We start from the raw sequence: 286,489 nt of genomic DNA on the forward strand, positions 1-286,489 counted from the left end.
CGTGGGAATTCCACCACCTGCCGTCTGGCAAACGCCCTTACCTGTAAGTACCTGAAGGTGTTCCCCGGGGGGAGCCCGTACTTCTCCTCCAGCTCACCCAAGCTCGCGAACTTCCCGTCCACAAACAGGTCCCCCAACTTTCGTATGCCTCCCCTGTGCCATCCCGAAAACCCTCCACCTGTTCTTCCTGGGGCGAACCGGTGGTTCCCCCGTAATGGGGTCCACGCCGAGGCCCTAACTTCCCCCCTATGCCACCTCCACTGCCCCCAAATTTTGAGGGCCGCCACCACCACCGGGCTCGTGGTATACCTCCTTGGAGGGAGTGGCAGCGGCGCCGTTGCCAGTGCCCCCAGACTCGTACCCACACAGGACGCCGTCTCCAGCCTCATCCATGCAGCCCCCTCCCCCTCCATCACCCACTTGCGCACCATTGTCGCATTGGCGGCCCAGTAGTACCCACAGAGGTTGGGCAGCGCCAGCCCCCCCCCCCCTACCTCTACTCCGCTCCAGGAACACCCTTCTCACCCTCTGAGTCCCTCGCGCCCACACAAACCCCATTATACTCCTGTTAACCCGCCTGAAAAAAGCCTTTGGGATAAACACGGGGAGGCACTGGAACAGGAACAAAAACCTTGGGAGCACCGTCATTTTGATTGACTGCACCCTACCCGCCAGGGACAGCGGCAACACGTCCCACCTCTTGAACTCCTCCTCCATTTGCTCCACCAGCCTTGTAAAGTTAAGCCTATGCAGGGCCCCCCAGCTCCTGGCCACCTGGACCCCCAAATATCTGAAACTCCTCTCCGCCCTTTTTAGTGGGAGCTCGCCAATCCCCCTCTCCTGGTCCCCTAGCTGAACTACGAACAGCTCGCTCTTCCCCATATTGAGCTTGTACCCCGAAAAGTCCCCGAATTCCCTAAGCATCCTCGTTACCTCTGGCATTCCTCCCACCGGGTCCGCCACATACAGCAGCAGGTCGTCCGCATAAAGCGACACCCTGTGCTCCTCCCCACCCCGCACCAACCCCCTCCAGTTCCTCGACTCTCTCAGTGCCATAGCCAGGGGTTCATTCGCCAGTGCAAAGAGCAGGGGGGACAGGGGACACCCCTGTCTCGTCCCTCGGTGCAACCGAAAGTACTCGGACCTCCTCCTATTTGTGGCCACACTCGCCATCGGGACCTCATACAACAGCCTAACCCACCTGACAAACCCCTCCCCAAACCCGAACCTCAGCACCTCCCACAAGTACCCCCACTCTATCCTATCGAAGGCTTTCTCAGCGTCCATCGCCACGTCTGGTCTTAATGGATGATCTGCGGCACACAATCCTCAACCCTCGTGGCTAAGACCTTCGCCAGCACCTTGGCATCTACATTTAGCAAGGAAATCGGTCTGTAAGACCCACATTGCAGGGGATCCTTGTCCCGCTTCAGGATCAAGGAGATCAGTGCCCGGGACATCGTCGGGGGTAAAGCCCCCCCCCTCCCTTGCCTCATTGAAGGTCCGAACTAACAGCGGGTCCAACAGGTCCATATATTTTTTATAGAACTCGACCGGGAAACCGTCCGGCCCCGGTGCCTTCCCCGCCTGCATGCTTCCTATCCCTTTGATCAGCTCCTCCAGCCCAATCGGGGCCCCCAGTCCCGCCACCAGTCCCTCTTCCACCTTTGGAAACCTCAATTGGTCCAGGAAACGGCCCATCCCTCCCTCCCTTGGGGGCTCGGATCGGTACAATTCCTCGTAAAAGTCCCTGAAGACCCCATTGATGCCAACCCCACTCCGCACCACGCTCCCTCCCCTGTCCTTAACTCCCCCGATCTCCATAGCTGCGTCCCGCTTCCGAAGCTGATGCGGCAGCATCCGGCTTGCCTTTTCCCCATACTCGTAGACTGCCCCCTGGGCCTTCCTCCACTGCACCTCCGCCTTCCTGGTGGTCACCAGGTCGAATTCGGTCTGGAGGCTGCGCCTCTTCCTCAACAATCCTTCCTCAGGTTCTTCCGCATACCTCCTGTCTACCCTCACCATCTCCCCCACCAGCCTCTCCCTCTCCCCCCGCTCCTTGTGAGCCCTGATGGAGATCAGCTCTCCCCTCACCACCGCCTTCAGTGCCTCCCATACCATCCCCACTCGGACCTCCCCGTTGTCGCTGGTCTCCAAGTACCTCTCTATACTTCCTCGGACCCTCTCGCTCACCTCCTCGTCCGCCAACAGCCCCACCTCCAAGCGCCACAGCGGGCGCTGGTCCTTCTCCTCCCCCATCTCCAAGTCCACCCAATACGGGGCGTGGTCCGAAATGGCTATTGCTGAATACTCGGTATCCTCTACTCTCGCTATTAGCGCCCTACTCAAAATGAAAAAGTCGATTTGAGAATAAGCCTTATGGACATGTGAGAAGAATGAAAATTCCCTAGCCCCCGGCCTTGCAAATCTCCAAGGGTCCACCCCTCCCATTTGGTCCATAAATCCCCTCAACACTCTAGCCGCCGCCGGCTTCCTACCCGTCCTAGACCTGGAGCAATCCAGTGCAGGATCCAACACCGTTTTAAAGTCTCCCCCCATTATCAGGCCCCCCACTTCCAAGTCTGGGATCCGACCCAACATACGCCGCATAAAACCCGCATCGTCCCAGTTCGGAGCATACACATTGACCAGTACCACCCTCTCTCCCTGCAACTTACTACTTACCATTATGTACCTACCGCCATTAGCTGCCACAATGCTCGACGCCTCGAATAACACCACCTTTCCCACCAAGATCGCCACCCCTCGATTTTTGGCATCTAGCCCCGAGTGAAGCACCTGACCTACCCTCAGTCTTACCTGGTCTGCCACCTTCAGGTGTGTCTCCTGGAGCATAACCACATCCGCCTTGAACCCCTTCAGGTGCGCGAACACGCGGGCCCACTTAACCGGCCCATTCAGTCCCCTTACATTCCAGGTTATCAGCCGGATCATGGGGCTACCCGCCCCCCCTCCCCCGCCGACTACCATGACCCCTCCTCGGCCAGCCACGCGCCCGCACCCCACACCCGGCCCGTTCCCCACAGCGGCATACCCCCGTCTTGGCCCACCCCACTCGCTCCAGCTCCTCCTTGATCTTAGCAGCAGCAGCTCGACCCCCCCCCCCACCCCTGGCTAGGACCCATCCTAGCTGGTTTACTCCCCCCATTGCACTTCCGCAAGTCAGCTGACCCCGGCCACTCCTGAGAGTAAACTCGCTGATGGGAGCGGGGTCCTTCCAGGGGCCCCTGGAGCTGGAAGGGGCCCATAGAGTGTTGGCGAGGAGGCCCAAGGCTAACGAGCCTCCGTGGGCGGTGCTGGTGCGGTTCCATCGGTTCGTCGATCGGGAGTGTGTGCTCTGGTGGGCCAAGAAGGAGAGGAACAGCAGGTGGGAGAACGCGGAGGTTCGGATATATCAGGACTGGAGTGCGGAGATGGCAAAGAGGCGGGCCGGGTACAATCGATCGAAGGCGGTGCTGCACAGGAGGGGGTGAAGTTTGGCATGTTGCAGCCGGCGCGACTGTGGGTTACCTACAAGGACCGGCACCATTATTTTGAGTCTCCGGAGGAGGCGTGGGCCTTTGTTCAGGCCGAGAAGCTGGACACAGACTGAGGGTCGGGATGGGCAATTGGGGACTGCGGTGGATATGTTATGCCTTTGCATTGTTTTGGGTTTCTTTCTCTGTGTTTTTCTCTTTCGGGTTGGGGAGGGTGGATGGGGCGGGTTGGGCACTGTTTTGGTTGGTGGGGGGGCCTGGTAGGTGGAGAGCGTGGGATATTTCTCCCGCGCCGAAGACTGGGGGGGGCAGGACCGGGGCGGGGAAGCGAGGATTGTTTCCCGCACTGAGAACGGAGGGGGAGAGCCTGTGAATGGGGAGCGGGAGAGGAGGGTGTGCCACACAATGGGAGGAGTCGAAGGGGAGGCGGCAGTGGCCGGGGTCAGCAGGAGTCAGCTGACTTGCGGAAGTGCAATGGGGGGAGTAAACCAGCTAGGATAGGTCATAGCCGGGGGTGGGGGTGGGGAAGAGAATCGAGTTGCTGCTGCTAAGATCAAGGAGGAGCTGGAGCGAGTGGGGTGGGTCGAGACGGGGGTATGCCGCTGTGGGGAACGGGCCGGGTGTGGGGTGCGGGCGCGTGGCTGGCCGAGGAGGGGTCATGGCTAGTCGGCGGGGGAGGGGGGGCAGGTAGCCCCCTGATCCGGCTGATAACCTGAAATGTAAGGGGACTGAATGGGCCGGTTAAGCGGGCCCGCGTGTTCGCGCACCTGAAGGGGCTCCATTCGGATGTGGTTATGCTCCAGGAGACACACCTGAAGGTGGCAGACCAGGTAAGACTGAGGAAAGGGTGGGTAGGTCAGGTGTTTCACTCGGGGCTAGATGCCAAAAATCGAGGGGTGGTGATCTTGGTGGGAAAGAAGGTGTTATTCGAGGCGTCGAGCATTGTGGCAGATAATGGCGGTAGGTACATAATGGTAAGTGGTAAGTTGCAGGGAGAGAGGGTGGTACTGGTCAATGTGTATGCTCCAAACTGGGACGATGCGGGTTTTATGCGGCATATGTTGGGTCGGATCCCAGACTTGGAAGTGGGGGGCCTGATAATGGGGGGAGACTTTAACACGGTGTTGGATCCTGCACTGGATCGCTCCAGGTCTAGGACGGGTAGGAAGCCGGCGGCGGCTAGAGTGCTGAGGGGATTTATGGACCAAATGGGAGGGGTGGACCCTTGGAGATTTGCAAGGCCGGGGGCTAGGGAATTTTCATTCTTCTCACATGTCCATAAGGCTTATTCTCAAATCGACTTTTTCATTTTGAGTAGGGCGCTGATAACGAGAGTAGAGGATACCGAGTATTCAGCAATAGCCATTTCGGTCCACGCCCCGCATTGGGTGGACTTGGAGATGGGGGAGGAGAGGGACCAGCGTCCGCTGTGGCGCTTGGAGGGCTGTTGGCAGACGAGGAGGTGAGTGAGCGGGTCCGAGGAAGTATAGAGAGGTACTTGGAGGACAACGGGGAGGTCCGAGTGGGGATGGTATGGGAGGCACTGAAGGCGGTGGTGAGGGGAGAGCTGATCTCCATCAGGGCCCACAAGGAGCGGGGGGAGAGGAAGAGGCTGGTTGGGGAGATGGTGAGGTTAGACAGGAGGTATGCGGAAGAACCTGAGGAAGGATTGTTGAGGAAGAGGCGCAGCCTCCAGGCCGAATTCAACCTGGTGACCACCAGGAAGGCGGAGGTGCAGTGGAGGAAGGCCCAGGGGGCGGTCTACGAGTATGGGGGAAAGGCAAGCCGGATGCTGGCGCATCAGCTTCGGAAGTGGGACGCAGCTAGGGAGATCGAGGGAGTTAAGGACAGGGGAGGGCGCGTCGTGCGGAGTGGGGTTGGCATCAATGGGGTCTTCAGGGACTTCTACGAGGAATTGTACCGATCCGAGCCCCCACGGGAGGAGGGAGGAATGGGCCGTTTCCTGGACCAATTGAGGTTTCCAAAGGTGGAAGAGGGGCTGGTGGTGGGACTGGGGGCCCCGATTGGGCTGGAGGAGCAGATCAAAGGGATAGGAAGCATGCAGGCAGGGAAGGCACCGGGGCGGGACGTTTACCGGTCGAATTCTATAAAAAATATATGGACCTGTTGGGCCCGCTGTTAGTTAGGACCTTCAATGAGGCAAGAGAGGGGGGGGGGGGGCTTTGTCCCCGACGATGTCCCGGGCACTGATCTCCTTGATCCTGAAGCGGGACAAGGATCCCCTGCAGTGTGGGTCTTACAGACTGATTTCCTTGCTAAATGTAGATGCCAAGGTGATGGCGAAGGTCTTAGCCACGAGGATTGAGGATTGTGTGCCGCAGATCATCCATGAAGACCAGACGGGGTTTGTGAAGGGGAGACAGTTGAATGCGAATGTGCGGAGGCTTTTGAACGTTATCATGATGCCGGCGGGGGAGGGGGAGATAGTGGTGGCGATGGACGCTGAGAAAGCCTTCGATAGGGTAGAGTGGGAGGTGCTGAAGAGGTTCGGGTTTGGGGAGGGGTTTATCAGGTGGGTTAGTCTGTTGTATGAGGTCCCGATGGCGAGTGTGGCCACAAATAGGAGGAGGTCCGAGTACTTTCGGTTGCACCGAGGGACGAGTCAGGGGTGTCCCCTGTCCCCCCTGCTCTTCGCACTGGCGATTGAACCCCTGGCTATGGCACTGAGAGAGTCGAGGAACTGGAGGGGGTTGGTGCGGGGTGGGGAGGATCACAGGGTGTCGCTTTATGCGGACGACCTGCTGCTGTATGTGGCGGACCCGGTGGGAGGAATGCCAGAGGGAACGAGGATGCTTAGGGAATTCGGGGACTTTTCGGAATACAAGCTCAATATGGGGAAGAGCGAGCTGTTCGTAGTTCAGCTAGGGGACCAGGAGAGGGGGATTGATGAGCTCCCACTAAAAAGGGCGGAGAGGAGTTTCAGATATTTGGGGGGCCAGGTGGCCAGGAGCTGGGGGGCCCTGCATAGGCTTAACTTTACAAGGCTGGTGGAGCAAATGGAGGAGGAGTTCAAGAGGTGGGACGCGTTGCCGCTGTCCCTGGCGGGTAGGGTGCAGTCAATCAAAATGACGGTGCTCCCAAGGTTTTTGTTCCTGTTCCAGTGCCTCCCCGTGTTTATCCCAAAGGCTTTTTTCAGGCGGGTTAACAGGAGTATAATGGGGTTTGTGTCGGCGCGAGGGACTCCGAGGGTGAGAAGGGTGTTCCTGGAGCGGAGTAGAGATAGGGGGGGGCTGGCGCTGCCCAACCTCTGTGGGTACTACTGGGCCGCCAATGCGACAATGGTGCACAAGTGGGTGATGGAGGGGGAGGGGTCTGCATGGAAGAGGCTGGACACGGCGTCCTGTCTGGGTACGAGTCTGGGGGCGCTGGCAACGGCGCCGCTGCTGCTCCCTCCAAAGAGGTATACCACGAGCCCGGTGGTGGTGGCGGCCCTCAAAATCTGGGGGCAGTGGAGGCGGCATAGGGGGGAAGTTAGGGCCTTGGCGTGGACCCCATTACGGGGGAACCACCGGTTCGCCCCAGGAAGAACAGGTGGAGGGTTTTCGGGGTGGCACAGGGCAGGCATACGAAAGTTGGGGGACCTGTTTGTGGACGGGAAGTTCGCGAGCTTGGGTGAGCTGGAGGAGAAGTACGGGCTCCCCCCGGGGAACACCTTCAGGTACTTACAGGTAAGGGCGTTTGCCAGACGGCTGGTGGTGGAATTCCCACGGCTACTGCCACACACAGTACAGGACAGGGTGCTCTCGGGGGGTGGGTGGGGGGGGAGATCTGGGAAACTCACCAGGTGATGCAGGAGGAGGAGGAGGCCTCGGTGGTGGAGTTGAAAGTTAAGTGGGAGGAGGAGTTGGGAGAGGAGATCGAAGAGGGGACGTGGGCAGATGCCCTAGGGAGGGTGAACTCTTCCTCTTCATGCGCGAGGCTCAGCCTCATACAGTTTAAGGTGCTGCACAGGGCACACATGACCGGGACAAGGATGAGCAGGTTCTTTGGGGGTGAGGACAGGTGTGTTAGGTGCTCAGGGAGCCCAGCAAATCACACCCATATGTTCTGGGCATGCCCAGCGCTGGAGGAATTTTGGAAGGGCGTAGCGAGGACGGTGTCGAGGGTGGTAGGATCCAGGGTCAAACCGGGCTGGGGGCTCGCAATATTTGGGGTGGCAGAGGAGCCGGGAGTGCAGGAGGCGAAAGAGGCCGGAATTCTGGCCTTTGCGTCCCTGGGAGCCTGGCGAAGGATTCTCGTTCAGTGGAAAGATGTGAGGCCCCCAAGTGTGAAATCCTGGATCAGCGATATGGCAGGGTTCATTAAATTGGAGAGGGTGAAATTCGCCTTGAGAGGGTCGGTACAAGGGTTCTTTAGGCAGTGGCAACCGTTCTTAGACTTCCTGGCAGAACGATAGACATTGGTCAATGGCAGCAGCAACTCGGGGGGGGGGGGGGGGGGGGGGGAGGCGGTTTACTTTATTTTTGTTTATGTTATTTACACTGGGAGGGTCTGAGGGGGTGTATACACCTGTTGTGTTAAGTCGGGGTGTTAATGTTAATTTATTATTTAGGTACGGGGGGGGGAGGGGTTTGGGGGGGTTGCTTTTTTAGATTGTTTTGGAGTTAACCCTGTTGGGTTCTTTTTTCTTTCTCATTTTGTTATTGATATTTTATGAAAACCTTTAATAAAAATTATTTTTTAAAAATTTTAAAAAATCTTTGGGTTGTGGGGGTGAAATCCACGCAGACATGGGGAGAATGTGCAAACTCCACACGGACAGTGACCCAGGGCCGGGATTCGAACCCGGGTTCGCGGCGCTGTGAGGCAGTGGTGCTAACCACAGCGCCACCGTGTTGCCCCTTGTAGTAACCTTTTATTTATTTATTTTTAATTATTTTTTTTATTTTAGAGTACCCAATTAAGGTGCAATTTAGTGTGGCCAATCCACCTATCCTGCACATCTTTTGGGTTATGGGGCGAAACCCACGCAGACACGGGGAGAATGTGCGAACTCCACACGGACAGTGACCCAGGGCCAAGATTCGAACCCGGGTCCTCAGCGCCGTAGGCAACAATACTAATCACTGTGCCACCGTGCTGCCCTTGGTAACCTTTTATGTGGGACCTTGTCGAATGCTTTCTGGGAGACCAGATATATGATATCTACAGGATCCCCATTATCTACATGTTACATCTTTGAAGAACTTTAACAAATTAGTCAAACACAATTTATCCTTCATAAGACCATGCTGACTCTGATGAATTGCGTTTTGACTTTCTAAATGTCCTGTTATTACTTCCTTAATAATGGATTCCAGCAACTTCCCAATGACAGATGTTAAACTAACTGGTCTATAGTTTCCTACTTTCTGCCTCTCCCTTTTTTTTTTAAATTTAGAGTACCCAATTAATTTTTCAAATTAAGGGGCAATTTAGCGTAGCCAATCCACCTGTCCTGCACATCTTTGGGTTGTGGGGGTGAAACCCACGCAAACACGGGGAGGATGTGAAAACTCCACACGGACAGTGAGCCAGAGCCGGGATCGAACCTGGGACCTCGGCGCCATGAGGCAGCAGTGCTAACCACTGCGCCACCGTGCTGCCCCACCTCTCCCTTTTTAAATATAGATGTTGCATTCACATTTTCCAATCCACTGGACCCTTTCCCGCATCCAGGGAATTTTGGAATGTTTTTTTTTTAAACATAATTTATTCAAGGCATTTTCATTTATCTTTTCCAAATGGAAATCATTCACCCATCTCACCGCCTTCGGCATCGCTAGGGCTCACCATCCTAACAAGATCCTCCTCTAGGCCATCAGGGAGGCAAGGGTAGCACATCAGCCTCTCTCCCCGTCTACTCTTCCCATCCTCTGGAGACTCCGAATGTCGCCACCCAAGGGCTTAGTGAGTGTCACTTTCAGCCCTCCTGTCACTAGAAACAGTTTCCCCTAATGAAATGAAATGAAAATCGCTTATTGTCACAAGTAGGCTTCAAATTAAGTTACTGTGAAAAGCCCCTAGTCGCCACATTCCGGCGCCTGTTCGGGGAGGCTGAGACGGGAATTGAACCGTGCTGCTGGCCTACCTGGGTCTGCTTTAAAAGCCAGCTCTTTAGCCCTGTTTATTTACTCTTACCAAAATCCCTTATGATTTTGAACACCTCGATCAAATCGCCCCTTAACCTTCTCTGCTCGTGAGGAGTTTCTCGCACACACTCTGAAGTGTTCATCCCTGATACAATTTTAGCACATCCTCTCTCCGAGCATCCTATTACAGATTGTACCGTTTAGTTTGCATTGCCTTCCCCTCATTCCTCCCACTAATTGCAATGCTTCACTTTTAATTTTATTTGCCATATTTCTGCCAATCTCTCTGTCCTCCTCAAACCAAGTTACAACCCTCTATGCTGTGGACAACTTCGCTGAAACCCATGTCAGCTGCCAACTTTGAAACGTTGCTGTGTTAACGCAAGTCCAGGTCATTAAGATATATATTTGTGGGCAGCGCGGTGGCACAGTGGTTAGCATTGCTGCCTCATGGCGCCGAGATCCCAGGTTCGATTCTGGCACTGGGTCACTGTCCGTGTGGAGTTTGCATATTCTCCCCGTGTTTGCGTGAGTTTTGCCCCCACAACCCAATGATGTGCAGGGTAGGTGAATTGGCAACGCTAAATTGCCCCTTAATTGGAAAAAACGAATTGGGCGCTCTAAATTTAAAAAATATATATACATATTTGTCTGGGAGTTATTACCTCGTTAACCCTGGGTACAGTGGTTTAGTGGTTATTTGAACCAGCCAGTCCAGTGGCCTGCCTAATAATCCAGAGAAATGTAAATTGAAATCTCGTGAGCAGTTTGCAGATAAAAATTCAGGTTTTAAAAAAACTCTGGTCTCTGAAAGTAATCTCGAAGCAATTGGATTGTTACCAGAGCCCAACAGGCTCACTCATGTCCATTAGGGAAGGAAATCTGCCTTCCTTACCCAGACCCACACCAATCTGTCAGGCTGAGGACGCTACCCTGTGAAACTCCAATTTAGCCTTGCTAGATTTGTTCTCACCCCATCCAGGAGATACGCAGCACAATGGTTAACACTGTTACTTCACAGCGCCAGGGTCCCAGGTTCGATTCCCGGCTTGGGCCACTGTCTGTGCGGAGTCTGCACGTTCTCCCCGTGTCTGCCTGGGTTTCCTCCGGGTGCTCCGGTTTCGTCCCGCAAATCCCGAAAGACATGCTGTTAGGTAATTTGGACATTCTGAATTCTTCCTCCATGTACCCGAACAAGTGCCAGAGTGTGGCGACTAGGGGCTTTTCACGGTAACTTCATTGCAGTATTAATGTAAGCCTACTTGTGACAATAAAGATTATTATTATTGAAATTGGCCCTCTCCAAATTCACTGGTTCAAAATCCTGGAACGCCCTCCCCACTCAAGGGACAATCGGGGATTGGCACTAAAAGCGAGTCGAGCCAGCGACGCCCACATCTTGTGCATGAAAATAAAAACATTATTTACTCTGGATTGTCCTTTGTCCTTTTCCATAACCAACCTAAATGTTATGTGAATAAATTCAGAGTACCCAATTCTTTTTTTCCAATTAAAGGGCAATTTAGCCAGTCCACCTACCCTGCATGTCTTTGGGTTGTGGGGCTGAGGTCCACGCAGACACGGGCACGGGGAGAATGTGCACACTCCACACTGACAGTGACCCGGGGCCGGGATCGAACCCGGGGCCTTGGTGCTGTGAAACAACAGTACCAACCATTGTGCCACCGTGCCTCCGCAATGTTAGGTTACAGTTATCACGGTTTCCTAAATGTTTTCCGACTGACATTTAATCCACCCGATGCTCCTCATTCCCAAAAACCAGGTGTGGCAGTGCCGCCTTCCAAGTTGGAAACATATGCTGCTGTAGAAAAGTTTCCTAAAATCCCTTGAACTCTTTCTGCCATCTTCTCTTTGAACAAATGCTTAGCAAAAGGTGCTCAAAGTTCCCCATCATAATTACTCCATCGTATTTCTGACTCCATGAAATTTATTTGCAAATACAGATTCCTTCAAAAGGGAATATGAATTATGTTTGACTTTTCCAGAGATGCTCTGTTACAGGCTGTCCTTGTTGCTATGATGGGCCTTGTTCTGTTGGCATTGAAAGTGCTGCACTGTAACCTCCTCCAGCCCCGACAGCCCTCCCTATCTCTGTACCCTCCGACAGCCCTCCCTATCTCTGTAACCTCCGACAGCCCTCTCTATCTTTGTAACTTCCGACAGCCCTGACAGCCCTCTCTATCTCTGTAACCTCCGACAGCCCTCTCTATCGTTGTGACCTCTGACAGCCCTCCCTATCTCTGTAACCTCCGACAACCCTCTCTATCGTTGTGACCTCTGACAGCCCTGACAGCCCTCTCTATCTCTGTAACCTCCAACAGCCCTCTCTATCGTTGTGACCTCTGACAGCCCTCCCTATCTCTGTAACCTCCGACAGCCCTCTCTGTCGTTGTAACCTCCTCCAACCCTGACGACCCTATCTCTGTAACCTCCTCCAGCCCTGACAACCCTCCCTATTACTGTAACCTCCTCCAACTCTACAATCCAACCCTATGTCTATAATCTGCTCAAGCCCCTACAGCCCTTCTGATCGTTGTAAACTCCTCCAGCCCTACAACCGTATCTCTGTAACCTCCGACAGCCCCCTTTATCGTTGTAACCTCCTCCAGCCCTGACAACCCTCCCTATCACTGTAACCTCCTCCAACTCTACAATCCAATCCTATATCTATAATCTGCTCAAGCCCCTACAACCCTATCTCTGTAACCTCCTACAACCCTACAAATCTCCTTATCTCTGTAACCTCCTCCCGTCCTAACAACCTTCCTTTATTCTGTAACCTCCTCGTGGCAGCACGGTGTGGCAGTGGTTAGCACTGCTGTCTCGCGGCGCCGAGGATCCGGGTTCGATCCTGGCCCTGGATCACTGTCCGTGTGGAGTTTGCACATTCTCCCCGTGTCTGTGTGGATCTCACCACCACAACCCGTTCTCCCCGTGTGTGCGTGGGTTACCTCCAGGTGCTCCGGTTTCCTCCCACAGTCCAAAGATGTGCAGGTTAGGTGGATTGGCCATGCTAAATTGCCCTTAGTGTTGGGTGGAGTCACTGGGTTATAGGGATAGGGTGGAGGTGTGGGCTTGGGTAGGGTGCAGACTCGATGGGCCGAATGGCCTCCTTGTGCACTGCAAATTCTATGATCTATGATAACCCAAAAAGATGTTCAGGGTAGGTGGATTGGCCACGCTAAATTGCCCTTTAATTGGAAAAAAATATTGGATGCTCTAAATGTATTTTTAAATGTCTCCGTAACCTCCTCTGGCCCGTCCTGACAATCCTCCCTTATCTCTGTAACCTCCTCTAGCCCTCTCTATCACTGTAACCTCCTCCAGCCTACAATCCTCCCTTATATTTATTTGCAGCTTCAGACCCTACAACCCTCCTTATTTCTGTAACCTCCAGCCTCTACAAGCCTCCTCATCACTGTAACCTCCTCCAGCCCCTCTCCCTATGTCTGTTTCTCTCTCTGTCTGCCAGTCTCTGTCCTACTTTCTCTCTCTGTCTGGCTCACTCAATTTTTCTCTCCTCCTTGAAGATGTTCCCTAAAACTGCCTCTGACCAGGATTTTGACACTTTTACCTCCTGTGGCTCAATAGTTAGACAGTGTTTGACAATCACTCAGTGAAGGGCATCAGGATGTTTTGCTACATTAGGTGATACATCAATACAGGCTGTTGTTGTTGAACTTCAAACTATTGTGAACCAGAGAAGTAGTGATTGAAATTAGAGAAGCCAAGCAGTCAGTCCAAAGTCACCTTTATTGAAACTACAGGAACAATGTCCAGTGTTTGAGCATTTACAATAACGATTCAGCATAAACAGTTAGCACAGCACACATTCAGTACAAGATTGGCCCCTTCATCCTACTCGTCACAACTTGCCCTGGTTCTTCAGGAGCTCCACAAAGAACTCGTTGCAGGCAATGGTAAGTGCTGTCACCAAATGAATAAACTCCTGGAAATCCACCTGCCCATCTTGGTTTGTGTCCAAATCCTTCATGATTGCTTCGACAGAATTGGGGTCTTTCTGATACTGCAGAAAGAGAAAAGATTAAAACTGAGTTTGGACGTTCTCTACTTCGCACCATTAAATAACAGTTCCTGAGTGGGAAATCGTTCCAGGTAATATCTCCACTTTCAGAAGGACCATGAGTTCTCTAACCATTACGATCCAACAGCTGTCTTCAGAAAATAGATGTTGGATTTTGTGGAATTATAAATTTGAATGTTTTCTGCGTTAGGGACAAATATTGGCTTCAAGCCACCAAGAAAAACATTTCCACCTGGCAGGATTCTGCAGGATTTAATTAAAGACACTCCCTCAGCACTAACCCTTTGACGGTGCAGAACTGACCCTGACAATGCAGCACTCCCTCTGTACTGACCCTGACAATGCAGCATTCCCTCAGCACTAACCCTTTGACAGTGCAGGACTGACCCTGACAGTGCAGCATTCCCTCAGTACTGACCCTCTGACAGTGCAGCACTCCCTCAGTACTGACCCTCTGACAGTGCAGCACTCCCTCAGCGCTGACCCTCTGACAGTGCAGCACTCCCTCAGCACTCCCTCAGTACTGACCCTCCGACAGTGCAGCACTCCCTCAGTACAGACCCTCTGACAGTGCAGCGCTCCCTCAGTACTGACCCTCCGGTAGTGCAGCACTCCCTCAGCGCTGACCCTCTGACAGTGCAGCACTCCCTCAGTACTGACCCTCTGACAGTGCAGCACTCCCTCCGTACTGACCCTCTGACTGTGCGGCACTCCCTCAGTACTGTCCCTCTGACAGTACAGCACTCCCTCAGTACTGATCCTCTGACAGTGCAGCACTCCCTCAGTACTGACCCTCTGACAGTGCAGCACTCCCTCAGTACTGACCCTCTGACCGTGCAGCGCCCCCTCAGTACTGACCCTCTGACAGTGCAAAACTCCCTCAGCACTGACCCTCTGACAGTGCATCACTCCCTCAGCACTGGCCCTCTGACAGAGCAGAACTCCCTCAGCACTGACCCTCTGACAGTGCAGAACTCCCTCAGCATTGAGCCTCTGACAGTGCAGCACACCCTCAGCACTGACCCTCTGACAGTGCATCACTCCCTCAGCACTGACCCTCTGACAGTGCAGCATTCCCTCAGTACTGACCTTCTGACCGTGCAGCGCTCCCTCAGTTCTGACCCTCTGACAGTGCAGCACTCCCTCAGTACTGACCCTCTGACAGTGCATCACTCCCTCAGCATTGACCCTCTGACAGTGCATCACTCCCTCAGTACTGACCCTCTGACAGTGCATCACTCCCTCAGTACTGACCCTCTGACTGTGCAACACTCCCTCAGTTCTGACCCTCTGACAGTGCAGCATTCCCTCAGTACTGACCCTCTGACCGTGCAGCGCTCCCTCAGTTCTGACCCTCTGACAGTGCAGCACTCCCTCAGTACTGACCCTCTGACAGTGCATCACTCCCTCAGCATTGACCCTCTGACAGTGCATCACTCCCTCAGTACTGACCCTCTGACAGTGCATCACTCCCTCAGTACTGACCCTCTGACAGTGCATCACTCCCTCAGCACTGGCCCTCTGACAGTGCAGAACTCCCTCAGCACTGACCCTCTGACAGTGCAGAACTCCCTCAGCATTGACCCTCTGACAGTGCATCACTCCCTCAGCACTGACCCCCTGACAGTGCAGAACTCCCTCAGCATTGACCCTCTGACAGTGCATCACTCCCTCAGTACTGACCCTCCGGTAGTGCAGCACTCCCTCAGTGCTGACCCTCTGACAGTGCAGCACTCCCTCAGTACTGACCCTCCGGTAGTGCAGCACTCCCTCAGTGCTGACCCTCTGACAGTGCAGCACTCCCTCAGTACTGACCCTCTGACAGTGCAGCACTCCCTCAGTACTGACCCTCTGACAGTGCAGCACTCCCTCAGTACTGACCCTCTGACCGTGCAGCGCTCCCTCAGTTCTGACCCTCTGACCGTGCAGCACACCCTCAGTACTGACCCTCTGACCGTGCATCACTCCCTCAGCATTGACCCTCTGACAGTGCAGCTCTCCCTCAGCACTGACCCTCTGACCGTGCAGCACACCCTCAGTACTGACTCTCTGACAGTGCAGCACTCCCTCAGTACTGACCCTCTGACAGTGCAGCACTCACTCAGCACTGACCCTCTGACAGTGCATCACTCCCTCAGCATTGACCCTCTGACAGTGCATCACTCCCTCAGTACTGACCCTCTGACAGTGCATCACTCCCTCAGTACTGACCCTCTGACAGTGCATCACTCCCTCAGTACTGACCCTCTGACAGTGCATCACTCCCTCAGCACTGACCCTCTGACAGTGCATCACTCCCTCAGCACTGACCCTCTGACAGTGCAGCACACCCTCAGTACTGACCCTCTGACAGTGCAGCACACCCTCAGTACTGACCCTCTGACAGTGCATCACTCCCTCAGCATTGATCCTCTGACAGTGCAGCGCTCCCTCAGTACTGACCCTCGGGTAGTGCAGCACTCCCTCAGCGCTGACCCTCTGACAGTGCAGCACTCCCTCAGTACTGACCCTCTAACCGTGCATCACTCCCTCAGCAGTGACCCTCTGACAGTGCAGCACTCACCCAGTACTGACCCTCTGACAGTGCAGCACTCCCTCAGTACTGACCCTCTGACCGTGCAGCACTCCCTCAGCAGTGACCCTCTGACAGTGCAGCACTCCCTCAGTACTGACCCTCTGACCGTGCAGCACTCCCTCTGTATACACTGCGAGTGTCGATCTGGATTTTGTCCTCCATTTGGTGGAGCTGGACCTGAACGCTGACTGAGGTGTGTGTGTTCATTCAGACACAGCTGGAAACGCTGCAGACAGGTAGAGACACTGCTTGTGATAATTGGAAGATTATTACTGCAACGAGACTGCTGATTACAGGAGAATACCTTAAGATTGTACAATAAATATACAGCAGGGTATATAAATTATGGGTTGTGCGGGAATCTAAGGTGCGTTGTGTGTAACCGGGTTGATATTTTCGCCTCCAGACCCTGTGCATGTGATTCGCCTCCAGACCCTGTGCATGTGATTCTAATATGCAAGGACTTCCTCGTTTAGTCACATTAGCGCTGCAGGCTGGCCTGGGGCTTGCTCTGGTAGCATCTCGCTCTTAGACCATCTTGTGTCGCTTTGGTTCGGGGCTCGGTTGCAGCGAGTATTGGGAGTTTAGCAGCGGGGAATTTCTAAACAGGAGGACGATAATAAATCATTGGGTTGTGTAGCTCGCACAGTTAAACATCACCTCAGCGCCCAATTAATGAGTGGGCTTCCCTGTGCAAATGCCCCTCCACCGCCCCTGCCCCCTAATTCTTTCCCCTGCGCCACTCCTCCTTCCTGACAAAACAGCATTTGGCAAGCTTTTGACCGAGGCTTCCTTCCTGCAAGAACTACCTTCATCTCAGACAGTCTGTCACCTCAAACCTTCAGTATAAACGCAGCCAGTAATTATCTCCCATTTTTGTGGCTGGAAATCCCGCCCAGGACTGAGTAATGAGTGTTCATGCTGAGCCCCTCCCTAGATGATCGTAAATTCCTGGGTCCCACCCTGAGCAAAACTATTCCGAGCAGTACTGGATTTCATTTACTGCAGGGCATTAGTGATGAGTGTTTATCTTACACGCATCAGGCAAATAGCCCCCTCTGGGAGGCCAGGGTGCAGAGATGCTGCCGGTAACACGGGAGTTGGGCTGGAGCCGCCTATTTCCAGAGTAACCAATCCTGTGTTATTTATCAACTCCTGATCAATTAGGCTATTCCCTGCTCCTCTAAATTGAGAGTGTTTTCTGTGGGGACAATGTGGAAACACAATTAAGACAATTTGAACAATGCGATTGCAAATTGTTTCCACGTCAACACAATGAGTCAGATTTTTTGGCACAACATTAGTCTGTGATCTCATCCCTCACCTTTCCCATCCTGGCCTCTCCCTGTCTCTCTCTCTTTCCCGCTCCCCTCCCCCCTAATAGACCACCCCTATCTCCCCTCTCCTCTCCACTATTGCCCTTCATCACTCTCCCAGGCCCCACCGCCTATCCCTTTCCCATTCTCTGGGCGGGGTCTGGCCTATTTCTGACCCCCCAACAATCCAGTGTTGACTCCCAGGCCTAATCCCACTGAGAACAAGTAGGAAGAGATGGGGTTCGGGAGCAGCATTCCGGGCAGGAAGACCGTGGAACTGTTCTTGTGCACTCGCTGGTTGATGTAGGTAATTGGGATCTGGGAAAAGTGAAGGACTTGTGGACACAGGATTCATCACAGAGGGAACATGGGATACTTGCCTTTATTAACTGAGGCATAGAATATAGGAGCAGGGAGGTTATGTTGAAGCTGTATAAAACACCCATTAGGCTACAGCTGAAGTATGTGCGCAGTTCTGGGGTGCACACTATAGGAAGCAAGTGTTTGCACTGGAGAGGGTGCAGAGGAAATTCACCAGGATGTTGCCTGGGTTGGAGAGTTTCAGCTATCAGGAGAGACTGGGTAGGCAGGGGTTGTTTTCCCTGGAGCAGAGAAGGCGGATGGGTATAAGGTTATGAGGGGCATAGATAGGGTGGACAGGAAGGAACTTTTCCCTTAACAGAGGGCTCAATAATAGGGGGCATAGATTTCAGGTAAGGGGCATTAGGTTTAGGGGGGGATTTGAGGAAAGACTTTTTCATCCAGAGAGTGGTGGGAATCTGGAACTCACTCTGCCGTAAAAGGTGGTAGAGGCGGGAAGCTTCACAATATTTAAGAAGTATTTAGATGAGCACTTGAAATGCCGTAGCATACAAGGCTACGGACCATAGACACATACATATAGATACATAGAACATACAGTGCAGAAGGGGGCCATTCGGCCCATCGAGCCTGCACTGGCCCACTTAAGCCCTCACTTCCACCCTATCCCCGGAACCCAATAACCCCTTCTAACCTTTTATGACACTAAGGGCAATTTAGCATTGCCAATCCACCTAACCCTAGCCCTAACCCTGACGAAGTGCTGTAAAATGGGAAGAGTGTAAATAGATGCTTGATGGCGGCTTGGACATGATGGGCGAAGGGTCTCTCTCCGTGCTGTAAAACTCTATGACTCAATGAAACAGTCCAGATCGGGACGGTACCACAGTGGTTAGCATTTTTGCTTCACAGCGCCAGGGTCCCGGGTTCGATTCCCGGCTTGGGTCACTGTCTGGACGGAGTTTGCCCATTCTCCCCGTGTCTGTGTGGGTTTCCTCCGGGAGCTCCGAAAGAAGTGCTTGTTAGGTGAATTGGACATTCTGAATTCTCCCACAGTGGACCGAGAAAAGGTAGGAGCAGGAGTGGGCCATTCAGCCCATCAAACCCGTTCCTCCATTCAATGTGATCATGGCTGATCCTCTATCTCAACACCATACTCTTGCATTCTCCCCATACCCTTGGCACCTTCGATGTGTAGAAATCTTATCTATTTCCATCTTAAATATATTCAGTGACTTGACCTTCTCTGCTTTCTGTGATCGGGAATTCCTCAGGTTCACCACCCTCTGAGTGAAGAAGTTGAGAGAATCACGGAAAATATAGTGAAGACAAGGCCCTTTGCAAAGACAAATGAAGAATACCCGACCTGCCTACCTAACCCCGTTACCAGCACTTGGCCTTGAATGCTATGATGTGCCAAGTGCTCATCCAGGTATTTTTTAAAGGGTGTGAGGCCGCCCGCCTCTACCACCCTCCCAGGCAGTGCGTTCCAGACTGTACCTACCCACTGGATTTTTAAAAAATTCTCCCCCCCACCCCCCCAAACCTCCTGCCCCTCACCTTGAGCTTGTGTCCCCTTGTGACTGACCCTTCAACTAAGGAGAACAGCTGCTCCCTATCCATGCCCCTCATAATTTTGTACACCTCTATCAAGTCGCCCCTCAGTCTTCTCTGCGCCAACAAAAAAACCCAAGCCTTTCTTTCCAACCTCCCCAAATGCTCCAACTTGGGCAGCATCCTGGTGAATCACCTCTACACCCCCTCCAGCGCAATCACATTCTTCCGATAATGTGGCAACCAGAATTGCACACAGTGCTCCAGCTGCGGCCTCACCCAAAGTTTTACACAACTCCAACACAACCTCCCTGCTTTTGTAATCTATGCCTCGATTGATAAAGTCCCATATGCCTTTTTCACCACCCTATTATCCTGCCTTCAGAGATCTATGGATAAGTTTCTCCTCATCTCAGTCCAAAATTACCTACCCTGTATCCTGAAACTGTGAACGCTTGATAAAATCTACACGTTCAATGTGTGAGGCTTATTTTATTGAGACACAGTCATTTAAAGATTACTTTCTCCAGAGAGATTTTTCTTTCAACAGACAACAGTGTCTATTGTACATCAAAATTACAGCACAGTAATAGGTAATTCATCCCATCCACTCCATGCGAGTGTTTAAATTCCACACAGGCCTCCTCCATCCCCCTCTTCACCTTCTATTCCTTTGTCCCTTGTATTTATCCACCTTCCCACTTAAATGTTTCAATACGATTCATCTCCGCCACTCCCCATCAGGTCGGAGGGAATCCCACATTCTCACTGTTACATCCGAGTTTCTCCTGAGTTCCTCAATGGATAAATTAATGTTATAGTTATGGCCCTCTGCTCTACATCTATCCTGTCAACCCCCTTTATAATATTAAAGAATATTAAAGATAATAATATCCTCAGCTCTGTGAAAGTCACCATAGTCCCAGGTGAACACCGGCTGCTTTCCCCTTTGAGTGCAGAGAGCTGACTGGTGTTAATTTAACCTGGGGATCACCATGCCTCAGGTGAGGAGGTTGAGATGCCAGGGAATTGAACCCACGCTGCTGGCCTCGCTCTGCATCACGAGCCAGCCAACCTCCCCCTTTCTGCTCAGCATCTGTACGACAGCCTTTTCCACGTTCCTGACAATCTCACTTCTGCGATTGTTTTTGTAAATGTTCATCTCGCTTTCTCCAGTGCCTCTGCACCTTTTCCTTTTTATAAAAGGGAGTCCGGAGCTGTTCACAACCCTCCGAAGCTTCAATGCAAGTTTCACTCTTCATTAATATTCCACCCAGTTTAATCCCATTCTTCCCCCTGCATCTGCCCTTTGAGAAAGATCCAGAGACATCTGTTATGTTGCAATGAATAGCTGGTGCAAACCCTTCCAGCTGCTGTATGGAAATATGTCAGAAACTGAATTGTTTCTGACATGAGGGTCTCACAGCTTGTCACGTATCGTAGGGCAGCTGGTGGGCTAAGGCTAAGGCTGGCTGCGGCTCATTGCCTGAGGGATGGCTGGTGCAGCTCTGTGAAGTTCCCTGACGGGACAGAGAGTTGGCACTGGGCAGAGATGCAGATATGAGTCTGTCCTCCAGTTGGTTGGTGCCTCTTTGCTACAACTCTCTGGTACCTTGTGTCAGTTTGGGTCGGTTGGTACGCGCAGTGCTGAGAGAGTGCCACACTCTCGGAGATGCCACTTTTCAGATGAGACATTGAAACCGAGATCCCTCCTGTCCTTTTGGATGGATGTAGAGTCCCCACAGTCACTATTTTGAGGAGGGGTAGGTGTATTCTCCCAGATGCTGTGGGCTCAATATTTATCCACTAAAAACAGATGATCTGGTCCTGATCATCGCTGCAGTTTGTGGGATCCTGCTGTGTGCAAATCGGCTGCTGAATTTCCCACATTAAAACAGTAACCACACTTCAAAAAAAGTGCCTCATTGGCTGTGAAGCTATTGGGGCAGTCGGAGGTCAGAAAATGTGTTACAGAAATGAGAGTTTGTCTTTCAAATAACCTAATTGCTACTTTCCTCCCAAAAGTAGCAATTTAGATCTAATTGGTGGTTTCCTGGACTGATCTGCACCAATCAAGGCTCGCCCAACAGAAGCTAACGGCCACAAAAAAGGGAAGGTTATCACTTATCATCTCTCAATCTTTCAGTCCATTACAGGAAGAAACAATGTGATTCCAGCTCTGTTATCTGACTAACTCTTGGGGGGTTATTGGTGTCCTAACACTACCAGTGAGAAGAGAGCCACTCAGTCACTGAGCCAGTTTCTAACTGTTTAGCTTCTGAAATCAAAGCTGAACTTTTATCACTTACCTTCAGGAAAGCACCAAGTTCCCCTTTTAACAGGTTCTTAAGCTCAGCTTTGGTCAGAGTATATTTGTTGCCCTCTTTCCCCGAGTATTTGTAGAAAACCTTGATGATCGCATCCATGGCACCTTCTAGTTGGGAGAGCATGCTGGTGTTGGTGTGGCTGGCAGTGATTGAGAGGGGGCTGCGACAGAGGAAAATGAGGGTGAAAGGAAAACGTTAGTCTGCAGAAGAGTAAATAATTCTCACTCAGCCAAAAGGTTAAAAGAGGCAGAACAATTCATCATTGTCAGGTAACAGCTTCAAATCCAAATATCATTTATCAGCTCCTGTCCACTAATAGAATCAGGAATAGAATCTGATCAATTTACCACTGAAACATTTTCCATTTAGTTTCTTTCTTCAAGGTTTCTTAAATAAAAGGTGAATCAGTTTAACAAATTAAAAGGCTGGAACCGTGCGCCCCAAACTCTCCTTCACTTACCAATTTGAAGATTCCAAAGTACCAGGCGAGGACCAGTGCCCACATTTTATACAGAGCCCCTGTCAATCACAGTCCTCAGTCCCACCCCGCACAACCCATTGGTTTAGGAAGCAGGCATTCTTGTAAATTATGGCAGTCAAGTGGAGTCCGATTGGCGGAGTAATGGGTCCTGCCACCTTATCCTAATGGAAATCATTCACAAACAAACAAGCCAAGTGATCCCCATGGGCATTCCGCACCCAACCTACCGAGCCCAGCGGGCATACACAGCAGTAGCATTACTGGATTAGTAATCCAGACAGCTGGTTAAATGATCTGGAGAGATGAGTTCAAGTCCCACAGGTGGAAATTGTAGAGTTTAAGTTCCATGAGATAAATAAATCTGGAATAAAAAGCTCGTATCAATAATGGTAATTGATTGTTTAAAAAAACCACCTGGCTCACTAATGTCTTTTAAGGAGGGAAACCTGTCATCCTTTTTATTCGTTCGTGGGATGTGGGATTCGCTGCCTGGACCACCATTTATTGCCCATCCCCCTAATTGCCCCTGAGAAGGTGGTGGTGGAGCTGCCTTCTTGAACCGGCGCAGTCCTGGTGTAGGTGCACCCACAGTGCTGTTAGGGAGGGATTTCCAAGATTTTGGCCCAGCGACAGTGAAGGAATGTCCAATATATTTCCAAGTCAGTATAGTGAGTGGCTTGGAGGGGACCCTCCCGCTTCTTCTGCTCCCATTCCGTTGCATCAAATGAAAGTGTAAAAATAAAATCAGTCAGACCGCTTGGCATTGACCAAGGCATCAGAAATGACAATGTTACACCCTGACCTGTTGACCCTGCAAAGCCCTTCTCACTAACACCTGGGAGCTTGTGCGACGGTTAGAAGAGCTGTCTTGCAGACTAGTCAGCAGCAGCCTGATACAAACACACAGAACCATACTGTAATGATGCAGCCACCCCCTAGTCCCCTACCCTCTCTCTGTCCAACAGATACCCCCTAGTCTCCTACAAGTCTCTCTGTCCAACAGTCACACAGATACCCGCTAGTCCCTACACTTCACTCTGATTGTCCAACAGTCACACAGATACCCCCCAGTCCCCTACACCTCTCTCTGATTGTCCAACAGTCACACAGATATCCCCCAGTCCCCTACACCTCTCTCTGATTGTCCAACAGTCACACAGATACCCCCTAGTCCCCTACACCTCTCTCTGATTGTCCAACAGTCACACAGATATCCCCCAGTCCCCTACACCTCTCTCTGATTGTCCAACAGTCACACAGATATCCCCCAGTCCCCTACACCTCTCTCTGATTGTCCAACAGTCACACAGATACCCCCTAGTCCCTACACCTCTCTCTGATTGTCCAACAGTCACACAGATATCCCCTAGTCCCTACACCTCTCTCTGATTGTCCAACAGTCACACAGATACCCCCTAGTCCCTACACCTCTCTCTGATTGTCCAACAGTCACACAGCTACCCTCTAGTCCTTACACCTCTCTCTGATTATCCAACAGTCACACAACTATCCCCTAGTCCCCTACACCTCACTCTGATTGTCCAACAGTCACACAGATATCCCCTAGTCCCTACACCTCTCTCTGATTGTCCAACAGTCACACAACTATCCCCTAGTCCCTACAGTTCTCTCTGATTGTCCAACAGTCACACAGCTACCCTCTAGTCCCTACACCTCTCTCTGATTGTCCAACAGTCCCACAGATACCCCATAGTCCCCTACACCTCACTCTGATTGTCCAACAGTCACACAGCTACCCTCTAGTCCCCCACACCTCTCTCTGATTGTCCAATAGTCACACAGATACCGCCTAGTCCCTACACCTCTCTCTGATTGTCCAACAGTTACACAGATATCCCCGAGTCCCTACACCTCTCTCTGATTGTCCAACAGTCACACAGATACCCCCTAGTCCCTACACCTCTCTCTGATTGTCCAACAGTCACACAGCTACCCCCTAGTCCCTACACCTCTCTCTGATTGTCCAACAGTCACACAGATATCCCCTAGTCCCTACACCTCTCTCTGATTGTCCAACAGTTACACAGATATCCCCGAGTCCCTACACCTCTCTCTGATTGTCCAATAGTCACACAGATACCCCCTAGTCCCTACACCTCTCTCGGATTGTCCAACAGTCACACAGATACCGCCCAGTCCCCTACACCTCTCTCTCATTGTCCAACAGTCACACAGCCACCCCCTAGTCCCTACACCTCTCTCTGATTGTCCAACAGTCACACAGCTACCCCATAGTCCTTACACCTCTCTCTGATTGTCCAACAGTCACACAGATACCCCCTAGTCCCCTACACCTCTCTCTGATTGTCCACCAGTCACACAGATACCCCCTAGTCCCCTACACCTCTCTCTGATTGTCCAACAGTCACACAGATACCCCCTAGTCCCTACACCTCTCTCTGATTGTCCAACAGTCCCACAGATACCCCATAGTCCCCTATACGTCTCTCTCTGATTGTCCAACAGTCACACAGATACCCCATAGTCCCTACACCTCTCTCTGATTGTCCACCAGTCACACAGATACCCCCTAGTCCCCTACACCTCTCTCTGATTGTCCAACAGTCACACAGATACCCCATAGTCCCTACACCTCTCTCTGATTGTCCAACAGTCATTCAGATACCCCATAGTCCCTACACCTCTCTCTGATTGTCCAACAGTCACACAGCCACCCCCTAGTCCCCTACACCTCTCTCTGATTGTCCAAAGTTACACAGATACCCACGACCATCACCCTCTGCTTCCTGCCACTCAGCTGATTCTGGATCTAATTTGCCAAATTTCCTTGAATCCCATGACCTCTTACTTTTCAATCGGTCTCCCATGTGAGACCTTATCAAAAGCCTTGCTGAAGTCCAAGTAGACTACGTCAAATGCATTGCCCTCATCGACACACCTGGTCACCTCTTCGAAAAATTCAATTTGGTTAGACATGGCCTTCCCTTAGCAAAACCATGCTGTCTGTCTTGATTGATGCTGCCTCTCCAAATGCAGATTAACTCTGTCTTTCAGAGTTGCTTCCAATAGTTTTTCCACCACAGAGGTTAGACTGACTGACCTGCAGGTTCCTGGTTCATCCCTTCCTCCCTTCTTGAATAATGGTCCCACATTGGCGATCCTCCAGACCTCTGGCACCTCTCCTGTGGCCAGAGAGGAATTGAAAATTATTGCCAGCGGCCCTGCTATTTCCTCCCTTGCCTCACTCACCAGCCTGGGATACATTTCAGCTGGCTCTGGATATTTATCTACTTTTAAGCCTGCAAGATCGCTCAGAACCTCCTCTCTGTCTTTTTAAAAATAGATTTAGAGTGCCCAATTATTCCAATTAAGGGCAATGTAGTGCCACCAATTTACTTAACCTGCACATCTTTAGGTTGTGAGGGTGAAACCCACGCAGACACGGGGAGAATGTGCAAACTCCACACAGGCAGTGACCCAGGGCCGGAATCGAACCCGGGACTTCAGCGTCTCTGGCAGCAGTGCTAACCACTGTGCCATACCTCCCCCCCCCCTTCTCTGTCTATGCTAATATCTTTAATTTTATCACAGTCCTTCTCCCTGATTTCTATACCCACATTGCCCCACTCACTAGTGAACATCAACACCAAGTATTAATTTCAAACCCTTTCTATGTCCTCTGGCTCTACACACAAATTAACACTGGTCCATAATGAGCTCCACTCTTTTCCTAGTTATCCTTTTATCCTAACGTATTTGTAAAACGACTTAGGATTTTCCTTTATTTTACCTCCAATATCCTTTCATGTCTCCTTTTTGCTCCCCTAATTTTTGGTTCCCTCTTGCACATTCTATACTCCTCTCGGGCTTCTGCTGTTTTAAGCCCTCGATATCTGCCATAAGCCTCCCTTTTTCTCCTGTATCTAATGCTGTATACCGTCGTTATCCAGCATTCAATGGATTTGTTGGTCCCAGCCTTTTTTTAAAATTGGAACATGTTGGGGTTGGAGTTCAAAGGGACACTGCCTGAAACAGAAAGGAATTTGCCAATGAAGCTTAAAAGGGATGAAGAGTTACCAAGGCAGGTGGGTGGCGTTACTGATCAATCACCAGCTAATTGAATGGTTCAAAGGATTCAAGGGTGTTACGATCCCCGGTGATGTTATAATTGGACGGGAAGATTCCAGAATGGAACACGGGCTCAAAATTACATGAATTTATTTTTAAAAAATAAAACGTGGGTCACAGGACTGCTAATTAGTTTTAGCAGCAATAATCTTTATTTTATTAAACTTGCAAAAATTGGATTATGATGCAATTCTCTTTTACTCCCCCGCTTTAGTTTAACAATTACACATAGATTTTAAGATTAACACCGGTTACAAAGTACATCTTATGATATAATGGCCGCATTAACAGGCAAAGTCCCTTTTAAGCACACAGTTGACTCCTCTCTAAATCTGTGTTAATATCTTTAATTTTATCACAGTCCTTCTCCCTGATTTCTATACCCACATTGCCCCACTCACTAGTGAACATCAACACCAAGTATTAATTTCAAACCCTTTCTATGTCCTCTGGCTCTACACACAAATTAACACTGGTCCATAATGAGCTCCACTCTTTCCCTAGTTATCCTTTTATCCTAACGTATTTGTAAAACGACTTAGGATTTCCCTTTATTTTACCTCCAATATCCTTTCATATCTCCTTTTTGCTCTCCTAATTTTTGGTTCCCTCTTGCACATTCTATACTCCTCTCGGGCTTCTGCTGTTTTAAGCCCTCGATATCTGCCAGAAGCCTCCCTTTGTCTCCTGTATCTAATGCTGTATACCGTCGTTATCCAGCATTCAATGGATTTGTTGGTCCCAGCCTTTTTTAAAAATTGGAACATGTTGGGGTTGGAGTTCAAGCATTTTGACCCGGCGACAGTGAAGGAACGGTGATATATTTCCAAGGTAGGATGGTTAGTGACTTGGAGGGGAGCCTCCAGGTGGTGGTGGTGTCTGCTGCCCTTGTCCTTCGGCCTACTTGCGACTTGGCAGCCCAAGCCTGAATGTTGTCCCGATCTTGCCGCATTTGGACACGGACTGCTTCGGTACCTGAGGAGTGGTGAATGGTGCTGAACATTGTGCAGTCGTCAGCGAACATCCCCACTTCAGACCTTAACAGCACTCTGGGTGTTCCTGCACCACATGGGCGGCAGCGGTTCAGGAAGGCAGCTGACCCACCACCTTCTCAAGGGCAATTAGGGATGGTCAATAAATGCGGGCCTACAGCCAGTGGCAGCCACAGCTCCTGAAAGAATTTTTAAAAGCCTCTGCTCAAAGTGTTTCTCTCCCGAGGAGAGAAGCTTTACTCAGGCAAGTGCCTGGGGAATTGTCACTCAGGCACTCTTTCCCCAAAGGGCCAAGGGGATTTCTTCCATACTGTTTCCCCATGGAGCAGGGGGGGGGAAATCCTCTGACACTGTTTCCCAGGTGAGGGTGGGGTGGGGGCTGGCTCTACTCTCAGAGTCACGGATTTCCACCTGCGCTGGTCACCTGGGGATTCGGCAGAGCAAATACAATGTTCTTAAAGCCTGGAGTTGTCCCAAAAGCAAACATTTCATCTGCATTGTTCAACCATTAGCGGTGTTCACACCCTGAGCACCACACTGACTAACACGGGATGAGTTTGAGTTGATTTTCGTAAGGGTGAGGGGGATTACGAAATACCCTATTTTGTGGCAAATCATTTAGCCAATTAAAATAAATCAAATAAACTGAGGGACAAATTAAAGGGGCGGCCCCTTAAAGGGACACTGCCTGAAACAGAAAGGAATTTGCCAATGAAGCTTAAAAGGGATGAAGAGTTACCAAGGCAGGTGGGTGGCGTTACTGATCAATCACCAGCTAATTGAATGGTTCAAAGGATTCAAGGGTGTTACGATCCCCGGTGATGTTATAATTGGACGGGAAGATTCCAGAATGGAACACGGGCTCAAAATTACATGAATTTATTTTTTTTAAAATAAAACGTGAGTCACAGGACTGCTAATTAGTTTTAGCAGCAAGAATCTTTATTTTATTAAACTTGAAAAAATTGGATTATGATGCAATTCTCTTTTACTCCCACGCTTTCGTTTAACAATTACACATAGATTTTAAGATTAACACAGGTTACAAAGTACATCTTATGCTATAATGGCCGCATTAACAGGCAAAGTCCCTTTTAAGCATACAGTTGACTCCTCTCTGAATCTATGTGCGTGTCTGGATTTGTCCTCAAAATTCCTTCAGATGATTCTTATACTCTGAGCCACCTTGTCTCACTGAATACTGCCTTCCACAGAAGTGAGTTCAAATTCCACTTTCAAAAGTCACACTTCAGATCTTCTTTAAAAATGATACGTTCCCTCCGCTACTTCCATCAAGGTTTCGCTATCAGGTTTTACCACTGTCCCTTCAGGTTTCCTTTGCCTTAAAAGCTTTTACAAAAACTCCGAGGTCCAGCGACTGATTTCCACAATTATTTCAAATAATGTCTCCCAAATTGAGTAATTTCTCTCAAACCTTAGCACTAATGTGTCTGCGTGGGTTTCCTCCGGGTGCCCTGGTTTCCTCCCACAGTCCAAAGATGTGCAGGTTAGGTGGATTGGGGTGCTAAATTGCCCTTCGTGTCCAAATAGGTTAAGTGGGGTTACGGGGGATAGGGTGGGGGTGCGGGCTTGAGTAGGGTGCTCTTTCCAAGGGCCGGTGCAGACTCGATGGGCCAAATGGCCTCCTTCGCCACTGTAAATTCTATGATACTGCAGATATATTTCTGTCCTCTCACGATCCAATGCCAGTTCAACTCTCTTTGACTTTACAGTAATCTAATCTGGTTCCCAATTGCTCCTGTTTCGTTAACTCCAGACTTCTTGGAAACTTCTCTTCATTTCTCTAGTTTCCTTAACTAGCTGAACCTTAGGTTTCCGGCATCTGTTTTCTTAACCATTACTCCATAGTATGGGTTTTCTTCCAGCAAGGCTGAGAAAGACGTTCCCTCCTTAGCCTTCTACAACCAACTGCTCCTAGCAGAGCTGTGGGTGCTGCCTTCTCTCTTTTTAAAAAAATATATATTTTATTGAAATTTTTCAAACAGAAATTTTCCGTTTTTACAACTTAATAAAGGAATATACATTAAACGTTATTTAAATAATATATTAAACTAACAACAAATGAAAAAAGAGATAAACCAAAAAGCAAATATCAACAACTGGCAAAAAACAAAAACACGGGATAATTCTTCCACCCCCCCCCCCCCTGGGTTGCTGCTGCTGTCTTTTCTGTTTTTCCATTATCGTTCCGCGAGATAGTCAAGGAACGGTTGCCACCGCCTGGTGAACCCCTGAGCCGATCCTCTTAACGCATATTTTATTCGTTCCAGTCTTATGAACCCTGCCATGTCGTTTATCCAGGCCTCCACACCCGGGGGCTTCACTTCCTTCCACATAAGTAGATTCCTTCGCCGGGCTACTAGGGACGCAAAGGCCAAGACGTCGGCCTCTTTCGCCTCCCGCACTCCCAGTTCTTCTGCAACCCCAAATATAGCCAACCCCCAGCCTGGTTTGACCCAGACCCCCACCACCTTTGAAATCACTCTTGCCACACCCTCCCAGAACTCATGCAGTGTCGGACACGACCAGAACATGTGAGTGTGGTTCGCCGGGCTTCCTGAGCACCTTCCACATCTATCCTCCACCCCAAAAAACCTGCTCAGTCTTGCTCCCGTCATATGCGCTCTGTGTAGAACCTTAAATTGAATCAGGCTAAGCCTGGCACACGAGGATGAAGAATTTACCCTACTTAGGGCATCTGCCCACAGCCCCTCCTCGATCTCTTCCCTCAGCTCCTCTTCCCATTTTCCCTTCAGCTCCTCTACCATCGCCTCCCCCTCGTCTCTCATTTCCCTGTATATTTCGGACACTTTACCTTCTCCAACCCATGCCCCCGAAATCACTATCCTGGATCCCTTGCGTCGGGAGCTGCGGAAATTCCCTCACCTGTTGCCTCGTAAATGCCCTCACTTGCATGTATCGGAAAGCATTCCCTGGTGGCAACTTATATTTTTCTTCCAATGCTCCCAGACTCGCAAACGTCCCGTCTACAAACGGGTCCTTCAGCTTCCTAATTCCTGCTCGCTGCCAACATTGAAATCCCCCATCTATCCTCCCCGGGACAAACCTGTGGTTATTCCTTATCGGGGACCACACCGAAGCACCCATCACTCCCCTGCATCGTCTCCACTGCCCCCAGATCTTCAAGGTCACCACCACCACTGGGTTTGTGGTGTACCTTTTCGGGGAGAACGGCAGCGGCGACATCACCAGCGCTTTTAGACTTGTTCCCTTACAGGATGCCATCTCCAACTTTTTCCACGCCGCACCTTCTTCTTCCCTCATCCACTTACAGACCATCGACACATTAGCGGCCCAATAGTAGTCACTCAGACTCGGAAGTGCCAATCCCCCTCTGTTCCTACTGCGCTGCAGGAACCCCCTCTTTACCCTCGGGGTCTTTCCCGCCCACACAAAGCTCATAATGCTCCTGTCTATTTTTTTGAAAAAGGCCTTTGTAATCAGGATGGGGAGGCACTGAAACACGAAAAGAAACCTCGGGAGGACCACCATTTTAACCGCCTGTACTCTGCCCGCCAATGACAGGGACACCATATCCCACCTCTTAAAGTCCTCCTCCATCTGCTCTACCAGTCGCGTCAGGTTAAGTTTATGTAGGGTTCCCCAGTTCCTGGCCACCTGAATCCCCAGGTATCGAAAGTTCCTTGCCACTCTCCTCAGCGGCAGAGCATCTATCCCCCTGCCCTGTTCCCCGGGGTGCATCACAAAAAGCTCACTCTTTCCCATATTTAATTTGTATCCCGAGAACTCTCCAAACTCCCTGAGTATCTGCATTACCTCTGGCGTCCCCTCTACCGGGTCCGCCACATATAGCAGTAAGTCATCTGCACATAGTGACACTCGATGTTCCTCTCCCCCTCTAAGCACCCCCCTCCACCTCTTAGAGTCCCTCAGCGCTATGGCCAATGGTTCAATTGCCAACGCGAACAGTAACGGGGACAGGGGGCACCCTTGTCTTGTACCCCTATGTAATCGAAAGTATTCCGATCTTTGCCTGTTTGTAACGACGCTTGCCACCGGGGCCACGTACAAGAGTCTAACCCATCTGATGAATCCCTCCCCGAACCCAAATCTCTTCAGCACCTCCCACAAATAGTCCCACTCCACCCTATCGAATGCCTTCTCTGTATCCATCGCCACCACTATCTCTGCCTCCCCCTCCGGTGGGGGCATCATCATCACCCCCAGCAACCTTCGTACATTGGCATTCAATTGTCTCCCCTTAACAAACCCTGTCTGGTCGTCATGTACCACCCCTGGGACACAATCCTCTATCCTTGTCGCCATCACTTTGGCCAGCAGTTTGGCGTCTACGTTTAGGAGGGAGATGGGCCTGTATGACCCGCACTGCAGCGGGTCTTTGTCTCGTTTCAGGATTAGCGATATCGTCGCCTCCGACATTGTCGGGGGTAATGTCCCCCTTTCCTTAGCCTCATTAAAGGTTCTCGCCAAGAGCGGGGCCAGCAGGTCCATATACTTCCTATAAAATTCCACCGGGAACCCGTCTGGTCCCGGGGCCTTCCCTGCTTGCATGTTCCCTATTCCTTTGATCACCTCATCCCCCTCAATCTGCGCCCCCAGACCTGCCACCTCCTGCCCCTCCACCCTCGGGAACTCTAGCTGGTCCAAAAAGTGTATCATTCCTTCTTTCCCCTCCGGGGGTTGGGACTTGTACAACCTCTCATAAAATGTCTTGAACACCTCGTTCACTTTCCCTACTCTCTGCTCCATCTTTCCCGTTTCGTCCCTAACTCATCCGATCTCTCTCACCGCCCCCCTCTTCCGAGGTTGTTGGGCCAGCAGCCGGCTCGCCTTTTCCCCATATTCATACTGTATCCCCTGTGCCTTCCTCCACTGTGTCTCTGCCTCTCCCGTGGTCAGCAGGTCAAACTCCGTCTGTAATCTTCGTCTCTCCCTGTATAGCCCTTCGTCTGGGGCCTCCGCATACTTCTTAACCACCCTCAAAATTTCCCCCACTAATCTCTCTCTTTCTTTACCCTCTTGTTTCCCCTTGTGGGCTCTGTTGGAAATCAGCTCTCCTCTAACCACCGCCTTCAGCGCTTCCCATACTACCCCCACCTGGACCTCCCCATCGTCATTGACCTCCAGGTATCTTTCGATACATCCCCTCACCCTTCCGCATACCTCCTCGTCCGCAAGTAGTCCAATGTCCAATCGCCAGAGTGGGCGCTGCTCCCTTTCCTCTCCCAGTTCCAGATCCACCCAATGCGGGGCGTGGTCTGAAACGGCTATGGCCGAGTACTCCGTTCCTGCCACCTTCGGGATCAGTGCCCGTCCCAAAACAAAAAAGTCTATCCGGGAATATACCTTATGGACGTGGGAGAAAAAGGAAAACTCTTTACCCATCGGTCTGGCAAATCTCCACGGATCTACTCCCCCCATTTGTTCCATAAATCCCTTAAGCACCTTAGCCGCTGCCGGCCTTCTCCCGGTCCTGGATCTGGACCGGTCCAGCCCTGGGTCCAGCACTGTGTTGAAGTCCCCCCCCCCATTAACAAGTTTCCCACTTCCAGGTCCGGGATACGTCCCAGCATTCGCTTCATGAATCCCGCATCATCCCAGTTCGGGGCATATACGTTCACCAGCACAACCGCCTCGCCCTGCAATCTGCCACTCGCCATCACATATCTGCCCCCACTATCCACCACTATGGTCTTAGCTTCGAACGATACACATTTCCCCACCAGTATTGCCACCCCTCTGTTTTCGCGTCCAACCCTGAGTGGAATACCTGTCCCACCCATCCTTTCCTTAGTCTAACCTGATCCGCCAACTTCAGGTGCGTCTCCTGGAGCATAACTACGTTCGCCTTCAGTCTCTTTAAGTGCGCAAACACCCTTGCCCTCTTAATCGGCCCATTTAAACCTCTCACATTCCACGTGATCAGCCGAATTGGGGGGCCGTTTACCCCCCCCCCCTCGTCGACTAGCCATCCCCTTTTTTAAGCCATCTCCTCACCCGGGTCTCACGCACCCGTCTGTCCCCCAGACGGCGCCCTCCCGTCCCGACCACCTCGTCTCGTATCAGCTCCCCCTTACCCTCAGCAGCAGCAACCCAGTTAACCCCCCCCCCCCCCGCTAGATCCCCCTCTAGCTTGATTACTCCCCCCATATTGCTTCCGGAAGTCAGCTAACTCTGGCTGACCTCGGCTTCCCCCGTTCATTCTTTGGCCTCCCTGCGTGTGAGGCTCCCTTCCTTCCTGCGCCCCTTTTCCCGCTATAATTTCCATAGCACGGGAAAATACCCGCGCTTTCCTCTCGGCCTTGCCCCTAATGGCGCAGTTCCCTCCTTCCCCTTCCCTGTCCCCTTTTCCACCGGCGCCCACATTTCTTCGTGTCCCCCCCATCGGGGGGAGAAATATTCCCCGTCCAACATTCGTATACAGTAGCCCTCCCCTCTCCCCACTTTACATTTCTGTGCCACCACCTCGCTACTTCCCTCCGGACATCAATTTCGCAAGTCTAGTCCAATTTCTCATCCTGAATAAATGTCCATGCCTCCTCCGCCGTCTCGAAGTAGTGGTGTTTGCCCTGATGCGCGACCCACAGTCTCGCCGGCTGCAGCATCCCAAATTTGACTTTCTTCCTATGGAGCACCGCCTTGGCGGTTGAAACTCGCCCTCCTTCTCGCCACCTCCGCACTCCAGTCTTGATACACGCGTATCACCGCGTTCTCCCATTTGCTACTCCGTGTCTTCTTAGCCCAGCTCAGGACCATCTCCCTGTCCCTGTAGCGATGGAACTTCACCACCATTGCTCTTGGTGTTTCCCCTGCCTTTGGTCTTCTCACGAGGACCCGGTACGCTCCCTCCACTTCCAGGGTGCCCGTTGGGGCCTCAGCTCCCATTAGAGTATGGAGCATTGTACTCACATACGCCCCAGCATCAGCTCCCTCTGTTCCTTCGGGGAGACCTAAAATCCGTAAGTTCTTCTTCCTCGAGCTGTTCTCCAGGGCTTCCAGCCTTTCTATGCACCTCTTGTGTAGTGCCTCGTGCATCTCCGTTTTTACCACCAGGCCCTGTATCTCATCTTCGTTCTCGGCTGCCTTTGCCTTCACTCCACGGAGCTCCATCGCCTGGACCTTTTATGTTTCCTTTAGTCCCTCGATTGCCAGTAACATCGGCGCCAGCACCTCTTTCTTGAGCTCCTCCACACATTGTCGGAGGAACTCCTGCTGTTCTGGGCCCCATACCATCTGGGCTCCCTCGGCCGCCATCTTGCTTCTTCTCCCTTCTCTTCTCTGCCGCTGCTCCAAAGGATCCTCCGTAATCTGGCCGCTACTGCCACTCCTTTCCATCCACCCCCGGGGGGACTGCTTCCTTTGTCACCTCACAGTGGATTTGGCCAAAAAAAGTTCCCGTTGGGGCTCCCGATAAGAGCCCAAAAGTCCGTTGAAACGGGAGGTGCCGAAACGTGCGGCTTAGCGATGCATCGCCGCAACCAGAAGTCCCTTCTCTCTTACTACCTATCTCCAACTCCCAATAAATTCAGCTAAAACTAAAACTGAAAAGCTTTTTTTATCCTCACAAGGGTTTCCAGTTGCTAAGAAATCCTTGCAAGTTCTATTTATTCTTCACGCCATAACCCTCTCTGAGCACAATAGAATCACAGCTGGAATTGAACTCAACTCTCACACCGAAAAACACCTTTGTCTAGCATGAATCTAACTAGGTTTTACCCTGTCAGGCACAGAAACCTTAAATTAAACCCACTTAAAACTATACCTTACTTCCAACGTTTACCAGTAAAAATATAAATCCCTTAAAACTACCTTTATTTTCCTAACAAGGGGCTGAATGGCCCCTTCAAATCCTGAGGTTGTGAAAAACGGTATAGTTTCCTATGTTTGAAGACGTGTTTATCACCGGATTTTCCAGCCTTTATCGATAACATGTTGAGAATTTGAAACCCAAACTGCACGGCCGATGTAATCTCGTTTTAACAAATACTTTTGCATCAGGCAAATGAAGCAACTGTTTGCCCTGAATGAATTCTCTGTGTCGCTGCCGTTATCGATATTGTTCTGGGTGGGTCCAGTCACAGCTCGTTATCAATCCAGTACAGGCTTGGAGGGCCTGTATCGTTCTTTGTTCTTTATTCTTTGTTCCTAACCCCGCCAATATACCTAACTGGCACTTCTTTGGACTGTGGGAGGAAACGAGAGCACCTGGAAGGAACCCACGCAGCCACGGGGAGAATGTGCAAACTTCACGCAGGCATTTACCTAAGGCCAGAATCGAACAAGGGGTCCTGGCTCTAAGGCAGCAGTGCTAACAAATATGCCACTGTGCTGCCCTCAAAGTGACTGTTTAATAAAGACAAAGAGGGCAGCACAGTGATGCAGTGGTTAGCACGGCTGCCTAACGGCGCCGAGGTCCCAAATTCGATCCCGGCTCTGGGTCACGGTCCGTGTGGAGTTTGCACATTCTCCCCGTGTTTGCGTGGGTTTCGCCCCCACAGCCCAAAGATGTGCAGGGTAGGTGGACTGGTCACGCTGAATAGGAAAAAATAAATTGGGTACTCTAAATTTATTAAAAAACAGACTAAGGGCTGGATTCTCCGATTTTGAGGCCATGGCCAGAGCATGTGTCTAGTCCTATGACCAAAAAGTCGACAGTGCCCTCGCACAATGTTCAGCCCGCGCGCGGCTTTACCTGCAGATATCGGGAAGTCGGCCCAATGGGGCTGGAGCATCCGGCGGGGGGCGCCTCGAGTTATGCCCTCGGGTTACGCCCTGAGGCCGTTCCAAGGGCGTGCGGCGTATTCAGCGATTATGCTGTTTTTGAGGGGACAGAGCGTCCGCAAAACGGCACCGACCCCGATTTTGGCGTAAAAATGGATTCTCCAGCCAATCGCGATTTCGGTGTCGGCAATCAGAGAATCCAGCCCTCAGTGCTGTCACCAGGACTGAATCGCAGGTGTCCTACGCCACCGAAAGTGGCGCCGGTCCCAGAGAAATTCAGGACATGCTAATGGGGCCAGCACAGCGCCACGTGGAACTAGTGCAATTCCAACACATGTCGGCGTGTGACTTGCCGGGGTTGGGATTGGCCCTCGAGAATCTGACAAACTGCAGCCTCACTCCACTCCCCACGCACTCTCATTCCAGCCAAGAAGATGGCACCCGGAAGAGCGGCCCCGGGATTCACACATGCAGTGCTGGGGGCACTGCTGGATGCCGTGGAGGAGAGGCAAGACACCCTGTTCCCCAGGGTGGGAAGGAGACTGCAACCCGCTGACGTCAACTGGGCCTAGGCGCAGGTGGCAGAGGCCTTGAGCACCATGGGCCCCACAACCAGGACCAGGCCGCAGTGCAGGAAGATGTTGCACGACCTCCTCTAGGCAGCCAGGATGAATCATCCCCACTACCGTTCCCCTGGCAGCACCCCCGTCCCCACACCCATCAGAAGTCACCCCCGAATGCATTGCGATGTCCCTATGGCATGTGAGTCATTCCCCCCCCCCGCCCCCCAGCATCGCCACCCGCAATCTAACCATGTGTCTTGTCTTTAGTCTCGCAGGATCACCTGCCAATGAGGTGGGTCCATCTGGGGTCCTCCGCCCCTGGCTGCAACCCAATGTCTCACCTGGTGATGAGGCGGGACCTACTGGGGACCTGCACCCCCTGCTGCAACACCGTGACACCCCAGAGCACATGTCCAGGAATGACGCCGACCTTTCATCACTGCTACCACCAACACCATCCCAGAGACATGCACCTTGGCTGGGCACGTGCTGCGTTGATCAGATGGAGGTAGGGACCATCGTGGGTGCGGACAGTCGGAGGGCAACCCAACCTCAGGGACCAGCTGCCGTCCAGATGGGTCTCGAGCTTCTGCAAAAAGCGGAACCATCCATGTTGGAGATGCAGAGACAGGGACTACATGAGGGGGTGTCAGCAACCATCCAGCGCCTGCAGATAGAGTTGGAGGAGCCCGACCATCTGCAGGAGCAGGAGGTGTTGCCGACAATGCGTGCCACCCAGGCCAATACCTCACAGATGGTGTCCGCGGTGGAGGACTTGGGTACGAAGGATCAAGCATGGTAGCACAGTGGTTAGCATTGTTGCGTAACATATCCTGGGTCCCAGGTTCGATTCCCGGCTTGGGTCACTGTCCGTGCGGAGTCTGCGCGTTTTCCCCATATCTGCGTGGGTTTCCTCCGGGTGCTCCGGTTTCCTCCCACAAGTCCCGAAAGACGTGCTGTTAGGTAATTTGGACATTCTGAATTCTCCCTCTGTGTACCCGAACAAGCGCTGGAATATGGTGACGAGAGGCCTTTCACAGTAACTTCATTGCAGTGTTAATGTAAGCCGACTTGTGACACCAATAAAGATTATTATTATTAAGATGTCCCAGGTCGGGGACAATCTGCGTGGGCGGTGGCAGAGGCACAGGACAAGGCATCCATGTCACAGGCTGTCATGTATCAGGGCAGCATGGACTTTGCAGCAGTGCTCCAGAGCTTGGCCCAGTCACACCAGGTCATGGCTGCGGGCATTGACCTGGCGTTGGCTGGCCTGAGCCAGTCACTGGGTGACCATGACAGACTCCCAGAGGGAGGTGGGAAAGTCCCTGCGCTCCATGGCCGTAGGACCCTTGCCGAGATGAGAGCAAGCCTCCAGGACTGCAGTGCCAGGTGGCGGGGGAGCAGCTGGAGCTCTCTCCGGCCATTCCCCCCCCCCCAAGGAGTAGCCAGGGGGGCCATCAGGCACCCCAAGGGAGGAAGGGCTGGTGGGCCTGTGCCAATGACTCCCACAGGGGAGGTGCCGGAACGCCGCAGCACCTCTGAACTCCCCCCCCCCCCCCCCCCCCCCCCACCTGTCCCTGCTGCATCCAATGGGCAAAGAGCAGATCAGGGTGGTACCCACGACACCTGGTTGCTCAAGACGACGGCCACCAACGGGGACCCAGGTCGCAGGATGAGATTCGCAGCAAGCTCCTCCACTTCTGAGGCACCGCCTGGGGCACCCACTGGATGGATCATTAGGGCAGGTAAGATTAGAAAGTTAAATACCAGTCACGTTGGCGCAGATGAAGCACATAGGACAGCGATAGGGACTAGGGCACAATACTTGTCTGCACCACAATAATCGCCTGAGCATTGATGTTCTGAACTGCCTCGGTCCTCTGAAAGGTGGGAGGGCTGGACTGGGAGCAGAGGGTGTGTTGGGAGGGGGTTAGGGGTGGAGGGGAGCTGCATGTGGGAGGCCGGCGATGTGGGTATTGGAGATGGACATGGGTCAGGGCAGTTGGAAGCCATCCCCGGGGTCACCCACGGAGGCGGCAGGAGACGGGAGCAGTTATGTGGGGGCGCCATGTGATAGGTCCTACCCAGAGGGTGACCTATCACCACACACGATCCTGATGCCCCCCTCCCACTGCCCCGTCCCCACCCCCGCCACCCCAGGGATTCGATGGGAAGCACGGAGGGGGTACAGGTGCGGGTGATGTGTGGGGGTGGGACAGGATGTTCGAGCTGCCAATGGCCAGACCCCCTAGTTGGTGATCCTGGAGGCGATCACGTTGTCCCATGGGCGGAGGCTCTGGTGCACACGTTGTGCGGCCTCCTGTGACCGCCCAGATCCCTTATCCTGCCCATCCTGGCCCTCCTCCTCTTCATCGAACTTTCAACCTGGAGTTCATCCTCCTTCTCCAGCATGTTGCCCCTCTGCTGTGCGTTGTTGTGGAGCAGGCCACCACAATGTGGGAGAACCTCCTGGGGCTATATTGGAGGCCCCTCCAGAGCGGTCCTGGCACCTATACCGTACCTTCAGCATACTGATGCACCGCTCAATGGCGCCCTGGTCGCTGCATGGGCCTTGTCATAGTGGTTCTCTGCGTTGGCCTCCGGATAAGCATCATCAGACATGACTGCAGCGGATAACCCCTGTCGCCCAGGAGCCAACCACTCATCCGGGGGAGCGCCTTGAACGCATCGGGCACGGTCGAGTGTGTAGGATGAAGGCGCCGTGCATTATGTCCGGGTATCGGGCATATGCCAGCTACATGTTCAGCGAGTGGAATCCTGCTCAAAGAATTTGCATTTAGAGAGAGCCATTCACACACTCTCAGCACATCCCAATCTGCTTTACAACCAATGAAATACTTTCAATCCGTTGTCACCGCTGTAGGGTAGGAAACCTGGCAACCAATTTGTACACAGCAAGATCCCAAAAGATCCCACAAACAGAAATGTGATAATTAATATGGGTGGACCTGGGAGCTACAGGGTTAACATGAAACTGGGTAGACTACCTGCCACACAATGATGGAGGAAGGCACATGGCCGAGACTCCAGGCCCAGTCCAGAGACAGGTAGCAATATTAAAGAGCCGTGTAGGGAGTCATGTCCGTAGCTACTGTAAATATGCACACAGGTAAGTATTGTTAATAAAGACTTCCAAGTGTGTTTTTTAAAGAATGGAAAATGTCCGCACTCCGGCAGGAGAAGGTTTGCTTGCTCCAGTAGCCCACACCTCGGACCACCTGAGGGCAGAGGAGGCTCATACCCCAGCTCGATAAATGCCCGAACCTTCCTCATGCCTCTGGGTGTGGACAGGGAGCACGCCAGCGTCTACACGCCTGGCACAGGTTAACAGACCTAGCGGTCATGCCTGACCTGCACTGTTTAACATCGTAGTGCATCCTCCTACGAGACCACGTGACAAACAGACAAATGGAAAACCATGAGAGCTCCAGTCAGCTTTAGCTGTTTAAGGAATAACAAATCTGAACCCGGGCAATGGAAACGAAGGAATTCAGCAGGGGTTCAGAACCAAAATATTGTTGGATTGGCTGTTGTTGCAAAGTCCTGTGCGAGGGGAGCATTTTATTTTTACATTTTCCTTAATTAGACAGCAGGCTTGAGGCTTGGAATAATTTCTGTTAATTGTCCCAGTGGGGGGGGGTGTGGGCGGGGTGGGGGGGGTGTAGTTTAATTGCTGACCTTGTGTTTAAATGGAACACAAAGGAAAGCTTACCTTTTGATCGTTGTTTTCTTCAGGAAAATGTCTGGAATTTTGCAGGTGGTACTGGTCTACAACTACTTTTATCACTTGTTCTGACATCAGGAGCTCCTTAGGAATCGTTGTGAGCAGTTCCGCTGGGGAAATGTCCTGTGCTGGTTTTATTACCCCTGCTCCTTCTTCCCCTCCCTCAAAACCTTTGCAGTATTTCCCCGGAGCCCCCACAGCAGGAAACCTTTGTTGATCCAGGCTGCATCCCTTCTATTTATTGAATGCTAGATCGTGGAGCTTTACTATTGGGCAGCACGGTGGCGCAGTGGGTTAGCACTGCAGCCTCACGGCGCCGAGGTCCCAGGTTCGATCCCGGCTCTGGGTCACTGTCCGTGTGGAGTTTGCGCATTCTCCCCGTGTCTGCGTGCGTTTCGCCCCCACAACCCAAAGATGTGCAGGCTAGGTGGATTGGACACGTTAAATTGCCCCTTAATTGGAAAAAAAATGAATTGGGTACTCTAAATTTATTTATTTTAAAAAAAAAATTATGCACCCAAGTCCACGGTAATCAGAGAGAAGCTGATTCGCTGAAATCCAGCCAAGAACCAAATAGAACAAGTTGGGGCTGATTGCCAAAGAGCCAGGGGCAAAAAAACAGACTTGCAAATGTAAAGCGCCTTTTATGACCACTGGAATTAATGCTTTACAGTTTTCGAAGTGTAGTCACTGTTGTCATGTTTGTAAAATGGCAGCCAATTTGACACCGCAAGATCCCAGTCAGAAAGTGAGGCTGTTATCGGTTAATCTGGCAAATGGCGGCCACATTCTCCCGACAAGACATTGGTTTAGCTGGACTTCACCCAAAAGGCAGCGCCTCCTACAGTCCAACACTCTTGAGTGCTGGCACTGAATGTAGCAGATCCGATTTCCGTGCTTAAATGGGAGTGAGACTTGAAAACCTAACGTTTAGCAGAGAGAGAGAGAATCACAGAATGTACAGTGCAGAAGGAGGCCATTCGGCCCATCGAGTCTGCACCGGCCCTTTGAAAGAGAGAGAAAGAAAGGAAGAGAGAGCAAGCTACTTCCTGAGATGTAACAAAACGTTTTTTGCTCAGTGAATGGTTGGAATGTCCTGCTGGATAGGGTAGTGAAATTTAAAAGACAATTGGATAAATGCTTGAAGGAGAAAATGTTACAGGGATTTGAGGAAGGAGTAGGAGAGTGGAACTAACTGGATTGCTCTTTGAAAGGGCCAGTGCATTCTTGATGGGTTGAATGGCCTCCTTACGCGCGGTGTGATTCCGTGGCCGGGATTTTTCGCGGCTGATTGGCACGGTGCATTCGGTGGCGAGATTGGAAAATCTGTTGAGAGGGCCCTAGGTGCTTTTCCTGGGATGTAAATGCAGGACACCATTGTCTCCTCCGCCCTATTAATGGCGTGCTGCTCTTCAGTCTGTTGGGAATATACTTTGAGTAAATTTGCATCTTATTATTGTGGCCACGCACTAGAATGATTCCCCCATGTCAAATTTAAATCCCACATTGGCCTGATTTCAGAATGGTGAGATTTACAGCTGGCTCTAAAACACCTCTACCCGGCGGCCTGAAGTTCGATGGGAACTGGGAGGTGAGCCACACAACTTAGCACAGCGCTGGCGAGGATCCCAATGTAAGGAAACGGATTCGGCGGGGGGGTGGGGGCGGGAGCGGGGGGAATCTCAGGCAGGTCTTCACAGCAGCTTATATGTATGGCTGCCTTGTGACAGGGACAGTGCAGGGGATGGACCAGCTGGGCCAAAGGGCCTGTTTCCATGCTGTCAAATTTTATGGCTCTACGACTCTAAGGGGGGCAAGGGAACCCTGGGGCAGGGACAACAGTGCAGGGGTGGTGGAGCGGGGTCAGTGCACATACTGAAGGTAGGATGCAAACACGTGGTGAGAGGGTGGTGGCGGGAACTGGGGGGAGGTGAAGACGACGGCCAGGCAAATGGAAAAGCTTGAGCTCAGTTGACATGCTCAAAGTCAGACTCGTCAAGTGGCAGTGCCCACTCAAGCATCACTAATGTGTGCGAGTACCAATGATTGCTGCTCAATATTTGAACCCTTGTGCTCAGACTTCCAAATCGAATGAATGCGATGGTTCTCAGAACAACTGGGCAAGCTTGAGTATCTCCTTCGAACAGTGGCCATGGAACCCTGAGTGAGGGATGCGCTCCTAATCCTCTGCTTTATGTTGAACGTCACATTGACGAGTGCCCTTATGGTCCAAGCAAAATGAAAGGCCGTGGATGCAGGTACAGACAATGCCTGAGCCTGAGTTGAGAGTTCAGGATCCAATTGAGTGTCCGAAGTTGTTGCTACTCAGCCATGTGATGTGGGCCGGTGGCGGTCGGGGCTTTGACCAACGGTTAGATGCACTAAACACTTCCGTCAGAAGGCTGGTGGTCTCTCTGTCTGCCTCATTGCTTACGGGCCGGAGGGAAGAATGGGATGAAGGCAGCTGGCTCAACAAAGGCCGGAGCAGAACTTTCAGGAGCAAAGGGTGCCAGCGCCTCCTCCACCCACCGAGGATGAACCTCAGAGAGCTGCCACCCGTAGGCGCATCAATAAACCCAGAGTCTACAGAGAGCACCTGTAATTTCCGCCTCGCCAAGACTGCGCTCGTCCAAAGAACTGGCTGGTCACATCTGTCACCTGCTGGGGCATTTGGTGCCACCGGGGTCTCGGAGTGTTCCCACTGAAGTGTTGCTGAAAGTGACCCAGTTGCTCAATCTTTATGCCAGTGGTTCCTTCCAGGGATCCACAGGTGACCTCTGCGGGATCTCACAAACCTCCACGCACAAGTACATCCAGGAGGTCGTGGATGCAATCTTTGCGAGGGCACACAGCCTGTCCTTTTCGACCACAAATCCAATGATGACCATGAAACCATTTTTGATTGATGTAAAAACCCATCTGGTTCACTAACGCCCTTTAGGGAAGGAAATCTGCCGCCCTTATCAGGTCTGGCCTACATGTGACGCCTGACCAACAACAATGGTTGACTCTTAACAAGGGCAAATAGGATAGGCAATAAATGCTGAGCTAGCCAGCAATGCCCACATCCCATGAACAAATATTTTTAAAATTCAAGTTTTTCCGGGACAGGTATTGATTCTTTGGAGAGTCTTTCAGGCAGCGATTTCTTACCGTACCCTTGCTACCTGCTCTTGTTCCTGGCTGCACTTCTAGTTGAGTTCTTCAAACTCAGCTTTGATATGATAATTTTCCTGTGGAATAGCTTCATTTTCTTTTTGCAGATTTTGTTTCTTCTTGGGGGGGGGGGGGGGGGATTACGTCGGATAGCGTTCCTTCACTCACAACCACCTGCACGATCCACACTGCTGCTTGCTGATGCAGTTTGGGTAATGTGTTGGCATTTTCAAAAAGCTCTCTATTGCTAAGCCTTTCATCCATTTGCCAGCCCTGTCTTCCCTCTGCGCTAAACACTTTGGTTCCTGCGCTACATTGCACTGAAAAAGGAGAGCATGAACTGATGAAGCCGGCTTTAAACAGCAGAATGGGGGGGGGGGGGGGGGGGGGGGGGACAGCAGAACAAAGTCGAGGAGACTTTGTGCAATTAGAAGAAAATTCAGAAAAAGCAATTTGAGCCTCACAAAAAAAAAAAGGAAAACCCAGGGTGGCGCAGTGGTTAGCGCAGTGGTTAGCACTGCAGCCTCACGGCGCTGAGGTCCCAGGTTCGATCCCGGCTCTGGGTCACTGTCCGTGTGGAGTTTGCACGTTCTCCCCGTGTTTACGTGGGTTTCAACCCCACAACCCAAAGATGTGCAGGGTAGGTGGATTGGACACGTTAAATTGCCCCTTAATTGGAAAATAATAATTGGGTATTCTAAATTTTTTTTAAAAAATGATAGAGGGAAGGCCCTTGATGAGCAGCTGAATTGGTTGGGCCTGGGACCCGTAGGAACCCCGACAGTGATGACTTGGAATTGAGATGATTGATCTCCAACCACCACAACCATCTTCCTTTGTGTCAGCAGAAGGTTTTCCCTCTGATTCCCGTTGACTTCTGATTTGCGAGGGCCCCTTGATGCCACACTCGGTCAAATGCTTCCTTGATGTCGAGGGCAGTCACTCTCTCCTCACCTCTGGAGTTCAGCACCTTTGTCCATGTTTGAACCAAGGCTGCAATGAGGTCAGGAGCTGAGCGTCCGTGAGCAGATTTTTGCTCAGCAAGTACCAGCCTCCCCGAACAGGCGCCGGAATGTGGCGACTAGGGGCTTTTCACAGTAACTTCATTTGAAGCCTGCTTGTGACAATAAGCGATTTTCATTTCATTTCATTTGGTACCACTGTTGATGACTTCTTCCATCACTTTGTTGATGATCGAGAACAGACTGATACGGTGGTAATTGGCTGGGTTGGATTAGTCCTGTTTTTTGTATACAGGGCATACCCGGACAATCTTCCACATTACGGATATTTGCCAGTGTTGTAGATGTACTGAAACAGCTTAGATAGGGGTACGGTAAGTTCAGGAGCACAGTCTTCAGAACTATTTCTGGGACATTGTCAGGGCCCATAGCCTTTGCAGTATCCTGTGCCTTCAGCTGATTCTTGATAGCACATGGAGTGAACCAAATTAGTTGAAGACTGGCATCTGTAATGCTGGGGCCTTTGGAGAAGGCCAAGATGGATCATCCACCCGGCACTTCTGGCTGAAGATTGTTGCGAATGCTTCAGCCTTGTCTTTTGCACAGATGTGCTGGGCTCCTCCATCATTGAGGAAGGGGATATTTGTGGAGCCTCCTCCTCCAGTGAGATGTTTAATTGTCCACCACCACTTACGGCTGGATGTGGATGGACTGCAGAGCTTAGATTTGATTGGTTGGTTGTGGGATCGCTTAGCTCTGTCTGTTGTTTGCTGATTATGTTATTTGGCACGCACAGTTACCCTGTGTTGTAGCTTCGCCAGGTCGACACCTCGTTTTTAGTTAGAAAAGCAAAATACTATGGATGCTGGAAATCTGAAATAAAACCGAAAATGCTTGATAAACTCAGCAAGTTTGGCAGCATCTTTGTGTAGTGCCATCAATGAACACAAGACGAGCAGTGAACGTAACCGAGGCTTTAATAAACTAAACAGAAAGCCTCCTGGCCTCTGATCCCGAACTGGGTCAGAGGCGGAGACCAGCCACCTTTATACTGAGCCCAAGGGGAGGCGGAGCCATCAGGCAGTGGTTTACCACATTACAAATAATACAGTGGCAGTTTGAAATGAAATGAAATGAAAATCGCTTATTGTCACTAGTAGGCTTCAAATGAAGTTACTGTGAAAAGCCCCTAGTCGCCACATTCCGGCGCCTGTTCGGGGAGGCTGATACGGGAATTGAACCGTGCTGCTGACCTGCCTTGGTCTGCTTTCAAAGCCAGCAATTTAGCACAATACACATATTATATACTACAGTGGTTTACCACATTCACCCCCTGTTAAAAAAAAAGAGTCCAGCGGGGGTGAAGTGGGCTTAAAGATCAAGTCTGTCGGGGGCCTTGACCTTCCACCCTGATCGCCTCAGTCCCGGCTGTGGTGTGGGCACCGGTGTCGAGACCTGCGCGCCCGGGACCGTGTTGTCCTCTTCTTCACCCAGTAGTTGAGTCGGTGGGGGGGGGGGAGGCGGTGTATGGGCGGGGGTGGTGGTGATGGTGGCTGGGGAACCTGCAGGTGCCAAATCCGGGAGGGAGACTATGTCCTGCCGCCCGTCATGATGTGCCACGTAGGCATATTGTGGGTTGGCATGGAGGAGCAGGACCTTCTCAACGAGGGGATCTGATTTATGACTCCTCGCATGCTTCCGGAGGAGGACGCGCCCTGGGACTGTCAGCCAGGACGGGAGCGAGACCCCGGAAGAGGACTTCCTGGGGAAGGCAAACATACGTTCGTGAGGGGTCTCATTGGTGGCAGTGCATAGGAGCGACCGGATGGAGTGGAGCGCATCGGGGAGGACCTCCTGCCAGCGGGAGACTGGGAGGCTCCTAGACCGTAGGGCCAGAGGACGGCCTTCCAGACCGTCGCGTTCTCCTTCTCCACCTGTCCGTTGCCCCGGGGGTTATAGCTGGTCGTCCTGCTTGAGGCAATGCCCTTGCTGAGCAGGAACTGACGCAACTCGTCGCTCATGAAGGAGGAACCCCGATCGCTATGGATGTAGGTGGGGAAACCGAACAAGGTGAAGAGACTGTGCAGGGCCTTGATGACGGTGGCAGAGGTCATGTCAGGGCACAGGATGGCAAAGGGGAATCTTGAATATTCGTCAACAATGTTGAGGAAGTACACGTTACAGTCGGTGGAGGGGAGGGGCCCTTTGAAGTCGATGCTGAGGCGCTGAAAGGGGCGGGAGGCCTTTACCAGGCGCGCTCTGTCTGGCCGATAGAAGTGTGGTTTGCACTCCGCACAGACCTGGCAGTTCCTGGTCACGGTCCTGACCTCCTCGATAGAGTAAGGCAGGTTGCGAGCCTTGACAAAATGAAAAAAACGGGTGACCCCCGGGTGACAGAGGTCATTGTGGAGGGCCTGGAGTCGGTCTACTTGTGCGCTGGCATATGTACCGCGGGATAGGGCATCTGGGGGCTCATTGAGCTTCCCCGGCCGGTACAAAATATAGTTGTTGTCGGTGGAGAGCTCGATCCTCCTCCTCAGAATCTTGTCATTCTTGATCTTGCCCCGCTGTGTATTGTTAAACATGAAGGCAACCGACCATTGGTCAGTGAGGAGAGTGAATCGCCTGCCGGCCAGGCAATGCCTCCCAATGTCGCACAGCTTCTACAATGGCTTGGGCTTCCTTTTCGATGGAGGAGTGTCGAATTTCGGAGGTATGGAGGGTACGGGAGAAGAAAGCCAGGGGCCTGCCCACCTGGTTGAGGGCAGCGGCCAGAGCAAAGTCCGACGCATCGCTCTCCACTTGGAATGGGATGGACTCGTCCACAGCGTGCATCGCGGCTTTGGCAATATCTGCCTTGATGCGGTTGAAGGCCAGTCGGGCCTCGGCCGTCAGGGGAAAAGTGGTGGATTTGATAAGTGGACGGGCCTTGTCCGCATAATTGGGGACCCACTGGGCATAGTACTAGAAGAACCCCAGGCATCTCTTCAGGGCCTTGGGGCATGTGGTCGGGGTCGGGCCCTAGACTCCGTTTTCCACAACGTAGCCAAGGATGGCTAGACGGGTTGTGTGGAAAACGCATTTTTCCTTATTGTAGGTGAGGTTCAGGAGTTTAGTGGTGTGGAGGCAGTGCCGGAGGTTTTCGTCATGGTCCTGCTGGTCATGGCCGCAGATGGTGACATTGTCTAAGTACGGGATCGTGGCCCGCAGCCCGTACTGGTCAACCATTCGGTCCATTTCTCGTTGGAAGACCGAGACCCCATTGGTGACACCAAAGGGAACCCTGAGGAAGTGGTAGAGGCGGCCATCTGCCTCGAAGGCAGTGTATTGGCGGTCCTCCGGGCGGATAGGGAGATGGTGGTACGCGGACTTCAAGTAAACTGTGGAGAAGACTCGATACTGCGCAATCTGATTGACCATGTCAGATATGCGGGGGAGGGGGTACGCATCGAGCTGCATGTACCGGTTGATGATCTGACTGTAGTCGATGACCATCCGGTGCTTCTCCCCAGTCTTGACGACCACCACTTGGGCTCTCCAGGGGCTGTTACTAGCCTCAATGATCCCCTCTCATAGGAGTCGCTGGACCCCGACCTGATAAAGACCCTGTCCTGGGCACTGTATCGTCTGCTCCTAGTAGCGATGGGCTTACAGTCCGGGGTGAGGTTAGCGAAAAGCGAGGGTGGGGCGACCTTAAGGGTTGCGAGGCTACAGACGGTGAGGGGGGGCAGGGGCCACCAAACTTTAAGGTAAGGCTTTGGAGGTGGCACTGAAAGTTGAGCCCCAGTAATAGCGCAGCGCAGAGATGGGGGAGGACGTAGAGTTTAAAGTTAGTGTATCTATGCCTTGTACAATAAGGGTCGCGACACAGTACCCCGGATTTCTACTGATTGTGATCCGGAAGCCAGGACGATTTTCTGGGTCGCGGGTAAGATTGGGAGGGCGCTGCGCCTTACCGTATCTGGGTGTATGAAGCTGTCTGTGCTTCCGGAGTCGAAAAGGCAGGCCGTCTCGTGCCCGTTGATCCGGACGGTCATCGTCGATTTTGCGAGGTGATGAGGCCGGGACTGGTCGAGCGTGATGGAGGCGAGCTTCGGAAGGTGATGGGTAGACCGGTCGGAGGTAGCGGCGGCCAGTGGACGACTGGGTGAGCAGGCTCCCGGGAGGCTGCGGAGTAGTCCCAAGATGGCGGCTCCTATGGGTCGCGCGTGGCGGCTGGCATCGGAGATCGTGTCAAAGATGGCGGCCCCCGTGGGTCGCGCCTGGCGGGCGAAATCGAAGATGGCGGCGCCCACGGCGGGTGGTGCGGCAGCTGGAGGCGGTCCCGACAGGCAGCAGGCAGCGCTGCTGGGCCTGGGAGTTTTAGGGAGAGATCGGGCCTGGCAGCTTTTCGCAAAGTGGCCCTTCCTCCCACACCCGTTGCAAATTGCGTTCCGTGCAGGGCAGCGTTGTCTGGGGTGCTTACCTGGCTGCGAAAGTAGCATTTCAGGCTTCCGGCGTTGGCGGGCTGCTGCGCGGCACAGGCTTGCGCCGCACTCGAGTCGGATGATGGCGGCGTCCACGAGGGTGGTCGGAGGTGTAGGCCTCCATGTTCTGGAAGGCCACCTCCAGCGAGTTTGAGAGCTGCACTGTCTCTGGGAGGCTGAGTGTACCCCCTTCTAGCAATCGCTGGCGGATGTAGTTCGATTTAATGCCTGTGACATAGGCGTCCCTGATCAACAGCTTCGTGTGTTGGACAGCCGATACCGCCTGGAAAGCACAGTTCCGGCCGAGTACCCGCAAGGCACGCAGGAATTCGGCTAGTGATTCCCCAAGGCGTGTTGCCTCGTGGCAAGAAGGTGCCTAGCATACACCTCATTTACAGACTTTACATATTGTCCCTTCAGCAGCATTATCGCCTCCGTAAATGAGAGGGCGTCCCTGATGAGAAGGAAAACTTGCGGGCTCACCCGTGCATTGAGGATCTGCTGCTTCTGGAGGTCGGTGAAGTCTTCGGTGGAGGATCTGAGGTACGCTTCGCAGCAGCTTAGCCAGTGCTAGAATGTTGCAGTGGCGTCGGCTGCCTGTGGTCCAACTCCAGGCGATCAGGCTTGAGCGATCAATTCATCTTAGAGGTTTAGTTTATTAAATTGATGTGCCATCACTGAACACAAGACGAGCAGTGAACGTAACTGAGGCTTTAATAAACTAAACAGAAAGCCTCCTGGCCTCTGATCCCGAACTGGGGCAGAGGCAGGGACAGAGACCAGCCACCTTTATACTGAGCCCGAGGGGACACGGAGCCATCGGTCAGTGGTTTACCACATTACATATAATACAGTGGCAGTTTACCACAATACACATATTATATATTCCCCGACCCCCTGCCGGGTGGGAGAATCGCCGGGGGTTGGCGTGAATCCTCCCCCCCCACCCCCCCCCCCCCCCCCCCCCCGTCCTCCCAATTCACCCGACCCCCAAAACCCGGCCCGGCGTGAGTCGCGCCGCCTGCCTCGGAGAATGGCCGGGGCCACCCGAATTCTCCGGCCCGCGATGGGCCGAAGTCCCACCCGCCTGTAGCCGGTCCCGCCGGCGTAAATCAGAGTAGGTCCCTTACCGGCGGGACCTGGCGGCGCGGGCCGGCTCCGGGGTTCCTGGAGGGTCGTGGGGGGACCTGGCCCCGGGAGGTGCCCCCACGGTGGCCTGGCCCGTGGTCGGGGCCCACCGATCCGCAGGGCGGGCCTGTGCCGTGGGGGCACTCTATTGTTCCGCATCGGCCGCTGTGGTCCTCCGCCATGGCCGATGCGGAGACGAATCCTCCCGCGCATGCGCGGGGATGGCGCCAGCACTCGCTGGCACTCCCGCGCATGTGCCGACTTGCGCCGGCCGGCAGAGGCCCTTCGGCGCCGGTTGGCATGGCGCCAGGCCCCTATCATGCCGTCTGGCGGGGCGCCAGCCACTCCGGTGCGGGCCTAGCCCCTCCTCCGCACCTTTGGGGCGGCCTGATGCCGGAGTGGTTCACGCCACTCCGTCCCGCCGGGACCCCCCTCCCCACCGGGTACGGGAGAATCCCGCCCCATACATCCCCACACTGAACTCCATCTGCCACCATTGTTACCCCCTCAGCCTCTCTCTGTACCTCTGTAACTTCCTGTTCCCAGCTGCACAACTTCCTGTGTCTCCCAACCTAGTGTCACCTGCAAACGTGGTTGTGAATCTCTCCCTATTCCTTCACCAAACCACTGATAAAATGGTGGAAAGCTGAGTGCAAATCTCTGGCAAACTCCATTTGTCACATTCAAATAGGCTGAGAATATTACCCTTATCCCCTCACTCAGATGTGTATTGTTTGTAAATTCAATTCAGGGAAATGTTGGGTGGGGGGGCCGGGGTCAGTGAAAGTGGGGGTTGTGGAGTGGGGGAAATGGGGGCAGTGGAAGTGGAGGTTGTGGAGTGGGGGAAATGGGGGCAGTGAAAGTGGGGGTTGTGGAGTGGGGGAAATGGGGGCAGTGGAAGTGGGGGTTGTGGAGTGGGGAAATGGGGGCAGTGAAAGTGGGGGTTGTGGAGTGGGGAAATGGGGGCAGTGAAAGTGGAGGTTGTGGAGTGGGGGAAATGGGGGCAGTGAAAGTGGGGGTTGTGGAGTGGGGGAAATGGGGGCAGTGGAAGTGGAGGTTGTGGAGTGGGGAAATGGGGGCAGTGAAAGTGGAGGTTGTGGAGTGGGGGAAATGGGGCAGTGAAAGTGGGGGTTGTGGAGTGGGGGAAATGGGGGCAGTGAAAGTGGGGGTTGTGGAGTGGGGGAAATGGGGGCAGTGGAGGTTGTGGAGTGGGGGAAATGGGGGCAGTGGAAGTGGGGGTTGTGGAGTGGGGAAATGGGGGCAGTGAAAGTGGAGGTTGTGGAGTGGGGAAATGGGGGCAGTGGAAGTGGGGGTTGTGGAGTGGGGGAAATGGGGGCAGTGGAAGTTGTGGAGTGGGGGAAATGGGGGCAGTGGAAGTGGGGGTTGTGGAGTGGGGGAAATGGGGGCAGTGGAGGTTGTGGAGTGGGGGAAATGGGGGCAGTGGAAGTGGGGGAAATGGGGGCAGTGGAAGTGGGGGTTGTGGAGTGGGGGAAATGGGGGCAGTGGAATGGGGGTTGTGGAGTGGGGGAAATGGGGGCAGTGGAAGTGGGGGTTGTGGAGTGGGGGAAATGGGGGCAGTGAAAGTGGGGGTTGTGGAGTGGGGGAAATGGGGGCAGTGGAGGTTGTGGAGTGGGGGAAATGGGGGCAGTGGAAGTGGGGGTTGTGGAGTGGGGGAAATGGGGGCAGTGGAGGTTGTGGAGTGGGGGAAATGGGGGCAGTGGAAGTGGGGGTTGTGGAGTGGGGGAAATGGGGGCAGTGGAAGTGGGGGTTGTGGAGTGGGGGAAATGGGGGCAGTGGAGGTTGTGGAGTGGGGGAAATGGGGGCAGTGGAAGTGGGGGTTGTGGAGTGGGGGAAATGGGGGCAGTGGAGGTTGTGGAGTGGGGGAAATGGGGGCAGTGGAAGTGGGGGTTGTGGAGTGGGGGAAATGGGGGCAGTGGAAGTGGGGGTTGTGGAGTGGGGGAAATGGGGGCAGTGGAGTGTGGGGGGGGGATGGGAGGGTAATGGAAGTGGGGGGAAATACCTGGTAAACCTGTTTACTCACTGCCTGAGTCTTGTGGATTGGTGTGAGGCAGTCATTGTTTTCCAATGTGGGCTGACTTTCTACATGCCAAACGTTCCATGATTTCAACCACAGGTCTAATGGAGGACAGTGTGGGTTTGTGAGTGGGTGTGAGCTGGTGTATTTGACTCTCTGCAGTGCAAACACCAAGCCCAGGTTCAGCTCATTAAACAAACTGGAACAAAAGGCACACCTGTCAGGCCTACAAGCAGTAAGAGCCCCACACGCACGCACTGGATACAGAAAATCCCAACGGGAATTGTTTTGAGGGAATCTGTACAGAGAAAACACCAACTGGAAACATAATCTTCCCCTCCCACACACCTCGACTATGTCACTGTCCCCGGGGAACACATACAGAAACCACCGCCCACTGTTTACAGACGGTGATCCACTTGTGCACATGCCGGTTGTCACATTGTCCTCCTTACACATCACATTTAACACCTTCCGTTCCTGCTCTTCGGCTTGTCGCATTGACCTCTGCAGGATTGGGAAAGACAGCTTTGCAAGTGAAATGGTGCATTGCCCTGGGGGTTGCATTGGTGGATGTGAAGCCATTTCGAGACAGTAGGGAGAGGCGATGGCCAGGTAGAGCCGGCTGGTGTCAGCAACGTGTGAAAGCCACCGCTGTGCTTGTGGATGCTGACCCGAGCAGCGGTGGGGGATGTCACTGAGGGGGTTAAAGAGTCACTGAGGGGGTTACAGAGTCACTGAGGGGGTTAAAGAGTCACTGAGGGGGTTACAGAATCACTGAGGGGGTTACAGAGTCACTGAGGGGGTTACGGAATCACTGAGGGGTTACAGAGTCACTGAGGGGGCTACAGAGTAGCTGAGGGGGTGACAGCGGAGGTGAAGATGTTACAGGGGAGGTGAGGGGATTACAGAGGAGGCAAAGGGGTTACACAGGAGGTTACAGTGGAGACAAGGGGATACAGAGGTGGTGAGGGGGTTACAGAGGAGGTGAGGGAGTTACAGAGGAGGTGAAGGGATTACAGAGGAGATGAGGGGGTTACATAGGGGGTGAGGGGGTTACAGAGGTGGGGAGGGGGTTACAGAGGAGGTGAGGGGGTTACAGAGGGCGTGAGGGGGTTACAGAGGTGGTGAGGGAGCTTCAGAGCAGGTTACGGGATTACAGAGGGGGTGAAGGGGTTACAGAGGAGGTGAGGGGATTACAGAGGGAGTGAGGGGGTTACAGAGGGGGTGAGGGGTTACAGAGGAGGTGAGGGAGTTACAGAGGAGGTGAGGGGGTTACAGAGGAGGTGAGGGAGTTACAGAGGAGGTGGGGGGATTGCAGAGGGGGTTACAGAGGAGGTGAGGGAGTTACAGAGGAGGTGAGGGGGTTACAGAGGAGGTCAGGGGGTTACAGAGGAGGTGAGGGGTTATAGAGGAGGTGAGGGGGTTACAGAGGATGTTACAGAGGAGGCGAGGGAGTTGCAGAGGTGGTGAGGGGGTTAGATAGGTGGGTGTGGGGATTACAGAGGAGGCGAGGGTGTTACAGAGGAGGTGTGGGGGTTACAGGGGAGGTGAGGGGGTTACAGGGGAGGGGTGGGGGTTACAGAGGAGGTGAGGGGGTTACAGGGGAGGTAAGGCGTTACAGGGGAGGGGTGGGGGTTACAGAGGAGGTGAGGGGGTTACAGAGGAGGTGAGGGGGTTACAGAGGAGGTGAGGGGTTTACAGAGGAGGCGAGGGAGTTACAGAGGAGGTGAGGGATTTACGGAGGAGGTGCGGGAGTTACAGAGGAGGTCGGTTACAGAGGGGGTGAGGGAGTTACAGAGGAGGTGAGGGAGTTACGGAGGAGGTGAGGGGGTTACAGAGGAGGTGAGGGGGTTACAGAGGAGGTGACGGAGTTACAGAGGAGGTGAGGGAGTTACAGAGGAGGTGAGGGGGTTACAGAGGAGGTGAGGGAGTTACGGAGGTGGTGAGGGGCTACAGAGGAGGTGCGGGAGTTACAGAGGAGGTGAGGGAGTTACAGAGGAGGTGAGGGGGTTACAGAGGAGGTGAGGGAGATACAGAGGAGGTGAGGGGGCTACAGAGGAGGTGAGGGAGTTACAGAGGAGGTGAGGGAGTTACAGAGGAGGTTACAGAGGAGGTGAGGGAGTTACAGAGGAGGTGAGGGAGTTACAGAGGAGGTGAGGGAGTTACAGAGGAGGTGAGGGAGCTACGGAGGAGGTGAGGGGGTTACAGAGGAGGTGACGGAGTTACAGAGGAGGTGAGGGGGTTACAGAGGAGGTGAGGGAGTTACAGAGGAGGTGAGGGTGTTACAGAGGAGGTGAGGGGGTTACAGAGGAGGTGAGGGAGTTATGGAGGAGGTGAGGGAGTTACAGAGGAGGTGAGGGGGTTACAGAGGAGGTGAGGGGGCTAGAGACTTGGGGCGCGATTCTCCACTCTCACGCCGGTTGGGAGAATCGCCTGGGCCGCCGAAATTCCGGGGACGCTGGTCCGACGCCCTCCTGCGGTTCTCCCAAGCGGCGGGAACGGGCCGGTCGCGTTTCGCAGGCCGGAGAATCGCCGGAGACACCCAAAATGGCGATTCTCCGGCACCCCCGCTATTCTGAGGCCTGGATGGGCCGAGCGGCCAGGCCAAAAAGGCGGGTTCCCCCCGGCGCCGTCCACACCTGGTCGCTACAGTCGTGGGCGGTGCGTGAACGCTGGGGGGCGGCCTGTGGGGGCGAGGGGGGATCCTGCACCGGGCTTCACCTTAAATGTGGCATGGCCCGCGATCGGTGCCCACCGATCGTTGGGCCGTCCTCTCTGAAGGAGGACCTCCTTCCTTCCGCGGTCCCGCAAGATCCGTCCCCCATCTTCTTGCGGGGCGGATTTGGACAGGACGGCAACCGCGCATGCGCGGATGACGTCCGTTATGCGGCGCCGGCCGCGTCATCTATTCGGCGCCGCATTTACGCGGGCGACAAGGCCTGGCGCGGGTAGATGACGCGGCCCCGATACTGGCCCATTGTCAGGGCCTGAATCGGTCGGGACCGAGGCCGTTCCGCGCCGTCGTGAACCTCGACGGCGTTCATGACGGCGCGGACACTTCGGCGCGGGAGTGGAGAATCCCGCCCATGGTGAGTGTTACGTTCTTGCGCTTGGCCGTAGGAATCATGCACAAGATAACGTCTGGTTCTTGACTAGTGAAAAAGTTTATTATTAAGCAAATGCATGGGTCAGATAGCAAAGAGAAATATTTTTTGAAAAAAAAATTTAGAGTACCCAATTCATTTTTTCCAACTAAGGGGCAATTTAGCCTGGCCAATCCACCTATGCTGCACGTCTTTGGGTTGTGGGGGTGAAGCACATCTTTGTGTTGTGGGGGCGAAACCCACGCAAACACGGGGAGAATGTGCAAACTCCACACGGACAGTGACCCGGAGCCGGGATCGAACCTGGGACCTCGGAGCCGTGAGGCTGCAGGGCTAACCACTGCGCCACCGTGCTAACTATGAGAAATATATTACAAAACTACTAACTATACTAAATTATCCTAAAGCTAATGGAAATATGACTATCCACTAACACGACTAACTCCCAACCCCTCGAGGTATAGAGTTACACGGTAGATATACACTGCCACCTACTGGTCAGAGGTCATTTACATGATTATGTACATGATAGCTTATGCATATCATCACATAATAATTAATCCGTGATCTGTATAATAATCTTTATTGTCACAAGTAGCCTTAGAAGACATGCTGTCAGGTGATTTGGACATTCTGAATTCGCCCTCAGTGCACCCGAACAGACGCTGGAGTGTGGTGACTAGGGGCTTTTTACAATAGCCTCGTTGCAGTGTTAATGTAAGCCTACTTGTAACACTAATAAAGATTATTATTATTATTGACTAGTAAAAATGTTTATTATCAAATAAATGCGTGGGTCAGATAACTATGAAAAATATATTACAAAACTACCAACCAAACTAAATTATCCTAGAGCTAATGCAAGTATGACTATCTACTAACACGACTAACCCCCAACCCCTCAAGGTGCAGAGTCACATGGTAGATTTACACTGCCATCTACTGGTCTGATGTCGTTTCCATCATTGTACACATGATAGCCGATGTGTATCATCGCAGTGAGGGGGTCACAGAGGAGGCCAGGGGTTTATAGAGAAGCTGAGGGGCTTACAGAAAAGGCAAAGGGGTTACAGATGAGGGGAGAGGTAATAGAGGAGGCGAAGGGGTTACAGAGGAGGTGAGGGGATTACAGAGGAGGCGAGCGGATTACAGAGGGGGTGAGGGGGTTACAGAGGGGGTGAGGGGATTACAGAGAGGGTGAGGGGGTTACAGAGGAGGTGAGGGGACTACAGAGGAGGTGAGATTACAGAGGAGGTGAGGGGGTTACAGAGGAGGTGAGGGGGTTACAGAGGGGGTGAGGGGGTTACAGAGGGGGTGAGGGGGTTACAGAGGGGGTGAGGGGGTTACAGAGGAGGTGAGGGAGTTACAGAGGAGGTGAGGGGGTTACAACGGAGGTGAAGATGTTCCAGAGGAGGTGAGGGGGTTACAGAGGAGGTGAGGGGATTACAGAGGAGGCGAGCGGATTACAGAGGGGGTGAGGGGGTTACAGAGGGGGTGAGGGGATTACAGAGAGGGTGAGGGGGTTACAGAGGAGGTGAGGGGACTACAGAGGAGGTGAGATTACAGAGGAGGTGAGGGGGTTACAGAGGAGGTGAGGGGGTTACAGAGGGGGTGAGGGGGTTACAGAGGGGGTGAGGGGGTTACAGAGGGGGTGAGGGGGTTACAGAGGAGGTGAGGGAGTTACAGAGGAGGTGAGGGGGTTACAACGGAGGTGAAGATGTTCCAGAGGAGGTGAGGGGGTTACAGAGGAGGTGACGGAATTACGGAGGAGGTGAGGGGGTTACAGAGGAGGTGAGGGTGTTACAGAGGAGGTGACGGAATTACAGAGGAGGTGAGGGGGTTACAGAGGGGGTGAGGGAGTTACAGAGGAGGTGAGGGAATTACAGAGGAGGTGTAGTTACAGAGGAGGTGAGGGGGTTACAGAGGAGGTGAGGGGGTTACAGAGGAGGTGAGGGAGTTACAGAGGAGGTGAGGGGGATACAGAAGAGGTGAGGGGGTTACAGAAGAGGTGAGGGGGTTACAGAGGAGGTGTTGGAGTTACAGAGGTGAGGGGGTTAGAGACATGGTGAGTGTTACGTTCTTGAGCTTGGCCGTAGGAATCATGCACAAGTGAACGTCTGGTTCTTGACTTGTGAAAAAGTTTATTATTAAACAAATGCATGGGTCAGATAGCAAAGAGAAATATTTTTTTAAATATAAATTTAGAGTACCCAATTCATTTTTTCCAATTAAGGGGCAATTTACCGTTGCCAATCCACCTACCCTGCACATCTTTGGGTTGTGGGGGTGAAACCCACGCAAACACGGGGAGAATGTGCAAACTCCACACGGACAGTGACCCGGAGCCGGGGTCGAACCTGGGACCTCGGCGCCGTGAGGCAGCAGTGCTAACCACTGCGCCACCGTGCTAACTATGAGAAATATATATATATAGATTTTTTAAAAATTTGTTTTTATTCAAAATGTTTCAATAATTTTTACAAACCACGAACAAAAAGAAAACAACAAAAAGCCTAGTAATAATTAAGAAAACAACTTAAATTAGCAAAACAAGATGGGGTATCTGCCCTTTACAAATAGAATCTATCCACCATCCCCCCCCCCGCCCCCTCTGGTTTACTGCTGCTGCTGACCTCCACCTAACGTTCCGCGAGAAAGTCAAGGAACGGTTGCCATTGCCTGGACAACCCCTGCACAGACCCTCGCAAGGCAAACTTTATCCTCTCCAACCTAAGAAACCCCGCCATGTCATTGACCCAAGCCTCTACGCTTGGGGGATTCACATCCCTCCACATTAACAAGAGCCTTCTCCGGGCTACCAAGGAGGCAAAGGCCAGAACTCCGGCCTCTTTCGACTCCTGCACTCACATATTGCTATCCCCCAGCTCGGTTTTGCCCGAGTGTCCAAGACCTTGGACATAGCCTTTGCAAAGCCTTTCCAAAATGTTGTAAGTGCCGGGCATGTCCAAAACATATGGACATGGTTTGCTGGGGCCCTGAACACCTCACACACCTTTCCTCCACCCCAAAGATCTTAGTCATTCTCGCTACTGTTATATGCTCAACTATGAGAAATATATTACAAAACTACTAACTATATTAAATTATCCTAGAGCTAATGGAAATATGACCATCCACTAACACGACTAACTCCCAACCCCTTGAGGCAGAGTTACACGGTAGATATACACTGCCACCTACTGTCAGAGGTCATTTACATGATTATGTACATGATAGCTTATGCATATCATCACATAATAATTAATCCGTGATCTGTATAATAATCTTTATTGTCACAAGTAGCCTTAGAAAGACATGCTGTTAGGCGATTTGGACATTCTGAATTCGCCCTCAGTGTACCCGAACAGACGCCAGTGTGTGGTGACTAGGGGATTTTCACAGTAACCTCGTTGCAGTGTTAATGTAAGCCTACTTGTAACACTAATAAAGATTATTATTATTGACTAGTAAAAATGTTTATTATCAAATAAATGCGTGGGTCAGATAACTATGAGAAATATATTACAAAACTACTAACCAAACTAAATTATCCGAGAGTTAATGCAAGTATGACTATCCACTACCACAACTAACTCCCAACCCCTCAATGTGCAGAGTCACATGGTAGATTTACACTGCCATCTACTGGTCTGATGTCATTTACATCATTGTACACATGATAGCCCATGTATATCATCGCAGTGAGGGGGTCACAGAGGAGGCGGGGTTTACAGAGGAGGTGAGGGGGTTACAGAGGAGGTGAGGGGGTTACAGAGGAGGTGAAGGGGTTACAGAGGAGGTGAAGGGGTTACAGAGGAGGTGAGGGGGTTACAGAGGACAAATTCAACTCTGCCGTTGGGGACCCATCTCTGCCTTCGCTGCCAGACTCCGCCAAATGGTCGAGCATTGTGAGTTCGGTACAGCACTTCGCAGAATGCTGCGCGGCTGTTTCGTGTGTGGAATTAGCAAGCTGAGCATGCAACAAAAACTCCTGCCTGAAATGGGCGATTCTGTTAGACAAGGCGATCGTGATAGCTCAGGCCACTGAACACGGCGAGATGGGCTCCAAAGTGTGCCAGAAGAAGAAATAGACCAGCTGCGGGGCGTTGTTGCCCTGGGGCATGCGGCCAAGTCGACAGGCACAGACAGAAATCCAGCCACTGGGGCAGCACGGTGGCGCAGTGGTTAGCACTGTGGCCTCATGGCGCCGAGGTCCCAGGTTCGATCCCGGCTCTGGGTCACTGTCCGTGTGGAGTTTGCACATTCTAATACTAATAATCGCTTATTGCCACAAGTAGGCTTCAATGAAGTTACTGTGAAAAGCCCCTAGTTGCCACATTCTGGCGCCTGTTCGGGGCGGCTGGTACGGGAACCCGCGCTGCTGCCTTGTTCTTCATCACAAGCCAGCTATTTAGCCCAGTGTGCTAAACCAGCCATCCCCAAGTTTGCGTGGGTCTCAGCCCCACAACCCCAAAAAAAAGATGTGCAGGGTAGGTGGATTGGCCACACTAAATTGCCCCTCAATTGGAAAAAACGAATTGGCTACCCTAAATTTATATTACAAAAAAGAAATCCAGCCACTGTGTTCAGGGCTGGATCTTAGTCAGCAGTCGGGGAAGAATACGGGTCATCAACCCAAGAGAAATGAGGATTACTACCGATGTGGAGGGGGGGGCACCCCCTGGAAGCATGCCAATGTCATGAGTTTGCCTATTTTGGCTGCAATCAATAGAGGCACAGACCAAGCTTAATAGGATGGGTCTGGCTGCTGTGAAATTGGTTGGAGATCTTCCAAATTTCAAGTAATGGTTTCCAGGACATCTCATATAGATTCAAGGCTGTGTTCCAGAATGAGTTGGGCCAAATAAAGGGAGTGAAGGCCAAGATTTATGTTGAACCGGATTCAATGCCGAAATTCTTTACGGCGAAACCAGTCCCTTAAGCCCTACATCAAAAAGTGGAGGCTGGACCTGAGTTCTACCCTGGCACCGGGTCACTGTCTGTGTGTAGGTTAGATGGATTGGCCGCACTAAATTGCCCTTTAATTGGAAAAAAATATTTGGATACTCTAAATTAAAAATAAATAAATAATAAGTGGAGACTGAACTCAAATGCCTGGAGGAACTGGGAATGACCAAACCCATACAATATTCCCAGTGGGCAGCCGCTATCGTCCCTGTACTGAAACCAGACTATTCAGTTGGAATATGCGGGGGCAACAAAGTAACAAATCAATCAGATGGCCCAAGTGGACAAGTGGCGAATTTCCAGAATTGAGGACCTCTGCGCGAAGTTGGCGTGGGTCTCACATACTCCAAACTGGATCAGCCACATGTACCTGCGGCTAGAATTGGATGAAAAGTTCCAAATTTTTGCCACAATCAACACAAATAAGGGCTTATTCCAAAACACCCGGCTGCCTTTTGGCATTTCCTCAGCCTGCGCGATATTCCATCGCACCATGCAGACCTACTTCAGGGTATCCCAAATGTGATGGTTCATCTCGATGATGTCCTCGTAACAGGAACAACGCATGGGGAACACATGTAAAGCCTGGTAGAGGTGCTAAAGTGATTCAAACACACAGGAGTCCGGTAAATGTACCTTCAGATCACAGCAGTCACTTACTTGAAGTTCAGAGTGGACGCCACAGGCCTGCGCCCATTAGAACAAATGTTAGAGCCATACGAGAGGTTTGGCACTCAGGAATGTAGCTGAGTTAAAATCTTTCCAGGCGATGGCGAACTATTATGTTGGTGCCACTACATTTGCTCTTGAGAAAACACCAGCTTTGGCACTGGAAGGAGCAATAAGAGCAAGCCTGCCATCTTGTCAAGTAAACCTTACAATCTTCAAGTCTTTTGGTTCAATTGTTCTAACGTGATGCTTCACCATCTGAGATAGGAGCTCTTCTATCCTATAAAATGGAAGTTGGGCAGGGAGACTAATTGCCTTAGTCTTCAGGACCCTCTCAGAAGCCGAGTGCAAGTACACTCAGATAGAAAGGAAGGTCTTGTTGTGATCTATGGTGTTAAACGGTGCCACCAATACATCTACGGGCAATATTTTACAATAATAACCCTCCACAAACCATTGTTTGGAACTCTTTGAGAAGATAAGCCGACACCCCAATCACTTCTGCCAGGGTTCAAAGTTGGGCCTTGTCGTTCCCAGCCTGTAGTTACGCCTTTCAACACAGGCCAGGCACCCAAATCTCGAATGCGTTTGCACTGTGTTGATTCCCCTTGCCAAAAGCCTCTGTGCCTGAAAAAATCACCTTGGCGCTAAACTTCCTAGACACCTTGTCACCCAGTACCAGGCCGACCTTGATGAGGTTCTGCGGGACATGTCCCGCTCTCAGGTGGGCATGGCCGAGGCGCTGCGGAGCGTGGCCCAATCTCAGGTGGGCATTGCCGAGGCGTTGCGGAGCGTGGCCCAATCTCAGGTGGGCGTGGCCGAGGCGCTGCGGAGCTTGTCCCAATCTCAGGTGGGCGTGGCCGAGGCGTTGCAGAGCTTGTCCCAATCTCAGGTGGGCATGGCCGAGGCGTTGCAGAGCGTGGCCCAATCTCAGGTGGGCATGGCCGAGGCGCTGCGGAGCTTGTCCCAATCTCAGGTGGGCATTGCCGAGGCGTTGCAGAGCTGTGGCCCAATCTCAGGTGGGCATTGCCGAGGTGCTGCAGAGCTTGTCCCAATCTCAGGTGGGCATGGCCGAGGTGCTGCAGAGCGTGGCCCAATCTCAGGTGGGCATTGCCGAGGTGCTGCAGAGCGTGGCCCAATCTCAGGTGGGCATTGCCGAGGTGCTGCATAGCTTGTCCCAATCTCAGGTGGGCATGGCCGAGGCGTTGCAGAGCTTGTCCCAATCTCAGGTGGGCGTGGCCGAGGCGTTGCAGAGCTTGTCCCAATCTCAGGTGGGCATTGCCGAGGTGCTGCAGAGCGTGGCCCAATCTCAGGTGGGCATTGCCGAGGCGTTGCAGAGCGTGGCCCAATCTCAGGTGGGCATTGCCGAGGCGTTGCGGAGCGTGGCCCAATCTCAGGGGGGCATTGCCGAGGCGTTGCGGAGCGTGGCCCAATCTCAGGTGGGCATTGCCGAGGCGTTGCGGAGCGTGGCCCAATCTCAGGTGGGCGTGGCCGAGGCGTTGCAGAGCGTGGCCCAATCTCAGGTGGGCATGGCCGAGGCGCTGCGGAGCTTGTCCCAATCTCAGGTGGGCATTGCCGAGGCGTTGCAGAGCTGTGGCCCAATCTCAGGTGGGCATTGCCGAGGTGCTGCAGAGCTTGTCCCAATCTCAGGTGGGCATGGCCGAGGTGCTGCAGAGCGTGGCCCAATCTCAGGTGGGCATTGCCGAGGTGCTGCAGAGCGTGGCCCAATCTCAGGTGGGCATTGCCGAGGTGCTGCATAGCTTGTCCCAATCTCAGGTGGGCATGGCCGAGGCGTTGCAGAGCTTGTCCCAATCTCAGGTGGGCGTGGCCGAGGCGTTGCAGAGCTTGTCCCAATCTCAGGTGGGCATTGCCGAGGTGCTGCAGAGCGTGGCCCAATCTCAGGTGGGCATTGCCGAGGCGTTGCAGAGCGTGGCCCAATCTCAGGTGGGCATTGCCGAGGCGTTGCGGAGCGTGGCCCAATCTCAGGGGGGCATTGCCGAGGCGTTGCGGAGCGTGGCCCAATCTCAGGTGGGCATTGCCGAGGCGTTGCGGAGCGTGGCCCAATCTCAGGTGGGCGTGGCCGAGGCGTTGCAGAGCGTGGCCCAATCTCAGGTGGGCATTGCCGAGGCGTTGCGGAGCGTGGCCCAATCTCAGGTGGGCATTGCCGAGGCGTTGCGGAGCGTGGCCCAATCTCAGGTGGGCATTGCCGAGGCGTTGCGGAGCGTGGCCCAATCTCAGGTGGGCATTGCCGAGGTGCTGCAGAGCGTGGCCCAATCTCAGGTGGGCATTGCCGAGGCGTTGCGGAGCGTGGCCCAATCTCAGGGGGGCATTGCCGAGGCGTTGCGGAGCGTGGCCCAATCTCAGGTGGGCATGGCCGAGGCGTTGCGGAGCGTGGCCCAATCTCAGGTGGGCATGGCCGAGGCGTTGCGGAGCGTGGCCCAATCTCAGGTGGGCATTGCCGAGGCGTTGCGGAGCGTGGCCCAATCTCAGGTGGGCGTGGCCGAGGCGTTGCAGAGCGTGGCCCAATCTCAGGTGGGCATTGCCGAGGCGTTGCAGAGCGTGGCCCAATCTCAGGTGGGCATTGCCGAGGCGTTGCGGAGCGTGGCCCAATCTCAGGTGGGCATGGCCGAGGCGTTGCGGAGCGCGGCCCAATCTCAGGTGGGCATGTCCGAGGCGTTGCGGAGCGTGGCCCAATCTCAGGTGGGCATTGCCGAGGCGTTGCGGAGCGTGGCCCAATCTCAGGGGGGCATTGCCGAGGCGTTGCGGAGCGTGGCCCAATCTCAGGTGGGCATGGCCGAGGCGTTGCGGAGCGTGGCCCAATCTCAGGTGGGCATGTCCGAGGCGTTGCGGAGCGTGGCCCAATCTCAGGTGGGCATTGCCGAGGTGCTGCAGAGCGTGGCCCAATCTCAGGTGGGCATTGCCGAGGTGCTGCAGAGCGTGGCCCAATCTCAGGTGGGCATTGCCGAGGCGTTGCGGAGCGTGGCCCAATCTCAGGTGGGCATTGCCGAGGCGCTGCGGAGCGTGGCCCAATCTCAGGTGGGCATTGCCGAGGCGTTGCGGAGCGTGGCCCAATCTCAGGTGGGCATTGCCGAGGCGTTGCGGAGCGTGGCCCAATCTCAGGTGGGCATTGCCGAGGCGCTGCGGAGCTTGTCCCAATCTCAGGTGGGCATTGCCGAGGCGTTGCAGAGCGTGGCCCAATCTCAGGTGGGCGTGGCCGAGGCGCTGCGGAGCGTGGCCCAATCTCAGGTGGGCATTGCCGAGGCGTTGCAGAGCGTGGCCCAATCTCAGGTGGGCATTGCCGAGGCATTGCGGAGCGTGGCCCAATCTCAGGTGGGCATTGCCGAGGCGTTGCGGAGCGTGGCCCAATCTCAGGTGGGCATGGCCGAGGCGTTGCAGAGCGTGGCCCAATCTCAGGTGGGCATGGCCGAGGTGCATCGGAGCGTGGCCCAATCTCAGGTGGGCATTGCCGAGGCGTTGCGGAGCGTGGCCCAATCTCAGGTGGGCATTGCCGAGGCGTTGCAGAGCGTGGCCCAATCTCAGGTGGGCATGGCCGAGGTGCATCGGAGCGTGGCCCAATCTCAGGTGGGCATGGCCGAGGTGCATCGGAGCGTGGCCCAATCTCAGGTGGGCATGGCCGGGGCGTTGCAGAGCGTGGCCCAATCTCAGGTGGGCATTGCCGAGGCGTTGCGGAGCGTGGCCCAATCGCAGGTGGGCATTGCCGAGGCGTTGCGGAGCGTGGCCCAATCTCAGGTGGGCATTGCCGAGGCATTGCGGAGCGTGGCCCAATCTCAGGTGGGCATTGCCGAGGCGCTGCGGAGCGTGGCCCAATCTCAGGTGGGCATGGCCGAGGCGTTGCGGAGCGTGGCCCAATCTCAGGTGGGCATGGCCGAGGCGTTGCGGAGCGTGGCCCAATCTCAGGTGGGCATGGCCGAGGCGTTGCGGAGCGTGGCCCAATCTCAGGTGGGCATTGCCGAGGCGCTGCGGAGCGTGGCCCAATCTCAGGTGGGCATGGCCGAGGCGTTGCGGAGCGTGGCCCAATCTCGGGTGGGCATTGCCGAGGCGTTGCGGAGCGTGGCCCAATCTCAGGTGGGCATTGCCGAGGCGTTGCAGAGCGTGGCCCAATCTCAGGTGGGCATGGCCGAGGCGTTGCGGAGCGTGGCCCAATCTCAGGTGGGCATTGCCGAGGCGTTGCGGAGCGTGGCCCAATCTCAGGTGGGCATTGCCGAGGCGTTGCAGAGCGTGGCCCAATCTCAGGTGGGCATGGCCGAGGCGTTGCGGAGCGTGGCCCAATCTCGGGTGGGCATTGCCGAGGCGTTGCGGAGCGTGGCCCAATCTCAGGTGGGCATTGCCGAGGCGTTGCAGAGCGTGGCCCAATCTCAGGTGGGCATTGCCGAGGCGTTGCGGAGCGTGGCCCAATCTCAGGTGGACATTGCCGAGGCGTTGCGGAGCGTGGCCCAATCTCAGGTGGGCATTGCCGAGGCGTTGCAGAGCGTGGCCCAATCGCAGGTGGGCATGGCCGAGGCGCTGCGGAGCGTGGCCCAATCGCAGGTGGGCATTGCCGAGGCGTTGCGGAGCGCGGCCCAATCTCAGGTGGGCATGTCCGAGGCGTTGCGGAGCGTGGCCCAATCTCAGGTGGGCATTGCCGAGGCGTTGCGGAGCGTGGCCCAATCTCAGGGGGGCATTGCCGAGGCGTTGCGGAGCGTGGCCCAATCTCAGGTGGGCATGGCCGAGGCGTTGCGGAGCGTGGCCCAATCTCAGGTGGGCATGTCCGAGGCGTTGCGGAGCGTGGCCCAATCTCAGGTGGGCATTGCCGAGGTGCTGCAGAGCGTGGCCCAATCTCAGGTGGGCATTGCCGAGGTGCTGCAGAGCGTGGCCCAATCTCAGGTGGGCATTGCCGAGGCGTTGCGGAGCGTGGCCCAATCTCAGGTGGGCATTGCCGAGGCGCTGCGGAGCGTGGCCCAATCTCAGGTGGGCATTGCCGAGGCGTTGCGGAGCGTGGCCCAATCTCAGGTGGGCATTGCCGAGGCGTTGCGGAGCGTGGCCCAATCTCAGGTGGGCATTGCCGAGGCGCTGCGGAGCTTGTCCCAATCTCAGGTGGGCATTGCCGAGGCGTTGCAGAGCGTGGCCCAATCTCAGGTGGGCGTGGCCGAGGCGCTGCGGAGCGTGGCCCAATCTCAGGTGGGCATTGCCGAGGCGTTGCAGAGCGTGGCCCAATCTCAGGTGGGCATTGCCGAGGCATTGCGGAGCGTGGCCCAATCTCAGGTGGGCATTGCCGAGGCGTTGCGGAGCGTGGCCCAATCTCAGGTGGGCATGGCCGAGGCGTTGCAGAGCGTGGCCCAATCTCAGGTGGGCATGGCCGAGGTGCATCGGAGCGTGGCCCAATCTCAGGTGGGCATTGCCGAGGCGTTGCGGAGCGTGGCCCAATCTCAGGTGGGCATTGCCGAGGCGTTGCAGAGCGTGGCCCAATCTCAGGTGGGCATGGCCGAGGTGCATCGGAGCGTGGCCCAATCTCAGGTGGGCATGGCCGAGGTGCATCGGAGCGTGGCCCAATCTCAGGTGGGCATGGCCGGGGCGTTGCAGAGCGTGGCCCAATCTCAGGTGGGCATTGCCGAGGCGTTGCGGAGCGTGGCCCAATCGCAGGTGGGCATTGCCGAGGCGTTGCGGAGCGTGGCCCAATCTCAGGTGGGCATTGCCGAGGCATTGCGGAGCGTGGCCCAATCTCAGGTGGGCATTGCCGAGGCGCTGCGGAGCGTGGCCCAATCTCAGGTGGGCATGGCCGAGGCGTTGCGGAGCGTGGCCCAATCTCAGGTGGGCATGGCCGAGGCGTTGCGGAGCGTGGCCCAATCTCAGGTGGGCATGGCCGAGGCGTTGCGGAGCGTGGCCCAATCTCAGGTGGGCATTGCCGAGGCGCTGCGGAGCGTGGCCCAATCTCAGGTGGGCATGGCCGAGGCGTTGCGGAGCGTGGCCCAATCTCGGGTGGGCATTGCCGAGGCGTTGCGGAGCGTGGCCCAATCTCAGGTGGGCATTGCCGAGGCGTTGCAGAGCGTGGCCCAATCTCAGGTGGGCATGGCCGAGGCGTTGCGGAGCGTGGCCCAATCTCAGGTGGGCATTGCCGAGGCGTTGCGGAGCGTGGCCCAATCTCAGGTGGGCATTGCCGAGGCGTTGCAGAGCGTGGCCCAATCTCAGGTGGGCATGGCCGAGGCGTTGCGGAGCGTGGCCCAATCTCGGGTGGGCATTGCCGAGGCGTTGCGGAGCGTGGCCCAATCTCAGGTGGGCATTGCCGAGGCGTTGCAGAGCGTGGCCCAATCTCAGGTGGGCATTGCCGAGGCGTTGCGGAGCGTGGCCCAATCTCAGGTGGACATTGCCGAGGCGTTGCGGAGCGTGGCCCAATCTCAGGTGGGCATTGCCGAGGCGTTGCAGAGCGTGGCCCAATCGCAGGTGGGCATGGCCGAGGCGCTGCGGAGCGTGGCCCAATCGCAGGTGGGCATTGCCGAGGCGTTGCGGAGCGTGGCCCAATCTCAGGTGGGCATTGCCGAGGCGTTGCGGAGCGTGGCCCAATCTCAGGTGGGCATTGCCGAGGCGTTGCGGAGCGTGGCCCAATCTCAGGTGGGCATTGCCGAGGCGTTGCGGAGCGTGGCCCAATCTCAGGTGGGCATTGCCGAGGCGTTGCGGAGCGTGGCCCAATCTCAGGTGGGCATGGCCGAGGCGCTGCAGAGCGTGGCCCAATCTCAGGTGGGCATTGCCGAGGCGTTGCGGAGCGTGGCCCAATCTCAGGTGGGCATTGCCGAGGCGTTGCAGAGCGTGGCCCAATCTCAGGTGGGCATTGCCGAGGCGTTGCAGAGCGTGGCCCAATCTCAGGTGGGCATGGCCGAGGCGCTGCGGAGCGTGGCCCAATCTCGGGTGGGCATTGCCGAGGTGCTGCAGAGCGTGGCCCAATCTCGGGTGGGCATTGCCGAGGTGCTGCAGAGCTTGTCCCAATCTCAGGTGGGCATTGCCGAGGCGTTGCAGAGCGTGGCCCAATCTCGGGTGGGCATTGCCGAGGTGCTGCAGAGCGTGGCCCAATCTCAGGTGGGCATTGCCGAGGCGTTGCGGAGCGTGGCCCAATCTCAGGTGGGCATTGCCGAGGCGTTGCGGAGCGTGGCCCAATCTCAGGTGGGCATTGCCGAGGCGTTGCGGAGCGTGGCCCAATCTCAGGTGGGCATGGCCGAGGCGTTGCAGAGCATGGCCCAATCTCAGGTGGACATGGCCGAGGCGTTGCAGAGCGTGGCCCAATCTCAGGTGGGCATGGCCGAGGCGTTGCAGAGCATGGCCCAATCTCAGGTGGGCATGGCCGAGGCGTTGCGGAGCGTGGCCCAATCTCAGGTGGGCATGGCCGAGGCGTTGCGGAGCTTGTCCCAATCTCAGGTGGGCATTGCCGAGGCGTTGCAGAGCGTGGCCCAATCTCAGGTGGGCATGGCCGAGGCGTTGCGGAGCGTGGCCCAATCTCAGGTGGGCATGGCCGAGGCGTTGCGGAGCGTGGCCCAATCTCAGGTGGGCATTGCCGAGGCGTTGCGGAGCGTGGCCCAATCTCAGGTGGGCATTGCCGAGGCGTTGCGGAGCGTGGCCCAATCTCGGGTGGGCATTGCCGAGGCGTTGCAGAGCGTGGCCCAATCTCAGGTGGGCATTGCCGAGGCGTTGCGGAGCGTGGCCCAATCTCGGGTGGGCATTGCCGAGGCGTTGCGGAGCGTGGCCCAATCTCGGGTGGGCATGGCCGAGGTGCATCGGAGCGTGGCCCAATCTCAGGTGGGCATTGCCGAGGCGTTGCGGAGCGTGGCCCAATCTCAGGTGGGCATTGCCGAGGCATTGCGGAGCGTGGCCCAATCTCGGGTGGGCATTGCCGAGGCATTGCGGAGCGTGGCCCAATCTCAGGTGGGCATTGCCGAGGCGTTGCGGAGCGTGGCCCAATCTCGGGTGGGCATTGCCGAGGCGTTGCGGAGCGTGGCCCAATCTCAGGTGGGCATTGCCGAGGCGTTGCGGAGCGTGGCCCAATCTCAGGTGGGCATGGCCGAGGTGCTGCAGAGCGTGGCCCAATCTCGGGTGGGCATTGCCGAGGCGTTGCGGAGCGTGGCCCAATCTCAGGTGGGCATTGCCGAGGCGTTGCGGAGCGTGGCCCAATCTCAGGTGGGCATGGCCGAGGCGTTGCAGAGCGTGGCCCAATCTCAGGTGGGCATGGCCGAGGCGTTGCAGAGCGTGGCCCAATCTCAGGTGGGCATTGCCGAGGCGTTGCGGAGCGTGGCCCAATCTCAGGTGGGCATGGCCGAGGCGCTGCGGAGCGTGGCCCAATCTCGGGTGGGCATTGCCGAGGCGTTGCGGAGCGTGGCCCAATCTCAGGTGGGCGTTGCCGAGGCGTTGCAGAACGTGGCCCAATCTCAGGTGGGCATGGCCGAGGCGTTGCAGAGCGTGGCCCAATCTCAGGTGGGCATTGCCGAGGCGTTGCGGAGCGTGGCCCAATCTCAGGTGGGCATTGCCGAGGCGTTGCGGAGCGTGGCCCAATCTCAGGTGGGCATGGCCGAGGCGTTGCAGAGCGTGGCCCAATCTCGGGGGCATTGCCGAGGCGTTGCGGAGCGTGGCCCAATCTCAGGTGGGCATTGCCGAGGCGTTGCGGAGCGTGGCCCAATCTCAGGTGGGCATTGCCGAGGCGTTGCGGAGCGTGGCCCAATCTCGGGTGGGCATGGCCGAGGCGTTGCGGAGCGTGGCCCAATCTCAGGTGGGCATTGCCGAGGCGTTGCAGAGCGTGGCCCAATCTCAGGTGGGCATGGCCGAGGTGCATCGGAGCGTGGCCCAATCTCAGGTGGGCATTGCCGAGGCGTTGCATAGCGTGGCCCAATCTCAGGTGGGCATGGCCGAGGCGTTGCAGAGCGTGGCCCAATCTCGGGTGGGCATTGCCGAGGCGTTGCGGAGCGTGGCCCAATCTCAGGTGGGCATTGCCGAGGCGTTGCGGAGCGTGGCCCAATCTCAGGTGGGCATGGCCGAGGCGTTGCAGAGCGTGGCCCAATCTCGGGTGGGCATTGCCGAGGCGTTGCAGAGCGTGGCCCAATCTCAGGTGGGCATTGCCGAGGCGTTGCATAGCGTGGCCCAATCTCAGGTGGGCATGGCCGAGGCGTTGCAGAGCGTGGCCCAATCTCGGGTGGGCATTGCCGAGGCGTTGCGGAGCGTGGCCCAATCTCAGGTGGGCATTGCCGAGGCGTTGCGGAGCGTGGCCCAATCTCAGGTGGGCATGGCCGAGGCGTTGCAGAGCGTGGCCCAATCTCGGGTGGGCATTGCCGAGGCGTTGCAGAGCGTGGCCCAATCTCGGGTGGGCATTGCCGAGGCGTTGCGGAGCGTGGCCCAATCTCAGGTGGGCATTGACGAGGCGTTGCGGAGCGTGGCCCAATCTCAGGTGGGCATTGCCGAGGCGTTGCGGAGCGTGGCCCAATCTCAGGTGGGCATTGCCGAGGCGTTGCGGAGCGTGGCCCAATCTCAGGTGGGCATTGCCGAGGCGTTGCGGAGCGTGGCCCAATCTCAGGTGGGCATGGCCGAGGCGTTGCGGAGCGTGGCCCAATCTCAGGTGGGCATTGCCGAGGCGCTGCGGAGCGTGGCCCAATCTCAGGTGGGCATTGCCGAGGCGTTGCGGAGCGTGGCCCAATCTCAGGTGGGCATTGCCGAGGCGTTGCGGAGCGTGGCTCAATCTCAGGTGGGCATTGCCGAGGCGTTGCGGAGCGTGGCCCAATCGCAGGTGGGCATGGCCGAGGCGCTGCGGAGCGTGGCCCAATCTCAGGTGGGCATTGCCGAGGCGTTGCGGAGCTTGTCCCAATCTCAGGTGGGCATGGCCGAGGCGCTGCAGAGCTTGTCCCAATCTCAGGTGGGCATTGCCGAGGCGTTGCGGAGCGTGGCCCAATCTCAGGTGGGCATGGCCGAGGTGCATCGGAGCGTGGCCCAATCTCAGGTGGGCATTGCCGAGGCGTTGCGGAGCGTGGCCCAATCTCGGGTGGGCATGGCCGAGGTGCTGCAGAGCATGGCCCAATCTCAGGTGGGCATTGCCGAGGCGTTGCAGAGCGTGGCCCAATCTCAGGTGGGCATTGCCGAGGCATTGCGGAGCGTGGCCCAATCTCAGGTGGGCATTGCCGAGGCGTTGCGGAGCGTGGCCCAATCTCAGGTGGGCATTGCCGAGGCGTTGCAGAGCGTGGCCCAATCTCAGGTGGGCATGGCCGAGGTGCATCGGAGCGTGGCCCAATCTCAGGTGGGCATGGCCGAGGTGCATCGGAGCGTGGCCCAATCTCAGGTGGGCATGGCCGGGGCGTTGCAGAGCGTGGCCCAATCTCAGGTGGGCATTGCCGAGGCGTTGCGGAGCGTGGCCCAATCGCAGGTGGGCATTGCCGAGGCGTTGCGGAGCGTGGCCCAATCTCAGGTGGGCATTGCCGAGGCATTGCGGAGCGTGGCCCAATCTCAGGTGGGCATTGCCGAGGCGCTGCGGAGCGTGGCCCAATCTCAGGTGGGCATGGCCGAGGCGTTGCGGAGCGTGGCCCAATCTCAGGTGGGCATGGCCGAGGCGTTGCGGAGCGTGGCCCAATCTCAGGTGGGCATGGCCGAGGCGTTGCGGAGCGTGGCCCAATCTCAGGTGGGCATTGCCGAGGCGCTGCGGAGCGTGGCCCAATCTCAGGTGGGCATGGCCGAGGCGTTGCGGAGCGTGGCCCAATCTCGGGTGGGCATTGCCGAGGCGTTGCGGAGCGTGGCCCAATCTCAGGTGGGCATTGCCGAGGCGTTGCAGAGCGTGGCCCAATCTCAGGTGGGCATTGCCGAGGCGTTGCGGAGCGTGGCCCAATCTCAGGTGGGCATGGCCGAGGCGTTGCGGAGCGTGGCCCAATCTCGGGTGGGCATTGCCGAGGCGTTGCGGAGCGTGGCCCAATCTCAGGTGGGCATTGCCGAGGCGTTGCAGAGCGTGGCCCAATCTCAGGTGGGCATTGCCGAGGCGTTGCGGAGCGTGGCCCAATCTCAGGTGGACATTGCCGAGGCGTTGCGGAGCGTGGCCCAATCTCAGGTGGGCATTGCCGAGGCGTTGCAGAGCGTGGCCCAATCGCAGGTGGGCATGGCCGAGGCGCTGCGGAGCGTGGCCCAATCGCAGGTGGGCATTGCCGAGGCGTTGCGGAGCGTGGCCCAATCTCAGGTGGGCATTGCCGAGGCGTTGCGGAGCGTGGCCCAATCTCAGGTGGGCATTGCCGAGGCGTTGCGGAGCGTGGCCCAATCTCAGGTGGGCATTGCCGAGGCGTTGCGGAGCGTGGCCCAATCTCAGGTGGGCATTGCCGAGGCGTTGCGGAGCGTGGCCCAATCTCAGGTGGGCATGGCCGAGGCGCTGCAGAGCGTGGCCCAATCTCAGGTGGGCATTGCCGAGGCGTTGCGGAGCGTGGCCCAATCTCAGGTGGGCATTGCCGAGGCGTTGCAGAGCGTGGCCCAATCTCAGGTGGGCATTGCCGAGGCGTTGCAGAGCGTGGCCCAATCTCAGGTGGGCATGGCCGAGGCGCTGCGGAGCGTGGCCCAATCTCGGGTGGGCATTGCCGAGGTGCTGCAGAGCGTGGCCCAATCTCGGGTGGGCATTGCCGAGGTGCTGCAGAGCTTGTCCCAATCTCAGGTGGGCATTGCCGAGGCGTTGCAGAGCGTGGCCCAATCTCGGGTGGGCATTGCCGAGGTGCTGCAGAGCGTGGCCCAATCTCAGGTGGGCATTGCCGAGGCGTTGCGGAGCGTGGCCCAATCTCAGGTGGGCATTGCCGAGGCGTTGCGGAGCGTGGCCCAATCTCAGGTGGGCATTGCCGAGGCGTTGCGGAGCGTGGCCCAATCTCAGGTGGGCATGGCCGAGGCGTTGCAGAGCATGGCCCAATCTCAGGTGGACATGGCCGAGGCGTTGCAGAGCGTGGCCCAATCTCAGGTGGGCATGGCCGAGGCGTTGCAGAGCATGGCCCAATCTCAGGTGGGCATGGCCGAGGCGTTGCGGAGCGTGGCCCAATCTCAGGTGGGCATGGCCGAGGCGTTGCGGAGCTTGTCCCAATCTCAGGTGGGCATTGCCGAGGCGTTGCAGAGCGTGGCCCAATCTCAGGTGGGCATGGCCGAGGCGTTGCGGAGCGTGGCCCAATCTCAGGTGGGCATGGCCGAGGCGTTGCGGAGCGTGGCCCAATCTCAGGTGGGCATTGCCGAGGCGTTGCGGAGCGTGGCCCAATCTCAGGTGGGCATTGCCGAGGCGTTGCGGAGCGTGGCCCAATCTCGGGTGGGCATTGCCGAGGCGTTGCAGAGCGTGGCCCAATCTCAGGTGGGCATTGCCGAGGCGTTGCGGAGCGTGGCCCAATCTCGGGTGGGCATTGCCGAGGCGTTGCGGAGCGTGGCCCAATCTCGGGTGGGCATGGCCGAGGTGCATCGGAGCGTGGCCCAATCTCAGGTGGGCATTGCCGAGGCGTTGCGGAGCGTGGCCCAATCTCAGGTGGGCATTGCCGAGGCATTGCGGAGCGTGGCCCAATCTCGGGTGGGCATTGCCGAGGCATTACGGAGCGTGGCCCAATCTCAGGTGGGCATTGCCGAGGCGTTGCGGAGCGTGGCCCAATCTCGGGTGGGCATTGCCGAGGCGTTGCGGAGCGTGGCCCAATCTCAGGTGGGCATTGCCGAGGCGTTGCGGAGCGTGGCCCAATCTCAGGTGGGCATGGCCGAGGTGCTGCAGAGCGTGGCCCAATCTCGGGTGGGCATTGCCGAGGCGTTGCGGAGCGTGGCCCAATCTCAGGTGGGCATTGCCGAGGCGTTGCGGAGCGTGGCCCAATCTCAGGTGGGCATGGCCGAGGCGTTGCAGAGCGTGGCCCAATCTCAGGTGGGCATTGCCGAGGCGTTGCGGAGCGTGGCCCAATCTCAGGTGGGCATTGCCGAGGCGTTGCGGAGCGTGGCCCAATCTCAGGTGGGCATGGCCGAGGCGTTGCAGAGCGTGGCCCAATCTCAGGGGGGCATTGCCGAGGCGTTGCGGAGCGTGGCCCAATCTCAGGTGGGCATTGCCGAGGCGTTGCGGAGCGTGGCCCAATCTCAGGTGGGCATTGCCGAGGCGTTGCGGAGCGTGGCCCAATCTCGGGTGGGCATGGCCGAGGCGTTGCGGAGCGTGGCCCAATCTCAGGTGGGCATTGCCGAGGCGTTGCAGAGCGTGGCCCAATCTCAGGTGGGCATGGCCGAGGTGCATCGGAGCGTGGCCCAATCTCAGGTGGGCATTGCCGAGGCGTTGCATAGCGTGGCCCAATCTCAGGTGGGCATGGCCGAGGCGTTGCAGAGCGTGGCCCAATCTCGGGTGGGCATTGCCGAGGCGTTGCGGAGCGTGGCCCAATCTCAGGTGGGCATTGCCGAGGCGTTGCGGAGCGTGGCCCAATCTCAGGTGGGCATGGCCGAGGCGTTGCAGAGCGTGGCCCAATCTCGGGTGGGCATTGCCGAGGCGTTGCAGAGCGTGGCCCAATCTCAGGTGGGCATTGCCGAGGCGTTGCATAGCGTGGCCCAATCTCAGGTGGGCATGGCCGAGGCGTTGCAGAGCGTGGCCCAATCTCGGGTGGGCATTGCCGAGGCGTTGCGGAGCGTGGCCCAATCTCAGGTGGGCATTGCCGAGGCGTTGCGGAGCGTGGCCCAATCTCAGGTGGGCATGGCCGAGGCGTTGCAGAGCGTGGCCCAATCTCGGGTGGGCATTGCCGAGGCGTTGCAGAGCGTGGCCCAATCTCGGGTGGGCATTGCCGAGGCGTTGCGGAGCGTGGCCCAATCTCAGGTGGGCATTGACGAGGCGTTGCGGAGCGTGGCCCAATCTCAGGTGGGCATTGCCGAGGCGTTGCGGAGCGTGGCCCAATCTCAGGTGGGCATTGCCGAGGCGTTGCGGAGCGTGGCCCAATCTCAGGTGGGCATTGCCGAGGCGTTGCGGAGCGTGGCCCAATCTCAGGTGGGCATGGCCGAGGCGTTGCGGAGCGTGGCCCAATCTCAGGTGGGCATTGCCGAGGCGCTGCGGAGCGTGGCCCAATCTCAGGTGGGCATTGCCGAGGCGTTGCGGAGCGTGGCCCAATCTCAGGTGGGCATTGCCGAGGCGTTGCGGAGCGTGGCTCAATCTCAGGTGGGCATTGCCGAGGCGTTGCGGAGCGTGGCCCAATCGCAGGTGGGCATGGCCGAGGCGCTGCGGAGCGTGGCCCAATCTCAGGTGGGCATTGCCGAGGCGTTGCGGAGCTTGTCCCAATCTCAGGTGGGCATGGCCGAGGCGCTGCAGAGCTTGTCCCAATCTCAGGTGGGCATTGCCGAGGCGTTGCGGAGCGTGGCCCAATCTCAGGTGGGCATGGCCGAGGTGCATCGGAGCGTGGCCCAATCTCAGGTGGGCATTGCCGAGGCGTTGCGGAGCGTGGCCCAATCTCGGGTGGGCATGGCCGAGGTGCTGCAGAGCGTGGCCCAATCTCAGGTGGGCATTGCCGAGGCGTTGCAGAGCGTGGCCCAATCTCAGGTGGGCATTGCCGAGGCATTGCGGAGCGTGGCCCAATCTCAGGTGGGCATTGCCGAGGCGTTGCGGAGCGTGGCCCAATCTCAGGTGGGCATGGCCGAGGCGTTGCAGAGCGTGGCCCAATCTCAGGTGGGCATGGCCGAGGTGCATCGGAGCGTGGCCCAATCTCAGGTGGGCATTGCCGAGGCGTTGCGGAGCGTGGCCCAATCTCAGGTGGGCATTGCCGAGGCGTTGCAGAGCGTGGCCCAATCTCAGGTGGGCATGGCCGAGGTGCATCGGAGCGTGGCCCAATCTCAGGTGGGCATGGCCGAGGTGCATCGGAGCGTGGCCCAATCTCAGGTGGGCATGGCCGGGGCGTTGCAGAGCGTGGCCCAATCTCAGGTGGGCATTGCCGAGGCGTTGCGGAGCGTGGCCCAATCGCAGGTGGGCATTGCCGAGGCGTTGCGGAGCGTTGCCCAATCTCAGGTGGGCATTGCCGAGGCATTGCGGAGCGTGGCCCAATCTCAGGTGGGCATTGCCGAGGCGCTGCGGAGCGTGGCCCAATCTCAGGTGGGCATGGCCGAGGCGTTGCGGAGCGTGGCCCAATCTCAGGTGGGCATGGCCGAGGCGTTGCGGAGCGTGGCCCAATCTCAGGTGGGCATGGCCGAGGCGTTGCGGAGCGTGGCCCAATCTCAGGTGGGCATTGCCGAGGCGCTGCGGAGCGTGGCCCAATCTCAGGTGGGCATGGCCGAGGCGTTGCGGAGCGTGGCCCAATCTCGGGTGGGCATTGCCGAGGCGTTGCGGAGCGTGGCCCAATCTCAGGTGGGCATTGCCGAGGCGTTGCAGAGCGTGGCCCAATCTCAGGTGGGCATTGCCGAGGCGTTGCGGAGCGTGGCCCAATCTCAGGTGGGCATGGCCGAGGCGTTGCGGAGCGTGGCCCAATCTCGGGTGGGCATTGCCGAGGCGTTGCGGAGCGTGGCCCAATCTCAGGTGGGCATTGCCGAGGCGTTGCAGAGCGTGGCCCAATCTCAGGTGGGCATTGCCGAGGCGTTGCGGAGCGTGGCCCAATCTCAGGTGGACATTGCCGAGGCGTTGCGGAGCGTGGCCCAATCTCAGGTGGGCATTGCCGAGGCGTTGCAGAGCGTGGCCCAATCGCAGGTGGGCATGGCCGAGGCGCTGCGGAGCGTGGCCCAATCGCAGGTGGGCATTGCCGAGGCGTTGCGGAGCGTGGCCCAATCTCAGGTGGGCATTGCCGAGGCGTTGCGGAGCGTGGCCCAATCTCAGGTGGGCATTGCCGAGGCGTTGCGGAGCGTGGCCCAATCTCAGGTCGGCATTGCCGAGGCGTTGCGGAGCGTGGCCCAATCTCAGGTGGGCATTGCCGAGGCGTTGCGGAGCGTGGCCCAATCTCAGGTGGGCATGGCCGAGGCGCTGCAGAGCGTGGCCCAATCTCAGGTGGGCATTGCCGAGGCGTTGCGGAGCGTGGCCCAATCTCAGGTGGGCATTGCCGAGGCGTTGCAGAGCGTGGCCCAATCTCAGGTGGGCATTGCCGAGGCGTTGCAGAGCGTGGCCCAATCTCAGGTGGGCATGGCCGAGGCGCTGCGGAGCGTGGCCCAATCTCGGGTGGGCATTGCCGAGGTGCTGCAGAGCGTGGCCCAATCTCGGGTGGGCATTGCCGAGGTGCTGCAGAGCTTGTCCCAATCTCAGGTGGGCATTGCCGAGGCGTTGCAGAGCGTGGCCCAATCTCGGGTGGGCATTGCCGAGGTGCTGCAGAGCGTGGCCCAATCTCAGGTGGGCATTGCCGAGGCGTTGCGGAGCGTGGCCCAATCTCAGGTGGGCATTGCCGAGGCGTTGCGGAGCGTGGCCCAATCTCAGGTGGGCATTGCCGAGGCGTTGCGGAGCGTGGCCCAATCTCAGGTGGGCATGGCCGAGGCGTTGCAGAGCATGGCCCAATCTCAGGTGGACATGGCCGAGGCGTTGCAGAGCGTGGCCCAATCTCAGGTGGGCATGGCCGAGGCGTTGCAGAGCATGGCCCAATCTCAGGTGGGCATGGCCGAGGCGTTGCGGAGCGTGGCCCAATCTCAGGTGGGCATGGCCGAGGCGTTGCGGAGCTTGTCCCAATCACAGGTGGGCATTGCCGAGGCGTTGCAGAGCGTGGCCCAATCTCAGGTGGGCATGGCCGAGGCGTTGCGGAGCGTGGCCCAATCTCAGGTGGGCATGGCCGAGGCGTTGCGGAGCGTGGCCCAATCTCAGGTGGGCATTGCCGAGGCGTTGCGGAGCGTGGCCCAATCTCAGGTGGGCATTGCCGAGGCGTTGCGGAGCGTGGCCCAATCTCGGGTGGGCATTGCCGAGGCGTTGCGGAGCGTGGCCCAATCTCGGGTGGGCATGGCCGAGGTGCATCGGAGCGTGGCCCAATCTCAGGTGGGCATTGCCGAGGCGTTGCGGAGCGTGGCCCAATCTCAGGTGGGCATTGCCGAGGCATTGCGGAGCGTGGCCCAATCTCGGGTGGGCATTGCCGAGGCATTACGGAGCGTGGCCCAATCTCAGGTGGGCATTGCCGAGGCGTTGCGGAGCGTGGCCCAATCTCGGGTGGGCATTCCCGAGGCGTTGCGGAGCGTGGCCCAATCTCAGGTGGGCATTGCCGAGGCGTTGCGGAGCGTGGCCCAATCTCAGGTGGGCATGGCCGAGGTGCTGCAGAGCGTGGCCCAATCTCGGGTGGGCATTGCCGAGGCGTTGCGGAGCGTGGCCCAATCTCAGGTGGGCATTGCCGAGGCGTTGCGGAGCGTGGCCCAATCTCAGGTGGGCATGGCCGAGGCGTTGCAGAGCGTGGCCCAATCTCAGGTGGGCATGGCCGAGGCGTTGCAGAGCGTGGCCCAATCTCAGGTGGGCATTGCCGAGGCGTTGCGGAGCGTGGCCCAATCTCAGGTGGGCATGGCCGAGGCGCTGCGGAGCGTGGCCCAATCTCGGGTGGGCATTGCCGAGGCGTTGCGGAGCGTGGCCCAATCTCAGGTGGGCGTTGCCGAGGCGTTGCAGAGCGTGGCCCAATCTCAGGTGGGCATGGCCGAGGCGTTGCAGAGCGTGGCCCAATCTCAGGTGGGCATTGCCGAGGCGTTGCGGAGCGTGGCCCAATCTCAGGTGGGCATTGCCGAGGCGTTGCGGAGCGTGGCCCAATCTCAGGTGGGCATGGCCGAGGCGTTGCAGAGCGTGGCCCAATCTCAGGGGGGCATTGCCGAGGCGTTGCGGAGCGTGGCCCAATCTCAGGTGGGCATTGCCGAGGCGTTGCGGAGCGTGGCCCAATCTCAGGTGGGCATTGCCGAGGCGTTGCGGAGCGTGGCCCAATCTCGGGTGGGCATGGCCGAGGCGTTGCGGAGCGTGGCCCAATCTCAGGTGGGCATTGCCGAGGCGTTGCAGAGCGTGGCCCAATCTCAGGTGGGCATGGCCGAGGTGCATCGGAGCGTGGCCCAATCTCAGGTGGGCATTGCCGAGGCGTTGCATAGCGTGGCCCAATCTCAGGTGGGCATGGCCGAGGCGTTGCAGAGCGTGGCCCAATCTCGGGTGGGCATTGCCGAGGCGTTGCGGAGCGTGGCCCAATCTCAGGTGGGCATTGCCGAGGCGTTGCGGAGCGTGGCCCAATCTCAGGTGGGCATGGCCGAGGCGTTGCAGAGCGTGGCCCAATCTCGGGTGGGCATTGCCGAGGCGTTGCAGAGCGTGGCCCAATCTCAGGTGGGCATTGCCGAGGCGTTGCATAGCGTGGCCCAATCTCAGGTGGGCATGGCCGAGGCGTTGCAGAGCGTGGCCCAATCTCGGGTGGGCATTGCCGAGGCGTTGCGGAGCGTGGCCCAATCTCAGGTGGGCATTGCCGAGGCGTTGCGGAGCGTGGCCCAATCTCAGGTGGGCATGGCCGAGGCGTTGCAGAGCGTGGCCCAATCTCGGGTGGGCATTGCCGAGGCGTTGCAGAGCGTGGCCCAATCTCGGGTGGGCATTGCCGAGGCGTTGCGGAGCGTGGCCCAATCTCAGGTGGGCATTGACGAGGCGTTGCGGAGCGTGGCCCAATCTCAGGTGGGCATTGCCGAGGCGTTGCGGAGCGTGGCCCAATCTCAGGTGGGCATTGCCGAGGCGTTGCGGAGCGTGGCCCAATCTCAGGTGGGCATTGCCGAGGCGTTGCGGAGCGTGGCCCAATCTCAGGTGGGCATGGCCGAGGCGTTGCGGAGCGTGGCCCAATCTCAGGTGGGCATTGCCGAGGCGCTGCGGAGCGTGGCCCAATCTCAGGTGGGCATTGCCGAGGCGTTGCGGAGCGTGGCCCAATCTCAGGTGGGCATTGCCGAGGCGTTGCGGAGCGTGGCTCAATCTCAGGTGGGCATTGCCGAGGCGTTGCGGAGCGTGGCCCAATCGCAGGTGGGCATGGCCGAGGCGCTGCGGAGCGTGGCCCAATCTCAGGTGGGCATTGCCGAGGCGTTGCGGAGCTTGTCCCAATCTCAGGTGGGCATGGCCGAGGCGCTGCAGAGCTTGTCCCAATCTCAGGTGGGCATTGCCGAGGCGTTGCGGAGCGTGGCCCAATCTCAGGTGGGCATGGCCGAGGTGCATCGGAGCGTGGCCCAATCTCAGGTGGGCATTGCCGAGGCGTTGCGGAGCGTGGCCCAATCTCGGGTGGGCATGGCCGAGGTGCTGCAGAGCGTGGCCCAATCTCAGGTGGGCATTGCCGAGGCGCTGCGGAGCGTGGCCCAATCTCAGGTGGGCATTGCCGAGGCGTTGCGGAGCGTGGCCCAATCTCAGGTGGGCATTGCCGAGGCGCTGCGGAGCGTGGCCCAATCTCAGGTGGGCATTGCCGAGGCGTTGCGGAGCGTGGCCCAATCTGAGGTGGGCGTTGCCGAGGCGTTGCGGAGCGTGGCCCAATCTCAGGTGGGCATGGCCGAGGCGCTGCGGAGCGTGGCCCAATCTCAGGTGGGCATTGCCGAGGCATTGCGGAGCGTGGCCCAATCTCAGGTGGGCATTGCCGAGGCGTTGCGGAGCGTGGCCCAATCTCGGGTGGGCATTGCCGAGGCGTTGCAGAGCGTGGCCCAATCTCAGGTGGGCATGGCCGAGGTGCATCGGAGCGTGGCCCAATCTCAGGTGGGCATTGCCGAGGCGTTGCGGAGCGTGGCCCAATCTCAGGTGGGCATTGCCGAGGCGCTGCGGAGCGTGGCCCAATCTCAGGTGGGCATTGCCGAGGCGTTGCGGAGCGTGGCCCAATCTCAGGTGGGCATTGCCGAGGCGATGCGGAGCGTGGCCCAATCTCAGGTGGGCATTGCCGAGGCGCTGCAGAGCGTGGCCCAATCTCAGGTGGGCATTGCCGAGGCGTTGCAGAGCGTGGCCCAATCTCAGGTGGGCATGGCCGAGGCGTTGCAGAGCGTGGCCCAATCTCAGGTGGGCATGGCCGAGGCGCTGCGGAGCGTGGCCCAATCTCGGGTGGGCATTGCCGAGGTGCTGCAGAGCGTGGCCCAATCTCGGGTGGGCATTGCCGAGGTGCTGCAGAGCTTGTCCCAATCTCAGGTGGGCATTGCCGAGGCGTTGCAGAGCGTGGCCCAATCTCGGGTGGGCATTGCCGAGGTGCTGCAGAGCGTGGCCCAATCTCAGGTGGGCATTGCCGAGGCGTTGCGGAGCGTGGCCCAATCTCAGGTGGGCATTGCCGAGGCGTTGCGGAGCGTGGCCCAATCTCAGGTGGGCATTGCCGAGGCGTTGCGGAGCGTGGCCCAATCTCAGGTGGGCATGGCCGAGGCGTTGCAGAGCATGGCCCAATCTCAGGTGGACATGGCCGAGGCGTTGCAGAGCGTGGCCCAATCTCAGGTGGGCATGGCCGAGGCGTTGCAGAGCATGGCCCAATCTCAGGTGGGCATGGCCGAGGCGTTGCGGAGCGTGGCCCAATCTCAGGTGGGCATGGCCGAGGCGTTGCGGAGCTTGTCCCAATCTCAGGTGGGCATTGCCGAGGCGTTGCAGAGCGTGGCCCAATCTCAGGTGGGCATGGCCGAGGCGTTGCGGAGCGTGGCCCAATCTCAGGTGGGCATGGCCGAGGCGTTGCGGAGCGTGGCCCAATCTCAGGTGGGCATTGCCGAGGCGTTGCGGAGCGTGGCCCAATCTCAGGTGGGCATTGCCGAGGCGTTGCGGAGCGTGGCCCAATCTCGGGTGGGCATTGCCGAGGCGTTGCAGAGCGTGGCCCAATCTCAGGTGGGCATTGCCGAGGCGTTGCGGAGCGTGGCCCAATCTCGGGTGGGCATTGCCGAGGCGTTGCGGAGCGTGGCCCAATCTCGGGTGGGCATGGCCGAGGTGCATCGGAGCGTGGCCCAATCTCAGGTGGGCATTGCCGAGGCGTTGCGGAGCGTGGCCCAATCTCAGGTGGGCATTGCCGAGGCATTGCGGAGCGTGGCCCAATCTCGGGTGGGCATTGCCGAGGCATTGCGGAGCGTGGCCCAATCTCAGGTGGGCATTGCCGAGGCGTTGCGGAGCGTGGCCCAATCTCGGGTGGGCATTGCCGAGGCGTTGCGGAGCGTGGCCCAATCTCAGGTGGGCATTGCCGAGGCGTTGCGGAGCGTGGCCCAATCTCAGGTGGGCATGGCCGAGGTGCTGCAGAGCGTGGCCCAATCTCGGGTGGGCATTGCCGAGGCGTTGCGGAGCGTGGCCCAATCTCAGGTGGGCATTGCCGAGGCGTTGCGGAGCGTGGCCCAATCTCAGGTGGGCATGGCCGAGGCGTTGCAGAGCGTGGCCCAATCTCAGGTGGGCATGGCCGAGGCGTTGCAGAGCGTGGCCCAATCTCAGGTGGGCATTGCCGAGGCGTTGCGGAGCGTGGCCCAATCTCAGGTGGGCATGGCCGAGGCGCTGCGGAGCGTGGCCCAATCTCGGGTGGGCATTGCCGAGGCGTTGCGGAGCGTGGCCCAATCTCAGGTGGGCGTTGCCGAGGCGTTGCAGAGCGTGGCCCAATCTCAGGTGGGCATGGCCGAGGCGTTGCAGAGCGTGGCCCAATCTCAGGTGGGCATTGCCGAGGCGTTGCGGAGCGTGGCCCAATCTCAGGTGGGCATTGCCGAGGCGTTGCGGAGCGTGGCCCAATCTCAGGTGGGCATGGCCGAGGCGTTGCAGAGCGTGGCCCAATCTCAGGGGGGCATTGCCGAGGCGTTGCGGAGCGTGGCCCAATCTCAGGTGGGCATTGCCGAGGCGTTGCGGAGCGTGGCCCAATCTCAGGTGGGCATTGCCGAGGCGTTGCGGAGCGTGGCCTAATCTCGGGTGGGCATGGCCGAGGCGTTGCGGAGCGTGGCCCAATCTCAGGTGGGCATTGCCGAGGCGTTGCAGAGCGTGGCCCAATCTCAGGTGGGCATGGCCGAGGTGCATCGGAGCGTGGCCCAATCTCAGGTGGGCATTGCCGAGGCGTTGCATAGCGTGGCCCAATCTCAGGTGGGCATGGCCGAGGCGTTGCAGAGCGTGGCCCAATCTCGGGTGGGCATTGCCGAGGCGTTGCGGAGCGTGGCCCAATCTCAGGTGGGCATTGCCGAGGCGTTGCGGAGCGTGGCCCAATCTCAGGTGGGCATGGCCGAGGCGTTGCAGAGCGTGGCCCAATCTCGGGTGGGCATTGCCGAGGCGTTGCAGAGCGTGGCCCAATCTCAGGTGGGCATTGCCGAGGCGTTGCATAGCGTGGCCCAATCTCAGGTGGGCATGGCCGAGGCGTTGCAGAGCGTGGCCCAATCTCGGGTGGGCATTGCCGAGGCGTTGCGGAGCGTGGCCCAATCTCAGGTGGGCATTGCCGAGGCGTTGCGGAGCGTGGCCCAATCTCAGGTGGGCATGGCCGAGGCGTTGCAGAGCGTGGCCCAATCTCGGGTGGGCATTGCCGAGGCGTTGCAGAGCGTGGCCCAATCTCGGGTGGGCATTGCCGAGGCGTTGCGGAGCGTGGCCCAATCTCAGGTGGGCATTGACGAGGCGTTGCGGAGCGTGGCCCAATCTCAGGTGGGCATTGCCGAGGCGTTGCGGAGCGTGGCCCAATCTCAGGTGGGCATTGCCGAGGCGTTGCGGAGCGTGGCCCAATCTCAGGTGGGCATTGCCGAGGCGTTGCGGAGCGTGGCCCAATCTCAGGTGGGCATGGCCGAGGCGTTGCGGAGCTTGTCCCAATCTCAGGTGGGCATGGCCGAGGCGCTGCAGAGCTTGTCCCAATCTCAGGTGGGCATTGCCGAGGCGTTGCGGAGCGTGGCCCAATCTCAGGTGGGCATGGCCGAGGTGCATCGGAGCGTGGCCCAATCTCAGGTGGGCATTGCCGAGGCGTTGCGGAGCGTGGCCCAATCTCGGGTGGGCATGGCCGAGGTGCTGCAGAGCGTGGCCCAATCTCAGGTGGGCATTGCCGAGGCGTTGCAGAGCGTGGCCCAATCTCAGGTGGGCATTGCCGAGGCATTGCGGAGCGTGGCCCAATCTCAGGTGGGCATTGCCGAGGCGTTGCGGAGCGTGGCCCAATCTCAGGTGGGCATGGCCGAGGCGTTGCAGAGCGTGGCCCAATCTCAGGTGGGCATGGCCGAGGTGCATCGGAGCGTGGCCCAATCTCAGGTGGGCATTGCCGAGGCGTTGCGGAGCGTGGCCCAATCTCAGGTGGGCATTGCCGAGGCGTTGCAGAGCGTGGCCCAATCTCAGGTGGGCATGGCCGAGGTGCATCGGAGCGTGGCCCAATCTCAGGTGGGCATGGCCGAGGTGCATCGGAGCGTGGCCCAATCTCAGGTGGGCATGGCCGGGGCGTTGCAGAGCGTGGCCCAATCTCAGGTGGGCATTGCCGAGGCGTTGCGGAGCGTGGCCCAATCGCAGGTGGGCATTGCCGAGGCGTTGCGGAGCGTGGCCCAATCTCAGGTGGGCATTGCCGAGGCATTGCGGAGCGTGGCCCAATCTCAGGTGGGCATTGCCGAGGCGCTGCGGAGCGTGGCCCAATCTCAGGTGGGCATGGCCGAGGCGTTGCGGAGCGTGGCCCAATCTCAGGTGGGCATGGCCGAGGCGTTGCGGAGCGTGGCCCAATCTCAGGTGGGCATGGCCGAGGCGTTGCGGAGCGTGGCCCAATCTCAGGTGGGCATTGCCGAGGCGCTGCGGAGCGTGGCCCAATCTCAGGTGGGCATGGCCGAGGCGTTGCGGAGCGTGGCCCAATCTCGGGTGGGCATTGCCGAGGCGTTGCGGAGCGTGGCCCAATCTCAGGTGGGCATTGCCGAGGCGTTGCAGAGCGTGGCCCAATCTCAGGTGGGCATTGCCGAGGCGTTGCGGAGCGTGGCCCAATCTCAGGTGGGCATGGCCGAGGCGTTGCGGAGCGTGGCCCAATCTCGGGTGGGCATTGCCGAGGCGTTGCGGAGCGTGGCCCAATCTCAGGTGGGCATTGCCGAGGCGTTGCAGAGCGTGGCCCAATCTCAGGTGGGCATTGCCGAGGCGTTGCGGAGCGTGGCCCAATCTCAGGTGGACATTGCCGAGGCGTTGCGGAGCGTGGCCCAATCTCAGGTGGGCATTGCCGAGGCGTTGCAGAGCGTGGCCCAATCGCAGGTGGGCATGGCCGAGGCGCTGCGGAGCGTGGCCCAATCGCAGGTGGGCATTGCCGAGGCGTTGCGGAGCGTGGCCCAATCTCAGGTGGGCATTGCCGAGGCGTTGCGGAGCGTGGCCCAATCTCAGGTGGGCATTGCCGAGGCGTTGCGGAGCGTGGCCCAATCTCAGGTGGGCATTGCCGAGGCGTTGCGGAGCGTGGCCCAATCTCAGGTGGGCATTGCCGAGGCGTTGCGGAGCGTGGCCCAATCTCAGGTGGGCATGGCCGAGGCGCTGCAGAGCGTGGCCCAATCTCAGGTGGGCATTGCCGAGGCGTTGCGGAGCGTGGCCCAATCTCAGGTGGGCATTGCCGAGGCGTTGCAGAGCGTGGCCCAATCTCAGGTGGGCATTGCCGAGGCGTTGCAGAGCGTGGCCCAATCTCAGGTGGGCATGGCCGAGGCGCTGCGGAGCGTGGCCCAATCTCGGGTGGGCATTGCCGAGGTGCTGCAGAGCGTGGCCCAATCTCGGGTGGGCATTGCCGAGGTGCTGCAGAGCTTGTCCCAATCTCAGGTGGGCATTGCCGAGGCGTTGCAGAGCGTGGCCCAATCTCGGGTGGGCATTGCCGAGGTGCTGCAGAGCGTGGCCCAATCTCAGGTGGGCATTGCCGAGGCGTTGCGGAGCGTGGCCCAATCTCAGGTGGGCATTGCCGAGGCGTTGCGGAGCGTGGCCCAATCTCAGGTGGGCATTGCCGAGGCGTTGCGGAGCGTGGCCCAATCTCAGGTGGGCATGGCCGAGGCGTTGCAGAGCATGGCCCAATCTCAGGTGGACATGGCCGAGGCGTTGCAGAGCGTGGCCCAATCTCAGGTGGGCATGGCCGAGGCGTTGCAGAGCATGGCCCAATCTCAGGTGGGCATGGCCGAGGCGTTGCGGAGCGTGGCCCAATCTCAGGTGGGCATTGCCGAGGCGTTGCGGAGCGTGGCCCAATCTCAGGTGGGCATTGCCGAGGCGTTGCGGAGCGTGGCCCAATCTCGGGTGGGCATTGCCGAGGCGTTGCAGAGCGTGGCCCAATCTCAGGTGGGCATTGCCGAGGCGTTGCGGAGCGTGGCCCAATCTCGGGTGGGCATTGCCGAGGCGTTGCGGAGCGTGGCCCAATCTCGGGTGGGCATGGCCGAGGTGCATCGGAGCGTGGCCCAATCTCAGGTGGGCATTGCCGAGGCGTTGCGGAGCGTGGCCCAATCTCAGGTGGGCATTGCCGAGGCATTGCGGAGCGTGGCCCAATCTCGGGTGGGCATTGCCGAGGCATTACGGAGCGTGGCCCAATCTCAGGTGGGCATTGCCGAGGCGTTGCGGAGCGTGGCCCAATCTCGGGTGGGCATTGCCGAGGCGTTGCGGAGCGTGGCCCAATCTCAGGTGGGCATTGCCGAGGCGTTGCGGAGCGTGGCCCAATCTCAGGTGGGCATGGCCGAGGTGCTGCAGAGCGTGGCCCAATCTCGGGTGGGCATTGCCGAGGCGTTGCGGAGCGTGGCCCAATCTCAGGTGGGCATTGCCGAGGCGTTGCGGAGCGTGGCCCAATCTCAGGTGGGCATGGCCGAGGCGTTGCAGAGCGTGGCCCAATCTCAGGTGGGCATTGCCGAGGCGTTGCGGAGCGTGGCCCAATCTCAGGTGGGCATTGCCGAGGCGTTGCGGAGCGTGGCCCAATCTCAGGTGGGCATGGCCTAAGCGTTGCAGAGCGTGGCCCAATCTCAGGGGGGCATTGCCGAGGCGTTGCGGAGCGTGGCCCAATCTCAGGTGGGCATTGCCGAGGCGTTGCGGAGCGTGGCCCAATCTCAGGTGGGCATTGCCGAGGCGTTGCGGAGCGTGGCCCAATCTCGGGTGGGCATGGCCGAGGCGTTGCGGAGCGTGGCCCAATCTCAGGTGGGCATTGCCGAGGCGTTGCAGAGCGTGGCCCAATCTCAGGTGGGCATGGCCGAGGTGCATCGGAGCGTGGCCCAATCTCAGGTGGGCATTGCCGAGGCGTTGCATAGCGTGGCCCAATCTCAGGTGGGCATGGCCGAGGCGTTGCAGAGCGTGGCCCAATCTCGGGTGGGCATTGCCGAGGCGTTGCGGAGCGTGGCCCAATCTCAGGTGGGCATTGCCGAGGCGTTGCGGAGCGTGGCCCAATCTCAGGTGGGCATGGCCGAGGCGTTGCAGAGCGTGGCCCAATCTCGGGTGGGCATTGCCGAGGCGTTGCAGAGCGTGGCCCAATCTCAGGTGGGCATTGCCGAGGCGTTGCATAGCGTGGCCCAATCTCAGGTGGGCATGGCCGAGGCGTTGCAGAGCGTGGCCCAATCTCGGGTGGGCATTGCCGAGGCGTTGCGGAGCGTGGCCCAATCTCAGGTGGGCATTGCCGAGGCGTTGCGGAGCGTGGCCCAATCTCAGGTGGGCATGGCCGAGGCGTTGCAGAGCGTGGCCCAATCTCGGGTGGGCATTGCCGAGGCGTTGCAGAGCGTGGCCCAATCTCGGGTGGGCATTGCCGAGGCGTTGCGGAGCGTGGCCCAATCTCAGGTGGGCATTGACGAGGCGTTGCGGAGCGTGGCCCAATCTCAGGTGGGCATTGCCGAGGCGTTGCGGAGCGTGGCCCAATCTCAGGTGGGCATTGCCGAGGCGTTGCGGAGCGTGGCCCAATCTCAGGTGGGCATTGCCGAGGCGTTGCGGAGCGTGGCCCAATCTCAGGTGGGCATGGCCGAGGCGTTGCGGAGCGTGGCCCAATCTCAGGTGGGCATTGCCGAGGCGCTGCGGAGCGTGGCCCAATCTCAGGTGGGCATTGCCGAGGCGTTGCGGAGCGTGGCCCAATCTCAGGTGGGCATTGCCGAGGCGTTGCGGAGCGTGGCTCAATCTCAGGTGGGCATTGCCGAGGCGTTGCGGAGCGTGGCCCAATCGCAGGTGGGCATGGCCGAGGCGCTGCGGAGCGTGGCCCAATCTCAGGTGGGCATTGCCGAGGCGTTGCGGAGCTTGTCCCAATCTCAGGTGGGCATGGCCGAGGCGCTGCAGAGCTTGTCCCAATCTCAGGTGGGCATTGCCGAGGCGTTGCGGAGCGTGGCCCAATCTCAGGTGGGCATGGCCGAGGTGCATCGGAGCGTGGCCCAATCTCAGGTGGGCATTGCCGAGGCGTTGCGGAGCGTGGCCCAATCTCGGGTGGGCATGGCCGAGGTGCTGCAGAGCGTGGCCCAATCTCAGGTGGGCATTGCCGAGGCGTTGCAGAGCGTGGCCCAATCTCAGGTGGGCATTGCCGAGGCATTGCGGAGCGTGGCCCAATCTCAGGTGGGCATTGCCGAGGCGTTGCGGAGCGTGGCCCAATCTCAGGTGGGCATGGCCGAGGCGTTGCAGAGCGTGGCCCAATCTCAGGTGGGCATGGCCGAGGTGCATCGGAGCGTGGCCCAATCTCAGGTGGGCATTGCCGAGGCGTTGCGGAGCGTGGCCCAATCTCAGGTGGGCATTGCCGAGGCGTTGCAGAGCGTGGCCCAATCTCAGGTGGGCATGGCCGAGGTGCATCGGAGCGTGGCCCAATCTCAGGTGGGCATGGCCGAGGTGCATCGGAGCGTGGCCCAATCTCAGGTGGGCATGGCCGGGGCGTTGCAGAGCGTGGCCCAATCTCAGGTGGGCATTGCCGAGGCGTTGCGGAGCGTGGCCCAATCGCAGGTGGGCATTGCCGAGGCGTTGCGGAGCGTGGCCCAATCTCAGGTGGGCATTGCCGAGGCATTGCGGAGCGTGGCCCAATCTCAGGTGGGCATTGCCGAGGCGCTGCGGAGCGTGGCCCAATCTCAGGTGGGCATGGCCGAGGCGTTGCGGAGCGTGGCCCAATCTCAGGTGGGCATGGCCGAGGCGTTGCGGAGCGTGGCCCAATCTCAGGTGGGCATGGCCGAGGCGTTGCGGAGCGTGGCCCAATCTCAGGTGGGCATTGCCGAGGCGCTGCGGAGCGTGGCCCAATCTCAGGTGGGCATGGCCGAGGCGTTGCGGAGCGTGGCCCAATCTCGGGTGGGCATTGCCGAGGCGTTGCGGAGCGTGGCCCAATCTCAGGTGGGCATTGCCGAGGCGTTGCAGAGCGTGGCCCAATCTCAGGTGGGCATTGCCGAGGCGTTGCGGAGCGTGGCCCAATCTCAGGTGGGCATGGCCGAGGCGTTGCGGAGCGTGGCCCAATCTCGGGTGGGCATTGCCGAGGCGTTGCGGAGCGTGGCCCAATCTCAGGTGGGCATTGCCGAGGCGTTGCAGAGCGTGGCCCAATCTCAGGTGGGCATTGCCGAGGCGTTGCGGAGCGTGGCCCAATCTCAGGTGGACATTGCCGAGGCGTTGCGGAGCGTGGCCCAATCTCAGGTGGGCATTGCCGAGGCGTTGCAGAGCGTGGCCCAATCGCAGGTGGGCATGGCCGAGGCGCTGCGGAGCGTGGCCCAATCGCAGGTGGGCATTGCCGAGGCGTTGCGGAGCGTGGCCCAATCTCAGGTGGGCATTGCCGAGGCGTTGCGGAGCGTGGCCCAATCTCAGGTGGGCATTGCCGAGGCGTTGCGGAGCGTGGCCCAATCTCAGGTGGGCATTGCCGAGGCGTTGCGGAGCGTGGCCCAATCTCAGGTGGGCATTGCCGAGGCGTTGCGGAGCGTGGCCCAATCTCAGGTGGGCATGGCCGAGGCGCTGCAGAGCGTGGCCCAATCTCAGGTGGGCATTGCCGAGGCGTTGCGGAGCGTGGCCCAATCTCAGGTGGGCATTGCCGAGGCGTTGCAGAGCGTGGCCCAATCTCAGGTGGGCATTGCCGAGGCGTTGCAGAGCGTGGCCCAATCTCAGGTGGGCATGGCCGAGGCGCTGCGGAGCGTGGCCCAATCTGGGGTGGGCATTGCCGAGGTGCTGCAGAGCGTGGCCCAATCTCGGGTGGGCATTGCCGAGGTGCTGCAGAGCTTGTCCCAATCTCAGGTGGGCATTGCCGAGGCGTTGCAGAGCGTGGCCCAATCTCGGGTGGGCATTGCCGAGGTGCTGCAGAGCGTGGCCCAATCTCAGGTGGGCATTGCCGAGGCGTTGCAGAGCGTGGCCCAATCTCAGGTGGGCATTGCCGAGGCGTTGCGGAGCGTGGCCCAATCTCAGGTGGGCATTGCCGAGGCGTTGCGGAGCGTGGCCCAATCTCAGGTGGGCATGGCCGAGGCGTTGCAGAGCATGGCCCAATCTCAGGTGGACATGGCCGAGGCGTTGCAGAGCGTGGCCCAATCTCAGGTGGGCATGGCCGAGGCGTTGCAGAGCATGGCCCAATCTCAGGTGGGCATGGCCGAGGCGTTGCGGAGCGTGGCCCAATCTCAGGTGGGCATGGCCGAGGCGTTGCGGAGCTTGTCCCAATCTCAGGTGGGCATTGCCGAGGCGTTGCAGAGCGTGGCCCAATCTCAGGTGGGCATGGCCGAGGCGTTGCGGAGCGTGGCCCAATCTCAGGTGGGCATGGCCGAGGCGTTGCGGAGCGTGGCCCAATCTCAGGTGGGCATTGCCGAGGCGTTGCGGAGCGTGGCCCAATCTCAGGTGGGCATTGCCGAGGCGTTGCGGAGCGTGGCCCAATCTCGGGTGGGCATTGCCGAGGCGTTGCAGAGCGTGGCCCAATCTCAGGTGGGCATTGCCGAGGCGTTGCGGAGCGTGGCCCAATCTCGGGTGGGCATTGCCGAGGCGTTGCGGAGCGTGGCCCAATCTCGGGTGGGCATGGCCGAGGTGCATCGGAGCGTGGCCCAATCTCAGGAGGGCATTGCCGAGGCGTTGCGGAGCGTGGCCCAATCTCAGGTGGGCATTGCCGAGGCGTTGCGGAGCGTGGCCCAATCTCGGGTGGGCATTGCCGAGGCATTACGGAGCGTGGCCCAATCTCAGGTGGGCATTGCCGAGGCGTTGCGGAGCGTGGCCCAATCTCGGGTGGGCATTGCCGAGGCGTTGCGGAGCGTGGCCCAATCTCAGGTGGGCATTGCCGAGGCGTTGCGGAGCGTGGCCCAATCTCAGGTGGGCATGGCCGAGGTGCTGCAGAGCGTGGCCCAATCTCGGGTGGGCATTGCCGAGGCGTTGCGGAGCGTGGCCCAATCTCAGGTGGGCATTGCCGAGGCGTTGCGGAGCGTGGCCCAATCTCAGGTGGGCATGGCCGAGGCGTTGCAGAGCGTGGCCCAATCTCAGGTGGGCATGGCCGAGGCGTTGCAGAGCGTGGCCCAATCTCAGGTGGGCATTGCCGAGGCGTTGCGGAGCGTGGCCCAATCTCAGGTGGGCATGGCCGAGGCGCTGCGGAGCGTGGCCCAATCTCGGGTGGGCATTGCCGAGGCGTTGCGGAGCGTGGCCCAATCTCAGGTGGGCGTTGCCGAGGCGTTGCAGAGCGTGGCCCAATCTCAGGTGGGCATGGCCGAGGCGTTGCAGAGCGTGGCCCAATCTCAGGTGGGCATTGCCGAGGCGTTGCGGAGCGTGGCCCAATCTCAGGTGGGCATTGCCGAGGCGTTGCGGAGCGTGGCCCAATCTCAGGTGGGCATGGCCGAGGCGTTGCAGAGCGTGGCCCAATCTCAGGGGGGCATTGCCGAGGCGTTGCGGAGCGTGGCCCAATCTCAGGTGGGCATTGCCGAGGCGTTGCGGAGCGTGGCCCAATCTCAGGTGGGCATTGCCGAGGCGTTGCGGAGCGTGGCCCAATCTCGGGTGGGCATGGCCGAGGCGTTGCGGAGCGTGGCCCAATCTCAGGTGGGCATTGCCGAGGCGTTGCAGAGCGTGGCCCAATCTCAGGTGGGCATGGCCGAGGTGCATCGGAGCGTGGCCCAATCTCAGGTGGGCATTGCCGAGGCGTTGCATAGCGTGGCCCAATCTCAGGTGGGCATGGCCGAGGCGTTGCAGAGCGTGGCCCAATCTCGGGTGGGCATTGCCGAGGCGTTGCGGAGCGTGGCCCAATCTCAGGTGGGCATTGCCGAGGCGTTGCGGAGCGTGGCCCAATCTCAGGTGGGCATGGCCGAGGCGTTGCAGAGCGTGGCCCAATCTCGGGTGGGCATTGCCGAGGCGTTGCAGAGCGTGGCCCAATCTCAGGTGGGCATTGCCGAGGCGTTGCATAGCGTGGCCCAATCTCAGGTGGGCATGGCCGAGGCGTTGCAGAGCGTGGCCCAATCTCGGGTGGGCATTGCCGAGGCGTTGCGGAGCGTGGCCCAATCTCAGGTGGGCATTGCCGAGGCGTTGCGGAGCGTGGCCCAATCTCAGGTGGGCATGGCCGAGGCGTTGCAGAGCGTGGCCCAATCTCGGGTGGGCATTGCCGAGGCGTTGCAGAGCGTGGCCCAATCTCGGGTGGGCATTGCCGAGGCGTTGCGGAGCGTGGCCCAATCTCAGGTGGGCATTGACGAGGCGTTGCGGAGCGTGGCCCAATCTCAGGTGGGCATTGCCGAGGCGTTGCGGAGCGTGGCCCAATCTCAGGTGGGCATTGCCGAGGCGTTGCGGAGCGTGGCCCAATCTCAGGTGGGCATTGCCGAGGCGTTGCGGAGCGTGGCCCAATCTCAGGTGGGCATGGCCGAGGCGTTGCGGAGCGTGGCCCAATCTCAGGTGGGCATTGCCGAGGCGCTGCGGAGCGTGGCCCAATCTCAGGTGGGCATTGCCGAGGCGTTGCGGAGCGTGGCCCAATCTCAGGTGGGCATTGCCGAGGCGTTGCGGAGCGTGGCTCAATCTCAGGTGGGCATTGCCGAGGCGTTGCGGAGCGTGGCCCAATCGCAGGTGGGCATGGCCGAGGCGCTGCGGAGCGTGGCCCAATCTCAGGTGGGCATTGCCGAGGCGTTGCGGAGCTTGTCCCAATCTCAGGTGGGCATGGCCGAGGCGCTGCAGAGCTTGTCCCAATCTCAGGTGGGCATTGCCGAGGCGTTGCGGAGCGTGGCCCAATCTCAGGTGGGCATGGCCGAGGTGCATCGGAGCGTGGCCCAATCTCAGGTGGGCATTGCCGAGGCGTTGCGGAGCGTGGCCCAATCTCGGGTGGGCATGGCCGAGGTGCTGCAGAGCGTGGCCCAATCTCAGGTGGGCATTGCCGAGGCGCTGCGGAGCGTGGCCCAATCTCAGGTGGGCATTGCCGAGGCGTTGCGGAGCGTGGCCCAATCTCAGGTGGGCATTGCCGAGGCGCTGCGGAGCGTGGCCCAATCTCAGGTGGGCATTGCCGAGGCGTTGCGGAGCGTGGCCCAATCTGAGGTGGGCGTTGCCGAGGCGTTGCGGAGCGTGGCCCAATCTCAGGTGGGCATGGCCGAGGCGCTGCGGAGCGTGGCCCAATCTCAGGTGGGCATTGCCGAGGCATTGCGGAGCGTGGCCCAATCTCAGGTGGGCATTGCCGAGGCGTTGCGGAGCGTGGCCCAATCTCGGGTGGGCATTGCCGAGGCGTTGCAGAGCGTGGCCCAATCTCAGGTGGGCATGGCCGAGGTGCATCGGAGCGTGGCCCAATCTCAGGTGGGCATTGCCGAGGCGTTGCGGAGCGTGGCCCAATCTCAGGTGGGCATTGCCGAGGCGCTGCGGAGCGTGGCCCAATCTCAGGTGGGCATTGCCGAGGCGTTGCGGAGCGTGGCCCAATCTCAGGTGGGCATTGCCGAGGCGCTGCGGAGCGTGGCCCAATCTCAGGTGGGCATTGCCGAGGCGTTGCGGAGCGTGGCCCAATCTCAGGTGGGCATGGCCGAGGCGCTGCGGAGCGTGGCCCAATCTCAGGTGGGCATTGCCGAGGCATTGCGGAGCGTGGCCCAATCTCAGGTGGGCATGGCCGAGGCGTTGCAGAGCGTGGCCCAATCTCAGGTGGGCATGGCCGAGGCGTTGCGGAGCGTGGCCCAATCTCAGGTGGGCATGGCCGAGGCGCTGCGGAGCGTGGCCCAATCTCAGGTGGGCATGGCCGAGGCGCTGCGGAGCGTGGCCCAATCTCGGGTGGGCATTGCCGAGGCGTTGCGGAGCTTGTCCCGCTCTCAGGTGGGCATTGCCGAGGCGTTGCGGAGCGTGGCCCAATCTCAGGTGGGCATGGCCGAGGCGTTGCGGAGCTTGTCCCAATCTCAGGTGGGCATTGCCGAGGCGTTGCGGAGCTTGTCCCAATCTCAGGTGGGCATTGCCGAGGCGTTGCGGAGCTTGTCCCAATCTCAGGTGGGCATTGCCGAGGCGTTGCGGAGCGTGGCCCAATCTCGGGTGGGCATTGCCGAGGCGTTGCGGAGCGTGGCCCAATCTCAGGTGGGCATGGCCGAGGCGTTGCGGAGCGTGGCCCAATCTCAGGTGGGCATGGCCGAGGCGCTGCGGAGCGTGGCCCAATCTCGGGTGGGCGTGGCCGAGGCGCTGCGGAGCGTGGCCCAATCTCAGGTGGGCATTGCCGAGGCGTTGCGGAGCGTGGCCCAATCTCAGGTGGGCGTGGCCGAGGCGTTGCGGAGCGTGGCCCAATCTCGGGTGGGCATGGCCGAGGCGCTGCGGAGCGTGGCCCAATCTCAGGTGGGCATTGCCGAGGCGTTGCAGAGCGTGGCCCAATCTCAGGTGGGCATGGCCGAGGTGCATCGGAGCGTGGCCCAATCTCAGGTGGGCATTGCCGAGGCGTTGCAGAGCGTGGCCCAATCTCAGGTGGGCATTGCCGAGGCGTTGCGGAGCGTGGCCCAATCTCGGGTGGGCATTGCCGAGGCGTTGCAGAGCGTGGCCCAATCTCAGGTGGGCATGGCCGAGGTGCATCGGAGCGTGGCCCAATCTCAGGTGGGCATTGCCGAGGCGTTGCAGAGCGTGGCCCAATCTCAGGTGAGCATTGCCGAGGCGCTGCGGAGCGTGGCCCAATCTCAGGTGGGCATTGCCGAGGCGTTGCGGAGCGTGGCCCAATCGCAGGTGGGCATTGCCGAGGCGCTGCGGAGCGTGGCCCAATCTCAGGTGAGCATTGCCGAGGCGCTGCGGAGCGTGGCCCAATCTCAGGTGGGCATTGCCGAGGCGTTGCGGAGCGTGGCCCAATCGCAGGTGGGCATGGCCGAGGCGTTGCAGAGCGTGGCCCAATCTCAGGTGGGCATTGCCGAGGCGTTGCGGAGCGTGGCCCAATCTCAGGTGGGCATGGCCGAGGCGTTGCAGAGCGTGGCCCAATCTCAGGTGGGCATTGCCGAGGCGCTGCGGAGCGTGGCCCAATCTCAGGTGGGCATTGCCGAGGCATTGCGGAGCGTGGCCCAATCTCAGGTGGGCATTGCCGAGGCATTGCGGAGCGTGGCCCAATCTCAGGTGGGCATTGCCGAGGCGTTGCGGAGCGTGGCCCAATCTCAGGTGGGCATGGCCGAGGCGTTGCGGAGCGTGGCCCAATCTCAGGTGGGCATTGCCGAGGCGTTGCAGAGCGTGGCCCAATCTCAGGTGGGCATTGCCGAGGCGTTGCGGAGCGTGGCCCAATCTCAGGTGGGCATGGCCGAGGCGTTGCGGAGCGTGGCCCAATCTCAGGTGGGCATTGCCGAGGCGTTGCAGAGCGTGGCTCAATCTCAGGTGGGCATTGCCGAGGCGTTGCGGAGCGTGGCCCAATCTCAGGTGGGCATTGCCGAGGCGCTGCAGAGCGTGGCCCAATCTCAGGTGGGCATGGCCGAGGCGCTGCGGAGCATGGCCCAATCTCAGGTGGGCATTGCCGAGGCGTTGCATAGCGTGGCCCAATCTCAGGTGGGCATTGCCGAGGCGTTGCAGAGCGTGGCCCAATCTCAGGTGGGCATTGCCGAGGCGTTGCGGAGCGTGGCCCAATCTCGGGTGGGCATGGCCGAGGCGCTGCAGAGCGTGGCCCAATCTCAGGTGGGCATTGCCGAGGCGTTGCGGAGCGTGGCCCAATCTCAGGTGGGCATTGCCGAGGCGCTGCGGAGCGTGGCCCAATCTCAGGTGGGCATTGCCGAGGCGCTGCGGAGCGTGGCCCAATCTCAGGTGGGCGTTGCCGAGGCGTTGCAGAGCGTGGCCCAATCTCAGGTGGGCATTGCCGAGGCGCTGCAGAGCGTGGCCCAATCGCAGGTGGGCATTGCCGAGGCGTTGCAGAGCGTGGCCCAATCTCGGATGGGCATTGCCGAGGCGTTGCGGAGCGTGGCCCAATCTCAGGTGGGCATTGCCGAGGCGTTGCAGAGCGTGGCCCAATCTCAGGTGGGCGTTGCCGAGGCGTTGCAGAGCGTGGCCCAATCTCAGGTGGGCATGGCCGAGGCGTTGCGGAGCGTGGCCCAATCTCAGGTGGGCATGGCCGAGGCGTTGCAGAGCGTGGCCCAATCTCAGGTGGGCATTGCCGAGGCGTTGCGGAGCGTGGCCCAATCTCAGGTGGGCATGGCCGAGGCGTTGCGGAGCGTGGCCCAATCTCAGGTGGGCATTGCCGAGGCGTTGCAGAGCGTGGCCCAATCTCAGGTGGGCATTGCCGAGGCGTTGCGGAGCGTGGCCCAATCTCAGGTGGGCATGGCCGAGGCGTTGCGGAGCGTGGCCCAATCTCAGGTGGGCATGGCCGAGGTGCTGCAGAGCGTGGCCCAATCTCAGGGGGGCATTGCCGAGGCGTTGCAGAGCGTGGCCCAATCTCAGGTGGGCATTGCCGAGGCGTTGCGGAGCGTGGCCCAATCTCAGGTGGGCGTGGCCGAGGCGTTGCGGAGCGTGGCCCAATCTCAGGTGGGCATTGCCGAGGCGTTGCGGAGCGTGGCCCAATCTCAGGTGGGCATGGCCGAGGCGTTGCGGAGCGTGGCCCAATCTCAGGTGGGCGTGGCCGAGGCGTTGCAGAGCGTGGCCCAATCTCAGGTGGGCATGGCCGAGGCGTTGCAGAGCGTGGCCCAATCTCAGGGGGGCATTGCCGAGGCGTTGCGGAGCGTGGCCCAATCTCAGGTGGGCATTGCCGAGGCGTTGCGGAGCGTGGTCCAATCTCGGGTGGGCATTGCCGAGGCGTTGCGGAGCGTGGCCCAATCTCAGGTGGGCATTGCCGAGGCGTTGCGGAGCGTGGCCCAATCTCGGGTGGGCATGGCCGAGGCGCTGCAGAGCGTGGCCCAATCTCAGGTGGGCATTGCCGAGGCGTTGCGGAGCGTGGCCCAATCTCAGGTGGGCATTGCCGAGGCGCTGCGGAGCGTGGCCCAATCTCAGGTGGGCATTGCCGAGGCGCTGCGGAGCGTGGCCCAATCTCAGGTGGGCGTTGCCGAGGCGTTGCAGAGCGTGGCCCAATCTCAGGTGGGCATTGCCGAGGCGCTGCAGAGCGTGGCCCAATCGCAGGTGGGCATTGCCGAGGCGTTGCAGAGCGTGGCCCAATCTCGGATGGGCATTGCCGAGGCGTTGCGGAGCGTGGCCCAATCTCAGGTGGGCATTGCCGAGGCGTTGCAGAGCGTGGCCCAATCTCAGGTGGGCGTTGCCGAGGCGTTGCAGAGCGTGGCCCAATCTCAGGTGGGCATGGCCGAGGCGTTGCGGAGCGTGGCCCAATCTCAGGTGGGCATGGCCGAGGCGTTGCAGAGCGTGGCCCAATCTCAGGTGGGCATTGCCGAGGCGTTGCGGAGCGTGGCCCAATCTCAGGTGGGCATGGCCGAGGCGTTGCGGAGCGTGGCCCAATCTCAGGTGGGCATTGCCGAGGCGTTGCAGAGCGTGGCCCAATCTCAGGTGGGCATTGCCGAGGCGTTGCGGAGCGTGGCCCAATCTCAGGTGGGCATGGCCGAGGCGTTGCGGAGCGTGGCCCAATCTCAGGTGGGCATGGCCGAGGTGCTGCAGAGCGTGGCCCAATCTCAGGGGGGCATTGCCGAGGCGTTGCAGAGCGTGGCCCAATCTCAGGTGGGCATTGCCGAGGCGTTGCGGAGCGTGGCCCAATCTCAGGTGGGCGTGGCCGAGGCGTTGCGGAGCGTGGCCCAATCTCAGGTGGGCATTGCCGAGGCGTTGCGGAGCGTGGCCCAATCTCAGGTGGGCATGGCCGAGGCGTTGCGGAGCGTGGCCCAATCTCAGGTGGGCGTGGCCGAGGCGTTGCAGAGCGTGGCCCAATCTCAGGTGGGCATGGCCGAGGCGTTGCAGAGCGTGGCCCAATCTCAGGGGGGCATTGCCGAGGCGTTGCGGAGCGTGGCCCAATCTCAGGTGGGCATTGCCGAGGCGTTGCGGAGCGTGGTCCAATCTCGGGTGGGCATTGCCGAGGCGTTGCGGAGCGTGGCCCAATCTCAGGTGGGCATTGCCGAGGCGTTGCGGAGCGTGGCCCAATCTCAGGTGGGCATTGCCGAGGCGTTGCAGAGCGTGGCCCAATCTCAGGTGGGCATGGCCGAGGTGCATCGGAGCGTGGCCCAATCTCAGGTGGGCATTGCCGAGGCGTTGCATAGCGTGGCCCAATCTCAGGTGGGCATGGCCGAGGCGTTGCAGAGCGTGGCCCAATCTCGGGTGGGCATTGCCGAGGCGTTGCGGAGCGTGGCCCAATCTCAGGTGGGCATGGCCGAGGCGTTGCGGAGCGTGGCCCAATCTCAGGTGGGCATTGCCGAGGCGCTGCGGAGCGTGGCCCAATCTCAGGTGGGCATGGCCGAGGCGTTGCGGAGCGTGGCCCAATCTCAGGTGGGCATTGCCGAGGCGTTGCGGAGCGTGGCCCAATCTCAGGTGGGCATTGCCGAGGCGTTGCGGAGCGTGGCCCAATCTCAGGTGGGCATTGCCGAGGCGCTGCGGAGCGTGGCCCAATCTCAGGTGGGCATTGCCGAGGCGTTGCGGAGCGTGGCCCAATCGCAGGTGGGCATTGCCGAGGCGTTGCGGAGCGTGGCCCAATCTCGGGTGGGCATTGCCGAGGCGTTGCAGAGCGTGGCCCAATCTCAGGTGGGCATGGCCGAGGTGCATCGGAGCGTGGCCCAATCTCAGGTGGGCATTGCCGAGGCGTTGCAGAGCGTGGCCCAATCTCAGGTGGGCATTGCCGAGGCGTTGCGGAGCGTGGCCCAATCTCAGGTGGGCATGGCCGAGGTGCATCGGAGCGTGGCCCAATCTCAGGTGGGCATTGCCGAGGCGTTGCAGAGCGTGGCCCAATCTCAGGTGGGCATGGCCGAGGTGCATCGGAGCGTGGCCCAATCTCAGGTGGGCATTGCCGAGGCATTGCGGAGCGTGGCCCAATCTCAGGTGGGCATTGCCGAGGCGTTGCGGAGCGTGGCCCAATCTCAGGTGGGCATGGCCGAGGCGTTGTAGAGCGTGGCCCAATCTCAGGTGGGCATGGCCGAGGCGTTGCAGAGCGTGGCCCAATCTCAGGTGGGCATTGCCGAGGCGTTGCAGAGCGTGGCCCAATCTCAGGTGGGCATTGCCGAGGCGCTGCGGAGCTTGTCCCAATCTCAGGTGGGCATTGCCGAGGCGTTGCGGAGCGTGGCCCAATCTCAGGTGGGCATTGCCGAGGCGTTGCGGAGCGTGGCCCAATCTCAGGTGGGCATTGCCGAGGCGTTGCGGAGCGTGGCCCAATCTCAGGTGGGCATTGCCGAGGCGTTGCAGAGCGTGGCCCAATCTCAGGTGGGCATTGCCGAGGCGTTGCGGAGCGTGGCCCAATCTCAGGTGGGCATTGCCGAGGCGTTGCGGAGCGTGGCCCAATCTCAGGTGGGCATTGCCGAGGCGTTGCGGAGCGTGGCCCAATCTCAGGTGGGCATTGCCGAGGCGTTGCGGAGCGTGGCCCAATCTCAGGTGGGCATTGCCGAGGCGTTGCGGAGCGTGGCCCAATCTCAGGTGGGCATTGCCGAGGCGTTGCGGAGCGTGGCCCAATCTCAGGTGGGCATTGCCGAGGCGTTGCGGAGCGTGGCCCAATCTCAGGTGGGCATTGCCGAGGCGTTGCGGAGCGTGGCCCAATCTCAGGTGGGCATTGCCGAGGCGTTGCGGAGCGTGGCCCAATCTCAGGTGGGCATTGCCGAGGCGTTGCAGAGCGTGGCCCAATCTCAGGTGGGCATGGCCGAGGCGTTGCGGAGCGTGGCCCAATCTCAGGTGGGCATTGCCGAGGCGTTGCGGAGCGTGGCCCAATCTCGGGTGGGCGTGGCCGAGGCGTTGCGGAGCGTGGCCCAATCTCGGGTGGGCATGGCCGAGGCGCTGCGGAGCGTGGCCCAATCTCAGGTGGGCATGGCCGAGGTGCATCGGAGCGTGGCCCAATCTCAGGTGGGCATTGCCGAGGCGTTGCGGAGCGTGGCCCAATCTCAGGTGGGCATGGCCGAGGCGTTGCAGAGCGTGGCCCAATCTCAGGTGGGCATTGCCGAGGCGTTGCGGAGCGTGGCCCAATCTCGGGTGGGCATTGCCGAGGCATTGCAGAGCGTGGCCCAATCTCAGGTGGGCATGGCCGAGGCGTTGCGGAGCGTGGCCCAATCTCAGGTGGGCATTGCCGAGGCATTGCAGAGCATGGCCCAATCTCAGGTGGGCATGGCCGAGGTGCATCGGAGCGTGGCCCAATCTCAGGTGGGCATGGCCGAGGTGCATCGGAGCGTGGCCCAATCTCAGGTGGGCATTGCCGAGGCGTTGCATAGCGTGGCCCAATCTCAGGTGGGCATGGCCGAGGCGTTGCAGAGCGTGGCCCAATCTCGGGTGGGCATTGCCGAGGCGTTGCAGAGCGTGGCCCAATCTCGGGTGGGCATTGCCGAGGCGTTGCGGAGCGTGGCCCAATCTCGGGTGGGCATGGCCGAGGCGTTGCAGAGCGTGGCCCAATCTCAGGTGGGCATTGCCGAGGCGTTGCGGAGCGTGGCCCAATCCAGGTGGGCATGGCCGAGGCGTTGCGGAGCGTGGCCCAATCTCAGGTGGGCATTGCCGAGGCGTTGCGGAGCGTGGCCCAATCTCGGGTGGGCATTGCCGAGGCGTTGCGGAGCGTGGCCCAATCTCAGGTGGGCATTGCCGAGGCGTTGCGGAGCGTGGCCCAATCTCAGGTGGGCATTGCCGAGGTGCTGCAGAGCGTGGCCCAATCTCAGGTGGGCATGGCCGAGGCGTTGCGGAGCGTGGCCCAATCTCAGGTGGGCATTGCCGAGGCGTTGCGGAGCGTGGCCCAATCTCAGGTTGGCATTGCCGAGGCGCTGCGGAGCGTGGCCCAATCTCAGGTTGGCATTGCCGAGGCGCTGCGGAGCGTGGCCCAATCTCAGGTGGGCATGGCCGAGGCGTTGCGGAGCGTGGCCCAATCTCAGGTGGGCATTGCCGAGGCGTTGCGGAGCGTGGCCCAATCTCAGGTGGGCATTGCCGAGGCGTTGCAGAGCGTGGCCCAATCTCAGGTGGGCATTGCCGAGGCGTTGCGGAGCGTGGCCCAATCTCAGGTGGGCATTGCCGAGGCGTTGCGGAGCGTGGCCCAATCTCAGGTGGGCATTGCCGAGGCGTTGCAGAGCGTGGCCCAATCTCAGGTGGGCATTGCCGAGGCGTTGCGGAGCGTGGCCCAATCTCGGGTGGGCATGGCCGAGGCGCTGCAGAGCGTGGCCCAATCTCAGGTGGGCATTGCCGAGGCGCTGCGGAGCGTGGCCCAATCTCAGGTGGGCATTGCCGAGGCGCTGCGGAGCGTGGCCCAATCTCGGGTGGGCATTGGCGAGGCGTTGCGGAGCGTGGCCCAATCTCAGGTGGGCATGGCCGAGGCGTTGCAGAGCGTGGCCCAATCTCGGGTGGGCATTGCCGAGGTGCATCGGAGCGTGGCCCAATCTCAGGTGGGCATGGCCGAGGCATTGCGGAGCGTGGCCCAATCTCAGGTGGGCATGGCCGAGGCGTTGCAGAGCGTGGCCCAATCTCAGGTGGGCATTGCCGAGGCGTTGCAGAGCGTGGCCCAATCTCAGGTGGGCATTGCCGAGGCGTTGCAGAGCGTGGCCCAATCGCAGGTGGGCATGGCCGAGGTGCTGCGGAGCGTGGCCCAATCTCAGGTGGGCATTGCCGAGGCGTTGCGGAGCGTGGCCCAATCTCAGGTGGGCATGGCCGAGGCGTTGCGGAGCGTGGCCCAATCTCAGGTGGGCATGGCCGAGGCGTTGCAGAGCGTGGCCCAATCTCAGGTGGGCATTGCCGAGGCGTTGCGGAGCGTGGCCCAATCTCAGGTGGGCATGGCCGAGGCGCTGCGGAGCGTGGCCCAATCTCGGGTGGGCATTGCCGAGGCGTTGCGGAGCGTGGCCCAATCTCAGGTGGGCATGGCCGAGGCGCTGCGGAGCGTGGCCCAATCTCAGGTGGGCATGGCCGAGGCGTTGCGGAGCGTGGCCCAATCTCAGGTGGGCATTGCCGAGGCGCTGCGGAGCGTGGCCCAATCTCAGGTGGGCATTGCCGAGGCGTTGCAGAGCGTGGCCCAATCTCAGGTGGGCATGGCCGAGGCGCTGCAGAGCGTGGCCCAATCTCAGGTGGGCATGGCCGAGACGCTGCAGAGCGTGGCCCAATCTCAGGTGGGCATGGCCGAGGCGTTGCAGAGCGTGGCCCAATCTCAGGTGGGCATGGCCGAGGCGTTGCAGAGCGTGGCCCAATCTCAGGTGGGCATGGCCGAGGCGTTGCAGAGCGTGGCCCAATCTCAGGTGGGCATGGCCGAGGCGGTGCAGAGCGTGGCCCAATCGCAGGTGGGCATGGCCGAGGCGCTGCGGAGCGTGGCCCAATCTCAGGTGGGCATTGCCGAGGCGTTGCAGAGCGTGGCCCAATCTCAGGTGGGCATGGCCGAGGCGCTGCAGAGCGTGGCCCAATCTCAGGTGGGCATGGCCGAGGCGCTGCAGAGCGTGGCCCAATCTCAGGTGGGCATGGCCGAGGCGTTGCAGAGCGTGGCCCAATCTCAGGTGGGCATGGCCGAGGCGTTGCAGAGCGTGGCCCAATCTCAGGTGGGCATGGCCGAGGCGTTGCAGAGCGTGGCCCAATCTCAGGTGGGCATGGCCGAGGCGGTGCAGAGCGTGGCCCAATCTCAGGTGGGCATGGCCGAGGCGTTGCAGAGCGTGGCCCAATCTCAGGTGGGCATGGCCGAGGCGGTGCAGAGCGTGGCCCAATCTCAGGTGGGCATTGCCGAGGCGTTGCGGAGCGTGGCCCAATCTCAGGTGGGCATTGCCGAGGCGTTGCAGAGCGTGGCCCAATCTCAGGTGGGCATGGCCGAGGCGTTGTGGAGCTTGTCCCAATCTCAGGTGGACATGGCCGAGGCGCTGCAGAGGGTGGCCCGGTCACTGAGGAGCATCGCCGTGGGCATCGACACCATGGTACAGACATTGGGGATCCTCCAGGACTGGCAGAGCCAGATGACGCAGTGGCAACCGGGGCTCGAACCAGCTGCCCCTCTGCCCCAAGGCGGACTCCACGGCTGTAAGGGCACTGAGCAGGAGGAGGGGCGCTGAGTGCCAACCCGGACCCGTCCCATGGAGTGGGCACCAGCTCCCCCGAGTTCCACCCCTCTGATGAAGCCATGATTCACAGTCAGCACATGGGACAGGGCGGCATGGCTGTGCACATGCCGCCGAGAAGTGAACTGGGGTGTTCCAGCCCCAAAGCCCCCCGAGGACGCCCGCCAGGAGCATCGAAGGCCATGGGATGAGGTAGGCGGCTAGCTGCCTCCACCTCAGATGTGCATCCTGGAGAAACACCAAGGCGTAGTCGTCAGTTAGGAGGGCCAGGCACATTGAGGATCCATGGGGGGTGGGTGTTGAGGGGAATGGGTAGGAGGTGGGGAGGGGGGGGTTTGGGGTGTCGGGGTGGGAGGGCGTCACCACCGGGTGTGGCGTATTGTACAGAACATTAAACTCCATTTTGCACAACCATTATGATGCCTCTGTCACTTTCTTCCGCAATGTGGTCTGACTTCTGGACCCGTTGCCCATCTGTCCAGCCATCACCCCTCCCCCCCCCCCATGGCAGTCACCCACCCTCCGGCCGTGGTCATGTGTCCCACCCGCTGGGTGTTTGGATGTTGGCTGCTGCGTGTGTGGTGTTGCCTCCAGCAGGGTTCGGGCACAGTGTCCAGGCATCAGCGTGCGTTGGGATGTTAGGCAATGAGCTCCACCAGCTACATGGCCCACCCACCCACGGGAATCCACTTGGCATCTGTGAAGTGCTCACTTAACCACGATTGCCAATTCCCTACCAGCAATAGCCTTCAGCCATGCAGCCAGAGGCGTCAGTAGTCGGTGGGGGATCTGGGTGACTGGTGGGGCAGGCGGGCAGGGACGAGGGTGGCCCCGGAACGTATACACATTGGCATAGTGGTGCCATGAGCGGTTGCCCCCCCCAGCTCCTTCCCCCACCCCACCCATGGTGGACCACCCCCGCAGAGTGTCCCCCAGCCCCAGCCGAGGGTCCTCCACCCCCAGCTGAGGGCCCCCCGACCCCTGCTGAGCAATGGGGTGTCATGCCCAGCACCCCCTGGGCTCTTTGCCTGTGAGCAAAGATGGCTACTCACCTCGGCGCCCCACAGGAGACCTTCCACCAGGCTCACGTTTGGCGCCAGCGCAAGCACTTTCCAGGGATGCCGCTGAATGACGGGAGGCCATTGGATATGGGGCTCGCTCTCTTTAATTGTATTGAAAGTGTTGATAATTAGTTTCTCTTCACGCTACGGGGAGATCCTGATTTCGCCTTCGGGAGCGGGCTGGTTGCATCGCAAACTGTTTGGCGCCCGGTGCGGAATTCATTTTTGGCTTCTCCCACTATTCACCGGCCTCGTTACGCTTGAGCGAGAGCGCAACAATGAAATGAAATGAAAATCGCTTATTGTCGCAAGTAGGCTTCAAATCAAGTTACTGTGAAAAGCCCCTAGTCGCCAGAATCCGGCACCTGTTCGGTGAGGCTGGTACGGGAATTGAACCCGCGCTGCTGGCCTGCTTTAAAAGCCAGCGATTTAGCCCAGTGTGCTAAACCAGCCCCTAGACCAACAAGGCCGGAGAATCGCGCTCGTTGACTATCTACCTCATCTATGCCGCTGGGCACAGGTAAGGTAGATAGTCAACATCTTTTCCCAAAGGTAGGGGAGTCTAAAACTAGAGGGCATAGGTTTACGATGAAAGGGGAGAGATACAAAAGGGTCCAGAGGGGCAATTTTTTCACACAGAGGCTGGTGAGTGTCTGGAACGAGCTGCCAGAGGCAGTAGTAGAGGCGGGTACAATTTTGTCTTATAAAAAGCATTTAGACAGTTATATGGGTAAGATGGGTATAGAGGGATATGGGTCAAATGTGGGCAATTGGACTAGCTTAGTCGTAAAACCTGGGGGGCATGGACATGTTGGGCCGAAGGGCCTATATTCATGCTGTAAACCTCTATGACTCTATAGTGCCATGATGAAGCAATCAGACCTCCCATTAGGCCTTAGGCGACCTAGTTCTTGTCAGGAATTTCACCTCAGGCCCACTCTCGTTACCAGGCCAGATTGTGTCCAAGTCTGGGCCTGTCTCTTATGTGGTAGATAGTTTTTAAATAAATTTAGAGTACCCAATTCATTTTTTCCCAATTCAGGGGCAATTTAGCGTGTTCAATCCACCTGCCCTGCACACCTTTGGGTTGTGGGGGCAAAACCCACGCAAACATGGGGAGAATGGGCAAACTCCACACGGACAGTGACCCAGAGCCGGGATCGAACCTGGGACCTCGGCGCCGTGAGGCAGCGGTGCTAACCCGCTGTGCTGCCAGAGAGACAGTGCAGAAGCATGTCAGCCACATGAGAAGCTGAGGGACGACAACCCCTGTCCGGGAGCAGTTGGGGCCAACAGGTGCCACTTGTGACCCTGTGACTGCACCAGAGCAGAGGGAACCTCCGAGTTCGGAGATGACTCAACCGACGGCCCAGGTGGGAGTTGGAGCAGGGAACAGAAGCGATGGAGTCTCAGAGACGGAGGAGCCGATTGGGGGACTAAGGCGATCTACAAGGACCCTAAGATCCCCGGACAGTTTGACTTTGTGATGAAATCTCTCCCCTTGTGTCTCTTAACCTTTTCCTCCTTTAAGGGGCAACGCCTGCGGTCCACATGACCAGCTTGGGACTTATCGCACAGCACTGTGCGAAGCCCGACAAATGGGGAAAAAAAGAGCAGGACCCTGGGAGCAGGGGACCGAGCAGTGTGGATTCCGGAGCCAGTGAGTTAAGACCTAAGTATTGTTGCTCTGTGCCTGGACATAGTTACTGTTGCCTGTTGTTAATAAACACCCTTGTTCATTACTGGAAGTCTCCGGTGTACTGTCTCGAATCACCACAAGGGTGTTGGGGACGGTAAGGGTTAATGTGCGCTGGGGCAACATCACCGCCCACATTATGATGTAGAAAGTCACATGAGAAAAGTAGAGTTTAGGAGAGAATCTGGTAGAAGTTGGCAATAAGGGAACTTAGTCAGGACTATATCCTGTACATATGTACATAGTTATGCGTTGTTGTTAAACATTATTTTCCAACCATACAATTCCCTCAGCCTCTTCACGACACAGCACACAACCTTACAACACATATCTCTGCCAGAAACAGGGCAGAAATCAGTCCCTAATACAGCCCTGCTGCATGGCTCCACATGTAGTGTAATAGTTTAATATGCTAAGCAGATTCTGTGCAACATCACAGGGTTTGATCTCTTGTGGAGGGCGTAACCATCAGTAAGATGTGCTCAGATTCAATACTGCTGCCTCACGGCGCCGAGGACCCGGGTTTGATCCCGGCTCCGTGTCACTGTCCGCGTGGAGTTTGCACATTCTCCCCGTGTCTGCGTGGGTCTCACCCCTACAACCCAAAGCTGTGCAGGGTAGGTGGATTAGCCACACTAATTTTTTTTTTTTAAATTTAGAGTACCCAATTCATTTTTTCCAATTCAGGGGCAATTTAGCATGTTCAATCCACCTAAACCTCACATCTTTTGGGTTGTGGGGGCGAAACCCACGCAAACACGGGGAGAATATGCAAACTCCACACGGACAGTGACCCAGAGCCGGGATCGAACCTGGGACCACGGCGCCGTGAGGCAGCAGGGCTAACCCACTGCGACACCGTGCTGGCTTGGCCATACTAAATTGCCCCTTAATTGGAAAAAAAAAATGAATTGGGTACGTTACATTTTGAAAAAGGTATCCAGAAAAGATGTGTGCAAATGAAAGTTCTTGGGCAGGATTCTCCGTCCGGCCTCACCCGATTTTTGGTGCGGCGTGCCCTCGCCGGCAGTGGGATCCTCCGTCCTGGCAGCTGGCCAATGGGGCTTCCCATTGTGGGCACCCCCACGCCGTTGGGAAATCCGTGGGCGTCATTGTGCTGCCGGCGAAGCGGAAGATCCCGGCGACGGAGAATCCAGCCCCCTGTTTTACAAACCTCTGCAGATTCATTATATATCCTGCAATTGCCACAAAAAATATTATCTGGTGGTAGCACATAAAATAATATGGAAATTGACGATGCACAAGTTTTTTGCCATTGCCTAAAAGCTTTCGAGAAGGTCGCAGGCCTCAACTAAGCTTAAGTGTGGCTGAATTGTAGGGCAGCAGGGTGGCGCAGTGGTTAGCATTGCTGCCTCACGGCGCCGAGGTCCCAGGTTCGATCCCGGCTCTGGGTCACTGTCCTTGTGGAGTTTGCACATTCTCCCCGTGTCTGTGTGGGTTTCACCCCCACAATCCAAAGGGTAGGTGGATTGGTCATGCTAAATTGTCCCTTAATTGGAAAGAAAAAATGAATTGGGTACTCTAAATTTAAAAAAAAAATGTGTGGCTGAATTGGCATTGGAGATTTGCCAGATACCACATTGCATTGGGCTCCAGTGCGAAAGCAAGCAATGAGTGGGTCAGTATGCTGTTATATGTAGTGGGTGATTGTGCAGATGATATCCTCGTCATGGAGGGTATTGATGAGAAAAAAACCACGTACAATGAAGTAATCAAAGCGCTTGATACGTCAGTCTGAGGAAGAATACCTGTATTGAAAGGGCTAAATTTAACAAATGTACCCAACATCAGGGGGAAAGTGTTGATGCATTCATAAATGAGCCATATCGGCTTGCGGGGAAATGTCAGTATGGCAGCCTGGAAGATGAAGTGATCAGAGGCAGAATCATTGTGGGGAGTGTTGAATGATGACCTGTCCGACACTTGCAGCTAAGAGACGATTTAACCTCAGCAAACAATTCAAACTGAGATCAGGAAACAGAATTGATCTGCCGTCCGAGCTGCCATCCCTCAATCTCAAAATCAGCTGGCTCTGTTGACTATGTTAGACATAGACATAGAACATACAGTGCAGCAGGAGGCCATTCGGCCCATCGAGTCTGCACCGACCCACTTAAGCCCTCACTTCCACCCTATCCCCGTAACCCAATAACCCCTCCTAACCTTTTTGGACACTAAGGGCAATTTAGCACGGCCAATCCACCTAACCTGCACGTTGTTGGGCTGTGGGAGGAAACCGGAGCACCCGGAGGAAACCCGCGCACACACGGGGAGGACGTGCAGACTCCGCACAGACAGTGACCCAGCAGGGAATCGAACCTGGGACCCTGGCGCTGTGAATCCACAGTGCTAGTCACTTGTGATATGTTAAATATCAAGAAGGAAAAGCTCTTGTAAAAAAGCAAGGGGGACAGGAAAATGCCTATCAGAAACCCCAACCAGCTGTAATCGGTGTGGCAGGAAAAACACGGGGTGTGAAACTGCCCTGTCAAAGAAGCTGAATATATTTATGTGGAATGATGGCCACTGGGTGTGTGTTTTAGCCAGAAATCTGTACAGGATATACACAAAGGGAAGCCTTTGAAAGGTGGCAAGATGCATGGAATAGATGATATCGAAGGTGTAGCTGCCTAAAATGGCTGATTCCCGATTAGAATGGTCAAACCCCGATCTAAAATGGCGAACGAAAGAGGCTGATGGGAAAATCAGCCAACAGGACTCAAACGGTCAGCTGCAGGCAAAATAGCGTATTCGACTCTGGGGAAGTCGGCCCAGACCGATTCCTGCAGCCATCAACATCACAACAGCTCAGCCATCTGCATAGTAAGCAGCCATCCCCGGGAACAATTGCTACACATTAGTAACACAAAGCCGATCCAGACCTTTTGGCGCCAGCAGGGGCTGACACAAAGAAAGGTGGACGACCACCCCCCCCGATCAAGGAATCGCCCCATTATTGGAGCATATCGAACCAAGTGATTGGGACCAAGTCCAATCACTTGGAACCAGGTATGAGGTCCGCCCCGAGAGGCGGGAAGCCCCCAGGGACTATTAAAATAGAGGCCAAGTTCAGATCGACCCTTCTTCTCCTGCTCGCAACCTTCGAGACCCTTCGACAAAAGAAACAAGTAAGTCTTACTCCAGCGATCGCTACCAGATAGGCGCTCCTGACTATCGACTCGACCCAGCCTTTTTGAATCCCGCAGGCCAGAACCAATTCGAAAGACCATTCGTTTCCCTGACCTGGTGGGCCATTTCCAAAGTTAAGTATTGGCCTTTAGTGGTAGGTAGTAGTCTAGAAGTAGGATTATTGTATAAGTATTTATTGCTGTATATAATAAATGATCGTTGATTTAACTTTTACTAAGCGGTGTGCTGCGTTATTAAGCTTGAACCACGTGGCGGTATCAGAAAGATACCTGGTGACTCGTGAGCAAAGGTGACAGAATTAGAGCTAATAAAACTAAGGCTAATAAGAGCAACAAAGGTATCTTTCCCTGGAGAGACTTGGGAAGCAATGGGAAGATACTGGAGTGCCTGCTATCCTAGCGGAGAGAAAGAAGATCAACTTTCAACACATGCAACAGTTTTGTTTTTTTCTGATGCTGAACCATTGGTTGGAGAAATATTCTCTTCAGCCCTCATGTAAAAAAATAAATGAACCAGGGTGGGGGTGGGGGCAGGGGGGGGGGGGGGGGGGGCGGGGGCGGGGAATAGAGCTGGTCACATCAGAATTGAAATCAATCTTCCGAAAGCAAGAAAATAAATTACAGAAATATTACATATGAATCAGAACCTGACTTTAAAAAAAAAAAATTTAGAGTACTGTAGCACAATCAATCACTCACGAGACGAGATGAGAAGGAGTCGAACGATGGCTTTATTACGCAGACTTGTTCCCCAGCAGCACAGTTACAGAATGCGGCTGCTGGGAGAACCCCGGCTCTTATACTCCGCCTTACTGGGTGGAGCCAGCAGGCGGCTGATCCAATCGGGACCCACTGTCTATCCACCAATAGCCTCTCGGCATTACAGGGTACCTTAATACCCCTAATACATACCACTACAAGTACCCAATTCATTTTTTTAAAATTAAGGGGCAATTTAGCATGGCCAATCCACCTAACCTGCACATCTTTGGATTGTGGGGGCGAAACCCACGCAAGCACGGGGAGAATGTGCAAACTCCACACGGACAGTGTCCCAGAGCCAGGATCGAACCTGGGACCTCGGTGCCATGAGACAGCAGTGCTAGCCACTGCGCCACCATGCCAGAACCTGACTTTTAACTCTTGAACAGTTTACCGAAAGTCCTCTACTAAAATGCCAGAAAGGCGTGTACCAAAAGGCCAGAAAGGCGTGTACCAAAAGGCTTGTACATGTACAGAAAGGCCTGTACTGAAAGGCCTGAAAGATCTGTACCGAAAGGCTTGTACAGAAAGATCTGTACCAATAGGCCAGAAAGGTCTGTACCGAAAGGCGGAAAAGGCCTGCCTGTACCAAAAGGCCAGAAAGGCCTTACTAAAAGGCCAAAAAAGCCTGTACCAAAAGGCCAGAAAGGGCTGTACCAAAAGGCCAGAAAGGGCTGTACCAAAAGGCCTGTACCAACTTGCATCTGATTAGCAGAGTAGAGGAAATGGCAAGCCAAGAAGATGAGCCTAAAAAGTCAGACCTGTATTTCCACAGGTGTTCACAGGTCAAGGAAAGCTGCCGACAGTACCACATCACTCTGCATCCTGAAATATGTACACCCAGAAATGTTGCTCATGCATTCTTGCCAAAAGTAAAGAAGGAAATTGATCCACGTTGCAATAGAATTATTTCACCTGTGACAGGACCAACAAGCGGCTGCTCGGGGATGTTTCCTAAACCCAACAGATGGATCAAAATTTGGATAACTCTTACCCAGCTGAGCAGAGTAGTTGAGCACAAAGTTTATCCTATGTCGGGCGGCATGGTAACACAGTGGTTAGCACTGTTGCTTCACAGCACCCAATTTGTGCATCTGAGCTATCGTCCAACTCCAATCCAAAATTGTTTAGCAACAGGTGAACGTCTTATGGGAAGAGGACTAAAAGCTCCATTTCCTGCTCTCTCTCACACACACACTTATGCCACGGGTAAAACTGATGACTTGGACAACGCAAGAGACAGGGGTCAAATATTGTTCCAGCCAAGTGTTGGACACATGCATCCTGCTGGATCCCCAACCTGGAGAGCCAATTTGGATCCGAGATCAAGTTCACTATGGACAAATGGTTGAACAGACACCATATCCACAGTCTTACCTCATTCAAACAGAGCACGGCGCAGTGAGACAGAACAGACATGCCCTGTTTGCCACACAGAAGCAGCCTCCTACCCCACTGAAACAGTTCCCTACCCAATTTAACCAGCCAGAGATGCTGCATTCATCCACCAACCCAGGCTTCAACCCGACTGCCGAAGCTGAGTCACCTACCAATTCCCCTCCAATGCCCCGCAGAGTCTGAGAGAGCACCCACAGGACCCAGACCCCCTCCCAGAGTCTCCCCGAAGGAAAGACGACCCATTTCTGCTGGCTTTTTGAAATCGTCAAAGTAGTTATTTGATAAGAACAAGGGAAGAAAGAAAAGGACCTGAGAGAAGTAACCATGTGATGCACAATTAGTTACTCTCGAGACAAGGTGAGTCATAACTAATCGGCTTTAATCAGCTAGAACTGTACCCAGCAGCTTCGATACAGAAAGTGAAGGCTGCTGGGACGGCATTGGTTCTTATACCCCACCTCTCAGGGCGGAGCTATGTACATTAGCCAATGGTAGACTCCTAGGTCTAGCCAATGGGCATCCACCTCTCAGGTACTGCAATACCTGGTATTACCACACCAAGATTACTGACTGAAACACACCAGAGTAGCAAAGACAGGAAGGCAGATAATTATCCGAATGGTCATAAATTAGGCGAGGGGAATGTGCAAGGAGACCCGAGTGTGCTCTCGTACACCAGTCACTGAAGGTAAGCATACAGATACAGGAGGTGGTAAAGAAGGAAAATGGTACGTTGGCCTTCGCAGCGAGAGGAATCGAGTACAGGAGCAGGGATGTCTTGCGGTATTATACAGGGCCTTAGTGAGGCCACACCTGGAATAGTGTGTGCAGTTTTGGCGTCCTTGCCTGAGGAAGGATGTTTCTGCTGTGTCGGGAGTACAGCCAAGGTTTACCAGACTGATTCCTGTGACGTATGAGGAGAGATTGAATCGGTTAGGATGGTATTCGCTGGAGTTCAGAAGAATGTGGGGATCTCAGAGAAATCTATAAAGTTCTAACAGGACTAGACAGGGTTGATGCAAGAAAGATGTTCCCGATGGTGTGGGTGTGTCCAGAACCAGGAGTCACATTCTGAGGATATGGGGTAGACCATTTAGGACTGAGATGAGGAGAAATTGCTTCACCCAGAGAGTGGTCGGCCTGTGGGATTTGCTACCACAGAAAGCAGTTGCGGCCAAAACGCTGGTATGTTTTCAAGAAGCAGTTAGATACAGCACTTGGGTGAGAATGACGCCATCCGGGGAGAGAACACGAGAGGTGATCAGCACCCTGGACACAGAAGACGCCCTTCGACAGAGTGCAACTGCCTCATTGAGGTACTCGAGCGGTTTGGCCTGGGAACAGGGTTCAACTCCTGGGTGAGACTCCTGTACAGCGGACCCACGGCGAGCACCCGGACCAACACCGCCAACTCTAAATACTTCCAGCTGCACAGGGGCACAATGCACGGATGCCCGCTGTGCCTGCTTCTATTCGCCCTGGCAATTATATGCCCCAAGATGGAGATGCCTCAAGATGGCGCCGGAGAGTGGCGGCTCTGTGCAAGCTCTCGCGCACTGATACTCTTCTTAGATCTCCGATAACTATACAAATCTCTAAAAACTTTTTCAAATATAAATTTAGAGTATCCAAGTACATTTTTCCAATTAAGGGGCAATTTAGCGTAATTCAGGCAGTGTCCTATTGGGCCCCCCCCCCCTCCACCATCAGCTGACTCCCTCCCACCCCACCACCCTCCTTCCCCCCCCCCTTCCTTTCCCTTCTGTTGGTACAGAGGCAAGGGTATCTGGTCTCTCCAGCGCAAAGTTTAGTGTGTGTACCGTTTGTTTTTTAGTACAACGGTTGTGAACTGTTTTAATAATCAGAGTATCCTACCCCCCCTCCCTGTACGTTAGTACTGAGGGGAGGGTACCCTCTATCTCCAACACAAAATTAGTGTTTGTACCGTTTGCCTTGTATATATTTTTTACTGTTTTAATAAAAAGATATGGCAATCCACCTAGCCTGCACATCTTTGGGTTGTGGGGGCGAGATCCACGCAAACACAGGGAGAATGTTAATCTCTTAAAACTTAATTCTAACACTATCCTCTCTCTTTTATGTTTTCTTGCAGGTTTGAAGGTCCTCAAAGGCCCATGGAATGGACCTGATGACCCGACCCGACCCGGTAGGACTTCCTGACCCGGAAGTTAAATAGACCCAAACCGAAGGTCGACCCCGACCTTGATTTGGAGTCGACCCAGACCTTGAAGCGCCTGACCCAGCCTTGGAATCGACGCCAGCCCCTAGACCGCCCAATCCAGCCGCCGGAGCACCTGACCCAGCCCCTGACCACGAGACCCGGCCTAACCCGACCCGGAGAGGCCCGCCCAGCCACCCCACTTACCAGAGGAAGGAAGGAAGAATCCACGTGGAGGCCGGACCAGCCCTAGTCCAAGGCCCGATTCCAGGAGCGCCCGACCAGACCACCAAAGCTGGAACAGAACAGTGGATCCGGCCTAACCTGACCCAGGAAGCTCCTGCCTGACATCCAGATGCAGCCGCCGACCGAGCCAGAGAATTGCTGCAGTCTGCAGGTACTACTAAAACAACATGGTTTCATGACTTCTCTCTCCAGCATACTCCTGGCAAACGTCCAAGCAATCAAAAACAAGCTGGACGAACTTAATGCTAGACTTACCTCTCAGAGGGAAGTGAGAGACTGCTGTGTGCTCTGTTTCACAGAGACATGGCTCACTCCCGCCTCACCAGACTGTGCCATACAATCTGAAGGCTTCTCATACACCGGACGGACTGCACCGCGTCATCAGGCAAAGCGACGGGTGGAGGGGCTTGCCTCCTCATCAACTCTTCTTGGTGCTTGGATATGGCGATCCTGGTGACCTACTACTCCCCAGACCTGGAATATCTGACCGTGAAGTGCCACCCGTACTACCTTCCACGTGAGTTCACTTCAGCCATTATCAGAACGGTCTACATCCCACCCCAGGCAGAAGTGAAGAAGGCGCTGGACGAACTGTACAGTTATAAATAACAATGCAACAGATCACCCAGAGGTCTTGTTCATCGTGGCCGGGGACTTCAACAAGACCAACCTCAAGAGTGTACTACCAAAATTCCAGCAACACATCTCCTGTCCCACCAGGGGCGACAACACTCTCGACCACTGCTACTCAAAAATCGAGGGCACCTACCGTTCCATCCCCCGACCGCACTTGGGGAATCAGACCAGAAGACGGTGCTCCTTCTCCCGGCATAAAAGCAGAAACTTAAGCGGGAGAATCCGGTTAAGAAGGTCCTGCAGTGTTGGTCCGAGGCAACAGAAGAGCTCCTATGTGACTGTTTGAAGACAGTGGACTGGTCCATATTTAAGAACTCAGCGACCAACCTAAACGAGTATGCCACCACCATCACAGACTTTATCAGACTGCATGCCAAAGAAAGTAGAACGTACATTCCCCAACCGAAAACCATGGCTTAATTGGGAGATTGAGTCCCTATTGAAGGCCAGGCCTGAGGTGTTGGGCAGCACGGTAGCACAGTGGTTAGCACAATTGCTTCACAGCTCCAGGGTCCCAGGTTCGATTCCCGGCTTGGGTCACTGTCTGTGAGAAGTCTGCACGTTCTCCCCGTGTGTGCGTGGGTTTCCTCCGGGTGCTCCGGTTTCCTCCCACAGCCCAAAGATGTGCAGGTTAGGTGGATTGGCCATGATAAATTGCCCTTAGTGTCCAAAAAGGTTAGGTGGGGTTACTGGGTTACGGGGGTGGGGTGGAAGTGGGGTGCTCTTTCCAAGGGTCTGTGCAGACTTGACGGGCCGAATGGCCTCCTTCTGCACTGTAAATTCTATGATTTAAGTCATTTGACCCTGACCTATAAAGAAATTCAGGTCCGACGCCTGCAGCAAAGTCATCAGGTATGCCAAGAGACAATACCTGACCAAGCTAGAGTCACAGACTAGCGTTACAGACTCTTGTCGGTTTTGGCAAGGCTTAAACAACATAACGGGCTACAAATCAAAGCCGAGCAGAATCTCCGGCAGCAGCGCACCCCTCCCCGATGAGCTCAATGCATTCTATGCTCGGTTCGAGCAGGAAACCATCAAACCGCTGTTGACTACCCCAGCAGCCCCGGACAGACCCATACCCACCCTCTCAGCTTCCGAAGTCAGATTGGCCTTCTTGAAAATGAACCCTCAGAAGGTGACAGGTCCGGACGGGTTCCATGGTCGTGCACTCAGATCCTGCGCGGACCAGCTGGCAAATGTGTTCCCGACCTTCCCAATAGTGCTGGCCTCCTGATCGCTGGAGGCGGCGCTGTCAGCGGGGGGACTGGAGAGGGGGGGGGTTGTTCCGGCGACCTACAGGAGGGTGCTGCAGGAGGATAGGGTGTCCAAGGAGGGGATTAAGGCAAAGAGGGAGGAGGAGCTGGGGAAGGGGCATTGGAAGAGGGACTGTGGTGTGAGGTGCTGCGGAGAGTGAATGCCTCGACCCCGAGTGTGAGGTTGGGGCTGATACAGCTGAAGGTGGTGTATAGGGCGCAGCTGACAAAGTCTAGGATGAGCCGGCTGTTCGAGGGGGTGACGGATGATCTGTGAGCGATGTGGAAGGGGCCCCGGGAACCATGTTCATATGATTTGGTCCTGCCTGAAGCTGGAAAGGCTTTCAGTACAATCTCGGGGGTCTTGCATATGAATCCGTAGCCCAGTCCCCGAGACGCTATATTCGGGGTGTCGGAGCGGCCGGAGCTGCAGGTGGGTGCGAGGGGTGGGGGGGTGGGGCGGGTACAGATGCTTTAGCCTTCGCCTCACTGATTGCTCGTAGGTGGGTCTTGTTGGGGTGGAGGTCAGTTTCTCTACCCTGTGCCTCGGTGTGCCCGGGGGGGACCTGCTGGAGCTTTTGACCCTGGAGAAGGTGACGTTCAAGCTGAGGGGGCGAAGGAAGGGTTCTACAATTGTGAGGCCTTGTTGATCACACACGTTCGGCAGTTGGTTACCGTTGACCGCTGAGGGGGGTGGGATTGGGAGGAAGGGTTGGGGGGGGGGGGGTAGGTTCGTGGGTTTGGATGGGATTGTTTTTTATATTGTTGGGTTGCTCTTGTTTTTCTTTTGCATGGTGGAAATAGTCAAAATTTGCTGAATAACAATTTTTAATAAAAAGAAATAGGGTGGGGACTCTGGAGCGAAGCACTGAGCAGGGCCAACTCCACCTCCACATGCGCAGGGCTAAGCCTAATGCAACTGAAAGTGGTGCACAGAGCGCACCTAACCAGAGTCCTCATGAGCAGGTTCTTCTTGGAGGTAGGGGGGCAAACGTCAACGGTGCCAGGGAGGCCCGACCAACCACACCCACAAGTTCTGGGCCTGCCGGGTTCTGGAAAGCCTTGGTCCGAGCGATGTCCAAGGGTGTGGGGGTGAGGGTGGAGCCAAGCCCGAGAGTGGCAGTCTTTAGGGCATCAGATAAGCCAGAACTCTTCATGGGGAGGTGGGCTGACGCCCTTGCCTTTGCCTCCCTGATTGCCCGCCTGCTCACCTGGCGATCAGCTGCGCCGCCCAAAGCTGCAGACTGGCTGGAAGACCTGTCGGAATTTCTCCACCTGGAGAAAATCAAATTCGCCACCCGGGGGTTGGAAGACGGCATCAATAAGAAGTGGAGGCCATTCACCAACCTGTTCCAGGACCTGTTTGACGCCAACAGCCAATAGGGAGAGGGGAGGAGGGGGGGGGGGGGGTGGAGGGCCCCCCGCAGAAGGACCACGAAAGCACCAAGGAATAAGGAGAGGGAAGAAAGAAGGGAGGGGGGGTGAGGGAAGGGAGGGGGGGGGGACGGAAATAGCCGGGGCAGTCAATGGGGGGGCCGAGAACAAGGCTGCAGAGGCTGGACCTGACGGCAGGGTCGAAAGATCCGAGGTCAGAACAGGAGCAAGCACAGGCCAAATTAATCCATTAGCAAAATTAATCAAACGGTTAGGATTTGAGACAGCCTGGACCTGTCAATCAGGAGGCTTGTAAAAGGTAATGGACTGTGAAATTGAATATGAATAATTCAGTTCAAAGTTTTTAGGCTTCTCAGCAAGCCCAGAGGCTTGAAAAAGTTAAAGGGGAATTAAATTGAATGTGAAAGAAGCAGTTCAAAGGTTTCCAACACATCTAAGAGAAAGCTTTTACATTAATCTGACAGATCATTGATATTGACATGCTGAAAGAGAATTTTAAGGTTTTCAAGGCTACAGAAGGAAGACTTGTCACATGACCCCCAACCCAGGAAAGACCCCCAACCTGAGCACTTCCAGCACAGCACAAGCACCCATCCGACCCCACCTCCCCTGAAGGACTCCCGTCGGCACCCTGGAGGTAAGTGTAGAGAGAGTACTGACCTCTTTGCCCCCCTTGGTGTCCCTAGTCCCCACTTTTAGAGACCAGAAGTGATTTGGTCTCCGGGTAGTGGGTGGCGGGTGAATACTGGGAGGCTGCTGCATTCAACTTTAATCTCGCGAATGAGATTAAAATGAATGCAAATAAATTGTGATCAGCTTCTTGCCCTTTCTGCGTGTGATCCTGATCACGCGAGCTGGGGCGGGCCGGGAGAATGGGAAACTCACTTGTGCCTGGTGCAAATCCCATTTCGGGGCTCTCCCACAATTCTCCCGACATAGCGGGATATGTGCCAGGTGCAACGCGGCTGGGGAATCGCCCCCTATGTTTCTATACAATATCAAGAATATATACCCCTGCCCCAATCTGCTGAGGCTCAAACACAGCCCTGATTCAGGGCTCCACTCGCCCTCAGGTCAGTTCCTCTTCCTGTATTGATGCAGGCACTTACAGTGAGGAGTTAACAGCTTGAGATGATTGGTCCCTATTTTCTGTTTGCTGTTCTGATTTTCTGCTCTCAATTATAATTGGATCTTGGCAAGTGCGGTGAATACTTTGGAAAGTTTTTCACCATCTGGCAGTCACTTTAATGCACTGTTTAAATAAACTGCAGCTGAACAAAACCAGTTAGAGGCCCCGGACTAAACGAGGACAACAGGGAGACTGTTCGGGAGTGGGGGATCGCAGAGTGGGCTCCACACGTACTGAAAGATAGGATGGAGGGAAGATATACCTTGGGTAGGGGTTAGTTTAGAAAGGGTGCCCGAGAGAACTAACCGCACTGTCCTAAAGGAGGGAACTGCATGAATCCATGATGCAGGAAATGATTGAAGACTGGAGGAGTTCAGAAATATTGTGGAATTTGCTGGAACAGGAGGGAGTTCATTCAGCTCCTGAAGCCTGTTGTGCATTTCACTGAGCTTGCGGCTGTTCTACATCTGAACTCCAGCGTCTACCGTGGCTTCATATCTCTTCATTCCCCGAATAAACATCTATCAATCTCAGATTTTAGGTTATTAATTGGGCTAGCGTGTACTATTTTTGATGGGGGTGAGTTTACAGGGGGAGGGCATTGGGAATAACAGCTTTTGAGTCAACTACAGGCAGTGGGTAAGCTACAGGCAGTGGATGAGCCACAGGCAGTTGTTAAGCTACAGGCAGTGGGTAAGCTGCAGGCAGAGTGATAGATGTAGTCAGTGAGAGAGCTACAAGAAGTGGGTGAGTGACAGGCAATGAGTGAGTTACCATTAGGGGATGAATTACATGCAGTAAGTGTGCTCCAGGCAGTGAGAGAGCTACAGGTGGTGGGTGAGTTACATATAAAAGGTGACCTATAGGGAAGAGGTGCGCTACAGGTGGTGACAGAAGTACAGGCAATGGTTGAGCTACAGGCAGTGTGAGAGTCACAGGCGGCGAAAGGGCTACAGGCAATGTGAGAGTTGCAGGCAGTGTGAGAGATACAGGCAGTGTGAGAGGACAGCCAATGGGTGAGCTACAAGCAGTAGATGATCTACAGCCAGTGGGGGAGCTACAGGCGGTGTTAGAATTTCAGACAGTGTGAGAGTTACAGGCAGTGAATGAGGTACAGGCTATGTGAGAGTTACAGGCAGTGAATGAGGTACAGGCTATGTGAGAGTTACAGGCAGTGAATGAGGTACAGGCTATGTGAGAGTTACAGGCAGTGAATGAGGTACAGGCTATGTGAGAGTTACAGGCAGTGAATGAGGTACAGGCTATGTGAGAGTTACAGGCAGTGAATGAGGTACAGGCAATGTGAGAGTTACAGGCAGTGAATGAGGTACAGGCAATGTGAGAGTTACAGGCAGCGAGTGAGCTACATCCAGGGGGTGAGGTACAGGTAGTGGGGGAAGTACAGGCAGTAGGTGAATTTTGAGATGTGTTCACCGGGGAATCTAAGAGAAGGTGTATTCTCTCCATTGTGTCCATTCTGTTCTGTTAGAATGGTACAACGAGCGGAAAGCTTGGCTGTTATCTCAGTATTTCTGGAATATCCTCATGTCACTCACAGGTGGAGATCTCCCATTGTGCAATTCATGACGATAATACGGAATTGTTATTTTTCTGTTAACTGCGAGAGAATACATTCTGGCAGAATTACAGCAGTGATTACATGGAATGATGGATTTAACTCCCCCTCCCCGTCACCCACCTTCCCATCACCCCCTAGGTGCACAGCATCTGGGTGAAGATGCTGAACCGAAAAGTCTTTTACCCTATCGCCTCGTACCACTATGAAGAATCATGCAGTGAACGAGCTGAGTTGCGCTTGCAGACAGTACACAATGGGGAAGCACGGTAGCACAGTGGTTAGCACTGTGGCTTCACAGCTCCAGGGTCCCAGGTTCGATTCCCGGCTTGGGTCACTGTCTGTGTGGAGTCTGCACGTTCTCCCCGTGTGTGCGTGGGTTTCCTCCGGGTGCTCCGGTTTCCCCCCACAGTCCAAAGATGTGCAGGTTAGGTGGATTGGCCATGCTAAATTGCCCCTTAGTGTACAAAAAGATTAGTAAGGGTTGTTGGGTTACGGGGATAGGGTGGAAGTGAGGGCTTAAGTGGGTCGGTGCAGACTCGATGTGCCAAATGGCCTCCTTCTGCGCTGTATGTTTTATGTTCGAATGGGCTGAATGGCCAGCTCCTCTGTTAAAACCATTCTAGGATTCTCGGATAAAGAGGAATTTTCACCACCACCTTCTCAAAATGGCTATAAAACCTGTCCTTGCCAAAGCTGCCCACATCCTGTGAGTGGGTGAATGCTGCCATTGTCCATTCATTGAGCCTGACACTGGACAGCACTGTCTGTTCCCCACACCGACAACCGATTGACAAGCTGAGGCCATGTTGGAGCCACTGTGTTCTGTGACAGTGTAACTGTACTTGTGAAATTCGGAACAGCAACTTTCTACTGGGATTGAGGGGCGTGTGAGGGTCCCAGGGCAATGAGTGAAGGCCCAATTGCTACCTTCCTGCCTGGAGATGGGGCCAGGAGGCGGGACCAGGAGTTGGGGCCAGGAGGGGCGGGGCCAGGTGGTGGGCTGACCAGTTAGAGATAATAAGCGCCTCAGATTAACCTTTTTTTCACAGGTTCAACCAGATTCCAGACCGTGGAAAAGATCCCTGAAGGCAGCCGATCCGGTAAATAAGGAGGTTAAGAAGGCATATGGCGAGGGCAGCACGGGGTTGGCCCTGTTGTCTCACGGCGCCGAGGTCCCAGGTTCGATCCCGGCTCTGGGTCACTGTCCGTGTGGAGTTTGCACATTCTCCCCGTGTTTGCGTGGGTTTCGCCCCCACGACCCAGAGATGTGCAGGGTAGGTGGATTGGCCACGCTAAATTGCCCCTTAATTGGAAAAAACAAATTGGGTACACTAAATTTATTTATTTTTTAAATATGGGACCCTTGCCTTTATTAGCCAAGGCAGAGCATGTAATAAGTATTTAGATGAGTACTTGAAACATTATAGCATACTAGGTGATGGACTAAGTGCTGGAAAATGGGATTCGAACAGATAGGAGCGTAAACACGATGGGCTGAAGGGCCCTCTTTCTGAGCTGTAAAATTCTATGGGAGGGATTCTCCGTCTGCCGACGCTGGAATTGGGAAAGGTGATTGGGTGGAGAATTGGCTTTGATGCCGAAATCGCGCCAAATCACAATTCTCCGGTGCCTTGACAGCAGCGTCAATGCGTTCTACTGCGCACATGAAGTAAAACCATTTGCATATCATTAGTCGGCATGATCCGGTATTCTCCGGGATTTCCGCGATTCTGCCCCCAATGGGGGAATTCCCGATGGCAAGGTTCACTTGTGCTTTTAAACATCGGGAAATGGGCGCCTTGGCTGATGAGGGAGAGAGAGGAGGGAGGACATGGAGAGGCGCGACCGTGGACTGCCGGTCCTGACACTGGTCGGGTTGGCTTGGAGGGGGGGGCCATGTCAGGGCACGGGGTGGGTGGGTGTGATGGGGGGACGGGCTGTGGGGCTGGGGTGACCCCCCCACAGGACTGGGGCATTGTCCAGGCATGGACTGCCATTGCCATGGCCTGCAAGTCAGCCAACCTGCTGCGCACCCCACTGACCACCCAGCTTGGCCCCTGGTTCTGCAGAGTGACACTGGCTGTATGGGTGCCCCCATCTGATCACCCCCGCACCTCAGTCCCCACCCTTCATCCCGCCTCCCCTTCACCCCAGCCCCACACCCTCCACCCCACCAGCCCCGCACTCCAGCTCCCACCCTTCATCCTCCACCATAATTCCCCTGGTGACAGGGCATCACGCGGCCCACCCGAGGGCAACGCCCACAGTAGCCCCTCCAGTGGGGCAGCAGACGGGGGCCATGGAGCATACCACTGCTAAGGACAGTGCCAGCCAGCGGTACCCATGGCAGCAGGGCGCGAGGGACAAAGGCCCCCAGGAGGCCGGGCACCGATCGAGCCAGGGGTGCAGGGATGGGGGGGGGACATGCGGGGGCAGGGTCCACTGTGCCATACGGGGCCTCCATGTAGCCCAATGGACCTGGTTGGGCACGGGGGGTACGCCCCATGCTAACAGGTCAGCCTTTCACCCCCTGCAGACAATAGATATTGGAATTCAACCAGCAATGGTGGCCTTGCTCCTAGTCGCCACAGCCCTGGGGGATGCCCTGCGGCTGTAGGAGTTGGAGCTGCTCGTGGAGGAGGAAACTCTGTAGCAGCAGAACGGGCCCCAGAGGAACAGGAGGCAGCCACTGGGGATGGGGAGCCGGCCGCCCAACGGGCTGAGGAGGTGCAGAGGAGGCGTCGCATGAGACCTCGCATTGTTGAATCTATAAAATCTCTGATATGTTCGACCAGTTTACTTACTCAAAACTTTTACCCAGGTGCCCTTATTTGCGAGATGAACAAAGGCAAAACAAGTTCACGGTTTAACGCAATTTTATTAACAATTCTCTTACTCTTTTTTTAATATAAATTTAGTGTACCCAATTCATTTTTTCCAATTAAGGGGCAATTTAGCGTGGGCAATCCACCTAGCCTGCACATCTTTGGGTTGTGGGGGCGAAACCCACGCAGACACGGGGAGAATGCGCAAACTCCACACGGACAGTGACCCAGAGCCGGGATCGAACCTGGGACCTCGGCGCCGTGGGGCAACAAAGCTACTGTGCAGGTCCCCCCGCCACGCCAGGGCACAGGGTGGAGAGGTTGATCTCCATCGCAACTGTGCCACCGTGCTGCCTGGACAATCCTCTTACTCAACAAACTATGACTCCGACTCACAGCTGAACTTTGGGTTTTACCCGCACTTTGTAAAGGAGGCTGGCAGGCTACGATCACTCTGGGTTTGAACGCCAGGGCCCTTTCTTCTTGTGAAGGTTGTACCTGGGCATCTCCCAGGCTATCGCTGAAGATCTGTTCGATGTTCCTTTCTCGGTGAACTAGGATTGAGTCATAGATATACGTCCACTATATGCCCACCACAGGCCATTGTCCTAGTCAGACCTCAACTTGTTTTGTTTCTTAAAAAATATTTTTATTCTCCTTTTTCACATTTTCTCCCAAATTTACACCGACCAACAATGATCAGCGCCGAATGCAATGTCAATCCCCATATCAATAACAACAATCCCATTCACCCACCAAACAGCAACCAATAACAAGAAGGAATCAGGACTCACCCATAGTCAACATTAACACATACAGTCAGTGCCCCTCCCTCCCAACCCCCAACCCCCCCCCCACCGCGAATGTTCGATGTATTCCAGTTCTCGAAAGTGCATAATGAATAACGCCCATGAATTGTAGAACTCCTCCATCCTTCCCCTCAGTTCAAATTTGACCTTCTCAAGAGTCAAGAATTCCAGCAGGTCCCCCCGCCAGAGCACAGGGGGGAGAGGTTGATCTCCATCCCAACAGGATCCGCCTTCGGGCGATCAACGAGGCGAAGGCTACAACATCCGCCTCCCCACCCGTTTCTAACCCCGGCTGATCTGACACCCCGAATATGGCCACCCGGGGGCCCGGGTCCAATTTCACGTGCACCACTTTAGAGATGACCTTAAAAACCTCCTTCCAGTAATCCTCTAGCTTTGGACAGGACCAAAACATATAAACGTGGTTTGCGCCCCCCCCCCCCCACCCCCGGCAACGTTCTCACACATCTTCTACCCCTCAAAGAGCCGGCTCATCCACGCCGTTGTAAGGTGTGCTCTGTATACCACCTTCAGCTGTATCAGCCCCAACCTCACACACGAGGTGGAGGCGTTCACCCTCTGGAGCACCTCACACGCTCCGTACCCGCTCCCAACTCTTCTTCCCACTTTGCCTTGATCCCAGCCAGCGGTGTCTTCTCCTCTTCCAAAATAGCTCCGTAAACCGCCGACACTACCCCCTTCTCCAGTCCCCCTGTCGTCAGCACCTCCTCCAGCAATGTGGAGGCCGGCTCTACCGGGAAGCTCTGTATCTCCTTTCTGGCAAAATCTTGAACCTGCATGTATCTAAACATTTCCCCCTGCTCCAGCCCATACTTCGCTCCCAGCTCCTTCAATCCTGCAAACTGACCCCCAAGAAATAAATCTTTTAGTGTTCTAATTCCTTTCTCCTCTGAAAATTTCCATCCCACTGCCAGGGCTCAAATTTATGGTTCCCCCGAATCGGCATTTCCCTTGACCCTGCCCCCAACCCGATGTGCTGGCGAAACTGCCTCCAAATTTTCAATAAAGCTATTACTACCGGATTCCCTGAGTATTTCCCCGGGAGCGGCGCTGTTGCTAGCACCTTCAATCCTGACCCCCTACACAAACTCTCCTCCATTCTGACCCATTGGGAGTCAACCCCTCTGACCCAGCTCCGCACCTTCTCCACATTCGCCGCCCAGTAGTAATACATCAGGTTCAGAAGACCCAAACCTCCTGCTTGCCTTCCCCTCTGTAGCAGCACCTTTCTAACTCTGGCCACCTTCCCGCCCCGTACGAACGAGGTAATAACCCCTTCAATCTCTCTAAAAAATGCCTTTGGCAGGAAAATCGGCGGGCATTGGAAATTAAACAGAAATTGCGGCAACACGTTAGACCTCAACTTGTTAATGGGAAAGACAGGATAGTCCTATTTATCCCGGGTGATTCAATCAAGCCCCATTGTCCTCTGAAAGTCCCTCGTCTGACTAGCCATCAGCTGTGCCTGGAAGTTTGTTACATATGGGGGCTTCACGTGCCACGGCTTAGCCCCCCACTGGGCGGAGCATCGATTGGCGTGGAGGCGGTGCCGACTTTTCGGCCGTAAGACCAGACACTTCCTCTGGACATAGCCACAAAATCGGAGAATCCAGCCCTTAGTCTCAGGAATGGAGAATCCAGCCGTATGACTCGAAAAGTCAACAGCTTCAGGGAAAGAGTCAGAGCCCTTAATGCACTGCTCGTGGGCCAGGAGGACGAGGATTGATCCCCATCCCTCACTCCCATCACAGCCACCCCCACACATTGATCCCCCTCCCTCGGACAGGGCTTGTAACTCTCCATTCACCACAAGGTTAAGGTTCAGAATCCCCCTCACCTCATGAACGACTCCTATTACTAGCTCTGAATGACTTGAGATAGATGGGAAACAGGGTCTGATATTTTGATTAAGTAACTTATTCATTCCCCCCCCCTTGATTTGTCAGCCTTGGACTTTAACTGGAGCCAGATGTTTGAGAGAAATCCCACAAGCGTTGCCCAGCGGGTCAAAGGTCACTTAGAAACGTAGCAACATAGAAAATAGTGGCAGGAAGAGGCCCTTCGGCCCTCAAGCCTGCTGGGCCATTCATTATGATCATGGCTGATCATCCAACTCAATAGCCTAATCCCGCTTTCCCCTCACATCCTTTGATCCCCTGCACCCTATATGCTATATCCACCTGCTTCTTGATGAGCGGCATGGAAGCACAGTGGTTAGCACTGTTGTTTCACAGCGCCAGGGACCCGGGTTCGATTCCCCGGCTTGGGTCACTGTCTGTGCAGAGTCTGCACGTTCTCCCTGTGTCTACGTGGGTTTCCTCCGGGTGTTCCGCTTTCCCCCCACAAGTCCCGAAAGACATGCTTGTTAGGTGAATTGGACATTCTGAATTCTCCCTCTGTGTACCCGAACAGGCGCTGGAATGTAGCGGCCAGGGGCTTTTCATAGTAACTTCATTGCGGTGTTAATGTAAGCCTCCTTGTGACACTAATAAATGATTATTAGATTATTAAAACATGTTTTGGCCTCAACTACTTCCGGTGGTAACGGATTCCACAAGCTCACCACTCTCTGTGTGAAGAAATTCCTCCTCACCTCTGACCAAAATGGCCCAACCAATATCTTCAAACTGAGACCCTGGATCTGGACACACCCACCATCAGGAACATCCTTCCTGCATCTACCATGTCGAGTCCGATTAGAATTTTATAGGTTTCAATGTGATTTCCCCCCCCCCCCCCCATTCTTCTGAACTCCTGTGAATACAATCTTAACCAATTCAATCTCTCCTCATACGTCGGTCCCGCCATCCCAGGAATCAATCTGGTAAACCTTCGCTGCACTCCCTCTAGAGCAGGAATATCCTTCCTCAGAGCAGGAGACCAAAACTGCACACAATAGGCGTGGCCTCACCGAGGCCCTGTTTATTTGCAGCAAGACATCCCTGCTCCTGTACTCAAATCCTCTCGCAATGAAGGCCAGCATACCATTTACCTTCTATACCGCCTGCTGCACCCTGCGTGCTTCCCTTCAGTGACTGGTGTACGAGGATACACAGGTCTTGTTGCACGTTTCCCCTCTCCTAATTTATGTTTATTCAGATAATAGTCTGCTGTCTCATTTTTGCTACCAAAGTGGATAACCTCACATTTATCCAAATTACACTGCATCTGCCATTCATTTGTCACTCAACTTGTCCAAATCACACTGAAGGATCTCCGCATCCTCCCCACAGCTCACCCTCCCACCCAACTTGGTGTCATCTGCAGATGTGGAGATATTACATTTTGTTCCCTCATCAATATCTATTGTGAATATTTGGGGTTCTAGCACCGATCCCTGCGGTCCCCCACTCGTTACTGCATGCCAATTTGAAAATGACACGTTAATTCCTATTCTTTGTTTCCAGTCTGCCGTCCAGTTTTCTCTTCATCTGAATACATTCCCCCAATCCCATGCGCTTTAAGTTTACACGCTAATTTCATATGCAGGACTTTGTCAAAAGCCTTCCGACAGTCCAAATATACCACATCCACTGGCTCCCCTTTATCTTTTTTTTAAAAAAAATATTTTATTCAAAATTTTTGGCCAACCATGACAGTACATTGTGTATCCTTTACACAGTAATATAACAATATAAATAACAATGGCCAGTTTTAAGCAAGAAATAAATAATATATATAAACAACATCAAAATTAAAAAACAAAACAAAAAACAAGACAAAACTAAATGGCAACTGCCTTGTCCCAAATAAATACTCTCAAAAAATACAATTCAGCAGTCCAATATACAATTACCTATAACAACAACCTATACATATTATACATATACACTAACATCCCTGAGAGTCCTTCTGGTTCCTCCCCCCCCTCCCCCTGGGCTGCTGCTGCTGTCTTCTTCTTTTCCATTCCCTCTATCTTTCTGTGAGGTATTCGACGAACGGTTGCCACCGCCTGGTGAACCCTTGAGCCGACCCCCTTAGGACGAACTTAATCCGTTCCAGCTTTATAAACCCTACCATGTCATTTATCCAGGTCTCCACACCCGGGGGCTTGGCTTCTTTCCACATCAACAGTATCCTGCGCCGGGCTACTAGGGACGCAAAGGCCAAAACATCAGCCTCTTTCGCCTCCTGCACTCCCGGCTCCTCTGCAATCCCGAATATAGCCAACCCCCAGCTTGGTTCAACCTGGACCCCCACCACCTTCGAAAGCACCTTTGTCACCCCCACCCAAAACCCCTGTAGTGCCGGACATGACCAGAACATGTGGGTGTGATTCGCTGGGCTTCTCGAGCATCTCGCACACCTATCCTCTACTCCAAAAAATTTACTGAGCCGTGCTCCAGTCATATGCGCCCTGTGTAACACCTTAAATTGTATCAGGCTTAGCCTGGCACACAAGGACGATGAGTTTACCCTACTTAGGGCATCAGCCCACAGCCCCTCCTCAATCTCCTCCCCCAGCTCCTCTTCCCATTTCCCTTTCAGCTCGTCTACCATAATCTCCCCCTCGTCCCTCATTTCCCTATATATGTCTGATACCTTACCGTCCCCCACCCATGTCTTTGAGATCACTCTGTCCTGCACCTCCTGCGTCGGGCTCCCCTTTATCAACACTGTTACATCCTCGAAGACTTCCAGTAGATTTGTCAAGCATGTTTTCCCCATCATAAATCCATGCTGACTCTGTCTGATCCTGTCACTGTTTTCTGAGTGCTCAGCTATAAAATCTTTGATAATGGATTCTAGATTTTCCCCACTACTGACGTCAGTCTTACTGGTGTATGCTACCCAGCTTTCTCTCAACCTACCTTTTTAAATAACAGAGTTACATTAGCTACCCTCCAATCTTCAGGAACTATTCCAGAGTCTATAGAACCCTGGAAGATGACCACCAATACAGTCACTATTTCTAGAGCAACTTCCTTAAGTACTTTGAGATGTAGATTATCAGGTCCTGGGGATTTATCAGCCTTCAATCCCTTCAATTTCCCCAATACCATTTCTCTATCAATATTGATCTCCTTCAGTCTCTGCCTGGCATTCCCCAACATTTCTGGTATTCGATTTGTATCCTCATTTGTAAAGACAGAACCAAAGTAGAGAACATACAGTGCAAAAAGAGGCTATTTGGCCCATCGAATCGAACCTGGGACCCTGGCACTGTGAAGCCACAATGCTATCCACTGTGCTACGTGCTGCCTATGTATTTAGTTGCTCAGCCATTTCTTTGTCCCCCATTATAAATTCCCCTGTTTTTGACTGTAAGGGCCTACATTTGTCTTCACCAATCTTTTTCTCTTCACGTACCTATAGAAACTTTTACAATCAGTTTTTATGGTCCTTGCAAGCTGAGTACTCTTGTACTCTATTTTCCCCTTCTTAATCAATCCCTTGGTCGTTCTTTGCTGAATTCTAAACTGCTCCCTTGACCACCTTTGGTCACCATGACCAAAGAGTGAGTAGTGGTACAGGGTATCAGTTGAACTGTGATAAAAGGGATGAAGGAGAGAGGAGGTAAGACACAGAGAGGAGCAACTGCGGGCTGCCGGGTCGGACACTGGCCGGGCTGCCTAGGGTGGGGGGGGAGCCCTGCCAGGACCGGGAGAGAGGGAGGTGTTGGGGGGAACAGGCTGAGTGGCAGGGGTGACCCCTCTCACGGGACCGGGGCAGTGCCTAGGCACGGCCCGCCATTACCGCGGCCATCTTGCTGTGCACCCCACTGACCGCCCACCTTGGCATCTGCTTTGTAGAGTGACACCAACAGTGTGGGTACTCCCACACCCCCATCCTCAGTGCATCCGCACCGTCATGGAGGCCCTATATGCTCAGATGACTCAAAACATTTACTTCAATGTGGACCAAGCCCACTAGGCTGCCCGGGCGGCAGTGTTCGTTGCCATCGCTGGGATGACACGGGTCCAGGGGGTGATTGACGGGATGCATGTTCCCCTATGAGCATCTGCAGATGACAGGCCGCGCCGCACAAACTGAAAGGGGTTCCACTTGATGAACGTGCAGCTGATATGAAACCATCAGCTGAGCATCATACACGACTGCGGCCGTGGCTGATGGCGCCTAACCAAAGCAGGGGGGGAGGGGGAAGCTGGTGGTGGAGGAGGTGGATGGACCAAGGGACATGGACACCACATTCCACACACCCTCACTTCCCCCCCCCTCCCCCACCCCACCCCATGGCCACCCCTGCCTGCAACCCTCTCCGTGATACACAACTGATGCACCATGGGGGTGTGGGCCCTGGGTTAGCAGTAACAGCGGGCCTGGTCCATGGGATGGAGGATGATGACAACCCGCTCTGCGATGAGCTCTGATGCTCCGCATCGTATGCCAACGTCTGACTCCTGCTCACGGTCGCACTTTCCACCGTCCACCTGGGTGATCCCTGCATGCGAGCTGGCCATTCCATCACACGGTGCCATCGAACCCCTGGGGTGAGTGGTGGTGGGGGACGGTGGTGGTGGTGGGGGGTGGAGGGGGGGGGGGGGGGGGGAGCTGCTTGTGGAGGCCAGGCCACCCACAACCTCTGACCATTCCCTCCGCAATGCCCACCCATTATCCACCCCCCGCCTCTCTGGCCAGCCCAGTCCAGCCCACCCTTCACACTCATCTGACAGACCACTGAGACAGGCTGTAACAGTGTGAACAGATGTTTAATGTGAACAAATATTTACAGATTTGTGCCCTCGCTCCTAAAATAAACTGTGCCCCGCAGCTGTGCCAACTTAACTGGTGGCTCACTTCCTGATCTTACCGGCCCTAATGCTACATCTAGGTAGGAGTGGAGGCGGCCTGCTGTGATCCCCGCCCTATGACCTGAGTCCCTGTTGGCAGGTGTCTTCTGGGACGACCAGGTCTGGATGGGCCCAGCTGTTGCTCGGATGTCCCGGGTAGCATGGTGCCGCCCCGTTCTGCCGCTGCCCACCAGATGTATCAGGGACAGCCGGTAGCATTGTGGATAGCACAATTGTTTCACAGCTCCAGGGTCCCAGGTCGATTCCGGCTTGGGTCACTGTCTGTGCGGAGTCTGCACATCCTCCCCGTGTGTGCGTGGGTTTCCTCCGGGTGCTCTGGTTTCCTCCCACAGTCCAAAGATGTGCAGGTTAGGTGGATTGGCCATGATAAATTGCCCTTAATGTCCAAAATTGCCCTTAGTGTTGGGTGGGGTTACTGGGTTATGGGGATAGGGGGGAGGTGTGGACCTTGGGTAGGGTGCTCTTTCTGGGCCTCTGCCAGCGCCTGCACAGAACGCCCCAGGCCTTGGACATGCTGATCCACAGCCAAATCCGTCGCTTCCAATGCATCCAACGCGGATGCCACCTGTGCGGTGTTGGCCTGGAGGTTGCATCCTCCAACCGCACCTACAGCTGCTGGATGCTCGTCAACAACCCCTCATGTGGTCCCTGGCTCTGTGCCTGCATCTCCCCTATAGATGGGATTGTCTGTTCCAGAAGCCTGAAACCAGTCTGGAAGGCAGATAGCCCCTGGGGTCGGCCCGCCCTCCGAACGTCCGGCCTCTTGGGTGTTCCTACCTCCACCTGCTGGACTGTGCGCACCAGAGGGTGTCCCAGGAGCCTCTTCACTAAAGCATCGAACCGAGGTGAGTGTCTCTGGGAAGCTGGAGGGTTTTGGAGACAGCTGTGATGGGAAATCTGTGTCAACATTGGAATCAAGCTCCGGGGTGTCCTGAGTCTCGGGCGGAGGGCTTGTATCTGAGCTCATGGGGGGTGGGCGGGGCTCCAGCTGTCGCTCTGGCTGGGGGCAGGGACACCAGATGGACCCGCCCATCACCAGCACATCCTAGAAGACACAAGACACGACTCATGATTAGACCGCAGGCCAGGGGAGGGCATGAGAGTGGGGGCTGGTGGTTTGGAGGTGGTATAGGGTGAGGGCGGTGTGGGTGGTGTAGGGTGTGGGATGTGGGTGGTGTAGGGTGTGGGGTGTGGGTGGTGTAGGGTGTGGGGTGTGGGTGGTGTAGTGTGAGGGCGGTGTGGGGTGTGGGTGGTGTAGGGTGTGGGTGGTGTAGGGTGTGGGGTGTGGGTGGTGTAGGGTGAGGGCAGTGTGGGGTGTGGGTGGTGTAGGGTGTGGGGTGTGGGTGGTGTAGGGTGAGGGCGGTGTGGGGTGTGGGTGGTGTAGGGTGTGGGGTGTGGGTGGTGTAGTGTGAGGGCGGTGTGGGGTGTGGGTGGTGTAGGGTGTGGGATGTGGGTGGTGTAGGGTGTGGGTGGTGTAGGGTGTGGGGTGTGGGTGGTGTAGGGTGAGGGCAGTGTGGGGTGTGGGTGGTGTAGGGTGAGGGCGGTGTGGGGTGTGGGTGGTGTAGGGTGTGGGGTGTGGGTGGTGTAGTGTGAGGGCGGTGTGGGGTGTGGGTGGTGTAGGGTGTGGGATGTGGGTGGTGTAGGGTGTGGGTGGTGTAGGGTGTGGGGTGTGGGTGGTGTAGGGTGAGGGCAGTGTGGGGTGTGGGTGGTGTAGGGTGTGGGGTGTGGGCGGTGTGGGGTGTGGGTGGTGTGGGGTGTGGGTGGTGTAAGGTGTGGGATGTGGGTGGTGTAGGGTGTGGGGTGTGGGTGGTGTAGAGTGTGTGGTGTGGGTGGTGTAGGGTGGGGGTGGTGTGGGTGGTGTAGGGTGTGGGGTGCGGGTGGTGTAGGATGTGGGTGGTGTAGGGTGTGGGGTGTAGGGTGTGGGGTGTGGTCGCAGCCGTTACGCGAGGTCTCTGAAAACTGTGAGCCCCCGAGCTCCCGCACCCCCCAGCCCCCGCACCCCCCAGCCCCCGCACCCCCCAGCCCCCCAGCCTCCGCACCCCCCAACCCCCGAGCCCCCCAGCCCCGAGCCCCAGCACCCCCCAGCCCCCGCACCCCCCAGCCCCCCAGCCCCGAGCCCCAGCACCCCCCAGCCCCCGCACCCCCCAGGCCCCGAGCCCCCCAGCCCCGAGCCCCAGCACCCCCCCAGCCCCCGCACCCCCCAGCCCCCGAGCCCCCGAGCCCCACGCCGTTGGGAATTCGGCCCATCGGGGGTGGTCCTGAGACCGTCACAATGGCGTGCGGCGCACTCAGCGATGATGCTGTTTCTGAGGGGGCGGAGCATCCAAAACACTGCGTCGCCCCAGATTTCACGTCAAAACGGATTCTCCGGCCAATCGCCGAACACAGTTTCAGCGTTGGCAGTCGGAGAATCCCGCCCTTTGTCTCAGAATGGGAGAATCCCGTCGACTGTCCCCACCACAAACTACATCCCCTGGTTACTGACACCATTCTCCTCCGAGGTAACTACATGAGGCAGAACCAATCTCTGAATAATCTTGGCATTCTATTTGACCCTGAGCATAGATTCAAACCTCATGTCCTCTCCTTCACAAAGATTTGATTTTGATTAGCTTCCAGTCCAGCAATACTCAGTTTAAAAGACTGATCCTTGTTTTCGAATCTCTCTGAGGCTTCATCCTGCTGTCTGTAATCTCCTCCAGCCCTGACAACCCTCTGCAATCTCGGCATTCCTGTCATTCTGACCATGGACCATCCATGATTTTAATCTCTTCATCTTTGCCTGCCTGGGCCCGAAACTCCCCTCTCCCCTTCATAGTTGCTCCGCCTCTCTATCTTACTATTAGTCACCCATCCGGCCTCTCCCTTTGGCTTTGTGTCAATATCTGTCTGACAACAGCTCATTTCAAGTGCCCTACATGCTTTTCAATGTTAAAGCTGCTGCACCTAACCCCGTGTTGTACAAGACCTGGGAGTGTTTGATGGGGACAGTGTAGAGGGAGCTTTACTCTGTATCTAACCCCGTGTTGTACCTGTCCTGGGAGTGTTTGATGGGGACAGTGTAGAGGGAGCTTTACTCTAAATCTAATCCTGTGCTGTACCTGTCCTGGGAGTGTTTGATGGGGATAGTGTAGAGGGAGCTTTACTGTGTATCTAACCCCGTGCTGTACCTGTCCTGGGAGTGTTTGATGGGGACAGTGTAGAGGGAGTTTTACTCTGTATCTAACCCCGTGCTGTACCTGTCCTGGGAGTGTTTGATGGGGACAGTGTAGAGGGAGCTTTACTCTCTATCTAACCCCGTGCTGTACCTGTCCTGGGAGAGTTTGATGGGGACAGTGTGGAGGGAGCTTTACTCTGTATCTAACCCCGTGCTGTACCTGTCCTGGGAGTGTTTGATGGGGACAGTGTAGAGGGAGCTTTACTCTCTATCTAACCCCGTGCTGTACCTGTCCTGGGAGAGTTTGATGGGGACAGTGTAGAGGGAGCTTTACTCTGTATCTAACCCCGTGCTGTACCTGTCCTGGGAGAGTTTGATGGGGACAGTGTAGAGGGAGCTTTACTCTGTATCTAACCCCGTGCTGTACCTGTCCTGGGAGTGTTTGATGGGGACAGCGTAGAGGGAGCTTTACTCTGTATCTAACCCCGTGCTGTACCTGTCCTGGGAGAGTTTGATGGGGACAGTGTAGAGGGAGCTTTACTGTGTATCTAACCCTGTGCTGTACCTGTTCTGGGAGCATTTGATGGGGACAGTGTAGAGGGAGCTTTACTCTGTATCTAACCCCGTGCTGTACCTGTCCTGGGAGCGTTTGATGGAGACAGTGTAGAGCGAGCTTTACTCTGTATCTAACCCCGTGCTGTACCTGTCCTGGGAGTGTTTGATGGGGACAGTATAGAGGGAGCTTTACTCTGTATCTAACCCTGTGCTGTACCTGTCCAGGTACTGTTTGATGGGAAAAGTGTAGAGGGAGCTTTACTCTGTATCTAACCCCGCGCTGTACCTGTCCTGGGAGTGTTTGATGGAGACAGTGTAGAGCGAGCTTCACTCTGTATCTAACCCCGTGCTGTACCTGTCCTGGGAGTGTTTGATGGGGACAGTATAGAGGGAGCTTCACTCTGTATGTAACCCCATGCTGTACCTGTCCTGGGAGTGTTTGATGGGGACAGTGTAGAGGGAGCTTCACTCTGTATCTAACCCCGTGCTGTACCTGTCCTAGGAGTGTTTGATGGGGACAGTATAGAGCGAGCTTCACTCTGTATCTAACCCCGTGCTGTACCTGTCCTGGGAGTGTTTGATGGGGACAGTATAGAGGGAGTTTCACTCTGTATCTAACCCCGTGCTGTACCTGTCCTGGGAGTGTTTGATGGGGACATTATAGAGGGAGCTTCACTCTGTATCTAACCCCATGCTGTACCTGTCCTGGGAGTGTTTGATGGGGACAGTATAGAGGGAGCTTCACTCTGTATCTAACCCCGTGCTGTACCTGTCCTGGGAGTGTTTGATGGGAACAGTATAGAGGGAGCTTCACTCTGTATCTAACCCTGTGCTGTACCTGACCTGGGAGTGTTTGATGGGGACAGTGTAGAGGGAGCTTCACTCTGTATCTAACCCTGTGCTGTACCTGACCTGGGAGTGTTTGATGGGGACAGTATAGAGGGAGCTTCACTCTGTATCTAACCCCGTGCTATGCCTGTCCTGTGAGTGTTTGATGGGGACAGTGTAGAGGGAGCTTTACTCTGTATCTAACCCCGTGCTATGCGTGTCCTGGGAATGTTTGATGGGGACAGTATAGAGGGAGCTTCACTCTGTATCTAACCCCGTGCTATGCCTGTCCTGGGAGTGTTTGATGGGGACAGTATAGAGGGAGCTTCACTCTGTATCTAACCCCGTGCTATGCCTGTCCTGGGAGTGTTTGCTGGGGACAGTATAGAGGGAGCTTCACTCTGTATCTAACCCCGTGCTGTACCTATCCTGGGAGTGTTTGATGGGGACAGTATAGAGGGAGCTTCACTCTGTATCTAACCCCGTGCTGTACCTGTCCTGGGAGTGTTTGATGGGGACAGTGTAGAGGGAGCTTTACTCTGTATCTAACCCCGTGCTATGCCTGTCCTGGGAGTGTTTGATGGGGACAGTATAGAGGGAGCTTTTCTCTGTATCCAACCCTGTGCTATGCCTGTCCTGGGAGTGTTTGATGGGGACAGTATAGAGGGAGCTTTACTCTGTATCTAACCATGTGCTATGCCTGTCCTGGGAGTGTTTGATGGGGACAGTGTAGAGGGAGCTTTACTCTGTATCTAACCCCGTGCTGTACCTGTCCTGGGAGTGTTTGATGGCGACAGTGTAGAGGGAGCTTTACTCTGTATTTAACCCTGTGCTATGCCTGTCCTGGGAGTGTTTGATGGGGACAGTGTAGAGGGAGTTTTACTCTGAATCTAACCCCGTGCTATGCCTGTCCTGGGAGTGTTTGATGGGGACAGTGCAGAGGGAGCTTTACTCTGTATCTAACCCCGTGTTGTACCTGTCCTGGGAGTGTTTGATGGGGACAGTGTAGAGGGAGCTTTACTCTGTATCTATCCCCGTGTTGTACCTGTCCTGGGAGTGAGTGACGGAGACAATGTAGAGGGAGCTTTACTCTGTATCTAACCCCGTGTTGTACCTGTCCTGGGAGTGAGTGACGGAGATAGTGTAGAGGGAGCTTTACTCTGTATCTAACCCTGTGCTGTACCTGTCCTGGGAGTGTTTGATGGGGACAGCGTAGAGGGAGCTTTACTCTGTATCTAACCCCATGCTGTACCTGCCCTGGGAGTGTTTGATGGGGACAGTGTAGAGGGAGCTTTACTCTGTATCTAACCCCGTGCTGTACCTGTCCTGGGAGTGTTTGATGGGGACAGTGTTACTCATGACGCACCTGATCCATGATTTTTCCTCAATAAATAACAATATCATAGAATTCTAGAATGTTGCCGGACTGAAGGGGGCTATTTTGGGGCCAGTCTTTGTGTGCAGGCTCCCGCTGAGCACAATTCACCTAATCCCGCTCCCCACATTTTCCCCAGACCCTTGCAATTCTTTTCGATTCAGATAATTTGGCAAATCTGCTGTGGAAGCCTTGATTGGACCCTTGATGGATGTGTAAAATAATTGCTCCCCATACTTGACCTTGCAATTCAGTTTAAATAAGTGTACATTGATCCTTTGTCAATGAGAACAGTTCCCCTCTCTCTCTCTCTCACTCCACTGCCAAGGCTCTTTGTGAATTTAAACACCTGGATTGAATCTAACCGAATGAATGAATTTTCTTTCTCCCTGAGGCACACAGGATCAGTCGGTCTGACTCATTCCAAAATGTTGGCCTGGGCTTGCCTCACCTGTTGCCTGGAAACTGCCGAAGTTTTACAATTGTTCACATTCTGCGATTGTTGCAATGAAAATAGAAATTGCGGAATTGACAAACGAAACGTTGAGTTAATATTTGAGGAAGCTGTGTCACATGTTATCAGCGTTGAGCTCACTTCTCCATATTGGATCAGGATGTTAATTCCTCATCGATGTGGACGGACTTGCCTCAACGTTAGCTTCCCGATTCTTGAAGGGAAAATGACGTCTCACAAATGATTGTGTCAAATGAATCTCCAGACATGTGAAACCGGGGACCTTTATACAATAAAATGGATTTGATTGCCGGAGGAGTTGGAAAACCATGATATTCCTTTCAGAAGTGGAAATGTTTTCATGGACGAAGGGTGATGGAAATTCCAAACTCTCTTCCACTAACTCCCATGGATGCTGGATCAATTGCTAATTTACCGGCAAAGGTGGGACAAGACAGCGACATCCCAGTCGAGGTGGTGACTCCATGTGTACTCACACTGGTCTAAAACCAAAAAAAAACATTGACTCCCCATGGAGTCTCATGGATCATCAGGTCATGCATGGGCAAGGAAATCTTCAGCATTCCTCCATTTTGAACACCACTTGGTGGAAGCACTGGGGGGGCAAGGGTGCAGAATGTACTCTGGGTGGGGATTTCAATGTCCATCACTGGGAGTGGCTCGGTAGTATCATTTCTGAATGAGTTGACCAAGTTCTAAAGGACTTAGGTGCTAGATTGGGTCTGTGGCAGATGGTGAGGGAACCAACACCTACTTGACCTTGTCCTCGCCAACCTGCCTGCCGCAGATGCATCTGTTCATGATAGTATCGGTAGGAGTGACCACCACACAGTCCTTGTGAAAACAAAGTCTCAAATTCACATTGAGGATACTATCCATTGTGTTGTGTGGCACTACCACCATGCTAAATGGGCTAGATTTTCCTGGATGTTAAAAAAGATGAAGTTTTACTCACTCGACTCCCACACAAAGAAAAAGAGAAAAATACAATACAATTACAATGTATAATCGTCTCAGTGTCTTTTGTGACAGGCCTGTAGTTTCTTTGATGTGTTGATGCTTTGGTTGAAGTGAAGCTCTTGTAAGCAGAGTATTCTCAGTAAGCTGTGAGTTCTCTTGTAGTCAAATTTCCGGGAGGTTGGTTCTCACATGAACTTGAAGTTGGAACATATTGGAGCGAGTCCCTCTCCCACTTTATTGCTGTTTATTACCTTGGCCGCTCTTCGACTTGCAGCTAGTTTGATGGTTTTCTGATGGATCTCTGTCTCTCAGCAGCTTCTTGCTAAATTTCTTAAAGTTGGCCACAAAATGACTTCCTCACCATGTGGCTTGTACAAGTCCGAAGTCCTTTTTCTGAGAAGGGGCAGTGTATTGATTGCACATCCTGTGTTGTCATTTGACACTTTGAAATTTGTCTATTACATTTTGAGTTCCAATATTTTTGGTGGGCAAGATCCAGATTAGCATATTTAAGTGAGTCATTATGCTCATTTAAATATGTCTGCGCCGGATTCTTTTGGTGCCACGGGCCTAATGGCCATGCCTGGGAGACCTCGCCAGGGGGTTGCAAGTTTAGCACTGGTCCACACAAATGAGGACCAGGCGTAACAGTACCTGGGAGGGGTAGGGGGCAATTTATCATGGCCAATCCACCTAACCTGCACGTCTTTGAGGCTGTGGGAGGAAACTGGAGCACTGCGAAGGAAACCCACGCAGACACGGGTGTGGTGAATGTATAATTACTGATAATTCACCAGTGCACTGTGTTGTGTTATTAACCCTGTGGGCTCTACCTATGGGCCATTGTGTGGCTTCACCCACAGGGGGATATGTCGGGGCATGTACGGGCTCCGCCCATGGCTCCACCCCCTTTACAGGAAATATGAGAGCTGCCGACCTGCGGGGCCGCCTTCAGTGTTGTACCAGTCGCAGGCAGGCTCAGTTCTAAGCTGATTAAAACCACGGTTTACTTCTCCACGTGTCTTCGAGTGAATTGATGGTCGCATCAATGGGGAGGACGTGCAGACTCCGCGCAGACAGTGACTCAAGTTGGGACTCGAACCTGTGACCCTGGAGCTGTGAAGCAACTGTGCTAACCACAATGCTACCGTTCCTGGCATATTGGGACTGGCTAAGGGGGAGGTGGGACTTGCACAGGCTAGATCAAGTTGCACCTCAGTGGGGCTGGGACCGATATGCTTGTGGGGGGGAGGATTGAGAATGCGGTTGGACAGGTTTCAAACTCGTTTGGCAGTGAGGTGGGAACCTGAGGCTAAATTCAGGTGGGACAAAATCAGAAGACTAGGGTGCAGCCAATCACCGAGTGAGAAGTAATTTAGCAAAAAAAAGTGTAAACAGCTATTTAAAGGTAAACCAGCGTTAGAGACATTCATAGAATCATAGAATCTACAGTGCAGAAGGACGCCATTCGGCCCATCGAGTCTGCACCGGCCCTTTGAAAGAGAACCCTACTTAAGCTGACACCTCCACCCTATCCCTGTAGCCCCACCCCTTTATGGACACTAAGGACAACTTAGCATGGTCAATCCACCTAACCTGCACATCTTTGGACTGTAAGGCGAGTTTCAAAGACGGGTTTCTGGGTCAGCACCAACATGACAGGCCGAGTGGCCTCTCTCTGCCTTCAACCTTCTATGAGTTCTACAACAGTAACTCAGAGTTTCCTGACTGCTTGTGTATACGAAAGGGAGTGGTTATTGCGACAGGCTGTCTCAGTGAGCAGAATTTATCGTGGGTTTGGCTGTGATGACTCAACAATGAGATCCTATGATATAAATGTTTAAACATGAACTATTTATTGTTATCTTTAACCATTTACAGACCCCAGATATAGCCATGTGCGATTCTGCCTCACAGGCTTGTCCAACCTTTACAGCTGGGGGAGGGAGGGCAATGTTTTCTCACTCAAGAACCCGATGTTCACATTTTGGTATGAAAGGTTAAACATGAATTTCAAAATATATCAATATCAAAGCAATAAAAAGTCATTAATAAAATGCCCGTTAAAATGTGGCAAGCACCAGGGTTCACCAATAAAACCTTTTTTTTCACTTTTCAAATCAGAGGCAGAGGCAGAGAGAGAGACAGACTCGGCCCCAGGGTCACCAGGGATGGTTTGGAGTCAAACCTTAGCTAAGGTGTTGGGTTAAACAAACACAGACCATAAATTTGCCTCTGGTGACGCATATTCTGCAGCCTTGGTAGAGTTCAATTGAAAGCAGGTGCCTTTCAGCCAGGAGTTTTCCTCCTCTCCCAGCCAGGTGTAGTCCGAGTGGTCACGTGATGATGTGGCTACTTGGTCACCTGTCGGGAGTGCGGGGGTTCAACCCGGAATGCGGGAAAACTGGAAGCATGTAAAAGCATTTAGCTCGGCAAACCAAAGATTCAACAATGAATACAATCATACACAGCAACCTCAAAGATTTTAGCAAATAAATGTGCATTTGGTACCTGTGGTGGTATGTATTATGGGTATTAAGGTACCCTGTGATGCCGAGAGGCTATTGGTGGATAGACACTGGGTCTCGATTGGATCAGCCGCCTGCTGGCTCCACCCAGTAAGGCGGAGTATAAGAGCCCGGGTTCTCCCAGCAGCCGCATTCTGTAACTGTGCTGCTGGGGAACAAGTCTGCGTAATAAAGCCATCGTTCGACTCCTTCTCATCTCGTCTCGTGAGTGATTGATTGTGCTACAGTACCCTTACCAATGAGGTAGTCAGGAACCGCATAGTCTGTGGTGTTCATAGCGACCTAGTCCACAAGCAGCTGTTGCAAGCGATAGATTTAACACGACAGTCTGAAAATGCAGCAAGGAGTTGGGGGGGGGGGGGGGGGGGAAACAGCAGTTTTCACTCTACATGATGCGTCCTTTCTGAACAGCAGTGGTCATCATCTCGTAACACAACAGCATGTTTGGTGTTTGGCAAATGCTGCAATAAATGTGGTAAGTGGAACCATTTTGCACCATGCTGCAGATCGAAATCACAGCAGCCTTCCTGAGCGACTAACCACATTGCAGCTGGTCAGTCCTCCAAGGTTCAGAGTAAACAAACTGAAGCTGAATGAGAGCGACCAAACTCACTGAGCGTCTGGCAACACTCTAACTGTGAGACTGTTGACATTGTCGCAGAGAAGGGAGAGATCTTCATCAGCCTGAACATGATTTACAGCAATGCTAAAACTGAAGGTAAATGTAGACACTGGAGCAAAGTGCAATGTACTATCAAGGCAATGGCTGCGGCAACTAGGTCCATAGTCAGCACTGGACCCTAATACCCAGGTGGGCCCCGTGACCTGTGGTGTATAAACCATCCACACGGAAGGTGCGGCCGCTCTCCATTGCACACAGGGCAGTTTCAAGGTTCATATAGTCGACCAGAATGTAAGGCCAGTGCTAGGTCTTCCGGATTGCATCACACTGGGGCTCATCTTTTCAAAAAAAATTTAGTGTACCCAATTAATTTTTTTCCAATTAAGGGGCAATTTAAGCGTGGCCAGTCCACCTAACCTGCACATCTTTGGGTTATGGGGGCAAAATCCATGCAAACACGGGGAGAATGTGCAAACTCCACACGGACAGTGACCCAGAGCTGGGATCGAACCTGGGACCTCAGTGCCGTGAGGCTGCAGGGCTAACCCACTGCGCCATCATGTTGCCCCACTGAGGCTCATCTAACCTGGTCCAGTGGTATATGCTCTGCAACACCAGGCCCCAGAAATGAGAGAATAAAAAGACCTCTTCAACTGCGATGTCATTCGTGAGCTACCGGAAATGTCCAGAAGAGATTAGATGACTTGGTACCACCAACAGTCCGAGAAGATCACCAATAACCATGAAGCAGAAAGTAGCCATTGAGCTGTACCGGGGGATGACAGCGGGTATCATAGCTCCTGTAGACCAGGCCACAGAATGGGTTTCAGCAATGGGACGGTCAGTATTTGCATTGACCCAGTGAACTTAAACAAGTCACTGCACAGACCTCCTCACCCTATGAAGACAATGGGACAGGTCTAACTCTGCTAAATGCAGACATGTCTAACGCCAAGGTTCTCAGCATCCTGGATGTGAAATGAGCGTTCTGGAAAATCCCGCTAGATGCAGAATCCTCAAAACTTATGATTTTACCCCTTCCTTCCCCTCTGTGTTTGACTGTGGTAGAGTGTGGGGGCAAGTTAAAGTGGGGGATTATGAATTAGAAAGTAGTTAACCAGTTGTACTTGCTGCATATTTCAATATAGTTCTTGTTATTAATAAACTGTCATTGTGTTTACATTTACAAACCGGTGACTGTAATTATTGGGCAGCCAAAGGCCAAAGACTTAGGGTATTTTTTTCGAAGAATTATTGGTTAATTCACTTGTGTTGTGACTCCGGGTCAAGTGGGGCTGGAATTGACTGCTCACTAACACAGGGTGTTGTAACAATCTCATGTCACACACTCACAAAGAAGTTTTCTCTCACAAACACTGACTCTCTCACACTGTCATAGCCCCCTGGGGTGCTGCACGGTCACTTCCAGCCCCACTTTACCCAGAGTCACAACACAGGTGAGATTACATTTTATTTTGAAATACCCAAGGTCCTTGGTTGAGCCGAATAAACTGCAGTCACCAGCTTTGTAACTTCAACACAAGTAAACTTTTATTATGTACAACATTATAATTAAATTGACAGAAAAATGTAACTATCTACAACCTCTTCCCATCCCCCCAGTCCTAACTCGCCCCACTCTGTATGTACACACACAGGCAACCAATACAGAGGGGGAAGGGTGGTGGAAAGGAAAATAAAATCTTAATAAAAATAAAAGGATATGCATCCTTGATGCACTGGGATGACTTCCAGTCAAAGTCTTTCTGAATATTGGTGGGGGGGGGTTATGGGTGAGGGAAATGTGGGACGGTGGTAGTGGCAGCCTTCTTGCCACCCCGGGGAACAGGGTGTCCCGCCTCTCCTCCACAGCATCCAACAATGTCTCCAGCTCCAGATCTACGAATCTGGCACCACTTTCATCAATGTAGAACTCTCGCGGGTCAGTCCCGCCATCAGCACTTAGTCTCCCAAACAGAGAATCCTGGCTTCTCTCTCTCTCAAACACACCCAGATTCTCTCTCACATACACGCACACACCAACTCTTTCTCTCTCTCCTACAATTACACACACAGACTCTCACACACACGGACTCTCTCTCTCTCTCTCTGTCACACACACTGACTCTCACACATGTGACTCGTGCTTTCTCTCTCACACACACAAAGACTCACACATGTGACTCTTGCTTTCCCCCCTCTCTCTCTCACACACACTGACTCTCACACATGTGACTTGTGCTTTCCCCCCTCTCTCTCTCACACATGTGACTCGTGCTTTCTCTCTCACACACACAAAGACTCACACATGTGACTTGTGCTTTCCCCCCTCTCTCTCTCACACACATACTGACTCTCTCACACACACACTCGTGCTTTCTCTCTCTCACACACACGCTCTCACTTTCCCTCTCTCAAACACATACACACTCTCACTTACTCTCTCTCTCTCTCACACACACACCCTGGGCGGGACTCTCTGACCCTGAGGCTAGGTGTTGACACCGTCAGATACGCCGTCGTGTTCCTCGACGGCGCCAACACGGCCCCAGGATCAGCAATTCTGGCCCCTACAGGGGGCCAGCGCGGCACTGGAGCGGTTCACGCCGCTCCAGCTGCTGATCCGACCGTGGAATGAGCGGCGGGGGATGCGCGCATGCGCAGTGGGTCCGGCGCAAGCCCAAGCATGCGCAGCCCCTACGGCGCGATTTCCGCGCGTGCGCGGTGCCTCCCATGTCCGCGTCGGCCCCGACCCAACATGGCGCAGGAGTACCGGCGCCGACGCGGAAGAAAGGAGGCCAGGAGACAGAGAGGCCGGCCCGCCGATCGGTGGGTCCCGATCGCAGGCCAGGCCACATCGCAGGTCCTCCCCGGGGTCGGACCCCCCCTCCACCGCACAGGCCGTCCGCGGACCCTTCCACGCCGAGGTCCCGCTGGCTCAGAGCATGTTAGAACAGCGCCGGCGATCTTGTTTTTTTTTTATGGCCGCTCTGCCCACCCGGGTTGGGGAATCGGCGGGCCGGCCACTTAGAGCGGCTGCCGACCGGCGCCGCGCCAACCACGCCCGCCCCAATGGCGGAGATTCTCCACTCTGCCGCCGTCAGGGCGGCGTGGCGCGATTCGTGTGGCCCCCCGCCGATTCTCTGACCCGGCACGGGGTCGGAGAATCCCGCCCAGACTCTCACTTTCTCTCTCTCTCACACACAGACTCTCACTTTCTCTCTCTCTCACACACAGACTCTCACTTTCTCTCTCTCACACACACAGACTCTCACTTTTTCCCTCTCACACACAGACTCTCACTTTCTCTCTCTCTCACACACAGACTCTCACTTTCTCTCTCTCACACACACAGACTCTCACTTTTTCCCTCTCACACACAGACTCTCACTTTCTCTCTCTCTCACACACAGACTCTCACTCTCTCTCTCTCTCACACACACAGACTCTCACTTTCTCTCTCTCTCTCACACACAGACTCTCACTTTTTCCCTCTCACACACACACACACAGTCTCTCCAGTTTTCTCTCTCGCTCACACACAATCCCAGTAACGTTTGGACACTATATCAGGACGAGGAGGGGTTGGTAGGACCCTCTTCCCATTTGGCAGGGTCTTCGTGACATCCACCTGCTCCCAGGCCTTCCCAACCCCTCCTAATTGCCGGATACTTGCTGTATTCTGCTTGCCACCATGTTTACCACTCCCCTCCCGATCCCTTGCTTGCTTTCCCTTGTGACCTCCCACTGGCTCCGCCATCTTGGCCATGTGCTCCTTTGGGGGCAACGCCGACAGTGGCGCACGAGGGCGAAGGAAAACAAAGGAGCAGCCAATTACCTGCACAACACCCCCTGCTCGTCCAACCAAAGACTGATACTCTCCCGAGTTTGCTGCTCAATAGCTCGTCAGTGAGCCTGTCTGCCACAAATGGGGGAAAGTCTCTGATTGCAGATCTTTCATGGAACTTACCCGTAATTTGAAGAGTGTGTCTGCGGGCTGGCTATGGGGACCCAGGGTCCGGGTTGTGGCTCACAGGCCAGAGGTGAGACAAGCCTGTTCCAGAGTTTTCTTTCTGAGTTTCTTACCATGTGACTCTATGCACCATACCCTATACACCATAGTCTGTGCTCTCCAGTCCCACATTACCCCTTGGTCTGCCAAGCACCTCTACATTATAATGGCATGCAAGCACTTAATACAATATCCCCCTTTTTCTCAAGTAATACTCTCCTCTCTTTGTTTTTAGGGGTTTGGCCAAGTGTGGTATCATGACCGGTACAGACTTGGAGGGCCAAAGGGCCTGTTCCTGTGCTGTATTGTTCTTTGTTCAATGCAGTATAACTATTCACAATACAATCTTTATTTACTATCCCTTCTCCCCAGCCTCAAGTGTCTGACTTTACAAATTGGGGCTTGGGGCTTGATAGCGTTTCACGACTCGGTCTGCCGTTTGGGAGGAAAATGGCGGTAGAACTGGCTGCTTATCCCCATTTGATTCACTTTTTTGCATTTCTTTTGGTTCGCAAGAGAATCTGCTCTGATCTCGACAATGATTCATCCGCCAAGCATCCCTGCCAAAGGGTGGGGTTAATGGGTGTGTGAACACGCCAAACCCTACCCTTCCCAAAACAACCAATGAGGGGGCGGGTCCTACAGCTGCAGGGCTCTGATTGGGGAATGGCTGATCAGATAAACCAATGAGCGGCGAGGGGCAGGGATACCCAAGAGCTCTTTAAAACGTCCAGTTCCTGAATGTTTGGGGCTCCAGGATTTCACTCTGCAGATTGGTAAGAGGGACAGAATTCTCCTAGTCGCGCATTTACCAGGGCAAGCCTGACTAAAAAAAAATACAAGTTGCACGTGGTACAATTTGAAGGGGAATTTTAAAAAAGTTTTGACAAGTAACTGATTTCTTTCAATAGAACTTTTCTCACTTTTTGGGGTTTTCTGTGGGCTTCTACGTCTCCGTTTCACTGGAATGTGAGCTTTGCTGCGTCGCAATTAATTTCTGTCGGTTTAAAAATGTTAATCAATCCAGGGTTGCAATTGTACCACTCGCTGCCTTGTTACATCCCGCAGTTTGGAGTGTGTTTTGCACATGTACTGGGTCGCTCGCTTTCACTGATGGGAGTGTTCCGCACCCCTAACTTCTTTCCTATGCAGGCATCCCCGGCACTTCCCAAAATCCTGCAGCGCACTAGTGGAGAATAAGAATATAAAATGGAGAATGTTAGGAGCAGAGTCGAGGTAGCTGGGCGCACAGCCCAGAAAGGGATGGGCCCGTCTTGCGCTTTGTGAGTCAGAACTGGGAGCCAGAATGGAACAAACTATTGTGTGACCTCTTGAGACAGAAACGCTTGGCATCCCAGAGCAAAGCAAAGCAAGAATGAAAATGATCCACTCGGGTGTGTCCCACAAGCTCCTGCCTGCAGTGTGAACTGGCATGCCTCATGTCAGTGGTATGGAGGGGTGGGGGCGTTTGACCTGTGCTCTGGTCACTTACGTGCTGTGTCCGACTCCCCTTAAATGTGAAGTTTAAAAATAAAACCTGCCACTTCCCAGCAATTCCTGGGATGATACTGCTAAGTGTCGAGAAGTGTTCCAGTTTAACTCTTTGCTGTCTGCGCCTCTTCAGTTTATAGATTGATCCTCCGGCCTCACCATGTGCTCAAAACTTACTGATTTGGAAACATGTATGCAGACAATGATGGCTGTGTTCCACAAGTATGCCTGCAAAGATAAAGACGATAAAGTATTCACTCTGAGCAACCCCGAACTGAAAGAACTGTTGTCGAAGGAACTGAGCGGCTTTGTGAAGGTATGTGGTGCTTGGAGTTCATTGAGATTCTGGCAAGCCATGAGTCGAACACTGAAAAATGGCTGGTTTGGCTCGGGTATTACGATGCCAAACATTCTTGTTTTCCACGAGGCCGGGAGGGTTTTGAGGAGGAAACCGGAGCAGCAGGTTGAGTTGGCCGGTCGAAGCCTTTGTGCTTCTATTTCTACAAGTTTTATTCCGTCTTGTAATTGGAAAAACAGAATGTTGGCAAGTTTCAGCAGGTCGGGCAGTGTCTGTGGAGAGCGAGAGAAACGCGAGTTAATGAGCCGCAGCAGTGCGGCGCCATATTCGACTCCCAAGCGTCGACTTTTACTTGTCTCTTGCTCCACCGATGCTGCCCGACCTGCTGACTATTTCCGGCATCTTTTTATCTGAATTTCAGATTTCCAGCATCTGCGGTGTTGATACTTTTTATTGTTATAATCCCATGTTGGATCCACCTTGTGGGGGGCTACGTCCCCCCCACCCCCCCGGCCCCCATGCTGCTTGCTCCGTTAGTGAGTATTAGATTTGAACGTTACATATTTTATTAATTGTTCTTTTCCCTCAGGGAGCCGCCGATGCAGAGGCTGTGAACAAAATCATGAAGAAATTGGACCATGATAAAGACGGAGAGGTGAATTTTCAAGAGTTTGTCGTCATGGTCTCCTCGATCTGCATTCAGTGCAATGATTTGTTGATGGCGCACATTAAACAGCGCAAGTAAAAGGACTGGCAAATCCAGCTCCGAATGTGTACCAGTACATTTAAATAAAAAAAATTAACTAAAAAAAAAAAAGTTTCAAAGACCAATCATTGCTGAATTTTTCTTTTTGTTTTTGATTATTTCTTCACCCTGTTTCAGACTCTGGCATTGACAAAGCTGGGAGGGAGGGGGTTTCTGGGAGCTGGGTGGGTTTTTCTGTGTGGGGGTGGGGTGGAAATGTGGTGGGATTGCTTTGCGTTTGACACAACAGGAGCTTCTTCCTGACAGGATTCCTGCCAGAGGTCAGCCATTTTGGTTGTTTTGACTTCCAATTGCTTTTTCTTAATTTAAGAATACCCAATTACCCTGCACATCTTTGTGTTGTGGGGGCAAAACCCTCACAGACACTGGGAGAATGTCCATGTGGAATTTGCACAATGACCCAGGGCCAGGATTCAAACCCATTGATGCACGATCAACTGCACAAAGCTGAGAGTTGAATACAACTGAGGCTTTATTGCTCTAAGATGTGTGGCCTCCCACAGCAGCTGGCGAAATGGCTGCTGCACGGAGGACACATATTTATACTCCGCCTACTGCGTGGACCTGTAGTACAGGTCCTACCATACATCACCTAATATAGGTGCAACAGTGGTTTACCACATTCACCCCCTGTTAAAATTGAGTCCGGTGGGGGTGGTGGAGAATTTATATACAACAACTGAATTTCACATGTACAATTTTTGTGAGGAAATAAGTGTCTTTTGAAGTCCAGTGGACCAGTTAGAGATTCAACCGGTCCGAGGCCTTGATGTGCTGCTGGGAGCGACGCAGTGGTGGCGGCGATGCCGATGCTGGTCTGGTCTTCGTTGACTCTGGGAGTGTGCCGAAATCAAGAAACAAGCAGGTGCGAGCTCTGTCTGTTGATTAGAACCTTAAACTCTCAGACAGGACAGAAACTGCTAAGCAATCTACATACTAATGAGCCAACTCTGGGACAAAAGGTAAACATTTAGATACACAATGTTAAGGCAGACACCCCGGCGCCAGAAGAGACTAAAACAAAGCAGACCAACGGTCACCTAGGACACGCCCAGCAATCAGGGAACCACCCCTCTATTGGAGGAAGATCGATATGACTGATTGGGAAAGACCCAATTAATTGAGACCAAGTTCAAGGCCCGCCCAAAGGCGTGCAAAGCCCTTTTTAGTATAAAAGATATTCTCCAAGGGAGAATCTTTCTCCTTTGGCTTTGGCTCTAAGCAAAGAGAGACCTGCCTAGCAGCTACATCAGACCAAGTAAGTTCCAAGTCAACGCACGCTACGAGATAGGCTCTCCTAGTTGCTACCCTGTAAACAGCTCAACCCAGCAGCCTCAGAACCGAGCAACGGCCATTGTTCCTCTGACTGAGTGGGTACCCGAAGCTAAGTATAGGCTTTAGTAATAGTGGTAGTTTAGTTTGTAGTTTATGCATGAGTAGATTTGACTGTGTGTAAATAAATGAGCATTGCTTTTCAACTTACTAACTGGTGTATCGAGTCATTGATCAGTATTCAGTTCTGAACCTTGTGGCGGTGTCGAAAGATACCTGCCGACTCTTGAGCAAACGTAATTAAACAGAGCCAAATTAAGAAACAGCTAAAGTTAGCAACATTTACTGGCGACATCTGACGTGACTCGACTTAGAAGTGGCCTAACCACTCCGAGAGAACCCAAAATTTGAATTGAGAATCCAATTGGGAACAGAGAACCACAAGCATCAAAACAGTACTGATCAAGCCTCTGAGATTCGGAAGTGTGTTAATGCATGCGTACTAACAGGGATATAAGGTAAACCTGAGAGATTTTGTTGCGTAAAACTGTCGGGAGTTTTGTAGGCCGGAAATTAGCGTAAGCCGTACCCGTGTTTACATCACCACTTTATCACCCCCTGTTCCAAATTCGGTAGAGAACCTAGATAGAGAAAATGGCAACGAAGGCAATGGAATGCCTTATGAACCCCCAGGAATTTGAGGTCGCAGAAACCAGTAGAGTAGAACAGTGTCCCGTTTGGGAAGATGAGATCAGGAAATATCTCAAAGGGAAAGGATGGCCCCTTTGGAGTGAATTCTGCGATAATGAGGAAACAAGACCCGGATGTATAGGGCATACTGGGTGGGAGAACCTGTCAGCGATACACAAGAAGGGCTTAGGGAAAGCTCGCAAGCCGATGGCAATCGTGTCCTGTTTGGCACAATTGCGAGGCACAGAGGGGGTTGTTAGGACGCTCCGTAGAGAGATAGAGGAGAGAGACAGAACCAGTGAGGTAGACGTGAGTGAGGTCGAGAAGAAGAATCAAGATTTAAAAGGGCAGTTAGCAGCAAGGGACAGAGAGGTGCCAAGAGGGCACATCAGTCTTGTCGTGCATTTGAACAGTTTTCAGATGCAATATGATAAGGCCTAGCAGGACACGTAACGTGCAGTCTTGGTAAGACAAGAAACAGAACAGCAAGTTGAGAAATTGCAGAAACAAGTGCCGGAAGCAAATTGCAGAATTGCAATCTCTGCTTTCCGTTCAAAATGGATTTCAAAGTACATTTGGACCCCAATTAGATTAAGAAAACGGCCCCGATTGGCAGGAATTGAACGAGACTGCCCATAGATACGTACATGGGACATGTACGCAGGAAAAACCCCAGAAAAGGAAAGCACCCCAACCCCCAACCGGACAGGCGGAACACCCCCCCATGAACCCTGTAACCACACACCACAGGGCCGCAGGAGAAGGAGAAGCAGAATTCCTTTATACAACCCCGTTAACCGTGACCCAATTACGGGACGCGTGTGGAAAAATTACACCGTTCCTTCCCACATCCGACCCCCACCAATTTTTCGCGAAAGACAAACAACAGGCAACCATGTACGGCCTGGCTGAAAAGGAGCAAGTGAAGCTCACAGTTTTGAGCCTCGACCCTTCAGTTGTAGCAGCCCTTCCCGACCCACAGCATGTAGGAGGAGGCACGCTCCAAGAGATGCACACAGCGATCCTTGATGCGATCGGCTTCAACAGAGGAGACCCCGTAGAAGGCCTAAATAAGTGTAGGCAAAAGAAGACGGAGCACCCCACAGCGTTTGCTGGACGTTTGTGGATTCACTTCACCGCAGTTTTTGGAGAGTTAGTCCGCGCCCATTTGTCCCCAGATAATATGGCCAAATGGACCCGAATTCTAGTCTCCCACGCCACAGAAGCAGGACGAAAAGCTTGCGCGAATTATGACCCCTCAGATGAGGCCCACAATGAAAAATGGGTTTTGAAGAGATTGTCCCGCGCTTGGGAACAATCAATTGCAGGCAAAACCGCATTTATAGCACCCGATGAAGAGCAGGCAGAGATGAACCCAGTTAAAGCACACCAGAACCCCGCATGGGTGAATGAGGGCAGGAACAGCCAACCCCAGCCCAAAGCTCAGGAATGTTACAACTGTGGACAGCTAGGACACTTTGCACGAGAGTGCAATGCGCCCCAGAAGCAGCAAAGAAACCAAGACAGGCACCCTAAACAGCAATAGGGCAAAGTCGATCCATAGCGTTAGCACCCGTTCAGAGAATGCAGACATGAACGGCACCGACTGATGGTGTTCGGGCTCCTCAACTTGGGTCTGGGACACCCTTTGGGACAAGTCTGGTAGACCAGTAGTAGCAGGTAAAGTCCGGGGACAACCCGTAGAATTTCTTTGGGACACAGGAGGGTCCCGCACCACACTCAATTCCTCCACGATGTTCCAGCGAGACACATGGCCCACAACAGACACCATCACACTCAGCGGCTTTACAGGCCATTTACAACAGGGACACAACACAGCCCCTGTAGCAATACAAATAGGGAACATCACGACTAAGCACCCCATAGTTTTAGTTGATCTACCCCAGACAGCAGAACATATCCTTGGGATCGATTTCATGAGCTCCCATAACCTTTCTTTCGACCCAGTTAACAAGTGTGTCTGGAAAATGGCAAAGGCAGCACAAACCCCCGCCACGCTCATGGTAGGAGAATACGTAAATAGGATTAGCTCAGTAGGAGACATCTGGTTCGATACTCGAGCCATTAGTGCGGACAAACAGGTTAGGGCAGTCCTGCAGGAACATAAAGCAGCATTTGCACAGCACAAGCACGACTGTGGCAATTTGGCTGGCTTTGTGAGCATTATAGGTCCTGACCCTAAACCCCAGAAGTAGTACGGATTTCCCCAGGAAGCTGAGGGAGAAATCTCCAAAGTAATAGAGTTTGTTGGATCAAGGCGTACTCAGATCAGTAGCCTCCACAAACAACGCACCAATTTGGCTCGTCAGGAAACCGGATGGATCATGGCGACTGACCATTGATTACCGGGAACTGAACAAAATAACCCCAACAGCAGCCCCCACCATAGCCACGAGTCCCAAGACCATGCTCAAACAGGGACTACAGTCAAATTTTTTTTCGGTTTTGGACATTAGTAATGGCTTTTGGTCCATTCCATTGGCTAAAGCGTGCCAGTACAAATTCGCCTTTACATTCCAAGGGCAACAATACACGTGGACGTGCCTTCCACAAGGCTTCCACAACTCCCCCTCCATTTTCCACCGACAACTGGCAAATGATTTAGCAAGCTTTCCCGCCCGATTGTCTGGTCCAGCACGTAGACGACTTGTTACTACAGACAGACACGAAGGGAGAGCACATTTCGCTTCTCTCCGAACTCCTAGCACTCCTAAAAGAAATTGGTTGTAAAGTCAACCCCAAGAAGGCCCAGATTCTGAAAGAAAAAGTGATTTACTTGGGAACAGTGATCAGTCATGGTAAACGCGAGATCGAGCACAAGAGAATTGACTCAATCGTCAAATTGCCCCTTCCCCACAATGTCTCAGCCCTCCGGACATTTTTACGACTGGTTGGCTACTGCCCATACCACATTGACGGTTTTGCCACAAAAGCAGCGCTCCTATCCGAACTTCTCAAGAAGCAGGCACCTTGGGAGTGGCTTCCACAGCATACAGATGCCGTGGATGCTTTAAAAAGAGCACTCAGCACAGCCCCCGCACTACAGGTCCCAGATCCACATTCCCCATACACTATCGAGGTAGCAAGCACCAACCAAACCCTTTCGGCCGCACTTCTCCAGGAACGCCATGACCAATTACGGCCCGTAGCATACGCCTCACGCGTGTTAGATCCCGCAGAGCAAGGATTTTCTGCATGTGAAAGGCACCTGCTCGCAATGTTTTGGGCAGTGCAATACTTCGCCTACATTACAGGACTCAACCCCATCACCATCCTCACAGCACACACCCCAACACAACTATTATTAGACGGTTGACTTAAGGATGGCATAGTCAGCCAAATCCGCGCAGCCCATTGGACCCTTCTTTCACAGGGACGGGACATCACGGTAAAAAGAACCAAAACCCACACCTTCCTTGCCGATAATTTGCAGTATGCAGGCACCCCTCATGAGATCATCACCACTAAACAGAACACAGGACCGTTTATTCCCAAAACACCTCCCAGGAAAACAGGTAGTACACCCCAGAGACCCCAGCCCACAGACACGTGCGCACCCCTGAAGATCTATGTGGATGGCTCCTCCACAGTGTTAAATGGAGAGAGAATTACCGGTTGCGGTATATATGGAGAGGACGCGCCCTAGATGAAATTTCATTAAAGTTGCCAGGCCACTTAGGCTCGCAGACAGCAGAGCTGGCAGCAATTGCATATATTGTAGACCACCCAGACCTATTCCCGACTCCAGCAGACATCTATTCGGACAGCGTGTATGTATGTAATAGTTTGACAGAGTTCCTACCACTCTGGGAAACAAGAGGATTTGTTTCCGCGGATGGCAAACCCCTACCCTCAGCCCCATTACTCCGCCATATCTTAGAGACAGCGAAGGATAGAGAATACGGAATAATTAAGGTTCACAGTCATCACATTTCTCGCCCATCACAGTCATCACCTATCACCACACACGACGGTGTGACTTTAAAGGGTGGCATTTATATAGTTCCCAGCCAGGACAGGAACCAGGTCATTTGTCAGTTCCATGACAATCATGGACACCAAGGAATTGAACCCACCCTAGCCCACCTCAGACCGCTTTGCTGGTGGCCTGATTTAAAAATCGATGTCACACACTACGTAGAGAATTGCTTAATCTGTGCCCAGAACAATCCGGACAGATATGCTAAAAAGGCTCACCTTAGCCATACCCGCCCCGTTAATGGCCCCTGGACAAATCTCCAGATAGATTATATAGGACCCCTACCCCCATGCAGAAATGGTTACAAGTATATGTTGGTGGTCATAGACACCTTCACAAAATGGGTGGAAGCATTTCCGTCAAGAACTAATACGGCCAAGACAACGGCTAAAATATTAACACACCACATCTTTACAAGATGGGGCCTCCCACGCAGTATAGAGTCCGACCAAGGCTCCCATTTCACCGGACGTGTAATGAAAAACGTCCTCACGATTTTCGGCATTAGACAAAAGTTCCATATCGCATACCACCCCCAGTCAAGTGGTATTGTAGAACGAATGAATAGGACATTGAAAGCCACCCTCAGGAAAATGGTACAGCAGAATAACAGCACCTGGGATTCAGTACTCCCATTTGCTTTAATGTTTTTAAGAAACACGGTATCTACGTCCACAGGATACACCCCCCACACCCTCATGACCGGACGCCCCATGAAAGGCACTGAGTATTTACTAGGACTGAGTATTTACTAGGACTGGATTTGGCCAGCCCCGCAGTTACAGCCCTCACGCATGAAAATGCGGTTAAACATCTACTACAGAACATAAAGGCAGCCCAACTCGCCCCAGCAGTGAGACTTGGAACCAGGAAGAAACAGAGCAAGGCTTGTTTCGACAAAACAGTACACGCCACTGAGTTTACAGTCGGGCAAGAAGTCATGCTTTCCTTTTACAACCCCAGTTCATTCTTTTCCCCAAAATTTTCCGGACCGTACTTTATTTCGGACAAAGTCAGCACCTCAGTATCCAAAATAACCTATCCGAATGGTAAGTCTGCGTGGTTTCATATGAACCAACTCAAGGCTTACGGCTCGCAGAATAACCACACACACCACATCCTGCTCGCAGCAGCAGACGATCACGCCCCGCCCACAGATGACGTATTCCCACCCTCCCCCACCCAGTCCAGCCCGTCCTCAGACACGACTTTAACTCCACCCCCAGAGGCACGACTCCGCCTCTCCCTTCCCTCAACCAGCAGCGACAGCGACAGTGATAGCGATCACAATGACGACAGCCACAGCACACCACGTTACGACTACACCCCTGCACCAGGCCCCACTCCCAGTGAATCTGAGCATGATTCTATTGACCCATTGGAGATCACTTATATCAAAGCCCCTGACCCAGACCCACCGCCCGACGATTACGGATTGAAGCATAGTAGCTCCAACCTCGACACACGATTCTGGCACCGAGACAATTTGTTCAGGCTCATCCGGAATGATGAGGTGGACCCCAATTCACCCCAAACAGCTTTAGCACAGTTACTACAGTCAAGAGTTTGGCAGCCGGGAGAAGATGATGACGTAGAGTCTGACTCCCATCAAACAAATCCCTTTGCGACCCTGTTCACTATTGAGCAGTGAGGTGTCCAGATGATGGAGAAAAAAGGAACCGATGGAGAGATACGGTGTCCTTTCTGATGGAACCTGCAGCATTTTCGTTGTATATTTGTTCGTTCGTGTTCATGTTAAGTGTTGTTCGTAAACTCGAAGGTTTGCACAGCCCCACGTCACCACTCCTCAGATGCCCAATGCCTGTTAGAGGAACAAGTTTGTTCCCAGACAATAGTTCAGAGGAACTAGTTTGTCGACAGAACACGACTCATAGCTACTCTCCTGAGTCGAGAGGAAGCCCCCACGACGACCACATTCTTACCCATTCTTGCCGGTTGCTCAGGCAGTGGAGAAACAGCATTGGTCCCCGCTCTGCCTGAGGACCCCCCTCTGGTCAGCTACGCTCGGGTAGAGCACATACGGCATTGATCACCGTCCTACCCGGGGATTCCACCCATTTCTTACCCGCCGCGGCCCATACGCACCCCATTTTGGCTCGTTACGTTCAAAATTCTTTTGTTTGGTTTTGGCAACCCTTAGGTTGCTTCCCTGTGCTATTTACCTCCTCAAACACTGGGATGGTAAATCACACAGGCTGCGAGGTGGCTCGCAGTACGGCAGTATTTTTCTTAGATGTCCAGTCCAAACATTTGGTTTTCAAAAAAAAAATATGAGGGAGTCACAGATGGTGACCAATTATAAAGGGAAATTGGCAATAATAGACAGACAGACAGACATACGAGATCTTAAGCAAGATAATAACAGAAATTATGCTTGTGTTCACAGAACTCCAGAACCCCAGGAACCCCAGAGGAAGACAAAGAAGAAGACCGACAAAGATGAAGACAGCCTTTGTGTTCACATGGATCTTAGCGGGATCCCTTCAGTTGCGCGCGGGCGCTACCTCCCTGACCCCTACCACACAAATCGTAAATGATTCCCACCCCTGCAATGCACGGAACCCCGAGATAACTAGCCCAGCGAGAGCTAGCAATACCCCGACCTGGTGTGATAAGCTTATCACCTGGTACTCACTCTCATGTGTAGCCGAAGCACTCTTAGCGCTGGCGATACTTAGCAGTGTCGTGCAAACGTTTAGAGTTAGGAAATGGCGAAACAGAGCATATCGCTCTCGCACGCCGGTATACAGATTTAGGTCCCCCATTTTCGGATTTCACCAGACTCCCGAACCCATTGGGACGGATTAAAGAGCATCCATTTTCTTTATGTATTCTGTGGAATAAAGAGATGTAAGCCTCTGTGTCTGACTGTCAGCCCAGAGAAATTTGTGTGCTGCTATTTTGTACAGTTTAAGATGTATAGATTATTTTTGGATTGTTTGTATTTTTGGATTGTTTGAATGAGGATAGTTTATTGAGAATAGTTAGAGGTTTCAGTTTTTTATTTTTCTGTAATGCATGTATTAATGTCATCGCGCCCCGTACAGTTTTATGAGAATGAATGTTTGTAAAATGGTTTAGGTAAAATTGTGTTGCATAGGATAGGTCAGTGTAGAGCCTAAGTATGCGTGCCCTGTTGGTCAGAGGATGAAGACGATGTAGAAGTGTGATCCTTCACGCTTCGCGTTGAGCATCACAAGGAGGGAGTGTAGCCATCTGGGATGGCCACGTCCCGATTACAAAATGGACACTTGCAAAGAATGCAGGGAAAATTGGAAAAAACTAAGAAACAAGCAGGTGCAAGCTCTGTCTGTTGATTAGAACCTTAAGCTCTCAGACAGGACAGAAGCTGCTAAGCAATCTACATACTAATGAGCCATCTCCGGGGACAAAAGGGAAACATTTAGATACACAATGTTAAGGCAGACACCCCGGCGCCAGAAGAGACTAAAACAAAGCAGACCAACGGTCACCTAGGACACGCCCAGCGATCAGGGAACCACCTCTCTATTGGAGGAAGATCGATACAAATGATTGGGAAAGACCCAATTAATTGAGGCCAAGTTCAAGGCACGCCCAAAGGCGTGCAAAGTCCTTTTTAGTATAAAAGGTATTCCCCAAGGGAGAATCTTTCTCCTTTGGCTTTGGCTCTCAGCGAAGAGAGAGACCAGCCTAGCAGCTACATCCGACCAAGTAAGTCCCAAGTCAACGCACGCTACGAGATAGACGCTCCTAGTTGCTACCCTGTAAACAGCTCAACCCAGCAGCCTCAGAACCGAGCAACGGCCATTGTTCCTCTGACTGAGTGGGCACCCGAAGCTAAGTATAGGCTTTAGTAATAGTGGTAGTTTAGTTTGTAGAGTTTATGCGTGAGTAGATTTGACTGTGTGTAAATAAACGAGCATTGCTTTTGAACTTACTAACTGGTGTATCGAGTCTTTGATCAGTATTCGGTTCTGAACCTTGTGGCGGTGTCGAAAGATACCTGCCGACTCTTGAGCAAACGTAATTAAACAGAGCCAAATTAAGAAACAGCTAAAGTTAGCAACACCCCTTGTGCCACATGCCGCCCTCTGACTCCCAATTGTGTAGGAAGCACAAGTCAGGAGTGTGTAAGGCAAAGTGGTGGGGGATGGGCTGAGGGGGATGTGTGGGGAATTGGCTATTATCACCTTGACCCTGCTCCCTACCCTCATCCTGTTTCAGCCTAATTCAGGTTTAGGGTTTTTAAATCGGCCCCACACCATCTGGTTACATTAAGCTGAATCTGTTAAAAATAGACTGAGTTGACAAAGGGGAAGAAAATGGCACTCAATCTTGAGTATCCGAAATTGGCTCAACAAGAATTTGAAGACATTTTTTGTGTCTCCAGGAGCGAGCAAGATGCTGGGAGAAGGAGAGGTTTCTGGGGGGGAGGGGTGGGGTGGGGCGGGGCGGGGGGGGGGGGGGTGCTTCCCAGAGTTTGGGGCCTAGTTCACAGGAGGCATGGCTCGGTGGTGCGATTATTAAAATTAGGGGTGGGCAAGAAGTCGGGATTGGAGAAGTGGAGAGTTGTGGGGCTGGAGGAGGTACAAGAAGGGGTGGGGGAAGGGGGTCCATGCAGGAATTCCCCCCCCAAAAAAGATGCAAATTTTAAAATTGAGATGTTGCTCAACAAGGAGCCAACGTGGGCTAAAGCCAAATCATTGTGGACAACGTACGAAGTCTTACAACACCAGGTTAAAGTCCAACAGGTTTGTTTCGATGTCACTAGCTTTCGGAGCGCTGCTCCTTCCTCAGGTGAATGAAGAGGTATGTATCAGAAACATATATATAGACAAATTCAAAGATCCCAAACAATGCTTGGAATGCGACCATTAGCAGGTGATTAAATCTTTACAGATCCAGAGATGGGGTAACCCCAGGTTAAAGAGGTGTGAATTGTGTCAAGCCAGGACAGTTGGTAGGATTTTGCAGGCCAGATGGTGGGGGATGAATGTAATGCGACATGAATCCCAGGTCCCGGTTGAGGCCGCACTCGTGTGCGGAACTTGGCTATAAGTTTCTGCTCAGCGATTCTGCGTTGTCGCGCGTCCTGAAGGCCGCCTTGGAGAACGCTTACCCGGAGATCAGAGGCTGAATGCCCTTGACTGCTGAAGTGTTCCCCGACTGGAAGGGAACATTCCTGCCTGGTGATTGTCGCGCGATGTCCGTTCATTCGTTGTCGCAGCGTCTGCATGGTCTTGCCAATGTACCACGCTTTGGGACATCCTTTCCTGCAGCGTATGAGGTAGACAACGTTGGCCGAGTCGCACGAGTATGTACCGCGTACCTGGTGGGTGGTGTTCTCACGTGTAATAGTGGTATCCATGTCGATGATCTGGCACGTCTTGCAGAGATTGCCATGGCAGGGTTCTATGGTGTCGTGGTCACTGTTCTGAAGACTGGGTAGTTTGCTGCAAACAATGGTTCGTTTGAGGTTGCGCGGTTGTTTGAAGGCAAGTAGTGGGGGTGTGGGGACGACCTTGGCAAGATGTTCATCGTCATCAATGACATGTTGAAGGCTGTGAAGAAGCTGACGTAGTTTCTCCGCTCCGGGGAAGTACTGGACGACGAAGGGTATTCTGTCGGTTGTGTCCCATGTTTGTCTTCTGAGGAGGTCGGTCCGGTTTTTTGCTGTGGCGCGTTGGAACTGTCGATCAATGAGTTGAGTGCCATATCCCGTTCGAACGAGGGCATCTTTCAACTTCTGTAGATGTCTGTTACGCTCCTCCTCGTCTGAGCAGATCCTGTGTATACAGAGCGCTTGTCGATAGGGGATGGCTTCTTTAATGTGTTTAGGGTGGAAGCTGGAGAAGTGGAGCATCGTGAGGTTATCCGTGGGTTTGCGGTAAAGCTAAGCCATCTTGTCAAACCCCCGCAACGTGCGGCCCATGGGCGTCGCCATTTTGTCCCCCGCAGGATCTTCAGGCGCCGCCATCTTGGCTCCCCCACGGGACATGGACACCGACAGCATTCCAGGACCTGGGCCCCCCAGGCCCCCCATCATCCGATGGCAGCGCCTCCGTGACCATTGACCAGTCTCGTCCGCACAACCTGGCCACCGCATCGACCAGCGTGAAAATCAACGGACACGTGACCTCTTGCCTGCTGGACACCGGGAGCACCGAAAGCTTCATACAGCCGGATGCGGTAAGGCGCTGCTCCCTCGCGGTACACCACGCCAACCAAAGAATTCCCCTGGCCTCCGGATCCCATTCCGTCGTGATCCGGGGGTTCTGCACGGTCACACTCATGGTCCAGGGCGTAGAATTCAGTGGCTTCCGCCTCTACGTCCTCCCCAACCTCTGCGCTGCCCTACTACTCGGTCTGGACTTCCAGTGCAATCTCCAGAGCCTAATCCTCAAATTTGGTGGGCCCCTACCGCCCCTCACTGTGTGTGGCCTGGCGACCCTAAAGGTCGATCCGCCTTCTCTCTTCACAAATCTAACCCCGGATTGCAAACCCGCCGCCACCAGGAGCAGACGGTACAGCACCCAGGACAGGACCTTCATCAGGTCCGAGGCCCAGCGGCTGCTTCGGGAAGGCATCATCGAGGCCAGCAACAGCCCCTGGAGAGCCCAAGTGGTAGTAGTTAAAACTGGGGAGAAGCACAGAATGGTCGTGGACTACAGCCAGACCATCAATCAGTACACGCAGCTCGACGTGTACCCCCTCCCACGCATATCTGATATGGTCAATCAGATTGCACAGTACCGGGTCTTCTCAACGGTAGACCTCAAATCCGCCTACCACCAGTTCTCCATTCGTAAATCGGATCGTCCATACACCGCTTTTGAGGCGGACGGTCGCCTCTATCACTTCCTCAGGGTTCCCTTCGGTGTCACTAACAGGGTCTCGGTCTTCCAAAGGGAGATAGACCGAATGGTTGACCGGTACGGTTTGCAGGCCACCTTCCCGTACCTAGACAACGTCACCATCTGCGGTCATGACGAGCAGGACCACGATGCCAACTTTGCCAAATTTCTCTACACTGCTACTCTCCTCAACCTCACCTCCAACAAGGAGAAGTGCATGTTTAGCATGACCCACTTAGCCATCCTCGGCTATGTGGTCCAGAACGGAGTTCTGAGGACCAATCCCGACTGCATGCGCCCCCTCATGGAGCTTCCCCTCCCCCACTGCCCCAAGGCCCTCAAACGCTGCTTGGGGTTCTTCTCATACTACGCCCAGTGTGTCCCAAACTATGCGGACAAGGCCCGCCCACTCATACAGTCCACCCACTTTCCCCTGACGGCCGAGGCTCAACAGGCCTTCGCCCGTATCAGAGCCGATATCGTAAAGGCCGGGATGCACGCAGTAGACGAGACACTGCCCTTTCAAGTAGAGAGCAATGCATCGGACGTCGCCCTAGCCGCCACCCTCAATCAGGCAGGCAGACCCGTGGCATTCTTTTCCCGCACCCTTCATGCCTCAGAAATTCGGAACTCATCCATCGAAAAAGAGGCCCAAGCTATCGTTGAAGCTGTGCAGCATTGGAGGCATTACCTGGCCGGCAGGAGATTCACGTTCTTCACTGACGAACGGTCGGTAGCCTTCATGTTCAGTAACACACAGCAGGGCAAGATCAAATATGATAAAATCTTGAGGTGGAGGATTGAGCTTTCCACCTATAATTACGAGATTTTGTATCGCCCCGGTAAACTCAATGAGCCCCCAGACGCCCTACCCCGAGGTACATGTGCCAGCGCACAAGTAGAACGACTCCGGGCCCTACACGACAGCCTTCGTCACCCGGGATTCACACAGTTGTACCATTTTGTTAAGGCCCGCAATCTGCCCTACTCCGTCGAGGAAGTACGGACAATCACCAGGGACTGCCAGGTCTGTGCGGAGTGCAAGCCGCACTTCTACCAGCTGGACCGTGCGCGCCTTGTGAAGGCTTCCCGCCCCTTTGAACGCCTCAGCGTGGATTTCAAAGGGCCCCTCGCCTCCACCGACCGTAACACGTATATTCTCAGTGTGGTCGATGAGTACTCCAGACTCCCCTTCGCCATCCCATGCCCCGATACGACGTCTGCCACCGTCATCAAAGCTCTCAACACAATCTTCGCTCTGTTAGGTTTCTCCGCCTATGTCCACAGTGACAGGGGATCCTCATTCATGAGCGATGAGCTGCGTCAGTCCCTGCTCAGCAGGGGTATCGCCTCCAGCAGGGCGACCAGCTCCAACCCCCGGGGAAACGGACAGGTAGAGAGGGAGAATGGGACGGTGTGGAGGGCCGTCCAACTGGCCCTACAGTCCAGGAACCTCCCAGCCTCTCGCTGGCAGGAGGTCCTCCCTGATGCAGTCCACTCCATTCGGCCACTGTTGTGCACCGCCACTAACAACACACCCCATGAACGTCTTTTTGCCTTCCCCAGGAAGTCCACATCCGGGGTGTCGCTCCCGACTTGGCTCGCGGCTCCAGGACCAGTCCTGCTCCGTAGGCACGTCCGACTCCACAAGGCGGACCCGTTGGTGGAGAGAATACAATTGCTCCATGCAAACTCCCAGTATGCCTACGTGGTGTACCCCGACGGCCGCCAGGATACTGTCTCCCTCAGGGACTTGGCACCAGCAGGTCACACACACACACACCCCCGGCCCGGCTCCCAGCATTAACCCCACCAGGGCCATCCGTCCTTCCCCTGCCCACGCCCGATGATGAAGAGGATGTCGGCATGCTCCCGGAGTCACCGAACATGAGACCAGCATCGGCATTGCCGCCACCGCTACGTTGCTCCCAGCGGAACATCAAAGCACCGACCGGACCGGTTAAACCTCTAACTGGTCCACCGGACTTCAAAAGAAATTCTTTTTTTCCTGCTCAAATACTGTAAATATAAATTCATTGCTGTATATAATTCTCCACCACCCCCGCCGGCCTCAATTTTAACAGGGGGTGAATGTGGTAAACCACTGTTACACCTTTATTAGGTGATGTAAGGTAATGACTGGTTCGCCGGTAGTCCCTGCCTGCTGGCTCCGCCCAGTAGGCAGAGTATAAATATGTGTGTCCTCCATTCAGCAGCCATTTCGCCAACTGCTGTGGGAGGCCACACATCTTAGAGCAATAAAGCCTCAGTTGTATCCAACTCTTGTCTTTGTTCAATTGATCGTGCATCACTCTGGCACCGTTTAATATTCCTTTTTAAAAACGTGAACCTGGCGGAAGGGCTTCTGTGGGGAGCCGAGGAGGTGATTGCCCGTCTTTGCTGCCAGGCAAACACCCCACGGGTGCTGGGCTTGCTGCTCCTATGCTCTGCTGAGGCTGGGGAACCCTCGGCTGGGGGTGGGCCGCCATGTAGCATGTGGGAGTCATTGGGCTGCATTCTCCGCAGCCCCGCGCTGAAATCGCGTTTGGTGCGGGGGCGGAGAATCAATGTTTACGCTGGAATCGGGCCCGGCGCGGCTCCGGCGATTCTCCGGGCCCTGAATATCCGCGCGTCCACGATTTATGTCGCGCGGCAGGGGGGCCATTGCCAGAGGCCCGCCCAGCAATACACCGCCCCTAGCAGACCGAGTTCCCGACGGTGTGGTTCTAACCACGTATGGCCGGTCGGGAACCTCGCGGCCGCCCTGGTGGGAGGCGGGGGGGATCGAGCATTGGGGGGGGGGTGGGGATCGAGCGCCCGGGGGGGGGGGGGGCAGGGGAATCGAGCACCGGGGAGGATCGAGCATTGGGGGGGGGGGGGTGATCGAGCGCCCAGGGGGGCAGGGGGATCGAGCACCGGGGAGGATCGAGCATTGGGGGGGGGGGGGGGATCGAGCGCCCGGGGGGGGGGGCAGGGGGATCGAGCACCGGGGAGGATCGAGCATTGGGGGGGGGGGGGTGGATCGAGCGCCCAGGGGGGCAGGGGGATCGAGCACCGGTGAGGATCGAGCATTGGGGGGGGGGATCGAGCACGGTGGGGGGGGGGGCGGATGGCGGGGTATCGAGCACCGGGGGGGGGGGATCGACTACCGGGGGGGGCAGGGGAATCGAGCACCGGGGGGGGAGGGGGGCGGAGGGATTGAGCACCGGGGGGGGGGGGGAATCGAGCACCGGGGGTGGGGTGCAGGGGATCGAACACCGGGGGCGCGGGGCAATTGGTCACCGGGGTGGAGGGTGGCACGGGGTATCGAGCACCGGGTGGGGGGGGCGGAGGGATTGAGCACCGGGGAGGGGGTGCGGGGGGATTGAGCAACGGGGGGGGGGGGGAACGTGCACCGGGGGGGGGCGATTGGGCACTGGGGGGGGGGGGGGTCGGAGGGATTGAGCACCGAGGGAGGTGGGGTAATCGAGCACTGGGAGGGTGCGGGGGGGATTGAGCATCGATGGGGGGGAGGGAGGCCTTATGGACGGCTGGGGCAGCGATCAGGCCAGTCCGATGCAGGGGCCGCGGCCGATCGGGGGGGCCTACATTGACCGCGTTGATCCGCTGTCTGAGCCCGCCATGGTGCTCTGCGCGGCCACTGGAGGCCACTGCCGTGCACTTGCGCTGACTTGGAACCGGTCCTTTCGCACAGCCAAAGCTGCATGAAGCACTCCGGGCCCCTGCCTGCCACTTCCAGGTAAGTATCAGACCGCGATGCCTGGACACTGTGCCTGAACATTGCGGGAGGTAACAACACACACACAGCAGCCAACATCTGAACACCCAGGGGATGGGACACAGCTCCTGGGGCCATGTCCATGGCCAGAGGGTGGGTTAGTGCCAAGGCGAGGGGACCATTACCCGGTTCAGGTGGCTTTACGAGCGGGTGTCCAGGGTACAGGGTCTGGGGTCCGTGAGGGGGGCCCGCTGCGGCCGGGTCTGCATGGGCAGGGCGTTCCGTTTGGGGGGGGGCAAGCGGGTGCATTCGATGGTCATTCGAACAGATGACAGACAGCATGTGCCGCAGGAGGAGGAGATCATTCTACTGCTCGAGCGGGGACTGCATCCGACAGGTCACGAATACCCTGTATGCCCAGGCGGAAGACTATATCGTTTTTGACATGGACCAGACCCAACAAGATGTCTGGGCAGCAGGTTCCTCCGCCATCGCCGGGATGCCCCAGGTCCAGGGGAGTTATAGATACCACATTCATTCATCCCAAGTGGATTCCCGCATGTTGCCCTGCGCTCAGCAGGCCATCTGGGGTTGCCCTATGTTAACAAAAAGGCGTTCCACTCCCTCAACATACAGCTAGTGTGCGACACGACATGAAGAACATGCACCTGTGTGCCCGCTTTTCGGGGAGTGTGCACGACAGCTACATCCTGGGGCAGCCAGTCATCTCCAGCCTCTTTGAGGAGCACCCCAGGATGGGCGGTTGGCTCTTAGGGGATAAGGGGTATCCGCTGAGGACCTGGTTAACGACGCCATTACGGAGGCCGAAGACCGATGCGGAGACCCAACACAACGAGGCCCATACAGCCACACGGGTTGTCATTGAGCAGTGCATCGGACTCCTCAAGGTGCGGTTCCGATGCCTCGACCGCTCCGGAGGTGTCCTCCAGTACACCGCCTGGAGGGTCGTCCACTTTGTTGTGGTCTGCTGTACCCTCCACAACCTGGCACGGCAGCGGGGCGACGGGCTGGAGGTTGGTGGCTACCTTGGGGAGGAGCGGGAGGAAGAGGGGGAGGATGATGAGGCGGCGTCGGACCAGCAAGGGCTGGAGGACATGGCTGGGGCGGAGCCTGAGGCCTAGCCACAGGCTGCAGGACAGGCAGCAGTGGCGAGGGTCCGGGAAACCCGGAGGGCCAGGGAGGCCCTCATACTTGCCCAATTCACTGAGGACGTGGCCTGGTCTGTGACCCCCACTCCCATTTCCCACCCTCCCAGAGTGTGTCACATCACTCCAGGGCGTTTGTACCTGGTCGGCACCGTCAGCGGCTCACTGTCGAGGGCAGGGGTATGATGATGACTCGCAGAGAGCTGAGATAGGTGCTCCTCAATCTATGCCATAGTCTGACTCCTGCCTGTCTGCTGAGTGCTCGCTCACACCCACACCTCACTTGCTGTGCCCAGGGACGGTAATGCCTGGAGAAATGGGTCAAGGCATTGCGGAAGAAAGTGACAGAGTCATCATACTGGTTTTGCGCATGGGTGTTTAATGTGTAATACAATTCCCCACCCTCCTGATGGTGCCGCCCCCCCACCCCTCCCACACCTCCCCCAGACCTACTCTCCCACCCTGACCCCCCTCCCCGGGTGCCCTCAGTGAACCTCGATGTGCTTGGCCTTCCTAGCTCGACCACTATGTCTAGGTGTGTCCCCAGGAGGGGACATCAGAGGTGGAGGCAGCCAGTTGCTTATCACGTCCCGTGGCCTTCGATGCGTCAGGCGGGTGTCCTCTGGGGCCAGAGTGCCCCGACCCACTTGTCGGTGGCATATGCACAGCCGTGTCGCCGTGTCCTGTCTGCTGGCTGCGAAATGCAGCCTCATCAGAGGGGTGGAACCCGGGGGAGCTGATGGTCATCGTCGCCCTGAGCGATGCTCCTCAGTGACTGGGACATGCTCTGCAGCGCCCCAGCAATGCCCACCTGCGACTGGGACCAGCTCCGCAGCGTCCCAGCAATGCCCACCTGCGACTGGGACCAGCTCCGCAGCGCCCCAGCAATGCCCACCTGCGACTGGGACCAGCTCCGCAGCGCCCCAGCAATGCCCACCTGCGACTGGGACCAGCTCCGCAGCGCCCCAGCAATGCCCACCTGCGACTGGGACCAGCTCCGCAGCGCCTCGGCCATTCACATCTGAGAGCGGGACATGTCCCGCAGAACCTCATCAAGGTCGGCCTGGTACTGGGTCACATCCCCCAGTGAGACCCTCGGCAATGGCCGCCACCGACTGCGCGACGCATTGGACACCTTCACTAATGGTGCCAGCGTCGTGCACCAGGCTTTCCACTGCGGTCGCCACCCTAGCAGTGTTGGCCTCAGTACCACGCATTGTCGGCGACATCTCCTGCACCCAAGCCTCTGGGACTCCTCCAATCAGCTATGGACCTGCTGGAGTGATGCAGACATCTCCCTCTGAATATCCCGGCCGCTTCCTAACACCTCCATCAGCTCCGAGTAACTCTGTTCCACAGGCTCAGCATCTGGCTGGGAACCAGCTGGGTCCTGGGATCCCGCAGCCCTCCGACTGCTGCGTCGCCTGGGGGTTCCTGCCTCCACCTGATGTGCATCAGCAACTATGAGGTGTTCACCAGATTGTGGCCCAGAAGCCTGTCCAGTAACATGTCCCAGCGAGCTGCATGTCCCAGCGAGGTGCATGTCCCAGCGAGGTGCATGTCCCAGCGAGCTGCATGTCCCAACGAGGTGCATGTCCCAGCGAGGTGCATGTCCCAGCGAGGTGCATGTCCCAGCAAGGTGCATGTCCCAGCGAGGTGCATGTCCCAGCGCGGTGCATGTATCTGCGCTGGTGGAGGGTGGGTGACAGCTGTGACGCGGCCATTATGGTGGCATCCTCGGAGCTCTCCTCCGAGGTGTTCCCCTCGGAGTCAGGAGAGGGGGCCGCCCGGGATGGGCCGTTGCCGTCGGCTGGTGGACCTGTGGGAGAATGGACATGTGGTCACTGGGAGGGGTGGGTCAGTCAGTAAGGCAATAACAACTCGCGTTTGACCGGCTTTCCAGGTGGGGCCCGGTGGCTCCTCACCTCTGCGTCCGGCAGCCTTCGCGTAGGTGACCGATCTGTCCTCGGCTACACCGGTCACCTCCAGGGCCCACTCCTCGAAGGTGGTGAGGATTCTGATGCCTGGCACCCCTCCGCCAGTCTGGGCCCTCTTCCGGCGATTGTGCAAAAGGTTTTCCTGAGCAGACACAGAGGGAGCATCGTTAGCGACACACGCGGTTCACAGTGGTGGGGGGGGAGGGGGGGGGGTTTGAAGGGAGTGTTGGGGGGTTGAAGGGGGAGGGGGGTGGAGGGAGGGTTGGGGGTCACATTGAGACTTGGTGGGTGGATGCTCCCGTAGGGCGGTCAGGTCTCGGGGTGGGGGGGGGTGGGGGGTGGCGGCGTTGGTGTCTACCCACTCATGCTGCCTGGGCATTGGCCTTCTGCCTGCACTGGAGGCCAGTCCTCCTGGCCACACGCCTGGCACTTACAGCTGCCGCCACGTGATCCCAGGCAGCACTGGCTGACTCTCCTGGGCCCTCGGCGGAATAGGACATCCCTCCTGGCCTCCACAACGTCTAGGAGCCAGGTCAGCATCCCTGAATCTTGGGGCTGGTTTCCTGGGTGCCATTGTTGCGAGCTGGCTGGGGTCGGCTGAGCAAGTGCAGCTTAAGTGCTGCTCGACCTTGTTAGCGGGGGGGGGGGGCTGGCGAGCGCGGTCCCGGCGAATCAGCTGGCGAGCTGGCATTTGGGGCGAGAAGCCCACAAAGCCTCATTCACGGCGACACGAGGCCTCATTAAGTGGACCAGTTAATGTTGAATTGCGTTGCCGGCCTTGCTGCGCCGAGCGCCGGGAAGCTCGCGGCAATTCCCACACCCTGCAACACTTCGAAATCTTTCCGGAGAATCGCGCCCAAAATACTCTTAAAACCTGGAGTAGCCCCCAAAACAAACATTTCATCTGCATTGGTCCCCATTTGCTGTGTTCACACCCTGAGCACCACACTGACTAATAAAGGATGTGTTTGAATTGATTTTCGTTCGGGTGATGTGTTATGGTCCAGGGTTTAGAGAACCCACTTTTAATAGATTGTGATATGGGGAGCAAGCGGCCCACTCTACAGGTGTGGTACAGCAGAAATGGAAAAGTATTTTTTAAAGCAAAACAATGTTTATTCTATGAACTCAAGTTAACCTTTTTAAAACATACAGTGAACATCTTAGCAACCATCAATTCAAATACAACCCCCAAAGAATACAACACTAAGTAATCATTAATAACGTCCCAAACAACACCCAGAAGACAAAAGAAACACCTTTTAGCAGAAGCACATCAGGTTTACATTCACTACGGAGAACATTTATAATTGTGAATTCACCAAATGATCAAGAGATAGTCTTTTCATGGCAGAGAGATCAACAGTACGCCTGCTCTGTCTGGCTTCAGCTCCAACACTGAGAACGAAACAAAAAAGACACAGACACACCCAAGCTTTTCTCAAAGTGAAACTAAAAAACAGAGCCAGAGCTCAGCTCCACCCACACTCTGACATCACTGCAGTAACATGAGCAGCCAAACATTTCTTAAAGTGACAGTCTCATGACAGAAGGCATTACGAATGACACTATTTGGTGGCAAATCATTTTTAAAAATATATATTTTTATTGAACGCATTTTGGACATATACATAAAAATATCAGGAAACCAGACATAAAACCCGAAGCCAACTGTGACCATTGATAACAAGCCCATACTCACCCCGCCCACTTAGTTTCCCCCCTTAGCTCCCCACCCCCCCCGAAGCAAAGAAAAGAGAAAAAAAACCAAACCGCTCCCACCCCTGCTGACGCCTTAATTCACTTTAAGAAGTCGACAAGCGGCCTCCACCTCCGGGCGAACCCCACCTCAACTCCCCGTAAGGCGAGTGGAGGAACTCAGTGCCGGAATTCTGGTAGGTCGCGGACCCACCCCGCCCACTTTGGTCCTGCCAGCTCAACAGGATCCTTCTCCAGGCTATCAGGGAGGTAAAGGCCAGAACATTGGCCTATCTCCCTACCTAGACTCCCGGCTCTTCCGACACTCTGAATATCGCCACCTCCGAACACGTGGCCACCCCATGGCCCATAATCTCGGATGTAACATCCAGGAACGCCTGCCAAAACCCCCTCAGCTTTGGACAGGTGCGGAACATGTGGATGTGATTCGCGCCCCCCCCCCCCCCCCCCCCCCCAGCACACCGCCCACTCCAATCCTCCACCTCTGCAAAGAACAGGCTCACCCTCGCCACCGTCATGTGGGCCCTGTGCTGGAGGAGGCTTCACCTCGCACACGACGAGGACGCGTTCACCCTCCGCAGGGCTTCCTTCCACAGCCTGGCGCTCACCTCCCCACCCAACTCCTCCTCCACCGGAGCGCCCTCCCTCTCCATCAGCTCTCCATAAATGTCTGACCCTCTCCCCTCCCCAATGTCATCTTTGGACAGCAGCTTATCTTGTAACCCCCAGGAAGGACCTCACAGAGTCCCTCGCCTGAACCCATTTCCCTTGGGTAACTGATACGTTTCTTCAAGGCTGCAAACCTATCCTATACAAACAGTGGCAAATCATTCAACCAATTAAAGTAAATCAAATAAACTGAGGGACAAATTAAAGGGGCGGCTCCTTAAAGGGACACTGCCTGAAACAGAAAGGAATTTGCCAATGAAGCTTAAAAGGGATGAAGAGTCACCAAGGCAGGTGGGTGGCGTTACTGACAGCTAATTGAATGGTTCAATGGATTCAAGGGGCTGAATGCATTGGCTGAAAGGCTGAATGGCCTCCTCCACTTCCTATGAGATGTCCTGAGGTTGTGAAATTGCTATATAAATGAAAGTCGCTATATAAATGAAAGTCTTTTCCTATGTTTGAAGACGTTGGGCTGGATTCTTCCACCCTATCCACCGCAGGAAGGCTACAGCCGAGGCGCGGACAATGGATCGTGGGTGGGATTCTCCGTTTGCCGGGCGGACTCGGCCGGAGAATCCCGCCCGTTGTGTTTTTATCCGGATTTTCCAGTTTTTGTGTTACAACCTTTATAGATCATGTTGAGAATTTGAAAACAAACTGCTCGGCTGATATGATCTTGTTTTAACAAATACTTTTGCATCAGGCAAATGAAGCAACTGTTTGCCCTGAATGAATTCTCTGTGTCGCTGCCGTTATCGATATTGTTCTGGGTGGGTCCAGTCACAGCTCGTTATCAATCCAGTTTCTGCTCCGTGTTATTCTGTCTCTTTGTTCTCCTGATGGATTTTGTTCGTTCTGAGTTTATTTAGACGACGACAAACTCAACAACATCTAACAACAAAATATATTTCAAAATGAACCATCATCGGCTCTCACAGAAATCCTTACTCCTGATCAATCAGTCACAGGAACTATCCGAGCACCATATTTAAAAGGCGGTCAACATCACCGACCCACAATTGAAGAAATAAGATGGATCTCCTGGGACATTCTGAGGCCAGAAGATGGACGCCCACCAAGGCACCGAATCTGGAAGGGCCTGACGGGATATATCCAAGGATTCTATGGGAAGCAAGAGATGAAATTGCAGAGCCGTTGGCAATGATCTTTTCGTCCTCACTGTCAACAGGGGTGGTACCAGGGGATTGGAGAGTGGCGAATGTCTTGCCCCTGTTCAAAAAAGGGACTAGGGATAACCCTGGGAATTACAGGCCAGTTAGTCTTACTTCGGTGGTAGGCAAAGTAATGGAAAGGGTACTGAAGGATAGGATTTCTGAGCATCTGGAAAGACACTGCTTGATTAGGGATAGTCAGCACGGATTTGTGAGGGGTAGATCTTGCCTTACAAATCTTATTGAATTCTTTGAGGAGGTGACCAAGCATGTGGATGAAGGTAAAGCAGTGGATGTAGTGTACATGGATTTTAGTAAGGCATTTGATAAAGTTCCCCATGGTAGGCTTATGCAGAAAGTAAGGAGGCATGGGATAGTGGGAAATTTGGCCAGTTGGATAACGAACTGGCTAACCGATAGAAGTCAGAGAGTGGTGGTGGATGGCAAATATTCAGCCTGGATCCCAGTTACCAGTGGCGTACCGCAGGGATCTGTTCTGGGTCCTCTGCTGTTTGTGATTTTCATTAATGACTTGGATGAGTTGAAGGGTGGGTCAGTAAATTTGCAGACAATACGAAGATTGGTGGAGTTGTGGATAGTAAGGAGGGCTGTTGTCGGCTGCAAAGAGACATAGATAGGATGCAGAGCTGGGCTGAGAAGTGGCAGATGGAGTTTAACCCTGAAAAGTGTGAGGTTGTCCATTTTGGAAGGACAAATATGAATGCGGAATACAGGGTTAACGGTAGAGTTCTTGGCAATGTGGAGGAGCAGAGAGATCTTGGGGTCTATGTTCATACATCTTTGAAAGTTGCCACTCAAGTGGATAGAGCTGTGAAGAAGGCCTATGGTATGCTCGCGTTCATTAACAGAGGGATTGAATTTAAGAGCCGTGAGGTGATGATGCAGCTGTACAAAACTTTGGTAAGGCCACATTTGGAGTACTGTGTACAGTTCTGGTCGCCTCATTTTAGGAAGGATGTGGAAGCTTTGGAAAAGGTGCAAAGAAGATTTACCAGGATGTTGCCTGGAATGGAGAGTAGGTCTTACGAGGAAAGGTTGAGGGTGCTAGGCCTTTTCTCATTAGAACGGAGAAGGATGAGGGGCGACTTGATAGAGGTTTATAAGATGATCAGGGGAATAGATAGAGTAGACAGTCAGAGACTTTTTCCCCGGGTGGAACAAACCATTACAAGGGGACATAAATTTAAGGTGAAAGGTGGAAGATATAGGAGGGATATCAGAGGTAGGTTCTTTACCCAGAGAGTAGTGGGGGCATGGAATGCAGTGCCTGTGGAAGTAGTTGAGTCGGAAACATTAGGGACCTTCAAGCAGCTATTGGATAGGTACATGGATTACGGTTAAATGATATAGTGTAGATTTATTTGTTCTCAAGGGCAGCACGGTAGCATTGTGGATAGCACAATTGCTTCACAGCTCCAGGGTCCCAGGTTCGATTCCGGCTTGGGTCACTGACTGTGCGGAGTCTGCACGTCCTCCCCGTGTCTGCGTGGGTTTCCTCCGGGTGCTCCGGTTTCCTCCCACAATCCAAAGATGTGCGGGTTAGGTGAATTGGCCAATGATAAATTGCCCTTAATGTCCAAATTGCCCTTGGTGTTGGGTGAAGGTGTTGAGTTTGGGTAGGGTGCTCTTTCCAAGAGCCGGTGCAGACTCAAAGGGCCGAATGGCCTCCTTCTGCACTGTAAATTCAATGATAATCTATGATTAATCTAGGACAAAGGTTCGGCACAATATCGTGGGCCGAAGGGCCTGTTCTGTGCTATATTTTCTATGTTCTTGTTCTATGTCCACCTATAGATGCCCCCCCTGCCACCCCACATCCACTGCTTTGGTGTTCTGGGGCCCAGGGTTGTGGGTGACCTCCATCCTGAACTCCCGAGGCAGCCCCAAGCATTGTTCAGATGAGTGCTGACCCTCTGACAGTGCAACACTCACTCAGTACTGACCCTCTGACAGTGAGAGAACTCCCTCAGAACTGCCCCTCTGACAGTGCAGTGCTCCCTCAGTACTGACCCTCTGACAGTGCAGTGCTCCCTCAGTACTGACCCTCTGACAGTGCAGCGCTCCCTCTGTACTGACCCTCTGACAGTGCAGCGCTCCCTCAGTACTGACCCTCTAACAGTGCAGTGCTCCCTCTGTACTGACCCTCTGACAGTGCAGCGCTCCCTCAGTACTGACCCTCTGACAGTGCGGCGCACCCTCAGTACTGCCCCTCTGACAGTGCGGCACTCCCTCAGTACTGACCCTCTGAGAGTTCAGCGCTCTCTCAGTGCTGACCCTCTGAGAGTGCATCACTCACTCAGTACTGACCCTCAGACAGTGCAGCACTCCCTCAGTACTGACCCTCTGACAGTGCAGCACTCCCTCAGTACTGACCATCCGACAGTGCAGCACTCCCTCAGTACAGACCTGACAGTGCCCTACTCCCTCAGTACTGACCCTCTGACAGTGCATCACTCACTCAGTACTGACCCTCTGAGAGTTCAGCGCTCCCTCAGTGCTGACCCTCTGACAGTGCATCACTCACTCAGTACTGACCCTCTGACAGTGCAGCACCCGCTCAGTACTGACCCTCTGACAGTGCAGCGCTCCCTCAGTACTGTCCCTCTGATAGTGCAGAACCCCTTCAGTACTGACCCTCTGACAGTGCAGCACTCCCTCAGTACTGATCTTCTGACATTGTAGCACTCCCTCAGTACTGACCCTCTGATAGTGCAGCACTCCCTCAGTACTGACCCTCTGACAGTGCAGCACTCCCTCAGTACTGACCCTCTGACAGTGCAGCACTCCCTCAGTACAGACCTGACAGTGCCCTACTCCCTCAGTACTGTCCCTCTGATAGTGCAGAACCCCCTCAGTACTGACCCTCTGACAGTGCAGCACTCCCTCAGTACTGATCTTCTGACATTGTAGCACTCCCTCAGTACTGACCCTCTGATAGTGCAGCACTCCCTCAGTACTGACCCTCTGACAGTGCAGCACTCCCTCAGTACTGACCCTCTGATAGTGCAGCACTCCCTCAGTACTGACCCTCTGACAGTGCAGCTCTCCATCTGTACTGACCCTCCGACAGCGCAGCACTCCATCAGTACTGACCTTCTGACAATGCAGTACTCCCTCAATGCTGACCCTCTGAGTGCAGCACTCCCTCAGTACTGACCCTCTGACAGTGCAGTGCTTCCTCAGTACTCATCTTCTGACAGTGCAGCACTCCCTCAGTACTGACCTTCTGGCAGTGGAGCACTCCCTCAGTACTGACACTCTGACAGTGCAGCACTCCCTCAGCACTGACCCTCTGACAGTGCAGTGCTCCCTCAGTATTGACTCTCTGACAGTGCAGCACTCCCTCAGTACTGACCCTCTGACAGTGCAGCACTCCCTCAGTACTGACCCTCTGACAGTGCAGCACTCCCTCAGTACTGACCCTCTGACAGTGCAGCACTCCCTGAGTACTGACCCTCTGACAGTGCAGCACTCCCTCAGTACTGACCTTCTTACAGTGCATCACCATCAGTACTGACCTGCTGCCAGTGCAGTACTCCCTCAGTACTGACCCTCTGACAGTGCAGTACTCCCTCAATACTGACCCTCTGACAGTGCAGCACTCCCTCAGTACTTACCTTCTGACAGTGCAGGGTTGCCTCAGTACTGACCCTCTGACAGTGCAGCATTCCCTCAGTACTGACCTTCTGACTATGCCGCACTCCCTCAGTACTGACCCTCTGACAGTGCAGCACTCCCTCAATACTGACCCTCTGACAGTGCAGCACTCCCTCAGTACTGGCCCTCTGACAGTGCGGCATTCCCTCAGTACTGACCCTCTGACAGTGCAGCACTCCCTCAACACTGACCCTGTGACAGTGAAGCACTCCCTCAGTACTGACCCTCTGACAGTGCAGCCCTCCATCTGTACTGACCCTCCGACAGTTAGCACTCCATCAGTACTGACCCTCTGACAGTGCATCACTCCCGCAGTACTGATCTTCTGACAGTGCAGTACTCCCTAAGTACTGACCCTCTGACAGTGCAGCACTCCCTCAGTACTGACCTTCTGACAATGCAGTACTCCCTCAATGCTGACCCGCTGAGTGCAGCACTCCCTCAGTACTGACCCTCTGACAGTGCAGCACTCCCCAGTACTGACCTTCTGACAATGCAGCACTCCCTCAGTGCTGACCCACTGACAGTGCAGCACTCCCTCAGCACTAATCCTCTGACAGTGCAGTGCTCCCTCAGTATTGACTCTCTGACAGTGCAGCACTCCCTCAGTACTGACCCTTTGACAGTGCAGCACTCCTTCAGTATTGACCCTCTGACAGTGCAGCACTCCCTCAGTACTGACCCTCTGACAGTGCAGCATTCTCTGAGTACTGACCCTCTGACAGTGCAGCACTCCCTCAGTACTGACCTTCTGACAGTGCATCACCCTCAGTACTGACCTGCTGCAAGTGCAGTACTCCCTCAGTACGGTCCCTCTGACAGTGCAGCACCCCCTCAGTACTGACCCTCTGACAGTGCAGTACTCCCTCAATACAGACCTGACAGTGCCCTACTCCCTCAGTACTGTCCCTCTGATAGTGCAGAACCCCCTCAGTACTGACCCTCTGACAGTGCAGCACTCCCTCAGTACTGATCTTCTGACATTGTAGCACTCCCTCAGTACTGACCCTCTGATAGTGCAGCACTCCCTCAGTACTGACCCTCTGACAGTGCAGCACTCCCTCAGTACTGACCCTCTGATAGTGCAGCACTCCCTCAGTACTGACCCTCTGACAGTGCAGCTCTCCATCTGTACTGACCCTCCGACAGCGCAGCACTCCATCAGTACTGACCTTCTGACAATGCAGTACTCCCTCAATGCTGACCCTCTGAGTGCAGCACTCCCTCAGTACTGACCCTCTGACAGTGCAGTGCTTCCTCAGTACTCATCTTCTGACAGTGCAGCACTCCCTCAGTACTGACCTTCTGGCAGTGGAGCACTCCCTCAGTACTGACACTCTGACAGTGCAGCACTCCCTCAGCACTGACCCTCTGACAGTGCAGTGCTCCCTCAGTATTGACTCTCTGACAGTGCAGCACTCCCTCAGTACTGACCCTCTGACAGTGCAGCACTCCCTCAGTACTGACCCTCTGACAGTGCAGCACTCCCTCAGTACTGACCCTCTGACAGTGCAGCACTCCCTGAGTACTGACCCTCTGACAGTGCAGCACTCCCTCAGTACTGACCTTCTTACAGTGCATCACCATCAGTACTGACCTGCTGCCAGTGCAGTACTCCCTCAGTACTGACCCTCTGACAGTGCAGTACTCCCTCAATACTGACCCTCTGACAGTGCAGCACTCCCTCAGTACTTACCTTCTGACAGTGCAGGGTTGCCTCAGTACTGACCCTCTGACAGTGCAGCATTCCCTCAGTACTGACCTTCTGACTATGCCGCACTCCCTCAGTACTGACCCTCTGACAGTGCAGCACTCCCTCAATACTGACCCTCTGACAGTGCAGCACTCCCTCAGTACTGGCCCTCTGACAGTGCGGCATTCCCTCAGTACTGACCCTCTGACAGTGCAGCACTCCCTCAACACTGACCCTGTGACAGTGAAGCACTCCCTCAGTACTGACCCTCTGACAGTGCAGCCCTCCATCTGTACTGACCCTCCGACAGTTAGCACTCCATCAGTACTGACCCTCTGACAGTGCATCACTCCCGCAGTACTGATCTTCTGACAGTGCAGTACTCCCTAAGTACTGACCCTCTGACAGTGCAGCACTCCCTCAGTACTGACCTTCTGACAATGCAGTACTCCCTCAATGCTGACCCGCTGAGTGCAGCACTCCCTCAGTACTGACCCTCTGACAGTGCAGCACTCCCCAGTACTGACCTTCTGACAATGCAGCACTCCCTCAGTGCTGACCCACTGACAGTGCAGCACTCCCTCAGCACTAATCCTCTGACAGTGCAGTGCTCCCTCAGTATTGACTCTCTGACAGTGCAGCACTCCCTCAGTACTGACCCTTTGACAGTGCAGCACTCCTTCAGTATTGACCCTCTGACAGTGCAGCACTCCCTCAGTACTGACCCTCTGACAGTGCAGCATTCTCTGAGTACTGACCCTCTGACAGTGCAGCACTCCCTCAGTACTGACCTTCTGACAGTGCATCACCCTCAGTACTGACCTGCTGCAAGTGCAGTACTCCCTCAGTACGGTCCCTCTGACAGTGCAGCACCCCCTCAGTACTGACCCTCTGACAGTGCAGTACTCCCTCAATACTGACCCTCTGACAGTGCAGCACTCCCTCAGTGCTTACCTGTTGACAGTGCAGGGTTGCCTCAGTACTGACCCTCTGACAGTGCAGCATTCGCTCAGTACTGACCTTCTGACAGTGCCGCACTCCCTCAGTACTGACCCTCTGACAGTGCAGCACTCCCTCAATACTGACCCTCTGACAGTGCAGCACTCCCTCAGTACTGACCCTCTGACAGTGCAGCACTCCCTCAATGCTGACCCTCTGACAGTGCAGCACTCCCTCAGTACTGGCCCTCTGACAGTGCAGCATTCCCTCAGTACTGACCCTCTGACAGTGCAGCACTCCCTCAACACTGACCCTGTGACAGTGAAGCACTCCCTCAGTACTGACCCTCTGACAGTCAGCACTCCATCAGTACTGACCCTCCGACAGTCAGCACTCCATCAGTACTGACCCTCTGACAGTGCATCACTCCCGCAGTACTGATCTTCTGACAGTGCAGTACTCCCTAAGTACTGACCCTCTGACAGTGCAGCACTCCCTCAGTACTGACCTTCTGACAATGCAGCACTCCCTCAATGCTGACCCTCTGACAGTGCAGTGCCTCCTCAGTACTCATCTTCTGACAGTGCAGCACTCCCTCAGTACTGACCCTCTGACAGTGCAGCAATCCCTCAATACTGACCCTCTGACAGTGCAGCACTTCCCAGTACTGACCTTCTGACAGTGCAGCACTCCCTCAGTGCTGACCCTCTGGCAGTGCAGCACTCCCTCAGCACTAATCCTCTGACAGTGCAGTGCTCCCTCAGTATTGACTCTCTGACAGTGCAGCACTCCCTGAGTACTGACCTTCTGACAGTGCAGCACTCCCTCAGTACTGACCCTCTGACAGTGCAGCACTCCCTGAGTACTGACCCTCTGACAGTGCAGCACTCCCTCAGTACTGACCTTCTGACAGTGTATCACCCTCAGTACTGACCTGCTGCCAGTGCAGTACTCCCTCAGTACGGTCCCTCTGACAGTGCAGCACCCCCTCAGTACTGACCCTCTGACAGTGCAGTACTCCCTCAATACTGACCCTCTGACGGTGCAGCACTCCCTCAGTACTTACCTTCTGACAGTGCAGCATTCCCTCAGTACTGACCCTCTGACAGTGCAGCACTCCCTCAGTACTGACCCTCTGACAGTGCAGCACTCCCTCAGTACTGACCCTCTGACAGTGCAGCACTCCCTCAATACTGACCCTCTGACAGTGCAGCACTCCCTCAGTACTGGCCCTCTGACAGTGCAGCACTCCCTCAGTACTGACCCTCCGACAGTGCAGCACTCCCTCAACACTGACCCTGTGACAGTGAAGCACTCCCTCAGTGCTGACCCTCTGACAGTGCAGCACTCCCTCAGTACTGACCTTCTGACAGTGCATCACCCTCAGTACTGACCTGCTGCCAGTGCAGTACTCCCTCAGTACGGTCCCTCTGACAGTGCAGCACCCCCTCAGTACTGACCCTCTGACAGTGCAGTACTCCCTCAATACTGACCCTCTGACGGTGCAGCACTCCATCAGTACTTACCTTCTGACAGTGCAGGGTTGCCTCAGTACTGACCCTCTGACAGTGCAGCATTCCCTCAGTACTTACCTTCTGACAGTGCAGCACTCCCTCAGTACTGACCCTCTGACAGTGCAGCTCTCCCTCAGTACTGACCTTCTGACAGTGCATCACCCTCAGTACTGACCTGCTGCCAGTGCAGTACTCCCTCAGTACGGTCCCTCTGACAGTGCAGCACCCCCTCAGTACTGACCCTCTGACAGTGCGGTACTCCCTCAATACTGACCCTCTGACGGTGCAGCACTCCCTCAGTACTTACCTTCTGACAGTGCCGGGTTGCCTCAGTACTGACCCACTGACAGTGCAGCATTCCCTCTGTACTGACCTTCTGACAGTGCAGCACTCCCTCAGTACTGACCCTCTGACAGTGCAGCACTCCCTCAATACTGACCCTCTGACAGTGCAGCACTCCCTCAGTACTGGCCCTCTGACAGTGCAGCACTCCCTCAGTACTGACCCTCCGACAGTGCAGCACTCCCTCAACACTGACCCTATGACAGTGAAGCACTCCCTCAGTGCTGACCCTCTGACAGTGCTGCACTCCCTCAGTACTGACCCTCTGACAGTGCAGCACTTCCTCAGTACTGACATTCTGACAGTGCAGCACTCCCTCAGTTCTGACCCTCTGACAGTGCAGCACTCCCGCAGTACTGGCCCTCTAACAGTGCAGCACTTCCTCAGTACTGACCCCCTGACAGTGCAGCACTCCCTCAGCACTGACCCTCTGACAGTGCAGCACTCCCTCTGTACTGACCCCTTGACAGTGCAGCACTCCCTCAGTATTGACCCACTGACAGTGCAGCACTCTCTCAGTACTGACCCCCTGACAGTACAGCACTCCCTCAGCACTGACCCCCTGACAGTGCAGCACTCCCTCAGTTGTGACCCTCTGACAGTGCAGCACTCCCTCAGTTCTGACCCCCTGACAGTGCAGCACTCCCTCAGTTCTGACCCTCTGACAGTGCAGCACTCCCACAGTACTGACCCTCTAACAGTGCAGCACACCCCAGTTCTGACCCTCTGACAGTACAGCTCTCTCTCAGTACTGACCCTCTGACAGTACAGCTCTCTCTCAGTACTGACCCTCTGACAGTACAGCTCTCTCTCAGTACTGACCCTCTGACAGTGCAGCACTCCCGCAGTACTGACCCTCTTACAGTGCAGCACTCCCCCAGTTCTGACCCTCTGACAGTACAGCTCTCTCTCAGTACTGACCCTCTGACAGTGCAGCACTCCCTCAGTGCTGATCCTCTGACAGTGCAGCACTCCCTCAGTACTGACCCTCTGACTGTGCAGCACTCCCTCAGTTCTGACCCTCTCACAGTGCAGCACTCCCGCAGTACTGACCCTCTAACAGTGCAGCACTCCCCCAGTTCTGACCCTCTGACAGTACAGCTCTCTCTCAGTACTGACCCTCTGACAGTGCAGCACTCCCTCAGTGCTGATCCTCTGACAGTGCAGCACTCCCTCAGTACTGACCCTCTGACTGTGCAGCACTCCCTCAGTTCTGACCCTCTGACAGTGCAGCACTCCCCCAGTTCTGACCCTCTGACAGTACAACTCTCTCTCAGTACTGACCCTCTGACAGTGCAGCACTCCCTGAGTACTGACCCTCTGACAGTGCAGCACTCCCTCAGTACTGACCTTCAGACAGTGCATCACCATCAGTACTGACCTGCTGCCAGTGCAGTACTCCCTCAGTACTGACCCTCTGACAGTGCAGTACTCCCTCAATACTGACCCTCTGACAGTGCAGCACTCCCTCAGTACTTACCTTCTGACAGTGCAGGGTTGCCTCAGTACTGACCCTCTGACAGTGCAGCATTCCCTGAGTACTGACCTTCTGACTATGCCGCACTCCCTCAGTACTGACCCTCTGACAGTGCAGCACTCCCTCAATACTGACCCTCTGACAGTGCAGCACTCCCTCAGTACTGGCCCTCTGACAGTGCGGCATTCCCTCAGTACTGACCCTCTGACAGTGCAGCACTCCCTCAACACTGACCCTGTGACAGTGAAGCACTCCCTCAGTACTGACCCTCTGACAGTGCAGCCCTCCATCTGTACTGACCCTCCGACTGTTAGCACTCCATCAGTACTGACCCTCTGACAGTGCATCACTCCCGCAGTACTGATCTTCTGACAGTGCAGTACTCCCTAAGTACTGACCCTCTGACAGTGCAGCACTCCCTCAGTACTGACCTTCTGACAATGCAGTACTCCCTCAATGCTGACCCGCTGAGTGCAGCACTCCCTCAGTACTGACCCTCTGACAGTGCAGCACTCCCCAGTACTGACCCTCTGACAGTTCAGCACTCCCTCAGTACTGACCCTCTGACAGTGCAGCACTCCCCAGTACTGACCTTCTCACAATGCAGCACTCCCTCAGTGCTGACCCACTGACAGTGCAGCACTCCCTGAGCACTAATCCTCTGACAGTGCAGTGCTCCCTCAGTATTGACTCTCTGACAGTGCAGCACTCCCTCAGTACTGACCCTTTGACAGTGCAGCACTCCTTCAGTATTGACCCTCCGACAGTGCAGCACTCCCTCAGTACAGACCTGACAGTGCCCTACTCCCTCAGTACTGACCCTCTGACAGTGCATCACTCACTCAGTACTGACCCTCTGAGAGTTCAGCGCTCCCTCAGTGCTGACCCTCTGACAGTGCATCACTCACTCAGCACTGACCCTCTGACAGTGCAGCACCCGCTCAGTACTGACCCTCTGACAGTGCAGCGCTCCCTCAGTTCTGTCCCTCTGATAGTGCAGAACCCCTTCAGTACTGACCCTCTGACAGTGCAGCACTCCCTCAGTACTGATCTTCTGACATTGTAGCACTCCCTCAGTACTGACCCTCTGATAGTGCAGCACTCCCTCAGTACTGACCCTCTGACAGTGCAGCACTCCCTCAGTACTGACCCTCTGACAGTGCAGCACTCCCTCAGTACAGACCTGACAGTGCCCTACTCCCTCAGTACTGTCCCTCTGATAGTGCAGAACCCCCTCAGTACTGACCCTCTGACAGTGCAGCACTCCCTCAGTACTGATCTTCTGACATTGTAGCACTCCCTCAGTACTGACCCTCTGATAGTGCAGCACTCCCTCAGTACTGACCCTCTGACAGTGCAGCACTCCCTCAGTACTGACCCTCTGATAGTGCAGCACTCCCTCAGTACTGACCCTCTGACAGTGCAGCTCTCCATCTGTACTGACCCTCCGACAGCGCAGCACTCCATCAGTACTGACCTTCTGACAATGCAGTACTCCCTCAATGCTGACCCTCTGAGTGCAGCACTCCCTCAGTACTGACCCTCTGACAGTGCAGTGCTTCCTCAGTACTCATCTTCTGACAGTGCAGCACTCCCTCAGTACTGACCTTCTGGCAGTGGAGCACTCCCTCAGTACTGACACTCTGACAGTGCAGCACTCCCTCAGCACTGACCCTCTGACAGTGCAGTGCTCCCTCAGTATTGACTCTCTGACAGTGCAGCACTCCCTCAGTACTGACCCTCTGACAGTGCAGCACTCCCTCAGTACTGACCCTCTGACAGTGCAGCACTCCCTCAGTACTGACCCTCTGACAGTGCAGCACTCCCTGAGTACTGACCCTCTGACAGTGCAGCACTCCCTCAGTACTGACCTTCTGACAGTGCATCACCATCAGTACTGACCTGCTGCCAGTGCAGTACTCCCTCAGTACTGACCCTCTGACAGTGCAGTACTCCCTCAATACTGACCCTCTGACAGTGCAGCACTCCCTCAGTACTTACCTTCTGACAGTGCAGGGTTGCCTCAGTACTGACCCTCTGACAGTGCAGCATTCCCTCAGTACTGACCTTCTGACTATGCCGCACTCCCTCAGTACTGACCCTCTGACAGTGCAGCACTCCCTCAATACTGACCCTCTGACAGTGCAGCACTCCCTCAGTACTGGCCCTCTGACAGTGCGGCATTCCCTCAGTACTGACCCTCTGACAGTGCAGCACTCCCTCAACACTGACCCTGTGACAGTGAAGCACTCCCTCAGTACTGACCCTCTGACAGTGCAGCCCTCCATCTGTACTGACCCTCCGACAGTTAGCACTCCATCAGTACTGACCCTCTGACAGTGCATCACTCCCGCAGTACTGATCTTCTGACAGTGCAGTACTCCCTAAGTACTGACCCTCTGACAGTGCAGCACTCCCTCAGTACTGACCTTCTGACAATGCAGTACTCCCTCAATGCTGACCCGCTGAGTGCAGCACTCCCTCAGTACTGACCCTCTGACAGTGCAGCACTCCCCAGTACTGACCTTCTGACAATGCAGCACTCCCTCAGTGCTGACCCACTGACAGTGCAGCACTCCCTCAGCACTAATCCTCTGACAGTGCAGTGCTCCCTCAGTATTGACTCTCTGACAGTGCAGCACTCCCTCAGTACTGACCCTTTGACAGTGCAGCACTCCTTCAGTACTGACCCTCTGACAGTGCAGCACTCCCTCAGTACTGACCTTCTGACAGTGCATCACCCTCAGTACTGACCTGCTGCAAGTGCAGTATTCCCTCAGTACGGTCCCTCTGACAGTGCAGCACCCCCTCAGTACTGACCCTCTGACAGTGCAGTACTCCCTCAATACTGACCCTCTGACAGTGCAGCACTCCCTCAGTGCTTACCTTCTGACAGTGCAGGGTTGCCTCAGTACTGACCCTCTGACAGTGCAGCATTCGCTCAGTACTGACCTTATGACAGTGCCGCACTCCCTCAGTACTGACCCTCTGACAGTGCAGCACTCCCTCAATACTGACCCTCTGACAGTGCAGCACTCCCTCTGTACTGACCCTCTGACAGTGCAGCACTCCCTCAATGCTGACCCTTTGACAGTGCAGCACTCCCTCAGTACTGGCCCTCTGACAGTGCAGCATTCCCTCAGTACTGACCCTCTGACAGTGCAGCACTCCCTCAACACTGACCCTGTGACAGTGAAGCACTCCCTCAGTACTGACCCTCTGACAGTCAGCACTCCATCAGTACTGACCCTCCGACAGTCAGCACTCCATCAGTACTGACCCTCTGACAGTGCATCACTCCCGCAGTACTGATCTTCTGACAGTGCAGTACTCCCTAAGTACTGACCCTCTGACAGTGCAGCACTCCCTCAGTACTGACCTTCTGACAATGCAGTACTCCCTCAATGCTGACCCTCTGACAGTGCAGTGCCTCCTCAGTACTCATCTTCTGACAGTGCAGCACTCCCTCAGTACTGACCCTCTGACAGTGCAGCAATCCCTCAATACTGACCCTCTGACAGTGCAGCACTTCCCAGTACTGACCTTCTGACAGTGCAGCACTCCCTCAGTGCTGACCCTCTGGCAGTGCAGCACTCCCTCAGCACTAATCCTCTGACAGTGCAGTGCTCCCTCAGTATTGACTCTCTGACAGTGCAGCACTCCCTGAGTACTGACCTTCTGACAGTGCAGCACTCCCTCAGTACTGACCCTCTGACAGTGCAGCACTCCCTGAGTACTGACCCTCTGACAGTGCAGCACTCCCTCAGTACTGACCTTCTGACAGTGTATCACCCTCAGTACTGACCTGCTGCCAGTGCAGTACTCCCTCAGTACGGTCCCTCTGAGAGTGCAGCACCCCCTCAGTACTGACCCTCTGACAGTGCAGTACTCCCTCAATACTGACCCTCTGACGGTGCAGCACTCCCTCAGTACTTACCTTCTGACAGTGCAGCATTCCCTCAGTACTGACCCTCTGACAGTGCAGCACTCCCTCAGTACTGACCCTCTGACAGTGCAGCACTCCCTCAGTACTGACCCTCTGACAGTGCAGCACTCCCTCAATACTGACCCTCTGACAGTGCAGCACTCCCTCAGTACTGGCCCTCTGACAGTGCAGCACTCCCTCAGTACTGACCCTCCGACAGTGCAGCACTCCCTCAACACTGACCCTGTGACAGTGAAGCACTCCCTCAGTGCTGACCCTCTGACAGTGCAGCACTCCCTCAGTACTGACCTTCTGACAGTGCATCACCCTCAGTACTGACCTGCTGCCAGTGCAGTACTCCCTCAGTACGGTCCCTCTGACAGTGCAGCACCCCCTCAGTACTGACCCTCTGACAGTGCAGTACTCCCTCAATACTGACCCTCTGACGGTGCAGCACTCCCTCAGTACTTACCTTCTGACAGTGCAGGGTTGCCTCAGTACTGACCCTCTGACAGTGCAGCATTCCCTCAGTACTTACCTTCTGACAGTGCAGCACTCCCTCAGTACTGACCCTCTGACAGTGCAGCACTCCCTCAGTACTGACCTTCTGACAGTGCATCACCCTCAGTACTGACCTGCTGCCAGTGCAGTACTCCCTCAGTACGGTCCCTCTGACAGTGCAGCACCCCCTCAGTACTGACCCTCTGACAGTGCGGTACTCCCTCAATACTGACCCTCTGACGGTGCAGCACTCCCTCAGTACTTACCTTCTGACAGTGCCGGGTTGCCTCAGTACTGACCCACTGACAGTGCAGCATTCCCTCAGTACTGACCTTCTGACAGTGCAGCACTCCCTCAGTACTGACCCTCTGACAGTGCAGCACTCCCTCAATACTGACCCTCTGACAGTGCAGCACTCCCTCAGTACTGGCCCTCTGACAGTGCAGCACTCCCTCAGTACTGACCCTCCGACAGTGCAGCACTCCCTCAACACTGACCCTGTGACAGTGAAGCACTCCCTCAGTGCTGACCCTCTGACAGTGCTGCACTCCCTCAGTACTGACCCTCTGACAGTGCAGCACTTCCTCAGTACTGACATTCTGACAGTGCAGCACTCCCTCAGTTCTGACCCTCTGACAGTGCAGCACTCCCGCAGTACTGGCCCTCTAACAGTGCAGCACTTCCTCAGTACTGACCCCCTGACAGTGCAGCACTCCCTCAGCACTGACCCTCTGACAGTGCAGCACTCCCTCTGTACTGACCCCTTGACAGTGCAGCACTCCCTCAGTATTGACCCACTGACAGTGCAGCACTCTCTCAGTACTGACCCCCTGACAGTACAGCACTCCCTCAGCACTGACCCCCTGACAGTGCAGCACTCCCTCAGTTGTGACCCTCTGACAGTGCAGCACTCCCTCAGTTCTGACCCCCTGACAGTGCAGCACTCCCTCAGTTCTGACCCTCTGACAGTGCAGCACTCCCACAGTACTGACCCTCTAACAGTGCAGCACACCCCAGTTCTGACCCTCTGACAGTACAGCTCTCTCTCAGTACTGACCCTCTGACAGTACAGCTCTCTCTCAGTACTGACCCTCTGACAGTACAGCTCTCTCTCAGTACTGACCCTCTGACAGTGCAGCACTCCCGCAGTACTGACCCTCTTACAGTGCAGCACTCCCCCAGTTCTGACCCTCTGACAGTACAGCTCTCTCTCAGTACTGACCCTCTGACAGTGCAGCACTCCCTCAGTGCTGATCCTCTGACAGTGCAGCACTCCCTCAGTACTGACCCTCTGACTGTGCAGCACTCCCTCAGTTCTGACCCTCTGACAGTGCAGCACTCCCGCAGTACTGACCCTCTAACAGTGCAGCACTCCCCCAGTTCTGACCCTCTGACAGTACAGCTCTCTCTCAGTACTGACCCTCTGACAGTGCAGCACTCCCTCAGTGCTGATCCTCTGACAGTGCAGCACTCCCTCAGTACTGACCCTCTGACTGTGCAGCACTCCCTCAGTTCTGACCCTCTGACAGTGCAGCACTCCCCCAGTTCTGACCCTCTGACAGTACAACTCTCTCTCAGTACTGACCCTCTGACAGTGCAGCACTCCCTGAGTACTGACCCTCTGACAGTGCAGCACTCCCTCAGTACTGACCTTCTGACAGTGCATCACCATCAGTACTGACCTGCTGCCAGTGCAGTACTCCCTCAGTACTGACCCTCTGACAGTGCAGTACTCCCTCAATACTGACCCTCTGACAGTGCAGCACTCCCTCAGTACTGACCCTCTGACAGTGCAGCACTCCCTCAATGCTGACCCTCTGACAGTGCAGCACTCCCTCAGTACTGGCCCTCTGACAGTGCAGCATTCCCTCAGTACTGACCCTCTGACAGTGCAGCACTCCCTCAACACTGACCCTGTGACAGTGAAGCACTCCCTCAGTACTGACCCTCTGACAGTCAGCACTCCATCAGTACTGACCCTCTGACAGTGCAGTGCCTCCTCAGTACTCATCTTCTGACAGTGCAGCACTCCCTCAGTACTGACCCTCTGACAGTGCAGCAATCCCTCAATACTGACCCTCTGACAGTGCAGCACTTCCCAGTACTGACATTCTGACAGTGCAGCACTCCCTCAGTGCTGACCCTCTGGCAGTGCAGCACTCCCTCAGCACTAATCCTCTGACAGTGCAGTGCTCCCTCAGTATTGACTCTCTGACAGTGCAGCACTCCCTGAGTACTGACCTTCTGACAGTGCAGCACTCCCTGAGTACTGACCCTCTGACAGTGCAGCACTCCCTGAGTACTGACCCTCTGACAGTGCAGCACTCCCTCAGTACTGACCTTCTGACAGTGTATCACCCTCAGTACTGACCTGCTGCCAGTGCAGTACTCCCTCAGTACGGTCCCTCTGACAGTGCAGCACCCCCTCAGTACTGACCCTCTGACAGTGCAGTACTCCCTCAATACTGACCCTCTGACGGTGCAGCGCTCCCTCAGTACTTACCTTCTGACAGTGCAGCATTCCCTCAGTACTGACCCTCTGACAGTGCAGCACTCCCTCAGTACTGACCCTCTGACAGTGCAGCACTCCCTCAGTACTGACCCTCTGACAGTGCAGCACTCCCTCAATACTGACCCTCTGACAGTGCAGCACTCCCTCAGTACTGGCCCTCTGACAGTGCAGCACTCCCGCAGTACTGACCCTGTGACAGTGAAGCACTCCCTCAGTGCTGACCCTCTGACAGTGCAGCACTCCCTCAGTACTGACCTTCTGACAGTGCATCACCCTCAGTACTGACCTGCTGCCAGTGCAGTACTCCCTCAGTACGGTCCCTCTGACAGTGCAGCACCCCCTCAGTACTGACCCTCTGACAGTGCAGTACTCCCTCAATACTGACCCTCTGACGGTGCAGCACTCCCTCAGTACTTACCTTCTGACAGTGCCGGGTTGCCTCAGTACTGACCCTCTGACAGTGCAGCATTCCCTCAGTACTTACCTTCTGACAGTGCAGCACTCCCTCAGTACTGACCCTCTGACAGTGCAGCACTCCCTCAGTACTGACCTTCTGACAGTGCATCACCCTCAGTACTGACCTGCTGCCAGTGCAGTACTCCCTCAGTACGGTCCCTCTGACAGTGCAGCACCCCCTCAGTACTGACCCTCTGACAGTGCGGTACTCCCTCAATACTGACCCTCTGACGGTGCAGCACTCCCTCAGTACTTACCTTCTGACAGTGCCGGGTTGCCTCAGTACTGACCCACTGACAGTGCAGCATTCCCTCAGTACTGACCTTCTGACAGTGCAGCACTCCCTCAGTACTGACCCTCTGACAGTGCAGCACTCCCTCAATACTGACCCTCTGACAGTGCAGCACTCCCTCAGTACTGGCCCTCTGACAGTGCAGCACTCCCTCAGTACTGACCCTCCGACAGTGCAGCACTCCCTCAACACTGACCCTATGACAGTGAAGCACTCCCTCAGTGCTGACCCTCTGACAGTGCTGCACTCCCTCAGTACTGACCCTCTGACAGTGCAGCACTTCCTCAGTACTGACATTCTGACAGTGCAGCACTCCCTCAGTTCTGACCTCTGACAGTGCAGCACTCCCGCAGTACTGGCCCTCTAACAGTGCAGCACTTCCTCAGTACTGACCCCCTGACAGTGCAGCACTCCCTCAGCACTGACCCTCTGACAGTGCAGCACTCCCTCTGTACTGACCCCTTGACAGTGCAGCACTCCCTCAGTATTGACCCACTGACAGTGCAGCACTCTCTCAGTACTGACCCCCTGACAGTACAGCACTCCCTCAGCACTGACCCCCTGACAGTGCAGCACTCCCTCAGTTGTGACCCTCTGACAGTGCAGCACTCCCTCAGTTCTGACCCCCTGACAGTGCAGCACTCCCTCAGTTCTGACCCTCTGACAGTGCAGCACTCCCACAGTACTGACCCTCTAACAGTGCAGCACACCCCAGTTCTGACCCTCTGACAGTACAGCTCTCTCTCAGTACTGACCCTCTGACAGTACAGCTCTCTCTCAGTACTGACCCTCTGACAGTGCAGCACTCCCGCAGTACTGACCCTCTTACAGTGCAGCACTCCCCCAGTTCTGACCCTCTGACAGTACAGCTCTCTCTCAGTACTGACCCTCTGACAGTGCAGCACTCCCTCAGTGCTGATCCTCTGACAGTGCAGCACTCCCCCAGTACTGACCCTCTGACAGTGCAGCAATCCCTCAATACTGACCCTCTGACAGTGCAGCACTTCCCAGTACTGACATTCTGACAGTGCAGCACTCCCTCAGTGCTGACCCTCTGGCAGTGCAGCACTCCCTCAGCACTAATCCTCTGACAGTGCAGTGCTCCCTCAGTATTGACTCTCTGACAGTGCAGCACTCCCTGAGTACTGACCTTCTGACAGTGCAGCACTCCCTGAGTACTGACCCTCTGACAGTGCAGCACTCCCTGAGTACTGACCCTCTGACAGTGCAGCACTCCCTCAGTACTGACCTTCTGACAGTGTATCACCCTCAGTACTGACCTGCTGCCAGTGCAGTACTCCCTCAGTACGGTCCCTCTGACAGTGCAGCACCCCCTCAGTACTGACCCTCTGACAGTGCAGTACTCCCTCAATACTGACCCTCTGACGGTGCAGCGCTCCCTCAGTACTTACCTTCTGACAGTGCAGCATTCCCTCAGTACTGACCCTCTGACAGTGCAGCACTCCCTCAGTACTGACCCTCTGACAGTGCAGCACTCCCTCAGTACTGACCCTCTGACAGTGCAGCACTCCCTCAATACTGACCCTCTGACAGTGCAGCCCTCCCTCAGTACTGGCCCTCTGACAGTGCAGCACTCCCGCAGTACTGACCCTGTGACAGTGAAGCACTCCCTCAGTGCTGACCCTCTGACAGTGCAGCACTCCCTCAGTACTGACCTTCTGACAGTGCATCACCCTCAGTACTGACCTGCTGCCAGTGCAGTACTCCCTCAGTACGGTCCCTCTGACAGTGCAGCACCCCCTCAGTACTGACCCTCTGACAGTGCAGTACTCCCTCAATACTGACCCTCTGACGGTGCAGCACTCCCTCAGTACTTACCTTCTGACAGTGCAGGGTTGCCTCAGTACTGACCCTCTGACAGTGCAGCATTCCCTCAGTACTTACCTTCTGACAGTGCAGCACTCCCTCAGTACTGACCCTCTGACAGTGCAGCACTCCCTCAGTACTGACCTTCTGACAGTGCATCACCCTCAGTACTGACCTGCTGCCAGTGCAGTACTCCCTCAGTACGGTCCCTCTGACAGTGCAGCACCCCCTCAGTACTGACCCTCTGACAGTGCGGTACTCCCTCAATACTGACCCTCTGACGGTGCAGCACTCCCTCAGTACTTACCTTCTGACAGTGCCGGGTTGCCTCAGTACTGACCCACTGACAGTGCAGCATTCCCTCAGTACTGACCTTCTGACAGTGCAGCACTCCCTCAGTACTGACCCTCTGACAGTGCAGCACTCCCTCAATACTGACCCTCTGACAGTGCAGCACTCCCTCAGTACTGGCCCTCTGACAGTGCAGCACTCCCTCAGTACTGACCCTACGACAGTGCAGCACTCCCTCAACACTGACCCTATGACAGTGAAGCACTCCCTCAGTGCTGACCCTCTGACAGTGCTGCACTCCCTCAGTACTGACCCTCTGACAGTGCAGCACTTCCTCAGTACTGACATTCTGACAGTGCAGCACTCCCTCAGTTCTGACCCTCTGACAGTGCAGCACTCCCGCAGTACTGGCCCTCTAACAGTGCAGCACTTCCTCAGTACTGACCCCCTGACAGTGCAGCACTCCCTCAGCACTGACCCTCTGACAGTGCAGCACTCCCTCTGTACTGACCCCTTGACAGTGCAGCACTCCCTCAGTATTGACCCACTGACAGTGCAGCACTCTCTCAGTACTGACCCCCTGACAGTACAGCACTCCCTCAGCACTGACCCCCTGACAGTGCAGCACTCCCTCAGTTGTGACCCTCTGACAGTGCAGCACTCCCTCAGTTCTGACCCCCTGACAGTGCAGCACTCCCTCAGTTCTGACCCTCTGACAGTGCAGCACTCCCACAGTACTGACCCTCTAACAGTGCAGCACACCCCAGTTCTGACCCTCTGACAGTACAGCTCTCTCTCAGTACTGACCCTCTGACAGTACAGCTCTCTCTCAGTACTGACCCTCTGACAGTGCAGCACTCCCGCAGTACTGACCCTCTTACAGTGCAGCACTCCCCCAGTTCTGACCCTCTGACAGTACAGCTGTCTCTCAGTACTGACCCTCTGACAGTGCAGCACTCCCTCAGTGCTGATCCTCTGACAGTGCAGCACTCCCTCAGTACTGACCCTCTGACTGTGCAGCACTCCCTCAGTTCTGACCCTCTGACAGTGCAGCACTCCCGCAGTACTGACCCTCTAACAGTGCAGCACTCCCCCAGTTCTGACCCTCTGACAGTACAGCTCTCTCTCAGTACTGACCCTCTGACAGTGCAGCACTCCCTCAGTGCTGATCCTCTGACAGTGCAGCACTCCCTCAGTACTGACCTTCTGACAGTGCATCACCCTCAGTACTGACCTGCTGCAAGTGCAGTACTCCCTCAGTACTGACCCTCTGACAGTGCAGTACTCCCTCAATACTGACCCTCTGACAGTGCAGCACTCCCTCAGTGCTTACCTTCTGACAGTGCAGGGTTGCCTCAGTACTGACCCTCTGACAGTGCAGCATTCGCTCAGTACTGACCTTCTGACAGTGCCGCACTCCCTCAGTACTGACCCTCTGACAGTGCAGCACTCCCTCAATACTGACCCTCTGACAGTGCAGCACTCCCTCAGTATGACCCTCTGACAGTGCAGCACTCCCTCAATGCTGACTCTCTGACAGTGCAGCACTCCCTCAGTACTGGCCCTCTGACAGTGCAGCATTCCCTCAGTACTGACCCTCTGACAGTGCAGCACTCCCTCAACACTGACCCTGTGACAGTGAAGCACTCCCTCAGTACTGACCCTCTGACAGTCAGCACTCCATCAGTACTGACCCTCTGACAGTCAGCACTCCATCAGTACTGACCCTCTGACAGTGCATCACTCCCGCAGTACTGATCTTCTGACAGTGCAGTACTCCCTAAGTACTGACCCTCTGACAGTGCAGCACTCCCTCAGTACTGACCTTCTGACAATGCAGTACTCCCTCAATGCTGACCCTCTGACAGTGCAGTGCCTCCTCAGTACTCATCTTCTGACAGTGCAGCACTCCCTCAGTACTGACCCTCTGACAGTGCAGCAATCCCTCAATACTGACCCTCTGACAGTGCAGCACTTCCCAGTACTGACCTTCTGACAGTGCAGCACTCCCTCAGTGCTGACCCTCTGGCAGTGCAGCACTCCCTCAGCACTAATCCTCTGACAGTGCAGTGCTCCCTCAGTATTGACTCTCTGACAGTGCAGTACTCCCTCAATACTGACCCTCTGACGGTGCAGCACTCCCTCAGTACTTACCTTCTGACAGTGCAGCATTCCCTCAGTACTGACCCTCTGACAGTGCAGCACTCCCTCAGTACTGACCCTCTGACAGTGCAGCACTCCCTCAGTACTGACCCTCTGACAGTGCAGCACTCCCTCAATACTGACCCTCTGACAGTGCAGCACTCCCTCAGTACTGGCCCTCTGACAGTGCAGCACTCCCTCAGTACTGACCCTCCGACAGTGCAGCACTCCCTCAACACTGACCCTGTGACAGTGAAGCACTCCCTCAGTGCTGACCCTCTGACAGTGCAGCACTCCCTCAGTACTGACCTTCTGACAGTGCATCACCCTCAGTACTGACCTGCTGCCAGTGCAGTACTCCCTCAGTACGGTCCCTCTGACAGTGCAGCACCCCCTCAGTACTGACCCTCTGACAGTGCAGTACTCCCTCAATACTGACCCTCTGACGGTGCAGCACTCCCTCAGTACTTACCTTCTGACAGTGCAGGGTTGCCTCAGTACTGACCCTCTGACAGTGCAGCATTCCCTCAGTACTTACCTTCTGACAGTGCAGCACTCCCTCAGTACTGACCCTCTGACAGTGCAGCACTCCCTCAGTACTGACCTTCTGACAGTGCATCACCCTCAGTACTGACCTGCTGCCAGTGCAGTACTCCCTCAGTACGGTCCCTCTGACAGTGCAGCACCCCCTCAGTACTGACCCTCTGACAGTGCGGTACTCCCTCAATACTGACCCTCTGACGGTGCAGCACTCCCTCAGTACTTACCTTCTGACAGTGCCGGGTTGCCTCAGTACTGACCCACTGACAGTGCAGCATTCCCTCAGTACTGACCTTCTGACAGTGCAGCACTCCCTCAGTACTGACCCTCTGACAGTGCAGCACTCCCTCAATACTGACCCTCTGACAGTGCAGCACTCCCTCAGTACTGGCCCTCTGACAGTGCAGCACTCCCTCAGTACTGACCCTCCGACAGTGCAGCACTCCCTCAACACTGACCCTGTGACAGTGAAGCACTCCCTCAGTGCTGACCCTCTGACAGTGCTGCACTCCCTCAGTACTGACCCTCTGACAGTGCAGCACTTCCTCAGTACTGACATTCTGACAGTGCAGCACTCCCTCAGTTCTGACCCTCTGACAGTGCAGCACTCCCGCAGTACTGGCCCTCTAACAGTGCAGCACTTCCTCAGTACTGACCCCCTGACAGTGCAGCACTCCCTCAGCACTGACCCTCTGACAGTGCAGCACTCCCTCTGTACTGACCCCTTGACAGTGCAGCACTCCCTCAGTATTGACCCACTGACAGTGCAGCACTCTCTCAGTACTGACCCCCTGACAGTACAGCACTCCCTCAGCACTGACCCCCTGACAGTGCAGCACTCCCTCAGTTGTGACCCTCTGACAGTGCAGCACTCCCTCAGTTCTGACCCCCTGACAGTGCAGCACTCCCTCAGTTCTGACCCTCTGACAGTGCAGCACTCCCACAGTACTGACCCTCTAACAGTGCAGCACACCCCAGTTCTGACCCTCTGACAGTACAGCTCTCTCTCAGTACTGACCCTCTGACAGTACAGCTCTCTCTCAGTACTGACCCTCTGACAGTACAGCTCTCTCTCAGTACTGACCCTCTGACAGTGCAGCACTCCCGCAGTACTGACCCTCTTACAGTGCAGCACTCCCCCAGTTCTGACCCTCTGACAGTACAGCTCTCTCTCAGTACTGACCCTCTGACAGTGCAGCACTCCCTCAGTGCTGATCCTCTGACAGTGCAGCACTCCCTCAGTACTGACCCTCTGACTGTGCAGCACTCCCTCAGTTCTGACCCTCTGACAGTGCAGCACTCCCGCAGTACTGACCCTCTAACAGTGCAGCACTCCCCCAGTTCTGACCCTCTGACAGTACAGCTCTCTCTCAGTACTGACCCTCTGACAGTGCAGCACTCCCTCAGTGCTGATCCTCTGACAGTGCAGCACTCCCTCAGTACTGACCCTCTGACTGTGCAGCACTCCCTCAGTTCTGACCCTCTGACAGTGCAGCACTCCCCCAGTTCTGACCCTCTGACAGTACAACTCTCTCTCAGTACTGACCCTCTGACAGTGCAGCACTCCCTCAACACTGACCCTGTGACAGGGCAGCACTCCCTCAGCACTGACCCTCTGACAGTGCAACACATTGTCAGATGCCTGGACCTTATTGCCCTCGAAACAGCATCTCATTGTTTGGCAAGCTGATTGATGGGGAGGTATCATGAAATGGACATTAATTAATGTGGATATGGAGATGGGGAGAGGTTGCAAGTGTCTCGTGCTTGGAAGAGATGGAGGGAGTGAATATTTAGCCTTAATTCTAGAAGCCTGGATATTCTCCCTCAGCAGATTTGCTGCCTTGAACAAATTTCCAAATGCAGTTAGTTTTTTGTGCAGAACGACTAAAATAAATTTACAGTTAGCACAGTCCTTGTTACAGTCAGTGTTTCAGCGAGGGCAGCACGGTCGCATTGTGGATAGCACAATTGCTTCACAGCTCCAGGGTCCCAGGTTCAATTCCGGCTTGGGTCACTGCCTGTGCGGAGTCTGCACGTTCTCCCCGTGTGTGCGTGGGTTTCCTCCCACAGTCCAAAGATGTGCAGGTTAGGTGGATTGGCCATGCTACATTTCCCGTTCATGTCCAAAATTGCCTTTTAGTGTTGGATGGGGTTACAGGATTATGGGGATAGGGTGGAGGCGTGGACCTTGGGTAGGGTGCTCTTTCCAAGAGCCGGTGCAGACTCGATGGGCCGAATGGCCTCCTCCTGCACTGTAAATTCTATTATTCTATGAAACACAGAAAACTACCTGGTGGCAGCGCTGGCTGCACAGTGCAACGACTTAGAACAATTGACCTATTAATCTTCGATGAAAACATGGCGGACAAATGGGGGAAGTTAAACGAGGAGTGGTTATATTCTGCGGTGCAGCGCTTTACGGCAATCCAAAGCAGCGGACAAATTTTGATCATTTACCTTCCAATCTGACGACAAGAAAGAGACCCTGCGATAACTTTCAACTATTTCGAAGCCATGTCCCTTCCGCTTCGGAAACTTATTCTCGATTGCCAAATTTATAATTTTACCAACCAAAGAAACACAAGGGTCCATCCAATCTCATTTCGCCACTTTGAAAGTTTTAGCGACAAAACGCGTGTTTGGAAATTTCACGGACGGGTTTGTGGGGGGCCGGCTGATTTGTGGAATCAGCAGTGATGCGGTCTGAAAACAACCACTCCGACAAAATGATCTAACCGTCACAGTCTGCATTGGAAGTGTGCATGATCAACGAACAGTCTGAGACATCAAGCAGAGAATTTAGGTGGGAAATGGCGTAGTTTGGGCGGGACCATGATGGTTTTGCCTTGCACCCAACTACAGCGGCCGGCACCTCCCCCAAACAGAGCACTATGCTTTGCCTTTGGAAAGAAAATTCAATCAAATGAAACCACTGTGGTAGTCACCACTGTTTGTATAATAGTTGTATTAGAGGTAATACGGTAAGGCTCCTGTACTACAGGTACGGGGGTAGATCCCTGCCTGCTGGCTCTGCCCAGTAGGTGGAGTATAAATGTGTGTGCACACCGAGCTGCTCCCATTTTTGTTAGCAGCTGCAGGAGGCCACACATCTCTGCTTAATAAAGCCTCGATTACTCTCTACTCTCGTCTCGTCGTAATTGATAGTGCATCAATTTATTAAGCAGAGATATTACAGCGATGGAACTACGCATCAAGCCTGATCGCCTACAGCTGCACCCTCAAGCAGCCAATGCCACGTCAGCCTTCGACCACTGGCTCTCTTGTTTCGAAAGCTACCTCGGATCAGCGACTGAACAATCCTCGGACGCACAGAAACTCCAGATCCTGTACTCACAGGTGAGCTCCGAGATTTTTCCCCTTATCCAGGATGCGCCCACTTACCCTGAAGCCATGGAGCTGCCTGGCACAGAGTGCAATCTGCAAGACCTGCAGGAAGAAAGGACATTTTGCTGCTGTATGCCAGGACCGTTCGATCGCTGCTGTATCTAGGCCCAGTGTTCCTGCACCCCCCGCGTGCGACCCGTGGGCGCTGCCATTTTCGTCCCCGCAGACCACGTGCAGCCCGTGGGCACCGCCATCTTTAATGCCCCTCGCCATGAGTGCCCCGTGGGCGCCGCCATCTTCAGCGGCATTTTGGACGGCGCCTCAAGACCCCTGCTCGTCGGGCACTTCATCTGGCCGCTTATCGCCTGCCACCGCCGCCGACCAGCCCGGGGCCTACCAGCCGCAGCTCGCCTCCATCACGCTCGACCAGTCCCGGCCGCACAACCTCGCAACCGCGACGACGACCATGAAAGTCGATGGCCACAAGACATCCTGCTTTCTTGACTCCGGGAGCACGGAAAGCTTCATCCACCCCGCTACGGTAAGGCGCTGCTCCCTCGCGGTACACCCCGTTACCCAGAGAATCTCCCTGGCCTCCGGATCCCACTCCGTGGAAATCCGGGGGTACTGCATCGCCACCCTCACCGTCCAGGGCGCAGAGTTCAGCAACTTCCGGCTCTACGTCCTCCCCAACCTCTGCGCAGCCCTGTTACTCGGACTGGACTTCCAGTGCAACCTCCAAAGTCTAACTCTAAAATTCGGCGGACCCCTACCGCCCCTCACCGTTTGCGGCCTCAGGACCCTTAAGGTGGATCCACCTACCCTGTTTGCAAACCTCATCCCGGATTGCAAACCCGTCGCCACCAGGAGCAGACGGCACAGTGCCCAGGACATGACCTTCATCAGGTCGGAGGTCCAGCGGCTGCTGCGGGAAGGCATCATTGAGGCCAGCAACAGCCCCTGGAGAGCCCAAGTGGTAGTAGTAAAGACTGGGGAGAAACACAGGATGGTCATTGACTACAGCCAGACCATCAATCGGTACACGCAGCTCGACGCATATCCCCTCCCACGCATATCTGATATGGTCAATCAGATTGCACAGTACCAGGTCTTCTCCACAGTGGAGGATCAAGGCACCCGACTGGCTGAATTTGTAAATTTTCACCAGACTGTAAACTTTAAATTCTCACAAACCTGTAAATTGTTTCTCCACCCCTCCCACTGGACTCTTTTTTAACAGGGGGTGAATGTGGTAGTCACCACTGTTTGTATAATAGTTGTATTAGAGGTAATACGGTAAGGCTCCTGTAATACAGATACGGGGGTAGATCCCTGCCTGCTGGCTCCGCCCAGTAGGCAGAGTATACAACATTCAGTGCAGAAGGAGGCCATTCGGCCCATCGAGTCTGCACCGACCCACTTAAGCCCTCACTTCCACCCTATCCCCATAACCCAATAACCCCTCCTAACCTTTTTGGACACTAAGGCCAATTTAGCGTGGCCAATCCACCTAACCTGCACGTCTTTGGACTGTGGGAGGAAACCGGAGCACCCGGAGGAAACCCACGCACACACGGGGAGGATGTGCAGACTCCGCACAGACAGCGACCCAAGCCGGAATCGAACCTGGGACCCTGGCGCTGTGAAACAACAGTGCTAACCACTGTGCACACCGAGCTGCCCCCATTTCTGGTAGCAGCCGCAGGAGGCTACACATCTCTGCTTAATAAAGCCTTGATTACTCTCTACTCTCGTCTCGTCGTAATTGATAGTGCATCAACCACTTTACCAAATGCTGCAGGTTGAAGCACCGGCCTCTGGAGGTGGGCTGAGTGCACAGGCAGCTGAGGAAGAGGCCACAGGTGGTCGAGCCGCCGAGGGCGATGGTGGTGTGGCTGCATCGCTTTTTTGAACAAAGAAAAGTTCCTTCGATGGGCGAGGCAGACCAAGAGATGCACGTGGGAGGGGAGTGAACAATACCAAGACCTGGGGTGCGGAGTTGGCAGAGAGGAGGGCCGGGCTCAGCCACATTATGGCTGCCCTCTTTGAGAAGGGGATGAAGTTTGGGATATTATACCCGGCAATAAGCGGTACAGCTGATGGGCAGGGGAAGGGGCGGGGTGCCCCCCGACCAGGTTGGTCACGTGAAATGTGAGGGGGTTGAATGGGTTGGTTGAACGGTGTGTTTACCCACCTGAGGAGTTTGAAGTTGGACGTGGACCCGTGGAGATTTGGGGGTTGAGGAGTTTTCATACTTCTCCCCTGCGCAGCGGGTGTACTCCCAGATTGAATTTGTTGTGATGGACAAGGCGTTGATGGCGGGGGTGGGGGTGGGGGGGCAGGTGGAGGGGGGGGGGAGGTGGAGCCCTGGTTGGGGACATTAAGCGTAAGTGGGAGGAGGAGCTGGGAGGGGAGGTGGGAGCTCAGATGTGGGTGGAGGCCTTGCGGAAGGTGAACGCGCCCTTGTCATGTGCGAGGTTAAGCCTCATCCAGTTTAAGGTGGTGCATCGGGCTCATATGAGGGTGGCGAGGATGAGTAGGTTCTTTGCAGGGGTAGCGGATCAGTGTGGGTGATGTGTGGGGAACATGTCCATATGTTCTGGGCATGTCCAGGACTGAGAGAGTTCTGGCAGGGGTTCTCGGCCGTGATGTCCGACGTGTTGGGTGTGGAGGTGGCTTCGAGTCCAGCGGTGGCGATGTTTGGGGTGTCGGAAGACCCGGAGTCCAGGGGGTGAGAGAGGCCGATGTTTTGGCTTTTGCCTCCCTGATAGCCCGAAGACGGGTTTTGCTCGGGGCTCGGAGCCGCCGAAAGCGGGAGTGTGGGTGAGCGACCTGGCGGCGTTCCTGAGGCTGGAAGAGGTCCAGTTCGCTCTGGGGGGGTTGGCAGAGGGGTTCACCCAGATGGTTCAGCAAGGGGTTGGGGGTGTGTGGTGGGGGGGGTAAGGGGGTTAAAATAGGGAAGGCAAGGTGTGGTAGGATGTTGGTGTCGGGAGAGGGGTAGGCGGGTTGTAGTTGTTTATTGAGTTGTTTGGTTGTTCTTTGATTTTTTACATGTGTATGGAGAAGAACTGACAGCTCAAAATGGCCTAATCCTGCCTGGTCAACGATCTGTCAGTCCGCCTGCCCTCCAGTGGTACTACACCCAACAGAGCATGCTGGGTTAGAAGCAACTAAAGCCAGGGCCAAAGAATTGTTGTATTGTACCTCTATACACGCTGATATAGGCAGGGATATCTGAAGATGCGCATTTAGTAATGCACCACAGCTGCACCATGCAAAGGAACCGCGATATCTGCACAAGGCCCCAGACGGCCCGTGAGCATTCACAATGACTGATATTTTTCAGTGGAATAATAAACATCATTCCGTCCTTGTTGTTTCATATGGCAGGTGGTTCGAACTCAACTACCTTCTGAACACAATCAGAGGTTTGGTCATCATAAAGCTCAAGAAGCACTTTTCTACACATGGTGTCCCGCAGAGAATCATGACAGACAATATTCGACAGTTTGTCTCTGGGGCGTTTCAGAATTTTGCCCCTGGGGCTTCGAGAGCATCACAAGTAGCCCCCTCCACCCTCCAGCAGGAAGAGCGGTACTCTCTGCTAACAGCTCTTGGAAAAATGTGCACAGGACCACACCGATTATGCTGCCTGATTTGCCAAAATTCCTGTGATGCATCCAATTTGGCGAAGAAGCGCGTGTGTGCCATCTCACTCGTGAGTTGTCCCGCTTCGGGATGGGGTAGTGTTCCCGCATGATATTCTTATTGAGATCCTTGGGATCAATGCAGATGCGCAGGTCCCCCGGAGGCTTCTTTACGCACACCATCGCGCTGACCCAGTCAGTCGATTTGGTGACCTTGGATATGATGCCTTTCTGCTGAAGATCCTTGAGCTGTGCCTTCAGGCGCTCTCTCAGTGGAGCAGGGACTCGTCGTGGTGCGTGGACCACTGGCTTGGCATCAGGTCGTAACAGAATCTTGTATCGATACGGCAGCGTGCCCATCCCGTTGAACACATCTGGATACTGGGCGAGGATGTCGTCAATGCCGGCCTGAAGATCCACATGGGAGGATGTCGTGGTGTAAACCCTTTGAATGAGGTTCAGCTGCTTGGAGGCGTGCGCACCTAGTAGGGATGCCCTGTCCGGCTTAACAATTTCAAAGCGTAACCGTGCTTGTGTGTGTCGGTTGGATACGTGCAGGTGGCTGGATCCCAGTGCCGTGAAGGCATTCCCATTCTAATCCAGGAGCTTTCAGGTAGCTGGAAGGACCGTGGGGGGCTTCTTAATGTGTCTGAAGTCTGCCTGTGAGAGGAGGTTGGCAGAGGCACCTGTGTCCAGCTTGAACTGGACGGGGCAGTGGTTGACCTTCATCATTGCATGCCATTCGTCCTCGGAATCCACAGCTAGAATGGATCGGACTTGCGATGGGTCTGGTGTGGCGTATTCACACATTGTAATAATGCCCACACGGTTGGCTTGTCCAGACATTAATCACCTGAATCCGTTGCACTGCCGGGATCAGAATGCTGTCGGCGTTGTTGCACACTCCGGATGCGCCGTCGTTGGACTTGGGAGCGCTGGCTCCTGACTGGTGGTGCAGATCTGCACAGGGCTGCATAGTGGCCTGGCTTCCCGCAGTTTAAATAGTGTTGCCTCTTGCAGGGCTGTGTTTCTTTAAATGGGCGGTGCCACAGTTCGAACCAGTCAGGAGCCAGCGCTCCCAATTCCGATGTTGGCGTCCTGACGCTCCGTGCGTCATTGCACCTGCGCAGTGCGGGTTTCGGCCGCTTCGTTATCCCGTTCGCATCGCGCATGCGTCGGGCCCCGGGAAGAGCGCGCAAAATGGCTGCTTTCGTTAATGTTGATGCACTGCATCCGTGGGAGGCTAGTTTATCATTTTCTGCCGTTTTGTACCGGAAATAGCGATTTTTAGCGTGCTCATGCACTGTGCATGTTTCAATTGCGACTGGCAGGGTCATATGCTTGATCTTCAGTAACTGTTCTCTCAGAGGATCAGAGTGAACTCCAAAAACGATTTGGTCTCTGATCATGGAGTCAGTGATATCACCGAAGTTGCAGGATTGCACTAGCAGTCTAAGGTTAGTTAAATATGAGTTGAAGGATTCGCCTTTACCTTGCAATCGCTGCTCGAATATGTAGCGCTCAAAGATTTTGTTGGTGTCCACCTCACAGTGGCTGTCAAACTTGTCCAGGATGGCCTGAAACTTTGTCTTGTCCTGGTCTTCGGCGAAGTGAAAGGAGTTGAATAGTTCCAAGGCGTGATCACCCGCTGTGGTGAGGAGAAGAGCTATCCTCCGTGCATCAGGGCTAAAAGGCTGGGAACAGACGAAGCCTGTGTGGCATATAAGGAAAGTAGGAAGGAACTTAAGAAAGGAGTCAGGAGGGCTAGAAGGGGTCATGAAAAGTCATTGGCAAATAGGGTTAAGGAAAATCCCAAGGCTTTTTACACGTACATAAAAAGCAAGAGGGTAGCCAGGGAAAGGGTTGGCCCACTGAAGGATAGGCAAGGGAATCTATGTGCAGAGCCAGAGGAAATGGGCGAGGTACTAAATGAATACTTTGCATCAGTATTCACCAAAGAGAAGGAATTGGTAGATGTTGAGTCTGGAGAAGGGGGTGTAGATAGCCTGGGTCACATTGTGATCCAAAAAGACGAGGTGTTGGGTGTCTTAAAAAATATTAAGGTAGATAAGTCCCCAGGGCCTGATGGGATCTACCCCAGAATACTGAAGGAGGCTGGAGAGGAAATTGCTGAGGCCTTGACAGAAATCTTTGGATCCTCGCTGTCTTCAGGGGATGTCCCGGAGGACTGGAGAATAGCCAATGTTGTTCCTCTGTTTAAGAAGGGTAGCAAGGATAATCCCGGGAACTACAGGCCGGTGAGCCTTACTTCAGTGGTAGGGAAATTACTGGAGAGAATTCTTCGAGACAGGATCTACTCCCATTTGGAAGCAAATGGACGTATTAGTGAGAGGCAGCACGGTTTTGTGAAGGGGAGGTCGTGTCTCACTAACTTGATAGAGTTTTTCGAGGAGGTCACTAAGATGATTGATGCAGGTAGGGCAGTAGATGTTGTCTATATGGACTTCAGTAAGGCCTTTGACAAGGTCCCTCATGGTAGACTAGTACAAAAGGTGAAGTCACACGGGATCAGGGGTGAACTGGCAAGGTGGATACAGAACTGGCTAGGCCATAGAAGGCAGAGGGTAGCAATGGAGGGATGCTTTTCTAATTGGAGGGCTGTGACCAGTGGTGTTCCACAGGGATCAGTGTTGGGACCTTTGCTGTTTGTAGTATATATAAATGATTTGGAGGAAAATGTAACTGGTCTGATTAGTAAGTTTGCAGACGACACAAAGGTTGGTGGAATTGCGGATAGCGATGAGGACTGTCTGAGGATACAGCAGGATTTAGATTGTCTGGAGACTTGGGCGGAGAGATGGCAGATGGAGTTTAATCCGGACAAATGTGAGGTAATGCATTTTGGAAGGGCTAATGCAGGTAGGGAATATACAGTGAATGGTAGAACCCTCAAGAGTATTGAAAGTCAAAGAGATCTAGGAGTACAGGTCCACAGGTCATTGAAAGGGGCAACACAGGTGGAGAAGGTAGTCAAGAAGGCATACGGCATGCTTGCCTTCATTGGCCGGGGCATTGAGTATAAGAATTGGCAAGTCATGTTGCAGCTGTATAGAACCTTAGTTAGGCCACACTTGGAGTATAGTGTTCAATTCTGGTCGCCACACTACCAGAAGGATGTGGAGGCTTTAGAGAGGGTGCAGAAGAGATTTACCAGAATGTTGCCTGGTATGGAGGGCATAAGCTATGAGGAGCGATTGAATGAACTCGGTTTGTTCTCACTGGAACGAAGGAGGTTGAGGGGCGACCTGATAGAGGTATACAAAATTATGAGGGGCATAGACAGAGTGGATAGTCAGAGGCTTTTCCCCAGGGTAGAGGGGTCAATTACTAGGGGGCATAGGTTTAAGGTGAGAGGGGCAAGGTTTAGAGTAGATGTACGAGGCAAGTTTTTTACGCAGAGGGTAGTGGGTGCCTGGAACTCGCTACCGGAGGAGGTAGTGGAAGCAGGGACGATAGGGACATTTAAGGGGCATCTTGACAAATATATGAATAGGATGGGAATAGAAGGATACGGACCCAGGAAGTGTAGAAGATTGTAGTTTAGTCGGGCAGTATGGTCGGCACGGGCTTGGAGGGCCGAAGGGCCTGTTCCTGTGCTGTACATTTCTTTGTTCTTTGTTTGTATCAGACGCATCATTGAGGTCTGATGCTTCGACGTAAAGCTGAAATTTCTGCTTAAATGTCTGCCAGTTGGCACTGAGATTGCCGGAGGTCCTGAGCTGGTGTGGAGCCTGAATCTTTTCCATTGTGCCGGTATACATTCATTGGTCGTCACGGATCTTGCTGAGTTGAACTAACTAGATTGAACAGACTCCCGGTATCATGTTGTGTTATGTAATTTGAAATAACACAAGCTGCCACTTGATGCAGTTTTGAGTAAAAGATGCTCCAGACTTTGAAGTGAGTTCAATGTGTTTTATTGAACTATTTGCAGAGTTCTCAATGAGTTCGACTCTCTGCTAATCTAAATGTAGTAACTCAGTCTAACTGAACCAGCCTTGCTCTAAGCTGGGGTGTGATGCTGAGGATACACCCTGTCTCACTCTGTAGATGTTGGTCTGTGGAAAGAGACGGGGGGGGTGAGCGCCTCATCCCTTTTATAGTGAGATACCACCGCTGAGCGTCCTGACTGCTCATTGGTCGTGTCCTATTCTATGTGTTCATGAGCTGCATGTTTGCATATCATGACAACTAAAGCCCAGTGCACACTAATCCATGTGTGGTCTCACTAAAACTCAGCATGCAGTAATCTAGGTCTGGTTTCACTAATGCTCGGTATAATTGCACACAGTAATCTCGGCCTGGTCTCACAAAGGTTCAGCATATATACTCTAGGTGGTCTTACTAAAGCTCAGTGCACAATAATCTAGGTGTGGTCTCAGTAAGGCCAAGTACAATTGTACACAGTAATCTAGGTGTGGTCTCACTAAGGCCCAGTACAATTGTACACAGTAATCTAGGTGTGGTCTCACTAAAGCCCAGTACAATTGTACACAGTAATCTAGGTGTGGTCTCACTAAAGCCCAGTACAATTGTACTCAGTAATCTACGTGTGGTCTCACAAAGGCCCAGTGCAATTGTACACAGCAACCTAGGTGTGGTCTCACTAAGGTCCAGTACAATTGTGCACAGTAATCTAGGTGTGGTCTCACTAAAGCCCAGTACAATTGTGCACAGTAATCTACGTGTGGTCTCACTAAGGCCCAGTACAATTGTGCACAATAATCTAGGTATGGTCTCACTAACGCCCAGCACACAATAATCTAGGTGTGGTCTCACTGGTGCTCAGTACAATTGCACACAGTAATCTAGGTGTGGTCTCACAAAGGTTCAGCACACATACTCTTGGTGTGGTTTTACTGAAGCTCAATACAATTGTATACAGTAATCTAGGTGTGGTTCACTAAGGCCCAGTACAATTGTACACAGTAACCTAGATGTGGTCTCACTAAAGCCCAGTACAATTGTGCACAGTAATCTACGTGTGGTCTCACTAAAGCCCAGTACAATTGTGCACAGTAATCTACGTGTGGTCTCACTAAGGCCCAGTATAATTGTACACAATAATCTAGGTATGGTCTCACTAAGGCCCAGCACACAATAATCTAGGTGTGGTCTCACTGGTGCTCAGTACAATTGCACACAGTAATCTAGGTGTGGTCTCACAAAGGTTCAGCACACATACTCTTGGTGTGGTTTTACTGAAGCCCAATACAATTGTACACAGTAATCTAGGTGTGGTTCACTAAGGCCCAGTACAATTGTACACAGTAATCTAGGTGTGGTCTCACTAAGGCCCAGTACAATTGTGCACAGTAATCTAGGTGTGGTCTCACTAAGGCCCAGTACAATTGTACACAGTAATCTAGGTGTGGTCTCATTAAGGCCCAGTATAATTGTACACAGTAACCTAGGTGTGGTCTCACTAAGGCCCAGTACAATTGTACACAGTAATCTAGGTGTGTTAACTCACTAAGGCCCAGTACAATTGTGCACAGTAATCTAGGTGTGGTCTCACTAAGGCCCAGTACAATTATACACAGTAATCTACGTGCGGTCTCACTAAGGCCCAGTGCAATTGTACACAGTAATCTAGGTGTGGTCTCACTAAGGCCCAGTACAATTGTACGCAGTAATCTAGGTGTGGTCTCACTAAGGCCAAATATAATTGTACACAATAATCTAGGTGTGGTCTCACTAAAGCCCGGTGCAAATGTACACAGTAATCTAGGTGTGGTCCCACTAAAGCCCAGTACAATTGTACACAGTAATCTAGGTGTGGTCTCACTAAGGCCCAGTACAATTGTACATTAACCTAGGTGTGGTCTCATTAAGGCCCAGTACAATTGTACACAGTAACCTATGTGTGGTCTCATTAAGGCCCAGTATAATTGTACACAGTAATCTAGGTATGGTCTCACTAAGGCCCAGTACAATTGTACACAGTAACCTATGTGTGGTCTCATTAAGGCCCAGTACAATTGTACACAGTAATCTAGGTGTGGTCTCACTAAGGCCCAGTACAATTGTACACAGTAATCTAGGTATGGTCTCACTAAGGCCCAGTACAATTGTACACAGTAATCTAGGTGTGGTCTCCCTAAGGCCCAGTACAATTGTACACAGTAATCTAGGTGTGGTCTCACTAAGGCCCAGTACAATTGTACGCAGTAATCTAGGTGTGGTCTCACTAAGGCCCAGTACAATTGTACACAGTAATCTAGGTGTGGTCTCACTAAGGCCCAGTACAATTGTACACAGTAATCTAGGTGTGGTCTCACTAAGGCCAGTACAATTGTACACAGTAATCTAGGTGTGGTCTCACTAAGGCCCAGTACAATTGTACACAGTAATCTAGGTGTGGTCTCATTAAGGCCCAGTATAATTGTGCACAGTAATCTAGGCGTGGTCTCACTAAGGCCCAGTACAATTGTACACAGTAATCTAGGTATTGTCTCACTAAGGCCAAGTACAATTGTACACAGTAATCTAGGTGTGGTCTCACTAAAGCCCAGTACAATTGTACACAGTAATCTAGGTGTGGTCTCACTAAGGCCCAGTACAATTGTGCACAGTAATCTAGGTGTGGTCTCACTAAGGCCCAGTACAATTGTACACAGTAATCTAGGTGTGGTCTCACTAAAGCCAAGTACAATTGTACGCAGTAATCTAGGTGTGGTCTCCCTAAGGCCCAGTACAATTGTACACAGTAATCTAGGTGTGGTCTCACTAAGGCCCAGTACAATTGTACGCAGTAATCTAGGTGTGGTCTCACTAAGGCCCAGTACAATTGTACACAGTAATCTAGGTGTGGTCTCACTAAGGCCCAGTACAATTGTACACAGTAATCTAGGTGTGGTCTCACTAAGGCCAGTACAATTGTACACAGTAATCTAGGTGTGGTCTCACTAAGGCCCAGTACAATTGTACACAGTAATCTAGGTGTGGTCTCATTAAGGCCCAGTATAATTGTGCACAGTAATCTAGGCGTGGTCTCACTAAGGCCCAGTACAATTGTACACAGTAATCTAGGTATTGTCTCACTAAGGCCAAGTACAATTGTACACAGTAATCTAGGTGTGGTCTCACTAAAGCCCAGTACAATTGTACACAGTAATCTAGGTGTGGTCTCACTAAGGCCCAGTACAATTGTGCACAGTAATCTAGGTGTGGTCTCACTAAGGCCCAGTACAATTGTACACAGTAATCTAGGTGTGGTCTCACTAAAGCCAAGTACAATTGTACACAGTAATCTAGGTGTGGTCTCACTAATGCCCAGTACAATTGTACACAGTAACCTAGGTGTGGTCTCACTAAGGCCCAGTACAATTGTACACAGTAATCTAGGTGTGGTCTCACTAAGGCCCAGTACAATTGTACACAGTGATCTAGGTGTGGTCTCACTAAGGCCCAGTACAATTGTACACAGTAATCTAGGTATGGTCTCACTAAGGCCCAGTACAATTGTACGCAGTAATCTAGGTGTGGTCTTACTAAGGCCCAGTACAATTGTACACAGTAATCTAGGTGTGGTCTCACTAAGGCCCAGTACAATTGTACACAGTAATCTAGGCGTGGTCTCACTAAGGCCCAGTACAATTGTGCACAGTAATCTAGGTGTGGTCTCACTAAGGCCAGTACAATTGTACACAGTAATCTAGGTGTGGTCCCACTAAGGCCCAGTATAATTGTACACAGTAATCTAGGTGTGGTCTCACTAAGGCCCAGTACAATTGTACACAGTAACCTAGGTGTGGTCTCACTATGGCCCAGTACAATTGTACACAGTAATCTAGGTGTGGTCTCACTAAGGCCCAGTACCATTGTACACAGTAATCTAGGTGTTGTCTCACTAAGGCCCAGTACAATTATTATTCATTCAATTTACAGTGCAGATGGAGGCCATTCGGCTCATCGAGTCTGCACTGGCTCTTGGAAAGAGCACCCTACCCAAGGTCAACACCTCCACCCTATCCCCATAACCCAGTAACCCCACCCAACACTAAGGGCAATTTTGGACACTAAGGGCAATTTATCATGGCCAATCCACCTAACCTGCACATCTTTGGACCGTGGAAGGAAACCGGAGCACCTGGAGGAAACCCACGCACACACGGGGAGGATGTGCAGACTCCGCACAGACAGTGACCCAAGCCGGGAATCGAACCTGGGATCCTGGAGCTGTGAAGCAATTGTGCTGTGCACTATGCTATCGTGCTTATTGTACACAGTAATCTAGGTGTGGTCTCACTAAGGCCCAGTACAATTGTACACAGTAATCTAGGTGTGGTCTCACTAAGGCCCAATACAATTGTACACAGTAATCGAGGTGTGGTCTCACTAAAGGCCCAGTACAATTGTGCACAGTAATCTAGGTGTGGTCTCACTAAAGGCCCAGTACAATTGTGTACAGTAATCTAGGTGTGGTCTCACTAAGGCCCAGTATAATTGTACACAGTAATCTAGGTGTGGTCTCACTAAGGCCCAGTACAATTGTACACAGTAATCTAGGTGTGGTCTCACTAAGGCCCAGTACAATTGTACACAGTAATCTAGGTGTGGTCTCACTAAGGCCCAGTACAATTGTACACATAATCTAGGTGTGGTCTCACTAAGGCCCAGTACAATTGTACACAGTAATCTAGGTGTGGTCTCACTAAGGCCCAGTACAATTGTACACAGTAATCTAGATGTGGTCTCACTAAGGCCTAGTACAATTGTACACAGTAATCTAGGCGTGGTCTGTTGCTAACTTTGGTTGGCTCTTACAATTTGGACTGGGGTGCAACTAGCATATGGAGGCAGTGTAGTGTGGCCGAAGAAGAGAGGAAGGAGGAGCGAAACAAAAATGAAGTGGCCTTGCTGAGGTGTCCCTGCCAGGAGAAGTGGTGGGTAAGCGCTCACAGTTTGCATGGGGCAGCTGGGACCTTGTAGCTGCTGTGGGTGGTGTTCTCTTTCATATCTGGGGGCTAGTCTAGCTGGTGGGGGTCTCCTGCAATCTCGGGCGAAGTGTCCTGACTGCCCACAGTTGTAACATGACCCCTGGGTCACATAAGGTGGAGCAGGCTCTCTGGTGCATTGTTCCCTTGGGTATGGTTCCCTGGGTGGGGGGTCAGGGCTGTTGGTGTCTTTGCTGGTTCGGGGGGCATTTGTGGGCTGATTCCGTTGCTGTTTAAGGAGGGCTTGACATTCTTGTGCGTAATGTCCGAATTGTCCGCAATTGTAACATTTTGAGCATTGGTCTGGGGTTGGCTGTTCCTGCCCTCATTCACCCATGCGGGGTTCTGGTGTGCTTTAACTGGGTTCATTTCTACCTGCTCTTCATCGGGTGCTATAAATGCGGTTTTGCCTGCAATTGATTGCTTCCAAGCGCGGGACAATCTCTTGAAAACCCATTTTTTATTGTGGGATTCCTCTGAGGGGTCATAATTGGTACAGGCTTTTTGTCCTGCCTCTGTGGCATGGGAGATAAGGGTGCAGGTCCATTTGGCCATATCGTCTGGGGACAAATGGGCGTGGTCTAAGTTGCCGAAAACGGCTGTAAAATAGATCCACAGGCATCCAGCAAACGCTGTGGGGTGTTCTGTCTTCTTCTGCCTGCACTTATTCAGGCCTTCTACTGGGTCACCTCTGTTATAGCCGATTGCGTCTAGGATCGCCGTGTGCATCTCTGCAAGGGTGCCTCCTCCTACATTCTGTGGGTCGGGAAGGGCTGCTACAACTGAAGGGTCTAAACTCAAAACTGTGAGCTTCACTTGCTCACGCTCATCCAGGCCGTACATGGCCGCCTGCTGCTTCACTCTAGCAAAGAAGTGGTGGGGGTCTGAGGTGGGGAGGAACGGTGTGATCTTTTCGCACGTGTCCAGTAATTGGCTCATGGTTAAGGGGGTGGTGTAAAGGAATTCTGCGTCTCCTTCCGATGTGACTGTGCGGTGGGTGGTTATTGGATTCATGGGTGCCTGATCTATCTGCTCTGTTGGGGGTTGAGGTGCTTTTCTCTTTTGGGGCTTTCCTTGCGCACATGTTCCCTGAACATACCTATGCGCGGTTTCATTTAACTCTTGCCAATCAGGGCCGTTTTCCTGATCTAATTGGGATCCAAAGGTGCTCTGAAACTGAAAGCAAAGACTGCAGTTCTGCAACCTGCTTCCTGCATTTCGCATGATCTAATGAGCTTTGTCTGTGCTCCATGGTAGCAGCATGGAGTGCTCTTAACGCTGCTTTTAAATCGCTGCACTACTTTTGCAATGCCTCTACCTGTTTCTCTGTCTCTTCTCTTACCAGGACTGCACTTTGCGTGTCCTGATAGGCCTTATCGTACTGGGTTTGGAAGCTGCTCAGAGGCGCTAGACAAGACCGGTGTGCCCACTTGGCATCATCCACCTCTCCGTCCTTTGCTGCCAACTTCCTTCTTAATTCTATATTCTCCCTCTCGATCTCACTAACATCGACCTTGCTCATTCGATGTCTCTCTTCTATCTCTTTGCGGGGCATCCGAACGACCACCTTTGTGCCTCGAAATTGTGCCAGACAGGACATGATTGCCATCGGCTTGCGAGCTTTCCCTAAGCTTTTCTTATGGATCTCTGACAGGTTCTCCCACCAAGTATGTCCTATACTCCCGGGTCCTGTTTCCTCATTATCACAGAATTCACTCCAAAGGGGCCATCCTTTCCCTTTGAGATATTTTCTGATCTCTTCTTCCCAAATGGGACACCGTCCTACTCTGCTGCTGGTCGCTGCGACCTCAAATTCCTGGGGGTTCATAAGGCGTTCCATTGCTTTCATTGCCATTTTTCCTATCTGAATGCTCTTTTAAAATTTGGAACGAGGGGTGCTAAGGCGGTGCTGTAATCACGGGTAGGCGTTCGCTATTTTCCGGAATACAAACTCCAGACAGTTTTTTGCAACAAAAATCTATCAGTTTTACCTTATAGCCCTGTTAGTTACGCATGCATTAACACGCTTCCGAATTATGAGGCTTGATCAGAACTGCTTGAACACTTGTGGTTTTTCTGTTCCCAATTGGATTCTAATTCAAATTTTCATTCTCCCGGAGTGGTTAGACCACTTCTAAATCGGGTCCTGTCAGAATGTCGCCAGTAAATGTTGCTAACTTTGGTTGGCTCTTAATTCGTTGCCCGTTGGGTCTTTACTGAATTTGCTCTGTTTCTATAACCTTTGCTCTAGAGTCGCCAGGTATCTTTATGATACGCCACGAGCTTCAAGTTCAAGTACTGATCAATAACTCAACACACAAATTAGGAAGATTCAAATCAAAACACATTTATTGTACACAGTCAATCACTACTCATGCATAAACTCTACTTACTAGGCTATCTCTATCACTAAAAGGCATATACGTAGCTTGGAACTGGCCCACCAGGTCAGGGGAACAAATGGCCTTTCATTCAATTCTGAGCCTGCAGGATTCAAAGCTGGTATGGACTGGTAGCTAGGAGCGCCTATCTCGTAGCGTGCGTTGACTGGAGACTTACTTGGTTGATGCTGCAGCTTAGGCAGTTCACTGTCAAGGGTTGGTTCAATTTGCTGAGTGACCATGCCAAGAAGGACGAATTGAACTTGGGAACTCTACTTTATAGTCCCCAGGGGCTTCGCGACGTTCGGGGCGGAGCCCGTACCTGGTTCCAAGTGATTCGACTGCGTTCCGGTCTCTTGGATCGATTTCTCCAATACTGGAGCCGTTCCCTGATCGCTGGGTGGTCCCTGAGTGTCCGTTGGCCTTCCTTTGTCTTGGCTCCTGCTGGCGCCGAGGAGTCTGGCTTGGCCTTATTCACCTTAAATGTTCCAATTGTTCCCGGGGATCGCTCATTAATATGCAGATGGTCGGTAGTTTCAGTGCTGTCTGGGTTCCTGCAAAGTCTAGTACACAGGAGACTTTGCACCTGCTAGTTTTTGCCTCTGTTGGCTGAATTTCCCTGTCGTCTTTGCGGATCTCCATTTTAAGTCGGGAAGTGGCCAACCCAGGTGGCTACAAGTCTCACTGAGGCCCTGTACAATTGTACACAGTAATCTAGGTGTGGTCTCACTAAGGCTCAGTACAATTGTATACAGTAATCTAGGTGTGGTCTCACTAAGGCCCAGTACAATTGTACACAGTAATCTAGGTGTGGTCTCACTCAGGTTCAGCACACCATAATTTAGGTGTGGCTTCCCTTTGGCCCAGTTAATTGTAGAAAGTCTTATTTCTTACACTTCAATCTCTTTGTAATAAAGTCTAGGATATAATTTTCTTATCAATTTGTTTGCTGGAGCTGCATGTAGTTAGGAAGCAGTGAGGCGATTGCAGCATTTGGGAGCAAGGATGTAAATTTTAAAATTGAGATGTTTGCTCAATTAGGTGCTGATAGAGATCTGCAAAATCATGTAATCCACAGACCCAGGGCTCTGCCCAACAAGGGTTCAAATCCCACCATGGCAGCCGGCAGAATGTGAATTCAACAGATTTAAAATAAACATATCGGTCAGCCAGCAAAGGAGTTTAATGTGTGAATAGGCCTTGGCCTGGATTAGGATACAGGCAGCAGAATGAACTCCGACCCTTTCTTTCCAATGAGGTCACTCATGTTTTGATACTCTCTTAGCAACTCCTTGTGGTGGTAAGTTTCACGGCTTTGGTAGATGTGGGACTAGATTCTCCGTTCCTGTGACTAAGTGCCAACGGTGGCGTGGGACCAGTGGTGATTCACGAGCGGCAAATTGGCGCAAACCACTCACCGATCCCGATACCAGTGAGGGGCTAGCACCGGCGCAGCGTGAAACTTCCGTGGATCACACAGAAAACGCCGGGAGAATGGCCGGGTCCCGGGCCGCGCATGTGCGGCTGACGCGCCGTACAACATGGCGCCGGCCATGCGCATAGCCTAACCCGCAAACCATGACCCCCGGCCACCCCCTGGCCACCTCCCACCAGGTCCCCCAGCCCTTGCAGAAACCCCCCTGGCCAGCGGCACGGATCCCGGCTGAGTGTGGCGGTGCTGGACACAGTCCGCAGCCGTCAAGCTGGGTTGCTGCATGGTTGGGACCACACGTGTGCTACACCGTCAGGAACTTGGCCCATCGGGGACGAAGCATTGCGGGTGGGCCAGCCGATGACGCGCCAACGCCGTCAAAACGGTGACGCCAGTTTAGAGGGGGCGGAGTATGGTAGACTGGCGTCAAACCGGCGCTGGCCCCGATTCTGCCGCAAAAATCCATTCTCCGCCCCATCGCCAACCACGATTTCGGACAATCCAGCCCGTGTTGCTTTCTAAATTGGAATTACTGGCGATCACATTCTCTTCATGGGTTCAGAGTCCCTACTGGGGCTTGTTTTTAATGTTTCAATAAATTCCCGATAAACGTTAATAAAGTTAGATAAGAATGTCTCCATGGTAACAGGTCACAGCCGAAAGGGATGTCTGATGCAGTTTCACAATCTAACCGACAAGCGAATTCATGATTCACATGGGTCTGAAACTAAAAACTGACCTCACAGAGCTGCACTGCCCACTGTAGTCTACAGGAAGCAGAGCTCGAAACGCACTTCCTGAGGCATCTGCAGGAATCTGATTATTGCTGCGTTAAGTGGAGGAGGGCGATACACGTATTTGGTAAGGGGTCTGGTATCTGACATTTCCAGATGGAAACTGCAGCTGCACATTCAAAACAAGTTCAAAATGAGGCTTGAAGGGTTTGTACTGGCAGCTTGCAAACAGCAGAGGAGACTTCCAGCGGAAGAGATAATGACAAAGATCAGGAATTTCAGACAGTTTACTGCAGGATGAGGCACTATTAATAGCCTGAGAGGCAGTGTAAATAAGTAATGACGGGGAGGAGTGACTATGAGTCTGGAACAGAAAGTCAGAATAACAGCCGTGAGCCCCATGAGCGAGTGGTTGCCAAGAGTGAAGGGTCAGTACAGGTGAAGCTTTACAACAGGAACTGCACTTTGAAAAATAATTAAATGTATTTTGCCACACCCACAACATTAACTTGCATTCAGAGAACACCTTTAATGTGGCACCATTATTGAAGGCACCACAAAGGAACGATTATCAAACAATATTTGACCCCGAACCACATAAGTAAATGTGAGGCTAGGAGACAAAACAATTTGACAATAGCTTTAAGGAATGGCCAGGAGGATCAAACGGAGAGGGTCAGAGTTCAGGATGAGAACTTCAGAGCTTGGGGCCTCCAACAGCAGATGCAACAGCCACCAAGATGGAGCAATTAAATGAAAAAGGCTATTAATCATTTCATCAGGAGAGGATATCGCACCAGATCCGAAGCCTGACCATAACCCTAACCCTAACCCTAACCCTAACCCTAACCCTAACCTTAACCCTAACCCACACCAAACCCTAACCCGGAATCCTAACCCTAACCCTAACCCACACAAAAACCCTAACCCTAACCCTAACCCTATTAATCATTTCATCAGGCGAGGGTATCGCACCAGATCCGAAGTCTGACCCTAACCCTAACCTTAACCCTAACCCACACCAAACCCTAACCCTAACGCTAACTCTAACCCTAACCCTGACCCTGACACTAACCCTAACCCTAATCCTAACCCTAACCCTCACTCACTGCCCCCACAACAAACCCTAACGCTAACTCTGTCCTCACTCACTGCCTCCACACCAAGCCCGAACCCTAACCCTAACCCTAACCCTCACTTACTGCCCCCACACCAAACCCGAACCCTAACCCTAACCCTAACCCTAACCCTCACTCACTGCCCCAACGCCAAACCCTAACCCTAACCCTAACCCTAACCCCCACACCAAACCATAACCCTAACCCTGTCCTCACTCACTGCCCCCACACCAAACCCTAACCCTGTCCTCACTCACTGCCCCCACACCAAACCCTAACCCTGTCCACACTCACTGCCCCCACACCAAACCCTAACCCTAACCTGTCCTCACTCACTGCCGCCACACCAAACCCTAACCGTGTCCTCACTCACTGCCCCCACACCAAACCCTAACCCTAACCCTAACCCTAAACCCTAACCCTGTCCTCACTCACTGTCCCCACACCAAACCCTAACCCTGTCCACACTCACTGCCCCCACACCAAACCCTAACCCTAACCCTAACCCTAAACCCTAACCCTGTCCTCACTCACTGCCCCACATCAAACCCTAACCCTGTCCTCACTCACTGCCCCGACACCAAACCCTAACCCTGTCCACACTCACTGCCCCCACACCAAACCCTAGCCCTAACCCTTTCCTCACTCACTGCCCCCACACCTGGTCTACAAGCCTATCCTTTCTATGTACCAAAATGAAAACTGGCGACCAGGATATTGGAGCCACACTGGCAGAGCCTCAGAAAAGTAAAAACAATTACAGAAAAATTGTCGCTCCGTGGGCAGACAGCCAAAAAAGATTAAGAAGCTAAAATATTCGCTACACCAAAACCGGTGCTGGAGGGTGCCAAATATAGGTAGGAGCCACTGAAGGAAACAAAATGTAAACATATAGGGCACCTGCAACCCGATTGGCAGCGCACAAAAAATTCTAACTTGGCATGTTGGCAGTGCCAACCTGCAGTGCACCTTGGGAGCGCCCGGCAGGAACCCAGGTGGCACTCCCAGGCTGGCACTGTCAGCGTGCCGGGCTGGCAGTTCTAGGGTGCCCAGGTGGCACCAGCAGTGCCAGGGTACCACCCTGTCCATAGGGCATGCACCTGGGGGCCTCCGATCCCCTGGGAGACCCCCACGAGTGCATTCCGTCTGGTCCCCGTTTGTGGAGACCAATGCTGAACGGCGTTCGCTCGAGGGAGATTGAACCTAGGCCTCGGGTAACTCAGGAATCTGCAGATTGAAGTGAGACTAGCTGTGGGAGCAGTGGTTCCTCATTGCCCATTGGTGAAGGGAAGCCAGCACCACTTCCTGGTGAAGAGCAGAAATGAAATATGCACAGAGAGAGAAGGAAACTCCAGGCATCATTTTTGGGATCAAATGGTTTTACCAATACCTATATGGAAGGAAATTCCCTTTACTAACAGATCATCGCCCCTGACAACGCTACTCGAGCTGCACACCAGCATTCCATTAGCAATGAGGCAGATGAAGAGATGGGTGGTTGCTGTTGTCTGTACATACATACATGATAAAGTACCGTCAATCAACTTTCCATAGAAACACTAATGGACTCTTTAGATCTTGTGGTAATTTGAGACCACAAAGCAGGTAGTCGAATGCTTTGTTTAAAAGAAGGAACTTCTTTGTATAAATAGACAACAATGTTTAATAATAGCAGTAATAACTATGGAAACAGGAGCATTAGTCGAACAGGTCTTGCTTACAAGTTGCACAACTCTTACAGACTGAAAACACCCAGCCCAAGCTCACACATGTTCAGAACCCACAATAGACGCCAGTAAAACACTTATAAAGGAGGAAGGCCTATAAGAACACTCTGGACTCAAAATTACACTCTGTAACACTTCTCGCTCCTTAAATTTCAATATCTCCTCGGGACAGAATATAACAAAAGTTTGTCTTAACTATACGAAGGAGCTTTATGATTGCATTGTGACCTACGCATTAGCACTGGTGAAATTGTAACAATTGATCTGGAATCTTAGGTGAAGAGGTAGATTGAGAATCTGAACATGAATGTTCATCTTCCACTCCCCCAGCAGAGTCAGCCGGCAAACCTGGAAACACAGGGACCACATCCTGGTGAACGCCCACAACAGCATTACCCTCTGCCATGTTATCGCGGCAGCATTACCCTCTGCCATGTTATCGCGGCAGCATTACCCTCTACCGTGTTATCTCTAACGGCTGCTGACTCTGAAACGTTTCATGACTGATGTGCCATCAATTATAACAAAGACGAGTTGTGGAACAAAACTGTGGCTTTAATAAGAGAACCTGCTGGCAACTGATCCCGAACTGGGGCAGGGCCAGAGGTCGGCCACCTTTATACAGAGCCTGAGGGGAGGAGCCACAGGCGGAGCCAGCAGAGACAACAAACAATATATACAATACAGTACCAGTGGTTTACCACAATATATATAATACAGTACCAGTGGTTTACCACAATATATATAATACAGTACCAGTGGTTTACCACAATATATATAATACAGTAACAGTGGTTTACCACAATGACTGAGTCACAACGTAAACGAATACTGTCTTGGTGTCTGTGAACAACTCCGCCGTGTTGCGGTCTCACCATCCAAGATTTTAAATTGTTCCCGGTAACTGGTAACCACTTCTGGCTATGACCAAAGTTGCTCATGTCAACCTGGTCATCTGGTTTGAGCTGCCTCGCTTTGGCCTGCTACGCCCCGCCCTCTGCTTCTCTTGTCTCCTGCTCACCTTTGCTCTGAGATCTGGATTAAACAGATCCAGATGAGATTTCAGCCTTCAACCTAACAACAATTCCACAGGAAGAGAGCCCGGTTGTGGATTGTGTCGTGACGCGCTCCTGGAATAAAACTTTTGAGAGCTTTGTACTCAAAGCATTCTCTTCAATCCCAACTTCAGAGTTTGAACAGGTGGCTCCACCAAGAAATTCGAAGCTGGATGAAACGCACATGGCATGAATTTCTTGGAAATAATTCACTTGTAAACGGAGTGCCGTTATTTGGCACAAGCGAATCTGGTAGACCATGAGTTGAAACAATTTGAAGTAGCTTCTCAATTGTCACAGAAGCTGTGATAATACTCATCATAAGTGTTTCCAACCATTTCAAATGCACATCTGCGACAATCAAAAACATGTGGTTCATTAAAAGTCCTGCAAAATTCACATTTTGGCCACTCCAGAGGATCAAGCGGGGCTGGTGACGCCAACCTCTGGTTTATATTACATGCCAAACAGGATTTCACCTTGTTTTCCAAGCCCAGATCCATATTAGCCCACTAAACATATGACCTGGCGAGACATCTTATTTTGGAAGCACCTGGATGAACCTCATTAATTCCCTCCATGACTTGTGAATGACCAGGAGTGGATCGCCAATCTTGTCCCCACATCCTGGACACTTAACTCATCCCTACCCTTCACATAAGTTTCAACTCATCATTGTCTCGGGTAGTTGGCCATCCTTGCATCAGAAATGTTTTCACTTGCGACAGAATAAGATCTCTGTCCGTCCACTGCTTAGTCTGCTTTGCACTTACTTGAGACTGTGCCAGTCTCTCGAGTAAGAAAATTGACATGGGAGGACACAACATCTTGGGAAGCAAATCTGGTAACGGGAGACAACGCACTGCGTCCGTATTTGCATTGTCCTCCCCTGCGCTGTACATGATATTGTATTGATAAGCTGACAATGTAAGTGCCCAGCGCTGTACTCCTGTTGAGGCCAAGGGAGGAATACATTTTAACTCACGGAAAAGACTCATCAATGGCGTGTGGTTGGTACATAGGGTGAACAACCCTAGAGGTACTGATGGAATCTTTTCGCCTCAAAAACGATAGGTAGACGCTCTTTGATCAACTGTGAATATCCCTTTTCAGCCTTTGTCAGCGTCCTAGATACCAAACCAATGGGATTTTCATATCATCCCTCCATTACATGAAAAAGTGCCACCCCGAACCCGTAGGGCGTGGCATCGCACAACAGGATAAGTTCTCCTCCTGGATCAAATTAGGTGATTGCAGCAACACCTTCACTTAAAACCTTCTGTGCAGACTCCCACTTCCATTTGGTTTCTTTGTGCAGAAGTAGGTACAGTGGAGCCAACACTGTTGACAGGTCTGGCAAAAACTTTCAGTAATAGTTTACCAAGCCCAAAAATGACCTGAGCCCTGGCACATTGCTGGATTCTAGAACTTCCTTCATCGCTCAAACATTTCCCTCCACAGGAGGTAAGCCTTGTTCGGTGCTTCTGTGGCCTAGATACTCAACACTTGCTGCCTGAAAAATGCACTATCTCAGCCTCAGATACTTGCCTCGGAAAACATTTTACAAACTTGATCAAGATTGCTGAGGTGTTCCTTATCAATCCTCTCTGTAATTACGATGTCATCAAAGTAGACTGCCAGCCGAGGAATCCACTGCAACACTTTGTCCATCATCCTTTGAAAGATCGTCGGACTGGAGGAAACACAAAAGCCAAAAGATTGTACTTGAAGAACACTATTTATGAGTGTTGGTGACGTACAACTTGGAATCTTCCTCTAACAAGAGTTGTTGATATGCCTGACTCATGCCCAGTTTTGAGAACGTCTTGCCTCCTGCAGAGTTGGAAGCAAATCGTTACCCCCTAGGTAATAAATAAGCATCTAACTATTCGGATTCTTCTTGACAACATTCTTGGTCACTCTCGTGTGCATGATCTCATTCCACTTCAATGGAATTTTGCTGAGCCAGTCCTACCCTAGCAAACGCTGCCCACCCTTTTGACCACAAGGAGGCGTACCCGTGCTTCTTGACTATTATACGCAACATGGATTTCCAATGCCTTGAGCCTCCGCCTGCAAACATGAGGGCTTGTACTCTATAGGCCCCACGGGGGAGATTGATTAGTGACCCCCATAGTCCTTGTGAGCGTTATCACAAAGAGACAGACAGAAATGTATCCAAGTTTGCAGATGAGGCCAAGCTGGTTGGAAAGGGAAGCTGTGGGGAGGACACGGAGAAGCTGCAAAGTGATATTGACAAGTTAGGTGAGTGGGCAACAAGATGGCAGAAGGAGTAGAATTTGGTGAAGTATGAAGTTGTTCACTTTGCTCACAAGGATAGAAAAACTGAATATTTAAAAAAATAAACTTGTAAGTGTTGATGTTCAAAGGGACTTGGGTGTGCTGGTACAAAGAATGCAGGACGTTAGCATGCAGGTGCAACAAGCCATTAGGAAGGTAAATGGCACGGTGGTCTTTATTCCAAGGGCGATTGGAGCACAAGAATAAAAAAATCTTGCTACAGCAGTGCAGGGTTTTGGTGAGACCACAACTGGAATACTGTGTGCAGTTTTGGTCTCCACATTTAAGGAAGGATATACTTGCATTGGAGGCGGGAGAGTGAAGGTTCACTAGATTGGCCCCTGCAAAATCCTTCCAACACACCAATGGCTGGCGGTAAGAGTGGGAGAGATTCTTGCTCATCCAAGCGATGGAGAGAATCCTCAGATGCCTATTTTAATTTTATTTCAGCCCTGACATATCATCCTGCTCTGGTTCGAGGTTGCAGCTAAAACATAAAGGCCGCCTAGCCAATCGGCGCGCCAGCTAACCATAAAAGAAGTTGGACCATGTAAAACCAATTGACTCCTGAATGAGCTTAATTTGCCCACTTAATGGTCGGGGGGTGCACTTCTTGATTCCCGTTTATGCCCGGTGACTGAGATATTGTGCGATGACGTTGAGGCAAATTCCTGACGTCTTCTTGTGCGATTTCATGTGCTTCCAGGTCGGGCAGGCGCCTGCCTGACTAACTTAAAATTCTGGCCGTGGACTATTTGGAAAAGTGGTTCAGAATTGCATTTCCCTATTCATCAGCTAGAGTTCATTTCATTTTGACAACAGCCTACAGAATCCATAGACCACTTCATCAGCAGATGCAGGGAAAAGGAGGTGCGCTGTGATTTTTCAAATGCAGAGCAAACAGACAGAATTGTTGAGTTGGTGACCACATCCATTTGAACAAGCCCAAAACATTTTTTTAAAATTCCATTTAAGGGGCAATTTAGCTTGGCCCATCTTTGGGCTGTGGGGGTGAGTCCCACGCAGACAGGGGGAGAATGTGCGAACTCCACACGGACAGCGCCCCAGGGCCAGGATCGAACCCGGGTCCTCGGCGCCGTGAGGCAGCAGTGCTGATCGCTGTGCCACCGTGCTGCCCTCGAGCAAACCCAAAACATACAGCAGTGAAGAGCTATTCAAGGATGATGTCAGTATGAGGCGATCCTCGCAGCTCGCTGACGTCTAAAGGTTCTAAGCACAACCCCAATTGTTGACTTGCTCACTACAACACCTAAACCTAGCAAGACACGTGGAAGATGACGCCTTCTGCATGCACCAAGGGAATGTCCAGCTTTCTATCAAGCCTGAAAAACAATTGGCAGAAAGGGCCATTGGCAGCAGCAGGACGCCAGAGCAAAGGCTGATGTAGCCACAAAGAGCCATGTACTGATCCAAACAGGCCGTACACATCGGGTACCTTCCAGCAACAAGAATGACTATCAGAATCATGCACGTGAGGTGACTGACAAACCAGGCGAGGGGACTAGGATTTGTTTGGATCTTAGGCCCCTATGAAATCGTTACACACGAATACACAACGGTGCAGCGTAACCAAGGACAAATCAGATCCATTCCAACTCCTCAACCATCTACTGCATTGAGGGCAAGATCCCAAATGCAACCAGAAATAGCATCCAGCAATAACAACTCCACACATCACTGTGGGCAATTAAAGAAACCTCCAGACAAGGTTACCATGACAAGATCTGGATGCACTAGCAGATTATCTCTACACTTTAGAGACTCATGGATGCTTCAGCCCTACACACTTATGTAATGGTAACTAAACATCAACATGTGTTGTAAATAGTTGTACTTTTTGGAAGGGGGAAGTATGTTTAAAAAGGGGGCTGTTGAAATATGTCTTGAAGGGATAGCTGCGTGACACTATTAGAATGGAGGTGTGTCATGTGATTCAGTCTCATTTTCACTTTGGCCTATGAGCAGAACACAGCACACACAGCTCTGCTGCTGGTGGCTTCAAATTTTCTACCGGTGAATGTAAGCTATTGTCTGCCCAGTCTAAACAACTATCCCATAACATGTTTACACAATTCCTTACAAGTGATTTTGGGCAGCATGGTAGCATTGTGGATAGCACAATTTCTTCACAGCTCCAGGGTCCTAGGTTCGATTCCGGCTTGGGTCACCGTCTGTGCGGAGTCTGCAAATCCTCCCCGTGTGTGCGTGGGTTTCCTCCGGGTGCTCCGGTTTCCTCCCACAGTCCAAAGATGTGCAGTTTAGGTGGATTGGCCATGATAAATTGCCCTTAATGTCCAAAATTGCCCTTAGTGTTGGGTGGGGTTACTGGGTTATGGGGATAGAGTGGAGGTGTTGACCTTGGGTAGGGTGCTCTTTCCAAGAGCCGGTGCAGACTTGATGGGCTGAATGGCCTCCTTCTGCACTGTAAATGCTATGATAATCTATGATTGGTGCCTGCAGATCATTAGGAAAACATGAGAGATCCCAGACGATACTATCTAGTTAAACTGATATCATCTTATTGAGGTCAATGGAGATGAGGATTGTGGAATGAATGATCCAATATTGTTTGGGGTATATTATTGTCCAATGTCACCCCAGGCCAAACACTTACAGTTGATGTTTTTTAGTTTTTGAGAGAAGTTAGTACTAATATGTGAGTCACACAAAGACTCAAATGTGTAGAGACAATGAATATCTCTCTGTCCTCCAACTGGATTGGATATTTGGGCTGGTACTTAGAGGAATGATTTTGTTTTGAAGTTCTATAAGTGATTGCAGTGAGCTCAGACTGAATGAATTCCCGGAATCCCAAATATATGGTGTGCTGCTCATTCCTCTGCTGTTAACAATCTGTGATGGAGGTTTCCTGCCATTATGCTTCACAATGTTTATGCTGGATTTCCGGAGGAACAGGAAGATTCTGTAACAGAAACAGCACACACGATAGCTATTAAACAGCCAGACAACGCAGTTAGGGGACAGAAGAGGCATCTCTGCAGCTATGGCCATTTCATGCTGCCAAAGGTTTGTTTTATTTGCACTTATATTCTCAACCACTGCACTCTGCCAGTTGAAACAAGGTAAGAATTAATCTGGTCACTTCGCTCCCTTTCTTCTGTAATGTTTTTCTCCTTTTAGAAGAGTCTTTTTTCCCATAAATATAGAGTATCCAATTATTTTTCTCTCCAATTAAAGGGCAATTTAGCGTGGCCAATCCACCTACCCTGCACATCTTTTTGGGTTGTGGGGGGTGAGCCCCACGCAGACACGGGGAGAATGTGCAAACTCCGCACAGACAGCAACCCAGGGCCGGGATCGAACCTGGGCTCTCAGCGCCGTGAGGCAGCAATGTTAACCACTGTGCACCGCGCCACCCTCTTTTAGCAGAGTCAACGTGGTTTTGTGAAAAGAAAACCATGTTGGAGACATTTATTAGAGTCCTTTGAGGATGTAACAGGCAGCGTGGATAAAGGGGTACCAGTTGTGTATTTCAATTTCCAGATGGCATTCGCAAGGGTGCCACATGAAAGATTGTTGCTCGAGATAAGAGCTTATGGTGTTGTGCGGTAGTAGATCAGTACGAGTGGAGGACTGGCTAACAGACAGGGAGCAGAAAGTCGGGGTAAATGGGTCGGGTTGGTAAACTGTGCCTCGTGGAGTGTCACAGGGATCATTCCCTTGGACTCAATGATTTACGATGTACATTAATGTGCATCGTAGCCAAACTTGCTGATGACACAAAGATAGTTTGTGAGTTGTGGGGAGGGTACAGCAGTCTGCAAAGGGATATAAAAGGGGCAAGTAAATGGGAAAAATGTTGGCAGATGGAATATAATGTGGGAAATGTAAGGTTGTCCACTTTGGTGGGAGGAATATAAGAGCAGTCTATTATTGAAATGGAGGGAGACTGTAGAATGCTGTGGTACAGAGGGAACTGGGCGACCCTGTACATGAATCCCAGAAGGTTAACATGCAGGCACAGAAAGTAATTAGGAAGGCCAATGGAATGCTATCCTTTCAGAATGGAGTAACAAAGTCTTGCTAGAAATGTACAGGGCATAGACGAAGCTGCGTCTGGAGCACTGTGTACAGTTTTGATCTCCTTATTTCAGGAGGGATATAATTGCACTGGAAGAGGTTCTGAGAAAGTCCACTGGGCTCATTCCTGGGATGAGGGGGTTGTCTTATGAGAAAAGGTTGAACAGGAAGAGACTACATTCTTCGCAGTTGAGAAGAATGATAAGTGATCTTATCGAAACGCAAAAGATTCTGAGGGTGTGTGACATGGTAGGTACTGAGAGGACCTTCCCCAGTTTTAAAATAAAGGGCCTCCCATTTAAGACAGTGAAGAGGAGCAACTTCCTCTCTCTTCAAGCTGTTAGTGTTTGATATTCCTTTCCCCGGAGAACAGTGGTGAACAGGCCATTGAGCACACACAAAGCTGAGTTAGACAGATTTTTGATTGACAAGGGAGTCAAGGATTCTGGGGGACAGGCAGCAAAGAGGAGTTAAGATCACAGGCAGAGCAACCATGATCTTATTGTATCGTGGAGCAAGCACGATGGGTTAAATAGCCTAGCCCTGCTCCTCAATCTTACGCTTTTAGTTATCGGGCCGTTTTTATGTCAGCCACTCGGGAAAACATTTTGAGCCCACATTGCGTGGCATTGCACGGAATCCCCCTGACCGTGTTAGAGCATTCCATTTGGAACATCCCCACTGCACACACGGGTTTTGATTCCTTGCTCACACCCCTGCTCACACCATCAGTTTGGTCAGATCGATCTTCAAGTGTTGCCCGATCTACGTCGCCAGCCGAACTAATCCATCGGTGACGTAGATCGGGCAACACCTGAAGTCCGTGTCACAAGAGCAGGAGGAGGCCATTCAGCCCATCAAAACTCTTCCAAAATGTAATTAGACCATGGCTGACCTATATCTTGACTCCATTTACCCACCATTCTGCAACCCCTTCATAGCCCGTCATAACCCCCACGAGGCAGACGGGGACAGGGAAACCATTATCGATCTTCCCATGGGGCCCGTGGAGTACTTGCTTGCCAGGTAAGGGGGCGGAGGCCACCCAGCTGGGGGCTCGTTCGAACTGAACAGAAAAGCCGGCCCGAGGAGGGACCGGCATGTTGGCTGCCCCAACGGGGACTGTGATTGTAGATAGTTACCACTGTGGGAAGATTATTGTTAATAGTAAAATAGCTCTTTTCCTTCCTACCGCTGGCTTCCTTGGTAATTCAATAGCCGTACCAAGCAAACCTCTATCAATTTCAGTCTTGAATGTTTCAATTTCCTCTCAGCCTCCACAGCCTTTGGTAGGAGAGAGCTGCAGATTTCCTCTCCCTTTTGTGTAAGGAAATGTTTCCTGACATCACCCCTGAAAGATTGGGCTCGAATTTCAACAAGTACCTTAATCCAGGACTCTGCCCACCAGAGGAAATTGCTTCTCCCAATCAACCTTATCCAATCCTTTAGTCGCTTTAATTTTTAAACAATTTAATCAGATCGCCCCTTCATCTTTTAAACTCCAGGGAATACAAGCCTAGTTGGTTTAACCTTGACGCGACCATCAATTCACTCGAGACAAGAGTAGAAATAAACTGTGGCTTTAATCAACTAGAACAGTGCCTGCCTGCGACTGATCTAATACTGAGAACCACCTACAGGTCGACTGCTCTTTATACCTCCCTTCAAGGGGAGGAGCCACGGGCGGAGCCCATACAGGCCCCAACATGTTCCCTTATGGATAATACCATACAATGGCCCACAAGTGGAGCCCACAAGGGCAACAACATAGCACAAATACAAATACAAGGGCAACAGCATAACACAGATACAATGATGGATTATTGGTATAATACATTCACCACAAACCTCTCCTCACAATTTAACCTTATTATCCCAGACTATTCTGGTGAATTTGTACCCCCCCCCCCCAACCATCTGTAATCCCACCACCCCCAACCATCTCCCCCACCTCCAACCACCCCCCCCATCTCAGGCCAGTTCTTCTTCCTGAGGAGTGGTGCCCAGAACGCACTGACTGCAGTTTGTGGCCTGGCCAAGGCCTCAAATTAAAGTTGCCTGTATTTTTGTGGTGGACAAACACATAATCATCACCATCATGATAGCAGGCAAGTTTAATTTAAGATGGTTTGATACCTTCTTGATCTCTGCACAGGTTTGTTTTTGGTCGATGGCACAAGATTTGCAAGACGCAAGATCCTTTTATATTATTCAAATAGAGTGAAAGGAATGAGATAACTGATCACACGAGATTGCTTTTCACTAACCCATAGCTTTGGGAGATCAGCCGCCAAGTTACATGTCACTAGCTACATTGGGTGATCACATCCTTATGGGGGCCATCAGGGGAGGGAGGTGGGGAAAGGAATATTAATTCATTGCTCACTGGGTCAGGACAATGTCTTGAGCTCTGACCAGACATAATTGGCCGGAATTTTCTGGCCTTTCCCGGTTAGCGTGATCTACCGGTCTCAGCAAACGGCAGCCCCCTGTTGCGAGCTTCCCGGCGGTGGGGTGGAGTGGGGTGGGGGTGGGATGGGGGGGTGGGGTGGGGGGGTATACACTGGGAAACTCCGTTAACAGCGGGAGGAGCAGAAGATCGCACCATTAGCCAATGGCGGGTCGCGGGGGTGGGGGGGTATACACTGGGAAACTCCGTTAACAGCGGGAGGAGCAGAAGATCGCACCATTAGCCAATGGCGGGTCGCGGGGGTGGGGGGGGGGGGGGTTCCCGTCCAATTGTGTCCGTTTGAAAGGCACAAATTACAATTTATATTAATGACTTTGAGACGGAAGCAAGAGCGATGCATCCAGGTTTGTGATGCACTAAGCGTCAAGAACCACAAAGACATGTGAGACTTTAACCAAGGCTTTGATACACTACATAGGAAGCTTACCCGACACAGACGACCCCAGACAAAATGGGTCAGGTCTCAGAAGCTGGGTCTTATACCTAACTCCCGGGGGAGTGGCCAAGGCGGAGCTCTCCGTGGCCAGGTCAGGTTACATACAGGTGACCGAACCTCTACAGAGCTACAGTACAATACATAGTACAATACACAGGATTACAGGGCCACGTTACACACAACTATTATATAACTATGTACAATGCTAGGGAAATACAGTGGTGTAGCACCACAGTTTGTGATGATAAAAAGTTAGTTGGGGGAGAGTGTGGAAGGCAGAGATAAACTGCCCCCTCACCCAAACGGGAGTGGCAATCCAGAACTCACCCCCCCTACAAAAAGCTGTTGCAACCGGGTGCCCAGAAAACTGGAGCTTCCGAAACGGATTTTTATTAGGTCAGGGTATCAAAGTATATTAATCATGTCAGGCAAATGTGGTTGGGACAGTCCTATCCAAATGGCGTAACAGGATCGAGGGGCTGAATGGCCTCCTTCTGTTCAAAACACAACATGAAATAGATATTTTTATTTGAAACTATCAGCTTATTTTTCACTTGCAGCAGACGACATGATTTTATTTGTCAGACCATATTTCAATCAATCAGCCGCTCAAGAATGGACGGCACGGTAGCATTGTGGATAGCACAATTGCTTCACAGCTCCAGGGTCCCAGGTTCGATTCCCAGCTTGGGTCATTGTCTGTGCGGAATCTGCACTTCCTCCTCGTGTCTACGTGGGTTTCCTCCGGGTGCTCCGGTTTCCTTCCACAGTCCAAAGATGTGCAGGTTAGGTGGATTGGCCATGATAAATTGCCCTTAGTGTCCAAAATTGCCCATAATGTTGGGTGGGGTTACTGGGATATGGGGATAGGGTGGAGGTGTGGACCTTGGGTGGGGTGCTCTTTCCAAGAGCTGGTGCGGACTCGATGGGCCGAATGGACTTCTGCACTGTAAATTCTATGAAGAATGTTTTGCTATTTGATAAATTACTGCCGGCCTGTTCATACATCTTTTAAAAAAAATTTAGAGTACCCAATTCATTTTTTCCAATTAAGGGGCAATTTAACGTGGCCAATCCACCTACACTGCACATCTTTGGGTTGGGGGGCGAAACCCACACAAACACGGGGAGAATGTGTAAACTCCACACTGAGTGACCCAGAGCCGGGATCGAACCTGGGACCTCGCCGCCATGAGGCCGCAGTGCTAGCCCACTGCGCCACCGTGCTGCCCCTGTTCATACATTTTAAGCATTGATAAACCGATTGTCCCAGTACTAAAAAGATCAATTTACCACCAGTATTCTGAGTTCCACTCTTCCACTTGGAATTTTTACAAATTGAGCTAAGAGCTGAAATGCTAATGCTAATGATTTATTTTTGCACAGATCCCTCAAAATTCATTGGGAGAAGTTTCCCCCTTTTGAAAACTGCTTCCAATAATCAGCTGAATGAATCAACAAAGAGTCAGCTGACCAGTTCTGTTGTCATGGTGATGATTCCCGCCATTTACAGCATCATCCTGATCATTGGGCTCCCAGCCAATGGGATGGCTCTTGTAGTCTTGGCCACCAAGGTCCAGCGGTTGCCATCCACCATCTTCCTGATCAACCTGGCCACCGCCGACCTTCTGCTGATCCTGGTGCTGCCGTTCAAGATCTCCTACCACCTCCTGGGCAACGACTGGCTCTTTGGCGAGGGTCTCTGTCGGGCGATGACCGCCTTCTTCTACGGGAACATGTACTGCTCCATCCTGATGCTCACCTTCATCAGCATCGACAGATACTTTGCTCTGGTGCGTCCATTCTTCTCCAAGTGCTTCAGGGACAACAGATTTGCTGTTTGTTGTTGTTCGTTGATCTGGCTGATTGTCACAGCCTCCATTATACCGTTTCTCACCCAGCAGCAGACATACCTGATCCAGGACCTGAACGTCACCACCTGTCACGATGTTTTGCCAAGAGAATTGCAGTCCGGTTATTTCTTTTACTACTTTGTGTGTTTAGTCGTGTTTGAGTTCCTTATTCCGTGTTTTGTCACTCTATTCTGCTACGTGTCCATAATCAAAAAGCTGATGATAAATAATGGCAAATATGCTAAAGCCATAAGAGCCATGGTATTGGTGCTGATTGTGTATTTGGTCTGTTTCACTCCCAGTAACATAATCCTGCTCATCCATCATTCAGAGCATCGCCTGTGGGACAGCAGTGAGCTGTATTTATTCTACATGCTCTGCCTGGTGCTGAGCACCTTCAATAACTGCATCGACCCGTTCATTTACTATTACATCTCGGATGAGTTCAGGGACAAAGTGAGAAGCACGATTTTTTGCATGGCAGAGAATGACGGAGATTCAGGAAAAAATAAGCAGCAGCTTGTCCTGACCTCTTCCTCCTAAGACATCACGTGAAATGTTTGAAGACAATAATTTGGGCCCAGGAGTCAATGAATGGCTCAGTTCAATCCAAATACTTTTTGAACCCAAAACAAATGAAGGATGTAATTTTCTGACAGACACAGATTCCGATGAGGTTTATTGTTACGGCGGTTCCACGGAAACATGCTGCAGCAAATTAAACTTGTCTTATTGCTTTGTTTATTTCCGTCAGTGAATCTAACTTTATTGTTATTCAATGTCAGACTGTAGCTGGAGGTGATGGATGTCTGATCCATTTCAGAACCCCTGGGCTATACTCTCACTGTAAATACATAGAAGCATACATAGAAAATAGAAGCAGGAGGAGGCCATTCGGCCCTTCGAGCCTGCTCTGCAATTCATTATGATCATAGCTGATCATCAAGTTGATGCACGATCAATTGCACAAAGACTAAAGTTGGGTACAACTGTGGCTTTATTACAGTCAGATGCGTGGCCTCCTGCTGCAGTTGGCGAAATGGCAGGGTACTGGAGGTCATGCATATTTATACAGTTCTCCCTGGGCGGAGCCAGCTGACAGGAGCTATCGGCGAACCTGTAGTGCAGGTCCTACCTCACATCTCCTATTACAGTGGTTCACCACACAAGTTCAATACCCTGATCCCGCCACCCCCCCCCCCACCAATATTTCTTGATCCCTTTAGCCCCAAGAGCTATATCGAATTCCTTCTTGAAATAACACAACGTTTTGGCCTCAACTACTTTCTGTGGTAGCGAATTCCACAGATTCACCACTCTCTACGTGAAGAAATCTCTCCTCACCTCAGTCCTAAAAGGTTTACCCCTTACCCTCAAACCATGACCCGTAGTTCTGAACTCCCCCACCATCGAGAACATTCATTCTGAATCTACCCTGTCTAATCCTGTTAGAATTTTGTAAGTTTCTATGACATCCCCTCTCACTCTTCTAAACTCCAATGAATATAATCCTAACCGACTTAGTCTCTCTTTGTATGACAATAATACGGAACAATTTATAAAATGGATCTTCTTCAGACGAGAAATTAGACTAAAGTTGATTTGAAAAGCAATGTAGGTGTTGTGCTTGTTTTGTTATGCTCTTGACGCAGCATAAGTTGCTTCCTTGATGTGCACTCTGACAAAGGAAGGTTCAGACTTGGAGATAGCTTTAACACGTTTATTAAACTGGCAACGATTTTCCTACTTGGATTCGACTCTACTGTTAATCCTGCTATAGCTACTCAGACTAACTAACCAGTCTGCTACAATCCACGTGGTGGGTGTGATGTGTTTCAATCAACCCTGTCTGTACTCACTAAGTGTCTCCACTGGAAATAGAAAGATCATGTGTGCTGTGTCCTTTTATATGGGTAGCCCCCTTCTGGTAGTGTCACCTCTGTGTGTGTCTTGACTGCCCATTGGTCGTGTCCTATCTTACTGACCTATTGGTTGACTGCCTGTGTGTCATGATGTCTCTGGTGCTCCCTCTAGTGTTTATTTAGTCTTAGCGTATTTGCATTAACCCCCTGTGTATTTACAGTAATGCATATCACCACCCTGCTGACTGAGTGAGGGTTTCCAATGAGTGATGCTTCGAAGAGGGGGAGGGGAAGGAGGGTGTGGGTCATAGGTTATCATGAGTCAATTTGGTCAATTTTTGACAGTAGCATGAAAGCAAATCAGCTCCCTGCTTTACACCCACCTGGCCCGGCCAAGACAGTGGGGAAGAGCTGAATTTGACATGTACAGACCGATACAGGTTTATTAACAAAGGGTGTCTCGTTGTTGTCATGATATACATCAGCATATCATGATGCAATCACACACACACTGACACACTGATGGACATACAGTAGGACCAACCAGCATACACAACATCGCAGCCAATCACCAGTGAGAGCACACGCACAAAGACAGGGGACACCAGAGTTCCCGCTCATTCTAGCAGCAGCCAGCTCAGAGCACAGAGCTCACAGCCTGCCTCTCAGACATTTACCATGTGCTGAGTGCCTCACCTAGATAGTGATAGGACAGGGTCCACAGATAAGTTGGTAATGCACGTATCCAAGCTTACAGTATATTAGCACAGTTGAGTTGTTAATAAAATAGAGTTACACCATCTCCAGCCGTGTTGACCTGTTTATAGACCAGAACACCCAACACGACAGTTGTCATGGGTCAGGGTGTGGTACAGTGTTAAACTAATCCTGCAAATTGATTCAGTTGCTCTAGTAATCCCCACCAATGCTTGGTTCGCATTTCCGACCGTATTTCTGATCCATTTTAAATCCTTCTGAAATTCTGTCTATTTTATTCAGAATAAAACTTATTCTTTATTCTTTCATTTAATGTGAGCGTCGCTGGGTGGGGCAGAATTTGTTGCTCATCGTTAATTTCCCCCAGTACTGAATTGTTTACAGGCAACATGATTGGGGAGGACACGTGTCGAGACCTATCCTTGCCTTCCCATTCCTCGTTTGATTGTTCAGTGTTTCTGTAATTTGAACCATGAAGGTATTAATTCAGTGTCTGTGCTGAGCCAGTTACATGCTGGTTGCAAGGAAGCCAGTCTGACAGTCTTTCTCGAGTTTAAACAAAGGAAACTGAGCAAAGCAATCCACCCAGACAGAGATAGTTAAAATGGTAAACCCACAGCCCGACCTTCAGAACACACACACACACATGCACATACACGCATGCATGCATACACCAGCTTGCATGCACACTCATAATAATAATCTTTATTGACACAAGTAGGCTGACATTAACACTATAATGAAGTTACTGTGAAAAGCCCCATGTCGCCACACTCCGGCACCTGTTCGGTACACTGAGGGAGAATTCACAATGTCCAATTCACCTAACAGCACGTCTTTCGGGACTTGTGGCAGGAAACCCGAGCACCCGGAGGAAACCCACGCAGACACGGGGAGGACGTGCAGACTCTGCACAGTCAGTGACCCAAGACGGGAATCGAACCTGGGACCCTGGCCCTGTGAAGCATAGTGCTAACCACCATGCTACCGTGCTGCCCACGCTCACACATGCACACACACAGATGCATGCACACATGCATGTACACATTCATGCCTGCACGCGCACACACACACATGCATACACACAGATGCACACACACACACAGACAGCTGCCCACACACATTCATGCACAGATGCGCACAAACAGGCACACATGCACACACAGATACACACACATGCACACGCAGATGCACACACACACATGCACAAACACAAGTTCACAGTAGAGCTTACTCTTTGGCCATATTGAAATTCAGTGATGAAAGCTAAAAATAAAAAGGGAGTTCACTGTTTATGAGTCCTTCACTGGGATCCTTTGCTGGGATCCTTCGCTGGGATCCTTCACTAGAATCCTTCGTTCAGATCCTTCGCTGGGATCCTTCGCTGGGGTCCTTTGCTGGGATCCTTCACTGGGATCCTTCGCTGTGATCCTTCGCTGGGATCCTTCACTGGGATCCTTCACTGGGATCCTTCGCTGGGATCCTTTGCTGGGACCCTTCACTGGGATCCTTCACTAGGATCCTTCGCTGGGATCCTTCACTGGGATCCTTCGCTAGGATCCTTCGCTGGGATCCTTCGCTGGGATCCTTCACTGGGATCCTTCGCTGGGATCCTTCGCTGGGATCCTTCACTGGGATCCTTCACTGGGAACCTTCGCTGGGATCCTTCGCTGGGTTCCTTCGCTAGGATCCTTCGCTGGGATCCTTTGCTGGGATCCTTCACTGTGATCCTTCGCTGGGATCCTTCGCTGGGATCCTTCGCTGGGATCCTTCACTGGGATCCTTTGCTGGGATCCTTCACTGGAATCCTTCACTGGGATCCTTCGCTGGGATCCTTCGCTGGGATCCTTCGCTGGGATCCTTCGCTAGGATCCTTCGCTGGGATCCTCCACTGGGATCCTTCACTGGAATCCTTCGCTGGGATCCTTTGCTGGGATCCTTTGCTGGGATCCTTCACTGGGATCCTTCGCTGGGATCCTTCGCTGGGATTATTCGCTGGGATCCTTCACTGGGATCTTTCGCTGGGATCCTTCACTGGGATCCTTCGCTGGGATCCTTCACTGGGATCCTTCGCTGAGATCCTTCGCTGGGATCCTTCACTGGGATCCTTCGCTGGGATCCTTCACTGGGATCCATCACTGGGATTATTCGCTGGGATCCTTGACTGGGATACTTCGCTGGGATCCTTCACTGGGATCCTTCGCTGAGATCCTTCGCTGGGATCCTTCACTGGGATCCATCACTGGGATTATTCGCTGGGATCCTTGACTGGGATACTTCGCTGAGATCCTTCGCTGGGATCCTTCGCTGGGATCCAAGGCAGAGACAGATGGCTCGAATTAACGGGAAAAATTTAAGTCCATATCGGACGTGACTTCCCGGGTGCTTCCTGAAGCCGAGCCGGTGAGACCATATTGAGTGGCACTTAGTGTCAAAAATTATCCAACATGAGCTTCCCGGCAGAACCGGCTGTGCCACCAGCTGGATCGCTGGGCCCGCTGGGCAGCTCTCCATTGACAAGCGGGAATTCCTCATAAACCTCCCCCTCTGAACCAGCTCCCAGGCTGCCCACGACCATGGCACCTCGTAGACCTGCTCCACGCTTGCTGGATGCCGACCTGGTCAGGCTGCTGGACGCCGGGAATGCGAGACGGGACACCCTGGGCAGGGTTCCCCACGCCTGACGGAAAACGGGCGAGAATCACTCCGGACTTTTCCCTCGAAGGTCCGGGGTGGTTCTCCGTTCTCCAGGGTGCTCGCTGAGCCACGGCGTGCGTCCCACAGACCTGGCTGCCGGCGGGGCCCTGCTAGCCGGACCGCACGGCCGCGTATGCGCACGGCGGCCGCAAGCGGGACCGCACATTCGTGTGGCAGCCCACCTCGGCGCGGATGCCGCCGACATGGCGGAGCCACACGTGGTGTTGCTCGTTTTCACCTTAGTTTACTTTCTTCTAATTCTGTCACCTTTGCTCTTGAGTCGCCAGGTATCTTTCTGATACCGCCACGTGGATCAAGTCCGAGTAATGATTAATAATGCAACGCACCGCTTAGTAAGAATTAAATCAATGCTCATTTATTATATACAGCAATAAATACTTATAGAATAATCCTACTTCCAGACTACTACCTACCACTAAAGGCCAATACTTAACTTTGGAAATGGCCCACCAGGTCAGGGAAACGAATGGTCTTTCGAATTGGTTCTGGCCTGCGGGATTCAAAAGCTGGTACAAGTCGATAGTCAGGAGCGCCTATCTGGTAGCGATCGCTGGAGTAAGACTTACTGTTTTCTTTGTCGAAGGGTCTCGAAGGTTGCGAGCAGGAAGAGAAGGGTTGAGTTGAACTTGGCCTCTATTTTAATAGTCCCCAGGGGCTTCCCGCCTCTCGGGGCGGACCTCGTACCTGGTTCCAAGTGATTGGACTTGGTCCCAATCGCTTGGTTCGATATGCTCCAATAATGGGGCGATTCCTTGATCGGGGGGTGGTCGTTTATCTTCCTTTGTGTCAGCCCCTGCTGGCGCCGACAGGTCTGGATTGGCTTTGTGTTGCTAATGTGTAGCAATTGTTCCCGGGCTGGCTGCTTACTATGCAGATGGCTGGGTTGTTGTGATGTTAATGGCTGCAGGTATCGGTCTGGGCCGACTTCCCCAGAGCCGAATACACTATTTTGCCTGCAGCTGTCCGTTTGAGTCCTGTTGGCTGATTTTCCCATCAGCCTCTTTCGTTCGCCATTTTAGATCGGGGTTTGACCATTCTAACCGGGAATCAGCCATTTTAGGTGGCTACAGCGTGTCCGCATGGAGGAAGGTAGGACCCTCCCAGATCGCGATGACCCCGCAGATTGGTGGCCCCCAATCGCGGGCCTGGCCACCCCCGGAGTCAGATACCCCCAACAGGACGGCCACCGCGGCTGCCAGGTGGTACCACATGTAAACCACACTGGCGGGAGTTCGGCTGGTCAACCGCGGAGAATCGCCACGGGGGCGTGTTCCAATGGCCCCCGTCCGGCGCTGCGTATACCACGCGTGCGGGACTGGCGGGTCCGCGGAGAATCGTGGAAGCACCGTCGCGCTGGAATTCCGGCGTGAACAGCTATTCCACGCCCCCATGCCCGGTGTAATTCCGGCGCGGAGGGTCGCAGAATCCCGCCCCCTATTCCCCCGAGGTGATGGGGGGACAAGTAACAGCGCCCCAATGCCACCTGGGAGGCTGTGGCAAAGGCCGTCAGTTGGGGCGACGTGACCTCAGTCCAGCGCAGGAAGAAGACCAACGACCTCCACCAGGTAACAAAGTCAAGTTAACAGCGGCCCCCTGGCATTAGTGCCGCCTGCCAGCCCCCGACCACTGCCACCCCCCCCCCCAACAAGTAGGGAGCTGGCAGGCGGGACTAATGCCAGGGGGCACTCCTCCACATATTAACGCTGCAGAACACCCAGGCAACCACCAACACAACCTCTTCATGCCCATGAGCGGTGCAACCTGCCATAGACCCACCCTGATGCATCAAGCATGCAGCTCACAATGCCCTTCTCTGTCCCTGTGAGAGGTTAGCCCATAATAGGTGGAAAGGCTCCCAACGGGTGGTGGGGTTCCGGATATTAGTGTCCTCACCCTCAATGAGGAACAGGCCCTGGAGATCACGGGGTTGGCCGAGGAGAGAGCAGTCACCGACAGCGAGTTGGGCCTGCCCCGCACAGGTGAGGATCCACAGCCCCTTCATCCACGTGACCTATCTCAAGTTGACGAATGTGATATAAAATAGTTACTTTAGAGATATTAGTTACTGTAATGTAAACATAGGCCGGTCTGATTCTGTTAGTTCACAGACAAAGGATTTCAGAACGCATGGCGAAGCAAGGGGCAGGGGTGTCCAGATAAGGAGGAGAAAAGGATGCTGGGTAATAGGAGGCCAGAGGAAGGGATGAGAAGTGAGCCAATCAGGATGTATGGCCAGGTCAGGAGGGGTATAGGATGACCTATGGGAATCGTGTATGTGAAACGTGATGCCATTTGAATGTATTTGCAGAAATCCCTTTGTCTCCTTCTTCATTCGTTTTCCAGGGGTCTAGGAGACTAGTTCTGTGTCCTGTGCCTGTGTGAAATGAATCAGACTTGCAAGTCAAATAAAATAACTAATGCTGTACCTGCAAATCCATCTCGACTTTTATTGAGGCCAGACTGACGGGTAAAGAAATTTATGATTTGTCATTTGGTGGCGGAAACCCAGGATTTCTCAAGATGGTCATCTGCCAGCTGCGAACTCAGAATTAGACTGATTATGGACGGAAGGAGAGTGGAAAAAGGGGCCCACAATGTATAGCTGGAAAATGACCGCGCATTGCTTTTTCCCCTCTTCTTATCGTCTGATTAGTCTGGTCACTCGCGGTTGGTACGGAAAGATCGTCTCGACGAAATCAAAGGTCAGTCTGGGGATTAGAAAATTAAACTGATGGGATATCATAATTGATAGTTCAGCTTTGGGTTAATTGTGTTGTTGATGAACTGATGGGACAAAGGAAGATGGTTCAGTTCTACGAGTGTTTTTAAAACTATAGTTGATTAAGCTAAGATTGTATCCTTGGACTGAAGTGGCGAGAAACGATAAATTTTAAAACAAACTGGATGCTGCATGTTAGTTAAAGCAGAAGTCTCTCAAAGGGTTAACAGCAGCTTGAGTTAACAGGCAGCTTGTGGTGTAATCGGATACCTTTCCTTCGAGTCAGTGAACTCCAGCAAAGTTACGTTTTGAATTAATTAAAGGAAACCAGTGGGTTTCTCCACCTCTTTGATAAAAGTTATTATTTTCGAAAGCAATTGATTGAAATTGCCAGAATCTTAAGTTTTACTTACTTGAAATAATGTTTATCTCATTTTATTTGTGAATTAATAGAAACTTAAAGAAACACACTGACACCATTTTAAAAAGTGTAAATCTGGAAATGACAGTTGACTTTGTTCCGGTGTACATCACAGCAGCTAACTGCGCCCTCATTGATAGCAGCCAACATTTTTATGAATGTAAGAAAAACTTGTTAAAAGAAAAATTGTTAAGATAAAGAATTAATTAAGTTGTAAAAGTTATACAAGTTTGTGTTAAGCAAATCGTAAATTTAGTTCTGAGTTGAGATCAGAGCTAAGCTTGCAAGTTGCAGTAATTCAATTTGAATTTTCAAACATTTTAAGTTTTAAAAGAACACTGTTAGAACCTTTTCAATAATTTTGCCAAGGAGCAAAAATTGCCATTGGTTATAAATAAGCAAAAAAAAAAATATATTTAATAATAATAAAAAAGAAAGAGCCAAAGTGTGAAAGCTAAAGAGTTAATTAGATTATGGAGACAATATTGTCAACATGAGAGGGATAAGATCATGTTATTAAGTTGGCAAGAAATTGCCCTTAAAATGGGGATTCCAATTAGTGACGAGAAAAAAACCCAATGGGCTACGTAGTTCAATGGCTGGCCTTGCATTGACAGAGACAGAAGATGACGAATTGGACAATTTGACCACGTCGGCTAGGTTTCCAACTGCACCTGTAGCATTGTCTGCACTAATTCCAGAACCACCAGAGTATCATAATTTATATCCAGTCACTGCTCCCCAGATTCAAATCATGCCAGTCACTCCAGCCCCTTCGGTACCAGCTTCACTGTCTGAGAGAGATGGGGGGCTCTGTTCCACAAGCCCAATTAGCTCTAGGACCCGATCTCGGACAGCGAGAGAAGGGCCTGATCCTATCCAGACACAATCAAGCATACCACCTAAATCCCTTCAGACCGATAAGGGGAAACAGAAAACTCCGAGAACAAAGGGAGAAGAAAGGGATGGTTCTGAGGAGAAGGAGCTCCCTCTAGTGACAGGGAGGGACGTCGAGGTCTTGGAAGAGCCAGAGGAATTTCTGGAACGTTTTAATGAAATCTACCGTGGGCAGTCAGGCGACTTGCCATATCAAAATGGTCAGAATTCCCCTTAATATTGTGCTATGTTAATGCGTTGCCTACCACCTTCCGTGGCTACTGCCGTGAAATGTAATAACATGAATTGGACAGAGAACGACCCTTCCCGAATGGCCAGGGCAGTCAGATTTGATTGGAAGGAGGGTGTAGGCCAAGAAGGAGGCTCAGTTACAAAGATTAAGACTGAGTATGTAATGAAAAAGGATGATCTGAGACCCCAACCAGCGGCAGAAACGGTGGCTTACCAGCTGGAACCCCAATATTGTGACTTTGGGTGGGTGGATCAGCAAGGGGGAGGATATCAAACCCACCCAAAGGGACCCTCAGCTCCTCTTTATGGCTCACCATAAGTACCAACAGCTTTACAACCGCCGCCCCCTCTGAGGGGCCATTGGTCTACTGGGAGAAAAGGATGGGGCAGATATAGAGGGAACAATGCATGTTTTAATTGCGGCCGTGCAGATCACTGGCAACAGGAATGCCCCTTTAAAAGACAGGCAGCAGAAGGAGACTACCAGACCCAAAGGAGGGGGTACCCACCAAGGGGAGGACAGACGAGATACACTGACTTCTCCCAGGCAAACCCTTTCCCAACACAGGATTGACTAGCTAATTTAGTCATAAGGACTCTCCAATCGGACAGGGAACCTATTATCTCTTTGCAGATAGGAGATCAACATCACCCATTTGTAATCGACACTGGAGCAGCCATGTCTTCGGTACAATCAGAACTTCGACGACCACTATCCGACCACACGCAGCAATTGTCGGGGTTCCAAGGACAGGTGTGTGAGTATCCTATTTCTGAACCTGTGACAGTCACTTACGAGAATAAGTCTGCAGATCATCAGTTTGTGGTGACTACTGGATTGGACTGTAACTTGTTGGCCCGAGATTTACTGTGTATCTTCCAGCTACAGCTAGAGTGCGGAGACAAGGGTGTAATGGTTAAATCATGGAGGATGAGACAACAGTGCTATATTTCTATCACCCCCCAGTGGTGGATGTTAGACATTGAACATTCACTGCATCACGTTACCCTGGCCTATGACAGAACCGGACAAAACAGGGTGTTGAAGGACAAATACCGGCTGTTAATTGGGACCGAATGGCCAGTCAAGGTTACAGCCATAGTCATGGGAAAAGAAGGTATGGCTGATTTTGTTACAATACCACCACATTATGGCCACAGTCAGTTTCGGTAAGCCCTCATATTACATGTCAGGTCCACGACCAGTACCATGCCAAGGATTTGGGGCCTATGGAAAGGAGGGCAGTGGATCATTCAGATCCAACAGAGAACGCACTTCAAGTCACGCCAGACGGCACTGCCATAAAATATTTTGAGGTCCCTGAAACGGTTAACACTCGACTGCAGCATCACCGGGAACGTGATGTTTTGGAATATGTCAATCCACAGGTCTGGGCGGAATACCCATCACAAGTGGGAAAGACAAATGTTACACCTATTAAGGTAACGATTAAGGACCATGTAAAGCTGCCTTCCATTCGGCAATACCCCCTGAAACCCCAAGCTGCCCCGTTTGTAGACAAATTAATCCGAGAGCTGTTGCAACAGGGTATTTTGGTCCCTTGCCAATCAGAATGTAACACCCCCATACTTGCTGTGCCTAAACCAGCCAAGCCAGACCAGTACCGATTTAGTACAGGATTTACGTTCAATCAATGCCATCGCACAGCCGTTACATGCTCTCACTCTCCAACAGGATATTACGGTGTATAGCTCCCACTCGGTCATCGCACGACTGAGGCAACTGCAGACTCGGCATCTTACCGCAGCTCGTCAGAATAGGTATGAGATATACCTTTTGAACAATCCACGTCTGACATTTAAACACTGTACCACTATCAATCCAGCCTGTTTTCTTAGTGGTCCCCCTGTCCATGAAGACGCACCTGGCCACGACTGTTTAGCCTTGATTCAGGAAACTACCACAATAAGGGACGATTTGAGTGATATTTCGTCACAACAACCTGACATGATTATGTGTGGTCAAATATCCCACCGGGGTTTAGTTAATGACCTACTACAGGCCCTCCTTATGCCCGCGCAGATTTCCGTCATTAAATGCGCTGCCCACACAAACGGTAAGACCCCAGTTGACGTTGGTAATGAACAAGCAGATTGTGCAGCGCGGACAGCCGCACAAATTCAGCAAGTGATGGTGCCTAAAATGTTAGGTCAGACTAAACGTTCTGGAATAAATAGGTCTGCCTCTGACAAGCCAATGCCAACCATCCAAGACGTCATAAGGTTACAGGAGGACGCTCCTGAGAGTGATAAACAAATGTGGAAACAGTTAGGTTGTACATATGATTCTGTTTCCTCTTTATGGACCACGCCAGCACATCAGACTTGTATGTCTGATGTACTGGCTTTATGGGTCACTGAATGTGTACACTTTGCAACTCATTGTGGGGCTCGGGGGACTAGTGATTTGTTGCTGGACACTTGGTGGCACCCTAAAATGCAGGGGTTGGCTCAGAATATCAGCACTCGGTGTTTGATTTGTCAGCAATATAACACCGGCAAAGGTATCCCTTGTGGTATGGGGCAAACCCCGTTGCCCAGTGGTCCCTTTGAGACGCTCCAAATGGATTACATTGAGTTAGAAAGGTGTCAATGTTATACATATGTTTTGGTCATTGTGGATGTGTTCAGCAGATGGGTCGAGGCATATCCGACTATCGATAATAAAGCTGCTACTGTGGTTAAGGTTCTGAGGCGGGAAATCATTCCCCGGTACGGTATACCAGCTCAGTTGAGTTCTGATAACGGGCCTAATTTTCTTGGACAGATTAACCTGCCTCCCTTCCCCAGTGCTATTTTACAGGTGTGGAGCATGATGGGGTGGCTACGCGCCGCCTGTGTGATCTTCGGCCTCACCTCGCTTGGAGTGACATCGGGGACGGACATGGGAAAGGGACATATTATCTACATTTGTAACCCCAACCAAACTACAAGGACATTTTGTTTATGCAGAGGTGATGTTCTTTGCTGCCCCCATATATGAGGACATGGTATCGACTCATGGAAGGTCATCAGGTTAACGGAAAATGCAGGACTCATGAAGCAATTGCACCGGTCCCGGCGATGGGAAGGGAACATTACATGGACATTGCCTTGTTTTTGGAGTACATGTAAATTTGATTTTGGATGTGTTAAGATTGGTGCGATAAAGGTAAAATCAGACCGTCAGGAGAGGGTAGGAAGAGGTTGTGGGAGAGAGAGGGGGACTAGAGAGACGACGGAGCGTGTGAGAAGGGGAGTACAACTAGAACGTAGGTTATCAGGAGATACACTTAATTCATTTAGAGGCCAAACTGAGGAATACCCGGGTAGTATGAATCTCTTCTACCAGATTTACCACCGCTTGTATGGCCAGGGACGGGTTGCCTGCTACCCAAACCCCGCAGCGGTGTCTAGGTTATTTTCTGTTTCACCGCTTTGGGGCACTCCCCAAACGGTGGTTTATTGTCAGCATTCCGAGCCACCGCCCGAGTAAGTCACTCTTCCTTACGATCCGGGTTCAGCACCACCGGCTATTTGCCTTTCCCTGCCTCGGGATAATTCCCACTCACAGTATGATAGGCTGCAACGGTGGAGGGCGTACATATCTAGCCACTTCACTCCCAATAGGGACTCCCAGTCGTACGAGAATTGTTTCAGCAGTGAAGGATACGGCTGTTTGCTGGTAGAGGTGGAAACGAATGTAACATGTCTGTTCCCCACCTGTACGGACAGGAGGTGCCATATCACCCAGGCGTCTGGCCAATGCGTTTGTTATAACACCACCTGCATTCCATTGAACGCCAGCCTCCAGCTCCTTTGTGGCTGGGCGAATGTCTCTCATATCACTGTTGGGACTAGGGCTTTCCGCATTGCTAGGCGGCCCGAATGGGCGTTTCAAAGCTGGATAAACTGGGCTACTGGGGGATCCCTGCGCAACCGATATACTGATTGTGATGCTAGCCTGTACACGGAGCAAGGATACTACTTTTTATTTAATGGCACAGCGATCAATGTTTTGTCACCCCCATTTCCCCGCCAAATTTCTATTGGGACTCTAGTCCCTACCACAGTCCCCTGCCCCTCGGCGTGGATGCTGCATAATCAGTTAGCACGCCAGGCAGTCTCAGCTGAATTCTGCGAGAACTGGAAACAACCTCAGGTTCTCGCACCCAACCGGTTGCCACTCAGCCGGGTGGGGAATTCTGAGCGTCTTGTAGCTGCGGTTGTTTGCAATGCAGAACCGGTATGCTCTTGACTATCTTCTGGCCCGTGAGGGTGGGGTATGCGCCATAGTACAGGGCAAGTGTATCATGGCAGTTCAAGACTTAACCGCCAACATCACTAAAATTATGGATCGCATACGGGATCAACTGGACGGAATGCAGGATCCTGGCTCTTGGGGTAACTGGGGATTTGGAGGTTGGAAGGACTGGTTGATAAATATGGCCATGTATTTAGCAGTGGCTATTGGCTGCATCTTTGTGGGCCCAGCCATCCTTAAATGCGTGATGGGTAGAATGCGGGGTGCACTGGAACAGATAGACGCCCCAAGAATCTTGGCTGTTAAAATCCACGAGAGTGCAGTGGATGAAGGGGGCTACTACAGGAATTGGAAATGCAGTGACGAATCTTTTTAGATGAGGGACTGTAGCTATGGGTTGAATAGTTTGGTTATCATGAAATGATAAAAGGAGGGAATGACGAATGTGATATAAAATAGTTACTTTAGAGATATTAGTTACTGTAATGTAAACATAGGCCGGACTGATTCTGTTAGTTCACAGACAAAGGATTTCAGAACGCATGGCAATGCAAGGGGTAGGGGTGTCCAGATAAGGAGGAGAAAAGGATGCTGGGTAACAGGAGGCCAGAGGAGGGGATGAGAAGTGAGCCAATCAGGATGTATGGCCAGGTCAGGAGGGGTATAGGATGACCTATGGGAATCGTGTATGTGAAACTTGATGCCATTTGAATGTATTTGCAGAAATCCCTTTGTCTCCTTCTTCATTCGTTTTCCAGGGGTCTAGGAGACTCGTTCTGTGTCCTGTGCCTGTGTGAAATGAATCAGACTTGCAAGTCAAATAAAATAACTAATGCTGTACCTGCAAATCCATCTCGACTTTTATTGAGGCCAGACTGACGGGTAAAGAAATTTATGATTTGTCAAAGTGAGATTCTCATGCCAGACAAAATGATCCTTCGTTCTCACTGACCACTTGTCCATTCTCTTGCAGGATCTCTACTTGCTGGGGCTGGGCCATCTGGGGTCACCCCCTGCCTCCCCGACAACCAAGAGAACACCTCGGAAGGGAACTCCGAGGAGACCACCATCGAGGCGTCACGGCTGTCACCCCACCCTCCACCAATGCATAGACACACACCTCGGTGGGGGACATGGTGGACATGAGTCTGGGGTACAATCTGGGGAGCAACACACAGTTGCTGATGCACATCAGGCGGAGGCAGGTGTTTCGGACGCCTGGGCAGACCTCAACAGTGGCTAAAATACTGAGCCAGACAAATGATGGGCGGGATTCTTTCACCCCGGGGGCCGGGCCAGAGAATCGGCAGGACGGGCGCGAATCGTGCCACGCGGCCCCGACGCCGGTCCGCCGATTCTCCAGAGAGCGGAGAATTGGCATTGTTGGCGCCAGCGCGGTCGGCGCGGCGCAGTTCGGGGCCACTCCACGCGGCCCCCCCACAGCGATTGTCCGCCCGGGATGGGCCGAGTCGCCACGCAAAAAGAGCCGCGTCCCGCCGCCGCCGTTCACATCTGCTCTTACCCGGTTGGACCTCGGCGTGGATCCAACCGATGGGGTGGGGGGGGGGGGGGCTCCGACCCCGGCGGGCCCTCCACTGTGGCCTGGCCCGCAATTGGGTCCTACCGATCGGCGGGCCGGCTTTTCGGTCTGGGGGCCTCTTTTGTTCCGCGCCAGCCCCTGTAGCCTTATGAAATGTTGCGCCGGGGCCGGCGCAGAGAAGGGGGCCACTGCGCATACGCAGACTCGCGGCGCCCATTTGATGGCGGGTATCGGCAGCTGGAGCAGCGTGGGTCGCTCCAGTGCCGTGCTGGCCCCCTGCAGGGGTCAGAATCGCTGCTCTTGCCGGCATGTTGACGCCGTCGAGAAAAGCGACGCCGTTTACGACGGCGTCAACACTTTTAGCCTCAGGATCCAAGAATCCCACCGGATGTTTTTAAAGTTTTAAGACTGCGCAGAAAGGATAGACTCATTCCGGGAGTGATAATGTGAGGAATGGGGCTCGGTTATTTTACAACAACCCTTTATTCAAACTGAAGAAAAGAAAACAATATTTAACCTTTTAAACTTGACAGTTCTAACATTCACAGATTATATGCAGTTTCTTAACTTTGACACAAGAGGTTGCAATAAACAACACTTGGGATTAAAATACAGCTTTCGTCCACTTACCCATTGAAGCAAAGGCAGCACTTTCATTCAGGAAGCATTATTGCTTCTGTTAGGCGATCTCTTTCAAAGCGTTCTCTCTGTGTGGAAGTTTCCATGACCCGTTCCATGGCTGCTTACATCTTTAAACTAGCAGGCTCCATGACCCAACAGGCTGCTCTCCACAGCCTTCTGCTTCCAGGTTTCCTGACCTGTCTTCTTGGTTGGTCACCTGCTTCTGCCTTTGTTCCCAATAGGATATCTCTCTCTCTAAACTCCGCCGAGCCTTCCAACCAAAACTTCTCCCCAAGGTGATCAAATGTGAATATTTTCTCATTATTTGGCTGACAGCCCATTCCCATTAACACAAAAGGCCAGAGCTATGCCATTCGCATGCAGCTACCTTCCATTGATCGACCATTAGGTCATTGGACTCTGTGAATGGGATAATGGCTGGTCATGCAGGAATGACCTGAAAGACAATGGCCAAGATCTACCTGCCGTGTTCTACCGAAATGCGACTAATAGATGCCACATGATCCCTCCTCTGGGATCGAACCGGCTTGCCATCCATCGCATGATGTAACGCAATCGTGCAAGACATTGTGATATGAATCCCGCCCATTGTGGACGGGATCACTCTTTGGCAATTCGGCCTATTCGAGTGAGACAGCGAATTTCACTCTATTATGCATTCACGAGATCTAACCAAGGCTTGGGATCTAACTCCCTCACCTTGGAGACCTCTGCCAGTTACTGTTCAGTGCTAGTCTCCACAAACAGGGACCAGATGGAACGACACTCATAGAATCATAGAATTTACAGTGCAGAACAAAGAACAAAGAACAAAGAAATGTACAGCACAGGAACAGGCCCTTCGGCCCACCAAGCCCGTGCCGACCATGCTGCCCGACTAAACTACAATCTTCTACACTTCCTGGGTCCGTATCCCTCTATTCCCATCCTATTCATGTATTTGTCAAGATGCCCCTTAAATAGAACATAGAACATAGAACATAGACTATACAGTACAGAAGGAGGCCATTCGGCCCATCGAGTCTGCACCGACCCACTTAAGCCCTCACTTCCACCCTATTCCCGTAACCCAATAACCCCTCCCAACCTTTTTGGATATTAAGGGCAATTTAGCATGGCCAATCCACCTAAGCTGCACGTCTTTGGACTGTGCGAGGAAACCGGAGCACCCGGAGGAAACCCACGCAGACACGGGGAGAACGTGCAGACTCCGCACAGACAGTGACCCAGCGGGGAATCGAACCTGGGACCCTGGCGCTGTGAAGCCACAGTGCTATCCACTTGTGCTACCGTACTGCCACTATCATCCCTGCTTCCACCACCTCCTCCGGTAGCGAGTTCCAGGCACCCACTACCCTCTGTGTAAAAAACTTGCCTCGTACATCTACTCTAAACCTTGCACCTCTTACCTTAAACCTATGCCCCCTAGTAATTGACTCCTCTACCCTGGGGAAAAGCCTCTGACTATCCACTCTGTCTATGCCCCTCATAATTTTGTAGACCTCTATCAGGTCGCCCCTCAATCTCCATCGTTCCAGTGAGAACAAACCGAGTTTATTCAACCGCTCCTCATAGCTAATGCCCTCCATACCAGGCAACATTCTGGTAAATCTCTTCTGCACCCTCTCTAAAGCCTCCACATCCTTCTGGTAGTGTGGCGACCAGAATTGAACACTATACTCCAAGTGTGGCCTAACTAAGGTTCTATACAGCTGCAACATGACTTGCCAATTCTTATACTCAATGCCCCGGCCAATGAAGGCAAGCATGCCTTATGCCTTCTTGACTATCTTCTCCACCTGTGTTGCCCCTTTCAGTGACCTGTGGACCTGTACACCTAGATCTCTCTGACTTTCAATACTCTTGAGGGTTCTACCATTCACTGTATATTCCTACCTGCATTAGACCTTCCAAAATGCATGACCTCACATTTGTCTGGATTAAACTCCATCTGCCATCTCTCCGCCCAAGTCTCCAAACAATCTAAATCCTGCTGTATCCTCTGACAGTCCTCATTGCTATCCGCAATTCCACTAACCTTTGTGTCGTCTGCAAACTTACTAATCAGACCAGTTACATTTTCCTCCAAATCATTTATATATACTACAAACAGCAAAGGTCCCAGCACTGATCCCTGCGGAACGCCACTGGTCACAGCCCTCCAATTAGAAAAGCATCCTTCCATTGCTACTCTCTGCCTTCTATGACCTAGCCAGTTCTGTATCCACCTTGCCAGCTCACCCCTGATCCCGTGTGACTTCACCTTTTGTACTAGTCTACCATGAGGGACCTTGTCAAAGGCCTTACTGAAGTCCATATAGACAACATCCACTGCCCTACCTGCATCAATCATCTTTGTGACCTCCGCGAAAAACTCTATCAAGTTCGTGAGACACGACCTCCCCTTCACAAAACCATGCTGCCTCTCACTAGTACAGCCATTTGCTTCCAAATGGGAGTAGATCCTGTCTCGAAGAATTCTCTCCAGTAATTTCCCTACCACTGAAGTAAGGCTCACCGGCCTGTAGTTCCCTGGATTATCCTTGCTACCCTTCTTAAACAGAGGAACAACATTGGCTATTCTCCAGTCCTCCGGGACATCACCTGAAGACAGTGAGGATCCAAAGATTTCTGTCAAGGCCTCAGTAATTTCCTCTCCAGCCTCCTTCAGTATTCTGGGATAGATCCCATCAGGCCCTGGGGACTTATCTACCGCAATATGTTTTAAGACACCCAACACCTCATCTTTTTGGATCTCAATGTGACCCAGGCTATCTACACACCCTTCTCCAGACTCAACATCTACCAATTCCTTCTCTTTGGTGAATACTGATGCAAAGTATTCATTTAGTACCTCGCCCATTTCCTCTGGCTCCACACATAGATTCCCTTGCCTATCCTTCAGTGGGCCAACCCTTTCCCTGGCTACCCTCTTGCTTTTTATGTACGTGTAAAAAGCCTTGGGATTTTCCTTAACCCTATTTGCCAATGACTTTTCATGACCCCTTCTAGCCCTTCTAGCTCTCCTGACTCTTTGCGTAAAGGAGGCCATTCAGCCCATCGAGTCTGCACCGGAAAGAGCACCATACCCAAACCCACACCTCCACCCTATCCCCATAACCCAGTAACCCCACCCAACACTAAGGGCAATTTTGGACACTAAGGGCAATTTATCATGGCCAATCCACCTAACCCGCACATCTTTGGCCCGTGGGAGGAGACCGGAGCACCCCGAGGAAACCCACGCACACACGGGGAGAACGTGCAGACTCCGCACAGACAGTGGCCCAAGCCGGGAATTGAACCTGGGACCCTGGAGCTGTGAAGCAATTGTGCCAACCACTGTGCTACCATGCTGCCCATGGGGGTCTCCCAGGGGAGTGGAGGCCAAAATGGTTATTCTGGTCACATGATCTCTTGCCCCATAGTGATTTCAGAAATTGATTGATTAGCTCGAGTCTGGACTGACCTTGGTTATTGTTATGGTCTCGATAATTAGTTTCTTTATTGTCCCAGCCATTAACTCCTGAATGATCCCTCCTCCATCTTGATGAGATAGGAAGAACAACGATATATCCATTGTCTCAGTAGACATTCTGTCTTTGTTTGAAGGGTAGCTTTATGAACAACGAACAACACAGCACAGGAACAGGCCCTTCGGCCCTCCAAGCCTATCATAATACCAACCTTTGCCAAAACCCTAGGAACGAGGGTCAAGGAGTTGGTTTAGCACAGGGCTAAGTAGCTGGCTTTTAAAGCAGACCATGACAGGCCAGCAGCGCGGGTTCAATTCCCGTACCAGCCTCCCCGAACAGGCGCCGGAATGTGGCGACCAGGGGCTTTTCACAGAACTTAATTTGAAGCCTACTTGTGACAATAAGCGATTTTCATTTTCATTTCATTTCAACTGTAAATGGTGAGGGTCAGAACATGATCAATATATCCTAGAAGCAATTCTTGAAATTCCACAGGAGGTGACTTTGGCATGCCTTAATTGCAATCCATATTGGAAATTTCCAGATACCGGCTAACATGTAATACCAGACATCAGGTGACTTCTGGCAGCCATCCCATGTCAGTGTCTGTGCTTGCTTTTTAAAAACCCTTTTAAACTAGTTCAACATAGATTTGTCCAGCCAATGGAATTAAAGCTAAGATCACACATGCACATGCCTCATCATCGTAACACTGGGCCATTTCAGAGGGCACTTAAGAGTCAAGGAGTGAGTCTGGAGTCAGATCCAGGCCAGTCCAGGTAAGGATGGCAGATTTCCTTCTGTTGGGACATTAGTGAGCCAAATGATTTTTACAACAATTGACGTTAGTTGTCATGGTCACCATCACTGAGGCTAACGTTCTATTCCTGATTTTAAGCATTGAATTTAAATTCCACCAGCTGGGATGGGATTTGAACCCATGCGAAAAGTGAGTGTCTTTCATTCAGTTGTGTGTGACTTATGATTAGCTATCTGTCTGCAGTTTGGGTGGCACAGAAGGGTGGTCATATTGGTGGGTTACAGGGCACAGGGACACTTGAATCCATAACCGAATCAGAATGGCCTGCAGTTAAAACACAAATGGCGTCTCTGCTGCACGCGCGCTGGTAATATTGGCCGTTTGTTTCCATACAATGACCAATGGTGCCAAGAAGCTCCTTGGAGTGGCCCTCAGTCTCCCTTGAGTGGATGATCCCTCTCGGCCTCCTCCTGAGGTCCCCAGCATCACAGGTGTAACTTTAACACAAACTGCACTTGGAAATGTTAAACCGGGTTCCCCCAAACCTCTGGAACAGTGTGACGCCACAATGATATTCCCGGCCTGTCCGTCTATAATGTTTTGTTTTAAGTACCTCAGTAGATATTGTCCATGCCTGTGTCCTCATATCAACTACTTGTCTCAACATCAGGATAATTTTGCAATAGAACTCTGTACACCAATGTCCTTTAGGAAGGAGATCTGCCATCTTTACCTGGTCTGGCCTACATGTGACTCCAGATTTACAGTAATGGGTTAACCCTTTACTTCACTCTGAAATGGCCCAGAAAGCCACTCAGTTGTCTCAGATTGCAAGAAAGTCAATAAAGAATGGAACTGGACGGACTACCTGGCATCAGGTAGGCAGGACTCCTTGTGTGCCAGGAATCATAAGCAGCAAGTGACAGGTAGGGCTAAATGATCCCACAGCCACCTGATCGGGCCTAAACTCTGCAGTCCTGCCACATCCAGTCATGAATGGTGGTGAACAATTAGACAACCCAACGGAGGAGGAGGCTCCACAGATATCCCCATCCTCAGTAATGAAGGAGCCCAGCACATCAGCGCAAAAGATCAGCTGAAACATTCGCAACAATCTTCAGCTAGAAGTGCCGAGTGGATGATCCATCTCGGCCTCCTCCTGAGGTCCCCGGCATCACAGATGTCAGTCTTCAGGCAATTTGATTCACTCCACATGATATCAAGGAACGGCTAAAGGCACTGCATACTGCAAAGGCTATGGGCCCTGACAGTATTCTGGCAATAGTACTGAAGGCTTGTGCTCCAGGACTTGCCACACCCCTAGCCAAACTGCCGCAGTACAGTGACAATACTGGCATCCACCAATGTGGAAAATTGTCCAGTTATGTTCTGTACACAAAAAGCAGGACAAATCCAACCCGGCCAATTACCGTCCCATCAATCTACCTTTGATCATTGGCAAAGTGATGGACTGGGACATCAGCAGTGTTGTCTTGCACTAGCTGAGCAATAACTTGTTCACTGATACTCAGTTTGGGTTCGGCCAGGGGCACTTAGCTCCTGACCTCATTATAGCCTTGGGACAAAAGAGCTGAATGCCAGAGGTGAGGTGAGAGTGACTGACACTGACTTCAAGGCAGCATTTGACGGAGTGTGGCATCAACGAGCCCTAGCAATGGGAGCCGGGGGGAAAACATTCTGCTGGTTGGAGTCATACTTGGTACAAAGGAAGATGGTTGAAGGTCAATTGTTTCAGCTCTAAGATATCACTGCGGGTGTTCCTAAGGGTCGTGTTCTTGGTCCAGCCATCTTCAGCTACTTCATCAATGACCTCCCTTCCAATGTAAGGTCAGAAGTGGGGATGTTCACAGATGTTCAGCACCGCATGTAGAAATGGTACAGCAGTTATCATGGGGGATTTTAATCTACATGTTGATTGGTTTAACCAGGTCGGTCAAGGCAGCCTTGAGGAGGAGTTTATAGAATGTATCCGCGATAGTTTCCTCGAACAGTATGTAATGGAACCTACGAGGGAACAAGCGGTCCTAGATCTGGTCCTGTGTAATGAGACAGGATTGATTCAGGATCTCATAATTAGGGATCCTCTCGGAAGGAGCGATCACAATATGGTGGAATTTAAAATACAGATGGAGGGTGAGAAGGTAAAATCAAGCACTAGTGTTTTGTGCTTAAACAAAGGAGATTACAATGGGATGAGAGAAAGCGAGCTAAGGTAGACTAGGAGCAAAGACTTTATGGTGAAACAGTTGAGGAACAGTGGAGAACCTTCCAAGTGATTTTTCACAGTGCCCAGCAAAGGTTTATACCAACAAAAAGGAAGGACGGTAAAAAGAGGGAAAATCAACCGTGGATATCTAAGGAAATAAGGGCGAGTATCAAATTGAAGGAAAAAACATACAAAGTAGCAAAGATCAGTGGGAGACTAGAGGACTGGGAAATCTTTAGGGGGCAACAGAAAGCTACGAAAAAAGCTATAAAGAAGAGTAAGATAGATTATGAGAGTAAACTTGCTCAGAATATAAAAACAGATAGTAAAAGTTTCTACAAATACATAAACCAAAAAAGAGTGGCTAAGGTAAATATTGGTCCTTTAGAGGATGAGAAGGGAGATTTAATAATGGGAGATGAGGAAATGGCTGAGGAACTGAACAGGTTTTTTGGGTCGGTCTTCACAGTGGAAGACACAAATAACATGCCAGTGACTGATGGAAATGAGCCTATGACAGGTGAGGACCTTGAGAGGATTGATATCACCAAGGAGGTAGTGATGGGCAAGCTAATGGGGCTAAAGGTAGACAAGTCTCCTGGCCCTGATGGAATGCATCCCAGAGTGCTAAAAGAGATGGCTAGGGAAATTGCAAATGCACTAGTGATAATTTACCAAAATTCACTAGACTCTGGGGTGGTCCCGGTGACACCACTGTTTAAAAAAGGAGGTAGGCAGAAAGTGGGTAATTATAGGCCAGTGATCTTAACTTCGGTAGTAGGGAAGATGCTGGAATCTATCATCAAGGAAGAAATAGCGAGGCATCTGGATGGAAATTGTCCCATTGGACAGACGCAGCATGGGTTCATAAAGGGCAGGTCGTGCCTAACTAATTTAGTGGAATTTTTTGAGGACATTAACAGTGCAGTAGATAACGGGGAGCCAATGGATGTGGTATATCTGGATTTCCAGAAAGCCTTTGACAAGGTGCCACACAAAAGGTTGTTGCATAAGATAAAGATGCATGGCATTAAGGGGAAAGTAGAAGCATGGATAGAGGATTGGTTAATTAATAGAAAGCAAAGAGTGGGGATTAATGGGTGTTTCTCTGGTTGGCAATCAGTAGCTAGTGGTGTCCCTCAGGGATCAGTGTTGGGCCCACAACTGTTCACAATTTACATAGATGATTTGGAGTTGGGGACCAAGGGCAATGTGTCCAAGTTTGCAGACGACACCAAGATAAGTGGTAAAGCAAAAAGTGCAGAGGATACTGGAAGTCTGCAGAGGGATTTGGACAGGCTAAGTGAATGGGCTAGGGTCTGGCAGATGGAATACAATGTTGACAAATGTGAGGTTATCCATTTTGGTAAGAATAACGGCAAAAGGGATTATTATTTAAATGATAAAAAATTAAAACATGCTGCTGTGCAGAGAGATCTGGGTGTGCTAGTGCATGAGTCGCAGAAAGTTGGTTTTCAGGTGCAACAGGTGATTAAGAAGGCAAATGGAATTTTGTCCTTCATTGCTAGAGGGATGGAGTTTAAGACTAGGGAGGTTATGCTGCAATTGTATAAGGTGTTAGTGAGGCCACACCTGGAGTATTGTGTTCAGTTTTGGTCTCCTTACTTGAGAAAGGACGTACTGGCACTGGGGGGTGTGCAGAGGAGATTCACTAGGTTAATCCCAGAGCTGAAGGGGTTGGATTACGAGGAGAGGTTGAGTAGATTGGGACTGTACTCGTTGGAATTTAGAAGGATGAGGGAGGATCTTATAGAAACATATAAGATTATGAAGGGAATAGATAGGATAGATGCGGGCAGGTTGTTTCCACTGGCGGGTGAAAGCAGAACTAGGGGGCATAGCCTCAAAATAAGGGGAAGTAGATTTAGGACTGAGTTTAGGAGGAACTTCTTCACCCAAAGGGTTGTGAATCTATGGAATTCCTTGCCCAGTGAAGCAGTAGAGGCTCCTTCATTAAATGTTTTTAAGATAAAGATAGATAGTTTTTTGAAGAATAAAGGGATTAAGGGTTATGGTGTTCGGGCCGGAAAGTGGAGCTGAGTCCACAAAAGATCAGCCATGATCTCATTGAATGGCGGAGCAGGCTCAAGGGGCCAGATGGCCTACTCCTGCTCTTAGTTCTTATGTTCTTATGTACATGCGACTCCCCAGATACTGAAGTAATCCATTCGAAATGCAGCAAGACCTGATCAATGTCACAGTGAAGCGGATTTAGAAAGGTGTCCTCGCTGTCAGCATCACAGTGAAGCAGTTTGAGAATGGTGTCCTTGCTGTCAGCATCACAGTGAAGCAGTTTGAGAACGGTGTCCTTGCTGTCAGCATCACAGTGAAGCAGTCTGGGAACAGTGTCCTCGCTGTCAGCGTCACAGTGAAGCAGTCTGGGAATGGTGTCCTTGCTGTCAGTGTCACAGTGAAGCAGTCTGGGAACGGTGTCCTTGCTGTCAGTGTCACAGTGAAGCAGTCTGGGAATGGTGTCCTTGCTGTCAGTGTCACAGTGAAGCAGTCTGGGAATGGTGTCCTTGCTGTCAGCATCACAGTGAAGCAGTCTGGGAATGGTGTCCTTGCTGTCAGCATCACAGTGAAGCAGTCTGGGAACGGTGTCCTTGCTGTCAGTGTCACACTGAAGCAGTTTGGGAATGGTGTCCTTGCTGTCAGCATCACAGTGAAGCAGTCTGGGAATGGTGTCCTTGCTGTCAGCATCACAGTGAAGCAGTCTGGGAATGGTGTCCTTGCTGTCAGCGTCACAGTGAAGCAGTCTGGGAATGGTCTCCTTGCTGTCAGCATCACAGTGAAGCAGTCTGGGAATGGTGTCCTTGCTGTCAGCATCACAGTGAAGCAGTCTGGGAATGGTGTCCTTGCTGTCAGCATCACAATGAAGCAGTCTGGGAATGGTGTCCTTGCTGTCAGCGTCACAGTGACGCAGTCTGGGAATGGTGTCCTTGCTGTCAGTGTCACAATGAAGCAGTCTGGGAATGGTGTCCTTGCTGTCAGCGTCACAGTGACGCAGTCTGGGAATGGTGTCCTTGCTGTCAGCGTCACAGTGAAGCAGTCTGGGAATGGTGTCCTTGCTGTCAGCGTCACAGTGACGCAGTCTGGGAATGGTGTCCTTGCTGTCAGTGTCACAATGAAGCAGTCTGGGAATGGTGTCCTTGCTGTCAGCGTCACAGTGACGCAGTCTGGGAATGGTGTCCTTGCTGTCAGCGTCGCAGTGACGCAGTCTGGGAATGGTGTCCTTGCTGTCAGCGTCACAGTGAAGCAGTCTGGGAATGGTGTCCTTGCAGTCAGCATCACAGTGACGCAGTCTGGGAATGGTGTCCTTGCTGTCAGCGTCACAGTGACGCAGTCTGGGAATGGTGTCCTTGCTGTCAGCGTCACAGTGAAGCAGTCTGGGAATGGTGTCCTTGCTGTCAGCGTCACAGTGACGCAGTCTGGGAATGGTGTCCTTGCTGTCAGTGTCACAATGAAGCAGTCTGGGAATGGTGTCCTTGCTGTCAGCGTCGCAGTGACGCAGTCTGGGAATGGTGTCCTTGCTGTCAGCGTCACAGTGAAGCAGTCTGGGAATGGTGTCCTTGCTGTCAGTGCCACAGTGAAGCAGTCTGGGAATGGTGTCCTTGCTGTCAGTGTCACAATGAAGCAGTCTGGGAACGGTGTCCTTGCTGTCAGCATCACAGTGAAGCAGTCTGGGAATGGTGTCCTTGCTGTCAGCGTCGCAGTGACGCAGTCTGGGAATGGTGTCCTTGCTGTCAGCGTCACAGTGAAGCAGTCTGGGAATGGTGTCCTTGCTGTCAGTGTCACAGTGAAGCAGTCTGGGAATGGTGTCCTTGCTGTCAGTGTCACAATGAAGCAGTCTGGGAACGGTGTCCTTGCTGTCAGCATCACAGTGAAGCAGTCTGAGAACGGTGTCCTTGCTGTCAGTGTCACAGTGAGGCAGTCTGGGAATGGTGTCCTTGCAGTCAGCATCACAGTGAAGCAGTCTGGGAACGGTGTCCTTGCTGTCAGTGTCACAGTGAAGCAGTCTGGGAATGGTGTCCTTGCTGTCAGCGTCACAGTGACGCAGTCTGGGAATGGTGTCCTTGCTGTCAGCGTCACAGTGAAGCAGTCTGGGAATGATGTCCTTGCTGTCAGTGTCACAGTGAAGCAGTCTCGGAATGATGTCCTTGCTGTCAGTGACACAGTGAAGCAGACTGAGAACGGTGTTCTTGCTGTCAGCGTCACATTGAAGCGGTTATTGAATGGTGTCCTCGCTGTCAGTGTTACAGTGAAGCGGTCTCGGAACGATGTCCTTGCTGTCAGCGTCACAGTGAAGCGATCTGGGAACTGTGTCCTGCTATCAGCGTCACAGTGAAGCAGTCTGGGAATGGTGTCCTCACTGTCAGCGTCACTGTGGAGCAGTCTGAGTACGTTGTCCTTGCTGTCAGTGTCACAGTGAAATGGTCTGGGAACGGTGTCCTTACTATCAGCGTCACAGTGAAGCGGTGTATTTATTACGCACACTTACACTTTTCCATTACATAAACTCACTTATTCCATTGTGTTCCCTCACACTTACGCATTACACAGCCTCACACTTATGCAGTGCACAGTCCCACACTAAACAATTACACGCTCTCACACTTATCAATCACACAATCTCATGCTTACTCATTATAGCCGCTCACACTGAACAAATACACAACTCACACTTACCTATTACACATTCGCATATTTACCCATTACACACACTCATGCTGAACAAAACACATACTCACACTTACTTATTACACACCCTCACACTTACCCATTCCACAACTTCACACTTGCCCATCACACGCACTCACATTGGCAGAGGGATTGAATTTAAAAGCTGTGAGGTGATGATGCAGCTGTACAAAACCTTGGTAAGGCCACATTTGGAGTACTGTGTGCAGTTCTGGTTGCCTCATTTTAGGAAGGATGTGGAAGCTTTGGAAAAGGTGCAAAGGAGATTTACCAGGATGTTGCCTGGAATGGAGAGTAGGTCTTACGAGGAAAGGTTGAGGGTGCTAGGCCGTTTCTCATTAGAACGGAGAAGGATGAGGGGCGACTTGATAGAGGTTTATAAGATGATCAGGGGAATAGATAGAGTAGACAGTCAGAGACTTTTTCCCCAGGTGGAACAAACCATTACAAGGGGACATAAATTTAAGTTGAATGGTGGAAGATATAGGGGGGATGTCAGAGGTAGGTTCTTTACCCAGAGAGTAGTGGGGGCATGGAATGCACCGCCTGCGGAAGTAGTTGAGTCGGAAACATTAGGGACCTTCAAGCGGCTATTGGATAGGTACATGGATTACGGTAGAATGATGGGGTGTAGATTAATTTGTTCTTAATCTGGGACAAAAGTTCAGCACAACATCGTGGGCCGAAGGGCCTGTTCTGTGCTGTATTTTTCTATGTTCTATGTAATAGAACTTACCCATTACACACTCTCACGCTTGCCACTTGCACACACTCACGCTCAACGTTTGTACACAGTCACACTTACTCTTCCCTCAAGGACTTTAGTGAACCACATGGGTTTTTATGACAACTGACAATGGCTTCATGGCCACCTTCTCTGAATCTCGCTTTGAATTCCATATTTTATTAACTGAATTAAAGTGTTGGGCTTTGAACCCGTGTCCTCAAAGCATTAGTCTGGGCCTCTGAACTACCCGTCCAGTAACATGGCCTTCCATGGCTAATACACCACGAGTACTGAGACATACAGGACAGGATCTTCCCAATGATTCCCCTCAGCATTCTCCTGTTGGAGCAGCCCAGATGCTGCACTGCTTCATAAACCCTAACCCCTCTGAAGCAAGGCCAGTCTGGTCGAGCTTAATCTGTTAATGCGGTGTTGTGCTTATTTCATTTTTTGGTCCTTAACCAATACCTTTCTGCTTTTGTAAAAATAGTGTAAATTAATTTAAAAAACTAAACTGTAAGAAACAAGAGTTTTGTGAGGTACTTCTCCCACCTCTTCTAATCACTGATTGGGACAGTGCAGGAACTGCGGGTTCCTGAGGTTCCTGTGTGCCTTTTGATAAAGAGCAGTATGAGCGCCTGAATGTGACGCAAGCTCCTAATCTGAGTGTGACAGGCATCCCAGAATCTCTCCCCAAATAAAAGGGGAGAGACACCAGCAAAGACGCTCGGAACAGTCAATCCAGACGCAGCTGATGTTCCGAGGACAAGCTGTGTTGTTCTGCAACGATGGACCTGACTCGAACATTGCACGTTCTCGCTGCCTCAGCCTTCCTACTCTCATCTGCAGATCTCTGTCACTCAGAGGAAGGTAAGACACCAAACTTTCAGGCCAGCAGCACATACTTCAGTGGAAAAGGCAAATGACCCTTTCTCTTTGTGTTTATCCTGCTCTTTCCCCCTGGGCATTCTGAATTTCTGAAACACTGCCCTTGAGCAAGATATGGAGAGTTACCGATGTCAATTCAACATTATTCTCACTCTGCACTGAACCTGTGAAATAACTGAACAGCATCGAACTACTGGAGAGCCTAAAAGTGCTGAATCATAGAGTGTAGAGAGGGCGTTACTCTCTATCTGACCTCATGTTGTATCTTCCCTGGGAGTGTTTGATGGGGACAGTGTAGAGGGAGCTTCACTCTGTATCTAACCCCATGTTGTACCTGTCCTGGGAGTGTTTGATGGGGACAGTGTAGAGGGAGCTTCACTCTGTATCTAACCCCGTGCTGTACCTGTCCTGGGAGTGTTTGATGGGGACAGTGTAGAGGGAGCTTCACTCTGTATCTAACCCCATGTTGTACCTGTCCTGGGAGTGTTTGATGGGGACAGTGTAGAGGGAGCTTCACTCTGTATCTAACCCCATGTTGTACCTGTCCTGGGAGTGTTTGATGGGGACAGTGTAGAGGGAGCTTCACTCTGTATCTAACCCCATGTTGTACCTGTCCTGGGAGTGTTTGATGGGGACAGTGTAGAGGGAGCTTCACTCTGTATCTAACCCCGTGCTGTACCTGTCCTGGGAGTGTTTGATGAGGACAGTGTAGAGGGAGCTTTACTCTGTATCTAACCCTGTGCTGTACCCGTCCTGGGAGTGTTTGACGGGGACAGTGTAGAGAGAGCTTTACTCTGTATCTAACCCCGTGCTGTACCCGTCCTGGGAGTGTTTGATGGGGACAGTGTAGAGGGAGCTTTACTCTGTATCTAACCCCGTGCTGTACCCGTCCTGGGAGTGTTTGATGGGGACAGTGTAGAGGGAGCTTTACTCCGTATCTAACCCCGTGCTGTACCTGTCCTGGGAGTGTTTGATGAGTGAGGTGTTGGGTGCTCTGAGGTACAGACGAACCACCACAGTTGCAATTGGTACAACGCAGTTTTATTCCATTTAACTATTTATACATCAGACGTGGTACTCAGCACGGTGTGAGTGTCTTGCTATGAGGTCCTGGCCCTGTGCTGTCTCCAGATGGACTGCCCAGGAAGTGTCGTGTTTCTTGTCTTATACTGTGTCTGCACTTGTCTGTGATTGGCTGTCGTGTTATGTGTGCTAATTGGTCTGTTGGTCTGTCTATCATTATGTATGTGTTATGATGTATGTTTGAATATCATGACATCCCCCCTTTTTTACAAGATTATGTGCCTACATGGTTATAAATATAAATGTGTCCTGAGTGCAGCTAAAGGTGTGTGTGTGTGCGTAATATTTACATCATGTATGGGGCTTAACTATATACAAGGGGCGATGTCAGGTGTGACATGCTAACGAGGTTGTACCATGACAAAAGAAGAACAACTTGGAAATTTGGAACGATCAAACGAGGCCTGTAACGATAAAACAGTGACATGTTATAAAACAGTGGTTGCAAAAGTTTGACGTGTGAACAGTCTCATAAGTCCAGTCTAGTAGGTGGGCGACGAATTTGGGTTGACCGCCTCAAGGGTGGGTCGAGAACCACCGGCTGAGGTGCGAGCCTGGCCACGGACGGCGATAGAAGGGGCATGGTATATGGCAGCTCCATGAAGTCGCTATCAGGAACCAGTGGAGGACACGGCGTCTGTGTAGGGCCCCGTTGCGAGCGTGGAAGTAAGCGAAGGGCTCGGCGATTGCGCCTATGCGTGGATCCATCCGGCATACGTACCAGGAACGAGCGGGGAGCCACGTGTCGGATAACTTCGGCAGATGCTGACCAACCACCGTCTGGTAGGTGGATACGGACGTTGTCTCCAGGGACCAGGGAGGGAAGATCAGTTGCCCATATGTCGTACGACCTCTTCTGGCGACCGCGCTGCAGTTGCATCCTATGCAGTACCGGAGCATGGTCTATTGTTGGTGCCAGGATGGAAGGCACAGTGGTTCTGAGGGCGCGACCCATCAGCAGCTGTGCTGGTGAGAGACCAGTGGCTAGTGGGGCCGAGCGATAGGCCAGCAGGGCGAGGTAGAAGTCCGACCTGGCGGCAGCAGCCTTGCAGAGGAGCCGCTCGCCAATGTGAACACCCTTCTCCGCCTTTCCATTGGACTGGGGATGCAGAGGGCTGGACGTCACGTGTGTGAAGCCATACGAAGCAGCAAAGGACGACCATTCATGGCTGGCAAAACAAGGCCCATTGTCCGACATGACAGTCATCGGAATGCCGTGGCGAGCAAAGGTGTCTTTGCAGGCCCTGATGACAGCAGACAACGTCAAATCGTGCAGGCGTATGACTTCTGGGTAGTTTGAGAAGTAGTCAACTATGATGACATAGTCCCTGCCGAGCGCGTGAAACAGGTCGACACCCACCTTCGCCCAGGGGGACGTCACCAGCTCATGGGGCAGAAGCGTCTCAGGAGGTTGCGCCGGTTGAAACCTTTGGCAGGTTGTACAGTTGAGCACCATGTTGGCAATATCGTCACTGATGCCCGGCCAGTATATCGCCCCTCGAGCCCTCCGTCTGCACTTCTCGACGCCCAAGTGGCCTTCGTGTAGTTGGTCGAGAACCAGCTGGCCCATGCTGTGCGGAATCACAATCCGGTCCAGCTTCAGAAGGACACCATCAATGATGGCTAGGTCGTCTCGTACATTGTAGAACTGCGGGGCACTGCCCTTTGAGCCATCCTCCCGTCATGTGGCGCATCACACGCTGCAGAAGGGGGTCGGCCGCAGTCTCTCAGCGGATACGGGCCAAACTGGAGTCGTCAGCCGGCAGATTTGCTGCTGTAAAAGCCACCTGTGCCTCGACCTGACATATGAACCCCTCCGCATCTGGCGGCGTGCTCACTGCTCTGGATAGGGCATCCGCCACGATGAGGTCCTTCCCTGGAGTGTAGACCAGTTGGAAGTCATACCTCCTGAGTTTAAGTAGGATGCGCTGGAGGCGAGGGGTCATCTCGTTCAGGTCCTTGTTTATTATGCTGACCAGGGGCCGGTGGTCAGTTTCGACCGTGAACCGTGGAAGACCATATACGTAATCATGGAACTTGTCTAAACCGGTTAGCAAGCCCAGGCACTCTTTTTCGATCTGCGCGTAGCGCTGCTCTGTGGGGGTCATGGCCCGCGATGCATAGCCCACTGGGGCCCATGATGCCGTGTCGTCCCTCTGCAGGAGCACTGCTCCAATGCCGGATTGGCTGGCATCAGTTGAGATTTTGGTGGCACGAGACGTGTCAAAAAACGCCAACACTGGTGCCGTAGTGAGTTTGCGTTTGAGCTCCTCCCATTCCAGCTGGTGTGTGTGTTGCCACTGGAACTCTGTGGATTTTCTGACGAGGTGGCGCAGAGTCGTCGTGTGGGAGGCAAGGTTGGGAATGAACTTCCCCAGGAAGTTGACCATGCAAAGAAAACGTAGGACAGCCTTCTTGTCGACCGGCATGGCTGTGATGGCGCTCACCTTGTCTGCATCCGGACGGACCCCTGACCGGGAGATATGGTCCCCCAGGAACTTCAACTCGGTCTGGCCAAAGGAGCACTTGACTCGGTTGAGGCGCAGGCCGTTTTCCCGTATGCGGGCAAAAACGCGTTGGAGACGATGTATGTGCTCCTGCGGTGTGGTGGACCAGATGATGACATCGTCCACATATATGCGCACACCTTCGATGCCTTCCATAATCTGCTCCATGATTCTATGGAAGACCTCGGATGCCGAGATGATGCCAAATGGCATCCGGTTGTAGCAAAACCTGCCGAAAGGGGTGTTGAAGGTACATAGCTTTCGGCTGGACATCGCTTTCGGCTGGGTCCAGTTGGATCTGCCAAAATCCTTTTGAAGCATCCAGTTTCGTGAATATCTTCACCTGGGCCATTTCGCTGGTGATCTCCTCCCATTTGGGTATGGGATAATGTTCCCTCATAATATTATTATTGAGGTCTTTGGGGTCAATACAGATGCAGAGCTCGCCAGAGGGCTTCTTGACACACACCATGGAGCTGACCCATGGCGTGGGCTCCGTGACCCTGGATAGGACCCCTTGGTCCTGGAGATCCTGCAGCTGCTGCTTGAGGCGGTCTTTAAGTGGCGCAGGAACCCTGCGAGGTGCGTGAACGACCGGGATGGCGTCCGGTTTGAGGCGAATTCGGTAGGTGTATGGCAGTGTTCCCAGGCCTTCAAATGCCTCCTGGTTGTGGGCGAGGAGCGATTGGAGCTGTGCGTAGAACTCTGCATCCGGGAAGTCAGATGTGCCGTCTGGAGAGAGAGAGTGGACTCGTTGCACGAGGTGGAGAGCCTTGCATGCCTGTGCGCCCAGCAGGGAGTCCTTCGATGAGCCAACTATCTCGAACGAGAGTGTGTCCGTGTGTGTTTTGTGTGTCACCTGGAGCTGGCAGGATCCCATGGCCGGGATAACGTTCCCGTTGTAGTCGACCATCTTGCACCGGGATGGCCGAATTGGTGGTCTGACCTTCATGGCGTAGAAGGCTGACCATGCTATGAGGTTGGCGGAGGCGCCAGTGTCCAGGTGGAAAGTGATCGGCGATCGGTTGACCGTTAGGGTGGCACTCCATTCATCGCCCGGATTGATGGTGTTGACCCGGATCACATCAATGACCGCAACCCGGAAGGCGTCTTGGTCATCTGTGTCGTCGGTTTGGATGTCGTGATGTGGAGGCTCCTGGGTCCTCTCAGCGGTATTAAACCGGTAACGCTGGACTATCGTGGACGGGGTTGGGTTAAAATGTGGCCCCACTATATGGGCAACACGGTAGCATTGTGGTTAGCACAAATGCTTCACAGCTCCAGGGTCCCAGGTTCGATTCCGGCTTGGGTCACTGTCTGTGCGGAGTCTGCACATCCTCCCCGTGTGTGCATGGGTTTCCTCCGGGTGCTCCGGTTTCCTCCCACAGTCCAAAGATGTGCGGGTTAGGTGGATTGGCCATGCTAAATTGCCCATAGTGTCCAAAATTGCCCTTAGTGTTGGGTGGGGTTACTGGATTATGGGGATAGGGTGGAGGTGTGGACCTTGGGTAGGGTGCTCTTTCCAAGAGCCGGTGCAGACTCGATGGGCCGAATGGCCTCCTTCTGCACTGTAAATTCTATGATAATCTATGATTCACAAGTTCATCAAACGTTTTGGTGTCCGGTGCAGCTGGGTACGTAAGGCTCCTAATCACCCCAAACGTATGCGGGCCGCAGGCGGTGAGCAATATGACCACCTGGCGCTCGTTTTCGGTGATATTGTTTGCCCGGAAATAGTAACGCATCCGTTGTGTGTACTGGTTCCAGCTTTCCAGCGCAGCATCAAAAACATCCAAACGTCTGTACAGAGGCATGGTATAATAGAAAACAACTTCCAACCTGTATCCAACAAAAATCCAGGGAGGTGGCTTCAGCAGTGTAGACAGCTATTCACTTTAACCCTCGTCGCCAGTTTTGTAAGGGCCACGAAGAATCCAGCATGAGTTTTAAGGATACAAAATAATAACATTTATTTACTATAACATATATACATAACAGTAGCAGTAACTTCCCTTGCTACATACTCCTTCCTGCTGGTTCCTGAACTGGCCAGCTTTATTTATACGAGGAGTTTACTAGTGGTTTCTCCGCCCCCCCTCATTGGGGAAGCTCATACTCCCACAGGATTGTGGGATAGTCATTAGTCCCCAGCCAATGGTAAGTCGGCAGGTTATAACAGAGGTCCTGGCCCTGTGCTGTCTCCAGATGGACTGCCCAGGAAGTGTCGTGTTTCTCATCTTATACTGTGTCTGCTCTTGTCTGTGATTGGCTGTCGTGTTATGTGTGCTAATTGGTCCGTTGGTCTATCATTATGTATGTGTTATGATGGATGTTTGAATATCATGACAGTGAGGACAGTGTAGAGGGAGCTTTACTCTGTATCTAACCCTGTGCTGTACCCGTCCTGGGAGTGTTTGATGGGGACAATGTAGAGGGAGCTTTACTCTGTATCTAACCCCATGCTGTGCCCGTCCTGGGAGTGTTTGATGGGGACAGTGTAGAGGGAGCTCTACTGAGGGGCTAGCACAGGGCTAAATCGCTGGCTTTGAAAGCAGACCAAGGCAGGCCAGCAGCACGGTTCGATTCCCGTAACAGCCTCCCCGAACAGGTGCCGGAATGTGGCGACTAGGGGCTTTTCACAGTAACTTCATTTGAAGCCAACTTGTGACAATAAGCGATTTTCATTTCATTTCATTTCATTTTCATTTCACTCTGTATCTAACCCCGTGCTGTACCTGCCCTGGGAGTGTTTGATGGGGACAGTGCAGAGGGAGCTTTACTCTGTATCTAACCCTGGGCTGTACCTGTCCTGGGAGTGTTTGATGGGGACAGCGTAGAGGGAGCTTTACTCTGTATCTAACCCCGGGCTGTACCTGTCCTGGGAGTGTTTGATGGGGACAGTGTAGAGGGAGCTTTACTCTGTATCTAACCCCGGGCTGTACCTGTCCTGGGAGTGTTTGATGGGGACAGTGTAGAGGGAGCTTTACTCTGTATCTAACCCCATGCTGTACCTGTCCTGGGAGTGTTGATGGGGACAGTGCAGAGGGAGTTTTACTCTGTATCTAACTCCATGCTGTACCTGTCCGGGAGTGTTTGATGGGGACAGTGCAGAGGGAGCTTTACTCTGTTTCTAACCCCGTGCTGTACCTGTCCTGGGAGTGTTTGATGGGGACAGTGTAGAGGGAGCTTTACTCTGTTTCTAACCCCGTGCTGTACCTGTCCTGGGAGTGTTTGATGGGGACAGTGTAGAGAGAGCTTTACTCTGTTTCTAACCCTGTGCTGTAATTTCCTGTCAGTGTTTGATGGGGACAGTTTAGAGGGAGCTTTACTCTGTTTCTAACCCCATGCTGTACCTGTCCTGGGAGTGTTTGATGGGGACAGTGTAGAGGGAGCTTTACTCTGTATCTAACCCCGGGCTGTACCTGTCCTGGGAGTGTTTGATGGGGACAGTGTAGAGGGAGCTTTACTCTGTATCTAACCCCGTGCTGTACCTGTCCTGGGAGTGTTTGATGGGGACAGTGTAGAGGGAGCTTTACTCTGTATCTAACCCCGGACTGTACCTGTCCTGGGAGTGTTTGATGGGGACAGTGTAGAGGGAGCTTTACTCTGTTTCTAACCCCATGCTGTACCTGTCCTGGGAGTGTTTGATGGGGACAGTGTAGAGGGAGCTTTACTCTGTATCTAACCCCGGGCTGTACCTGTCCTGGGAGTGTTTGATGGGGACAGTGTAGAGGGAGCTTTACTCTGTATCTAACCCCGTGCTGTACCTGTCCTGGGAGTGTTTGATGGGGACAGTGTAGAGGGAGCTTTACTCTGTATCTAACCCCGTGCTGTTCCTGTCCTGGGAGTGTTTGAAGGGGACAGTGTAGAGGGAGCTTTACTCTGTTTCTAACCCCATGCTATACCTGTCCTGGGAGTGTTTGATGGGGACAGTGTAGAGGGAGCTTTACTCTGTATCTAACCCCGGGCTGTACCTGTCCTGGGAGTGTTTGATGGGGACAGTGTAGAGGGAGCTTTACTCTGTATCTAACCCCGTGCTGTTCCTGTCCTGGGAGTGTTTGAAGGGGACAGTGTAGAGGGAGCTTTACTCTGTATCTAACCCCGTGCTGTTCCTGTCCTGGGAGTGTTTGATGGGGACAGTGTAGAGGGAGCTTTACTCTGTATCTAACCCCATGCTGTACCTGTCCTGGTAGTGTTGATGGGGACAGTGCAGAGGGAGCTTTACTCTGTATCTAACCCCATGCTGTACCTGTCCGGGAGTGTTTGATGGGGACAGTGCAGAGGGAGCTTTACTCTGTTTCTAACCCCGTGCTGTACCTGTCCTGGGAGTGTTCGATGTGGACAGTGTAGAGGGAGCTTTACTCTGTTTCTAACCCCGTGCTGTACCTGTCCTGGGAGTGTTTGATGGGGACAGTGTAGAGGGAGCTTTACTCTGTTTCTAACCCCGTGCTGTACCTGTCCTGGGAGTGTTTGATGGGGACAGTGTAGAGGGAGCTTTACTCTGTTTCTAACCCTGTGCTGTAATTTCCTGTCAGTGTTTGATGGGGACAGTGTAGAGGGAGCTTTACTCTGTTTCTAACCCCATGCTGTACCTGTCCTGGGAGTGTTTGATGGGGACAGTGTAGAGGGAGCTTTACTCTGTATCTAACCCCGGGCTGTACCTGTCCTGGGAGTGTTTGATGGGGACAGTGTAGAGGGAGCTTTACTCTGTGTCTAACCCCGTGCTGTACCTGTCCTGGGAGTGTTTGATGGGGACAGTGTAGAGGGAGCTTTACTCTGTATCTAACCCCGGGCTGTACCTGTCCTGGGAGTGTTTGATGGGGACAGTGTAGAGGGAGCTTTACTCTGTTTCTAACCCCATGCTGTACCTGTCCTGGGAGTGTTTGATGGGGACAGTGTAGAGGGAGCTTTACTCTGTATCTAACCCCGGGCTGTACCTGTCCTGGGAGTGTTTGATGGGGACAGTGTAGAGAGAGCTTTACTCTGTATCAAACCCCGTGCTGTACCTGTCCTGGGAGTGTTTGATGGGGACAGTGTAGAGGGAGCTTTACTCTGTATCTAACCCCGTGCTGTTCCTGTCCTGGGAGTGTTTGAAGGGGACAGTGTAGAGGGAGCTTTACTCTGTTTCTAACCCCATGCTGTACCTGTCCTGGGAGTGTTTGATGGGGACAGTGTAGAGGGAGCTTTACTCTGTATCTAACCCCGTGCTGTACCTGTCCTGGGAGTGTTTGATGGGGACAGTGTAGAGGGAGCTTTACTCTGTATCTAACCCCGGGCTGTACCTGTCCTGGGAGTGTTTGATGGGGCCAGTGTAGAGGGAGCTTTACTCTGTTTCTAACCCTGGGCTGTACCTGTCCTGGGAGTGTTTGATGGGGACAGTGTAGAGGGAGTGTGGCTGTAGATTCTACAATCCCAGTCACGATTGTTGGAGGATCTGTAGAAATCTTTTGCCACTCTGACTCATGGCTGTCTCTGTATCAACAGAAAAATCTCAGCCACTGCCCCAACCTCACTCATCAGCAATAGTCTGAAACATCGGTCACTATTTACACTCTGAAAGGCCTATCCAATATCATTATTAGATTGTAACAAAACTACTACCCAAAGCCTGAAGATTCCCAGTTTCTCTTTAGAACTGTAACCTCCTATTCGTGCTCCAGTTGTGGTGAAGCAGTAGTGACAATCTGGATCTCAGTTAACACTCCCTTTGAGTGTGACTGCTTGCATGGAGTGAAGCACTGATGAATGCTTCCTTGTCAATCGAAGTAGGAAAGGAATTGGCTGAGGAACAGAACACGGAGAATATTATTGGATCAATATTTCTCAGATTGCGGAACATTCAACAGTGTTTCACGTACAAGGATAGCAATTCTGTCAGAGGCTTTATTGGACTGACCTAAGATGTGAGCCTCCAGAGGCAGCCCCATGACACATTCACAGGACTACGGAGAGCCAGAGGTGCAAATCAGACTGGTTACATTTCAAAATCCAAACAAAGCCTCTTATAGATTGGGTGTTTCTCAGACTCTTAGATAGTGGAGCATTCCTTCGGGGTCAGTGTAGAGGGTGCCATCTCCGCTACTCCACTACTGGGCCGATATCTGGGGTTTGAATATCTGTGTGTGTCTCTCTCCAGCTGGCACTGAAACTTCAGAGGCCAGGGGATGTCGCACTGGGACACTTCCACTGAAGAGAGCACTGACTCAAGCCTGCCGTTTATTCCTAACCGACAGCCTGAGACTTATATCACACAGATCTCCAGACCCCTACCAATACCCAGGTGATTCTCTCTCTTGCCGGTGGGGCAACACCCACCCGGTTCCTACTCCACTAGAGTAGCTTTCCCAAGAGAGAGAATAGGACACTGCTGTTTATTTCCTAACCAGCAGTCTGTCCTGAGTGAATCGCTCAAGATGACCCTCGATTCCTGAACCCGGAATTAAGGTGAGGAGTATTTTAACAATGACTTGGTCAGAGGTCGCTGGTGAAAGATTGAAGAATTTAAACGACTCCAATTGTCATCAAATCAAGGTTTATTGTAAAACCCAGGTCAAAATCATCAACAGAAGAAACACAATACAATCTTATGCTCTAAAATACACTATGTCTATTCAAAAGTAATATAGCGGACACAACGAAAATTCTTATGCTTACACAGCTTTTAGCAATATCACAAGGCACAAAACAAGTTCCCTTCCCCAAAGCCTCAACCACTATTAAAGTCAAGGGAGTTTCGTAAGCTGCTGCGGAGTACTTACGGTCACAGGCTGCAGAGGTCAAGTCAGGGGTGCAGAGGTCGAGCCACGAACGAAGAGACCCCCAATTGAAAACACAGCCCCTTTTATATTGCTTTACCTGGCTTTGTTCTGTGATCGGCCAGCCCCTTTTGCATTGAAAAGGTAAGTTTTAAAGTTCCCGCTGGTCCCGCCCCCTTTGAGCCGGTCAGAGCTGTCGAGATGGGAGTACCTCCCCTAGGTCCGCCTCCAGTCTGTTTTTTGAGATAACGAGGTTGAGCTCCCTTGAAGATTTTCAAAGACTTCCATCTGCTCCGGAGATGCTGCTATGTTGATGGGGTGTTGATTGGATTCTGCTCTGGTGGAGGCCAGGTCATTTACATTTGCATGGGGCTATGACCATCCCATTGTCCTGCTTGCATGCAAGCCTCCTGTGTATTCCCGTGCCCCTTTGTCTGTGTCTTGATGTTATCTTGTTGTCTGGCTCCTTCTTCCTTGTAGCTCCTAGGGGGGTGTTTGTAAATATTTATGTGCTTATGTCCCCACTCAGCTCAGCGGGCCAAGCCTGCTGGGAAAACTGGTTCTGTTCCCTTGGCTGGAAAGTCAGTTTACAGTCTCTGAGTTTCTCCAAAAGGGCCGAATTGCCCGAAAACCTTACAGATGCCCCTTCGATACGTCCCTACCTGCTTGGACCGTATCGACACAGGTGAAGGGCAATTATTTCCTTTTGTGTGGACCGTAGGTCCCCCCCCAACAACATGCGAAACTACAAGTCCCAAGACAGTTCCCTTAATCTAGGCTACCCCTGATTTCAATGAAAGGGAAAGACAAGACCATACTTAATTCAAGCAGACAGTAACATATACACATTTCACCGGAACCCCAAACGTAAGGGTCCCTGTACATATATCACACTCAAGTACACATTTCACCGGAACCCCAAACGTAAGGGTCCCTGTACATATATCCCAGTCAAGTAACTGGGACCCGCGAATCCATACAACTATTTACAATTGCATCTGTTTATTTCATCAAGGATCCTCCTTTCTTGGCTGCACTTCGCTTCTTCCCGTTGAGGGCTCTTCATTTATCCTCCATCGTCGATACCTGCAGCTGAAAGGTTTAGTCCAACTGAGGCGGCAGCATAATGTACCCCCTGTACAACATTTCCTTTGTGGGGGCAAACACTAAACCATTCTCAGGCTCCCCCCTGGTGGTGATCGGACAGTTGTGAGGGTCGATCGGTTGGGCTGTGGGCAGGGGTCGCTTTACCTGAACCAGCAGTTCGGTAGCTTCTACAGTCATCCCTTCCCTGGGCGTTACACATCCCTCCCCACTGCGGTCAATTTATCCCGTTCCCTGGGTTCTGCCACCACCTTACAAAAGTGATTAATGCCCCTTGTGGACATGCCTTGGTAGATCCCCATGAACACAAATAAATGCCCTGGTCAGAAGCCCACCCCTTATCCCCGCAAACGGTGATCCTACCCGGTGACCCCGTGATGGTCCGTTAGGTGTTGTCCAGTCCGTTCCCAGTCCGAGGACCGATCCCTCATGTCCAGCCTCAGCTTCCTGGGCCACCACCGTCTCCCCAAAGGAACGTCCCCCTCACAGGTTGAACACACCCGCCTGCCCTCAGTCACCCTAACCCGGTCAGTCGAAGGACTCTTCTGTCTCGCCTCTGCGGAGTTCTCCCGGTCCCACCATCGCCAAGATCAGCAAACTCCACATCGTCGGGTGCCCCATCTGTAAAAACAAAACACATTCTTGCCTCTACAGCCCTACCTACCTTGAAGTGCATGGGTGCTATCCGGTGGCGGCAGCAGCTCCTGCTTTGAAGTTGCCGCAGCCTGTCTGGGGTTCTGTGTTTACAGCCCGGCTCCCCAGGGTCCTAGTGCCTGCCGCTATCCGGTGGCAGCAGCAGCTCCTGCTTTGAAGTTGCCGCAGCCTGTCTGGGGTTCTGTGTTTTACAGCCCGGCTGCACCAGGGTCCTAGTGCCTGGTGCTTCATCATTTTACCCTTGCACCAGGCGCTTCTGTGTTCCCACGATCCTAAATACTTCACACACAACTACACACTAATTAGAACTAACAGGGGGGGAATGCTATATACAATGCCACCCGTCTCCGGGTGGCCAAATTAAAACTGTGCCCCGCTAAACTGGGGCAGTTCACCTGTTTGGTCCAATGGCTCGGGCCAGACCGTCCCCTCCCGGGGGTTCGGGCTGCCCCTTGCCTCTCCTTTCCCAACAGGGTTCGGTGATCCCTCATCGCTCCCTTCCACTCGGGCCCCCTTACTGCGGGACCGGGTGACAGGGAGATGGGATGGGGACCATCTTACCGGGGGCTTGGAGACCCGATTGCTCCTTCGTCCCCTGACTGGTTCCCAAACCCAAGGTGATACCTCCACTTCCTCCGCCTCCTTAGCCTCTATACTAAGGCAGGCCACCTGACCCACAGGTAAGGGCTTGGGAATCGTTCCTGTCCCTGGGCTGGGTGCTTGCAGCACTGTCGGTCTCTTTGGGACTGCCCCTTCGGGACAGCACCTTGTCACCGGTTGTGTGACCGTGGAGTCAGGGACCTCCCCCACCGTCGTTAATTCTACGGGGGGTTTCTCCACTACCACCCCCCGTCTTCCCCCCACCTTGCTCTTTTTTGTCCTTATGGGGTGGAACAATTTAAATTGACTGATGTGGCGTTCGCATGGGTCCCACCTTAAGGGATTTAAACTGCAAATAGCCCCTGAGGCAGCCTCCAGAATGGGACCCTGCACCTGGACCGGACCAGGGTCTGGGGCTAGAACTACCCCTGCGCTCCCTTTTTCCTGAGGCTGCTCCCTGGGTAGTCATACGGGTTCTTGTGGTGTGGGTGCGGGCAGGCCCTGGCCCGTTGCCATTGCCACCTGTCCCGACCCAGCTGTTAGGCTCTGCAAAAAGGCTAAAAGTTTCTTTACCTCGAAGGTTTCCGGGGCAGCTGCTCCTGCCGCCGGGGTCTGACTCTCTACTGCGGGAGCCCTCTCCTGCTTGCTAGGGTTTTTACATTCCCTCTTGAAATGCCCGGCCTTCCCACACCCGTAGCATACCGGTTTCTCGTCGGAGGTCCGGGTGCCCACATGCTTCCACTCTCTCTTAGGGGCTGCTGGCGCGATTTCATGCACCCTACCCTTAAGGGGCTTGTCCTCACCCCTCTCCCCATTACGATATGCGAGGGTAAGTTTCCTAAGGACCTCTTCCTCATTAAGGTCCGGACTCTGCGGGTCGAACCAGTGTTCGGCTTTTGCCCTAACGTTAGGGAGACAGTTGGCAACTAGGGTCTTCAGCCAGTGGGCGGTTCTTTCCCCTAAATTCCGTCTATCCGCTTGAACCCCGCATGCCTCCATATAGACAGTCCACAGTCTGTCTGCGAACATGGTGGGAGATTCCCCTGGTTGCTGCTTGGTTTCCCCCACCCTCATGAAAGGGCTCCCCAGATTCAAGCCCATTGCCTCCAGAACAGCAGTCTGTGCTGCCGCCCAGGTGTCAGGTCTTCCCCCATTCCCAGAGGTCACTGTCCTGCATAGCTGGGCATCTAGGGTTATCAGGAGCATCTTTATTTGCTCCCCTTCGTCGCAGTCATTGATGTTGGCAGCCTGTTCCACCTCCATAAAATGCAGCGACGGATCCCCTTTTGGAGTTAGTCTGGGAACGTGGGCCACCATCCCCCTGAGCTCGGATGCCCCATGAGGAACGATAATGTCGCCCTCAACCGGTCCCCTATTTGCCATCCCCGCCGGGGGACCATACCTTCGTTGCCTGACAGGGCACATCTGCCCTACCTGGGGTTCCTGCTCCTCCTCCCCACTGTCCAGCTCTCCTGCCCCGTTGGGTAGCCCCCCTGTCCCCGGGCTAGCTACCCATATAGGAGACGCCGCTATCTGGGGATACACCACTGACCCCCCTTGGACCTGCCCCTGACCGGGCGGTCCAAACCCTACCTGCTGACCCGGCCCCATCACCGGCATCCCAGGCAGCGGTCTGTCCCCATCCCATGGGGACCCACATACGAAACCAGGCGGACACGCCGCCAGCTGGGGGTACCCTGCCGACCCCCCTTGGACTTGCCCCTGAACGTGCAGTCCGATCCCCCCCTGCCGGCCCGGACACAATCCCGGTGCCTCAGGAGGCGGTCTATTCCCCTTGGCCTGTGGGGAATCATCCGCTGCGAGGAGCACCTTGCCCCTTGGGAACCCCCCTGGACCTACCAGGTGTACCTGTCCCCTGACCTTGGACAAGGCCTCCTCCAACTCCGTTATTCGTGCCTGGCACGGCCCATGGGCACAGTCCCCTACTTCCTCGCGAGCCACTCGGTACGCTGCCTGGATGTCCCGGCACTTCCCCTCCAGCTTCCTACACTGCTCTGTACTCCGAGCATAGAGTTCCTGGAGCCTCCGTTCCTTTTCTTTACCCTCCACTATCTGGCAGTGGAGATAGTCCTTCTCACACCGGTTAGACTCGCTTTCATGTTTCATTTCTGCCATTTCTTCCCGCAGTCGTTCCGCTGCGCTAGCGCTGTCCCCTGCGCTGGCCCTCACTTCTCTCAACTCCTGCTCTAACTCTTCGACCCTATCCTCTGTTTTGACTACCTGCTCGGACAGGCAAACCAGCCAAACTGCCTTCTCCAAGTGCCTTTTGTGCGCCTTGCTTTCTGTCCATGCAGCCGCTGCCATTACCGGTTGCTCCGCATTGATTAATTCTGAAACCCAAGGTTTGGTGAGGTTGACCTTTTGCCACAAATACGAGGATATTCTCTCCTCCATTTTGCTTCGTTCCCTCACCCCCTCTGCCAAGTCACATACTCCAAACCACCGGGCTCCTGCCCCGGTCGCCATTGTAGAGGGTGCCATCTCCGCTACTCCACTACTGGGCCGATATCTGGGGTTTGAATATCTGTGTGTGTCTCTCTCCAGCTGGCACTGAAACTTCAGAGGCCAGGGGATGTCGCACTGGGACACTTCCACTGAAGAGAGCACTGACTCAAGCCTGCCGTTTATTCCTAACCGACAGCCTGAGACTTATATCACACAGATCTCCAGACCCCTACCAATACCCAGGTGATTCTCTCTCTTGCCGGTGGGGCAACACCCACCCGGTTCCTACTCCACTAGAGTAGCTTTCCCAAGAGAGAGAATAGGACACTGCTGTTTATTTCCTAACCAGCAGTCTGTCCTGAGTGAATCGCTCAAGATGACCCTCGATTCCTGAACCCGGAATTAAGGTGAGGAGTATTTTAACAATGACTTGGTCAGAGGTCGCTGGTGAAAGATTGAAGAATTTAAACGACTCCAATTGTCATCAAATCAAGGTTTATTGTAAAACCCAGGTCAAAATCATCAACAGAAGAAACACAATACAATCTTATGCTCTAAAATACACTATGTCTATTCAAAAGTAATATAGCGGACACAACGAAAATTCTTATGCTTACACAGCTTTTAGCAATATCACAAGGCACAAAACAAGTTCCCTTCCCCAAAGCCTCAACCACTATTAAAGTCAAGGGAGTTTCGTAAGCTGCTGCGGAGTACTTACGGTCACAGGCTGCAGAGGTCAAGTCAGGGGTGCAGAGGTCGAGCCACGAACGAAGAGACCCCCAATTGAAAACACAGCCCCTTTTATATTGCTTTACCTGGCTTTGTTCTGTGATCGGCCAGCCCCTTTTGCATTGAAAAGGTAAGTTTTAAAGTTCCCGCTGGTCCCGCCCCCTTTGAGCCGGTCAGAGCTGTCGAGATGGGAGTACCTCCCCTAGGTCCGCCTCCAGTCTGTTTTTTGAGATAACGAGGTTGAGCTCCCTTGAAGATTTTCAAAGACTTCCATCTGCTCCGGAGATGCTGCTATGTTGATGGGGTGTTGATTGGATTCTGCTCTGGTGGAGGCCAGGTCATTTACATTTGCATGGGGCTATGACCATCCCATTGTCCTGCTTGCATGCAAGCCTCCTGTGTATTCCCGTGCCCCTTTGTCTGTGTCTTGATGTTATCTTGTTGTCTGGCTCCTTCTTCCTTGTAGCTCCTAGGGGGGTGTTTGTAAATATTTATGTGCTTATGTCCCCACTCAGCTCAGCGGGCCAAGCCTGCTGGGAAAACTGGTTCTGTTCCCTTGGCTGGAAAGTCAGTTTACAGTCTCTGAGTTTCTCCAAAAGGGCCGAATTGCCCGAAAACCTTACAGTCAGTGTCCTCATCACAGCTCAAATTAGTAATGAAACACATGGGCAAGGGAATACAGCACATAGAAACTACATCAAATGTGGAAAACACATCATAGAAACACACCCATCGTTCCAAAGCTAATAGATGACACAGAATTTGGATAGGTATTAAACTGTGAGGATGCTAGTAACAGACTTCAGGAGATTAGAGCCAGGCTGGTACAGACTCAAGGCAGCTCAGATGTTTTGCAGAGAAAGGTGAAGTAATATAAAGAAAGCAATATAAAGAAAATGGTATAATTTTAAAATGGGTGCAGGAACAGAGAGGCGTGGGATGTGTACACGAGTAGTTTGAAGTGATAGGACAGGTTGAGAATATTGTGAATGGGATAATGAAATATCACAGGTATCACTTTCAGATCTTCTTCGAGCAAATCATTTAACTTGTGCTGCCCCTGGTCCAGACTGGCTATCAGGTAGAGGTAAGCATCCAGCTCCTGCCACATCGCGTCGCTCCATTTCACCCACCAGTCCATGTCCCCTTGCAATCTGCAGCCTTCTCCTTTCCAGTTTGGTGTCATTGGTCATTTCCCATCCTCCTGCGCCGGTGTTTATACCCATGGACAACAGCAGAGTTCTCAGCACAAGTACGAGGGGCTAAATGGCCTTATCGTATCACTGTATGATTCTAGTACCACTGCTGCCATTGCAAAAACACTCATTTCCTCCAGGTCCTTGATTTTGATTTACTGAAAGTTCCCACGTGGAGGAGACTCTCACTTTCTGAACGAGAGACAAGATTGTTGTCTGTAATGTTAGACACTTTGACCAGTTTATCCCAAAACCTGTTTACCCAGGTGCCCTTACTCATGAGGTGAACAAAGGACAAGAGTGGATTTGTGGTTCAACCCGACTGTATTATAGAGCCTTATTATCAAAGCTCTATTGAAAAAACTGCTCTTAACCCTTAATAGAACTTATTAACACACTGTACTGTCTTTCTGAGACTCTGATACTACCCGTGCAGCTGAGTTTGGCCAGGCTCCTCCGCCGGGTACTCCTTGTCTTTGCTGAGCTTGCCCATTCCGATGATCTTGCCTCTGAGCCCAGGGTCTTCTTCGCAAAGGTTGACCTCACATACCCTCTTCCACCGTCGCCGTGTCTTTGCAGGATGGTCAAGTCTTGGCTGGGGATGGCTTCCAGGTCTCTCTTCTTATACCCCCTTCCCTCTTTTTCATGGCTTTCTGGAAGATTATCTGGCTTCCAGCCAATTAGGTTACGGGGATGTGTGTGTGCGTGTGTGGGGGGGGGGGGGGGGGGGGGGGGGGGGGGGGCAATACCCAATAGGATTGCTGATTGCATATATGGAAGACGCCAGGAGCACCCTCGGTGTCCATCCTTCGGTACCCAGAGCATTTGGAGCCCTTTCCATATTTCCATATGTGATAACTGAGGCGCTAGTGAATCTGGCCAATGCTGGCAGATACACAAAACAATGTCCTTACTTGACCAAGGTCGAGTCCCAGCTTCCAGGACAAGTCCAGGCTTGCCCTGGCTTGCCTCTGGCCAGTGTCTGTGTTTAAACTTTTTTTTTTAATAAACGTTTTATTGAGGTATTTTCTTTGGCCGTTTAACAGCAAGAAAATCCACAATATAAATAACAAGAAAAGAAAAAATATATATACATCGTGCAAATTCCGCCACTCTCTCCCGCAGGTCCTGCCATTACTTACCACCTTATGCTACACTAACCTAACCCCCTCCCGCTTCTGCTGATGTTTAATTCTCGGCGAGGAAGTTGACGAATGGTTGCCACCTCCGGGCGAACCCTAACAGAGACCCTCTCATGGTGAACTTAATTTATTCCAGATAGAGGAAGCCTGCCATGGCTCAAAGTCTGGTCTCCGATTTCGGGGGCTTTGAGTCCCTCCATGCCAACAATATACGCCTCCGGGCTACCAGGGAATTAAAGGCCAGAACATCTGCCTCTTTCTTCTCCTGGATTCCCGGGTGCTGCGATACCCCAAAAATCGTCATGTGAGCCCGGTGATCAATCTTAAACTGGATCAGGCTGAGCCTGGCACATGTTGCGATGGCGACCCTACCCAACGCGTCCGCCCACAGGCCTTCCTCCATCCCACCCCCCAGCTCCTCCTCCCACTTAAGCTTCAGCTCCTCGGTCTGTGTCTCCTCCAACCCCATAAGCTCTTTATATATATCCGAGACCCTCCCCTCCCCTATCCGTCCTCTAGAAACCACCCTATCCTGAATCCCCCTGAATGGCAGGAGTGGGAAGGTTGGCACCTGCCTCCGCAAAAAGTCCCGCACCTGTAAATACTGGAGATCATTCCCTCCAGCCAACGCAAATGTCTCCTCCAGCGCCCTCATACTCAGTGTGATAGTCTGTATTAGGGGTACTATGGTACTCAGGTTGATGCTGTAAGACCATTGGTGTGGGAGGTACCTGAGACTGCTATTCTCATTGGTGAAGCCTGCCTGCTGGTTCCGCCCAGTAGGGTGGAGTATAAGAGCCTGTGTCTCCCCAGCAGCTGCATTCTGTACCTGCGCTGCTGGGGGAAACATCTAGTCCAATAAAACCTTCAATTGTCATCCAATCTCGCTCCTGGAGTTATTGATCGTGCATCAATTTATTGGGCTAGATTTTAAAGAATGGAGCTCCGAATCAAGCCGGTGTGTCTGCAACTCAGCCCCCACGCGGCAAACTCAGCGGCAACCTTCAAACACTGTCTGGCGTGCGTCAACAGGTACCTCAGGACGGCCACGGCTGCACCTACGGAGGACCAGAAACTGCAAGCTCTCCATTCGAGGGTGAGCCCAAAGATTTACACCCTCATCGAGGATGCGGACGATTTCGAGGCCGCAATGACCCTGCTGAAAGAACACTATATTCGCCCAGTAAACCAGGTCTAGCGACGAGGCGACAAATCCCCGGGGAATCGCTGGAGGAATTCTACCGTGCGCTCCTGGTGTTAGGTAGGAACTGTGACTGCCCACAGGTTTCAGCCAGCGAACACACAGAACCTTTGATCCAGGACGCATTTGTTGCAGGTATGCTGTCCTCCCAAATTCGCCAACGGCTGCTAGAAAAAGAGGCACTAGACCTCAAGGAGGCAGGGGCCCTTGCTAGCTCCCTGGATGTGGCCTCTCGAAATGCCCGCACTTACGTGCCCGACCGCGCGGCGGCTGCTTGGGCAGCGTGGAACCCCCCCCATGGCCGACTCCAATGCATCCCCCATCCCCCCACAAGCTGTGCTACGTGACTACCAGGCAACCCCCGGGGGCCCCGCTGCTATTTCTGCGGGCAAGCCAAACACCCCAGGCAGCACTGCCCTGCCCGCTCCTCCACCTGCAAAGGGTGCGGCAAAAAGGGCCATTTCGTGGCGGTATGCCAGGCCCGGGCGGTCGCTGCGGTCTCCGGGGGCGAACCGGGGCCGCCACCCCAACTCTCTCCACGAGCCACGTGCGGCCAGCTGGCGCCACCATCTTCCTGTTCCAGAGCCACGTGGGGGCACCGGGCGTCACCATCTTGTTCCCCAGGGACCACGTGTGACGGATGGGCGCCGCCATCTTGCACCCCCCCAGCCATGTGTGACCAGTGGGCGCTGCCATCTTGCCTGGAGTCTCAGGACCCCGATTCGGATGACCACACACCGTCCGAGGAAAACCTCCAACTTTTGCCATGACTTGCCTCGGTGACCCTGGACCAGTCTCGGCCCCGAACGCTCTCAACTGTGACGACGACCGTGCTCATCAATGAGCACAAAACATCCTGCCTGATCGACTCCGGGAGCACAGAGAGCTTTATACACCCCAACACGGTAAGGCGCTGTTCTCTTCCCATCCACCCAGTTAATCAAAAAATCTCCCTGGCCTCACTCTGTAGAGAACAAAGGGTTCTGCACAGCGAACCTTACGGTCCAGGGAAGGGAATTAAAAAATTTCCGCCTCTATGACCTCCCTCACCTCTGCGCTGCCACGCTCCTCGGGTTAGATTTCCAATGTAACCTCCAGAGTTTAACTTTTAAATTCGGCGGCTCTATACCCCCCTCACGTCTGCAGCCTCGCGACCCACAAGATCGATCAGCCTTCCCTTTTTGCGAACCTCACCCCGGACTGCAAACCCGTCGCCACCAGGAGCAGACGGTACAGTGCCCAGGACCGGACCTTCATTTGGTCGGAAATCCAGCGGTTACTGAAGGAAGGTACTATTGAGGCTAGCAACAATCCCTGGAGAGCTCAAGTAGTGGTTGTAAAGACCGGGGAGAAGCATAGGATGGTCATCGATTATAGTCAGACCATCAACAGGTATACGCAGCTCAACGCGTACCCTCTCCCCCGCATATCTGATGTGGTCAATCAGATTGCACAATACAAGGTCTTTTCCACGGTGGATCTAAAATCCGCCTACCACCAGCTCCCCATCCGCCCTAGCGACCGCAAATACACTGCATTCGAAGCAGATGGGCGGCTCTACCATTTCCTAAGGATTCCTTTCGGTGTCACAAATGGAGTATCGGTCTTCCAACAGGAGATGGACCGAATGGCTGACCAGTACGATTTGCGGGCCATGTTTCCGTACCTCGATAACGTCACCATCTGCGGCCACGACCAGCAGGACCACGACACCAACCTCAGAAAATACCTCCATACTGCAAAAATCCTTAATCTAACCTACAACAAGGACAAATGCGTGTTCAGCACCGACCGTCGAGCCATCCTCGGCTACGTAGTGCTCCTCCACTCCGCCCTCCTCTGCCTGCGGAACATAACCCCTCTGCTGGGCTATGTTGTGCAGGACGCAGCACACCACAATGATGCGGCCGATCCTATCTGACGGATACTGGAGGGCGCCCCCAGAGAGGTCCAGGCACCCGAAACGCATTTTGAGCACGCCAAAGCACCTCTCCATCAAACCCCTTGTCGCTGCATGGGCATCATTGTAGCTGTTCTCCGCGTCATTCTGTGGCCTCCGTATAGGCGTCGTCAGCCACGACCGAACGAGTAACCCCTGTCGCCCAGCAACCAGCCCCTCAGCTGGGGGTGGCGTCCCTCGTACATGCCGGGGATGTAAGACCGTGACAACACGTATGAGTCATGTACACTTCCCGGGTACCTGGCGCAGACGTGCAGGATAATCACGCGGTGATTGCAGACCACCTGGATGTTCATGGAATAGGTCCCCTTCCTATTGGTGAACACGGCCCTGTTATCCGCAGGTGGCCACACGCGACGTGCATCCCATCGATTGTGCCCTGGGCCATGGGCATCCTGGCCACGGCAGAGAAGCTCACGGCCCGGGCATCCTGGCTGTCCCGGTCCACAGGGAAGTGGATGTAGCGGTCCGCAATGGCATATAGGGCATCTGTCACTGCCCGGATGCACCGGTGCACTGATGTCTGCGAGATGCCGGACAGGTCCCCACCTGGCGTCTGGAATGACCCCGTGGCATAAAAATTCAGGGCCACCGTAATCTTGACAGACGCGGGGAGAGGGTGTCCCCCCACCAGTGCCACGCGGTGCCAGGTGTGCCGGCAGGTGGCAGATGTGTGCCACAGTTTCCCGGCTCATCCGGAGTCTCCTCCTGCATTCCCGGTCCGTGAGGTCCTGGTACGACAGCTGGGGCCGGTACACACGGGGCCTCCTCGGGTGCCTCCATTACCGTGGCGGAGCAACGTCCTCCTCCGCCTCCTCATGTTCCTCCTCCACTACGTACTCCCCCTGCTCCTTCGCCTCGTCCTGACGGACGGGTGTCCCTCCAGCCTGGGCGGCTGCCGCCTGCCCCTCTGCGGCATGCTCCTCTGCGGCAGCCTGCGCTGCCTCTCTGGCACGCTCCTCCTCCTCCTCCAGGGCAACATGGAGAATAGCGGCTGCCGCCATGGCGGCCAACATCGCTGGCTGATCAGAAAACATGACGGCCTGCGGGGGGGGGGGGAAACGACTACATGTCATCATTACCCGTACACCCCCTCCCCCCAGCCAGGTGGCATGGGCTGCATGGGCGCGACTGTTGGAGGATGGCACCTGGCTAGGCGGACAAACTCCCTTGCCCTCGCACCCCCCGTCCACAGCACTCATCCCCCCCGTCCACATCGCCGGCACCGCCACCCCCCACCCCGTCCTCAGCACTCACCCCTCCCGTACCCGGCACTCACCCCCCCGTACCCGGCACTCACCCCCCTGTACCCGGCACTCACCCCTCCCGTACCCGGCACTCACCCCCCTGTACCCGGCACTCACCCCTCCCGTACCCGGCACTCACCCCCCCCCGTACCCGGCACTCACTCCCCCCTACCCGGCACTCACCCCCCCGTACCCGGCACTCACCCCCCCGTACCCGGCACTCACCCCCCCCCTACCCGGCACTCACCCCCCCCGTACCCGGCACTCACCCCCCCTCCCCGCCAACACCCCCCCCGTACCCGGAAGTCACCCCCCCCTCCCCGGCAGTCATCCCCACGTCCCCGGTACTCATCCCCCCGTGCCTGGCACTCACCCCCCCATACCGGCACTCATCCCCCCGACCACGGCACTCATCCCCCCCGTACCCGGCACTCACCCCCCTGTCCCCAGCACTCATCCCCCCGTACCCGGCACTCATCCTCCCGTCCCCGGCACTCATCTCCCCGTACCCGGCACTCATCCCCACGTCCCCGGCACTCATCCCCCCGTGCCCGGCACTCACCCCCCCCCGTACCCGGCACTCATCCCCCCGACCCCGGCACTCATCACCTCGTGCCCGGCACTCACCCCCCTGTCCCCGGCACTCATCCCCCCCGACCCCGGCACTCATCCCCCCGTACCCGGCACTCACCCCCCTGTCCCTGGCACTCATCCCCCCCGTACCCGGTACTCATCCTCCCGTCCCCGGCACTCATCCCTCCCATACCCGGCACTCACCCCCCTGTCCCCAGCACTCATCCCCCCCGTACCCGGCACTCATCCTCCCGTACCCGGCACTCATCCCCCCATCCCCGGCGCTCATCTCCCCGTACCCGGCAGGCACTCATCCCCCCCGTACCCGGCACTCACCCCCCTGTCTCCGGCACTCATCCCCCCGTACCCGGCACTCATCCCCCCGTCCCCGGCACTCATCCCTCCCATACCCGGCACTCATCCTCCCGTCCCCGGCACTCATCTCCCCGTACCCGGCACTCATCCCCCATCCCCGGCGCTCATCTCCCCATACCCGGCGCTCATCTCCCCATACCCGGCACTCATCTCCCCGTACCCGGCAGGCACTCATCCCCCCCGTACCCGGCACTCACCCCCCTGTCTCCGGCACTCATCCCCCCGTACCCGGCGCTCATCCCCCCGTACCCGGCGCTCACCCCCCCGTACCCGGCACTCATTCCCCCATCCCCGGCGCTCATCTCCCCGTACCTGGCGCTCACCCCCCCGTACCCGGCACTCATCCCCCCATCCCCGGCGCTCATCTCCCCGTACCCGGCGCTCACCCCCCCGTACCCGGCACTCACCCCTCCGTACCCGGCACTCATCCTCCCCGTACCCGGCACTCAACGTCCCATCCCCGGCACTCCCCCCCCCCCCCCCCAACCCGGCACTCACCACCCCCGTACCCGGCACTCACCCCTCCGTACCCGGCACTCATCACCCCGTACCCGGCACTCATCCCCCCATCCCCGGCACTCACCCCCCCCCACCCGGCACTCACCCCCCCCCCCCCCGTACCCGGCACTCATCCCCCCATCCCCGGCACTCACCTCCCCCCTACCCGGCACTCATCCCACCCGTCCCCCTCACAGGCACTCATCCCCCCCGTACCTGGCACTCCCCGAAGCCCACCCAACCCCCCCGCCGCACACACACCCACACACACCTCTCCCCCACACGCACAGACTGCGGCTACGCCATCACCTCTCCTGCGGCCACCCCCCAGGCCGTGACCGACCTCCAGGCTGGACGGCGTCAGCCATCAGCACTGGTTGACGCCGTTAAAAAGGTGTTTTGATTTACGCCGACGTGACCACCGGACTTCGGCCCTTCCGGCCGGGAGAATATGGGCAGCCCCGGAGTCCATTGTCTCCCGCCCGCCCCTGCCATTCTCCGAGGCGGGCGGCGCGATTGACTTTGGAGAATTCGGCGGGCGGCGGGGGCGGGATACACGCCAGCCCCCGGCGATTCTCCGACCCGGTGTGGGGTCGGAGAATCCCGCCCAAGATCTTACGGTGGAGGATCGAGCTCTCCACCTACAACTACGAGATCTTGTATCGTCCCGGGAAGCTAAATGAGCCTCCTGATGCCCTATCCCACGGCACATGTGCCAACGCACAAATGGACCGACTCCGGACCCTCCACGAGGACTTCTGCTACCCGGGGGTCACTCGATTCTTCCATTTCATTAAGACCCGCAACCTGCCCTACTCCATCGAGGAGGTCAGGACAGCCACCAGGAACTGCCAAATCTGCGCGGAGTGCAAGCCGCACTTCAACAGGCCAGAGAAAGCGCACCTGATAAAGGCTTCCCGTCCCTTTGAACGCCTCAGTATGGACTTCAAAGGGCCCCTCCCCTCCACCGACCGCAATACGTACTTCCTGAACGTGATTGATGAATACTCCCGGTTCCCATTCGCCACCCGCTGCCCCGACATGACCGCAGCCACCGTCATCAAGGCCCTCCACAGTATCCTTACACTGTTCGGATTCCCCGCCTACATACAGAGCGATAGGGGTTCCTCCTTTATGAGCGACGAACTGCGTCAATTCCTGCTCAGCAAGGGCATTGCCTCGAGCAGGACGACCAGTTACAACCCCCGGGGAAACGGATAGGTAGAGAGGGAGAACGGAACAGTCTGGAAGACCGTCCTACTGGCCCTACGGTCCAGGAATCTCCCAGTCTCCCGCTGGCAGGAGGTCCTTCCGGATGCACCCCTCTCCATCCGATCACTGCTGTGTACCACGACCAACCAGACACCTCATGAATGTCTCCTTGTCTTCCCCAGGAAGTCCTCCTCTGGGACCTCGCTACCGACCTGGCTGGCAGCTCCCGGGCCCATCCTGCTCCACAAACACGTGCGGGTGCGCAAGTCGGACCCATTGGTCGAGAGGGTCCACCTCCTTCACGCTAACCCTCAATACGCCTACGTGGCGTACCCCGACGGCCGGCAGGATACGGTCTCCCTATGGGACCTGGCACCCGCTGGGTCCCCACCCACACCCCCATCACCAAACCCACCCTCCCTCCCACCGGCGCACCCCACAGCCGCCCCCTTCCCAGGTGGATCGGTTCTCCCTCTGGTCCCATCTAGGGGTGATGAAGCTGCCGAAGAGGCCGAAGCCACGCTCCCGGAGCCATGGATGCCCGAGCCGGCACCTGCATCACTGCCGAAGCTGCGACGATCGCAGAGGACGACCAGGGCCCCCGACCGACTAATTGCTTCATTTTGAATGTAAATAAATACTGTAAATAGTTGCGACATGCAATGAGGCAAAACATTGTACTAATGTATTCCGGGTACCACCATAACCTCAACCTCTACCACTGTATAACGCGAGACCACCACCCCCGCTGGACTCTTTTTTAACAGGGGGTGAATGTGGCAGTCGATATTAGGGGTATAACAGTACTCAGGTTGATGCTGGAAGACCATTGGTGTGGGAGGTACCTGAGACAGCAATATCATTGGTGAAGCCTGCCTGCTGGTTCCGCCCAGTAAGGCGGAGTATAAGAGTCTGTGTCTCCCCAGCAGCTGCATTCTGTACCTGTGCTGTGGGGGAAACATCTGGTCCAATAAAGCCTTCAATTGTCATCCAATCTCGCTTCTGGAGTTATTGATCGAGCATCACTCGGGAAGCTTCCCTCTATGAACAAGTCCCCCATCCTCACTATTCCCGCTCTCCGGCAAATACAGACCCCCCCCCATCCATCCTCCCCAGGGCAAACCTATGGTTAGCACAGATTGGGGACCACACCGATGCCCCCTCTGCCCCCACATGTCTCCTCCACTGCCCCCAGATTCGCAGGGTCGCCACCAGCACCAGACTGGTGGAGTAATGCGCGGCGGGAACGGCAGGGGCGCTGTCACTAGTGCCCCTAAACTTGTGCCCTTACACGAAGACGCCTCCATGCGCACCCACGCCGGCTCCCCCCCCCCCCCCCCCCCCACCAGCCACCTCCTCACCATGGCTATGTTGGCCGCCCAGTAGTAATTATTGAAATTCGGCAGCGCCAGCCCTTCATCCCCCTGGTTCTGTTCCAGCATTGCCCTCTTCACCTGTAGGAGCTTCCCCACCCCTCACACAAAGCCCACAATAATCTTATTAATCCGCTTGAAAAAGGAACACGGGATGAAAATGGGGAGGCACTGGAAAATGAAGAGAAACTTCGGGAGGACCGTCATTTTTAACGACTGCACCCTACCCGCCAGAGACAGAGGGAGCGCGTCCCATCTCCGGAAATCCTCCTTCATCTGGTCCACCAACCGGGCCAGGTTCAATTTGTGTAGCCTATCCCAATCCCTCGCCAGCTGAATACCCAAGTATCTAAAACTGTCCTTCACCACTCTGAACGGTAATTCCCCCAATCGCCTCTCCTGACCCTTCGCCTGCACCACAGCAGCTTGCTCTTCCCCATACTGAGCTGTCTGTGTTTAAACGTGGCCTGTCCAAAGTCTCATCAGGCCTGGCTGCTCAACTGTTGGCTGCTGCCGAAGTTAGATTGTCCAGTTCTGTATCTGGCCTAGCTTTACAGGCCGTTAGTCACTTGGACACAAGGTGAAAGAGAGTTGAGACATATGAAAGATCTGAGCAAAGAAACGGAGCAGGAAATTGTCATTGAAAAGATTGGGGAGTATTAAACACTAATAGCAATCTGTGATTCTAATGTTTCAGTTTCTTTTTGTCTGTATAGAGTTCTCAGGACACATTGATCTTGGAAGAGGTTTAGCCCTTGTTCCTATTCCAACAAAGGTATCAAAGAATCAGGAGTACGTTTTAAACAAATCAGGAAAGTATCACCTAACCAGCACCATCACCACAGCCGTGACCCCTGCCCTTTATATCATCATCTTTCTCATTGGCCTTCCAACCAATGGGATGGCTGTGTACAATCTCATCACCAAGGTCCAGCGGTTGCCATCCACCATCTTCCTGATCAACCTGGCCACCGCCGACCTTCTGCTGATCCTGGTGCTGCCGTTCAAGATCTCCTACCACCTCCTGGGCAACGACTGGCTCTTTGGCGAGGGTCTCTGTCGGGCGATGACCGCCTTCTTCTACGGGAACATGTACTGCTCCATCCTGCTGCTCACCTTCATCAGCATCGACAGATACTTCGCTCTGGTGCGTCCATTCTTCTCCAGGCGCTTCAGGGACAATGGGTTTGCTGTTTGTTGTTGTTCGTTGATCTGGCTGATAGTCACAGCCTCCATGATACCGTTTCTCACCCAGCAGCAGACATACCTGATCCAGGACCTGAACGTCACCACCTGTCACGATGCTTTGCCAAGAGAATTGCAGTCCGGTTATTTCTTTTACTACTTTGTGTGTTTAGTCGTGTTTGAGTTCCTTATTCCGTGTTTTGTCACTCTATTCTGCTACGTGTCCATAATCAAAAAGCTGATGATAAATAATGGCAAATATGCTAAAGCCATAAGAGCCATGGTATTGGTGCTGATTGTGTATTTGGTCTGTTTCACTCCCAGTAACATAATCCTGCTCATCCATCATTCAGAGCATCGCCTGTGGGACAGCAGTGAGCTGTATTTATTCTACATGCTCTGCCTGGTGCTGAGCACCTTCAATAACTGCATCGACCCGTTCATTTACTATTACATCTCGGATGAGTTCAGGGACAAGGTGAGAAGCATAAGATTGCTCAGTAAGGTTAAGAAGGGTGCAGGGTCCAAGAAAACACTGATTCACACAGACAGCTCATCAGCACCCAAGGCCATGGCATCCACAAAGGGTGTTTAAATGGAATGGGAGTGAATGGAAATGTGTGGAAAGGTTTGGATCAGGAGAAACCGAGGGATTCAGAGCGGGAATTTCCTGAGAGTCAAATAGAGGAAGATAATCCATCAAAGTAGGGCCAACCCAATTCTGGGCTTAATAAATTGAGAGACAGAATGCATGAGTAAGGAAAGAATTATCGAGGTCCAGTGACAGTTTGTGAGCTGTGTCCAGTTTGGGACTGGGTACAGAGTGTGGTCAATGCAAACTCGCCAACATTAGACACTGGCGTGGCAGGAGGCTTTATCAGGAGGGGATTTGACAGAGTTCTCAACATTAAGAAAGGTTTTGTAGAGGCAGATTGGGAAAGACCATTTTCTCTGGATGGGGAATAAGTGACAAGGGATTGCCTTAAAATGACCACAAAGGCAATAGAAGGAATGTCGTTAGTTGTTGGAGCAGTATCCTGCTGCAGGAAATGGTGAGGCAGAAACCATCCCACCTGCAAACAGAAATATTTGGATCTGAGGACTAGGAGAGAGTATGGGGCAGATTAGTCTGGGATTGATGCAGGGCTATGTGGAGAGAGTTGGGGCAGTGGGATTAAACTGGTATTATTACAGGGCTATGGGGAGAGAGTGGGGCAGTGGGATTACCTTGGGATTGATACAGGGCTTTGGGGAGAGAACGTGGGGCAGTGGGATTAGTTTGGGATTGATACAGGGCTTTGGGGAGAGAACGTGGAGCAGTGGGATTAGTTTGGGATTGATACAGGGCTGAGGAGGGAGAGAGGGGCAGTGGGATTAGTTTGGGATTGATACAGGGCTATGGGAAGAGAGTGGGCCAGTGGGATTAGTTTGGTATTGATAAAGGGCTATATGGAGAGAGTGGGGCAGTGAGATTAGTTTGGGACTGATACAGGACAATGGGGAGAGAGAGTGGGCCAGTGGGATTAGTTTGGGATTGATACAGGACAATGGGGAGAGAGAGTGGGCTAGTGGGATTAGTTTGGGATTGATAAAGGGCTATATGGAGAGAGTGGGGCAGTGAGATTAGTTTGGGACTGATACAGGACAATGGGGAGAGAGAGTGGGGCAGTGGGGTTAGTTTGGGATTGATACACGGCTATGGGGAGAGAGTGGGCCAGTGGGATTAGTTTGGTATTGATAAAGGGCAAATGGAGAGTGGGGCAGTGGGATTAGTTTTGGATTGATACAGGCTATGGGTAGAGGGTTGGGCCATTGAGAATAGTTTGAGATTGATACAGAGTTTATGAGGAGAGAGTTGGGGCAGTGGGATTCGTTTGTGATTGATACAGGGCTATGGGGGAGAGTGGGGCAGTGGGATTAGTTTGGGATTGATACAGGGCTATGTGG

The 286,489-nt window shown here is 53.9% G+C and overlaps 4 protein-coding genes across 8 annotated transcripts in view; 3 read left to right on the plus strand and 1 right to left on the minus strand.

Annotated features, from left to right (window-relative positions):
- Window positions 1–13,344: 13,344 nt before the first annotated feature.
- On the minus strand, window positions 13,345–132,727 carry LOC140395056 (protein S100-A1-like). 4 transcript variants are annotated; one of them, XM_072482411.1, is made up of 4 exons: window positions 132,525–132,727; window positions 130,729–130,996; window positions 21,731–21,908; window positions 13,345–13,637 (listed from the first exon to the last, which is right to left on the minus strand). In XM_072482411.1, the coding sequence occupies exons 3-4, from the start codon at window positions 21,869–21,871 to the stop codon at window positions 13,476–13,478; spliced, it is 303 nt and encodes a 100-aa protein (XP_072338512.1). In that variant the 5' UTR covers window positions 21,872–21,908; window positions 130,729–130,996; window positions 132,525–132,727; the 3' UTR covers window positions 13,345–13,475. The 4 variants fall into 4 exon arrangements, with proteins under 4 accessions (XP_072338512.1, XP_072338514.1, XP_072338513.1 ...); XM_072482413.1 differs by lacking the exons at window positions 130,729–130,996; window positions 132,525–132,727 and adding an exon at window positions 113,490–113,647; XM_072482412.1 differs by lacking the exons at window positions 130,729–130,996; window positions 132,525–132,727 and adding an exon at window positions 40,376–40,486.
- Window positions 132,728–145,141: 12,414 nt separating this feature from the next.
- LOC140395057 (protein S100-A1-like) lies at window positions 145,142–147,069 on the plus strand. The gene is made up of 3 exons (XM_072482414.1): window positions 145,142–145,239; window positions 146,088–146,270; window positions 146,842–147,069. The coding sequence occupies exons 2-3, from the start codon at window positions 146,115–146,117 to the stop codon at window positions 146,995–146,997; spliced, it is 312 nt and encodes a 103-aa protein (XP_072338515.1). The 5' UTR covers window positions 145,142–145,239; window positions 146,088–146,114; the 3' UTR covers window positions 146,998–147,069.
- A 74,875-nt stretch (window positions 147,070–221,944) lies between these two features.
- On the plus strand, window positions 221,945–228,615 carry LOC140395054 (proteinase-activated receptor 2-like). 2 transcript variants are annotated; one of them, XM_072482407.1, is made up of 2 exons: window positions 221,945–222,154; window positions 227,405–228,615. In XM_072482407.1, the coding sequence occupies exons 1-2, from the start codon at window positions 222,076–222,078 to the stop codon at window positions 228,412–228,414; spliced, it is 1,089 nt and encodes a 362-aa protein (XP_072338508.1). In that variant the 5' UTR covers window positions 221,945–222,075; the 3' UTR covers window positions 228,415–228,615. The 2 variants fall into 2 exon arrangements, with proteins under 2 accessions (XP_072338508.1, XP_072338510.1); XM_072482409.1 differs by having other exon boundaries at window positions 221,947–222,098.
- A 27,932-nt stretch (window positions 228,616–256,547) lies between these two features.
- The window catches only part of LOC140395053 (proteinase-activated receptor 3-like), a 30,366-nt gene continuing 424 nt past the window's right edge, over window positions 256,548–286,489 (plus strand). Inside the window, exons 1-2 of the mRNA XM_072482406.1 lie at window positions 256,548–256,661; window positions 284,074–286,489. The exon at window positions 284,074–286,489 is cut by the window's right edge and continues 424 nt beyond it. Coding sequence (XP_072338507.1) covers window positions 256,580–256,661; window positions 284,074–285,137 — 1,146 coding nt within the window. The 5' untranslated portion in view covers window positions 256,548–256,579 and the 3' untranslated portion in view covers window positions 285,138–286,489. The remainder of the gene's footprint in view (window positions 256,662–284,073) is intronic.

The sequence above is a fragment of the Scyliorhinus torazame genome, chromosome 18 (genome assembly GCF_047496885.1).
Source record: "Scyliorhinus torazame isolate Kashiwa2021f chromosome 18, sScyTor2.1, whole genome shotgun sequence".
Classification (NCBI taxonomy): Eukaryota; Metazoa; Chordata; class Chondrichthyes; order Carcharhiniformes; family Scyliorhinidae; genus Scyliorhinus; species Scyliorhinus torazame.

What these genes read in the sequence shown, in the direction of transcription:
- LOC140395056 (XM_072482410.1), bottom strand. Translation starts at nt 26,111, where the DNA reads ATGGCAGATATCGAGGGCTTAAAACAGCAGAAGCCCGAGAGGAGTATA. An exon ending in GACATGAAAGGATATTGGAG is followed by an intron (nt 21,909 to 26,001) that starts GTAAAATAAAGG and finishes CCTCTGTCGCAG; the next exon opens with CCCCCTCTCAATCACTGCCA. An exon ending in AACTTGGTGCTTTCCTGAAG is followed by an intron (nt 13,638 to 21,730) that starts GTAAGTGATAAA and finishes CTCTTTCTGCAG; the next exon opens with TATCAGAAAGACCCCAATTC.
- LOC140395057 (XM_072482414.1), top strand. Translation starts at nt 146,115, where the DNA reads ATGTGCTCAAAACTTACTGATTTGGAAACATGTATGCAGACAATGATG. An exon ending in AACTGAGCGGCTTTGTGAAG is followed by an intron (nt 146,271 to 146,841) that starts GTATGTGGTGCT and finishes CTTTTCCCTCAG; the next exon opens with GGAGCCGCCGATGCAGAGGC.
- LOC140395054 (XM_072482407.1), top strand. Translation starts at nt 222,076, where the DNA reads ATGGCCATTTCATGCTGCCAAAGGTTTGTTTTATTTGCACTTATATTC. An exon ending in ACTCTGCCAGTTGAAACAAG is followed by an intron (nt 222,155 to 227,404) that starts GTAAGAATTAAT and finishes ATTTTTGCACAG; the next exon opens with ATCCCTCAAAATTCATTGGG.